A 252,163-nucleotide genomic window follows, 5' to 3' on the forward strand; every position below is an offset into this window, starting at 1 on the left:
AAAAACCCTTAGTCATACTTGAGTATCAGTCGGAGTATGAACAAAATGCTACTTATAGTCCAGAAAATACGGTAGTTTGATTAGGATAGAAATTCCAAGACTTGCAATAGACTGTAAAACGACTAAAAAGCTGGCGGTCTATGACGAGGACTTTTCTCATCATCTTTCACTTGTGGAGTTATGAAAAGAAATGCGGTGTTAGAAAAGAGAAAAAAAAATGCAACATGTGCTCTTTTACTAGCCTCCTTCGCCCCATAAAGGTAATTGATGGCATGTTTGGTGCCGGAGTGCGAACAGACGGACAACTGCTGGGACACCCCTGGCGTCTTGTCAATGGACGGACGGAGAAGCCACCGTGATATAGCGCCGCCGAAACCCCGCCCCCCCCTCGCCCGTCTCCCTCCGCGCTAAAGAAATATTTGTCCAATCTGTCCAAGCAAACTCCCCCCTTCCGACGGGACGGAGGACCCCGACTTTCCCATCGGCGTTCTGTGGAATTGAAAAAGAGGAGCAAGGCATGGATTATAAAACAGTCAAGGCCATAAAAAATGCAATATTAAAATAAATGTGCCTTTTCGAGTGAGAAGATTGGTCTCCTTAACTCTTTCTTCCCGCGGGGATGCCAATCGGAAATCGGGTCATTTTCAAGAGAATCGGAATTGGGTAAAAAAAACATTGTTTTTGTTCGATTGGATTGGACGCCTCTGAAAAATCAATGCATATTGATATTACCAGATACTCGAGTGAAAAATATGTCAAGCCAAGACTCGTTTTCGAGTCTCCACGGAGGTCCGCCTTAGACATTAAACTCTGAGCGGAGCGCAGGTCGTTTGCCGGAAAATATCGGGGACGCGCTGGGTTCCCACAAGAAAAAAAAATACGCGGAGGAGAAACAAAGCCAGATGATTCCTCAAGTCGGGGAGAGGGGGGGGGGGGGCTTGGGGGGCTTTGAAGTTTTACGGCGAAGAGGTCGAGGCCCGGACTCTGCTGGGTTTGTGTTGGACGCCGCGCTATGAACCTACCGCGTGGCCCATTAACGGGTGATCGGGTTCGCCCGTGGCGTTTGGACGGAGCTCGTCCGTATGGAGGTTTTTTTTTTGTTTTTTTTTTTTTTTTGGACTCTATTCAGTCGCCTTGAATCGGATGCCTGCTGAGGTTCGCGCGTCTCCCCGAACACGAAGCCGCACTTGAGGTCGTCGCCGTCGGGACTGAGCAAACACGCGCCTTTTGGACGCCCCGGCAACCGTTTGGACTGGAAAATGTCTCTTAGGCTTGGGGAGAGGGGACTTCCGACCTCGGGGGAGGAAAGCTGGCTGACAAAAGGGAAACAAACGCACGGAGGAACCTTTTAAGGGACGCTAACATCGCTTCCTGAATGATGCGTTTATGGGGGGGATAAAAAAGGTCAACTCTGAACTCCTAAAAAAATACATTCAAACGTTTGTGCTACACAAGAAAGTACTTTAAAATATATATTGTAAACTCATCTATGGATACAGTTGAAAGCACAATGGCGACAGTTTTAATGTGAACAAACCAGGCTCTCTGCCATTGCACTGAATTTCTTTGTATTTTTGTTGATTTGTGAAAAGCAGATTTCAGTTAAGTATTGTTAATCAATGTCTTAGAAGCGCACATGATACTCATCATTTGGAGATCTTGGGGATTTCACATTTGTATTTTTTATCCTCCAGAAACTTAGTGGGCTGCCGGTTTTCTGAAGGAAAAAACCCTTATAAATATCATATAGTAAAAATGCTTAAAGTCAAAAAAATGCACGAAATTATACAATTGAAAAGTTTTGTCCGTAAAAATGGTACAAATGATATCTAACAGTTTAAAAACCGACATTCCAACTCTTTTCTAAGCTCGCCATTCTTTGCAGAGGATAAAGAATACATGACTGAGCACTTTTCCTCCAGCCCCAATAAATCCCACCAAAACATTTTAAATTACAGCTACGTATCAATGAAAAAAATCATATTTGTTAAATGTCCATCATTTCTAGGCCTTTCCTACACAAGCTCCGCCCACCGGCGACATTTTCCCTCGGTGCCTAAGAGTCTAAACCCACTCGCAGTTGAGCTCTCGCGCCAGGTGACGGCGGTTCGTATATCACCAGCGTACGGGCCGCCGCGACAGTTGCCGACAGGTGCCGTGGCCCGAAAGGTCAAAGTTCGCCCAACGTCGCCGTGGCAACACGGGTCGGGGAAAACGTCGCCCGCGTACCCACGCGCCATCTGTTGCCGTGCATCATGGGACTTGTAGTGTTGTCACAGAAGACACGGGAACAGATGGACTGCGCGCCTCGATTGAGAAGCCTCGTGAGACCCGTACAAAAGCCATCAATTTCAATAGGGGAAAGTTAGACGGATGGACGGACTCCCCTGGTTTTTCCAACCCCAGCTGGCGAGCAGATGGGAGGACCGGTGGGCTAAAATGGGGAGAAAGGGAATCAGGTAACCCACGGGAATCCGCATATCTGCCAACGCGCGGAAAAATGCTGAAACGCGTGAAAGACACATCATGGAATCATGAATGTTTTATGCAAAGGAAATAAATTATACGCCATGTCAAAAGTACATTACCTTGGAAAAAAAAAAAAATCGCTCAAGTTACTCACAGCGTCTGAACATTATTTATTAGGACTCGGCGATATGCATAGTAACATTTTTGTGCCAATAGCGGAATCAATACGGCTACAATTTCTAAGACCAAATTTCATAGCCAACCTCACAATAGACATTTTTTTTTTTAAATCTTCTAACTTTCCCAGACGCAATTTCAAGCAACCCAGTAAAAAATGAAAATAATTCAAGACTAACTAGAGGAAATCCACTGACAACAAATTAATCAAGTGTGAATATAAGACTTTTTAAGACCCAATTAACTCACCGACTGACGTCCAATCGAATGATTGCTGGCGGCCCAAAAAGTCAAAATGCATTGGAATGAATGGCATTGAAACATAATGGCTTCCATTTTTAACCAATTTAGTTGAATTTTCCTTTCCTATCAAGCGCCCCCCTCCGGCGTCCATCTTTGACGACCTCCCGTTACGCATTTACGGCGGCGTAAAGGATTACGACTCGTCACCTAACTTCCTCACTTCCTGATTCTCTGTCTAAGTTTACAACCTAAATAAAACTATTTGAGTGTAGCTTCACTCGGTGGCGTCTTTGAGCAAAGCCTCGTTAGCCGTAAACAAGGCTAGCACTGTTGTCTAACTTTTTATTGTGGCTTCCTAGCAAGGAAATTTTCGCTGTTAGAAAATGACTTGTTTTTTTTTGATAGCCGTCAAAGGACTCCAATGTTTTATGTCTGTCTGAAAAGGAATAGTTTTTCGCTTGTGCGCTAATTAGCTAAAACTGCTAGCTAGCAATGAATGGATAAATTCCCCGTCCCCTTTTGTTGCTTTAAATAAAAAGCAAAATACGTTTCACCTTTAAAAATGTCAATAAAAATGAATAAAAAAAATAAACAGAATATTGGCTAGCAAAAATGGGAAAATCAAAGCATATTTACTGTTTTTCCCTTTTTAGAAGAAAAACTGAAGATATCTAAAATACCATACAATAAGAAAAAACTACTGTGTTTTTAATTTTTAAAACTGGAAAACGGAAAGTTAAAATAAATCATTTATAAATAGGTCGTTCGCAATGTCTTGGGACAATTCCACGATCAAAAATAGTTAGCTATTGGCTAATCCGTTGTTTTTTGATGCATCGTCGCAGTCGTAGTAGTTCTGTAAAGTTAGCATAACAGTAGCACGTATGGAAAGATCCATAATCAAAAAAATGGCTTTGTCAGGGATGTCTTAATGATACTTTAGCATCTGGAAACATTTTGTCGAGAGTACTCGTGTTTAAGTGCTAAAAACCTTGCATTCCATCGTCAACGTTTATTTTTGTAAGGTGAATTCGAGCAGTCGGGTCCATTCTTTTGCCAGTCCGTCGCTCCTAATTTTAGAAGACAAAGAGCTAGCTAACGTAGCCTGTCGCCGCATTTTGTTTTTTGTTTTTTTTCACAACTTTATGGAGGTTTTCCGGCATTCCTCTCTGGATTTCTTCCCTTTGGCCGCATGCTTTTTTGCCTTTGATGGTCGTTTCCAAAAAATCTGAGCGGGGAAACTCCGGGTTTCCGCTGGCAAATGGCGAGATGTTGCCAGGCTATTGCGTTGCGTGCCGTCGGCCAATCCTTCCACCGTGTTAACGACTCGCTGCTTTGACTGGATCGCATTTACGGGAAAGTGATTAGAAATACGGGCTGAGAAAAACGGGCCAGTCTGCGCTGGGTTCTCGGACTCCTCTTTACTTTTCCCGGACTCTTTGAAGGACCGAGACGGTCCCGAGTCCCCCCGTGTGGGTGCTTGTCTGGCTTTTCACAAGCGGTTCGGGGAGCGCTCTTCGTTTACGAGTCATTTCCTTAAGAAAACACGGCGTCCGGATGAGCCTTCATCTAAGGACGCCTATTTGGGGGAGTCCAATTACGGAGGAAGGCCGGCGACGACAAAGGCAACTTGTTAGGAGCGATCGATTGAGGTGGCTAATTGAAAAAGACGGCTTTTTATTGCTGTTGTCGGGTCGTAAATCAACAGCAAATTCATGCTTGTCAGATATGCTATTCAAGTGACTAGATGAGTGCCTTTGAGATACGGTTGACCTTTTTTGAGACTATTTTAAGCAAATATTCTTTCATTCATACATTCTCCGCTAATGCCAACAAGGTTGCGTGGGGTCCAATTTAGAGTGTTCAACCAGCTAGCCTAGCATGCATGTTTTGGTGATGTAGGAGGAAAATATATATATATTTTTTAAATTGAAAGGAAGACAAGTAAATATTCTCTAGTTATATATATATTGATATTTATTTAATTTAATTCTGTTTCGCCCCTAATCAATCAAAAGATTTTATTAAAATGAGAAAAGGCTCTGATAAGCCACACAAAACGGGCCTTGAAATAGCTAACCTCTTTTGACCTAGCTAACATTGAAATAGCTAGCCTAGCTAAAGAGTAAATATTCTCCAGTTATATATATTTATTTACTTTAATTTAGTTTTGCCCCTAATCTTTCATTGAGAAGTAAAAACATTTTATTTTATTTAGAAAAGGCTCTGATAAGCCACGCAAAACGGGCCTTGAAATAGCTAGCCTCTTTTGACCTAGCTAACATTGAAATAGCTAGACTAGCTAACATTTAGACGATTGTGTTATTCCGCCATTTTGTACTAGTTAGCGAATTCCATGGTTGCAACATCTCTTGGGGAAAGTTTGGCGAGCGCAAGACCTCCAATTTTGCCCGTCTGAGTCGCCAGGTGGGTTCGATTTCCATCGCGCCTGAGATTTATTGGTTCTGTGTCATACCACGGGGTCCAAATAAATACGGCAACGGTCTGCGCGAGAATATTCTCAACTGGGCCAAGTTTTATTGGACGGCAAAAGCTCAATGTTTGCAGTGATTCATCGTAACATAAAAAGCCCTCGCCAGGTGTTGTCGGATTCGGCCGACGTGGATTACAGGGTGGCGGCGAAGGGCTATCGCGGAAAAAAACACGTCCGTCTATTGTTTTGGTCCGGGTGAATCCAGATGTCACTTTTTTATAGACGGAGCCTCGTAAAAACTGAAGGGAAAATGTTCATTTGACATGACAACACAACAATTGTCATCTCCTAAACAGTCACGGCTATTTATTTGTTCTTTTGTCGGAACAGCTGTTATTAAGTTCTATTACGGGGGTGTCGTAGTCATGCATGTTATCGTTAGGGTCGCAATTACAGGGTCTTTATGGAAGGCAATTGGCTAATAACTTCAAATTTCAAAAAAATCTCGTCCGACTGTTTTATTTGATTTGCGTTATTTACATAGACAAAAATTCAAGGCGCAAGTTGTCAGATTTTTTAAAAAAGATAATCACTTATTGGACGAGGTTGAAGTCATCATTTTACGAGAATTAAGTAAGACATTCAGCATTAAAATTGTCATTTTAAGAGATTAAAATCAGATTTTTGACGACGTAGCCATACAAAACGACAAGTTTCAAGTTGTTATGTTACTTGACATTAGGTGAAGTGCTAGTAGTATTAAAATAAAAAGCGACAATGTGGCCCACGGCAACGATAAATAGAAAAGCCTGACTTGAAAAAGGTTTCTCTTCCCCCCCCCCAAAAAAATCACATGATGGCTTGAGTTATTAGGTTAGCTCGGGTTACCTGGCTCTTCTGGACCTCGAGATTAAGGAAGTGCAACCTGAACCAAGAACGCCAGAAGCGCCGCTTCTTGTTTTTTTTTTAAAAACGAAAACGAGCACGAGATTGAACCCCCAACCGGAATTCCAAAGCCAAGCGAGAAAAACAAATCAATTAGCTGGACGTGTGACCGAACGCTAACGACTTCCTCGTGCTTCCTTGAACGGACGCTCGGCCTTCCTTGACACGTCTCGGCTAAAACGACAGCTCAATGCTGCGGGAGATCGGTTGGAAGAACTACCATCTGCTCGCCTGCCGGATCTCCCTCGACTCGTTTTTCAAACTGTCTTTCGCCGAGGAAGACGGACGACCCCGTCGAGATACTTTTAATCGGACGTCCCTTGGGTAACAAGAAGCGTGCTTCGGCGTGAGGTTGGCGTCAGAAATGCATTCTCCGTGCGCCCTTTTAAAAAAACTTATGGAAATGAGGCCTGTCAAATTGGATTGGACATCAAGCGGCATCAATGACGTGTTCACTCGATGCCAGACTTCATAGTTAAAATGGGTTGATGTCTAAAATTGACACGATTTAAGGGCTACAAGGAACAAAATAATCCAAGTCTATAACAAAATTATCTAAGTCTATTGCTAATAATACTTTGTTAAATATTTTTAGATACATTTGTTTAGAAAGAGTAAGAAAACATAGAAATTTTACATAGATTTCCTGCATTGGTTTCAACACATGGGCAAAGTGTCTAGCTCATCTGAAGTAAAAGATGAGAAGTGCAACAGAATGTAGGCTAGATTCAAGTTTCTTGTTTGGGCCATATCTAATGCTATTTTTTCATTTGCTACGGGGCAATAAAAACTGGGCCGTAGTTCGGACACCCCTGTCTTAGAATAATAATATGACGGTTGTTCGTCTTTTTTTGCTACTTAGCAATAAGTAAACCTGTCACACAAGCAGAGAAATATGAATATTTGTGTTATACCATACCTGCCAACCTCTGCCGATAACTGCCCTTATAAATGATTATGATTCCCCTTACAAACCCCCCAAAAACCTTACAAACACCGTACGTCGTACGGTGTTTGTAAGGTTTTTGGGGGGTTTGTAAGGGGAATCATAATCATTTATAAGGGCAGTTATCGGCAGAGGTTGACAGGTATGACAAGCTAAAACCAAAAACATGACTGAGAAAGAGCTGCAATGCCAAAATTTAAATGAAGTCACAGATGTACACGGGTGCTAACTCGCCACACAATCAAGTTAAAAAGTGCAAAAAGAATGTAGGCTGAACTAAAGCTTCTTGTTCGGGGCATTAATGATACGTAAGACAGTCAGTATCTCACAATATCTTGAGACGTGAAGTATTTCGGGACAAGGTACAAGCAAAAAAAAATGTCTGTCAGGACCTGATCCCAGAGCAGGTCTCGACTCGTAAGGCCACGGCAAGACCGCGTGTGGGTTTGGAGCGCCACCAAGATCGCAGCCGCTTGGCATTCCCCAGACTGCTTTGACAACGGCGAGCCACCGGCGGTTGGCGCTCGGCGTTTGGCTCTGAAAAAACCAAGGTCGGTCTGTGGATTTACGGCGGCCAGATTGTGGGGACAACTAGCCACCTTGTTCTTAAAAAGAAAGGGTCAAAGGGCAACTACTACATCTATCGCACGGCAATATCCAAGTTCAGAAGTTAAAGACGGGCGCTCCCGAGAATGACGGTATTGTGAGCAAAAACAAAACGGGCCTCTTTCCTCTTTGCCACGGATTCCTCGGGGCGAATTAAAAATGTGGGCCTGTCGGACTTTAATGGAGCGCGACGGGAAATTTACGAGCCAATACGACGATTCCGCTGATTAACGTCCGCGTTCTGTCGCCGCAGAACAAGTGGGCCCTATTTTTTGAGCGCTTATATCTTATTTAGGCGCTAGCGCAACAGCTGGACCGCGTGTTGGCGGATAAAGATTCGTCTTTAAAACCGTAACCCCTGCGGGAGCAATAATTTTTTTTCTTGGACTCTTCTCTGCTTTGGAACTTTGAAAATAATATATTATTTTTGAACCGAAAGGCATTTTTTATTCGTCTGCTTCTTATTCTGCGGGGCCTCGCTCAAACCTGGGGCTAATGCTAGCAAGTGCTGCAATTCGTGCCAAGCTTTTTGTATGGTATTTTATTTCTAAATGCATTTAACATTTCAAAATGTAAAGTTAAATTCACTTTTTACTTGTAAAACTTACACTGTGGCCCGACTTATTTTTTTCCTGCGTATTTGTTGGCTGCTGCGACTTACAGTCCAAAAATATACGGTAAACCCTGGTGCTAATGCTAGCTAGTGCTAACGCAACGGTGTCAAACTCGGGTTGGTTCGCGGGCCACATTAACGTGAATGCCATTTCATGTGGGCCGGACCATTTAAGATCTAATTTCTAGATTTTTATTTTATTTTTCTAAATTGGATTAAAAGAACTGGATCAAAAGCCCTAAATAGTCCGTTTTTATAGATCTAAAGCAATGTTTATTTGAGCTTTTTTTTCTTAGTACTGTAAAATGTCTTTTAATAATGTTTTTTATTTCAAATGGAAACAAAATATTTAAGTGGAAAACGGAAAATATTTGTATATTTATTTTTACATTTTACTAAATGCTTTTTGAACTAAAAACACAAAAGAAAGAAAAATTGGATTAAAAAATTGCAGTGATTGATTTTAAAAGGGGGAAAATCAGGATATGTAATGTACATTTATTATCATTTGAATTTGATCCCAAAATAGAAACTCATGATTTACATTCTCGGGCCGCACAAAATGATGCAGCGGGCCAGATTTGCCCCCCGGGCCGCCACTTTGACACCTGTGTGCTAACATTTTGTATGCAATTTTTTTCCTAAATACAATTACCAATTCAAAATGTAAATTGAAATTTCCTTTTAGCCCGACTTATTTTTTTCCTGCGTATTCATTGGCTAGTTACAGTCCAAAATATAAATATACGCTAATCGCTACGAACATCCAGCATTTTTTTTCCCTAGCCTTGTTTTCACAGTCTCTATCATGTTGTTAAGTTGTTGACCGAGGCTATCCGGGCATGTCTGACCGATCCCCATTCCTCCGGCAGGAATGCGAGGCGCTGAAATTCTCATTTTGTCTGCGCGTCTTAAGCACCCTCCATTGCACCTGGGGACTTCTTTCTTCCCCGAGAGAGAACAGTAGGTATTGAGGGATGAGCCATGGCCAATTTAGCTGCCAGATGATGGAGACGGATTTGATTTTTTTTCAAAAGCAAGGGAAAATTCTTGTATTCCCAGTACGAGGCTAACAAAAGTGGGCCCTGGTTTCAAAGCGCTCGCATTTTCGACAACAGATATTGCGGGTTTGTACAAAAGCTGCTGGTCCGCTAGCCACGCCGCCAAGTCTGTTTCTGTTTCTGGTGGTCATGGTTTTTTAAGATGAGAGAAAGCAAATGTGACGTAAAAATAACACATTTGCTTTGGAAATGGACCCTTGTGTGGGCCACGTGTTCCCACTTAGATTCGGGCACTTGCGCGTTTTTATCTTCTCGAATCTGCAACCGGTTTAACGCGGAAGCGTAGATAGAATAACGCAATTTGCCCAACTATGTCCAATCATTTAGAAGAAATAGGAACACTAGATATTGTTCCAAAACAATCCTTTTGTTGTCTGTAGATTATCAACAGATGATTGTCGCAAATTTTTTTTATTGACTCGTCGGAACCAGATTCATGAAATGTGTTATTATTATCATAAATCTAGTACATGTGGAAATATTACAAGATGAAAACAAGCAAGAAAAGCTCTTGAAATTCAGTTTTCCGAACAACACGGCCAACTTTTTGTCTACTTTGAATGTTTGTAGTTAGTTTCGCTTTTGCTAAATTGGTAAATTATTTTTTGTTAGTGGGCCAGTACATTATAAAATCGGCAAAAAATATTTTTACAACAAAATGTCCATCTTTCAGCCCTTTCTCAGTCTTTTTCGATGATTTTAGTTAGTTTAACAATTAACAAATGGCTCTACCAAATTTCCTGTCAGTGCCACAATTTTAACCCCCTCATCTGCCACCCAATCAATTCCCATGCGTCGCCACCCTTTAAAATCCGTCCATTTTCCTCCCTGACCTTACCCCCTCCACCTAAATCATATTTTCTTCCATCTGTCAAAGTGTATATTCCTGCAACGATTTGACGGGGCCATAATTCTCCACCATTACAAGAGAATCTGCCCGCCGTTATCGGCGCGCCATCTCCACCTCGGGGGTGGGAGCGCCGGGCTGGCGGATCGGCGTATCTTTGCTACGACAAGTACTTTGCTGGCTTTGCCTTGGGGCTTTTCTTCGCACACAACCAGGAGCTGATATCCGATCACCTTCTCCCATCCAGCAGATGGCCAGAGCAAACTTGCCAGTAACGATCGGTATGCGTCAGGGAGGGTGAAGCCCAGATTTCCCGTCGGACAGAAAAAATACGGCTCTACCGTACTTCCAAAATGACTCCTTGATCGCCCTCCCACTGTTCATTGGCTGCCATCCCTCCCGGTTCATACAAATGGGGCTTCCACAGACGTCAACGATAGTCAAAGTAACGCACGACGAAGTATGTTCTGATGTTTTGATCGTCGCCACGGCAACCCGAGCACGCTTCCATTCCAAGACTCAATCATTTGAATATATCGCCTCCGCGGGGATGAGGAATGCCACGCGGGGGGAGGGGCCGGGGTCTTAAAACTGCCGTCCGGATGAAAAGAAGCCATAAACTTGACCGCCACTTAAGGAGATTGCGGCACAAGCCACTGCGGTTTTCCTCCACTGAAAGGGGCTTAAATCCGAGGCCGCATCCCATGCGTCATGGGCGTCTAATCCCCGACCTCGGTGACCCTTCCGAGACGGTTCAAAGGTCATCCGACCTTTGTGTCGACTCTCGACGACACACGATACAGTCAGAGTCGGGCTAGCGGAGAGGAACAGCGTGACGTTTTAGAATACAGCTGTTTCCTATGAAACGGGAATTATTACCGCGAGGCCACTTCACGGATGACGCTTTAGCGCCAACTGTGGTGGTCTCGAGTGCTATCAACAATTCTAGCTAAAATCAAAAGGTTCCAACGGTAGCTTTTACACAATGGCATCTTTCAATGTAGTATATTAGCATTAAGTTAGCGGGCGTTCGAATAAGCAAATGTATTTTCGTATTTACCTCACCTGTAAAAGTAATTAAGAAGTTAAGCTAGTCAGTTAGCATCGGCGCATATGGACTTGAAATGTTTTCAATCTGCACGACGTCATATTTGCTAGCAGAGCTTTTCTCATACAAATTGTGGTGAAACTTGTTGCCAGTTTCACACAAGAACGAATAATTTGATCTGGCAATAATTCCAAGTCAACATGTTGCGCCGTTAAGAAATCCCGCCCGAGTATCCCGCTAGCAGGATGAAGTCATTAAACCGTGCCGTCAGGCCAAGGCGCGATTCCGTAGAGAGCGCGCCGTCGTAAATTTCCTCCCGCCTCAAAATCAGACATTTTTGACATTTCTTCCCCTCGGCCACGTTCAACAAGGTCGGAAAGTCAAAGCGACTAAAGAGCCAGCGGATTGCGTATTAATAGAGATTAGCATATTGGCGAACGAACACAAAACGCGACAGTCCGACTCCTATCGATAAAGTCCACGGCGGTGATGTTTACGGAAAGGAAGTAGGGCAGCAAGCGAAAGGGGGCAAGCGGGGAGAAGATATTAAACAAAACATCAAACCCAGTTTGTGTTGGCCAGGTGAAACGGAGGCGCTCGGGTTTCATTTCGGAGCTTTCATATCCGAAAAAGAAGCTCCTGATGCTTCATATCCTGTTCTCGCCCGGGTCCAGATGGCCAAAGTCTGTTTCGGGTGGGTCCGTAAAGGAATAACTGAAAAGGCCGGCGCCATTTTTTCCCCGACAGAAATTTACTCCAATAGATCAAATCAGATAGCGCTCTCTTTAATCTAACGAGAAGCCGCAAACGCTTTTAAATGACCCGGTTGCTTATTACTTATTATTACGTTTTTATAAGTCATGCTAATCAAGATTCAGAGGAGACTCAAATTTTTCACTTCAATCTAGTTAGTCATATTGTGTACTAAAATACAAAATATGACTGCTTTTGCCAATGCCTGTTATCTTAATGCTAACATACAACACACCCCTTGACATATTCGCAATACATATTCACCTAAAAATGTCCCAGGAACAATCATAGACAAAAAATATACTATTTTTACACTGAGAAAAACAAGTTACATTAACAAACTATAGCTAATTGCAATTGTAGACTTCCCAGGCCTGCTAGCTTAATGCTAACATACAACACAACCCTTCACATGCTTGCAAGAGCAGATAAAAATACCTCAGAAACATTCATAGATAGAAAATATGCTATATTTTACACTGCGAAAAACAAGTTACATTAACAAACTATAGCTAATTGCAATTGTAGACTTCCCAGGCCTGCTAGCTTAATGCTAACATACAACACAACCCTTCACATGCTTGCAATAGCAGATAAAAATACCTCAGAAACATTCATAGATAGAAAATATGCTATATTTTACACTGCAAAAAACAAGTTACATTAACAAACTATAGCTAATTGTAATTGTAGACTTCCCAGGCCTGCTAGCTTAATGCTAATATACAACACAACCCTTCACATGCTTGCAATAGCAGATAAAAATACCTTAGATACATTCATAGATACAAAATGTTACTTTTTACGCTGAGAAAACCAATTATTGCTAGTATTGCTAATTATAACCGTTTTTGGGGGGCTAGATTTCCCAGTGCTAATCTGTAGTCTTTTCAACGGCTTTCTTTCAAGGCTGTACTATCCCACTAAAGCTCCTTGTGCGCTACTATTCTGGAAAGTAGTTTGCCCTCCGTCGCCCCCTCGGGATTTTTTTTCTTCTTCTTTTTTTTCGCCTTCGTCATTGCGGCTGAGACGTTGCCCCGCGAGGGATGATAAGCCCTTACTCACAGGATATTCGGAATTCCTTGACAGATTGTTTTTGCCAGAGTCCCCTCGGTCCTCGGCAGCTTATTTGTTCAAACAAGGCCGGCTTGAAGAGAGAGGAAAATATGATAGCTTCAGTTTTCTGCAGCTCTTTTTTTTTCTCGGTCTCAGGCTTTTACAGCCACTTAGAGAACCACAAAGCGTAGACAAAAAAAATAAAAAATTCACCGCCATGCATATTCACAGGTCCTTTTGTCTTTTGTCTTTCTTTGACTCGGCTGCCGTTGGGCGGCTAACTCCATTCTCACCAATGAAAAGAAATGATATGCTTAATTGGATTATGGGGGGGGGGTCCTCAAATGGGTGCTCACCCACCCACACAGTACATTTTATCCACTTGTGTCACCACCTAACAAAAAGAAAAATGGCCATAGGCGGTCTACTGTCCATGTTTAAATGTTTTTTTTTATCAGGGCTGAGCAATGATAGTACATTTTAATCGTGATTAATAGCATGAGATTCTTGCAATCGATCCGAATGTCCTACACAGAAACAAATAATAAATTATAAGTTATACTCATAACCCAAATCTCGTTATTATCAGCTACATAGACGGCGGGCCCTCAGTAAATACAATTATAATGAACTTGTATTGCTAATGATAGCGATATAATATAAAGATGTAGTACAATTGGCACATTGAGTGATGCTAGGTTTTGCTAGCTCTGATATTGTTATTGTTTAGAAAAAAGGTTAACAGTACTGAAACAAAGTTGAAAGGGGGTCAAATTTTGAGTCAACAAATTTAACTTACCATTTAAAAGGTGCTATGAAATGCTAACCATGTCAAAACAGGACTGATCATTCAATCTTTTCTCAATATGAACTTGATCAAACGAGTTAGAAATACTTTTCGTCAGACTATCAGTTAAGTCGCCTCAAAATCTTAGGTTAGCATGACTACTAGCTTCATTTTTTTACAGTTTCCAGGCGTAGATTTTATGTTACTGTACAACAACAAAGTAACGTAAGTAAGTATTTGTGGTCTGGATGCAACCCAAACTTGTAAACTTAAAGGTACAGAATATCTCACATACTTGTGGTCATGAAGTACAGGTTCCAAAACGATATGTTATAAGCGCAGGTGTGGCAACTTGGCTCAAGTTAATAGAGCGCAAAGGTATCCGAAAGTCAAGCTGGCATGGCAGGAATTTGCACCTGTTCCAGATACTTTTTTCAGACTTTAATCAAACAGTTTCTACATTTTGGTCCGGGCAAATGTCGTACGTCGATTTCCTCGAGCCGATCAAACAGACGCGGCGAGTAAAATCATCTTTAAAATGCGTCACCAGTCGAATAGTCTTCGGTATTTGCGGTGCGACTCTTTGGCCCGTCTACTTCGCAGTTCATCTATTTCTTCTGAGATCTTTTTAAAGTGGTCGAAAATTGCGAAGCGCCGCTACCGCAGATTCCACGTTAACGCTAGTCTGTCTTGGCCGCTTCTTCTCCTCTGCTGATTGCATTTAGTCGGAATATCACGCAAGTTGTGTGGCCTCCAAGACTCTTCATTAGGCCCCGACGGATCATCTAACTGCTAAATCAACACGGCGCAATCCGATATTTTCCTTCGCCGGCGGCCAAGAGAAAAAAACCCGCTTGGAAAGGAGATGAATGAGCGGCCTGGCTACCTGACGCAAATCCTCATTCCGCCGCTTTCACGGGATTATGGGGGGCCGTACTTCCCAGGAGCTTTTCGCCTTTTCGACCGGACGGGATTAAGCCGAGTCGCGCTTCCAGAAAACCTGGAGTTTGACGGATGGGAGACGGGAAGAAAGCGGAGGTTATGATAACAATTAGCGCTCTTTGAACGGAGCGCAGAAATGGAAAATGGAAAGCAAGACTCATTGAAAAGATTGCTTGGAGAACAACCAGACTGACCGGAGTCTTTGCTGCTCGATAAATTATTTGCCGGGCGCCCTTGTTGCTTGATTGAATGTCCCGATATTTCAGGGACTCGCTTATCTTTGCAATCTTTTCCACTCTCATTTACGTCTTGTCAGATCAAAGTCATTAGCTGGTACGTAAATTCAACTGGAGTGACGAGCGGAATTTGCTGGGATGCTATTTTTTTGTTGGTGTTCCTCGGTGGCCAATATCCGTCATTTGAGCAAACTCGCGGGCCAAAAAATAAACATTTGCTTAAAGGAAAATAAGCGGTTCTGCTCTTTTTTACGTAGACTAGTTTTTAAAGACTAAGTATGTTTTTTTCAAAGGTCATTATCACAAAATACTGATTTTAGCTAGAAAATGAGTCTTGAATTAATTTGGCTTTTTTTTAAGGTTAAGTCTTAACTCATTAGCTGTTTTCCCTGTTTAATTTTTGTTTATTTTTTTGCAGGTCCTGGTTGAAAATTAATAGGGGCGAATGGTTACGTATTTGAATGAAGCATTTTCGTCAAATTTCAGAGGAATTTTCCATTTTTGCCAAAAGAATTAGCTACTAAGTTCTTGATTGGTCGATTAATGACAGCAGAATAAATTGCTCTCGCCCATAACCAGATAAAAAATGAGTTGTTTTTTTATCCTTCGCTCTACGACTACTCAGTATACATCTGTCGTATTCAATCCAAAGAAATAAGCTTATCCGTCCTTCAATGTAACGGGTTCAGCAAAGGTTCAACAACAAGGAGAAAAAAAAACTGCAACATTCTTGGAGCTTTCCAAGAGAAAGACAAACAACAGGCAACATTACAAGACAATCCACTTGGCTTTTGGGAACGCTAAACAGGTGCAAACACTTGGACCGACCGCCAGACTACATTTCTCATTGGGCGAAACAATGACTGGATCGAAAAAAAGCGCCTCCACATTCTCGCAAATAACAACAAGCACCCGTCGAGACCATCCGCCAGAAATACTTAACGCTGACTCGCCGAAGACAGAGCTCGCATTCACTGGATTTTCTTCGCGTCTGCGCTAAGGAATGTAGCATTCCCGATAAATGGCGCTTGCTTGCCCGCGGCGTCGCAATTGCTACGCTTCTGCCTCGGTGACGGACCACCCGGAGGGCGCCATCTTTGAATTTCAGCCTTCAAACTGGTAGGAGAGAAGCTGAGAACTGATAACGTGAGAACCCCGTCCCGGGACTCGTTGAAAAGGATGTCAAGTGATACGGGAGCGCCCGAGGCTTGTCACGAAAATGGCTGAGAACTGATGCCGTAACTCTTTGCGACAGGGGTGTCGAACTCGGCATTGTCCAGGCCTAAATCGTACGTACCTATTATACATTTTGGGAGGGAAAGTTTACGTCTGGCAACCGAGGACTGCCACGATACACTAATTACATTTCTAGGGTTACAAATAAAGGATTAAACACTTCTATTTTGTTTTAAAGTATTAGAAAATCAGACACATTCTTCCATGACCTTGGGTCGAACAAAGAAAGTGCATAGTTCGCGAGAACTTGGGTTCCAGGTGACTTGCTCACGATGACCTTAGGGGTCAAACAAATCGTATTTAGTACCTAGTTAGCAAAAAACATGGAATCAATTTACCTGACAGGCCAGATCTGGCCCCCGGACCTCACGTTTGACACCCGCACCCTAACAATATGCTATTCTAATGCAGGATATTAAAGTTATGGGCTTATTATCATTGCAAAATGTGTTAAATGTACTTAGCGATGCCTTCGCTAGCTAATGTTTTGACACGTGTTGCACGAGCCAGCGGGATCTATTTTATTTCCTTGACCTTGGCGCCCCCGCCGTGCCTACTGTATTCCCGCGCCCCGTCTTTTCCCCCCGTCCCATTCACGATTAACTGTGCGTGTCCTCTGCCGGCCCCCCGCCGCCTCCCGCTTTACACCCCTAGCTCGGCCGCGCTCCGCCGGCAGGAAGCGGACATGACACCGATTGGCCTCCCGTCTTTGTGGGAGCTGCTGGCGATCAGCGGGACACCCCCCAAGTCAACTCGGCCTCTTTTATACGGGGACGTCGGAGGAACGGAGCGTCGGGATATGCTTTATGACGACTCCGGGGTCCGGCGTTTTGGGTTTGCGTTCCGGTGGGCGCCCCGAGCTTAGAAGAAGGAAGCCGTTCCGTCTCTTTGACACGGCCATTGAGGTCGTTGAGCGGCGGAGAATAGGCTTGGTGAAGCGAGTGCGACCCCCAATTGAGCGCAGACATTGGCCTTTCTTTGCAGCTGCGGACCGGCCAGAGGCGTCCACTTGACTACAGCCCGGTCACACTCGCGTCTTTCACCTACAATTTAGCGCTCGCTACCAATTTCAGTCCCTTTTAAAGACCTTACTTCTTTATCGGGACCTGGTCTTTGGTATACAGGGTCCGATCTGCCCCGCCCACCTCTCTCTAGATTTTTTTTTCTACCTAACTCAATTGATATTTTCCAAATTTAAATGACGAGAATATTTATAGTGTTACGAATCAAAAAAATAGATTTGACAAATACCTAATGAACTGAAGCATTGTTTATATTATTTTTTAATGAAAGCAATATGAAGTTTTTTTTTAACTTGATCTACCAAAGATTTGATTGATTATTATTATTAATTTAATTTATTTTTTTTAAATTATTATCCCAACTTCAATACAAAATGAAATTGTTTTTTATTCATTTTATATCCTCATTAATTCATGGAAATGCGCAATCCTGTAATCAATTTACTAAACTGTCAAAACTAATCTCAATTTAAATGTATTTAATTTAATCCGATTTCCTCAGAGTACGTGTCGAGGTTATTAGTAAAAAATGGTATAAAAAAACGGATATTAAGAACACCTATAAGGCATGTTGTTTTGTTATTTCCGTGTCTTTTTTTATTTTTTATCTGGCGCTTCCACTTACTACTGTGACTCCTACGAGGATATTGGATTAAAGCAAACAAATCCCATTTTGGCCCGCTAATGCGTGAAACTTGGTCCAGCTTGCCCTGACGTTTGAAACTGGGGGTGGGGCCATTTTGGGGGGGGCTGGCGACGGGCTAGGGAGAGACTCACTGTTGTGAGGGACTCAAATTAGATTAAGTAAATTCACAAATGGGGACGGAGGGGGGGGCCGCCCGCCCCGCCACATCCCCTGCCCACACCTCCGACCCCCCGCCGCTTCATTCTCACGGCCGAGAGGTTTCCAAAAGAGCCTCGGGGCGGGGGCCGGCAAATCCCTGCGCTTTTGGCCAGATTAAAAATGGCGGCCCCCGATGGAACTCAAGGGGGGCAGTGGGGGGGAAATTTGGACTGTTTTGCCAGGGGTCCAGCACATCTGTAAATGTCAACATCCGGCAGGAGAGACCAGCACCGGCACCCCCGCGATCCTTGTGAGGATGAGCGGTACAAAAAAAAATGAACGAATACAATTAAAATGAGGATAAACGTGGTCTAAAGTAGATTTTTTTTTGTAAAAGCATTTTTAAATCATTGTTTTCCTCCTTTACATTATATTATATTATTCTGGTTATTAAATCAAAGGACTTATTTCGTTGAATATACATGTAATTCAATTTATTTTTTGACGACACAATAAAACGTATTCAATGGGGATGATGAATTCCTAATGAAATCAATTCAAATTGACATTGTAGTGAATTTGAATATCGTCCATCCCGTTATCAGGGGCGCGTGCCTCCGTTTGACAAAAGCCTCGGGACGTGGGCCACAGGATGCAAATGGACTCCTCCCTAGCGGCCCCCCTTAGACGTTTCGCACCTCTGATTAACTCACCGTCGGATATCAAGCGGGTATTAACTCATTAGGACGGCGGCCTTTCAAGTCTCTCTCCAGCATCATCGGGGTCTCGTAATCCCTTTTTAATGATCAAATGATTCCTTTGACGGCTTTTCTCACCTTTACGTTTTTTTTTTAACACATCAAATCCATTTGACCTACGAGAGGTCTCTCCCAGTTCAACGGATTGGTCGCCTATTGCCATCATGGCATTCCTAATTTTGGATTATTTTTACGTGTATTTTTTTTCTATTTTCATGAATTGTTTTACTGACATTTACGAAGAAAAAAATATTTTCCTATTTATTTTTGCCCTATATTTTTTCTTGACATAAACTACGACATTTATGAAGCAAAACAAAATATTTTCTTATTTTTTATTGACGTAAACAGCCAATTATTCCCAGTTCATCCATTCATATTTTATATGTATACTTCAAATTGTAAACAATGTCAGATTCTCATTCAGTACAATAGAAATTTGATTTGAATTTGGTCATCGATTCACTTTGGCGGGCCGTACAAAACGACGTGACGGTTCGAATCCGGCCCCCCGGCCGCCACTTTGACGCCCCAGCGTTAACACTTTCTCTAATTGTCCCTTGGTCGAATCCGTTATCAATCCACTTCCTCTTCTTCCTCGGGCTTTGTAACATTTGCCCCCCTACCCACCACCGGCCATAAGCCCCTCCCCTTTCACTGGAGGCAATAAGGTGATGAAGGCCAGGAATGCGGCCGTGGAACTGTAAGGATTTATCACACGGAGGTGCGAGGGCCACCACTAGTATCTGCAAATGTAACAGTTTTGCCTTGTTTTACAGTTCGGTGCTTTAATTAGGCCCGACCGCAAACGAAGGGACCCTTTAAGCTAGCGCGAGACACTAATTTTGAATGATTTACTAAAACACAGCAAGTCATATGGCTAGATTTTAACTACAGAGCACAGGTGTCAAACTCAAGGCCCGGGGGGCCAGATTGGACTGGCCACGTCGCGTAACTAAACTTACCTTTTTGGCTAGAACACGTGTCAAAGTGGCGCCCCGGGGGCCAAATCTGGGCCGCCGCATCATTTTGTGTGGCCTGGGAAAGTAAATCATGAGTGCCGACTTTCTGTTTTAGGATCAAATTCAAATGAAGAGTATAGATGTATATTAAATTTCCTGATTTTTCCCCTTTAAAATCAATAATTGTAATTATTTAATCCATTTTTTTCAGTTTTTAGTTCAAAAATCATTTTGTAAAATCTAAAAATATATAGAAAAAGCTCAAATAAACATTGTTTTAGATCTTTAAAAAACTGAATATTCAGGGCTTTTAATCCAGTTCTTTTAATCCATTTATTAAAAAAAATCTAAATATTATATCTAAAATGGTCCAGCCCACGTTAAAGCGGCCCGCGAAGCAACCCGAGTCTGACACCCTTGGGCTAGAACAACAGCCAACCCAAAAGACAATATTTATCCCTTTTCGCTTTCAAATGAATAACTAAAAATGAAACCACACAAGAATACCAACAGAATATTTATTTATTTTCCTCCTTTTTTGGTTTAAATACAATATATATATAAAAAAAACATAAATACAACTGACATTTTTTCTTGCCTTTCTGTCAATTCATCTGCTTGTCTTTTAGCTGATGATAGATTGACGTGAATATTCCCAAAGTCCACGCCACCGTTGTTCATCTGGTTTTATGACCTGAAACTCATTTCAAGTCTTCCCCTCCCGTTTGTTCTCTTTCCACTCCTCTCACTCTCCCTCTCAGGTTACCAATACCAGGGCTTTTCTGGCTTCCCCAATACTTGTGTGTGTGTGTGTGTGTGTGCGTCCCACACGGCGTCCTGGTCCCTGCCTCCCGGTTCGCCGGAGCCACCCAGCAGCAGGCTCGTGATTGGGCCAGCCCGCCGTCGGGGCGGGAGAGCTCTCCGTCTCGGTGCGCCGACCGCTCCGGGACGTGTTTCAACAGATGGTCGAGGTCGGAGGGTGTCATCACATCGGAGAGGGGATTAGTTAGAGGAGAGACAGAGCTTGTCTTCCAGGAGCCGTGTGGTCCGTCCGTCCGGTCCTCCCCTTCCCTGGCTTTGGGTTCCTTCCACCATCGAGTCCTCTGCATGAGCACGGGGGGACGCTCGCGGGATTCCTCGGGCTACACGCCGCGCCGCCAGGTAGGTGACGATGCCGGGGAGCGGAGATCCGTCGCCGCGTTAGTGACGGGAATTCCCTCAGTGGCAAATTCCTGCGTCTCGTGGGATTAGTAGGCAGCGCATTCCGTTAATGGCACTTTTCGGCGTATTCTGACAGCGTTGCGCTCCGTTCTGATGCAGAATTTGACTTTCCCAACCTTTTTGAAAATTCCACACCACCACCGGGCGCACGGTCAGTGAGGCAAGAACTTTGAAGGACTTGCCAGGAGTCCATTTGGATCCTATCTCCTCGCCGATCTTAAAGCTTAACAGATGAGGCGCCGAAACGTGGGAGCTGTCAAGAAGTCTCCGGGTTGCCACCGTGCGTCATTTCCACTGGACTTTCAGAAAGAAAAGGGGAAGGAGGCGTATAGTGTTTCCATCCCGGGAGAGACGGCGCAGCTGTAAAACGGCGCCCGGGACGAGGGGCCAGTGAAAGCGGCCGTTGTGCGAGCCGCTGTTGACTCTGGTAAACCAGCCGTGGCTGCGCTTCCTGCCTGCTGCTTGAAGTACTTAACCCCCAGTCGGCTGTGATGCTTGCGGCTTTTTAAGACGGACACTTTTTCCCGGGGGTTGAAAAAAAAACGGGCTTTGACTTATCTGAAAGATGTCGTTGGCTGGGCCTTGGATCCAAACTGGGCGAGTCGAAAACCAGAGAAAAACCAAGGTTGCTTGAAATGTTGACAGTGTCTGCCTGACCAAATGGACAGTTTGTCTGGCAAGTGGTCTTGGTCCTCCTTCTTTGGTGGTCAACAGCTTTTAGTTGATAGCAAGGCAAAGTCCATTTCAAGCAAATGAATGAACACAGACTGGAATCGGTCTCAATCGGTTTGGGTGACGCTTGGGTGGTGATCAGCAGTTCCTCGGATTTAGCGCAGGGCTCAAGACCCTGAAAAATCTGAGACCAGGAATAGCTTGAGACCATTAACTACCAAGACCAAGACCTTCCTTGTCTGGTGTAAAGATTGTAACACAAAAAAATCAATGTATTGGCTCTTGTCCAAGTGTTCTGACTTCAACTCTCTTTAACGAACTTGAAGTCCTGGTCTTGACAGAAAATCCTTAGTCTGCCAGGTGGTCCGAGACCAGCCCAAGACCATGACGTTCAAAATTTGGTCTCAAGACCCACCCAGACAAGACCGAGACCCTCAAAGTCAGGTCTAAAGACAAAGACCGGTCTTGAGGGTCTCGACACGACCTGGAACAGAACCAGTCCTGTTTTCTAGGACGGTGGCATTAACCGAGGATTCCATTTGACAAAGTCTTGAAGACCGTAAGAATTCCACTTGGCTTGAGTCCGTTTAGTTGCAGCTCCGTGTTGTGTTTGGATTCCGAGGGTGCTCCTTTTAAACTGTTTAGCTTCAGCGTGCTACAAACAACAGCGGGAGTGAGCGGCAGCTGCTGCAAATAATTAGACTTTGGCTGGGGGGGGGGGGGGGGGTTCCACTCCAGGCCAGGATAAACATTATTCTAGTAGCGACTTTGCCATCTTTTCCTTTTAGGTCGGTCCGCGATTCCCGTCATCGAGCTTTATCTAATGACTAATTGCCGGGACAAATTCTTGCGCTAGCGGTAAGCTATGTGTCATATCTGTAGATCTCCATGGGTTCCATTTTCTTCACGGGTTTTGGTTGACAAAGGCATTGGCGTATCCATTGTTTTTTGTTTTTGAGAGCACCCCCTGCTGGAGGCTGAACGAGTTGACGTCCTCGCGCGTCAGCAGGTCAAACAATGACTATTGATTGATTGATAAAGGCGAGAGAATCTAATCAAGATGCCGAAAAGGAAGTTCCAAAGTCATCAGCTGCACTTTCGAGGCTTACATTGAGTTATTTTGGGATATTTTTAGAAGCTATTTCCAAGGCTAACGCGCTCTATAGCATGGATCTATTTCGGAGCCCACAATGCACCCCGTTAGTCCGCTAAACCCTCCCTCCCGAGTCCAAGTGTTTATGCAGCCCCCCATTTGAGCGACCAAGGTCAGGACACGCAAACATTCGAGTATTTGTCGTCACTGGACGGAATTCTGACGTGGCCTGGCGCTAATTCGGCTTTTTATTCAAACGTCGGCCTATTAAAACTGAAAACGGAAAGACAAAATTTTAAAAGTTTTGCATTTTGTGTGGTTTTACAGTGAGTTCGGACTGAAAGACAGCATTTAAATCTGCAGTTTTGCAGTTCTTAAAAAGACCAGGAAGTAAATCTTACATTGTCACGTCGATTACCGAGGAAAGAAATACCAATATGTTGAAAGTTAGCTATTAAATGAAGCTACAAAATAAAACGGTCCCTCAAAATCAGACCAATGTTGTGAGAAAAGATGCCAATGTGGTCAGTTAGCACCTTGTACATCTGTAACTACATTTTTCTTTGGCATCAAAATCCCTTTCTCAGTCATGATTCTGTTATTTCATAGTTTGCGGTGTGACAAAAGAAAAAAAAAACCAACAATGTTACCGTTAAATTCACAGTTCTGCTTGGCAATCTCCATTTTCTTAGCTTTTTTAACAGAAACCGCTAAGTTGCTTGAAACCAAACTATGCTATGCTAACTACTAAAAACCAAAAAAGGTCAACCAAAACATCTGCAAATGGATGACTCATCAAATCCAACCAAAGTCTTATCGAAACTACATCCGTTTATGAAAATACGTTGAATATGGCCCGTACAAGAAGCTTAAATTCAGCAAACATCCTCTTTGTTTGTTCTAGCACTGTAAATTTCATTATTATTTTTCTCTGGTTTGTTCATTTACCGCCATTGACATTTCTTAGCGCCAAAGTGCCTAGCCTAGCATTGAGCGACTAGCTTTCAAGAGGCTAACGAGCGCGACGGCACGGGCTTCTAACGTAATCTCTGGCGGCGAATAAAGAAAACATCGGAAAACGTGTCCGCTAGCTTTACCCCCCCCTCTTGGTCCGGGGCCCCCTAGAGGGTGGCACTGTCCCCGCTTTGTGGTCCCTTGTCAAATAATCCCCTCCCCGGGGAGAAGCAATCTGTTTTGGCCGGGAAAAAGAAAGGCCCCCGTGTGTATCGCGTACAATTAAGCGGGCCTGTCGGAATTCTTACTTTTTTTTTTTTTTACCCCCCTTTTTTTCTCGGAGGGAGAAGTGCCGAGCTTTCATCTAAGAAAGGAGATAATGGGGCGGGAGGGTCCGAGCTGGGGGAGAAAGGGGCGAGCGAGGGAGGGCTGCCAATGAATGAAGCCCCCCCCTAAAAGTGCGCTAATAGAAGCTAGCATTTGTTTCGGCTTTCTCGCTTTTTTCCTTTGCTACGTCGCTACGTTAAACCGACACGTCACGCGTCTTACCTTAGTTCTTCCGAGGCGGGTTCAGTCGGGTTTGTCGAGAAGATCCGTGGCGTTGCTTCTGCCAGGTTTCCTGTAAAAGAGGTTGACACACGTGAATGGGTTTGTTTTATTTAATGATAGTAAATTGTACAGATATCTGTTTTGAAGGGGTGTGGCGACAGCATAAAAATCATTCGAAATCTGATTGATGGTGTATTTTTGGGAGGGAATCCAGAATATTTCGGATCAGTAGACTCTTCAAAAATCATAGTTGATGAAATGTTTGTGGTGCTTTGTTAAAAGAGAGTTGGCATTTCTTTTTATTTTAAGAAAAATGGGGAAAAATTGAAGAATTCACCATTGCATTGCTGTTAAAAACTGTCATATTTTTTTAATTAACTGTTTAAAAAAGGCAATCACAGTTGATGAAATGTTTGTTGTGCTTTATTAAAAGAGTTGCGCTAAAAAAGCATTTTTTTAATTTAAGAAAAATGGGGGAAAATTGAAACATTCACCATTGCATTGCTGTTAAAAACTGTAATATTCAGTTATATTTTTTTATTAACTGTTCAAGGGGAAAAATATTTCTGGTTTGATTTCTGGATTTTTCTGAAAATTAAATAATTATTCATGAAAATTGTAAAAAAAAAAATGTATTGGTTTATTTTTCAAATTTTGCGGATTTAATTAAAAACCAAAGAACAACTAAATAATAAAGGATTTAAAAAAGCATTATAAATGACCTTTTAAGAAATGGCAACAAGTGAAATATCCTCATATTTTTGAATCTGGGACGACATAAATCGGATAAATAAATTTTATTTTCCTTAAAAAAACAAGAAGTTTTTTTACTTTTGCGGGCCAGGTAAAATCATGTGGCGGACCTGACTCGGCCCCCGGACCGCCTGTTCGACACCCCCTCCAAAGTCTTTCCATTCTGCCAGCAGGCGCTAAAGTCCATGAAAATACAAATGAGCTTACGCCATACTTTGGAAAGCGGCACGTTTCGCTCCCAGCTATGGAAAAGCGTATACAAATTACAGGTTGCCGCGCCTGTCTCCGCTTAACTCCGACTAATTCTTACTGCGGCACACACGGGCAGGCGCACGCCATACGATCCCCGGGGGGGTCGCGTGAACCGGCGCAGGTGCCACGGGACCCACCGAGGTTTCGCTCGCCGCGTCACGTCGCGATTCGGCCGTTTACGGTGCGCGGGGTCACGCTTCGGAATAAAAACACGTGCGCCGGAAAATCTCCCGCGTAGTTTAAATCGCTAGCTGGGATTGGTTGGCTTTGTAGACTCATTTTAAGATTGTAGGAATGTTACCCCCGTGGTGGTTTTGGGACCCTAAATCACCCTTTGGTGCTTGACATTGACTTGAATACTGTGATTATGATAAGACTTTACTAGTGGCTTGAGGGGGATCGTTTAGCTATTAGCGAGATAAGGGATGAGATAGAGACGAAAAAAAGACTGTAATCCTTCATTTTGGAGGTATTTTGGCATAAATCATAGCATGTTGTCAGCCATCGACGGCGGTAGGGCTGAAATTGGCAGGGTTGGAGACTATTGTTCAATGGCGGCCAATGAGTTAAGGTCATAATTTGAGATTTAAAAAAATTATTTTGTTAAGGGATGAAGTACAAGAATATAAAGATATGATGAGAAAGTGGAAAATTGCTTTTAAAATGAAACTGTTACAGTTTTTGGCATATTTTAGAATGGAGAAAAATACCAAGAATATTGAAAACATGTCATCAAAGGCAGTCAGAACTCAGAGACCTTGAAATACAAAAATATTTTGAAATCAAAAGAATACTTTGACAAATCAAAATGATGAAAATGTCCTTACCAAATTTCAACACGAAGCCAATTACCTAAAATGCTTGACGTGATACATTCATCATAATCAAAGTCTTACAAGGAATTGCTCGACACAGCCTGAAACATAATCATTCCAAAATTCCCACTACGTCAAATCTGATTAAAAGCGATCCGCCGGGCACGCGCATTTGTTCCAATTTGACGTTTCGAGCGTGGTTCTTCACGGCAATTGAACGCAGCAAAGTCTAATACGGCCTCCAATAAAAAGGCTTGTCAAACGGGGCGCAAATGTCCTGGAAACGCTGTCAATGACCTCAGTGGAAAAGCCGTTTCAAGCCACGGACCGTCGCTCTCTCTTGCGGTCGGAGGCGGAATCGCTCGTACGGAGGGAACATTTGACAAGTCTGTAAAGAAAAAGAGATGAGGAAGCCACCCGTGAGAGAAAACTGGTCTACTTGTCTTTGACTCTCTCCAGAGCTCCCACCGCCCGACAAAGTGTTTCTGAGAAGGCCAAAGCGGCTGCGGAATGGCAAACGTTTCGTATTTTATCCGTCAGACGCTGGCTAATGCTTTCCATCGACGAGCGAGGCGGTCTCGATAAGACGACGGGCCACCGAAGGGCGAGTTGGCGTGGGGCCGTCCCGCTTGTCAGACCAATTGATTTTCAATTGGGCGTTTAGTCGGACGGCTTTTCCGCATGGGAGACGCTCTCTGCCTGGGAAGACATTCTTTTCCTCTTGTAAAAAAAATGGAAGTGCTCTCGCGAGACAGTTGAAATTGGCCAATGACAGCGAAGCTAGCTAGCGCTGTCACGATGGATCGACTCCTGGGCGATAACAACTATTGTTGACTTGGGTGATTTCTAATAAAAAGCCACTTGGGTCAAACGGGAAAATATACAAGATTTTTTTTTCAGTACGCCATTCATCTCTATTTCGGCTTGCTACGACCTTGGCTTGAAAATTATTTCTCTCTTAAAAGCGTCTTGGAAAACCCATTTCGCTTCTTGGATCAGGATTCATTTAATTACACATAAACGATGACGCCCGGGAAGGTACGGCTTGGCAACCTTGGCCGTACAAAGCGGCTCTTAGCTAGCTTGATAGCTCGGTCAAGGTTGACGCTTCGCTAACCGAGGCGACGGTGGTCCGAGGGCTGTCGGTGATGGAAAGATCCCTGGCTAACATTCGCCCCCCCCAAAAAAGTAACAATATACAAGCAGTTCACAGCACTGGATTTTCTTAAATACTCTGATTTAAGGGTGTGAAAACACACATTTAAGTCAGCGAAAAGCACAGAGACCCCCTTCAGGGTATTCAACTTAGCTAACCCGTCGTAGCCCGGGCCCGACGCTGGCACGGCACCCCCGACACAGACGCTCCTCAGTGTAAAAAAAAAAAGGCCCTGGTCGGCGGCCGAGCGGCCAAATTCCCAGGGATTACAGAAATATTTGGACAAGGCTCCATGTTAACATAAGGCCTTCCCATAATGGTTTAGCCCCCCTCCGAGAGCCGGAACGCACCGGCGTTTTTGTCCCGGAGACGGGCGGACCGGCGCAAGATATTTTGGAAGCGGGCAAATGAGTATTGTTCTCCGCCGAGTGATTTATTGGCGCGCCGCGTGGCATCTGGTTTGGGTTTCTACTCGCATCTTGTTGTGGGAAGGCGAACCTCGTCACCTCTCCCGCCCGCGTGGTGTCAACGCCAACCAGATCCAGCCTTTTGGCCAGACTCTGCGGATACTTAAAGGGAACGGAGGGGGAGGTCGGTTTTTTTTTTTTTATACCTGGATCAATTTTCCAAAGTGCGTCTGAGCGAAAGCATCGGGTTATTTGTTTCCTCTGTGCGTCTGCTGTTTTTCAGTGACGGATGATAAATGTTGAGGGCGAACAGACGCAGCTTTTTGGCCGTCGTTGAAATGAATCCGTCGGTCGTAACTTTTGTTACCTTCGTTACGTGCTCGCCTCCCTCGCGTAACCCGCAAAACGTAGCCTCGGGTTAAACGAGCCGCCGTCGGAGCCGTATGAGCGCCTGGGTGAGATTGGGGGAGTCGAAAAGTTGCACAAAAATGGGTTCGGAGGGGAAAGATAAGTAGGCTGTTGAGAGAATTGGAAGTTTTTCCGGTGCTGCTGCCTCTACACTTGGTGAACGCTGTGGAATGAAATAATACTCTACTGTAAATAAAGGAGGTATTTAAAATCCATCATTCGACCCGGAGTGCATCTCCTTTCAACGAGAACTGCAAAAACATTGAAAAGATTCACTATTTCAGAGCAATATGGAGGTAAACAGTTGTCGATTAATTTGTAAATCGGATATTGTCGATTTGTTTTGACCTTTTTAGTATTGTGTTGAAAAATAGTCACACCATTTCATAGTATTATGCTCAAATTAGCAATGTCACGTTTTTAAAAAACAGGAGATTACTATTAGAATACACGTTATTTCGCTATATAAGTAGCATTACAAAGTAGCCCCGGATTAATTTGGAAATCGGATATTGTCGATTAGCCTTGTGTTGAAAAATATTCACATCATTTCAGACTATTATGCTCAAGTTAGCAACGTCACATTTTTTTAAAATACTGAACAAACAGCAGATTACTATTCAAATACATGTTATTTCTCTATATAAGTAGCATTACAAAGTAGCCGCGTTTTCGTTGATTTTTGACAGACAGCTAAAAAAAAGTTGTCTACATCCCAAAATAGCGCCCCCTACCAAAATTGCAGAGCTAGCTTAGCGTTATTCCTTTGCGATGACGAGGGATTTATGAAAATGACATAAAACATCAGGGGGCTTTGCGGATTTGGCCACACGTGTTTTAAATCATATTTTTGGAGAGTTGCGATGATGCGTCAGAGATGATTTAAAAGCCGCCGCGTAATCGTTTCCTTCTTCGGAGACATTTTGCGTCCGCCTGAGAACGCCAACCCAATCGATGCGGTGACCCGGCGGAGCTATTAGCCGTTAGCAGTTAGCGCTGAGAAGCGAAGGCCGAAGGGAGCGAGGGGTAACGGGCAGTTCAAGGGGACGGCGGCAGCTGCGTGACATCGGCGACGGCGGCGCTAATGATAGCCTCGGAGCTAACGGCGGATTAGGGGCCAGTTCCACATTCCTGTCCTCGCTTTAATTAGCATAAAGTGCATTTCCCTCAACCTCGTGCCTGTCCGACACTTGGTTTCAGGTCCCTCACGGTCGGACAGAAATAGAGAGCCGACATTTGTTTTGTTTTTTTTGGTGACTAGTTATTGTTTCTGGGAAAGGATCGCAGCCGGGGCCTCGCCGCAGGAATATGTTTTATGGCCGACACTGTCTTAAGAGTCTCTGCGTCTCCGAGGTTTGTGTACGCGATTCAATGCGAGGTTCTGTGCGCCGCGGGGGGTGTTTGTCCGCCCGGCGCCAATGTTTGCGCAGGGCTGTCACGATGACTGGGGCCGGCCGGCTCATCTGGAACGCCGAGACCCGGAGTAAAGTGCTCTTAAGGCGCAGAATTTGGCGCTGCTTGTCATAGCGCCGGACGAGAAGCAGGCGCACGCCAACGTTTCGTCAGCGACCCGCACGCCGCAAGTGGGTTTGTTGACGTATTCCTAGGAAGTGACTACGGGCTGGGGGTTTGGGGGCGGCGGTGAGGCGCTCATATCCGCCGACAGGGCGATTGATGAGAAGATTTCGACGGTTCCGAAGAGCTCGGCGTCAGGAGCCAAGTGTCATAACAATCGTGATTTATTTCGGGATGGGATTTGGGCCGTGTACAATTAAGGTGGTCAGTCTATCGTTGGCGGGCTGGGAAATGGCCGACACGGATTCGACTTGGAGACAAATGGTCGGACTTGCTGTCTTTTTCTGATCCGAGTGGGGTCGTCAACGGGTTTTGACACGCGGAATTGATATTGTATATTACGCCTATCTTCAGGGACAATCCAATTTATCCAAGCGAGCGGCCACGTTTTAAGGTCAAGCTCCAGGGCCCCCCGACGTCACGAGGGACGGCGGATTGCCGCTGGTTATCTGTGATTGGCGACCGCGGCAGCGGGGTTAATGTAGCGGAACCCTCTGGGCGCCCCTAAACACCTCCTCCTCCTTTTCTGGTGTGGTCTCGTCCTCCCTACTGTGTCACGCTTGACTCATCGCGTGGGAGGATGTGGCGGGGGGTTTGAGTGACGGGCAATTGGCCGACGCGGGAGAGCGCTCAGCTCGGCCACTCAGACCGACGGTAGGGGATGGATTCGGCGCTGCCAAAGGACCAAAGTTAATGAGACTGGAAGAAGGTCTGCTTTTCGGATTTTTCGGGTCGGGCAATGTGAGTTCTGGCAAAAGTAGGATTGATTTTTCCTTTCCAGAGCTTGTAAATGTTCATTCTACTCTCTTTTGTCTTTCTGTTTTACGTCAGTTGACCGCAGTCGGGTGCTAGCTAGCGAGGGGCCCGGCCGGACCCGCGGGACCTGAATCCGACGAACCGCCCCCACGGACGGACGAAATGCTTTCTCGGCGGTTGTACTGCTTGGCCCTCCTGTCGTATCTGGCCTTGGGGGCAGGCGGCGTATCCGCTTACGCCACCACGCGGGCGCAGGGTCTGCGGGGTCGCATTCAGAGGGACCGGCGCAACATACGGCCCAACATCATCCTCATCATCACGGACGACCAGGACGTGGAACTAGGCGAGTAATCTTGGGTAGTAACCTATCATAAACCACAACGCATGGGAGGACATCACGGTGCTTTCGCATGAAATATTAAACACAAGTGACAAATGACCATCTGTCCCATTAGCTGTACACATTCTAATTATTCGACTACTCCGAGAAAATAATTTCCTCCACCATTCTTTAAAGTCCCCTGAATTCGATTGATTGGAATCCAATTTTAATCCTGAGAAATTCAATCTTTGTAATTGAATATGTGTCACGTATAAAATTATTCCAACACGAACACTACAACTCTGACTCTATCAATTTCAAATTCGCACCCGTCACATGATAACAACAACGAGTCTCCACTGCTTTGACAACAGACAACGCGTAACCACTTCCCGCTCATGTCCTTAAGCCCCTCCTCCTTCTGCAGGCTCCTTGCAGGTGATGAACAAAACCCGCAAAATCATGGAGGACGGCGGCACCACGTTCACCAACGCCTTCGTGACCACGCCCATGTGCTGCCCGTCGCGCTCCTCCATGCTGACGGGCAAGTACGTCCACAACCACAACACCTACACCAACAACGAGAACTGCTCTTCGCCTTCGTGGCAGGCTCAGCACGAACCGCGTTCCTTCGCCGTCTACCTCAACAACACCGGCTACAGGACGGGTGAGTCCCAACAAATGGGCGCCAAAACACACGCACGGAAACAACGACTTGGCCCCGGTCGTGACTCGGCGACCTCAGATCCATTAACGGCTCAGACGTATTGACCAAGCGCTAGCTAGGTTTACATTTTTTTTACCGTAAGCCGCCAACCGCGCCGCCTAGCCTAGCCGGCTGTCTGTCTGCCGTGAGAAATGCAAACACGGCAACGCCTGCCAGGTCGCTGGCAGGTCTCATCAGACTTTGTCTCACGTGAGTGATGTGGGGGCGGCTAGCTCGGTAGCGCACTGCAACACAAGCGGTGGGTCTACAAAAACAACCTTTAACTGTTAATCCTATGCACCAGTTTTTCGCAAGCCATGAACAAATCGACTCACCAATGACTAATCGAGAACTATTTTGATTGCCGACGACTCGTTTAGAAACGTTGCAGCCTATCGTGGTCAAAGAATTCCAAATCTGACGATTGGTCTCTTTCAACAGCCTTCTTTGGCAAGTACCTCAACGAGTACAACGGCAGCTACATCCCGCCCGGGTGGCGCGAGTGGGTCGGCCTGATCAAAAATTCCCGCTTCTACAATTACACCGTCTGTCGCAACGGCTACAAGGAGAAACACGGCGCGAGCTACGCCAAGGTATGTCTTCCCAATAAATCCCGCCATAAAAAGTGCAGACAGTTAATTCCTCTCACGCATTTGTTTTCGGGAAAATTACAGGTTAGCTTAAAAAACAGAGACTATCACTATCGCAAGGCTATGAGGGAATTTTGTTGGAATTAAAGACGATGAATTTATGCGGTTAAGGTAGATCAGACATGGCTATGATAATTGAAAAATTGCAAAGTAGGGTCATATATAAACATATATATGTACATATATATACATGTATATGTACATATATAGATACATATATCAATATATATACATAAAATACAGAAAACACCATATGCGTATAGTGTTAGTTTACATGATATATATTTGACATTACCGATAGTATTAGGTTCTGTATGTGATTAATATCAAACTACAAGGATATGCTTGGAATATGAAACGGAAAATGTATTTGATTTTGGGGGGAAAATGCTTAAATAGCTAATGTCACTTTTTTATTTTGGAAGAAAAAATCTTCCTTTTTGGGGGAAAAAAAATGACAATTGCTTTGTGGTGTTATATAATTATACGCTTTAAATATATTATTTTCAGATTTTTACTATTCATACTGTACTGGCCTACCTTGCAAAAATTAAGCAACTTCTTTCTCGCAGCTTCATGCAAAGCGGCACTGTTTAAAACGTAAGAAATTCAAGACCTATCAGAAGTGTAGCTTGAAAAAAACCACTAAAAACTGCGAGTCAATGGCGCCGTCCAGTAAAGAAGAAAACAGCTTTTGAACAAGTGCCCACCCGCCGCAATGACTCTGATTTGCCGCCCCCCCTGGCGCAAAAATTCCCACTTCCCGGGCACGTGCCGCTGCCGCCACCCCGTCCTTTTAAACAGCTGGACCGGCAAGCTAATTCACAAACCCCTACGCGTCACAATGGACCTGTCGGCGAGCGCTCCCTTGCACGTGGCTATCGGAAACTTGGCCTAGGACGGCGAAAAAGCAGAAGACACCGTCTGGAATAGCAGTTTGCTCCACGTTGGATCGGGCCGGGATACCCGGGCGAGGGAACAACCCTTACACTGTACACGCGCGCGGGATGGACGGTTGCCAGCTGTTGACTCAACACATCGCTGCTGTGTGTGTACTCGCTGAACCCGATTCGCACCCCCGTTTTAGCCCCTTCTGTCCGAGTACCTCGTTGAAAGTAACTAGGGGCGGATCTAGATTTAATTTTGGATTTACTTACAAGCAAAAAAACAAATGGGTATATCAAAAACAACATTTTGCATTCTGATCGGCCTCAATTCGTGTGGCGTTCAATTCAGTCGGAAATTGGAGTTTGCGCTCGAAAAGGTCAAGTTGAAATTGACCTGAGCTCGACCTCCCCGCCCCCTTTGGTCTTTTAGGGTCCGCCTATGAACGTAACGCATTGGCGCTCTTCTTTCCAGGACTATTTTACCGATCTGATCACCAATGACAGCGTCAACTTCTTCCGGATGTCTAAGAAAATTTATCCGCATCGGCCGGTGATGATGGTCATCAGCCACGCCGCGCCGCACGGCCCGGAAGACTCGGCGCCGCAGTACGCCGAGTTTTTCCCCAACGCTTCGCAACACATGTGAGTAGTTTGGAGATGTTCGCTCTATTTAGATTGGACGCCTATCGTTATCAATGGCAAATAAAGAGTAAAAAAAATATCGCAGCTGCAGCAACAAAAACACCATTAATAAGTGACAAAACTCAAAAAAAATTATTTGGGCTTTAAAAATCAATGACGCCCAAAACCGCAAGGGTTCTTAAATCCACAAATCAACAGTGTGATAAATCAACACACAGAGCTAAAAAAACGCCAAACGGATTCATTATTTACTCCAAATCACCAACACTTCCAAAACGAATGACGCCAAAATTCCACAAATCCTCCCAAAATCAGCTCACCCGGGGATCCTATAAATCACCACAAAACAAACATACGGTGCACAAATAAAACCAACAGTTCACGTCAATTAAAAACTATAAAAGGGGGGCACGCAGTCAACATTAGCACGCTGGGGGTCGGAATAGCCACGAACAAAGCCCAATTTATTGATAACGAACCACCGCAAGACCTACGTTGTCCATGTCTGTCGGCGTCCAGTCATTTTCCCAGCCCTCGGCCTCCATCCCCACTTAACATTCCCCCCCCCCTCCCGTTTGCTCTACCGTTCCATTCATCCCCACCCCAGTTCCCTCCCTCCCTCTGTTTTTCCAAGTTTCTTTCTTAGTTTTCTGCCGCCCCCCCCACGCGGGACTTCCTGACCCTGTCCATATCAATCAGTACTTTCTCTCTCCCGGCGCATCCCGGGGACCAGAGGAATGCATTGTGTGCTTTGGAGAACACCCTTTGTGGCATTATTAATTTATTTTTAGCTCCCCCCACCCTCCGGGCTGACCGAGAGGGGGGGGGGGGAGGATTGTGTTGTAGTGGACGTTGGCGCGTTAGGAAAGGATTTACTTTGCCTTCTTTGGTCAGATGCTGATTGGATCTTTATCGTCTGAACAGATTCGTGTGCTGGTGGAGTCGTCGCATTTTTACTGCTAAAAACTGAAGGCGCATGAAAAGTTAGGCAGCTTTACTTTGCCACTGGACTCTTTTTATGCTTAAATTTTAAAAAAAAGCATACCTGTCAAATTGTACGTTTTCCCCCTGTATTTTATACATTTTTTATCATTTTAAATAGTGTACGTCGTATAACAACTTTTGTACGGGATTTTTTTAAAGTTAATTTAGTGTAAAACCGATCTCGTTACCCATTTCGGATCGTCTCGGTGATTGGTAGAACACAAAAATGCCATCGTCAACTGCTAATGTTTTCATGTTTTAAACATGTGCATTCCCCTTTAACAGGTCCGCCTTTTCACTATATAAATATAGCGCGTCAGCAAGCAATGTACCCAGACAGTCAAGCTGTCAGCGTCATACAGCGACATCTACAGAATCTTGAATGTAGCATACTGATTGGGCAGCCCGTCTACTTTGGAGAAAATTTTGGACTTTTAAGTGCACAATATGTGGCTCGTTGCATTCGTACGTTTTTTTAATCGCTTAATAATTGGCCGAGATTGACAGCTATGAAAAAGGCCAGTCTGCAAGCTAATAAAAATGTGACCAAATGCTAATTGTAGCAACAAAAACAAGTCTCAAGTCAAGTCAAACATATTTCTATAGCTCTAAACCACTGAACAAGTCTCAAAAGGACTTCCTAGATCCACATCAAAACAACAATTATCTCCAAAACCTTGAAATCTACAAGTCCATTGCGAATGTAACCCGACAAAATCCCAAAACATTACATCTCTCTCTAAATAGGTGAATTCCCAACAAGCCGACAATTGCCTTTCCGTCTAAAAAAACCACACGCATCGAAGCCGCAAACGCTCGCCACCGAGAACATACATGTATTTAATCACGGGTTCTCGTGAGAAGAGGCTGGCCCTGCCATTAAGCCGCCGTAACTCCCGACGCATCGAGTGCTGAGGTGGCAGGAATGGGCGGAGTGGCCTTGTAAATCAAAAGCGCAGTCTGTACTTTTGACAGCAGCACTTAGCGGGGATGTGTTTTATTAATGCGATTAACATTCCTCTGGGTTTAACACTGTAAAATGTGGTTTTCCCAACACAGTGTAAGGATGTACATTATTAAGTGCTGTCGGTAGTCCCGCATTTCTTTTGTCTTTTTTTGTTGTTGATTGGGCGTCTTGCTAGTCAACAAGTTAACCAATAAACTCTTCATCTATCGCATCAATTGGAAAATATATTGCTACCTTTTTAATTCTGTCAATATTGGCGGTACGATTTAATTCAGTTCCTCAGTTTTCAAGTCTTTTGAACTACAAGTAATATATATAAAATTTAAAAAAATAATACGATTCCGGCCAGAGACAGGTGCCTTTTGTTGGGGTTTATTATGGCCACCGACCGGGCGGTTGAAAAGTTCACAAAAGCGACTCGGCTCTGGTAGCGGCTCTTCATTAAAGCTTTCGTGAGTGGAATGTGACCCGCTTGATTTAAGGGGGGGCAAATAGAAACCGCGTTCGTGCGGCGACTTTACTAGGAACATTTAGTGGCTGGTACGTTGGGTCCCGGAACAAAAGGTTTCTCTGACCTGATTGGTCTTTAAATCAATATATCCGGTGGCTGCACTCGTGTTTCTACGGCTTTGAAACCCGGGACGGCGGAACGAGTTTATAGACGGAGCGAGAGATTCTTTGGCTTGAATTTTTCTTAAATAAAAAAAGACGCCTAGCCAGTCAAAGTAGCTGTATCCCAAAACGAACATTTTGTATTTTGTGGAAGCTTCTCAAGCAAGATGACATTCACTTACCTTTTTCGAAGAATATTCATGCAGGAATAGCAAATATACGGAAATCCGGATTAAGATAAAGATGCGCTTTTGCTAATTTTCTAACTATTTTAATGATTTTACATTGTTATGGGCTAAAATTGGGGAGTATAGGGGTTAATATTTTCCCAATTGAAACGCGTTAGAATGTTGCTAAGTGGATATACGTGGCTTTCATTCTGTTAATCTTGCTGCACAGAGCATTAAGTGATACAGAGTTTTTAAAAACATACTTTTTAAGATGGAAAAGGTATAAAGGATCCTACCTGTTCGTTGGAATAGGAGTTGTTGGCTTGTAATTGGATATTACTTCGAATGCATAGCAATCAATGCTTTCAATTGGATATTGCTTCAAATCCATAGCAATGAATTGAAATGCTATCCACCCCTGTGACAAAAATAGTGAAAAGACAGTGAATTAGAGAATGACTTGGAATAGAAATGACAAAATAAATGAATAAATCAAAAAACACTTGATTGCTAATAATATTGTGTCTGAATGAATTGGAAAACTGGCATAACATATATTGAATGATGACTAAAATAAAGTGTTCATCAGTATGAACCGACAACTTTTCGCACTTTCACAGGCGTCTCGGTAAGAGACCCGGACAGGTGGGACGCATCCGTCAGCGGCCCTCGCCGTTTCTGTTTATCCGCTCATTTCTCAGACGACCGCAAAGTATTGCGAGCTCTCAACCCAGACATTGATGCGATTGACCATTTTTGGCCAGCGCGCGCCGGCTTTTAAAAAACCCATCTCTCCGTGCCAATGGTGGTGTGAGCGAGGAGAGCCGGCCTCTCTGGAGCCGAGGAGCTGGCACGCTGCTATCGAGACGTAAACACAGGGGCTATTGACGAGCGCGGCTAACCCGCGGGGCACCTGTTAGCGGGTCACCACGGACAGTCGCTTACAAACTCACATGCAAAATGATCCTTTGGAAATTTTACTTAGCGTTTAGCATCATAGCCATGTTAAATTTTACTCATTTGCTACTATTGCATGCCATTTTTTTAACTAGGTCTACAATGTCTTGTGTGTCTTTAATCTGTCTTGCTACTTGTAACCAAGAAATTTCCCAAATCCGGGATGAAATTAAATTTGAATCTAATCTAATGCCATTTTATAACGACACGTTAGCCAAGCGCCACTCCATTCTCATCATATCGTGACTTAAATATCGTATTTTTATAACTCACAGTCCTATTTATTTAGCGCTTCCATTTCTTTTCTCACTCCCCTGTCGGTCTCCCACCAGCACCCCCAGCTACAACTACGCCCCCAACATGGACAAGCACTGGATCATGCAGTACACGGGTCCCATGAGGCCCATCCACATGGAGTTCACCAATTTCCTCCACCGCAAGAGGCTGCAGACCCTCTTGTCCGTGGACGACTCCGTACAAAAGGTGGCGTCCTCGGAACGGTTACGAACCCGTCCGGAATCGGTTATCAATGAGGAAAATTATTTTTTCAGGTTTACGACATGTTGGAGGAAACGGGCGAACTGGACAACACCTACGTTATTTACACCGCCGACCACGGCTACCATATCGGTCAGTTCGGGTTGGTGAAAGGCAAATCCATGCCATACGACTTTGACATCCGAGTGCCGTTCTTCTTGAGGGGGCCGAACGTGGAAGCTGGGGCTGTGTAAGGCAAACCGCGGGGAAAAAAAATGATTTGGGGGTCAACTATGAGGGGGGAGATTCAATTGATTTCTGCTGTACTTTAGAAATCCTCACTTGGTGCTCAATATCGACCTGGCGCCGACCATCCTCCACATTGCCGGGTTGGACACGCCTCCGGACATGGACGGAAAGTCTATATTGAAGCTACTAGAGCAGGACAGGACCGGAAATAGGTTTGTATTTGACTCTAACGTAATCCAGATCACTTCTTTTATTACGTTTAAATGACCTCATTCTGCATCTGTATTCAGTTTTTTTTTTTGAACAGATTAGTTGGATTTATATTTCCTATGGGAAATATTGCTTCAGATGCACGATGGCGTTCGTTTTAATCCGTCCTTCTGCCATATTTAATTTGTTTTAAAAAGGCTATACATATTCCTTTATATTTTAATAGAATCATTAAAAACAAAAACAGTTACCAACATAAAATGCCCCTCACCGCTTGGACACCCGGCGAGAGACGTGCTTGAGGTTGCGCCGCTGCAATTTCCTGAGCAATTTATTGTTTCTTGACGGTGCAAAACCGCACCAATTGAGGGGCGAATGGAAAATCTCCGCCGATGGCACCATTTACTTTGTGGTTTTCTGGGGGGAAACAAACAGAGAAATAAGAGTAAGATGCCGCCGCGTCTTTAGAACCAGGCTCGGTAAACATTTTGGGCCCGCCGAGGACTCGTCATTACGCCGAGTGTTGTTATCCGGGAAGAAACGTGTCGGTACAATGCGAGCGAAGTGCCTTGCATTTTGTTTTTTGATCCGGCTCGAACGCTGAGGCTTACTGTACGCTTCTTTGTTTTCCCAGATTTAAATCCAACCGGAAACCCAAAGTCTGGAGGGACACATTCCTGGTGGAGCGAGGGTAAACTTCAACTTCTTCTCCCCCGCATCCATAGAATCCAATTAAAATTCCCTATATTTTCTGCGCATTTTTTTTTCTTTTAACTGACTGCTAGCTGAAAGACTAATTGCAAAACTAAAATCCCAGAGTTATTTAACACTGTTCTTAAGAAGCGGATCTTTCATGTGGTTTAATATTTACTTCAAATGTTGATGAAAAGTTTTCAGTCCACATTCCTAAAATCAGTTGGAACGCAAAAAAAAAAAAATCAGGCTAATCACCAAGATCAGATCAAAGACGTTCCTTTTTTTACACAAACTAACTCACACTCGATAAACAACTTGAGATTTGATGGAAAAAGGCGAAAAAAAAGAGCGAGCAAACATCTTCATTCTCCTAATAACGTCTCCATCCTTTTTCCAAATTGCCTAGCTTGGCGCGGACTTTGTTTTTTTCCACTCATTTAGCAGCAAAACATCTGCACATACTACACACGAACTTGTGTGACAGCGTCTCACGCTGTTTAAAAAGCAGGCCATTTTTTTAACTCGTTGCCTGCCGGCTATTGATTTATTTGTTATTTTTGCAAAAACAGATACTTGCAAAATGCCCAAATAATGGGTGTCAAACCCAAGGCCCGCAAAAATTAATTATGTGCATTAACTTCACGTTTAATGTTATTGTATTTCCCTTATTAGAATTATTAGCTGAATTCTTTTTCTTTGGAAGGGGGGGGGGTTAAAAATTAAAAATAATATTTACCTTCTGTCCATGAGTCAGGGTGTATCCCACCTCGGGGCCAGAGTTCATTGTGACAGGCTCCAGCACCCCCGAAAACCCTTGTGGGGAAAAGCAGAATGGAAAATGAATGAAAGGAATATTAAACTTTTTTCTTTTTAATAAAAAAAAAATTGAATTATTTAAAAATTCCAAAAAAGCTAAATATTTTTAAAAAGAATAATTTTTGTATGAATTACTAACTTCATTATTCATAGAAAAAATGAAATGAAATAAATTAATGAGTCAATTCTGGTTCCTCAAATAGTTGCCCAAAAATTGGCCAAAACTACGTTTGGGTTTTATCGACATCGCTCGGCGTCCAATCCATTTCAACTGGGAGAACATTATTCATTTCCTTGTCAATTCATGGGTTCATTCAACTTCCCAGTCTAAACGAATCGGATGCCTAGCGCCGTCCGTGGCGGGCGACGAGCCTATCTGGCGCGCTGACCTTTGGCATGACGCCGCCGCAAAAAAAGCGCAGCTTGTATAGCTGGTCGTTTGTCGCCGTCACTCCGTCTGTGGCTGAAGCGTGAAGCCCGAGTCGGAGGGGGGTTGTTTGCTTTGCACGGACCCGCGTTGAGCCTTCGCCAGGTCTTGCGGCGGCGGCGATGCTGCTTGCCAAGCTGAGGTCCAGCCTGAGTGGAGGAGCTGGGGGAAAAAAACAGAAGGTTTGAACGTTAAATGAGCTGACGCTTTGGCCGTTTGCAGGAAAATCCTGAGGAAGAAAGATGACTCGGCTAGCACCCAACACACCAATAGCCTGCCTAAGTACATGAAGGTGAAGGAAACGTGCCAGCAAGCCGAGTTCCAGACGCCGTGCGAGCAGCCCGGACAGGTATGTGTCACTTTTTGTTCCCGTCTGGGAAGATGACCGAGTTTGAGAGCAAATCATGTTGTTGTACTTTGCGCTTGGGGAAATTGTGTTGTTTTTTGTTGGCGGTTTTCCCCACAATGGGACTGCATGAGGTCAGGATGCGAAGGAGCGCCCAAATCAGAAAGCAAAACACATTGTTTTTCATCCCAGCCTGGTTTTTGGGAAAGACCCCCGAGCAAACGGGTCAACCGAGAGAAACCCGATAGGTCTTCGCGGTGACCAAAATACACCACAAAAATCGTTCCCACCTACGAGCGAAGTGTGGGAACGATTTTCGTGGTGGATTTGGGGGCACTTTTTGGGTAAGAAAAGTGACCTTTTGTGTGAACAAAAGTAATCATTTTTTTCTAGGAATGTTTTTAAAATTTGAATAGGGAAAGAAATGAACTTTGTAGTTGAACACCTAATTTAAAGGAAATTTTTGGTCAAAAACAACAACCGCTTAGAGATTTTTTTTGTGGTCCAAATAATGTTGACTATGGTGCAAAATGACTCCGAAGGTAAATCATTTTAAATGGAAATTTCCCTGCTTTTTGGTGCACTTTTTTGGGTCAAAAATAAGGACATAGTGGGTTAAGGGAAGATGTGGAAAGAGCATTTTTGTAGTTGTCGTCGGTAAAGATTAAATTGTTAACATTTGGTCAAAAACAGATATTTTGTAGGAATTTTGATTGAGTTTTTTAGGTAAAAAATTGACCTTTTAGTCAAAAAGATGCTGTACTATATTAAAACATGAATCCTGCAATCTGGCATAAAATACGACCCTTGAATTTGACTATGTCATTCACATAGTAATAGCATTTTTTTGTCAAAAACAGAGATTTCTTTGAGGACCCGATTGCGAGTTTTTTGTTGTTGTTGACCACGGTTTCAAAATGACACTAAAGGCCATGTTGCTTGAATTTTGGGTGGTGGAATTCCCCTAAATGTTTGTCAAGTGGAACAAGCAAAAAAATTATAAAATTAAATCAACTCCAAACAGACTAAAGATGTGCTACAGCGAGCGGGCGTGGCTTTGCAATCATCGGCTGACGCACTCTGGCTCTCCAAAACGGAATAGCGGGGGACGGCCGGATCCCATTCATTTTGTAGCGTGCCAGGAGATGAGCTCATTTCTCTTTGGACCAACCCATCCAGAAGTGGCACTGCGTGGAGGAGATGACGGGAAAGTGGAGGATACAGAAGTGCAAGGGCGGAGCCAAGGAGGGTCCCCGCAAGGGGGTTCGCAGCCTGAGGCCCCGCAGCAGCAGCAGCAGCACCTACGACAACCAGGAGAGGGCGTGCCATTGCGCCGACGCCCTTTACAAGGCCCCCAGGACGGAACGCCGGTCGCACAGGCAGACTTCTCCTGGCCAGCGTGAGTGCAAATGTTAGCTACCAAATTGGACAACTGTACAAATGACTGTTTTCATAGTGGACCAATCAGCAGTTGACTAATTCGCTCATGTATAAATCATGTTCCCAAGCAAAAGCAGATGTTTGCCAATGTCTTATTTTGATTTATTGTTAAGATCATCATCTGCTTTTGTTAAGATATTACACAGCTGTTGAAGATTTTTTGGGGGGGAAAACTAAATATATTTACTGCTGTTTGTTCTTTGCATACAAAAACTGGGATAAATAAATAGAATAATTAAGATGAACTACGGAGAGCCTAAAAAAAGGATTTAGACAATTTTAAGGTCTCTAAAAATCAAGGATCGGACAAAGTAATGTATTAATGTTAGCATATTTTTGCAGGATATCGCCCCCGTTTTGTCCACACGAGGGCGGCCAGATCCCTATCCGTAGAATTTGAGGGCCAGATCTACGACGTGGACCTCCAGTCCGATGACCAGGGTGCCGTACGCCGCCGCTCCATGTCCAAGCGCCACTACCAACCCCAGCGAGAGCCGGATTTCCAGAGCGACCCGAACGACGACGATGACGACGACTCCGAAGAGATGCTGGCGGACGACACCAACGCGGTGGGCTACCCCAAGTCCTTGAAGGTCACCCACAAATGTTACATCCTCATGAACGACTCGGTCCACTGCGAGAGGGAAATTTACCAGTCGTCCAGAGCGTGGAAAGACCACAAGAGTTACGTGGACCAAGAGGTGCGTTCAAATACGGTTTGGAAAAATCAGCGTTCCAACGGATTGAGTCATTCTCTGTTTTTTTACGCAGATCGAAGCGCTTCAAGACAAGATCAAGAATCTAAGGGAAGTCCGGGGACATTTGAAGAGGACGCGGCCGGACGAATGCGACTGCGGCAAGAAAAGGTGGGAAAATTGAGCCAATCAGGCGCTTGTATCTCGAGGCGATCCCTAAACGCGCGTTTGTTTTGACAGTTTTTACACAAAAGGCGACAGAAGTAAAGCAGACAGAATGAAGAACAGAAATGATCATTTACATCCGTTCAAGTGAGTTTTTTTCACATTTATTCATAACTTAAAGCGCTTAAATTTTTATTTTTATTTTTTTGTAGTAATAGTAGTAGTTGCCACTTACTGACGGCCCGCCAGGCTTATAAAGCACTGACGGGAAACTTTTACAATACTTTTTTATTTTTATTTTGAAATGTTTAGTACTCCTAGTCCTTTTTATTTGACAGGAGATTAAAATATGAAATATTGAGTCAACATTTTTCAGGGGGAGAGCTGTTAAATGTCATTAAAGTTGTTTTTAAATGTTTTACCTCATTGTAAAACTATTTTATACCCCATACAAAATCTTCATGCTAAACTTTTGGAATACTTTTGCACGGTTGATGGATTAAATTAGATTTTTATTTGAAAAAGAGCTCTAAACGCTTACCGAAAAGTCTCCTTCTCAATAAAAACAGATGACTTTTTATTGCTCCAACTTTGTGTCAACAAAGAACAAAAACATGACAAGAGACGTGAAAAGCAATAAAAGACGAAAAAAGACTAACAATAACGTGTCGTGTTGGCAAGTGTACGTTTACAGAGAAGCCTGCCATCCAGACGCTCTTGTTATTTTAGCATTACAAGAAGTCAAAATGACAAAGCCGATTAAGGGATTGCTTTATATTTTTAATTTTCGCATCTGGATATGATCACGTTGCATGCAAAGACAAAATGAATCACACCGAAGGAGGGCCGGCGTCGGAGAGATTACGGCGATGCGAAACGGCTGTTTTCAAGACGAGTATTTGTAGAGATCATTTTTTGACATTAAAATTGGTAGAAATCTTCACTTTAAGCTTCTTAATGGCAAATATTCCTCTGAAGTGGATTTTTTAAATTTCTTTACATTTTTTAATCAAAAAAGAGGGGAAACATTAAATCTATATGTTTTAGCCTTTTGTTTAATTTTTTTAATAAGGAGTAAATATTGCGTTTTTTAAAATCTGTTTATTTAAAGTGAAAAATAAAAGGGCAAAGTGGAAACATTTTAGATATGATATTGAGATATTTTACAAAAAAAAATCGGATTAAAAGAACTGGATCAAAAGCCCTAAATATTCAGTTTTTTTTATGGATCTAAAACCATGTTAATTTGATCTTTTCTTTTCTTAGTAAGGGAACACATCTTTTAATCATTTGTTTTTCATTTCAAAAGGGAACAAAATATTTTTAATTATGATCAATACTAAAGAAAATATTTTTATATATTTGTTTTTAGATATAAAAAAAAGCTTTTTGAACTAAAAACAACACAAACAGGAAAAAATACAATGTTGGATTAAAAAAAATGCAAATATTGATTTAAAGAATGTGATATCGCAATATATCGTCGAATGGATTTTTTAGGAAACACTTTTAGTAGAAAGGTATCGCTCCTGGTCATGTTTTTATTATTATTATTTTTTAACTTTGTAAAGGGAAGCGGAGCACGATGTGGACGACAAGACCCAGCTGTACAACGAAATCCGCCGCCGCAAAAAAGAGCGCAAGGAGAAGAAACGGCTGAGGAAGGGCGACGATTGCAGCCTGCCGGGCCTCACCTGCTTCGCGCACAATAACGACCACTGGCAGACTGCCCCTTTCTGGACGCGTATGGCAATAACGAATAACTCCTAATCTCCCGGCAGTTTTTTTCAAAAGTATTTTGCGTTCTAGTGGGCGGATTTTGCGCGTGCACGAGCTCCAACAACAACACTTACTGGTGCCTGAGGACCATCAACGAGACCCACAACACGCTCTTTTGCGAATTCTCCACTGGATTCCTGGAGTATTTCGACCTCAACAGCGACCCCTATCAGGTGGGAGGATGTTTTGGGTTGCTGTAAAAAAAAAAAAAATACAACCTTAATACAACCTAAGCACCATCTGCACCTGTAATATTTTTATGCAAAATCAAAATACAGTTATACCTCTATACTTACAAATGCTTCTAGGTAAGAAATTGTCCAGTTACGAAATTTACAAAAATATTATAACATGGCTAACTTCTTTCCTCAACAGCTGACCAACGGCGTTTACGAAGTGGACCGCGACGTGCTGAACTCCCTCCACGGCCAGCTGATGGAAATGCGGAGCTGCCAGGGTCACAGGCAGTGCAACCCCAGGCCCAAAGGCTCGGATGCGGGTACGCCAACATTCACAGTCCTCCCTTCCATCTCCGCGTCAAGCGAATGAGTTTGAAATAACGGCGCTGCGCATACGGGCATGCGGCATGAACGCATTGGGAATGATGGTATCTGCGTGAGGGTCACAGAGATGCTCGTGGATGATCCTTCTGATGTTTTGACTTGGCACACACTTGATCTTTTTTTCCCAGTCGAGCTCGAAGAATGGGGTTATTCACCGAGGCGCTCCGTGTGGATTGACGACAATAACAGAGTGAACATTCGCTAATTGTTGCGCTTTTTGAACAATAATTTCGCAAGTCCAGATTTTAAATGATTGAGATCCCTTAACATCTATTTTTTATGTTGGTTGCTTACTATATCTTACTTTTTTTTTATTTATAGTGCCAAATCTAATTAAAACCCCTTTTAATAGTTTTACAATATCAAATTTTAATCCATTTTAGTCCAAATCATAGCTTTTTCTGTAGAACTATCATTTAAAAACCCACAAAACAACAAGCTATTCAAGCACAAACAGTTCAAACAACAACAAAACCAACAAAATAACCTATATTTTTTATCCTCTCCAAAGAACGTAAAATATTGACCGTTAATTGTTTGATTGCCGATATTTGACTGCCCTCTGGTGGCTAAAGCCTGACTCCAAATGGAACAAGAGCGACTTTCTTCTGCATGAGCGTCTCTTTCTTCTTCTTCTTCTTTTGTTCTGATCGTACCTTTCTCCATTTCCCACCGGCGTCTCCTTTTGAATCCAATGATTAACAAATGGATTGCTTTTATGTTCCTGATCAGGAGGTAAAGATGGAGGCAGCTATGAGCCGCACAGGTATCCAAATATTTTTCTCTCTTCTGTGGCTTTTAATTTGGAACTCCCCCCGCTTCTTCTCTCGTTGCGTTAACACCTGCATGGGCCTCACGTTCGCACTAATCCATCCGTGACGTTTGCCAGTCTGCATGGGGGCGAGGGGGGGGGGGGGGGGGGGGGGGGGGGGGGGGGGACGCGCCGCTAACGTTTTGGTCAGCCCGGAAAAACTTTCCTCCCCGTTCACGCAGCTCTGTCGGATGGTTGCAGTTGTGGTTTTTTCCCCCAGTTGGCGAGAAAGCATGGTCACAGTTGACGTCAGCCATTTTAGTGCACGTCCATGACATGACATGACATGCATGACATCATCACCCCCCGACGCACCATTTAGGGATAGTTTGACGTACGGATAATTTAAAAAAATTGAGAAAATATTGATTTTCAGTCTACGTCGACTACACTGATTTTGTGCTGTGCGTTAGACGTCCAATCTGTGTGGACTGGGACAGGCTGGCAGCCAACGGTCATTGGCTGCCAGCCTTAAAATGTCATTTACCAAAACATAAATACTTTGACAGTTCCCTACCTTCAATTGTGGACTTGGCAGTTTCCGCAGTTTTCTGGTCTCCTCTCGGAAATCAAATCTTCTTTCGCAGCTTTAACTCTGAAAGGCAAAGGCAAAAATAGTCAAACTATTCCTTTCATGTCCAATATCGTACCCAGTCACGTCATTCATCCTCATCATCATCATCATGTCACGTCAATAATGATAAAAAAACCAACTCAATTTGACATGTGTTTGTGGTACCCGCTTACCAGGCGACAGCAGCACCGAAAGCGCTCAAAGAGGAGACCGATCCTTTCCTCCCAGTGAGTTGACCAATCCGGTCTCGCCACGACACAAACATAAAATCAGACGCGGCGATGAGTTCATTCATTTTTTTATTTCAGGGAAGCTTTCATTTTGACTTTGCTTTTCCATCTTGCCTTCTCCTGCTTTATTTGCTGATGTTGATTTCTCCATCTTTTTTTGGGAGGTTTTACTTGCAGGTTGCCGTCGGCGGCTATTTTCCCATTTTTACGTGGCACTTAAAGATTTCCTGCTCGGCGGCATGCGTTTGCGCTGCTTAACCGAATGCATGACGCTGGAGCTTAATAAAAAAAATGCCTCGAAAAAGCCCAATCCCTCGTGTGGATCCTTAAATATCTTTGGGTTTTCTTCTTCAGCGCACTCTGGGACGGACGACAGGGTTAAATTGCCCAACCTGACGGACGAGGACGTCAACTGGCAGGGACTGGAGGATCTGTACAGCGTCAACGAAAGCCTTTACGACTGGAGGCCCGACTACAGCCCGGGACCGGACGACTGGGCCAACTTCCGCAAGGACGTGGACCGCGTCTTCGCCCCGCCGCCTCTTTTCAACCAAACCCGGCAGAGCCCCGTGCTGGACGGCTCTGGGGGCGGAGCCTTTGAAGAGGGCAGTGGAGAAGACGTCTGGTTCGGGGGCCTCCTCCCTGTCACTTTCCCACTCAACCCCACGCCGCCAAAACCCGATCCCCTGGTCAACGACCTTCCTGACGCCCTCTTTGCGAGCTCCCGCTTAACGCCGACGCCTTCACCCCGACCTCTGGAGGCAAAGCTGGATCCCATCTCCCAACTGGACCGACGGCAGGACTCGAATGGCCGATCCCAGGGTCTCTTTCCAGAGGTCGTCTTAGCCAGACCCAGCCAAATGCCAACACCATCAGTGCCAACTCAACTGGTTTCTCTTGATGAGAATCACCGAGTTCCACACCAGGTGCCAGATTGGCCAGCCCAAGACATCTTGAGCATAAAACCAACACTTTTAACCAAACTCCCATCGAATAAGAACCTAACTACCGTGCTAAACGACCTTCCTGAGACGTCAACAAACCAACCGCAGGTGCAATCAGGGCGCCCCGAGGTTGCCCCCTTGCCCAATCCAGTCCCTGGACTTACTCCTCCGCCTTCGTCCGAACCATCTACGAGGAAGAAACCGGTTCCCGTCGGCGAGAGGCGGGCCGCCCTCTCGCCTCGGGTGCGTCAGATGGAGGAGCTGGACGGGGAGGCGTTCAGCGGCGAAGGCCCGACCGAACTGGAGACTCGACACGAAGCCCTCCTCCGCGCCCACAACAGCCTGCAGCACCAAGCGATGCACATAGAGGGCGACGCCCCCGGCCCTCTTTGTTACGACGAGGCAGACATTTTCCAGGACCAGGGCTTCCTCCCTCTGAACCCCGACGCGAGGCCCGGCGCCAACGGGAGTCCCACCCACCGACCGGCCCCGGCCATTCAAAGCCCCGTGGTCCCGTCCCTCGCGTCGGGCTTCGAGGGCAGCGGCTCTCCGCCTCAACCCGACGATCCGCGACTCTGACAAGACACATGACTGATACGTCAGTCATTCGGACTTGTATAGTGACTTTGAAAGTTATTTTTTTACATTATTAATATTATTATTAGCAGACAGTGTTATGATTTCTTTATAAAAATCTATCTATATATATATATTTAGAGAAAAGCCTTAATGCAGCTAAGTATTGGGATTGAAACGGAACAATTCCAGGCATTTTTTGAGGAGTGCAGAGGACATTGAACGCACCATTTAGTGGAAGAAAAAGTAACACACCCTAAATGCACTTTGGAGCTTCTTTTTTTGTTTTTAATGTCCCTATGAAATATGTTGAACGCGACGTTACAATAGATTGTTTTTTTTTCGTTCTTTTATTTTCAGTCTTTAAGGTAATAAAATGTTGAATTTACTTTTTAAACAATTTTTCGGAATGTTCACCGTCCCCATTAGTCGAAAATCAACAATACATTCGCCGCAAACTTGGATTAACAGACGCAACAAAACTTTACTGACAATTGTAAACCTGTCATCATCGTGATTTTTTATCCCGGTGATGAAATATAAGCTAAATTTAATCGTTTTTGCACATCGGTTTGTAGTGGATTGAGTGAGTGATTGAGTGAACGAGCGGACGGACGGACGCTGGAAAGCCATGACAATAAAAACCTCTAAACCATCCTATTTAATGTTGCATTTTTGGGGTAACGTTTCATTGTGAAAGTAAATAAATGGGGTTAACATTAGCTACTTCTTTTAGGGCAGTGGTGTCCCATTTTTTTCTCCACGAGGGGTACTTTCAAACGTGAATTTGAAATTATTCCACTATTATTTTCGAACAGGTTAAAGCCTAGTATATGTAGTTATTTTCGTCATAACGCATTTCGTCAAAACCATTTTAAATGCCTTGATACAACGAATCCGCAATTTTTAAATGCCTTACTATTCATGTAGTCGTTTTTTCCATGCCTTTTCGCTTTGACTTTAGATTGTTAGCTGTAAGGTCAAACAATTCGGTAGTAGTAGTAAACAACCCTTCATAAAAAGAAGCTTTGAACAGTTAAATGCCACTTTCATTTTCCATTAAACAACACGTGTACGAGCATTATGCGTTTTGTATTTAAAACAATTACACAACGTTTATCTTTCGGTGCGCTAGTACCTCGACGCTAATGCTAACAGCTAGCATCTACGACGCAGTACTATATAGCTCTAATTAAGCTTTACACAAACAATGCATATGATATAAATAGTACTTACAGATATGTATGACATTCTTCATTTGTAGCGTTCTCACATAACTTAATTTCTTGATATATTATTGTTTTATCGACAAGAACTTTGGAGACGAATAATTGCGGAAAGCCACCATCATCTTGCACCAGGTGCCTAATTGTGTGCATGTCAAAAACAGTTTTGACTGTCGGAATTTCGAGCACTCTGCGTCCATCGTCAACGAGACTTTTTAATACACCTTTTAATGACAAAAGTGAATGTCTTCAAGTCATTTGGAAAACAAATGTCAACAAAGAAAGAAAAGATGAACATAAACATGACACTTTTGCTCCTGAGGAACACCAAGGACTCAATTAAGAGCATTTCAGAATACTGTATGTACTGTTTCCAAACAACGAATTATTACAACAATAATAATTCGTCATCATCATTATGAGGTCCGCTCTCTCAAGACTCCAGTTGCTACAAATGTTTTTTACAAAACTGTAACAAAAACATCCCACCCCAAAACAATCACTGAAGGGGTGAGAGAGAGAGTGCATTGTGGGAAATGTAGTCCTGACCGCCGAACTTGACAATAATACTGTTCAGGCACTGAGAAAGACAACTCAATTTTGCATTTTTTTTTGTCTTGAAATATTAGTTCATAAATACTGTACGCTTCAACTACTCTCTAGACTATTTGCACTTATCAAAGATAAGCATAATCATCAATATTTACAAGATGATCCTTTGAATGCACCAGGGTGAAATTAAAACGACTTCATCGACAAATTTCAAATTTGCAGCAATACGATATAGTATGGAAAAAAAAAATTCAACGGTAGTAAAGCACTAATTTTCTTATTCCATCTCTACCACAGCCATTATGCTTATGTACAATAGATCAATAGGTGATGTATTTTTGCACGTTTTTTTGGGGGGGGCTGAAAGGTTTTGAGGTTTGTTCACATTCAATCAATAATGTCTATTTATCTACGCACGTGTCCAACTCCCAGTGTCATAGGCAGGCCGGAAGAGTCACAGAAAGGCATAAAAGCGGACGTCCGGTAGCGCCTTGAGGTGTTGTTGACAAGTTTCAAAGTTTCTCTGTTAAAATCACACCGGGGGGAGAAATGAGGGGAAAAACAAAACGTGTTGACGTGTTCTTCCTGTCCGCTCGTTGGATCACATCTTTGGGACAGACAGTAGTTTTGTCCAAGCTGAAGACGGACTCGGAATCTTGCATAGAAGACAGTTTGTGCTTTGAGTGTGGCGTGGAGTTAGCACCAAAATGGCGGCGTGTCAGTCAGCCCTTGAGGAGGAGAGTGGCGCTCTCGCAAGGTTCAAACGAGGGCGGAGCCTCTCGGCGTCAGCGCTTTGAGGCTACCGTGGCAGAGCAGCAGCGTGGCGGCGGCGGCGGCGGGCACCTCGGGTCTCGCCGACGGGATGAAGATGGGGCAGGAGCGGGTGCGCGCGTGGCTCTTACGGCCGCCGGCGCGGCCCACCAGCTCGCTGACGGTGCCCAGGAGCAACGGCGGCGCGGGCGCCGGCGGTCGGGGGCCGGCGCGCCAGCCTTCGGGCCGGTCCTCCTTGTGCTTGATGGAGTACCAGGTGAGGAAGATGAAGACGAAGCCCACGAATTTGAGGCTGGCGGCCAGGCCGAAGTAGACGAAGCGGAAGGCGGTCACGTCGTATTCCCAGCACGAGCCGTGCACGCCGCAGTCTTGCTGCCACAGCATGCAGGTGGTGTCGATGACGGCGCCGAAGTAGATGGGCGTCGGGATGTAAGCTGGACACGTGACAAAAGTCTTTTCGTTCAAAGTAGTCCAGTTCCATAAGAGGAATTTTTAGTAAGTGCGATGAAACTTACCTAGAGTTCTGAGAAGGACAAACTGCATGCCCAGGGCAAAAGGCCTCTCTTCTTCATCCACAGACCTTAAAAAACACAACCATTTCTTTATATGTATCAAAAGTGTCACATTTGAATTATTTTACCTTAATTCTGGATGAAATATGACATTTTCTTTTCTTAAAGTAAATGCAGTGTATGTCAAGTGATGTCAAAATGACAATTTTATCACTTCTTTGCGAGTTAACTTTTTCTTAGCGTCACTTTACTACTAATATCTGACTTTCATTTAAAATGTGTGCAAATATTTGTCATTCATTTCATTCCTACCATTTTCTCTATTCATATTAATAATGAATATCTTTAAACTAATTTTATAACTATTATTTTCCCCTATTTGAAAAAGAAAACTCCAGTTTCAATACGTTATACTTAAATCTCTAGAGTTGTAAAGTGAAATATTTAGAAGCAAAACTATAAAAAAAACTTTTTCCATGTAATATTATATACCTTTGTTTTTAATTAATTCAACTTTGCTTGCTTATGCCATCCCTATCAGCTGATAATAGGATAACAACTTTTTTCGCCGATGTTGCACTTTTGTCTTAAAGTACAGAACTTTTCCTTCAATAATTTTGATCTTTCACTTGGTCAAAAAATAATAATAATAATTTGTGACCTAAGCCATTCCCAGCTCACCTGAGCGTGACGATGATGGCGGAAGGCTGCGCACAGGCGGTGATGAGGGTGACGATGAAGAGGAAGACGAGGAAAGGGATGAGCGTGTTGCACGTGCGGTTGCATTTCCCCGAGGTGGCGAAGCCGTTCTCGTTCAGGTACGTCTTGACGATGACCAGCTGCAGCTGATTGACGGGGCCGCCGCCGGACTGTGGCGTGATCACCTGACGGCTTTGCACGCAGCTGCACTCCGTGTAGTTCCGCATCTGATGGATTAAAAAAAAAAGTCATTTACCATGCTTGTTGTAGTACACATTAAATGTGACCAAAACTTTTACCCAGTTTCCATTAAAATTATCATGGCATTAGCAAATAGTGAGTGCTGTTAATATCAGTGGTCAGCAGAGGGTGCTATTGCTAATATTTTGAAGCGAAGGCTTCTGCATTGACATGTTCATGCAAATCTGCATTAAAATGTGCATGGAAAATTCTGTTTTTTTCTCTTTTTTTGTGAAATGATGGTGTGTGCAGATTTGACGTGCTCAAAATTTGAATCCATGAGTGTTTGTATGATCCGGCGTTCATTGTTAGTTGCACGGCTCACCCCGCTGCTGTCGTTGGCCACGGCGCTGCATCCGGCCAGGCAGGGGTTGAAGTAAGTGATGCCGTCCGACCCGCACACGGGCGCGTACTCGTGGATGCGGCAGCCGCAGTTGACGTTGCAACTTCCCGTCAGATTTCGGTGCGTCAGCGTCAGCGTCGGCCTGAAAAAAAAAAGGTAGAAAGAACGCTCAGGGTTTATTGTCATACTATTGTCCATGTGTACATTTAGGTTGTTTATGCAAATTTTCTTTAACTTTTTAAAAATTTATTTAGACCATTTTCTACTATTGTTTTTACCAGTTTGTGTTCTGTATTTTTTCCTAGTATTTTTGCAAAGTACCTTTGTATTTTCAAATATTTGTGTATTCTTTCCATGATTTTACTGTATTATTGGTCAAAGGTTTTTCTATTGTTTTAGAGATCCTATACTTATTATCTTGTTACTAAAATTACATTTTGTGGATATTGCTATTTAAAAACATTAGCAATGTATTGAATCATTTCAATTGTATCCTTAAAAAAAACCTACATTTTTTTTTTAAATATTACACATTATGTACTCATTTTCTAATCTCCAATCTTTTTATTTTCCTCTGTCATTTATGAACATGAAATTTACTGGTATATATTTGTGAAAAAAAAATCCCAATTACATTCAATTGAATGACATTATCACAATATTTTGACGAGCCCATGACACATCCCACAATATTGTGATTATAACTGCGATATGACATTTTCATATTATGACATGCATTTATTTTCACGGTGACAACTTTATTAATGCCTTTGCATTTCTTTTTTCTTTGTTTGTTTGTGTTTATTTCCCATTGCTTGTGTCTAGACGGGCAAACCAGAGAGCAGAAAAGCCTCCCAGGAAAAAAAGGAGGAGGAGTTTGGCATTCCTCACGTGGGTGCGAGTAGCCATTCTGCCTTTCTCAGCCAGCTCGACAAGCAGCACCTTTATTACCATCATGCCATCAAATATTTTAGCCTTCATCATTCTCCCGGTGGCCGAGAACCCAAAAAATGGGCGTAGCCAGCCCTTCTATATGTGACTAATAACTCCTATGTATGTCGCTAGCCTCATTTAGAAAGGTGGTCGAGATGACAGAGTGATGATTCACATGTGTGAGCAAGTGTTGCTTGGCCTTCATTAACACTCGATATGATGTCAACATCCAAGACTATTTTTTCCAAGCGGTATTTACAGCAAGTGCTTGGGACTCCCGCAATTCTAGCTAGCAATAAACAATAGAGGGCGACTACAAATCTCTTCATAATGTGCTCTTTGTCACGCTCGGGAACTTTGGCCAAGCTCCAAAATGGTGGAGCGTACTTTGGAGTTTCCAAGAAGAGTCCGTCTACTTTTTTTTAGTACAATGGGTTCTCCAGACTTTTTGGCACTGCTAGAATTCTATACTGTTAAGTTTTTTTGCAGGGATGATTTTTTTTTTTAAAGATTTGTAGCGACGCTAGTACTACAAGGAAAAAAATGGAAACAGAAAAAGAGTACTGGTGCTAGTTTTTTTCCTAGAAATGGACAAAATGCTCTTAGAAGAGTGACTTTCAAACAAAAATCTGTAGGAATCTCCACTTTTGTATGTCTACTTATGCTAGACATTCATGTTGCTAAGAGGAAGTAAGCTAAAACGAGGCTGAATTTTTTAAGAATTGTAATGACGCTACTACTTCTACCGTAAGAAAAAGCTGAAATAAAAAACTAGTACTGGTACAGGTAGAGCGCTAAAAATAATATCCTCGGCACGGACCGATACCAAAGTCATAATCGGACCCCAAAAAATGTTATCGGCACATCGCTACTTCGATCCAAAATGGCGGATTCCCGTGAATCTTCTTATGATAGACACGTGCACCCATTTTGTTGTTTCTAAGTGATATTTGAAGTAAAATACCCGACTATAAGGCACACTTAAAAGTCTTAAATTTTCTCCAAAATAGACAGGGCGCCTTATAATCCAGTGTGCTTTATATATGGAAAAAAAATAAAATGTGTCATTCATTGAGGGTGCGCCATATAATGCGGTGCGCCTTATAGTCGTGAAAATACGGTAAGAGATTTCTGGGGCTCACCCGGTAGTGTAAGGAATGTTGATGCCTCCGAGGTTGATGCTGTCGCATCCCACGATGAAGAGCGTGGAAAAGCAGAGCAGCGACACGCCGCTGCAGATCATCGCTAGCTTGGCTGACTCGCGAGCGCCTAGCTTGAGCTTTTTGATGATGTAGCCACCTAGCACGATGCCTACGCCGGCGCTCGGAACGATGATGAGCCCTGGAAGAACAAAGAGAAGAAAATGGTTGGACAGTATTCAAATATCTTCCGTTGATTTCTTCTTGTTGTTGATTGCGTCCATCTCGACCAGGTTTGGGTGTCCATGGCAACAGCAGCAGCACCACCCCTTACCCTTTGTTTCCTGGCAACAAACAGCATGTGTGCGTCTAGAAACGAGCATATGTTGACCGGCAAGAGACTTGGACACAAAAACAGGGCTTCCTGCTGTTTGGCGGCCATGTCGTCAGGGCGCTAATCCCGCCAGCTGCGCATCAACAGCACCCGCGAAGGGATTAGATTAGCGCTGGACAAATTAAAAGGGAAAGAAATAGATGTGCCCACGTAATAAACGTACGTCTTCCACTCTGGAGAACATTTTTACGAGTCAATCAAAGTCAGAGGGACAGCGTGACTCGCGATCGGAAAAGTCAACGTGAACTTTTAAGTGTTCTTATAATGGCGACTTACGCCAATGTGATTTCTTGTGTGTCTTTCAAAAGATATTAAAAAAGATGCGAATGGACAAGCTAAAAGTCACTTCAGAATTGGAGGACACTCAACGTCTCATTGGAATTTTAAAAGATCCGAGAACAAAATATTAATATTCAGACTTGATTTACATCAAGATAGACCCTCCAAAAACATTTTTCATGAAATAGTTTAGCTGTTTACTCGAATTCATTCATTGTGGACTTATTGTTGCCTGTAGGTAATTTTTCAGTTGTGGTGCTAAAGATGTTTATGGTCTGATAATATTTTTAGGGTGAGAGGTTGGTGGCCGTACTTCATTTAAATATTTATTTTCCTTTACTAAAAAAGTAAGTTCTTTCAATTGATCAACAAATAACAGCTAGCTTTTTATCCAGACAAAAATCTAACATTAGCATCCATTTGCAACCTGCGATTATGCTAAATATTTTTTTATAAATTGACTACTTAAAAAAATAGACTTGTAATCTAACCGTTGATAGTTTAATATGTAGAAAAACAGAAGAGAAGGCTTATTTGGAAGGATTTTCAAGCCAAAATCTCTTCTGAAATGACCGCAAAAAAACCCAAATATAACAGAGACATAATTGAATATAGACGCAATATGGCTAACATTACAAAGCAATTGTAGCTTTCTTTACTCACCCGTGTATATGCTGGCGTTGGAAGCGGGAATGCCGAACTGGGACTCGATGAACTTGGGTATGAACGTGATGAAAGCGGTGACGATGGCGCACTCGGCCGTGTAGGACAGGCTGACGAACAGGAAGGTCATGTTGCTGAGGATTCTCAGCGCCGCCTTGGGCAGGTCTGCTCAACAAAAATAACAACAACAATAACAATGTAGCTCTCATTTACTCATTACTGGAAAGCAATGCGCAATTAAGAGACGACCATATGCGCTCATAACACAACATTCTCGTCTAATTACGCGGGGATAAGTAATCCGTAGGGACATGTGAAGGATTGACGCAGCTTCCCGGTTGACTTATTGGCCAGGGATGCGTTACGGCGTGTCCATTAGCGAGGGAGTCGTTCCCGCTCGGAGCCGCCAAGGGCGAACGCGGCCCGAGGTTGCCGTCTGGATGATTTGCCGCCCCCGCGTTGATCCTGTCACTTGCCAATTATGTGGTCAGCAGGAAATAAACTCCTGTTGCTAGGCAGACTAAGCTAGAAAAAGAGCATCACGAGTACCTTTTATTAAAGTGCTTTTTTGACAATAATGCTGTAGGTGGTCATCTGTTATCGCAAATGCGTTCAATGATGTCCTTCCCCGGGGGGGGCGTGGACAGATGGCGAGCCCCTGTGGATGCCCCCACCGCAGCTGTTCCCCCCCACCAAGACGCGCCACTGGGATTGGAACGGTTGTCACACTTGTTTCCATTGTGGCCATTCGTTTGCATCAAATCAGCTTGCTCGCTCAAGGGTTTGTCTTAAGAACGCTTCCAAATGGGAGGCCATATTGGGACAGATTTGCTGTCCGCTGAAAAGCATTTATAGGCCAAAATCCATCAAACAGTGGTTTATGGCAACCATTTATCCTGTGCAAGTGATTCAAAATGGTACACGGTCGATTCAAAATAGCCTAAAATGACCCACTTGCTTCCAAACTTGGGCTTGAAAATGTTTTCTTTGTCCAAGGTTACTTTTCAACCTCTGGCAAAAAATACACACTTTTTGGGCTAACAACATATTTTAGGTTCCATCCAAATGATAAACTTATCTGACCTCCAGGTCCAAAATAGTAGACGCATGACTAAGGTATTTGTTACTCGCGCCTACTGTTCATTCACAGGATTTTTCTAACGTCTGCAGTTATCTGAAGGACAACATCTAACATATTGGAAGCCATCACCACGATTTGAAGTGTTAGCATTTCATTCGCCGAATATGTTTGCACTACACAGCAAAAAAAAAAAAAAAAAGATGGCTTTGACTGCCTAGTTTTGCTCGGCGGGCGGGTTTGTCTAGTCAGACGAATCGTGACTGCGTTCTCCCGGGAGCTCATTTAAAAAAAGAAAAGACGACGCGAGGAAAGATGGAAAAGCCCACGGCAGAGGAGAGGGAAAACGGGGGTCCCTGGTTCATTTGAAGCAGGGATGAAACAGTCAAAAATAAAAAAATAATGGCCATAATCTACTGACTGTGCTTACGGTGAATTACCTGCTTCATTAGAGAACCTCCTTAAATCAATAACGCTCTCGCAGGAGATCTGAATGGATTCCCAGCGTTGGATTAGAAGACTAATCGTCGTCATTGATTCGATTACAGGCATTTTGTACATCGTTAGCTGGAGGCCAATCCCAGCCAGCACTTTTAAGTAAAGTAAATCTGCATTGTTTGGGGAATTTAGCTAGCTAGGCGATGCTATACGGTATCACGATATTTTAGAACAGGATTAATAAAAACTTTTTCTGTTAGGTCAAAACTTTCCAATGGAATAGAGCTATTAAAATGGGGTTTTCTGTAGTAAGTGTAACAGCGTAGTAGTTTCCCTTGTTCTTCGGTTTGTTAGTTAAACTGATTGTAAAATGGAAAAGCAACAGAAATTTGTATTTTTTTTGTATTGACTATAGCACAGGTGTCAAAGTGGCGGTCCGGGGGCCAAATCTGGACCGCCGCATCATTTTGTGCGGCCCGAGTAAGTAAATCATGAGTGCCAACTTTCTGTTTTAGGACTAAATTCAAAATGAAGATTATAGATGTATATTATATTTCCAGATTTTCCCTTTTTAAAATCAATAATTGCAATTTTTTATATATTTTTTTGCATTTGGTGTTTTTAGGTCAAAAAGCATTTTGTAAAATCTAAAAATAAATGTATACAAATATTTTCACTTGAATATTGAATATAATTTTTTTTTAAAAATGTTTCCATTTGAAATGAAAAACAAATGATTATTAGATGTTTTCCCTTACTAAGAAAAAAACTTCAAATAAACAGTTTTATATCTATAAAAAATGGAATATTTAGGGCTTTTGATCCAGTTCTTATAATTCAATAAAAAAACAAATCTAAATATTATATCTAAAATGGTCAGCCCCACATGAAATCGAGTTGATGTTAATGCGGCCCGCGAACGAACCCGAGTTTGACACCCTTGGACTATAGGAAGACCTTTGTTTTTGTTTTTTAAATAAAAGAAAATGACAAAAAAAAGATTGTTTCAGCTAACTCATTGGCTCCCATTGACGTTGCTAGGCATCCAATTTTTTTCTGTACTGGGCGGTGTTTAAATCAACCAATCTTTTATGAGCCTACTCACTCACACAAATGAACATTTTTCCATATTAACGCAAGCAGATCCTTACCCTTAAAGTCCTTCCCGAAACTCATGGACGAAGACACGTTCTGCCCCTTGCCGCCAGACTTCTCCTTCATCACGTCTTGGTCGTCGCCGGGCAGATTGTCGGGCGAGGAGCCCGCCTTTTTCTTCCGCTTCTTATGTCGCGGCGGCAACTTTTTGGGGAAGGCGAACATGGGAAAGATGACCAGAAGCATGGCGACGGCGCACAGCAAGAATCCGCTCCACCTGAAAAACGCAAACAACCAATCAGCGGCGATTCCCCAGACGGTCGAGGCCAGTGTATTTACCAGTTGCCGACGAAGCGGGGGTCATTTTGATCGATGTTGACCACGGTTTTGGGGTCCACGTAGAAGCCGATGAGGACGCCGCCCAGCAGGTAACCAGCCGCCGGGCCCAGGGCTCCCATCACGTACATAACGGCTGAAGGGGAAAAAATACGCTGGAATTAGGCTTGGATGCTTAAGCGCCACGGGCTATGAGAAAGAAAGTCTTAGCCAATCAAAAGGCGCCACGGGAAGGCAAACAAAAAAAATCATTAAAGTTTGAACACCTCAATAAAGCCCCCGAGGCAAAGAAACAAGTCAAAGGCACTTTGCAGTTCCAATTTGGGGGGTCAGACTTTCCATAATTACACCAGGAACATTGCTTCAAGTTATGAAGTGTTAAGATTAGCACTTAAGAGTGCTGTGTACTTTTTGAAACAATTAAATATCTCACACTCAGACTTTGTTTTAACATTATGTAATAGTTCCTATCTGCAAAAAAATGCCAACATTTGATTTTTTTTACCCATAATGAAGCGGTCAGGAACCTTTTTGACAGAAGGAGCCAGAAACAATCACAATTTTTAAATATTAATTCTTGAGAAAGCCAAACTCAAAAAGTCAAAATACATGAAAATGTGCTTTTTTTTGTTATATCAATACTTATAGCACAAGAATTATTTTAACGATAACCTTACGCTGTTGCTAATCAATGTTAATATGCACGCACGAGGGGAAAATGTGATTAAATGTTAGCGGAGAGCCATAAGCACCCATAAAAAAGCCACATATGCCTCATGAGCCATAGGTTTGCTAGCCCTAATGTTGACATGTTTACTCATTTTGTGATTTATACTGAATATAACATTTTTTTGTATTATTTACATTGACACGGGTTATACAAAGGTGTTCAGACATGCATTATCTCCATTTTTTTTGTTTTACTTGTCTTTGCAGGAACGTGAATGAATGCATACGAGACGATGGCCATATCAAAAGTGCACGTCCGCTTTACTGGCCATAAATCCAGCGTGCCAGCCAGACGTGACTCACTCCTCTAAGCACTTAAAGCCCGTCCGTCCTTCCCCTATTGGCTCATGTCACGTTCCGTCAAGAGTATATATCATCTCCGAAAAGCCGCCAACTGTCGTATTGTGGAGTCGAGGCACGGAGAAGCGTAACACAATGTGACGGGATATTAGCGGGGACAAACTATTAATTATGTCGGGCCAGCGTGGCAAAGGGGTCTTATCTTTTTATCTCCTCCTTGAGATGAATAATGGCTGGTGGGGTTGTAAACAGTCTGGATTTAAATAAATTCAATAGAGTTGCAAATAAAGGTTGTGTCGTGTAATGTCGGATTCAAATGTGCAGTTGTTGGCCAAAATGAAAATGCTAATTTGGGTATGTTTGGCTATAAATTGTGTCATTAGAATTACAGTATCATTTGGCGAAGTTCATCAAATTGTGAGGTTTGAATAAGCGTTCACATCAGAAACTTTCACAGCGCAAGTCAAAATGGATGGCTGCCAGTTTGTCACCTGTGATTTACTGGGAGTGTCGAGGGGGTCCGGAAAAGGTTAACTCAGATGAAAAACCGAATGATAGACCATCAATATATTTAGCTCCGCCTATTGGCAAATCAAAAAAAGCAAAAAAATACTTTGAAAGTTCTTTACGCTGGACAAACATTTTTTCTAAATGCTAACTTAACTGTCTTGGGATCTGAAAGATTCTTTGGATCCTTGGCGGTCCACACTTAAGAGCAATAAATCACCAAATCAAAACACTGTGGTCTTTTTCGGACCCGAATGTTTTGGGGGGGAATTCTGAAGACGGGGTCCAAAGGCCGCCAGATGTGCTAGCGCGGCAACAAGAGGGGGTGACGTTCCATCGCACACAAACAGGCTGCAGCGGTAGGGGGCGTCGCCACGGCGGACGGGGGCCGCATGCCAATGACGGAGGAGCGCCAGATCGCGTTACTCAATTACGCAACGGACCTTGAGCGGCTGCACGTGAAGGACGAAACGTCACCGGCTTCGGATGACTCCATCCGTCGGGCGCTATCGGCTTTATATCCACTCGCCATCTATCTCTCCGGCCACCGGGGTTTGACTTTTCTGTACCTTAGCAGTATTTCTCCACATTAAGAGTTCCTTTCAAGACAAAGATTAAGGACGCAGTAACAGAAAGTTCCCAAAATAAATGTCCTTTTTTTGTAATAGGACGGACACGTGTAGGGATTTAGCATAGCGCATCTGAACACGACTGAATGTTTGCCACGTTCCGAGATGAGATTTACCCGACGGTAATCCAGACTAGAGCGGCAAAAAGGACCAGTCCCAAAGGGGAAGGAGCGAAACAGATGGTTTGGGAAGCCACGAAAAAACATTGGAGGCGGGACTGAAGATAAAGCGAGCGGCGCCGTGTAGCCCGAAGATAACGCTTTCTCGGCAACATCCTCGCACCTCCAGGGAGCAAACGCTGCTCTGTTGTCTGGACTCTTGCCTGTCCGAAAAAAAACCACCAAAGACTTGATAGCAGACAGAATTGACTAAAGCTTGACAGCTGATATCTGAGCGCCTAACCGTCCCCAACTCCTTAATCTTAACACTATCCTCTAATCCCAAAGCAAAATGTAATTTTAAAGCCCATCTCCTGACTTTATCCTAATCCAAGCCCCAAGCCCTTTCCCTCTCTATTGTGCAATGTGATGTCACGAGGATGGTTTTACCATACCGTGACCGTTATAAGACGGTTGTTAAGAAAAGTTCAGCAGGTTTTTCTGGCAGTAGCGTCAAGCCTCAAGAATGCTAGCCTATAGCTATTACGTTGCTGAAAGGAGTTTGGAATATTTCTATCCCAGGCCACATCATAATTGTAATAAATCCACGATTAACCGACTCACCAACAACAAATCGCGGCACTTTATAAGCCTGGTGGGCCTCCAGGGCTTGTATTATTTTGCTATGAATTTGGAATAGATTATTCTATTGTAGTCCGGGACCTGAATCGGAGGACGTGGATGTTGTGGATTTTACATTTGTAAACAAGGCTAACACATTTATTGCCATTAACGGTGATAGATTAGCCGCTATCGCACATGTGTCAAAGTGGCATCATTTTGTGTGGCCCGGGAAAGTAAATCATGAGTGCCGACTTTCTGTTTTAGGATCAAATTAAAATGAAGAGTATAGATTATATTACATTTCCTGATTTTCCCCCTTTTAAATCAACAATTGTCATTTTTTAATCCATTTTTTCAGTGTTTTTAGTTCAAAAATCATTTTGTAAAATCTAAAAATATATTTAAAAAAAGCTAAAATAAACATTGTTTTAGATCTATAAAAAACGGAATATTCAGTTCTTTTAATCCATTTATAAAAATAAAAATCTAAATATTATATCTAAAATGGTCCGACCCACGTGAAATCAAGTTGACATTAAAGCGCCCCGTGAACCAACCCGAGTCTGACACTCTTGCGCTAGCGCTTCCATTTAAAAATGGATTGAACGCCTAGCGTTCACCTCCCTGCTCCCTTCCGAGCTCCCGTGACCTTGTCTTCATCCCCTCCCCCATTTATACCCTTGACAACAGAGTCTTGATGAGAAAGCACACGGACTAATGAAGGAACCCCTTGGTGGCCAAAGTCGTTAGCGCAGGCTAATGATGTAATTTAATTACAGCTTTTAAGGAACAAGTGAGCAAACTCATGAATCATCGGCCGGTCCTCCGTTTAGTAAATGTTTGTCCATGCCGAGCATCCAAACAGTCGAGAACCTGGTCAAATCTTGACCAAAAAAATGCAATCACTTCTACGCGTTAGCCGATCGTACATAAAGACTTTTTACACGCCGCGCATTCCTAAATGGACCGGAATAACACGAGAGCGACAATGAAATCCCATCGCCATGGAAACTTGCTGACACGGCAGTGTCTTCTTACCGGTTTCAACCTTTGCAGAGGACACGGGCGCAAATAAACAGTGAAATAATATACATCATTATTTATTGCGACGTAGGATATTTATGACGGGAATGCTCGCTAGTTTGAAATTTGGGGGTCGGGCTAAGGTTTGAGGGGCAAAAACGAAGCGGTTTTACTCAGCGGACGCAGCCGGCGAGCCGTGTGGAATGTTTTCCAGGATCAAGCGCGGTAAAGACGTTTGATCCAGGAGGCCCGTCGGTACTGACTGGTACAGACGGAGAGCTTAGACTTGAAAGAAGCAGAATCGATCAGACAACCCTAAAAACCCTTCTGACTCGTACCATCAACTCCAAGACCACCCAACAGCTGGCGGCGTCTAATCACCCGGTTTAGCACAGCCGTAAGCCGAAGACAAGACCCGTCACGAGGGGTCCGCGGAAAGGACCTGACCGGGATGAATGGCGCTTTGACGACTTCGACTCGTAATTTGGCATTCTGCCGTGATGGATACAGACAATGTGGCCGATACGGTCATTTATTTCAAAATAGAGAAAAGATAAACCGATAAAATGCTAAACAACATTTGTATTGACGTCTATGAATGAAATTCAAGAAAATTATTTTGCATAAATCGTGAAAAAAACTCACTTACTTGTGCCCGCCATTGCTCGCTCAGGGCGCCGCCATCTTACCTAGACCGCTACGGACACACTTCATGCTTGTACTGGTCATGTGACTTCCTTTTTGAATGTCTACTGTCGGAATGTGGAATCCAGCAGACGATCCTGTATCTCAGAAATACAACGTGCAATGATTTTTCCTAGGATTTTCACTTCAAAGTAACACATTTGTACTCCCTATTAAAACCATGAATATGGAGGTGAATACTGCCAATCAGGGGGCGGCTTATACGAGAAAAATTGTGAAATTGAACGATTTGAAGGCAATTTTAAGGGCGCGGCTTATATGCGAAGGCAGCTAATATGCAAAAAATAGGCTAGTTTGGGTGACACTGTTATATGCCGCTTTATTTTTGTTGTTATTTTCACAGAAACTCGAACCACAAGTGTTTTCATTTCACCCACCGAGACAAAAATCCTGTGTTAGCGGAAGCCCACTTGAGTTGCTTCATCCCCCCTCAGACAAAAGTTCCCCGGCTGTATCAGAAATTGAAGGAGATTAAAAAAAAACAGTCTGCTTGTCGTCTCTGCGAGAGCCCGGCAGTGAGATGTCACTTCTCGAACACTTTGTGCCATATCGCGTCATTCCAGATAAGAGCAGCGCACTTTATGAAAAGCATTTTTAATCCTATCGGGGCGGCAGCAATCCGCCTTGGGAATGACGTCCGCTCTGCTTTGTGCAGACACAACTAGCGACCTGTCTGAACTTACGGATGGCGAAAAGTGATCTGAATTAGCAATATTCTTCTTGGCTCCGTCAGATAACGATCAGCGTTCTATGCTTTGACAACCTCTATGGCCCCGACACCCAAGCCTAGCGAGCTAGCTCAAAAGGAGGCCTCTCCCAAGATCCTCACAGTGGGAACCTCCTTAGTTGGACAAGCCTCCTCCATCGCTATCCATACGTTAACCCTTTACAAGATCACCATTTGAAATTGTTTGGGGCATTGGCATCAATAACAAAATGCAGCCTTCGCCAGCCCGCCGTCATTCCCCCCGCCATAATCCGGTTGGCTGTACTCTAGAGCGATGCACCCTACCAGAGGTCAGATCTTGCCGTGTAACCATAACAACATATCTGATGAGATAAACCAGGATATCTGGGGTGGTTCGTAATCGTATTTCCTGCTCTTCGCTTCGCTGGCGGACATGTAATGGCAACCTCATGTACGACAGTGACGGAGCGAAAAGATGCTCGCCGAACAAAATCTACTGTTCGAGGCGCCAAAGTAATGCGGTGGGCACATTACGATACCACAGTACAAACTCAAGAGATAACGACAAGGCGGAGAGTAAGCTTAACATAGTTGTATCTTGTAGTACAATTTGCTTTAGAGTTGATCCAGATGACAATCGCTAGATTTGGAAGCTAGCCAGCAAAGTGATTGACAGCCAATCTATCCCGGTACAAACAACTCCTACACAAAGGGTTACACGACTCTGGAATCAATTTGTCTTCTTTCACACTTATTTGTCTTTTCACACTGTCGCAGATGTGCAAATACTACCGCTGTTCACAGGAAAACTATTATTGCGCAATTGTCCCAAAAACTTAACATTTTAATACAATCTTTAGGGCCTGATAAGGTTATCCAGATCTATGTAAAATTTCTCAGTGCTCGGTTAAGTGTTCGATAACTGTCTCCACTTAATTAACCCTGAACTAATTAACCTATGTCACCAGAAAGGCAAAACAGCTCAATGCTAAATTTAGCTACGCAACAGACTGAATCAGCGACATGAAATTCGGCCTGTCAGACCAGGTTTTTTTTTTTGGTTGCCACATTAGGAAGAGACGAATCCTCAAAAGGGAAAAGACAGCTCGAAGTCAGAAAGGGACAGAACGGCGGAAGAATGTCAGTAAATGTCAGAAAAATGAACAGTCGGAGACTTTCTTCGACTCGACATTCAAATTCTTTTGTTGAAGCGTCAGCTACGGTCTACAGATCAAATCTCCGCCTAACTTGCGTCATGTAGGCCGGCCTTACAACTAATGCGGTATTATATAGCACGTCGTTTCATCTGGAAATATCTCATCGGGCTCTTGTGGACAATTTAACATCATTCCTATGGGTTTTACAAATAAAATCATCGGACCAGAGGCGGGGACGGGGGAGGATTAGGTGAACCAACACGGACTAGAGAGCGAGCAAGAACAAAGGGGGAACAAAAAATATGACCAATTTTTTTCTCTCCCCCCCCCCGCTGGCGGCATAGCTGAAAACAAAAGATTTCTCAGTGTTCCTCCAATCACAAGCTGGCTAGTGGCATTTCCCCAGGAACCTTCCCACACTGTCAAAACAATCCAGCTAGCGCGCAGTTAACGGCCGGTGGGCATCCGGCAGCGATCTCTAGAAAGGACGACGGGAACGCCGAGTATTATCTCGGACCAACTAGCCTCCCACACGGGAAGAACACGGTTAAAAAACACAACGAGGCCTTGAGGTGAGGCTTCTACGTAAAGGTCACGTGGTACACAAAGGCTAGCCGCTAGCGCTAACATGCGAAAAGTTGTTGCAATGAGTTCAAATGAAGTGCTTCCAGGTAAACCCAAATTTTGGTCAAACTTGAACCCTATAGAGATCACGGGGGGGTAAAACTGAACCCCCGTGAGAAAAGCCGAGACGAGGAAACCGGAGTGGCCGAGCGCCGTAGCGTGATCCGTCGCCCCCGAGGGTGCGAGATGGAGATGGCCGACGGAGGGTCAACGAGGTCAATGCTCCGGATCGTTATGAAACAGAGTGAGCAAAGCAAATGCATAACAAGCCCACGTCTGTGTAAAAGTGTAGCGAGCGCCTAAACAAGACAAAAGATGAATAGCACCCCGCGCGCGCACTTCCTAATTTGTCAGAGAACATACTGTAACCCTTGTACTTAATATATCCTAATACTGACAGCACCGAATAGTAGTCGGATGGTGAGTAACGCACGTGGAAGGAAAGGTCGCGGCTGTACATAAAAGGTCACGAGGTCACGGCGTAAGCAATGGAATCAGTCCGTGACCTTTCCGGCCTGTGCTATCAAGCATAAATAGCAACTTTTCAGCATCGGTTCCTTGTAAATCACAGATGATGTGAAGGTAAAACACAGGGAATGAAGCACAAGGTTATTATTTTACTCCCAAAATGACATTTAAAGGGCTTATTTCATTTTGTCCAAAAATACGTACTGCTACATTTTAGATTTGAAGCCCAAAATTGGGGTACTCGGACGTTTCGTCGAAAGACCCCAGGGACCAAACGTCTTTCAACGAAACGTCCGTTAAAAGACTTTGGATTCAGTGTTTTTACGACATTCCAATTGATTGTGTAGATTGTGTAGCGGGTTAGGGTAGTAGAAGAAGAAAAAAGTTAACACTTTGACCTTTTGTTAAAGTGTGTGAAAGGGATAAGCCACGAAGGGAATACATGGCTGAAAAAGTTTCGGAATTTCTAATCCGCTGACCATTTTGACGACGTGAAAGGGATAAAGGGCGCCCCGACTCTTGTCTGAGTGCCGAATTATAAGCCGCTGTCCTAAAATGGACAATTTTGAGGGCGGCGGGGGGGTGTTTGGCTCGAGCGATTTGATGTCGCCGTGTTACCACGGCGACCTGGCTAACAGGTCAGAGTGGAAATCCACAAAAGACTTGATCTTAAATTGGGGGCTCACCTAGCCAACGTTGAAGAAGGGATCCGTTAGCCTATCTTTTTGCAAAATGCAAATGTGATAGCATAAATTATTACACGGCGGCCTGACAAAAGCGGCACGTTGCCATGGTTATTTCCCCGGCATATGGGATGCCATCAAGGACGTCGACGGCTTTGCCTGGCGGTGGTGTCGGAAGCGGAACAATTCTGCACTTTCTTACCATCCCTGCCGGGAAAAAGCAAAGGTCAAAGGCGAATACGCAAAAAAACGACTTTGCTCGCTAAGCAACGGCGCCCTGCTGTTGTTGTTGTTGTTGTTTTTTTCCCCCTGCGCTTGGATAGCGATGCTGCATTGGCTCGCCGTTACGCCGGGAGGCGATCAATACGGCGTCTTGGAGGGGCAACGTGAGGACACGCAAATTGTGAGATCCGCTGAATCTGAAAACGTCGGCTGGCGCCAATGAGCCGGAGCTTATAATATGACGCCGGTCTTCCCAGAAGAGGTCAGTAGAACAGCAAAGATCAGCCTTCAGCCGATGGAGGGGCGCCTCACCCAAGTGGTCACGTGGGGGGGGGAGGAGGATTACGTTCAGAGTTTTGCAGAACAATTACGAAACGGCATACCGGGGCCCGAATGGATCGGCTCGCCGGACGGCCGGTTGTTTCGCGGGGCGCGCTCTCGCGCACGCACGCATTTGGGAGCGCTTCATTAATCATAGGCAACCCAGTTCTGCCGCCGAGCGAGCCCACATTCCCTCTCGCTGAGGCGCTGGTCCACTTTGCAGTCTCTGAGGTTTTTGGCTGGTGAGGCCCTTGTCAGGCTTATCGCAAGGCAAATAACCACGCGCAAAGGCAATTTAATGCATCTTGCGCATTAGAAAGTGTGTATACGAGGAAGTCCTGAGGTAACAATAGTAGACGTACACGGTTTTGTTTTGTTTTTCTATACCGACAGCCATGAGGAATGATGTTTGTTTTGTGAGTTCTTAAAAAGTGGAAAACTCGAGAGGATTTGGAGCAAAATCAACAAGTTATGTTTTGTGCTTTATCTTACTGTATTTTCTCGCATATTAGCCGCCTCTGCGTATAAGCCATACTCCTAAAATGGTCTTAAAATGGTTGAATTTTACAATTTCTCTGGTATAACATGCCCCCCGATTCACAATTTTCACCTCCATATTCGTGTTACTTTGAAGGGAATTTCTTAAGAAAAAATCATCGCACGTGGTATTTCTGAGATACTTTATGAATCGATTGCTGGATTGCACATACCTAAAGGTTGTTGCCTGCATGTAGACAAATTCAAAAAGGAAGTCACGTGAGCAGTACAACCAGGAAGTGTGTCTGTAGCGGTCGAATTTGTCATCGCCAGGTAAGATGCGGCGCCCTGAGCGAGCAATGGAAGGCACAAGTAAGTGAGTTTTTTCACGTTTTTTTTCCCTTGAATTTCATTCATAGACAACTTTAGGATTTTATCTGTTTAACTTTTGTCTATTTCAACCGCTTGGGGCACAGATGGGTAACTGTTATGACTGATCATATTCGGCATACCTCAGTTGGACATCTATTTCCCTCAATGGCAGTCCACACGTTCATTTAGGAAACAAAATAAAACGGTTAGACGTTCCCCGATGCAGATTTTTCAACTTCCGATAGGATTTTTTTCAAACGTTTAAACCCGTGCCAATAGTGAGTACCGGATCGGAACGCCACTGGTTACAGCAATAAGAAAGTTGCAAAAATAATAATAAAAGGGCTATAAAAAAATCTGAGATATGGACTGCAGAGAGGCGAAAATTGAGAAGTTGCATTTGAGGTAGACTTACCCAGGTAGAGAGAGGCGTTCTCTTTCTTCACGTTGTCGTCCAGGTAAGTGGGCCCCAGCGTGTAGATGGGCGTGGAGCCCATGCCCACCATGATCTGCGCGCAGATGAACAAAGCCACGTAGAGGTTGTGCTCGTTGCCTTCGTGGTCGCGGGGGCACGAGGCCGCATCCACCGCCGCCGCCCGCCCGTTGGCGCCCAGGCAGAGTCCTTCGTTGCCCGTCGTCGAGTTCACCTCCTGGATCTGGTAGGGCGGCGAGATGAAGTGGGGCAGGGAGAACAACGCCGCGCCCACGGCGATGACCACCCCGCCGACGGCCAGCCATCGCGGCCTCTGACCCCGGCCGCCAAAGTACGAGATGAAGACCACCACCAGCAGGCTTCCGATGTCAAAGCAGCTGACCAGCAGGCCCGACTCGGAGCTGCGGAGGCTGTAGCGCTTCTCGATGGTGGTGATGACGCTACTCAGGTAGCCCGAGACCATCAGGGACTGGATGAAGGTCAGGTAGCACATGCAGAACAGGAAGCAGCGCGAGTCCCGGAGGATGACTTGCGCGCACTTCCGAGCCGGGACGCGGATCAGACGGCTGAGGGAGAAGCCCACTTTTTTACCGCCGTTGGGCCTACGGGCGTCCACGGGGAGGGAGCTGCTGAGGCCCACCATACTGGACGCCGAGGGGGAGAAATCGGTCCTGGACGAGGGCGTTCCCGGGGATTTGGGCTGGAGTTGGCGGCTCTCCTCGGCGTCCGCGTCGAGCGGGTCCACGTCCTTGCGGTCCGTCGGGCAGGGTCCGTTCAGGATGGGCAGGCTCTTGGACTTGAAGCCGCTTTCCGAGTCCACGTACTGGTCCTGGAGTCGGAGGATCTCCAGGGATTCCGAGAGCTCGCTGCCGCTTTCGTCACTGTCCGTCGACGCCATGCCGGGACCGGGGTGAGGGGCGTGGCTTGGCGGGCTGGGGGGGTCCCGGCCGTGCCTGTGAAGTCCTCTACTTGGACGCGAGGACTCCCTCGGGGGGCGCTGAGGACGAAATCAAAGAGCACCCTACCGGCATCGCCGCGGCGGGATGCCCGCAGCCACTTACGGGCATTTTCCCATCTGAAGTTGACTAAGTGATTCTTGGGAACTTGAAACTACAGTCGATTGTAAATTGTGTCTGATTTAGGCTCGCATTGCGGTGTTGCTTGCAATGGTTCTTTGTTGGAAGCTATTTTTCTTTGTTCCGCAGCATAGCAGCAGCCTGGAGACAAGAAAGCAAGTATTGACGCTTTCCTGAATAAAGACTGTGACAGAGAGATGCCAGAAGAAATTCTTCAGCCAGACAATTGAGATGATGCTCAAGGTTTAGTTATTTAAAAGGTATTTGGCACATTCTTCTCAAATGCAGTCATCTTTTAATCTTGCGAAAATTAAAGAAAAGTACAGTTTGATAAGGGAGAGAAATCACACTTTTTGAGGCAAAAAACAACAACTTTTTGTTTTTGTTGTTGTTGTCAGAACTATTTTTTTCTATTATAGTAACTATCTTTTATATTGTTTTTTTGTCATTCATATTCAGCATTTTTTGACAATTATGCTGTATCTAGATGAATTGCTGTTTGTAATAAAAATAGTTATTTATAATGAATTATATTGCTACATACAAAAAACAAAGAGAAGCATCAAATTCTTAACAAATAAAACATTATTATTCAGATATGTAAACTACAATGACTGTAGTAAGTGTTTTTACAGTCAATTTTTTAAAAGTGGCAGTCAGAACCACAATATTTTGAAATTTAAGTAAGAAATATCATTTAAAAATAATTAAGCCAAATTAAAAGACCCAGTATTTACTAAGCAAAAATATTTTGTTTACTGCCACAATTTCTGATAACATTTTTTTCAGTGTGCACTTTGCGTGCGTTCAGGCTGACTTTTTCTGACTAAATTCCTCAAATTTAAACCAAAAGCAGAGAGTAAACAACACAATCAGAGCATAGGATCGATTGACGGTGTTGTCAAAATGCACTAAAATACCAAAATAAGAATATAAACAGCAGCATCTGTCCTTTTGTCAAGGCACAAACACAGTGCGAGAACAAAAGAGCACGCTGTCACTGAATGCCTCACTCAGTCCCCTAACAGGAAATTGCGACTAGAGTATTGGAAATATTAAACGAATTGATCGGAAAGAATCAATTTTCGGAATAAGTTCGAAAAATATACTTTAATGAGGTGAACTACTCACAAGGGATAGGAAGGAGGTAGCCTGTTGTTGTCCTCAGAGCGGTCGCTCGCTGAATGAAATCGCTCAGATGCGCAGAGCTGCTGCTGCCTGATTGCTGCCTCCAGTGACAATAGGAAATTAGACAACTTCAGAAGCAGCCCCTAAAAAACGACAACCAAATCGGAATGTTTACTCATCAAACTCCATCAAAATATATTTTCTATTCATTCTTAACGTATAATGGACTATTTACGACAGTTTATAAGTGTGTCAAGGTTGCTAATACTCAAAACACAAGTTTTTTTGAACGCACCACACTCAGGCCGTGAATTGTTTACAACGTCAGCCATCTTGGGACATATAGTTGTCATTTTTTTTAACACTGTGCGAACTCACATTTAAAAGACCAATATTAACACAAAAAACGCCGATCAAACGTAAATAAATTAAAACATTGCATTTTACGGATTAAAAGGAAAAAAGCAAGAATGTAAATTGCAATCAAAATTGTGTACCGGCATGCATTTCGGCTTTGTTGTCGGTTTGTTGGGGAAGACTACACTACGTCATCTTAACAGCTGGGAACCATGCTTGACCCTTTTGTTGTTGTCATTGACTGGTCCCAGGGCCACACACACGATTAGATTTGGTTACGCGGAATTAAAATACTGTATTATATAAGTGACATATTAATGTTATTAAAAAATGGAAACCATAATTTTTGGTCTTTTCTTTTACCATTAAAAGTCCGGATATCTATTTTAATAATGTTACTCAGTGATAAAACGCTCACTTTTCTAATGATGAACGCACCTCTTCGAATAAAAATAACACAGGTGAGTTGAACCTATGACGTCAATATGAACATGAGTCACCCAATAGTAAATAAAGGAATGCAGGGTTAATGTGAAATTGTGTTGTTATACTAAAACGATCCATAAATGTTGTGTTTCTTTCATAAATTCTCAAAGTTCATGAGAAATATTAGAAAATATATTATAAGCAATTGTCCTCTGTACAGAACATTCTTATTCTTTTGTGGAATCTCAAAGGATGGAGGGGGCTGGTGGTGACCTTTTGTGAAGAGGGAGAGAGAACAAAAAAATTCAACAATACAAATTATTCCAGTGAAATACACAATTACAAATGAGTCTTACTAGGAATATTTTTCACACTATCTTTCCCCAATGTGTGACATATTACTAAAATAACTCGGGAACACCAATGAAATTAAAAAAAACAGTGAGACCTTGACTTACGAGTTTAAATTAGACCAACTGTAGTCATTGTTGGCGAATGTTATTTGTGTTTTAGTGAATTTTGGGGTGATATTTGGCTGCCATCTGCTGGTACATGGTTAGGTTACTGAAACACGCACTAAAAACAAATAAAAATACCGTTATATTCCCTTTTCTTTTGGTTTACAATTGTCTATTTTCTATTGGGTGTGGATAATGTAAAAATGCGAGATTAGATATTGACTTTGTATTTTATGTATATGTATATTTTTCACCCCTTTTCACCTAACTTGTGTATTTTTATATTTAAAAAATACATATTAGTGTTTCTACAGCCCTTAAACAGAATAATTGAATCCATTATATTATAAACTGCACTGCATTCTGAAGCATGTTAACTTATAATACATTTACACATTTTATTCCATATTTCTATTAAAAATACGGTGTCGAATATCAAGCGTCCTTCAGACCATAGGGACACAGAAAAATAAACAATAAAAGACTTCAAACCAATCGCGAGAGCTCTTATATCTCTGACATGTCCTTTGTCCAATTAGAAGAGGAGCAACTTAGGAAATCCTGACCAACCGCTATCGCTCATGTGTTGCTGATAAACTGCCCAGCCAATCACAACACAAGCAACGTCGACTACATTTATATAAGTGAAAAGGGGGCTTGTCTTCAACAAGGCAGTCGATTGTGATCGTAAACGGGATTACATTGCGCATTCTGTTGTTGTTTTCTTACAAATTTGGACGCATTTTAAGGCTTTCCTGTCGCTTGCTATTTTACCGTCCGCTTGATCGGTCGCTTGGACAACGGCGACTTGATCCCCGGCGACAATCGAGCTTTTATTTCGTTTTTTAGTGCAATTAGGTCGAAAGGGATGCTGCTGCAGACGGACCCCGACGTGCGTAAACAGTCACTCGATGTAATCTCTTCGCATTTAATCGGAAAGAGTAGTTTTTCTATAAACCAACATTGCCTCAGAGTGACGCATTCTCGACCGAGTGTTTGTCAAAAATGGTCAAACGCGCATTAAGTGTTCGATTGTAAACGCCGAGAGGGAAAAAAGGAAGGACGACTGAAAATCACAACAATAAGCGATAAGCTTAGTGCTAACATTAGCTCGGGGGTGAACGGATCGAGCACAAAAAAGACCGAGAAGACTCGACGGCGATCCGAGCGACTTTTGGGGGACGTTTAATCGTCTTTGGCATCGAGGAGTATCGATTTGGTAAGTCATTTTTAAGCAGGAAGACTATGAGGAAGAGGGTGGGGGAGGGGCTGCCAGAAAATGGCGGTTGTTGTCAAACATGTCCTGTCCTCAAGATGGCGGTGCACTCACTCTTCCTCTTCCAACATGTAAACAAGCTGTTATACGCCCACTTTTTGCGAGGAAAACACTCATTTCGTGTTTTTACTTGGTGCGTTTTTTGTCAAAATTTGATTTTCAGGTATTAAGATAAACTGACCGCTTTTATATGGTTGAATTTTTTTGTATAAGTCCAATGCGTTTGTGCTGTTCTACGGGTTTATACTAGATTTATATGCATAAATGTTATTTTTTCTTTGCAGAGCGATGAAGTTGCTGGAAAATTCGAGTTTCGAGGCCCTCAGCTCACGTTTGTGTGCTGCAACAGGAGAATCTCGCATCCTTGGAAGGTTAGTTATTTTCATGGAAGTTTAAAAAAGCACTATAAAGTCTCTGAAATATTAATTTGTCTTAAATGTTATTTAAAAGTCCTGAAAAAATATCATGCAATTCAGTACAATCGAGAGCTGGTATAGGTTTGTTTACATATTGGCCAAGATGTTACCATTGAACTTAAACGTATAACCACACAGAAAATGTCTATAATTAAGTAGTAGTATTTCTAGGGCAAGCAAAATACTGAAACTCAACGTAAATACTGGAAAATATCAATTGTACTAGAAAAATAATTTTAAACAGATCTCAAGAGATGACATATTACTTCATTTAGGGAAGAAAATGCTATTTGTTTCAGAAAACATGCACAAAAATGGCACTTAATTTGCATTTGAACATTGCAAAATAGCTATTTTGAGTCTATTTGTTGACATGACTGTTAAATAGGGCCACTAGAGCAAGCTGGTGCCTTCTGTTACCCACTGATAACTCATCTAAAATTAGGCGACCGATAGTTGTCATGCCAAGTGCGTGTTTATGTTGCTAGCTCCCCTCATTTGCGTGTTTGGCTTACATAACAAGTTTCTCAAGCGGCCCACGGTTACAATTACACAGCACATTTGCATTTGGACCCTCAAGGGCAACGGAAAAGGAACACAATCACACACACTGTTGCTATTTGAGAGCATCTACGTGCTTAAATGTGTTGCACGCCAAAGCTTGTTGACATTTAGGCGGCTTAAGACGATTAACGAGATCGCTACAAAACGATCACGTGGCCTTAATGCATTTATTTTGATTCCTGACCCCTAAGGAAATTGATTTTTGTTGTTACTTTTTACGAGGTTAGCAATGTCGCTCGGAAATAGTTGCGTTCAAGTCGGTATCGAGTTGCGCTAGTATCTCACTCTTGCATAATAGATAGGTGCGTCTTCTTGCGTGGGAGTTGAAGCAAAGTCATTTGAGGAAATGTATAAGCTGCCATAAATGTCATCTGACAGTGGTTCCAGCCAACATTTTGAATGCTTTTAGCGTTATTGACATTGACAGTGCTTTGAATGTCAATGAGTTTATCAATATTTGCTGACATGGTTTTGTTTTGCCAGGATCGAGAGCTACTCGTGCAAGATGGCGGGTGATGACAAGCATATGTTCAAGCAGTTTTGCCAGGAGGGCCAACCGCACGTGCTGGAGGCGCTTTCTCCCCCGCAGTCGGCCGCCGCCAGCCCCGACTGGTGGGTCTCCCGGAAGCTAAAGCCCCCCGCCCCCATCCTGCCAAAAACCTAACCATCCATTTCCCTTAGGCTAGCCAAGAGCGCCGAGGACGGCGAGAGCCCGCTGAGCGACAAGTGCTGCAGGAAGACCATCTTCTACCTGATCACCACGCTCAACGAGTCCTTCAGGCCCGACTACGATTTCAGCACCGCTCGGGCGCACGAGTTCAGCCGTGAGCCCAGTCTCAACTGGGTCAGTACTGGCGACTCTCATATGACTACCCACCCTCGTTTTTGGCCTTTTTTTGGAGTTCAATTTCAACCTGCTGACTGTCAAAAAGAGCTTAGTTGACTCATCCGCTTTTCCATTTGGACTCGCAGGTGGCCAATGCGGTCAACAGCAGCTTATTCTCCGCCGTGGGCGAAGGTTTCAACTTGCTCGGACCAGAGCTGTGGAACGCCATCGACCAGGAGATCAACCTGCAGGCTTGTGACATCTACAGGTGACAAAACCACACCCTCTATCCTCCCAAAACCTTTTTTTTAACCTTCTCAACCTTCCACCTTCAGCTACAACCCAGACCTAGACTCCGATCCTTTTGGAGAAGAAGGAAGCTTATGGTCCTTCAACTACTTCTTCTACAACAAGAAGCTGAAGAGGATCGTCTTCCTCACTTGCCGCTACGTCAGGTAGCGTAATTTCCTCCCGCCTTCCACTTAAGCTCCGCCCACTCGCTCACTTCTCCCCCCCCCACCGGGCAGCGTCCTGAACGGCTACGGCGGAGACGGCCTGAACAACGACGAGCTGGACATGGAGTTAGACGACGAGGACGACGAGCTGGACGGCTTCGCCGAGGACAGGTGAGCTAGCGCCAGGCGTTAACTCGGCGGAATTTTAACGTCGGGCGTTTTTTTGTCCGCAGGTGTCCCCGTGCTGTCTGCGTCTGAGACGTCCCCAGCAAGAATTTAAATTTTCTAGATCTAAACGCATGTTTTAGCCTTTTTTTGTAAGGTAAAAAAAAATCGAGAAGAGTTACTGGTTTTCTCTCAAAACAAAAAGCTCCTTCCATTTCTTTTGAATGTTGTCGAGTCACTTTTTCCTTTTCTGTGTTCCAAATATTCTTGTTTTTCTACATTGTGTCACTTCCAGGCAAGCTATATATAACTACATGCGTATTGATTTTTCTCGTGCTATAATATATGCTGATGTGAATAAATAACTTTGTGTGTGATTAGCCCCTTTTCATTTTTGACTGTTAAAGGATTGAATATTTTTTTAAATCATGAACATTTTTGTCCGAACTGCTGACATGACTAAGTTGAATAAAAAAATGGCTCAAAAATATTTAATCATATAAATGCAACAAGAGCTCCTTTGATAAGACGCCATATCGCTGCTGGACGCGACAAGACGGTGGCTTAAGGCTGAGTCAAGTATTGGTGGCTAACTAGGTAGGTTATGGCCCGAATACTGTAGCACCTTCTTATTCTCTACACAACTGCAATTTGCATTCACACATGAGCACCATTTAGCACAAAATTCATAAAAATAAAGAGTAACATCAGTCTCCGGGTAGTTCAGTGTCACCTTAGGACAGGATAAATTTCATGTTTTCATGCAATTTGACGAGTACTTTTCACTCTTATAAACAATGAAAAGGGATTTCTTCATTTTGTTCTCTCAAATATGCTATGACAGAGTATTAAGGCCACACACACCAAAAATAAATCATTATGAACTTATTCTTATAATAGTCAGAATAAAGTCATGTCTGTTTTGAGGGAAAAAAATGGCTACATGAAGAGAATTCAGTTATTTCTTGTAATGTGAGAAAAATAGTTGCATTACCAAAAAAAGTCAGGTTTTAATGCTATGAAAAATGTTACAAAAAAGAAAGTAAAATTACGAGGTTAGTCATACCAATACTTAATTTTATGAGGAAGAAGTTGTTAAATGTTATATGCCAACGTGTGCAATTGCACATGATAATAGTTGCATTATGTAATATGGCTGCAGTGTGGTTAATTTAATTTGCTATAGTAAGTTTTCCTCATAGTACTATAAAATGTTGACTTTGTAGGTGCATTATTTTACTATTATTTGTAATATGACTTTTCCATCATTTTTGTTCTCTTTTGGCCTTAACACGCTGTCATAAATTTTAAAAAAAGTGCAGGCAACATGAAATTTATGGCGTTCAAATACAATATGGAACTTTTTTTTTTAGTGTCTTCTAGTCTGAGAGCAATCTGCTTCCATACAATTTAAAATACTGTCATTAAAAAGTCGCTTGTCTTTGTTCAAGAGAGGAAACAAAAAAAAAGGAAAAAGAAATGAAAATAAAGCCCAAGCCCATTTTTTTTTTCTTGCGGTGCCAAACCCACCAACCACGTCATAGCTTATTGTGTAACCAACAAAAAAAAGTCTGGGTGTGCAACACAGTCATTAAAGAAAAAAAAATCCCTCATATTTTTGTCTCTGAACACGTCAGCGGAGATGGAAAACAAAAAACAAAAAAAGAAGGGTTTAAAAAGGACGTCCATGTCGTCTTTGAGAAGTCACCGTCCGCCATAATAATAATCCATAAGAATAAAAAAATGGAAACACCTCAAGGTCCTGCTATCTGAGTCCGGCTCGTGATGTCATCCACTCCAGTCCTTGACACAAGCTGCAACAAAAAGGGAATGTTGTGGTTACAAACATTAATTTAAAAAAAGTTTGTAAGGGTTAGAAAGTGAGCGAGGCATACCCTTCTCCGGTTAGGGCGCAGCAGGACTGAATGTGCCACGGGTGGTCTTTGATGGAGCTCAGCGTCATGTTTTTGGAGATCTCGGCAGCCGACATGCAGTCTTTCATGTCCTGCTTGTTGGCGAAAATCAGTACGGCTGCTTTGCGCAGGTCCTGAAATGGTGGAAGAGCACAGTGACCAAGTGTTTTTGTGCAAGAGTAGCATTTTGAAGGCCGTTTTTTTCTATGTACACTTCCCGATCTCTGTCGGTGCCAATGACAAAAGCTGTCCAATCATGCTTCTGCTGTGAATTCAAATGAGTTTAGCATTAGAGCACAAGTGTCAAAGTGACGGCCCGGGGGCCAAATCTGGCCCACCGCATCATTTTGTGTGGCCCGGGAAAGTAAATCATGAGTGCCGACTTTCTGTTTTAGGATCAAATTAAAATGAAGAGCATAGATGTATATTAAATTTCAAGATTTTCCCCCTTTTAAATCAATAATTGTCATTTTTAATCCATTTTTTCTGTGTTTTTAATTCAAAAATCATTTTGTAAAATCTAAAAAAATATATAAAATAAACATTGTTTTAGATCTATAAAAATTGAATATTCAGGGCTTTTAATCCATTTATAAAAAAAATCTAAATATTATATCTAAAATGGTCCGGCCCACATGAAATCAAGTAGACGTTAACACGGCCGGCGAACCAACCTGAGTCTGACACCCTTGCATGTTTATTCAGTGCTAAGGATTGGCAACCAATTTGGAAAATAAAAGCTGGAGGAATGGTATAATAGTAAAATAAATAGTTCTAGAAGAACAAGTAGTAGAATCAGAAGTAGAAGTATAGCTAACTGTATATATATATAAATGTGTAGAGGAGGAATTAATAGTGATGGATGAAGTTGGTAGAAGAATAAGAAAAACAGAAGAAAAACTAGACCTCATGCGCTAGCATCCTGTAGAGTTCCTCTTTGGAGATGACGAGGCGCTCTCGGTCAGTGCTGTCCACCACGAGGATGACAAACTGCACACAAAGTAATCGCAAAGTTACTTCAGGAAGAAAAAAAAGGGCAATATTGGATTGGATAACTTTGTTCATCCCGTATTCCGGAAATTTTGTTGTCACAGTAGCAAGAGGGTGAGGATGCAGAAATAGGAAAGGCATTTTAGACATAAATAGATAGGTAATAAGTAAGTTAATGAATAAATAGATTATATATATCAACTGACAATCAAAATAGTCATCCATTCATTTGACAATTAGTTACTGTAATTTATTGAATGAGTGGATAGGCTGCAGTCAACTGTTTGTCTGCAAAGCCCTTTTGGACTTTTGTCCCGACAAGCGGTCGACCATTGTGCTGTGTGAGAAGCCTTTCAAGGCCATCCTTCTGTCCCCTGATGCGGCCCCTTTGTGAACACTTGACCTTTGAACCCAGCGGCGGCAACCAGCTGCCGTTTTGCCCTTTCGACAATCACGCCATCTGCCACGACGCGTACCTCCGTGTTGGAGTAGTATGTGTTCCAGGAGGCCCGGAGCGACTCCTGGCCGCCGATGTCCCACATGAGGAAGTGCGTGTTCTTCACCACGATCTCCTCCACGTTGCTGCCGATGGTGGGCGACGTGTGGACCACCTCGTTCATCAGGCTGAACAAAGGATTTGCGTCATTTTCCCGCGTCATTTGGTTAGAGTGGGAAGTGTCTTACAATTGGTAGAGGATGGTGGTCTTGCCAGCATTGTCCAAGCCGACTATGATCACCTTGTGCTCTGTTTTTTGACGACAAAAGAGCGTACAGAGAATTGAAAAGTCATTTTAGCTCAAAATATGAAACTACAATTTGAAAAATATAGATCAATTGTTCTCAAACTCTAAGTAAGAATCATTTCATTTACTGTAAAGCAATTAAGCCATTAGTCACTCAGGTATGAAAAAAGGGTGACGTCACGGACTGAGCTAATAAATCAACTATTCAACCAACATGACAATAGATTTTAAAAATGAAAAATCTTGCATTTCGACCAATATTTTGACGGTTACCGATAATTTGGTGGTTACTTGTTATAAAAACACGCATTTGACGTAAAATACTAAAGCAAAACGCCGTCTTGACACAAAGCTAACGACAAACAATTTGTAAAAAAAGAAAGAAAAAAGACTTTTCTTACCTTGGTTACAGAAGAAGCTCCACAGTTTGGCAAAAATAAGGCCCATTGTTTGAGAGGTAAAAAAAGACGCCGATATCCGTCCCTTCTTTGTTTTTTATTTACATTCGTCTGTCGGTTCCGAGCTAAAAGTCCACACGGCGGCTAAGCTAAGCTACGAAACGCGACTTTCTCCCACGCGTCCCTGGAGGCATGGAAAAAATGTGTCCGGCCGCGGCGTAAACAAAACGGAGTTGTTACGGAGCGTCTCAGCGTCGAGAGAGTTGCTTTAAATGCGGAAATTTGGACACCTTTCGCCGTTCCAAAACAGACAGCCCCCACTTCTTCAACTGGGCCGACTGAAGGGAAAACAAGCCACATATTTAGCAATTTACTACTGACGTCATCACGCCACGACGCAGACGGGTTTCCTAAATGTATTTAAATAAATTTAAAAATGCGGTTTTACAAAGCATAATGTTTTTAAATCATTAAAACAAAAAATATTTCAGTTATTTTAGTTTTTAAATTGTGCGTGAACGTGAAAGTTGACGAACATTTTAGGTACGTCACGTGAGCGGAAATACCCCCACCAAAATATCGTGGCGCATTGTGTGTTCTTGCCATAAAAGGGGACCATTTAACCTATTGAAAAGGCATTTTGTAAGATTGTTCACCTTTGCATATAATGTGATTGTTTACAGTTGAAACATTCAATTTTCGTACGATGTCTTGACTCATGGTTCTCAAGCTAAAATTGCGACAAAAACAGACTAAATGTCAGTCTTTCCGAGGATTTCGCTAAGGCCGGAAGTCGCCCAGTACCTCAAGGGGGCATTTTTAAACAGCGAGGTATGTTTTTCTTTTTAAATTATTATTATTATTTTTATAACAATAGGAAAAAACATTATTATTTTTCTGTAGTATTGTTTGACGTGCCCTGTTTAATATGTGATGACTTAAAGTGCCCAAAAAAGTTTGCACGTGCGTTAACATTAATTGCATATTTTGCATTGTGATGATTTACATTTTTTTTCAATTTGTTGCCAGTTGTTGGCATCCATTGGCAAGGAGGAAGCTGAACACCATTTCCAGACACTTCTTACCTGCCTCTCGCATCCTCCATCTTCCACTTGTGTCCGGGCAAATGTCCACCTGTCGTCGTTGGGCGAGATCCGAGTAAAGCTGGGCGAGGAGCTGAAAAAGGTAAGATTAAAATAAACTTAAAAAGTGATTAAAATTGATTGGTTTGTTGATGTTTGACTAGCAAATAAGTGGCTGGGAAGACGAGGAATTGGAGATTGTGACTCATCCCGTACTTCCAGATGTGCTGCTCATCCCTGTCGTCGGGCCTCGGTAGGTCTTTATCGTGTATTTTTATCCTTTTTTTCTCTAAAGTGACTAAATTTTGTTTTGCAGATGTGTGCAGAAGCTCAGTTCCGAGGTCGTGGTTGGCGCGCAGTGTGGCAACGCAGTACTGAGGGGCGCCAATGTGTTTGCCCCCGGAATAGTTGCGTGCCCAAAGTGTAAGTTGGGTTAAAGTTCAAAGAAATCCAAAATGGGAATATGTAGTGATTTTAAAAGGTTTTTTTGGGCAGTCATGAAAGCTGGAGAGGTGGTCTCGGTGTTCTCCGATGTGGAAGGAAAGTGCACTCGCGGAGCGTTTAGCTTTCAAGGGATGACGACGTTCGTGGGTAACGGAGTGGCCGAAAAGGGCCGCGCGGAGCTTTTCGGCGCCGGAGAAACTGTCAGGTAGTTGAAATCGTGTTTTAAATTGCAAATTTTGGTGATGTGGAGTTCCCCGCTTTTGTGTTTTAGAGGCGTGGGTGTGCGCATGACGGAGCCACTTTACTGGAGTCCTTCCTTTGATGGCGTTTTACCACACTTGGCTTTTTTACAGGTAAGACTCGTTGAAAAATTAGTTCAAAATGTGGGTTGTCAATCAATTTGTCGTTTCTACTAGAACCTTCCCTCCGTGGTGGCGAGCCACGTTTTAGGCCCTCGTCCCGGAGAGCGCGTCCTGGACATGTGCGCCGCCCCGGGTGGGAAAACGTGCCACATCGCCACCCTCATGGAAGATCAGGTACACTGCAAGATGATGTCTTCTACGATTTCTGTCTGGTTATTTTTATTTTTTTCGTCATCAGGGGGAAGTGGTGGCTTTGGACAAGATCCGAAACAAGACCCAGCTCATTCGCGAGAACGCTAAAATATTAAAGTTGCTTAGCGTCAAGGTGTTTTGCTTTAACGGCGCTAAAGTGGTGAGCGACGACGTGGGCCATGACACGAGAGGTGATGTTATTGTCTTGCTTCCGCTACTGTCAATCAAACAAAAGGATAAAGTACTCACGAAATGTTTCTTTTTTGCTCTCCAGAGCCGCCTTTTCCTCCCGAGAGCTTCGACCGTGTGCTGCTGGATGCGCCGTGCAGCGGCCTGGGTCAGAGGCCCAACATGGCGAGTACTTGGACTCTGAAGGAGGTCTCCTCGTACCCTCCACTGCAAAGAAGCCTCTTCCACGCCGTACGTAGGAGCAATTCCACTTTTCATCACTAGAGGGCATCGTAGTCAATCCCTGTTTATTGTGATAGTCGATTAATCAGATTATTTTGGAAATTATCAGACTAATCAGATCAGATTTATGAGTCAAGGGGTTATTACTACTATATTTTTTCAATTAAAATGTTAGAAAACATAAAAAATAAGACAATATTTATATTTATATATTTTTTAGTTTTCCTTTTTTTGTTTAAACTACATTATATAAATTATAAAATAAACCAGTGGATTAGACAGTACCTTGTTTTATAATTAAAAGAAACACAATGTTTTTTTTAAAATTGTAAATAGAAACATACAAAATTTAATGTTCTAATGCAATTTTTTTTCATTAAAATGATATGATTAAAATTTGGCCCATGTTTAGGTAAAAAATGCCTCTTATAAGCATTACTTATCCAAATATTTATCCATTAATTATCAATTCAACATTGTTAGCTCTAGTAACAACACAAACGAAACAGTGACAGCATGTGAATGATTATTTTGTAATTTTTTTCCCGATTTATACCCGTAGGCGGTGCGCGCTTTGAAGCGCGGCGGCGTTTTGGTGTACAGCACATGCACGGTGACGCTGGCCGAGAACGAGGAACAGGTCGCCTGGGCCTTACGCACCTTCCCCGACCTCACTCTGCAACCTCAGGTAAGAAGAAGAAAAAAAAGAGCAGCATTTTAGATCATTCCATTCATTCATTCTTTGGCGTATTTCAGGAACCCCGCCTGGGCGGCGACGGCCTCCCGGGGGCGGGGCTGTCCCCGGAGCAGCTCCGACTCCTTCAGAGGTTCCGACCCGAGTTGAGCTGGGAGGCCGCCGCCCACATCCCGCTCGCCCGTCGGGCTGACGTCGACACCATCGGATTTTTCATCGCTAAGTTCCAGAAAAACTGACCGGGCGTGACTCTGATGTTTCGCCGCTAGAGGGAGATGTCAGCAGGGGACGGGGATAGACGTCCAAACCGTGACCGGTCTCTCGCAGGATTGAACGTCTATCGCCGGCAATGGCAGCGGAAAGGCGTGCATTCTTTATCGAGGGGGAAGTAAAAAGGCATCTGTGGGAAAAATTAGGGCTGTTTGCGCAGACACTCTATTTTGGACTTTGCAGGTGACGTTGCCTTGACGACGGCCTCGGGAGCCTACCTCAATTTTTCAGGAGAGCGACGAGGAGAAGAAACTATTTATAGATGTGGCAGCCAGGCTGTTCTCAAGACGCGAGGAAACTATTCTAAGAGCTGTTGAATAAACCGTCAAAAAGCTGCATTGCAATTTAGGAATTTGCTGTATTATTATACAAGGGTGGGCAAAGTATGGCGTGTTAGTATTTTCTATACATGAACCAACATATTCTAATTTTGTAAATTTGGCATAAATATTCTTATTTTCAAATCAAGCAGAAAATTTTGCCCACCCTTGATTTAACTCTTCGACCAACTTACTGTTTTTTCTCCCAAAGCTATAAAAAACACTCACTTCTGGAACATCTGAAAGAAAAATAAAACATCAACTGTTGACGGGACCCAAAAGAAGTCATGCTTTTTCCTTCCTTTCTTCTTTTTTTTATCAAATATGCATATTTGTGAACATTCATGCACATCCATGAGGATCTATGCATAGATACACACGTGGACGTAGCGTGGATATCAAAAGTCTACACACCCCTGTTGAGATGTCAATCACATTGAGCGTTATTTAACCCGGCTGCCGGACGTCCGAATCCGTTTGGAACTTGGACGTCTGTCGTCATCGGTGAGTTTAGAGGATCCCGGGTTGGAGGACCCCTGAATTTACAGTAGATTTGTGTGTGTGTATCCGTCGTGTCTATGTCGTAGAGACGCCGCCATTAAAAACTGGGAGGAAGTGGTCATAAATAGGAAGCTGTGGTTTGGAAGGTGAAGCAGCACGACTAAAAAAAAATCAAGTCTATTGGGGGATGTAAGAGTCTCGGGGCCAATCCCCCGCCTCGCTCCTTTTTTGGGGGTCTCGGTCGTAATGGCGGTGGTCCCGTGTCGCCCTCTGTTGTTGTTGTTGTTGGTGGTGGTGAGAGCGCTGCTTATTGCGTTCATTGTGGTCCTGCTCGCGTTCTTTGGAGCGGTGGTGATGGTGGTGATGGTGGCGGTTGTGATCTCGGTGGGCCTGGTGGTCCTCCAAGTCGGGTCGCTCCTCCTCCTCTTCCTCTTCTTCCTCCTCTTCGTCCTCCTCCTCGTCTCGCGGCCGCCGCTGGTGGTGGAGCAGCTGGGTGTGAGGCTCGGCGTCCTTGCCCTCGGAGTCCAGCGTCTCCTGCCGGGGGAGCCCTCGGGTCCGGTTGTGGTGGTGATGGTGGTGGTGCCGGTGCCTGTGGTGGTGGTTGTGCTGTTCCGCCCTGGCGGAGGAGGAGGAGGAGCGCTGCGGAGGAGCTCCTCCTCGGCGGGAGGACTCGGTGGCGGCGGGGCACTCCTCGCCGTCCGCCTCCTGGCCGCCGTCCCCTTCCTCGCCGTCCGCCAGGTCCCGCTTGGGGTGGCGGTCCTCTCGGGAGATCTTCCTTTCCTCCGAAGATTTGTCTGGCCGAGGCTCTGCGCCGCCGCTCTGATGCGGAATAGTACAAAATACGAGGATTGTATTATTTAGTCTGATAATATCACAAAGTGCTTCCCATAAAATATAGATATGATAATAAATAAAGATAGTAATACAGTGAAAATGTCTTTCCCCCCCCCCCAATTCAATTGGCTAAGAGACTTTGCGCTCTTTTCCCCTCCTGTATATATTTATTGTGGGCTAACATTGCAATTAAATCGCTACATGAGAACATTAACGTTAAGACCTACCGTATGCATGCATGCACATCTTAGTGTATGTGTGTATATATATATATATATATATATATATATATATATATGCTTATATATATGTATGTGTATATATGTATATATACATGTATGTGTATGTACACGTATGTGTATATGTATGTGTATATGTATGTGTATATGTATATGTGTGTATGTGTGTATGTGTATATGTGTATATATATATATATATATATATATATATATATATATATATATATATATGTATATATATATGTATTTGTATGTACACGTATGTGTATATGTATATATATATACATGTATTTCAGCAACACGCTTATTTATTTATGTGTTTATTTATTAACTTACTTATTACCTATCTATTTCTGTCTAAAATGTCTTTTGCTGTGTCTGTATTCTCACCCTCTTGCTACTGTGACAACAAAATTTCCCGAATACGGGATGAATAAAGTTATCCAATCCAATTTGAATATTTTATTTAGTTTGTATGGAGCATTGTGTAAACAAATGTATCGGTGTTATCAAATGTTTTTTTTTCTGCTCGAACTAGGTGTCAAAATTTGGAGAAGCGGTTATGGTGAAAAATGAAACACACAAAAATATTTCCATTTAGTTCGTTACCTGCACGCCGGAGGACGAGGGCAGGACGGCGGCGGTGGCGGTGGCGATGGCGGCGGGCATCTTGGTCGCCAGCGGCTCCGGCGCCTCGCAACTGTTTGGATGCGTGCTTTTCCAATAGGCTTCCAGGTAGTCGGCCATGTGCTCGCAGGCGTCCTCCAGCTGGTTCTCATCCAAGATGATGTCAAACATCTCCTGAGGAACAAAAGGCCAATTTACCCCGAAAAAAAACATAAAACAAAAAATGTAACTACTCCTAAACGACTTACCGGCGGACACTGCGCCAGCTTGTCGGCCGCCACCATTTGGACGTTAAGGTGTTTGGATTGAGACTTGCCCCTGGACTTGATGAGTCTCTGCAGCACCTGAAGGCAGCACGAACGCCGTCCAATCTGCGTTCGAACAATTGCCGCACTCGTCTTTTTTATTTCCGACGCTCACCTTGGCGGAGGTGATTTTAACGTAGACGATGATGGGGGCTAGCGACGTCTTGCCCAGCTGCGACGGGTGGTTGATGGTGTCGGCGTCCAGGATGACCAGCTGCAGCGTCCGTGCCAGCTCGAAGATGCGTTCCCTCTCTCTTTGGACTTCGGCTAAAAAGGGGGCGTGCTTTCATATACCGTATTTTCCGCACTATAAGACAGTTTTGATCAACGCCAATTTGTTTCCTATATAAGGCGCACTGGAGTCATGATAAGACGCAATAGTAGTAGTAAGGGATTTTGTTATACATCCACTAGATCACAGGTGTCAAGTGGCGGCCCGGGGGCCAAATCTGGCCCCCTGCATCATTTTGTGCGGCCCGGGAAAGTAGATCATGAATGCCTACTTTCTGTTTTAGGATCAAATTCAAATGAAGAGTATAGATGTATATTAAATTTCCTGATTTTCCCTCTTTTAAATCAATAATTGTAATTTTTTAATCATTTTTTTCTGTGTTTTTAGTTCAAAAATCATTTTGTAAAATCTAAAAATATATTTAAAAAGCTAAAATAAACATTGTTTTAGATCTATAAAAAACTGAACATTCAGGCCTTTTAATCCAGTTCTTTTAATCAATTTATAAAAAAATATATCTAAATATTATATCTAAAATGGTCCGGCCCACATGAAATCAAGTTGACGTTAAAGCGGCCCGCAAACCAACACTTGCACTAGATGGAGCTATAGTAGTGGTTAGGTCCTTTAGTTGAGATTATAGTGCAGAAAATACGGAATTAGGCAGTGCACATGGCCTGGAATAATCGTCACTTGAGGGTCCTTGAGCATATTTTAACACTGAATTAAACAATATTATTGCTCTGCGCATAATCTTATGTTTTTTAAAGACCTTACCCAATCAAAGCCGTCAGCCGGGAACCCCCTAGAAAACCCCCAGCACTCCCTAAGCTCCGCCCATATATCAAAATGTGACTTGCGCTTGTGACAACAGCAATAAACAGTAAAAAATAATAATAATAACTTGACACTGCCACAATGACGATTGATAAAGTGTTCTTGGTCGTTTTTGGGCTAACACAAATAAAACGGCAATCATTGACACAAAATGGTGGCGTGCGCACTTACCCAAGTTGGAGCGCGTGTTGGAGCGCTCTATAATAGCGTGCTTGCTCGGGTGGTTCAAAACCGAGCGCTTGGCTAGCGAAATGTCCGCCGTCACCCGCGTGATGGAGATCCTGCAAGCCAAAACATGACAACAAATATTTGCTAACTGGCATAACATATGCTATCTATACGGTATGTGCGGTGTTGGTTAATAAATGATGTTTAACCGCGTCCATGGCGGGAAGTTTTTCATGTATATTTATGAAGGCTCACGCTCGAAGGCCGAGGAGTCCACGTTAAAAAAGCGGAATGGTGCTGGGCCTCAAAGAAGTGCACTATGGCCTATTAAGGGCATGCCTATTTAAAGCAGCCACACACTCGCGTCTCCCTGGGCTAACTTGTTACTCGGTCCCTAGGGTGAAAGGAGAGGGGGGGGGGTGGGATGGCGGTCTAGGAATGAGGAAGGAAGCGGGATGAGAACTTACCGTCCTTCGAATCGGTGCTTCAAAAAGTCAAACAGGGCTTTTTGCATCATGTCGGTCACCTGGAAGTCAAAATAATAAAAATGGAGATTTGAAGTGGAGCGCTTTGTGGGCCAGAGGAGTCCAAATCAGTTTTGTCACACTGTTATTTTTTCCCCCTGAGGCAACTCGGATGAATTGAAGATGAAATGATTGTATTTTATAGTCCCCAATCTTTAGATTTTCAGTTATAGTAACCCAAAAAATAGTTGGAAATTTGTCATCACTATTTCCCATTTCTTGAAGATTAAATGATTGTATTTTATAGTCCCCAATCTTTAGATTTTTTGTTTGATTTTTAGTTTTAGTAACCCAAAAAAGGTGAAAAATTGTCATCACTATTTCTCAAAGATTAAATTATTGTATTTTATAGTTCCCAAAGTTTCGATTTTTTGTTTTGGTAACCCCCAAAAAGGAGGAAAATTGTCATCACTAGTTCTCATTTCTTCAAGATTAAATAATTGTATTTTATAGTTCCCAATCTTTAGATTTTTAGTTTTAGTAACCCCAAAAAAGGCGGAAAATTGTCATCACTATTTCCCATTTCTTGAAGATTAAATAATTGTATTTTATAGTGCCCAATCTTTAGATATTTAGTTTTAGTAACTCAAAAAAAGGCGGAAAATTGACATCACTATTTCCCATTTCTTGAAGATTAAATAATTGTATTTTATAGTGCCCAATCTTTAGATATTTAGTTTTAGTAACTCAAAAAAAGGCGGAAAATTGTCATCACTATTTCCCATTTCTTGAAGATTAAATGATTGTATTTTATAATCCCCAATCTTTAGATTTTTAGTTTTAGTAACTCAAAAAAAGGCGGAAAATTGACATCACTATTTCTCATTTTTGAAGATTAAATGATTGTATTTTATAGTTCCCAATCTTTAGATTTTTAGTTTTAGTAACCCCCAAAAAGGTGGAAAATTGTCATCAGAAATCCTCATTTCTTTCCAATACACTTTTTTTCCAACTTTTTAAATACGACAAAGTGAAAACTAACATATTTTTGTATTGATTTATTTTACGTGAATAACTCAAATGAAAAAAAAGTTGAAAACAGCCAATCATCATCAAAATATCTGATATTTAAAGTCTATTTTAATGTTAAAATTTTCATCTTTCACTGAGGACTACGTCAACATACAACAAAATTATTTTTCCCTTTTCCGGCCGCGCTTGAACGCACCTCGTAGCCCTTGAGCGAGGGTCCCACCAGAACCACGGGCCGCATGGAAGGCACAACATCGTATGGGGGAACGTGTTCCGTCTTTAAAGAGGAAGAAGAAGAAGGATTAAACGTGTGAAAAGGTACGTCAGCGAACACCACATTCACACCCAAAGATGAGCCAAGCGGGAGGAAAAACCACGACGGTGCACCACTTACCGACTTTTGCTTCTGCTTGGCTGCAAAAAGGTAAGCAAAAAGAGAGGAAAGAGTTCAGAAAAAGGAAAAAAAAAAGAGAAAAGCAGAAGACGTGCGCGCATGCTAGCTAGCGATGCCGTGGGCCAAGGACGGAAAAGACGCGGCGGCGGCGTTCGCGGACCGAACGAAAAGCGCCGCGGGTCCGTTTTACCTTCTTAAAAAAGGGCATTCGTTTCTCTTTAGCTAAAGCGCACGCGGCATTGTTCGCGGCGCCGGATCGAGGGGAGCGCAGGATGACCGCTGGCTCATTGTCGTCTGTGTCTAAGCCTGCCGTGTCTAAGTCATTGGCTGAGTTATATGGGAGAGGAGAAGATGGGGAAAGTTAGTTTGGCTACTCACCGGAGGAAGGAGGCGTGGATTTTCGAGAGTTGGAAACTACTTCACCTAAACTCGAGCAGGAGTTGGCGCCTAGTTTGCTGGAAGAAGAAAACAAATGGAGAGGAAAGATCAGGGAAAGAGCCCAATCCAATGCCTATAATTTCCCTTGACGGTGTTTTTTGCTCTTAATATTTGCGTAGTTGATCTGATATTTTTCTTATCATTTTTGTCTGATTTTGGATCGATAGTGGTCGGGTTATTCCAGATTTTTTTTTTGTCCGTTAGTAATAGTGCTAGTTAGTTTTCATGTCATTATAATAGGAAGTGTCTAAAGTGTTTACCGACCATAACGGCAAAGCCGCCGTCGCGATTTCTCCAGAAAACAAATGTTCTAGTATTTTCTTCCATTTTTTGCTATTGGTGTATTTTCCAATAGATGTTCATGACATATTATAATGATATACTCGATCTGTAAATTCACACAACAATAAACTAGAAACCAAAACAACAAACCATCTTGCTACTGTGACAATGAAATTTCCCGAATACGGGATGAATAAATGTATCTAATTTAATCTAAGAAAACACATTCTGTGCATTTAATTATTGTAGATCTTCGGAATGTCACATAAAGTAACCTGAGATAACGTGGAAATTTGATTTCTATAACCCTGAGCCAGTGAGTTTGAAAAAAATTATAATAATAAAATGACTTACCTGGAATGAAACTTTCCCTGTTTGGCCCTCTGCTCTTGTAGAAGTCGAGTATTTTCCAGCTTGACCGGACTGGGAATGAAACCGATATCGCAGCCTTCCTTGACCAGTCGCCCTATCCACCAGTCGTTGTTAAATTTCTACCACAAATCAACAACACAATAGACTGTCAACTGTCCATTTCGGAAAACCTTGAAGTCTCTCACCTCTTTGACATGGAGAAAGTCTTTGGCCTCGAAGGCCAGCGCCATCCCGGGCACGGGGACATCGTCGTCGTGACTGGGGCTGTAGTTGACGTTAGTTCGGACGGCAAACGCCACGGGTTTCGTCTGCGGAGAGGACGGCGCAAATCAGAGAAAAAAATGGGAAATCACGCGGCGTCGATGCCACCGTCAATAAAAACTTTGGCGTCATTTCAAGGCCCATGAAAGGCCACCTAAAGCCAGAGCCAAAATGGCAGCCATGTATGAAAAGCAGCGCTCTTAAGCGGGAAGCCTCCACTCGTAAACAATCTCGAGCCGGAGCGTCTGCACTTCCTCTGACCTCGACCGACTTTCTAAAACAGCTTCATCGCATACGACGGCTTAATTCACGGCCATTGACGGCGTTAGACTTTTGATACAGCGTTCCGATACAATGGCGCGGTAAGCCACACACCCATGGCCACACTTTGCTTGATTCTAAGAGCGAAATTCTGGCATAGGCTAGTTGGGGTTAGTTAGCAAGACGTGCCAATTGGCGTCGATCCGCAGGCGGAGTGAATGGAAAGTAGAACTTTAGGATTTGTGACTTTCCGCGTATACTTTGAAAAGTAGTGGAAGTAAAGATGGGAGTTAAGCGAAGGTAAGAGTATGCACCTTGGCCTTGTCCAGTTGTGCCTGAGCCTGCCTTTCTGCCTCTCTGCGAACTGCCTCTTTGTCCTCCTCCAGAGACACATCCGAGTCGGATGGACGGCTGGTGTAGGAATCGGCCGAACCCTTAAAAATACAACAACAACAACAACACAAATAAGTTTTGGTGCTTTTTGTGTGATTTATTTAATAAGGGACAGCACATATTAATGAACATATATACGTAAATATGTAAGATTGTAGGGCTAATTTCCTTCTTTAGTCCCTTATCTAGGTTGAAGATAAACGATGACTCGTATTAGACACACACATATAGCATAGTTTTAAACAGCTTTGTAATCGCAATTTTGTTCGTCCAATAGCCAAGCTTTAAGATGATTGGCCAAGAGGTTCAGAGACGGGAGTTCACGTATGCTAACTGCTATTGAGTTCCAGGTATGAAGAAAGGTGCTTTGGCTAATTAACCACCAATGCAAATGAATTAATAATGCTCTGAAAAACATGAATTAAGGCACTGTCTTCACAAAATGATTCTAAAATATAAGAAGACCCAAAACAATCAGTCAAATTGAACTCTAAAGTAAACACATGAAATCATTCGTAAACAAAAAAAAGACATTGGCCTGTTTAAATACAAAAACAAAAACCTAGTTAATCCAACGCTTAAAATAGTAGTCGAGCAAAATGGAAGTTTCCGCATATCGCATCCCACATACATATTTAAAATGTAAAAAAAATGCGTGAAAGCCAAAAAACAAAGACGGAATTCAACGCCATCGCCACACGCGGGCGCCGTATTTGACTAATTGCCGTGCAAATGAGCTGACAGGTGTTTGAAGCGCGAAGGCTATTGCTCACCCACACCCGTGGTCGTGGTTGCCGTCGCCCCCGCCCCCTTCGCCACTTTGGCACCCGCGCGAGAGCTTTTCATTCATCTCACTGCAGCAGCGCGGCACGCTGCCGTCTGAGTTAAAAATAGCCCGCCTCATTAGAATTACCCAGCCGTCGCATGCACGCCGCGGCCCATCGCAGCCCCCCGTCTACGTTACCTGATTGAGGGGATGACGCCGTTGCGGTGATTGCGCAAGGATCGTCGGATTTGAGCACGAAAAAAAATAACCCAAACAAACAAAAGCAGGATCCCAAATGTCAACATGTCGCTAAGCTAATTTTCCATTGTTAGGAGAACCGGGCTTTCACTACAGCACTTGATATGATTGAAATATGATGAGCAATAAATCCATATTGTCATTTTAGGACAACATTCAAATGGCGATATTACAACAGGGGCGTGCGGTGGATGAGTGGTTAGCGGGGGCCTCGCAGTGGGAGACTTGGGTTCAAATCCAGGTCAGTCCACCTGTGTGGTGTTTGCGTGGGTTTTCTCCGGGTACTCCAGTTTCCTCCCACATTCCTAAGACATGCATGGTAGGCTGATTGGACACTCTAAATTGCCCCTAGCTATGACTGATTGGTTGTTTGTGTTATTGTGCCCTGCGATTGGCTGGCCACCAATTCAGGGTGTCCCCCAAAGTCAGCTAGGATTGGCTCCAGCATCACCCGCGACCCTAGTGAAGATGAAAATGGGAAATGAGATGTTAAAACAGTCCATTTGTTGCTTATTTTGCCATCAATCACAAAACCGTTTTTCATGTAATATTGAGAGGTTGGGTATGGAACTTTTTAGATCATTCGTAATGTCCGTCAATGCTTTCATTTTTTCGACTACAAGACGTTTTTGGTTGTGTGATGGACTGCACTTAATTTCCAACACATTGATCAAAACGGTGCCTTCAATGGCATTTCATAAGTAACCTAAAAATGTCACAAAACAACCCGGAATTGCCCCCCAAAAATCAGCAGGAACCGACAAACCGAGAAGAAGCATCCCTGAAAATAAACAGAAAATGATCCAAAATTTACAGTAAGTACCCAAAAATGACAACAAAGTGGCGCGAAATGAATTCCCTGCCTGCTATTGACAACAACAATAGATGTCCGATGGTCACCTAGTGGCGCCTTAAGATTATACACCCATGCCGTGATGTAAAAATGAAGAAAGTGCGGCCCCCCATCAAGTTTTCCAACCAACAAGTTTCCCTCCCGACGTCCGCTTACGTAGACATCGGAGCTCTTGACGCGACCCCCCTTGGCTCTTTTCAGCAGGCGGACCCAGGTGGCCTTCATCGACCACGCCGCTCCTTGGGCGATCTCCTACCTCCGCTCAACTTCCCGCCCGCGCCGCCACAGGTAGAGAGAACGGCGGCGACCGCTCCCTTCCGACGCAGACGCGGTGGACTTTTTGCCGCAGCTCCGACGAGCGGCGGCAACGACGGCGGCGGCGGCAGGGTCTGACGAGGGATCCGCAGGAGCCGGCCGCCTCGCGCATGGCGGCCGGCGCTTTCCCCCCCGAACGGCGGCGGCGGCGGGTGGCGACTCCGGGGATGAGTCAGTGGCGCATCCCGCCGTGGCCGATGGTCCCGCTTTCGTGAACGACGACTGGACGCAAACTCCTGCTGCCTCTCTGCGTTTGTCCCAATCTGGCTTGTGCTATTTCAGTGAATCTAACGCTCTGTCTCTGTCTCCCCCTCCTTCTTCATCTCCTCCCTCTCCTCCCCTTCTTCCTCCTCCTCCTCCTCCCCACATTTTTTCCCTCGGTTACCCCCCAACATCGCATCCATCTGCTGGCATGGCGGGACTCTCTCATCCGTCACGCTTTCCACCGCGAGTAATAGTTGGACATGACAGCGTGTGTGCATTGACGTTGCGTTGGCGTCTTCTACGGTGACGGCTTAATGGTATCGGCAAGGTCACAAACGCCATTATCTACAGGAATAAAGGTCTTGATTGGGGGGGCGGCAATCTATTATTTCAGTAGCGTATATTTCGGACCAGAGTATAAGACGAAATAGCTAAAAAAAAAGCACAAGGATAAGGAAAAAAAATCATGCAAGTCTGCACTTCAGTACAAGTTATATAGCATTGATATGTTAAAGTAACAGGAAAATAAAGAACAGTCAAAATAAGCATATGTTAATGGAACATTAGGTTTTTTGTTTTGGATAACTATTGCCGAATATTCATTTTAATTGGACATACTGACTAGTTTGGCAGAAAAGTCCAGAAACGCCATTATCTATAGGAATAAAGGTCTTGATTGGGGGTGCGCCAATCTATTATTTCAGTAGCGTATATTTCGGACCGGAGTATAAGACGTTATAGCTAAAAAAAAGCACAATAAGGAAAAAAATCATGCAAGTCTGCACTTCAGTACAAGTTATATAGCATTATATATGTTAAAGTAATAGGAAAATAAAAAACAGTCAAAATAACCATATGTTAATGTAACATTAGGTTTTTTGTTTTGGTTAACTATAGCCAAATATTCATTTTAATTGGACATATTGACTAAAAAGTCCAATTTTAATGGGTTTCAAGCAGTTTTCTATAAATAAGACATACTGGACTATAAGAAGTTTCTAGGTAGGTATAGTGTTTTATAATCATAATTATGGTAATTTGCATCATCCAAAGGATACGCCATGTTTTATCTAATTCACAGGCATCTGGGCATTAAAGATTATTGATGTGCGGCCATAATGCTGCGGCTTCGGGATCACAATTGGAGCTCGCGGTGATGAGAATAAGGATTCTGTAATCACTTTTAAAGTAAACCAAAATCATAAAAACATATGCCATCCCTAGTACATTCCAAACAATTTGAAGTCCAATCAAGATGAAGTCTCAGTTCTCCAAGGCAGTACCGACACACGTGAGGAAGCTTCAAAAAGACCGCAAACACACGGTTGAACAAGAAAGCCAACTTTGTTTAAAAGGGACATTCATTCATGGCAAGACAGCGCAAAGCCGCACAGGAGGAGGAAGCGTAATTAGCCTGTTAATTAAAACGTCGCCATCTACATTCAGGAGTAGACAAAGTTAGACTGACTGAGATAGGTTACTAAAAATGTACTCTGCCGATGACGCATGAAGGGTCGCGGGGTCAACCGGTGTGGGAGCCCTAGCTGGAAGTTTGTTTATGTGCCGAATTCTATCACTCAGGACACGGATGCTAATGCGACCAATGACAAAGACGTAAAGACGCATTATGCCAAGAGCGTTCTACGCTAACTCCAAGAGTGACAACGCCAACCAATAAGCTTCTAGAAATCCAATGAACTTGACGTAAAAAAAAAATAACTCCGAAGATAGATGGACATCCCATCTCGTTTATCTGGGAGGGGCTGGAATGGCAGTCACGGATAACCTAGCTTGCACTGCAGTTATTTGGAGAAGTCTTGGTTTGTTTGTATTGACGGACAGCTTCAATTTTTACACTCAATTCAGAATATCCATGTTGAGTTCAGCCCATCGTAAGCACTCCCTTCTATCATCTCATCTCCCAGCGGGATTTCCCAGCGTGGCTTTTATGCCTTCACTTAAGAGAAGGCTTTCCATTTTCGACAAAAAGAACTTTAGCGATGTTGTTTACTTCTAAATGTGGAGAACGTGGTACTTATTTCTCTCTCTGTTCTTACTTCTTGATGTGACCACTTATTCCTCTTGACTACTTATCTATGTTGACTACTAATTTATTATGTTGACTGCTTATTTATTGATTATTTATTATTATATATTGACTATTTCTGTTCGTTTGGTTGTTTGTTGTTATTTGTGCACTTTCCTACTTATTTGTTTTGGACTATTTATGTTGACTACTTATTTATTTATTACTTATTGAAGCTTTCTGTTTACTTGTTACTTATTTATGCTGTTGACTACTTATTATTTATTTGTCTATGTTTGTTGTTGTTATTGTGCACTTTGTGGTGAGGCATTAAATTTCATTATACTTGTATATTGACAATAAAACCATTCAATTCAATAACTAGAAGATGTATAGTGACCAAGTACGATAAGAAATAGTACAATTTTGGAGATCTGCAGTGGTGAATCTATCTATCATGGTAACTGAAGCGCTATATCGTTTTATGTGTATTTTTTAAGGTCAAATTCTGGAAACTACAGGTATCATATATCTTCCTTTTTTTAACAGTGTATTTAAGAATGAACGCTTTCAAGACTGCCAAAAGACTGCCAACGCAAAGCGCTAGCTAGCACCCATGCTAACGTTTTTCAGTCTCGCCGTCCCCAAAGTCACAGACTTGTTTGCTTTACTAATTATTTGTTATCAATTGAGCAAGAGGAGTGTCAACCCTTACGAGAAAACAAGACGTTTAAAGAAGACGCCAAAGCTAATGAGTCTTGGCCAGTGGCAGAAAAGATGGAGTGGCGAAAAAAGGCAAGGTGACACTGACGGGGGGGCTATGAAAAAGTGTTTACCCAGCATTCCGAGTGCCAGCGCATTAGGTAAGTGCAACGTCCCATCCCCTTGATGGACTCGCTGGGTGTCAATCATATGGCTCGGACAAAGAATGAGGCTGGAAATCTTTGGCGTAAGCTTATTATTTGATACAAAAACGATCTATTCAAAAAGACAGTTTGACACAGAGAAAGAATTATTATTCATAAACGAGAGTAGGTGGGAAGGGGATATCACTAGTAACCAATCCCCGAGCGTGTGGATCTTCTTTATCTCCGCTGGCGAACGGCGCTATAATAGGATGACGCCTCGTGGAGAGGATACGCTTAGGCGAGCGAGGGTGCCTGTAGGCAAGCGTTAGTCGGCGGGAGAGGTTCTACACGTCTATTTTACGCCGGCGTCATGGATATTCTGGCAGCTTCCTGGCGTGCAAGGTGGAAGACTATCAGATGATTGATGGGAGCGCGACGAGGAGCGAGCTAACCGTCGCCAGTCAGACGTATCGTGAATGCGTTTGGCCTCGTTGGTTTGAGTTTATGTGGACTGAATGGCGTCATGTGTTGGTTTAGCATTTTGCTATCTGGCTTTCAGACAATATTATTGTCCGCCTAGTTTGTTTACCTGCTCGGTCGCCCGTGACGATCGTATCCAATGGCCACCATCCCTTCCAATCAAAATGGTTAGCGTTATCATTGGCAAGTAATGGCTCAACTGTCGTGGAACTCATCCAACTCGGGTGTCAAAGTATCACGGGGTTTAATTAATGATAGGCTATCATTACAGTGTGTGAATAAGTAATTTCATGAGAATACAAGGTGGATGTGTACCTGCCACGGTTTAATTTGATTCAGGGGCAATCAATCATCGATGGAAAACGCGATTTTCAAGTCGGATATTCTCCTGAAACTCAGCATTTTTAAGAGTTAAGAACATTCTGATTCTGAGAAGATGCAGCATGACACAGCAGATCTTTACAAAGTTCACGCATACCTTAAAAAACTGCTTGGGAACGGTCGGAATTCAGGAGTCTTTTACTAAACAAACGTTGGACAGAATTTCCAAAGCAAGGAAGTCATAAACCTCAGCTCCAACAGCCCTAAAACCGTGCTCCAATAACCTCGATTTCCCCCCCGAGTCCAAGTCCATCCCCCGTAAGAAAACCTCGTAAAAGCGCGTAAAGAACTTTCTGAAAACTCACCGAATCGGACTCCTCACTAGCCGAGTGAAACATTTCTGCCGGGAGAAAAAACAAAACAAAAAAATCTCCTCAGCCGCTTCCCATCGTTGCTGCGTAGCGAGGAATTCCTGAGACTTTCTGCTTCTCTAACCCACTCCCCCAAAAAAGTTTTAGACTTAAGCGTCCCTTTTGGTCCTCAGTTGGCCTACTTTCGAGGCACGGCGAGAGCACGAGCGTCTTTCCCACGCTGGGAGTACGTCTACTCCTTCGGCTGGACCGCCAGAGTCCAGCAGCCCCTAAAAACAAGCCCCCCCCGCCCCCTTTCCTCCCCAAACGTCTGTCCCTCCCACATCACGTCGAGAGTAAGCGAGGAAGATCTCTGGGTAACGGGGCCGGCCTGAAAATTCCACAAAGCAGCTGCAGCCGTTTTGTGTGTGATTTGTGCAGTTAAAACCACTTCCACTTTGACTAGTTTTTTTGGGTGGGGGCGGACTAGGTCGCCAGACGATATCTGGAAGTCACTAAAATACCGCAGAGAGCCTTTCTTGGTTGCCATTGGTTGATAACGAGATCTAAACTGTCACAAATGGAGGTCGTCGATTCATTCCAGATCGAAACGCCCTGCAAAAATGTAGGATCAGCGTTCAAACGTCATCCAAAACTACAAACTACAAATCTAAAAGCCAGATTTGTATTATTCCCCCCCACCCAGAGAGTTGTTTCGTGGGCCGTCAGGGCTAAATCCTGGATTATATTGGGTTTGATCAGGGTTAACCCCGCCCCCCCTCACCCCCCGTGAGGATTAGAGGTCGCGGAGCGTGCGCTCGGCACGTGTCGAAGCAAAGTGTAGTCGGCGCCAGACAAAACAAAGGCGCGTCGGCTTGGACGCTTCATCGGGCAGACTTGACCATTCAGCACTTTTATTTTCTTGCAGAAACTACAGCAACGCTAAGCTCCTCCTCCACTGCAACATTTGCTACCAAAAAAAATCCAAGACATCAACAAGGGCTGGCGACTGTGTAATTCCTTTCAAAAAGAGGGCTAAATAAGCCAAAGCACCTTTGCACCTCACATTTCTGGAACTCAAAACCAATGAACAAACGTGAACTACCATCTCTGAACTTCTTGCCCAATCATCTTAAAGCCTGGCTATTAAACGAACAATATTGCCATCACAACACTGTCTAAAACTGTGTGTCTTATATATGTTTATTTTCAACCTACACAAGGGACTAAAGATGGAAATTAGCCCTCGGATATAATCTTACATATGTATATGTTCATTAACATGAATACAAATATGTTCATTAATATGTGCTGTTCCTTATTAAATAAATCAAACCCCAAAACTTGAGTCAAAACGAAGGTCAAACTAATTGCAATGGCGCCTCAAGGGACGAAAGGCCGCATGTCGAGTGAGTGACGGCTGATCGGGAATTACGAGTCGGTGTCAAAACCGACGCATTAAAAATAGATTTGTCGATAGAAAGAAATACGCCGGTAAATTCCAGTAACCACGTTCGGATTCTACAGGTTAAGTCTTGTGGACCGGGATCATGAATACATTTGGATACCAAGGAAACAACTGACAAAATGGCGCAAATCTAGACGCCATTGATTTATTCTGACCTGCGTCTCCGTCTAAAATAAAAACAAATCCCAGTTTAACAGGCTCTGGTTGGCATTCCAAGTTTTTTTTTTTTTTTAAAACACCTCAATCACCAAAAAGTCTTGCCTTGCCAAGACTGCTATTACACAAATGAAAAACTCTGCATTGTGCTCCAACTGATAAATCTCGAAATTTTCCCAAGAGCGATTCAATCCCCAACTTTACTAACAGTCTATTTTATGGCGTTTTTTTTATATTTAATTGATCCAAAACAGCAGAGGTTTCATTCTGTCAATGAAAAGCACAGATGGAAAGTCTTGACGCGGCCCGACGGGACTCTGATTCACAATTAATGAAACCCGCGAGGCCCCGGCTGCGGATGTTACCTGGATACAAGACAGACCACGTCATCCCAGTCGCGGATCCGTCTCTAATTACAAGGCGCAGAGACGAAGGTAGAAAAAAAAAAGACACGACATGTCGAAGGGGAGCGTTTTCGAAATTGCTACCATTTAAAACAAGCCAAGACTTCAACGTAAAGACACAAAAACTCCAACTTTACAAGCCACTGGACATAAATCAAAGCGCTTTGACAACATGAGGCCAAGCACGATTGCTGGCGACCACTTAAAAATGATTGCTTCTCTCTGTAAGGAGATTTGTCCGACTTTTCACAGAGACGGGATTTTAGCATAAAGGCCAAAAATGAAACGTGGTCAGAGCTTACCTTTCGATAGTAAAAAAGCGGACTACGCTTTATTAAAGCCGAAGACTGGCGGACGGACGGACGGACCAGCTCATCAATCCTCGAGTGTTTGGAGACGATTAAGGTCGGACAAAAGTTCTTTGCGGCTTACGATGCTGATTCCGTAAAAGTCCCAAAAAAGGAAGGGAAGCTAATGGGTTCTTTTCTACTCGTGTATTACATTTTTTTCCCTTATTATTTGGAATTATTAGTTGATGAAGAGATATTCCACTCGCATAACAAACGTTTTGTTGTCCGGCTTAATCACAAGACTACTTTTGAAGAGTTTTTGGTCAAATTTCGACAATTATAATCAAATTCAACAAGTACAACAGTTGGATGCTAATCCACAAATAACAGCTTTACTTCAAGTGATATTTACAGAACACCGCTTTTGACCGACTGCAAAATAAATCGAAATTTGACGAGGACGGCTTTCCGCGTGTTTTTTTTTTGCTTTTACCTTTGGCTTCTTGGACATGCTCGTCCTCCCTCAACGCAGGAAACGAGTCGCGTCGCCGCGCTGCTCCTGGGCTGCGACTGCAATGAATAATGCAAATCCCCGCGTTTCACTCAGAGTGGCGTGACCCGTGCTCGGCGCGTGCTACTCACCCGGCGACTTCCACGTCAACAAAACCGCTGTCATAAAAGAAGGCGCGCAATCGCGGGCTCTAATTTTGAAATTATGACGGACGACGTATTTTGCCTTTGTATTTAGCTACGGCCAAAAGCTTTAGCGATACTAAGAAGCGAACGGGTTGCGGCGCTCGGTTGTGCAGCTGCCCCCAGACAGAACCAGAGTAACATCTGGCGCGCTAATCTGCCCGACAATGACCGCCGCTGCCTTTCCGAGCGCGGCGCTCCAAGTCATTAGCCTTATTGGATGAACCAAGGTACACCTACCGCGTTTAATACCAGACTACAGATCCATGTCCATGAATAGGCGGCAAAAGCTCAAATGCGTATGATTTCCCCCATTCCCCAGACTCCTAAAAATCGAGTTCAGCACCGGGGCATCGGCCTGACATATGGAGGGGGCACCGAGGGTGGAAAAATAGAGCAAAGTTTGCCTCGGGTGGGAAAGACAGAAGCACGTTGCTAATGAGGATTTGGCAAATTGCTCCGGGACGGCAAACCTAAACAAGGTATGCACGCAAAAGCTAAAAATGTACATCTACTTTCAATGGTGTCCTCTTTGCACCAGCGCCCCCGCGCCCAAGTAGCTGATTTCATCCCTGCAAAGCCACTCTCAATTTAATCTCCCCTGATCCTGCTGCACTAGTAAAGAATTACATTTTGGGGAAAATAAATGAAGCTGGGCCAACATGAGAAAAAATAATAATAAAGTCATCGGTCTAAAAGTGACTACGCCTAATCAATGTGCATTAAAAAGTCAAGTCAGAATGCCAAAGTCTGCCATCAGAGTTGGCAAACTGCTCAGCAGATTTCATAAAGTGGACATGTCGTCGCTTGTAGTTATCTAATAGTTAAATCTCTAAAGCCTCTTTTCGGAAACAGGACAGGACCATCAAAAAAAAAAAACAGCGGCGACACACCAACATTATCGCTTGTGCTCACCCTTACATTTTTTTTTTTTTTTTTACAAACGCCGCACTTACCCACGAGACATTTTTGTTCTTGGAGTGTTTGAGCATGGCAACGGGAGCAGCCCCGTTGGGAGGAGCCTTTAGAAGACCCCGCGGCGAGCGGCGGGATCGGGATCAGGGGTGGCGACCGGAGGGCGGCCTTCCCCGTGAACCCGAACGCATTGGTCCGAAGACGCCGGCACTTTTCAAACAAAAAAAATATATTAAAAAAATCCAAAAAAATGAAATCCACAGAAGCCTTCTTTTCTCCCTGCTGACGGACTGCTTGTGAATTTACACCAAGTATGAATATGAAACATCCCAGCAGGTTTAACCCCGCCCAGCTGAGCCCCGGCACGCTACCAATGGCGCTGTGGTTTTTGCGTGGCCCGGCTCCCGCGGGTGAGCTTATCGACGGATGAGCGTACTCGGCGGAGAAGAGGGCTCTTAACGCACTGGCGTGTTTGGGTCACTTTCACGCAAAACTTCCATAAATTCCCTCCAGGAAGAGACTCGGACTTACGTTGGCAGCTTTTTACGGGTTGGATCGTTATCGCGACACGCCTCCCGTGTTCGAGACGTCGGCTTTGGCGTCCAATCTTTCGACGGTGGAGGTTCTGAATATTTTAGAGGTTTTGGTCATCAAAACGGAAGCACTTTGAGACATTTATGGCACTTTTCATGAACGCAACTCTTCGCAGATCATTTTTAGTCTAAATAAAACCTGTCTGCAATTAGCCTGGGTCAGGGGTAGGAAACCTATGGCCCGGGAGCCACATTTGGCTCTTTTGATGGGTGTACATGGCTCTGAGCTATAATATGGAAACGACTGGTGAGAAAGCCGAGTCCCGAACGTACCAATAGGAGCATCCGGAAGATTGCCACTGTGGCGTTGACATTACGTCTAGCACCACTTTAATTATTATTATTATTATCTTTAATTAGACCTTTGTGCATTTATACTGTCTTTGATTCTCATTTATTAGCAAGCGCGTAACACTTGTCAAAACAAATCAGAGCCATTTTGTACTTTAAAAGTGGCAAAATTACTAAAAAAGGCACAAAAAAAATGTATTTTGACTTCTAAATTCTAAAGAATAACATTTGAAAATAGGAATTGTTCATTGCTCTCTCTGTTAAAAAGGTTCCCCGACCACTAGCCTAAGCGAACGTTTGATTACGGCTAAATTGTCTTACATAAATACATACGCATAGAGGAAACCTGCTCTTTTAAAAGCAACTGAGATGTACATTTTTTTTAAATGCGAGAATTCACGCAGCGCCGTGAAGCCCTTTTAACTTTTAACGCCCGCCGCTCTTAATTAATGGTCCATGTCCACAGTGGCCGGCGGGCCTCCTCGTGCATCCCACTGCCCCTAATTAGCTAGGCGGAACATCTGCAGCGGTTTTAAATGCGGATCAGACCGCCCGGCTCCCTCTGGAGGCTGAGGTCGAGTCCAGAACGCCAGCCCAGAACCTCAAACAGACGCAGCGCGCTATTAGTGACGCATCCTGGCCCTTTCCCGGAAGAAAATAGTTTCATATTTAAAAAAATTGGTAAATGGTGCAGTCAGTCATTGCGAGCATCGAGCTACATATTACGTATTTAAAGCTACATACTCATTATATATATGGTCTACAAATATTCCCATTTATGTAGACCAGACATGGCCGCGATAAAAGAAAAATAAACGGTAATTAGGATCACCCCCATTATAACGACCACAATGCATGTTTTCGCGCCTATACAGAAATACAAACACACAAGTACAATGATCAAAAAGTGTCTATTTCGTAAATATTACAGCTATAAGCATGTCAAAAGACTGTCATGTATTAATATCTAAATATAATGTTAAACATGTAACTAGCTGCTAGCCATTTTATTCCTCAGTTAAGTGACTTTGACATATTTCTGTGTCTTCCACTTGCGAGTTTCAGCGTGGATTTACACATTTTTATGAACTTTATTTTCCCCAGAAAATAATTTACGATGCCGTGAATTCACGTAAGTCGAAGCTGGAATACTCAAGGGATTACTGTGCTACTACAAACTAAAACATGCTATTTTTGGATTAAGTGAGTGGTCGTCAATGTCAAACCCGGGTCATCGTCCACAAACTAACATCAACGCCAACGTCCTACTCCGCTATAGACACTATCACTATTTCCAGTCTTTTAACATTACGCAAAAATTGCAACAAGCCTTAATTCCGAGACATTCCTTCTGCCAATTCGTCACTATATTTCCGGACATTTCCCAAAATCCTCTGGAAAAGTGTTGGGGGAAGAAAAAAAAATGCTACCGGGCTGCCAAAAAGCCTCCTGGCTCAATTCTCAGTGCCCGGCAGTGGTCCAATCCCTCCAGAATTGTGGGAGATGAATCACCGCAGAAATGACGTGCGTTTTCGCTCGAGTGAAATCGACTGCGATCGGGAAACAAGTTGATAGAAATATACCTCACTTTGGTGAAGTTTCCTGCCAGTCTGCATGCTAAATACTGTAAAAAATATATTGAGCATCAAAAAAAGTAGCTCATCTTGCATGATTTTTATCTTTAAAATGACCCACACATGAGATCTGTTGGGTAATCGATGCATTCTGGTCTACAACCGGTGCCAAGTACGAGTCCCTAACAAAAGCAGATGGGCCAAAACAAAGTAAAAATAGGGTTGACGTCGCCATACGCGATTTTAGCAAATGTGTACTTGACGGACTGCCCTCCATTCACAAATCTGAGCGAAACAGAGACATGGCCCCCGCTGTTTCCATGACTAGCGTCTGGGATCGTCTACGCCAGCCTTTTAGGAAACTAGATGCTCCACATTCCATTGCAAGTGGAATCAAAAATTATTTTATTATGTAACGCTAGTACGTGGATCAGCGTGGAAATAATGACGGTCACGGCAAAAGGAGCTCCTTTCAGACTCGGTATGAATGAAAGTGCCCGTAGGCAGAGTACCCCTTGCAGGGCCGGATTAAACCCACCTGGCGGGCGGTTTCCGGCCCACGGGCCACATTTTTGACACCCTGGCGCTAAGGCTTACCGGTCAATTGTGGTTTTACAACAGCTGGTCCTACATTAATCCACTCATCAGTGAAATTAAAGCTTACTCGGTTGTACGGTGAATGTTGATCCAGTGCACCGTGCAGTGAAATTAATCTCAGCATGAATCGGAAATATTTTGGGGGGGGGGGTTCAGTTTTCTACAAAAAAAATGGAATTCACACAATTCACAACTTATATTGACCCAAAAAGTACTGAGAAGAATCCATTTTTTGTCAATCCCTTGCCCTATATTTTCAGAGCAGTCAAAATACTGCAAGCCGTAAATGACAAAGCATATTTCACCTCTTAAAATGAGCCTCTCAGTTTGATTCACAAACTTACGTAGGGAAGCGGTGCTTTCCGGCGATGGCCCAGCCCGCAGCACGGCATGAAGGGGAGGGGGGCGGAGGCTACCTGTCGGGGGGCATCGACTCCCTGTGGCGGACCCTCCACCACGGACTTAGAAAGTCACGACCCCCGTTGACGTTGCGGTCATCTCGAAGCCATCTTGTACTCTCATTCGTCCCAAAATCCAATTTAGCTGTCCGGAAGGTCGCATCCCACCGCAAAGCCCCCCCCCCAAAATGCCCACAGCGGTTCAATTTTTACAGTTTTCCGCCGCTCGCCGATTTCCTCTCAGTCATCTCGGCACACGAGTTGCTCTCCGGTACCAAGGACTGTGAAGGGAGGAAAGGCGGGGGTGTCCTTTATTGACCGCCGTCCTCATCTCCGTCCCCCCCAAGCGTGCGTCCCTTCCACTTCCCTCTTTCCTTTGAGTCTCCCCTCTTTTCCAAGTTGAATGCTCTGCTGGCAGCCCTCATTTGCATGTCCTTGGACATTCTGCTTTGTCTGAGCGCTGCAATTTGCAAAGTCTTTGACGCATTGGCCCGTGTTTTGCTAAGAAACAAAATGCTCCTAAATTAGCCAACTTCCAGGACACACAAAAGGTACGATTGAAACCGGAACAAAAAGCATGCTTGACTACCACCTTAAATTAGCTTAGTGGTTGGCATATACGCCTCACGGTTCAGATAATAAAAATATATAAATATTTTTTTTTATGAAAATACTTGCAATTATCGTGGTCCTCCACAGGAGGGCAGTCGACCACTACTGCTGTTTAGAGAAAAGTTAGCTGCTCAGTGTGAGGTTTCCAGAGAGGACCATAAATAAGTCAACAACAAAATGGTATAAATGTATAAATGGAACAAAATGGTAGGGCCTCGATCACCGGGGAATGCCAAATGGGCTATCCTGACCCGGCTCTGCCCTCAAGTGGACTGGTCGTCGGAGATAAGGAGGAAGTACGGCTCGAAATGAGAAATTGGGACTGCACCATATTTGACAGCGCTATTATGAAAAGAGCTATTTTTAGATCTGCACCTCAGCAATCCTGACTCTCGTTCTGTTTATTCTCTACTTCAGCGGAACTCTTTCTTGATTGCTTCCAGTCCAGTGCTAAATAAGGAAAGTTTATTAATATTCAGGAACCATTGTTCTCAGAAGACAAGTAAGAATTCAGTCGTCTTCGGGTTGCCATTCCTCATCACATGCTATTTTCTAGCAAGCACATTCACATCCAATCCCAGCAAACGACAACTCACGGGTGAGACGCACCATTCAAAATAAACAACCACACCATGTTGATACTCCTGGAACACTTTTGCCATCATCCATTCTCCGATCAACTCCCACGACCACCCAAACAAACGACTTGTAACGGGAAGGTGTACTATTTTTGTATCTATCCTACATAAAACCTGGCTGAACCCAAACACATCACCCCCATTTCTATACAATCAAACTGCTACGACTCCCTGAGCACATTTTGCGTCAAAGCAAAGCTCATTCACAAGTTCGGCGAGCAAGCAGGAGTGTTTTTGCTCCCGTGCCAAAAAAGTGAGGCCCTTCCTCCTAAAAAGGAGAAATATTTCAGACGTCCCGACCCACGCGGGTGTCGAAATTCTACAAAATCCAGACCCGTTAAAAGACATACCTGCCTAGTTCTGCTTTATGTCAGAAAATGCCAACGCAAAAAAAAAAAGAATCGGGCAAAACGCTGCTAATGTTTACATTAGTTTTTCAGGGCTGCGCACATTTCACGACTGATGGATGATGATGACGACGAGTTTGGTGCCAGACTGCTTTTACCGACGCATGTTTATGTACAAACGCAGATATTGCAACATGGGACAGGATAGTAAGATAATAATAAAGTGTGTGTGGGCTAGAAGGGAACATTTGGATAAATGGACAATGAAATGAGAACTTCTTACCTGACGTACGAAGCTGTTCGTGGTGGCGTCCGAGGATGTGCTTCCATCTGAACCTTTGAGGCGACTTTTCCTGAAGGCTCTTTTGCTAAGATACTTTCAAAATGAATACAATAAAAATGTTAAAATGATGGCACTACAGCAACATGAAGTCGGATGAATACATTCTTTAGATTTGTGTTAAGTAAGGATGATTCCAAGCGCAATGAGATTAATTCAAAATGAATGTGAATAAGTGATCACATTGATTTAAAATGACATCAACAACAGAATGTTATTGTATGTGATAACCTGCCAGCTACATGGCTAATTACAATTAATGATCAAATAATTTGTCAGTTTAAACAAGTAAATATGAACAATTGTGATCAACTCATCAATAAATAATGAACAAAAAAAGAATCGCATACAAACACATAATAACAAGAGGGGAAAATATCACTTTAGCTATCTTAAATTTGCAAACACACAGGAAAAACTAATAAAATAAACCAAACCAAGTTATTTGATTAACACCACCATAAAGACAAAAAAATTAACTTTGGTTGCAAACGAGACAAAATATCTGACTTTAAAACACACAACTTACCTGAAACACTGGCTGCTCTAAAGACTCTAACTCCATCTTTTCCTGTAATAACGCCGAAAATTTAAAAACGCACTAAAAAAACATTCCCTTCGTCTTGCGCCATCACTCCACGTGGAGAAACGACAAACTAACCGACTTGCTTGCAGTGCTTTAGTTTAAGTTGGAAGATGTGGGAGGAGTTTGTAGAAGAATCCGGTTTGCATGACGCTTCCTCCGGATAATAAAAGTCTTGATAGTCCGGTGCTGGCGTGGATTTTTACAGCCAAATCCGATGCAGATTGTCCGTTTCATATTCGTTAATATTGCGTCGCAGGCTCGCGCGTGCACATTGACGTGGGCACGCGCATGCACGATTTGACGCGAACGTGCCGTTGAAAACGAATTGCGCATGCGCCCGTCTATTGATTGCAGATTCATGTTAAGGCTAATGCTACAATGATCATTTTGCATTTAATTGACGTATGGGCGTATGTATGTTTCAGTTCACACAGTGGTATTAATTTTCGAATTTTGCCCAAAAGATCGAAGATAATAGAGGCCTTTTTGGTGGCAAGAATCGTTTGAATAATGCTTTCCGATGTCTAAAGCATTAGCATAAGTTTGACCAAAACAGACGTAAACATTCAGTTGACCCAGGCAATGAAACTGGATTTAAATAACTCACCGCGTAATTATGTGGACGTTTTGCTGATGTGGAAGTTGAACAATAAAAATACATAAATGTTAATATATTACTTCTTTGCCAGTTTTAACTCGTACTGTCACGGATCGTTGAATAAATCAGAACTTAATGACTTGAAGGTGCGTGTTTAAACCGGAAGTGACACTAGATGACGGAATATAGTTTGCGATGTTAAAAACAGCATTATCTATAAGGCAATATCTTTACAGAAATACATTTGTGCCGCCCTATTATTTTAATTATTTTATTTTAAAAATAATTAAGAATAAAAAAATGGCACATTTAAGTTAGGCGAAAAAAAAATCGATTTCTATCAAGTAAAGTCAATATCTAGCCCTTTTCTATCAAGTAAAGTCAATATCTAGCCTTATGCTTTTCACTCTTAATTAAAACCCTAAGACAGATAGTCTCTGCTCCAAGTGAAACTTACATTTTATTATTCCAATGAGTCAGCCGAATGCAATATAGCTAGTTACATCATCCACACCCGTGCTGTCATTATCCAGGTATTCCAGGATTACGTTACCCCCGTTGTGAAGGGGGTCTTCCGCCCCGGTCAGCAGCGAGTCCAAACTCTCATCCATGCGGAATGACTTGCCCGTTTCGGGATGGCACAGGCGCAACTTCTGGAGGGGGGAAAAATGAGAGATACACTTGTATACAAATGTATAATATGGAAAATACATGTCGTACCTTAGCTGCGAGCACGTTGTTGTTATTCTTGAGCGAAGCGAGCGTAGCTGCGTAATCCACCACCTTCCCCACAGTCCATTTAGAACAAAAGAACATGGGTTGACTGCTCACCTGACACCCTTTAGGCAGATAAACTTGAAAGTAGGTTCTTTCTGTCTTGAAAGGGAATATGATAAGTCAAGTATTCAACGGTGAGTGTAAAATAACGCTATGAAAACCTGCGGTAAGCTTTTGTCGCCCGCAGCGTGTAGCTTGAGTTTCATGAGAGCTACTTTGGCCGCCATGGCGCTGTTCTTCACTCCTTTGCGTCCTTTACTTTTAGATCCATCTTTTGACTCTGCATAAACAAAACGAGTAGAAAATTGGCTCTCAATAAAGGTTGTTTTAAGTAGTACAATACTTTTGTGCAATACTCCTCCCATGTGGGCAATAGTTGAACTTCTTCCAGAGTTGACTGACCTACAATCCTTTGCACCAGCTCCTTGGTAGCGGCCATGCGTGGCTTTTGGACCTCCAGCTTTTCACATTTGTGATCAGATGCATGTCGGTGGCTGCGAAATAAGAAATGGGGTATTATTAAAATACTAAATTGACCACGGGGAGTAGAACTTGGGTTAAAAAAAGTGTCAACGTACGCTAGACAGAAGTGTTTTTCACACTGTGGACAGATGACAGGCAATGGTTCTTTTCTCTTGCAGTCTTGGAAAGAGCAAGGATGGTTTGTGCTGCTGCCTACAGCTTGTGGATCTTTTCTCACAGGCTCCTGCAATGAAATACAATATTTTTTAGCACCAAAAAGCCTTTTTTTCCCACCTGTAAATCTATAAACTACTACTTACCCGTGTGCACGAGTGAGCGTCTCTGTTTCTGTGATCGAGGCTGGAAAAAAAAATGGTTGCAGCATAAGTATTAGAGTTAGTAAGACATAATGGCAATGCTTTTATTTATAAAGTACAAAAATCTATTACCAGTAGACTCCATTGCAGGATTCACAAACAAATGGAAGGAAATCTAAATGAAAGAAAGGAACATTTTTTAATCGCAAGTAGTAGCATAACCATTTAACATTTAAATATCCAGCTATTTTGTATTGTACTACTGACTGCAGATTCATATTAGGTTGCGAATGCTGCAATGCTAATTTTACATTTAATTTACGTATAGAGACGGAGAGCGTTTCAGTTCACAACGCGGTGTTAATGTTCTAATTTTGCTTAAAAGATCGGAGATGATAGAGACCTTGTTGGTGACAAGAATCGATTTGACAGTGCTTTCCGATGTCCAACTCAGCCATTAGCTCAGCATAAGCTACACCAAAACAAACGTCAAACCCGGAAGTGATACTGGACATAAACAACTCCCTGCGAAATTATTTTAAGGGTTCCTTAAGTGGAATTTGAACAATTAAATCACGTTAAATGTTAATGTATAACTTATGTTAAATGTTAATGTGTGACTTATTAGACAGTTTGAACGCCTACTGTTACGCATCCTTAAATAAATCATTCGTTCGGGTGCTATTTCATACCGGAAGTGGAACTAATTGCCGGGGCATAGTTTGAGAAATTAAAAACATAATTTAAAATGCGAACTCTTTACAGAAATACACAAATGTGTCACGCCATGATATACAAGTAAGATTCAATTTTAAATAAAAAAAAGTTTGAGAATTTAGTTTGTCGCCGCTGAGGGCAGTGTTGCGCTGCGGTGACGTCACGCAGGTGCCCGGGTAAAGGTGTGGCGAAAGGCGCATTGACTGCCACAAAACCTAGTCGAGCTGGAAAAACAGCTCGCCCTGGAAACACTTGACAATAATAACACGCACCCAGTGTCCGCATACCTCCAGCAAAGGCTGCTCTGGATTAATCGTCGGAGGTTCTCCAAGACAGGGCAAAAAATGAGCAAAATCTCCAAATTCTTCAAGGGGAGTTCGAGCTCCGGCTCGTCCTCGGGAGGCAAGTCCAAACACCGATCCAAAGGGGGACCTTCTCCCCAAGAGGCCATACACAAGCTGCGGGAAACCGAGGACATGTTGAGCAAGAAGCAGGACTACCTGGAGAAGAGGATAGAGCAGGAAGTCATGATAGCCAAGAAGCACGGGACGAAAAATAAGAGAGGTATGGAGGGGGGGAATTGAAAAAAAACCCAAAAGTGGTCCAAATTGTTGCTGCAAATGTTCACGGCGTGTTTAAGGCATTGTCAAAAAGCTTTTAACAAGAACTCTCAAAATGTCAGGTCGGAGAGACGCCATTTTAGGATGAGGCTCAGGTACAGGTGTATCTTCCTGTTATACAGGTGACCTTTCATTTTTGACAAAGTCCCACATTTTCGGCCATAAAACCAAATGCAAAGTACTATCAAATGAGTAATATGACCACTGAACCTGAACTAATTTAATTCAACCACGTAAACCCAAAATAAAATTGAACAAAACTTAAACTGGTTCATCAAGAGTATTTTTCCCAGCATGCAAATGTCCTTAAATGAACAAAGGCTTGCAATTAATGATTGGGAAAAACACAACACCAAAGCCATTCAAAATATGAATAAACATTAACTGTCATTAAATCAGCTCACATTCCTATTGACCATTTTTGGTATATTAATTATTATATCAATTGTATTATTATTTATTATATAAACAAAAAAATACTATTGGATTTTTCATCATTATAAATTAATATAAAGGAATTAATGTGCCGTTTACATCCTCAAGCATCAGCTTTGCATACCATTGACAGCACTAGACGTTGAATCCAGTTTCCGTTCATCCGCCCCTCCCAGTCTAAATGGATTGGGCGTCTAGCACAGCGCTGCCACCAAAATATTACCAAAAAACAGCACGCCAAAATAAGCCTTACCCCATCAAGCGTTTCCACATTCATTTCTAACGCGTGCCAACTTTTTAGCCGCCCTGCAAGCCCTTAAAAGAAAGAAGCGACTGGAGCAGCAGCTGACTCAGATCGACGGCACGCTTTCCACCATCGAGTTCCAGCGAGAAGCTCTGGAGAACTCCCACACCAACGGGGAGGTGGTGAGAAACATGGGCTACGCCGCTCAGGCCATGAAGAACGTCCACGAAAGCATGTGAGGAGCTCACGAGCCCGCACTTCCGACATTCCGCCGTCTAAAACCGTATTTTGGTCCTCTAGGGATCTGGACAAGATCGACGATCTGATGGAAGACATCAACGAGCAGCAAGACGTGGCCCGAGAGATCAACGAAGCCATCTCCAGACCGTACGGCGAATCTTACGACGAGGTATGTCTCGGGCTAGCGCTGAATTGGAAACTGTGGATGCTCAAAAAAAAGAAAAATCGTGTTTTTAGGATGAATTGCTGGCCGAACTGGAGGAGCTGGAGAATGAAGAAATGGACGAAAACCTGAGGAGCATGGGCGGACTGCCCTCGGTGCCTAGCGCGAGGGTGCCCTCGGTTCCGTCGGGGCGTGTTTCTCACCGCGGAAGTATGAAAAACATTCCTTTTGATCGAAGCTTATTTGTAACGTTACATTTTTATGATTTAAAATGACTTCCTTAACTCATTGGTCGCCATTGACTTATCTTTTTTTGTTTCCAGCGGCCAGAAGAAGGGTCGAGGACGAAGACGATATGCGCATGCTAGCATCCTGGGGGACATAAGCCATTTTTGCTATTTTTTGGACCGCTCGGAGACCATTGAAGGATTTGCAGTTTTTAATTTCTCAGGGCTTTTGGAGCATTCTTAATGTTTAGGGACATGAAGTTTATCTATCTGTTATTTTGGCTTTTTTTTTCTCCCCTGATTCGTTTTTTTTTTTTAGATGAATTGCATCAGAGCACCACAAAATGTCACACAGCTGTGGATAAACTCTTTCCTCTTGTAAATATTTAAGTTTTATGTTGAAGCAATAAATGAAAAAAAAAACACCTTCCTATTCTACTTGTGTTCATTTTTTCCCCTCATGTCTAAGTTTAGTCAAGTAGGACTTTGGAGCATTCAAACAAATAGAGTTGAAGGGAATAAACATTATAAAAGCTATACATACCTTTACTATGGGCTTATTTTTCATTCATGTTTGTCACTTTCTTAAAGAACCTGAGGGCTTTTAAAATACTCCTAAAGAAAAATGGAAGAATGATCAGTCATTAAAAAGGTACTTCAAAATATTTAGTATTCAATCATAAAATAAATGCATTCTAAAAGATAGACTGATATACTACTAATGGGAAATGAATGTGGGTCAATTTGTTTTTTAAATGTGTACTATCTATAGTGAAAATAGACGCAGTGGCGCCGCCAAGCGGTCAAAAAGTTTAAATTTTCCTGTCCATATTTACTTTTACAGCGGTCAAAAAGTTTAATTTTTCTTGTCCATATTTACTTTTAGAGTATACACCTAAAATATGTAGATTAATGTTATTGGTCTAAAAAGACTTAGTTACATTATAAAAAAGGGAAAACTATTCTTGACTTACGAGTAGGTAATGGACGCTGTAGTGGTGACGTCACCAAGCAGGAAGAAGTGGAACCCTTCCGCACTTTCGCCGACGTCAAGTTACATACAACTAACGCCAAATTTATCCCAAGGTTCGCGAGCCTGAAATTGAAGCATCGTGGAAGAAAACCACCACAAAACAACATCGAGTAAGTTAGCGACTTTTCTTCACGCTTGTTCCTCTTATTTTTTTAATTCAAGACTTCCGTTGAACATGTACAGAGACGGTGGTAGCAAACTAGGAACAATATTAGCCTTCCGGCTAAACGTCGTTAAAGTGGACAGTGTCACACATCGAAGATTTGAATTTTGAAATCAGTTTTAACTTTGATCATGTTATTTTTGTTCTTGATAGAAAGAAAATCTCGTGTCATTTCCGTATGTCATTCCTCGACCGCTAAAAATATATCAATGGCAGCTCAAACAGGGGGAAAAAGGTCAAATTTAAAAAGTGTTTATTTATGGAATAATATTAAAACCAATGGAACATTTGGAAGTTTGTTGATTTTTTTTCTTAGTTGAAGTTGTAATATGCTAAAAAGTTTCTGAGTTCAAAACTTGTTTAGAGCCATTTTTCCGTTTATAGTCGTCAATGGCAGCCAATGGGTTAATCGTTTCCATCAAGTTTATTTCAGAATCAAAATTAACAGATTAAAGCTGTTTAAAAAAAGCCATTACATTCGATTTTATTTTCTCCTTATTTATTACCAAGGTATGAATGTTAGCTGTATTCATTTTGCCTAATGCTCCTAAATAGGATGTAGTTATAGTCATGCATCATTATTACTATTGAACAGTAAGTAAACAATGTTAAAAAAAAAAAAAAAACATTTCTAAAATTTTAAGCACTCACCGTTTTTCTTTGTAATTCGTTTTTAGGGGGTTGGTTCTAATGGAAGTGAAAGAAAAAGCATTTTTTAATTTTTTTGAAAGCACATTCCAAAGATGTAAAAGTATGCGGTGCTACCTCGTTTCAGCGGCGTCTGGCGAGAGCGACGAGCCCACCCAGTCCCCGTCCCCGCTCCGCCTGGTGGTCCTGGGCTGGCGCTGGCCCGGCAAGAGCTTGACGGCCAACACCATCCTGGGCCGCGAAGAATTCCACCTGGAGCGGGCCGCCGAGTTCTGCGTGACGCGTAACGCCGAGATGCTGGGCCGTCCGGTGACGGTGGTGGACACGCCTGGCTGGTACTCCTCGCAGGATACGCCGCTCTCCTACAAGAAAGAGATTGCCCGCGGCGCCACCCTGTGCCCGCCGGGCCCCCACGCCTTCCTGCTCGTCATCCCGGTGGGGATGTTCACCGAGGTGGACCGCGCCCGCATCGAGGAGCACGTGGGGCTCTTCGGCGAGCGGGTTTGGAAGCACGTCTTGGTGGTTTTCACCTGGGCCGAAGTCCTGAGGAAGATCTCGCTGGAGCGCTACATCCGCCGCGAGGGCGCCGAGCTGCAGCACGTGCTGGATAAGTGCCGCCGCCGCTACGTGCTCATCGACAACGGCGTCTTGCGGGAGGACGCCCAGGTGGGACGCTTGATGGAGCGCGTGGATCGCATGGTGGCTGAGGAAGGGGGCCACTTTGTGATCGGGGAACTGGACGAGAACCGCAACCCGACTGGGGACGCCGCGCTTGAGACCAAAGTGGACGGCGCCACCAGGTTAGCGAGCGATGGCGTTTCCGCAGAGTGACGCCGACGCCTCGTTTTCAGGTACACCTGCGCAATCCCGATGTTTTCAGGTCATTAAAACAAATACATTTTAAATGTAGAAAAATAGATGGAAGATGTATTATCTTGTAATACATATTGACTTTCTATGCACTTTGAAATGATTTTTTTTTACAGTTTTAGAAATGTAATTTATCCTCCAAACACATTGTTTCTCTTAAAAAGGTGGAATTATATTTATACGGTGTGAAGTTAGCAAAAGTGAAATTTTGTTAGTCTTGTAGTACTTTAAAAAAAAAAAATACAATTACCCCCCAAAAATCTCCATTTTGTCCTTTAACTAAAAAACTTTACGATTGCAAGAAAGTGTTCCCATCTGTTGACATTTTTCACTTTTCAAAAAAGGCCCTAAAAACATAGTACGTTTTGTTTTGTAGGACTATTTTCTTCCCTAAGCGTAATAACCGCCTGCCCCCACAAGAGGGCGTACCCACCTTGCGTTGTCATGGAGACACGTGAAGTTTGGGAAGATTGCGCAGGTGTACACCCAATGACGTGTCCAAAATGGCGCCTGTGGACAAAAACATGTTACAAGTATGTGTTGCACTGTTTTTCTCAAGTATGAATTGGAGAATATTTTTATAGGCTGACAGTTTCCACATTCACTTGACTTGACTATTTATTTCCAAAATACACTGATTTACTCTGCGCCTTTAAAGCGAGGTTGTACATAAGCTACAAAGCACTACTGTTTTTGATGGGTCAATATTCAGATTTATTTTGTTGAACAACTACTAGTTGCAGATTTTAATTTTGGACAAATTTTTAAAATTGGCATTAAACAAATGCTACTTTTGTAGGGAGAAGATGACTCAAAATCTGAATTTCCCAGCAAAGCAGTTGTAGGGTTTTAGTAAAAATGTCCATTTTAGTGACCAAATTGTAATGTTTTTTGCACGTATAAAGCGCCTTGAGCCCTTACTGATGTCTACTTGTCTTTTTTAAAAATCTTTTATCAGCCGCTTGCATTTTTTCTTTTCAACCAGTTAAGTCATTGTGTGACCACTTTTAACAATTTAAGTCAACAGAAACCAAGCGCTTCAATAGAAACCAGAAAAAAGCAAATTCGCACAGCTGCCATCATATTACAGTGTGTTATCGTTTTTACAATGTTTGCGTACAAGATTTTTTTGTTTTTAAGCTCCTACCAGGTGACATTCCGCTTTTATTATTGATTTTAAGGCGTTTCTAGGTGAGATTACTGATTAATTTTGGTCAATTCTTACAAGATTGGTTGCCAACGAGTTAAAAAGTACCATTTAAAAAAAATCTAAGTGTATGTGTACCTTTTGTGGGCATTTAAGACGGGGATAAAAGGTAGTCAAAGTAAATATTACGGCATATCCGTGCGGTAATTGCACGGCGGCGACGGACGCCAAGTCAAACATCCCGAAAGAGTGACTCATCACGGTCGCCGGCGGCGGACAAAAGCGGCGGGCGATTCGTGATTCGCCGCCAGGGACTTCCTCATTAGGCGAAACAACGCTGGACTTGGCCCAGTAGCGCCAATTAGAGGCTCACCTGTTATTTTGCGGGGACGAACAAGCAGCAGGAATAGATTTGGGCGATATTGTATAGAAATATTTTTGGGATTCGGTTGGAGAATCCATATGAAAGCGATACTTTGTCCGTCGAAGTTAATTAGCTGTGTAATGATTAACGCTTTGGAGACCATTTCCCATCTAAATATATCAATGTTAGCTTTCTGAGAAATCCATGTTTAAAATGAATGTTTTTTTCTTGAAAAATTAAAACTTCTTGTTGTTAAAAATCAAGTAAAATGTCCGTCCTCACTCTTATTTACATTTGAACAGCTGTTTTGTGGATTGCGATTTTTTTTTTCTGGTGAGAGATAACAGCACTTTAATGGCCTTTAAGACATTAATTGGGTGTCAGTAGCATGGCGCTAACATCAAAACATCTTTTTGCATCTGGTGCGTATATTATACTTATAGTTGTAATTGCAAAAAAAGAACCTACTGTCCAAATAATCCCAATAACAAAAATCTAAACGATGACCCTTTGCAGCCCAGCTAAATTTGAGCTCACTCCCAACGCGTTTGTCAACAACAACGCATAAAAATAAAACCGTTCGTCTCCGCGCTTGACATTCCCCATACATATGTCACCTTGGCAGCCGGTCGAGAGGGGGGGAAAAACATCATTTTGGTCCGGGTTCCACATACGTCTCTTCGCCCTCGGCGGAGATGAAGGTTATTACTGTCGCTCCAACTCCCGGGAGCATCACGCAGAAGTCATTACCCACGTCTGGCTCCGCCGCCGAAACTCCCTGAAAGAGGCCTCGATTGTTCTCAGGGTTCAAGGCATGGTCAAGCATCTAAAAAAATGGTTTACAACGTACCTGTTTTGGTAGATGTAGTGTGCGAAGGTTTTTTAATGCAGACTCTCCCTAACAGGCTCTCAAAACTTTCCCCTTGCGTTCAGGTCCTGAAGGTCGAATCAAGCAAGGCGGAGCTAATCTCAGGAGCTGTAAACAGTTAAAATTGTTGGAATGGAAGTGGGCATAATAATAAAATGGATTCCAATTTTAAAAAAGCAAGCAGTATCTATGATAGGGATGCGAATCGCAATTAATTTGAGGAAAAGCTACATTTTTGCTGTGATAGTTTCAGTACAAAATTGTGAACGTTTCATACAGTGATATTGCTTTTCAATGTTGTAGAAGAGGGGGACTGTCTTACAGTGCTGAGAAACAAACAACATTATACATTTAGTTAATAGAAAGATATAAAGAAAGCAATGATACATGAGGAAACAAAGCAAAAATGGAAGGAAATAGCAAGAGAGAAGTGCTGAAAAAATGGGGGGTTTAACATGGATTTTTGAACAAAAATAAAGCTGCCACAAAACAAACCAAAGTTAAAGGGGTCGGAGTGAAACCACTTGGAACTTTGGCCCCGGTGGAGAACATCCAAGAGCTGGCATTCCTCCCTTTCTTTTGTAGCGGCCCAAAAAGGGCCACCGGTGTAACAACGGCGGTGATGCAAGAAAAGCCGGGGAGGCGGAGTTTGCAGGGTGGGGGGGAAGAGGAAAAACAAAGCGCCTGACTCCACGCTTCCCGAGGTCGCTCAGTCTCCGGGAGAAGCGCGACACATGGCGTGGCGGCTGTTGACGCTGGAGCCAAATTGACCACGCCGTCCTTCCCGATGGAGACGTTGCGGCTTTTGCTACTTTTGGGGACGGTGGCCGAGCGCCACCTCGTCTGGGCGGGTTGTTTGGGTAAATGCTGCGAGGCCCGTGACCTGAGTTGCACCTCCGCGGATTGGAGGATGGACCGAGTCCACGGGACGTGCTACTGCGACCGCGGTTGCGCCGCCACGCGGGATTGCTGCTTCGACTACTTCTCGCACTGCCCAGGTGAGCCAGATGCCGCTGTGGAAATATCTCGCGGCGGCGCCACTGTTTGCCCAGCGACAACTATTCCAAGAATGCCATTAAGTCGATCGGTTTAGGAAATGCCCGCGGCCGAAGAGAATGAACCCTTTGAAAGGAGAAATGTCATGTGGCCGAAAATGTTGGTTTTAATTTTTGCCTGCAATTTTAGGGGTAGCTTGACGGACAAGGAAGTTTAAGTTTAAGTTGGAGTTTGATTTTATTTTTGGGCAGGTGCTTAACCTGGGGGGGAAAGTCTGCATACCCTAGTTTGTGATTATGAGGAAATGAGAGCAAGATGGATTATTTAAAAAAAGTTTCACAATGAGCTAACACATAGCATTACATGAAAGATAAAAGAACATGTTGCAAAATTTAAGCTTTTTTTTATTCTTTAGCATTTTAAAAAATGGATTGATGACTGAAGAAACAATACATTAACTCTAGAAAAGGCCATTTGTTTGCAGTACTACTGGTCAGTAAGACTTGATTTTGGGCCAATTCCTATTGTTTTGAAGGCATTTGAGGTTGGTTTCCTGTTGATTATGAGGAATATTTCTGTTTCGCTTCCTTTGGTTTTGGGGGGCATTTCTGGGTCGCTTCCTGTTGATGTTGGGCCGTTTAATAAATAGATTTATGTGCCATTTCCAATTTTGCTAATAATAAATTAGAAAAATAAACAAAGGATATTATCGACAAATCCAATCTATTCTCGTGTCCCCAATTGTAGCTCGGGCGTGTTCCGTGAACGCTTGGAGTTTCTGGAGCGGCTGCGCGGAATCGTGCCGGCCCTCCTGGAGGGCGCGGGTTCGACGCGTGAGCGAGCGACCCGCTAACGGCGGCGACCCCTGCCCGCCCCTGGAAGAGCGGGCCGGCTGCATGGACTACAGAGACCGCCGAGGAAGCCCGTGCGGACTGGACGCGGGTGAGCGAAAGCTTCGTCCCCGTCGTTGGGAAGGCGCGCTAACCGTCGACGTATGTCATCAGGGCCCGCGTTTGTTACTAGCCTGGAGTTTGGCAAGAACAGACCAAAGACGGACGTGCGCGGGAACCCTTTAAATGACGGGTGAGCGACACGCGGCGGAATTTGGGGATGCGTTTGACACATTGCCGCCCTCAGGTTTTGCGTGGAATTCACCCTGGAGTCCCGCTCGCCTGATTGCGCGGCAGAGAGGCGGCCGCACGCGCGCTGGATGCGCTACTTCGCCGAAGGCTTCACGGTGTGCGTGGCCTGCCAGCCGCCCGCCATGCGCAACCACAGCGGCGGTTGTCAAGGAGACGGACGAGAAGCGGATAGGTTGTATTAAGGGCAACTGCCTCATTTTGATGCGTTGGGTAGGGGCAAGGGTGTCAGACTCGGGTTGGTTCGCGGGCTGCGTTAACATCAACTCGATTTCATGTGGGCCGGACCCTTTTAGATATATTTAGATTTTTTTTTAAATAAATGGATTTAAAGAACTGGATTAAAAGCCCTGAATATTCTTTTTTTAATAAATCTAAAACAATGTTTATTTTAGCTTTTTTTATATATATTTTTAGATTTTACAAAATGATTTTTGAACTAAAAACACAGAAAAAATGGATTAAAAATGACAATTATTGATTTAAAAGGGGGAAAATCAGGAAATTTAACATACATCTATACTCTTCATTATAATTTGATCCTAAAACACAAAGTCGGCACTCATGATTTACTTTCCCGGTCCACACAAAAAGATGCGGCGGGCCAGATTTGGCCCCCAGGTCGCCACTTTGACACATGTCGGTGGGGGTATTAAACTATCATAAATTACGCCATCGAGGGTGGTGTTTTGCAATATTGGGATTTTGATTGAGCTAAAAATAAATAAATAGCTACATTGTATCTAATCAAAACATTTTTCCTCTATGACTAAAAGACTACTACCGTCCATGGAAAAACTAAAAAAACGCGATTTAAATGGGAATATATTTATGAAAGAGTAAGTTATCGTTGATATATAAGATTTGTACTTACAGGGACGTGGTGCTGCAATGGCAGGCGGTCGGCAACCCTCGATGCAGCGGCACGTGGAAGCGGATCCGCAAGACGCCAGAGTGCAACTGCCCGCCCCAGCACAGCTTTGTATTCATCTGATGGAGGACCACTTGAACTCTTTCAACGGCACAATTGGGGACTCTACAAAATGGCTGCCGAAAAAAAAAATCCTACACGTTTTAAATCCAATGAAGCACTTTCAAGACACATATCCCAGAGTAGTGATATCATTTCATTTTTTTTAACTCACCCGTTATCCAACACTCAAATGTTTTGAGACAGGTCCAATCAGAAAGAGTCTCGAAACCTTTGACCGAGAATTAAAAATAAACTGACTATTACACAGGGAGTATTGAAATAAAAATGAATCTTACTCATTAAAAACAATTCTGTCTAATTAAGCAACCAATTCCAAGACAGAAAGTGTCCTTAGTTAACAAAAATAATAGGATTTATTTTCAGGAAAAAATATATTGATGTAGCAACAAATAGAAAGATTTTTTTTTACATGAATGCAAACAAGATGGCAAGCCAGTTCACGTGCTATGAAATGGGGAAAAAATAGTGTTGGAAATATTTTAATCTGTTAGCTTTCAACTTTAATCTAAGATGGGGAAAGTATGCTTAAGAAGAATTATTGGGAGGTTCTTAACTCAGAGAAACTAAGAGAAACACCGACTCTCCTTTGTTTGTTATCATTTGCATAAAAAGGAGCAAATTAGAATGAACCAAAATGGCTACCCAAGGGCCAACAAGTTTGAACTCAAACATTGAGACCTATATATAAACATTGAACGCAATAGAAATTGCAAAATAGAAATTCAATTTCCATTATTAACACATTCATTTGTAAGTGAACAATTTCTTGTTGTGTGAAGCTACGTTATATGTTGTCATTTATGCAGGGTGCATGTGTGCGTAATTCAGGGTTAAATCCAGGTTTTACTGACCAAACGAAGCCCTCTAGTGGCAAACTTGTAGAAAACGGTATTCCAATGAGAAGAAAAATGGGAGTTAGTCAACTTTACAGTTTTTTTCCAGAATCCTCCAGCGGTCCTTGAGCATGACGCCGGTGCGGCCCTCAAAGTCGTAATCCTGCAGGATTCTGAACCACCTGCCTTTACCGTGACACTTGACGCCTTGCACCAGTTTTTTGTCCAGCTCGGGCGTCCATTTCTAAGAAAAAAAAGGGGGGAAACAAGTCAACACGGAGACATACGAGCGTTATGAGGGAGGTTCGTTGGTGGGTCCGACTCACCAAGCGAAGAGGTCTCTCTGGACTGACAATGGAATTGTTTAGCACTGAAAAGCGGGAAATAAAATTTGAATTGGAAGTGGAGTCATAAGGACACGAGAGAACAAAATGCCTACCCTTCTTTCTCAGTGGTCTAATCCACACTTGAGCCTTCACCTGAGATTCGGGCTCCCACAAGCTGGTTTTAGTGGAAAAAAGTCTGCGTTTGTTCCTGTTGGTGCGTGAAAAAATGGGGTAAAGTTATAGTCCTTTTTTTTATTAACTACTACTAACCATCGAAAATAGGGTAATAGTTTGTCAAATGCTAAACATTTTTAGCGCTATAGGAAAAAAAGGATGATAGAGCGTCAAGGCTTTACCTTGCAGTGGTCTCCCCTGAATGGTTGGCCTTGTCATCACCTGACAAGCAGGTTTCCTATCAGGAAAAATGAAGGATTTAAAGTTCCACATTTGACATTTTTGCATTAGTATTATCAGGCTTTACCCCGTTCTGGGCGCTGGCCGAGTCAGGTGATGCGACCAACAGTGGCGAGCCTATTAAGCAGAGGGGAATTGAAAGGTATATTTTCAGAAAAAAAGAACAAACAAAAAAAAAAACTCACTATTAGAGCGCAGGATTCGGCCGTTTCTTAATATGCGCTTATGTTCAAGCCTGAGGCAGAGGGAAAAAAAAGCAGTCTTAGTCAATTCCCCAAAACAAGGAATGCAAACCCTAGTCATTTTGTGGCAAGAAATTTACAATTTTGTAAATATTTGACTAAAATGTGCCCATTCATTTCCAATGGCAGATTCTCCCAAAATGGCTCCCATCACTCATGTTGATTTTCAACCCAATATCTTCATTGGCAAAAAAACTCTTCAAATTGCGCCAAAATTAATAGGGAGCGACAATTGAATCCCTTTAATTCATTAGAATGTGATATATTTACATCAATTTACTCAATAGCGGTTCAGAATGTAGAATTCTGAATTTAACATGACTCCCAGTTTCAAAATGTAAATGACAGCTAGCTCCGTCAATTGGAAAGTTAAAAGGTCTGTCTTCCTGATTGACATCATTATCTAAATTGTATTTACTTCAACATTTTCCCTACTTGATGCCGCCATTTTGCGGAGAGAGAACGCCATCTCCCGAAGTGTTCGCACTTTGCTCGTCTACGCCATCAGTCGACACGTCCGACGCCAAAAATCCTGTGGGCAGAAATGAAAGCAATAGAGTACATAAAATAGCCCCCAGAAAAAAAATATTATTTCCCTCAGAAACTTACCCGTTAAAGCGAACTTAAATGACACACGTTTCTTCTCTGGGACAACTTCACTTTTTGGTTCTCGTCTATAAATGTGCACAAGTATTATTATTTCCTCCAAATATACCAAATACTACTCAGAAAATCCTCCTGAAAAGGTTATTGTTTTCATAGGATACAAATCTTAATCAGCCAAGTTAAAACAAGGTACCGCTTGAGATAAGTCAAATGACGTCATACGCAGTGTTGCCGCTAGAGGGTAGTGTTTACCCCAGATGAAAAAAACTAACTTTCAAAACAAACCATTACTGCGCCACTCAAACAATTCATAGAATGCTGGCGACAGTAATTTGTTGTTTTCATCTGCCAAGATGCAACTCTTTCTTGATATTGTAATTTTGCGGTGCTGTAAATCCAAGTCCAGGATTATAAATTAATATTTCCTACCTAGTCTTCAAATTTGCACGCTGGATCGTGTCCAGGATTGACTTTTCCGTTTGGGTTACCGCGTCCGTAGCTCCCTTATTTTGAGCCAACTGTACTGCCGTGATGGCTTCCTGGAAGATAGGACAAAATGGTCATTAAAACAATTAACTTTTACATTAAACAGGTTGGAGTGGTGCCAAATGAGGCCAGCCACTTAAACACAACCTTTGAGGCTCGATTTTGCCTCTTTGGAATTATGGGAAAGATCTTTTTGACCGGCAATTATGTAGCAGCAGTGACCCAAGTACAAACTTTTAATGGGGATGGACACACGTACCTTAAGAAGGAAGTCGGACGGATGCTTGGCTGTATAGGCGTCCAAAAAAATCTGCACTTTCTCCAGCAGTCGATCATAACCGAAGAAGCTGAGAAAGGGGTCGTAGGGTTTCATCTCCGCCACGACGGTGGAGAGCTTTACTCCTACTTTGTGCGGATATTGGACGTGCTCTTCGAACCACTTGAGAGCGCCGCGTGCTTGCGATTTTTGACCGTAGTCCAAGCACACGGATACACACTGATAAAAGGCGTTTTTGAAAGAAAGCTGAAAATAGATGGGATGGAATTCGAATCTCGGAGCAGAGGTCAACTCACCTGCACAATCAGGTGAAGCGTGACGTCGTCGAACAAGCTTTCATCCTGCACGACGTCTTTGAGGTGAAGCCAAACTTTGGCCGCGGACATTAAAGGCATCACGTCTTTGCCGTCCTCTGTAAAATGGGCGCCTGGAGGAAACGGAGACAAAAACTCATGAAGGGCGAATATAGGTTGACCTGAGTGAGGTGAAATGAGGTCTTACCCAATTCCTTTCCTTTTATGACCCTGGCAAGAAAGTCGCAGATGTATCCTTTCTCGGGTGAGCTTCCTCCTTCAAGTAAGGGCGTTTGAGAAATGGCTGTATAAAAAAAAAATCATTATTATGAATGATTCCAATGGTATCTTGAAGTTGTCACATTTCACAGTTAAGAAGTGAGTCATGAACACAATATTGTGATAACTGAAACACTCGCAACGACAAGAGAAAGTACAATTTGGCCCCAAATGTGACGCAAGTTGTGCATTGTAGGACTTCATCAAAGGTTATTCCAGATAACAAACAGGAAGTAACGACCTTTTTTTTGAAGTCGTAATCAACGGCTAGATATTAGCATTTTGTGTGGGTCGAAAATTCCGTTCGACTTTGAAAATTCCGTACTACTTAACTAAGAAAGTTAGTGCACTTATGTGACCCCTAAGAATAAGTAAACCCCTCGCGGAGTATTTTTATTGGTAAAGTCAAACTGAAACCCTATAAAAGAATGAGGGACTTACACTTGTACGTTGAGAAAGCGTCGTTGAACGCATCTTGATTTTGCTCGCTAAAACGACGACAAACGCCGATAAAAATGAAGTCAAGAATCCATTTGGAGGCCACAGCGGTGAGCTGGTCGGTGTTATAATCGTCTTTGAGCAACGTGGTTGTTGTAAACTCTTCGCCAACTTGTTTCTCCATGTTTCAGTTTACCCATTCAACTTCCGTTTTCAGTCTGGTTTGGATTCTAGCGGGAAACGTAGAGCGCGGTGGTTTATGACAGGCAAAATTTTTGTAGCGCCCCTACAGTCGGGGAAGAGTAGTTACACATCGTTGTTCCGTCTTTTCACCGATAAAATGTGAATTGACTTTTTTAAATTAAAAGACAAATTAAAAATGTTAAAACTTACTACTTGCCACTGATGACGCATGGACCCCAATCTGTTTTGACTCGGAGGGATGGCTGGAGATCATGCTTTACCATAACATGACTTTTTCTTGCAATGTGAAGACATACCAGATGGTGGCGGTAATGGACCGTTAAACAACTTTTCCTGGCAAAAAACGAATAGAAGAATGAGTTGAACAGTTGATGTACAATACTATATTTAAATTTATATAGAAAAACAATGTATAAATAGGAACATTATAAATATCTAAAAAGTTAAAAAATACACTAAAAGGAATTTTTAATATATCTCCCTTTTGTGACTAAAAAGAAAAAATCTTGCATTGTTATTTTTAGCTGTGAATTCATTTCATTTTATTTTATCATGTTTTTTATACTTTTTTAAAATCGATTATTTTTCTTAAATTTGAGGATTTCATTTTAGCTGTATTTTTAAATTTAATGTTTTACGTTTTAAGGGCCACCTAGTCAATCAGCAGGACTTGAAAATGAATATTATTCTTTTTTTTCTTTCATACTTCTGTATTCCTCCTCGTTTTCTGCCTAATTGTTAAATACAATAGGGATTAAAAGTTCAACTATTTTCCTAGTACTTTTAGCCCCCCCCTCCATTAAAAAAAAAACCCAAACAGCAGTTGTTATATGTACATTTATTTGTTATTCTGCATATACTAATAGACTTTGTGGTGGTGGGGGGGTTCTGAGGGGGGCCATGGAGACACGACAACAAAGTGTTCTGCGGCTCATCATCCTACGGACTACAACATGCATACAAAGATTGTACAGAAACTACGTTTGTGACTTTAGGAGCCATTCTCTCAGAGAAAATTAAGCTATGTACAATGAAATGAAACAAAAACACCCGCGGTAATGCCAACGTGAAGCCGACCTGAAGGGAACATGGACGACTGGGGGAGAGAAACAAACATGGCTGACTCCTTTTTGTTCAAGGGGGGCCCCAGACATACAGCAAAAGACGTAGGAGAATCCGTTTAATCGCCCCAAAAATCGATGGTCGGAAGCCCTGGGCGGGGTTCGGTTAGACATCAATGCGGATTTCTTTCAGGTTCATCAAAGGGAGGAAAAAAAGTTATAGAAAACCTGAGAACTCAATAGCATTAATTGTGTCCGTTACATGACATAAAGACCTGATTTTTTGCTAGAAAATTAGAATTTATCTGTACAGCGTCGGTGTATATAGTCCGTATTATATACCATAACGCGAAAAATGAGACGTCGCCTTCTCATAAGTGATTATGAAAAGGCACGGCTCGTCAAAATCGTGGTTGTGATCCATTTTGAGGTTTTTTTTGTACGTTTTTTTAAATTTATTTTTAGAAAAAATAGAATCACTCTCCACAAAAACAAGAGTAAGGTGGCCATTTTTTTTTGTTAAATAATTTGGATGTTTGACGACAAATCCATGACCTTCCCACTCAAAGTAGATTGGACATGCCTTACCGTCAATGGGAGATAATTAAATAAATTAGACTATAATTCAGTTCAATTCAAAAAATGAAAGTTTCACATTTACGTATTTTCGTGTTGCACCTGTTCACGTAAATCATATTTTAAAAAGCAAAAAACAAAAATGCTCATTTGCATTGCAAATTCACCTTTTTTGGTGTTTGTGTAATACTGTTTTTGCCTCATATTAAAGATAGAAGATTGGAAAAATACGTCATTTGTCTGTCTGTACACTACAAATCTCCTGTAGACAGAAGAAAATAAAGTGCCACAATTCTTGGCCTGCATAGTTTTTTTTGCAGTAGTCGACATGGTATATTGTTTATATCATATGATAAACAATATACAATAAATATCGCACATTGTCTTTCTCCCTTTTCTATATCATGACGAAAAAAAAAGACAATTTTGAAAGAAACTTAAATACAAACACGCATTTTGTGCACACCCCAAAAAAATTCCAGCCAGAAATTGGAAATAAAAGGGAACAAGAGATGCTCTTTGTCAATGTGAAAACGCTCAATAAATTAAAAATGTACACATAAATATTTCTTAGGGAGCTAAAATATAACCCTCCTGTTATGTTGAGCAAAAATCTGAATTTTAATCATCCAGGATTCTCAAAAAAGGGGAAAAAATCCCAGTAAATACGGAGATTACAATATTAAGTCAAGCAGAGGATGTTTTTAAATACAGAAAAACTATTCTAAAATAGGACCATTTCACCCACAACATGAACAGGAGGGTTAATTTAACTATCGCTACATTTCTATAATTAAATATCATATATTAGTGTAAGCTTATCCTTGTGCTCAGTTTGGTCCGTTGATATTTGTAGGAATATTTATAATTCATTTCCAAACTAGTTAAATTTATACGGTAGAATATAGACATGGTGTATCATAAATAGTCTTATTATTAATACTTTTTTATGGCTTCTAATCTACTGTTGCTTTGTTAGAATTCCTCCAAAAATCATCTAAAACTACTTGATTTAACAAGGAACCTCTTTTAAAAGTTAATACAGCGGAGAGTACATGAGTTTATTTTTGCTAGTAAAATAATGCGTATGGTTTAAAGAGGTTTTTTCTGTTTGTTACCGTGCTTAATCCAGTTTATAGATTATGTTTGTTATTGGCTAAAATGAAGAAATACTATTTTTCACTACCAATATTTGGATTCCTAAAAACCAAATATTTGTAAACTGTAAAAACCTCATATTAATAAACAGGTTGTTAAAAAAAAGTAATACTTTAGAACCAGGGGGCCCTATAACCAATCTCCGTATCTTCTTGCTAACTCATAAATACAGTGAATTTTGATTTGGAAAAACTACACAAACAAATAAACAAACAAAAAAAACACAGGAACTTTTATCCCCACACAAATGGTAACGGATGATATGTTATTTTTCAATAAATAGATCGCTACAATGGTCGTCCTGTCTCGTTTTTCACGTCGCTAACAACGTCTTCTTGTCTTTTTTTTTTTTTTTTAGTCAGGTGCAGCGTGGTGGTCTTTCCCGTCCAAGTCGTACGTACACGGCAAAACAAAGCACCGTAGATGAGTCTTTTCCTTGCATGCGTATTTTACAGATCGTCGTGGTCGTCTTCTATGTACAAGGGACGGACGGATTGGTCCTCGCCGGGACGGTACAACACAAGGACACGGGTAAAAAAGGACGAGCCATGCCATGCAAAAAAAAAAGTCTCTCCATAGGCTTTCCCGCAGTTACATGCTGGTCTCGCAGGTGGGCGATAGGCCGCCGTCCCCCGGTATCAGGCGGATGTCCGGCGCGAAAATGTGGTTCTCGGCTTTGCATCCGCTTTCGTCCACCTCCCCGTCGGTATGCTTGGGCGAACGGGGCACACCGGTAGCGCCGGCCACCTCCGCCAGGTGGTTCTCCGGAGACGGGGCCTCGTCCCCGGGCGGGGTGTCCACCAAAGGTCCGGTCTCCCCCGCCGGGACCTGGATGAGCGCCTCCGAGCTGGCGGCCAGAGGCGACGCCTCTCCCTCCGGCGTCGGCGACTCCTCCTCCTCCTCCGCCACGCTGGAGCTGATGTCTCCGGGAGACGTGGTGCTCGGCGGCGTGGGCGGACCCCCGGCGGGCGTTTTTCCCACCTGGATGGCGAGAGGGTCGGGGAGGGATTTCCCCGGGATCGCGGCGGCGGCGGCGCAGAAACCCTGGCCTTCCTCCGAGCGCGGCGATTGGTAAAAATCGCCCGAGGACAGGTGAAGCGCGGTCTGGTGGAGAGGCGAAGGCACCTGGAGGTGCCGGATCTTGGCTCCGGCTCCGTCCACCTCTCGCATCTCCAGCTCCACCTTCGGCGCCACCTCGGGGCTGCGGGATCTCCTGGGCGAGCCCGGACCGGTGACGGCGGTGCTCAGGGTGCTGACGGAGCTGGCCGTGTGCAGGTTGGTGAAGGACTGCGACCGGGTCATCTGGTTGTACAGTTCCTCCAACCTGTGGACGTCCAGGTGCTCCGGGGTTCCGCCGGTCCAGCGCGGACTCCCGGTGGTGCTGATCCGGCGGGGGGTGCCGGGCGCCGCCGCGTTATTTTGCCGGGCCCTCCTGTCCGGCGACTTCAGGTCGGTTTCCGAGGTGGCCGACCTGGTGGACCCTCCCCAGCGTCCCGGCGACAGGTGGTTGTCCACGGCGCCTCCGTTCTCTCCTTTCTCCACCACCACGTCCAGCGTCTCCATATTCCGCGCAAAGGCGTCCTTGAGGTTCATGGACACGATGCTGCCGTTGCGCTTGGCCCGTTCCAAGGCCTCCCGCCTCTTGATGGCCTTCTCCTGCCTCTTCTGCTCCTTGTAGAACTCGGAGAAGTTGTTGACGATGATGGGGATGGGCAGGGCGATGACCAGCACCCCGGCGATGCAGCAGAGCCCGCCCACGATCTTTCCGGGCACCGTCTCCGGGTAAATGTCCCCGTAGCCCACCGTGGTCATGGTGATGGTGGCCCACCAGAAGGAGGCGGGGATGCTGGTGAACTTGGTGGCGTCCACGTCCTTCTCGGCGAAGAAGACCAGGCTGGAGAAGATCATGATGCCCATGGCCAGGAACAAAATGAGCAAACCCAGCTCGTTGTAGCTCCGCCTCAAGGTGAAGCCCAGAGACTGGAGTCCCGTGGAGTGGCGGGCCAGCTTGAGGATCCTCAGGATCCTCATGATGCGGAAGATCTGCACCACCCGCCGAACGTTGTGGAACTTCATCACGCTCTTGTTGGACTCGGTCAGGAAAATGGTGATGTAGTAGGGCAGGATGGCCAGCAGGTCGATGACGTTGAGCGGACCCTTGAAGAACTTCCACTTGTTGGGCGAGGAGAGGAAGCGGAGGAGGTACTCCATGGTGAACCAGGCGATGCAAACCGCCTCCACGTGCGCCAGCTCACGGTTGTCGTTGGCCTGGCCGAACTCGTCGATCTCCTGGAGCCTCGGTAAGGTGTTGAGGGAGAGCGCGATGGTGGAGAGGACGATGAACAGGATGGATATGATGGCCAGAATCTGCACAAAAAAACAAAACAAAAAAATACCATTTTAGGGCTTCCACTTTAAACGACAAATGTCAACTGTGAGATGATTAAGGAATCGCTTATGATGTCGTAGCTTCATCTTGCGTTTGTTTAGACTCTGATTGTCGGAGGGATTCCGGCCATCTTAGTGACGTTGACCAATAGGAGAGCAGCATTTGAGTGACACTGACCGCCATGTTTACATTTTGGAACTTTTAGGCTGTGCTGTAAAAAAGGGGACAAAAACTTCATATTCTACTTCGTAGCATAAAAAAATGTAACCCGGCGATCCATTGTATACCGACTTGGAAAACCGCAAATATTGAGTTATTCTTGTTGAAGAAGAAATAATCCCTGATCAGAATCTCAAAACAACTCCCGTTTCTCTTGAAACTTACTGTAATGTCAATAGCAAGATGCTAAAACAAATGTCAGAAGCGGAATAAAGTTGAGAGTTGACATAGGCTGGCTTCAACATTCCAGCGGGCGGAGTCTACCCGCATAAACAAAAGAAAAGAAGCAGGAGTTAAGCAACGTGAATCAAAAGAACAAAAATGGCGCCTCAGGCGTGCTGCTGAATGACAATGCGCCTGCTCCCGTGCTAAATGAATATAGAAAAACATTCCATGTATTGCATATAAATCTGTATTAATGCTCCCGTTAAGGTGAGACCGCCATAACGTGCTAAATAAGACATTAAGACGCTAAATAAATGTAGCGTCGAGTCATTATAATCACTTTTAAATTATAGCCAAACGTGGGCGCGCGTCTATTTTTGGACTTAATGGCGGCGGCGATAAATTACGACGCCACCTGTTGGCCGTAAAAAAAGTATTCAAGTGCGACTAAAAGTCACATTGAGACTGGCCTTGCGCTGCTGTGAAAGCATAAAAGTAAATACAAAAAGATGATTCGCTGTTAAAGCGTTAAGATCATTTCAACCTAACAATCACTATCAAAACAGTTGATTATGTTTTATTCCTTAATTAATTCTCAGTACCAGCCTGAGTCGTCGCCTTCGACCTGAATGCCTGCCTTTCCATACACTATCGGTTTCAACCATGCAGAGGCGAACGGTTGCATACATTATTATATTTTGTACAATTTCAACAGGTTTTGATCATTTATTTTTAATACTTTTTGACACGATTCTATTGTTTAAAGTGTGTACAAGGCCGTGATAGTTGCATTTAAAAGAAGTTACACCCGATTATGAGTCAAAGGCCCAGCCAAACTACGAAAAGAGGGAAAATATTCCTAAAAATGAACCGCTACGCAGTATGAAAATGGCTTTTTAACAGCCGTTAGCGTCTTTTTGGCAGCCCCCCAATCCTTGGACTGGATCCATGTTGTAACTGAAGACAGACTGAAGGGTGTCATGGCTCAGGTGAGAAGATGTTGTCACTCACTGAATGGCAATCCGGTCAAACCAATTATCAGCCGAGTACTACGAACAACTTCAACATCGCGTAAAAACACCGGCTGCAATCTTTACAGTTAAATCATGACAAAACTATTTTTATAGAATCTCATGAACATTTTTTTTCAGTCGTGGAATCAATCTGGACGATTATGGTTTATGCTAACGCGCATCGATCGGCGATTGTGTTTGTGCGTGCGCTATTTCATCATCCCACCAAGTGGCGACCTCATTAACAAAGTACTTTTAAAGCGATGAATTACCAGCGTAAATTGACGGACCACCTTCATTAATCCCGCCTAATGCTGGGCCACGTATTTGGAAGTACATTTGGAATAGAGACTCAAGATGGCGAGAGTCCAGAAAGACACAATAGTTAATCAGTGCTGCTTGTCTAGACCGCATAATTGGCTTCATAAAGTAGCCCAATTCGAAAGCGCAAAATTGATCCGAGCGAGACTATTCCCAAAAACTGGGGCGATTTGCGATGGAATAAATGACTTAGGAGTCTGTTGGGGGAAATAAAAGTGCCATCAAATTGAGAAAAAAACCATATCTTATAGTATATTTAATTAATGGGTTGTACTTCATTTTAAACTCGTAAATTATATTCAATAAGAGTCTCCCTTTAATATAGGTCAAATATAAAGGGCACTCTAATGTGCTATTATTTTTAGCTTTAATATTATTTTTTTATGAGATCTTATTTTTTGTTTCCTTGTCATTATTGCATGCTTAATCCATAAACGAAATTATAAGAAATAAAAAAATTAATAAAATATTTTTAAGTATTAAAATGAGTGCCCTATAAAAGCTTAATAGACAAAAATGGATTGTTTTAATGTAAAGAAAGTTAAATAAGACTTTTTTTGAAAATAAAAAAAAGATACATTAAATTTTATTATTACAAATATATTATTTATATCTTAGCAATATCATAAATCTAAAAAAAAAAAAATTGCATTGAAGAAAAGCAAAGAACCTACATTATACAGCCCCCTAGTGGACAAGGCCCATACACCATAGGGAGCAGCACAATTTCCATTGACCTGAAGTAAAAACTGTCAATTTTAGCCAGGCATGATTAGCATAGCGTGCTCTAAAAATACATTTTAAAAAGTTAAATAGCTTTTAGGTAAGCTAGAACAGAGTAATGCCAATTCTATTTATCTTTCAGAGCAAAAAAAAAAAAAAACACCCTCGCTCCGAGGCTATGTATATCTATTTTCTGATTATTCAAATGCAAAGAAATAGTTTGTTTTTGGGCACAAGCAGAATGCCGAGCAGGCTCCTATGAAATATTTATGAATGCGTTTTCCCGGGCGCAAACATGCCAGGCAATGCGACCGTGTAAACAACACCGCACAGTTGCACGTACTGCGGAAAATAGTCCTAAAATGACAACAAAAAATTCAATTGTACTTATATACACATAAAAAATTGTTACGTCGAGCCTATGTGAATTTTTCTGTTGTGATGGTCGAGCAATGGCAGCACAATCAAAGCACTCAGCCCACCTTAAAGATTCATGAGCGCCATGCTAAGCTAACCGATAAATGCTCAAGTTGTACGTTCCCGCTGCCGCCCTCCCGAGAGAAATTTAGCCCCGCGGTTGCGATGTCGATGGATATTTAAGGCCGCTCGATAGCCTCGCCGCTGTATATCCTGTCATGTAGCCTTCTCAAATGACTCCTACATGGATTCCACTCTATCTGGGGATCAACAACTACACTGGAAAAAAGTTTCCTGGGCTGACGCAGCACTTTTGCGACTCAGCTTAGCATAAATGTTCCAAAAAAGGGCTAAAAAGTTGGACATAATTAAGGTCAAACTCAGACAGAATAGCATTAGCAATAGAAAATAGGACATTGAACGCAACACGATGAGAACAATTACAACTTGAGCATCATTTTCTTGTTTCAACAATAAAACAATAAGTAAAAATATATGAGTCCGGAAAACCAGACTGTTTTGGATTGGTCCTGAAAAAACAACGTTTTGGATTTAGAGCCAAATATTCTAAGAAAATTGGAACAAATTGGACAAAAATTGCTCTGGAAACCCATATATATTACAATTTCCCTATTTTTGTTGAAAGTTTGTCCTCCAAAAAGTGTTGCTAAAGGAAAATATGAAGCAAACTGAGTTTACCGGCGGCGACAAGCTGCTTTCTTTGCTAATGAGACCCTTGCCTCCTATCTGTTATTTGCCGCTATGAATAAATGCATGAAGCGCGTTGGCAACCAAGGCGCGGCAACAGATTGCCACCAAAAAAAGGAAAAACAAAAAGCAGTCATTCTAGTTGCCGTTGACGGCAGTGGACGTCCAATCCGTTTTTTTCTTTAGCACTGACACTTGATGTCAAATTGAATTGAATCCAATTATTCTCACTATACAAATATGAGATTTAAAGCTTAACCCTGAGGTACACAAACAACAAATAAATAATAACAGTGAATAATAAATAAATAAGTGCAGTCGTACCTCTACTTACGAAGTTAATTTGTCCAAGACTTTTTTCGTAACTTGAAAATTTTGTAAGTAGAAGTGTATTTTATATGTAAATTCTCTAATTCGTTCCACGGTGCTCACACAACTACCAACTAAACCCTTTAAAATTTGTCAAAATGTCCCAATTTTGTATGAAAGATGTGAGCAAACACACAAAAATGAGAGAAATGTCCAATTCTGTCCCGGTGTAGCGCCCCAACTTCACCACTAGGTAGCGTCACCCCATGCTAAATGCGCTTTTTTGCCCAACAAGACGTGTCCGGCGTCCATTTGAAGTGTAACGAAACCGCCGGGAAAGACATTAGTCGCGGCTGCGGTGTCTTTCCACTGAAAAGGCATTAGTCTAATGCCCCCGCTAAGTGGAAAACACAAGTTAGCGTGGACGTCTTTGCGGGCATCGCAGAGAACTTTTTGCGCCGGTGGGGTGTGGCCAATTTCTCGCTTTGAGGACGGCAAAGAATCAATGTCAAATTATACTTAATCTGTTTTATTAAGTCCGGTCGCAGCTAGCGAAAATCCCTTTAGCACACGGACGTGAGATGGGGCGGGTGGGAGGTCTTGGCGGGCCGGCTTTGCATATGTTATGGCCTATCAGGAGATGATGATGATGTCATTGCCACTGCGGATAAATTGAGGGAGAATTAGAATTTAAAAAAAAAACACTTGGTGTAAGTAATGTCAAATATTCACTCTGAATATTAGCTTTAATGATTTTTTTTGTCAATCAGACAATTATTTTAAAAAGGACAATATTTTAAATTGGCTGGAATACCCCCCTTTTTAATTTGATTTATTTATTTCTATTATCTTATTTAAATTATTTGTTTATTATTATTTTAGTCTTTTTTAAAAATGTTATTTTCCCTATTTTATTCTTCATGAACCCCCATGACCCTGAAAAATAAATAAATATTTTTTACTCCATTTTCCATACCGCTCATTCTCACTCATAAGGCTCGCGGGGGGTGCTGGAGCCTATCCCAGCCAACAACAGACACCAAGCGGGGGCATCCTGAATTGGTGGCCAGCCAATCTCAGAGCACAACCATATTGTCTTTTTCATTTCAAAACCAAACCAATTCAAATAAAGCTAAACAAAACAAAACAAACAAATTCAAATAAAGCTAAACAAAACAAACCACACCCACACAGTTAGCCAATAATTTACACGCACCTTTTTTCCAGACACATACGGTAGTCACACAAGAACAAATACATAAATAAAAGCCCATTTCTGACCCTAGAGTGTCAGAAGAACTCAACCTTTCACTGACAAAATAGTGCAAATACTTCCGCGAGGCTTTTTCTATGTCAGCGGCACCAAACATGGTATCGGCATTCCCGGTGTCCCGTCCTCCCACGTCCTCCCAACGTACAGGGGAGGAGGCCAAACATGAAACGAAACAATGTTTCCCGTTCCTGCCCAAAAGCTTAAAACCTTGAAAATATCCTAATACGAATGATTCATTTTAAGGTCAAATCACCCTTTCCATCGGCCTGAACGTTTTGTGGTTTGCTCGCCATGGACGAACGTCTTATCTGATGTCCCCGGCCGGCAGTGGCGGTGAAGTCTGCCTGTTTATCGGCTTGCTAAACAATGTGCCAACACTGATTAAACAATGTCACCTGGACACAAAGTGTAGATTAGATAGGAAGGAAAAAGGACTTGTCCTGCAATTTAATGCATTTTTTTTCAGGCGAGTTTAAACAAGAATAATCAAGATTGACAAGGATGTTGTCAATAGAAATCCAAAGATGCCAAACATTAAATTGCCAAGGTCTTAGTAGATGGGTACCAAATTTTTGCAAGTAAAAATGTATATATAAGTTGTATTTTTGAGCGCAATTTTTTTAAGTTGATCATAAAACAAGAAAAAAATACGTTATAGGGAAATAGTCAAATGGAGAACAAGTAGGAATCTGTTGAAATACATTTTTCAGATAAGTATAGCCTAAAAAAAGAACATATGCTTTTTTGGTGGTCAGAGAGAAATAAAATTTAAAAAAAGTCCCATTTGACTATTAGTGCCCTATGAAACTATGAAAAAGTGTGACTTATAGTCCGGAAAATATGAGACTCTTTATAGGCAGATCCTAAAAATCAGGTGACCAAATTTGAATAGACAAAATTAGAAGATAGATAAAAAAAAAATGGGAATGGAAAATAGTTCAGTTTATTTTATTTCGTTTTTTTTAATGACGCTTGCGTTTGTCTTCATGGCTTAGTTTCCGTCTGTAGTGTCGATTTCGGCTTAATATCAACGTTTTGCCAACAAACGTCTCGCTCCGGGCCAGATGGCCGACGTGGATTGAAGACGAGCGACGGACGGGATGATCGCGACAAGGTGGCGGCAAGGGCGGAAAAGATTACGTCAACCACGCAAATGAGGTTCCACTTGCGTCTTATCCCCCCCCCCCCCCCCCCGCGGGGGGGGGTGGTCGCCGTCTCGCTTTGTTTTGTTGACCCGATGCCTTCCGACATCTGCCCTCGGCCGAGCTGGAGTAGATTAACCGCCAGATTTAGATTTTCTCCTCGTTTTTTAGGACGCCAATCGCAAGGAGATTTTCTGTGTAGTAAACCGCAATAAAATATGAATGGGATACTTTAAGAGTAACAGTGTATAATACATGTATCACATTTAAATAATAGTAGTAGATAATCATGCATCAGCAATGATGGGATAATCAATAAAATACGAACCATTATCACCAAGTTATGTCTGAAAAACAACATAAATGATGACAATGTTTTTTTTTTAAACATAATTGAGAAAGGACTATTTACATTGTATCGCACTAAATAGATGGACAATATGAAAGGTATTATAATTTTAAGTATAGCACACAGCTCTGGGGTCCTGGTTCGAATCCAGCTCGGTCCAACTGTGTGGAGTTTGCATGTTCTGCGTGGGTTTTCTCCAGGTACTCCGGTTTCCTCCCACATTCCACAGACATGCATGGTAGTCTGGTTGGACACTCTAAATCACAGGTGTCAAAGTGGCGGCCCGGGGGCCAAATTTGGCCCACCGCATCATTTTGTGTGGCCCGGGAAAGTAAATCATGAGTGCCGACTTTCTGTTTTAGGATCAAATTAAAATTAAGAGGATATATGTATATTAATTTCCTCATTTCCCCCCTTTTAAATCAATAATTGTAATTTTTTAATCCATTTTTTTCTGTTTTTAGTTAAAAAATCATTTTGTAAAATCTAAAAATATTTAAAAAATCTAAAATAAACATTTTTTTAGATCTATAAAATAATATTAGAATATTCAGGGCTTTTAATCCAGTTCATTTAATCCATTTATTTAAAAAAAACCTAAATATTATATCTAAAATGCTCCGGCCCATAAATTGTCCCTAGCTATAGTGATTGGTTGTTTGTATCATCGTGCCCTGCGATTGGCTGTCCCCCGCCTCTGGCTCCGGCAACCCCATGACCCTAATGAGAATAAAGCGGTTCAGAAAATAAATGAATAATTTTAGCTAGACGTTCAACTCCCTTCGCTGTCAGTCAAAATGGATTGGACGCCTCTCGCCGTCGAAGCTAGCTCATGAATTAATACCTAAAAATTTAAAAACCAATTAATGAAAAAAACTGCTTTTAAATTTTTAGATTATTTTTTTTTAGCCGATTTTAGATAGATTCCGATCCGATTATCGAGTGGGAGATCGGCACCTCGGCGCCGAGCGAATAACGGCGGCGCGATTGGACATAAAATATGCAGGCAAAGGGCTGGTGGGCACGCCTCATAAAACAGCCGCACGCGGGCAAACAAAGTCCAAAGACGCGGCTGGGAGTGCTATAATGAGACGTGGTGATTTAGTGTATCGATCGGGCCTTCCGAGGCATCCCATAAAAAGATGACATTATGGCTTATCAGCCGGGGCCAAACGCAAGGTCACCTTGGCTTAACGGCCCCATTCCCACCCGCCGTCACAATTAGACGCCAGGGAGGAAAGCGGCGGCGTGCGTTTCAATGTCAAGCGCGCTAGCGATGGGACCGCCAAATGGCGAGGGGTGTCAAAGGCGCAGCCCGGGGGGGCCGGAGCATCATTTTACGTGGCACAAAATGGAGAGAAAAATGTAAAAAAAGCAATAAAATGCATTTGTATTCATTCATTCATGCATTGTACAAACTGTTCATTCTCACAAGGGTCGCCAGGGGTGCTGGAGACTATCCTACGGAGGCCAGACAGACGGTCGCAGATAATATTTTTAAATAATGACTATACTTATATAATAATGACATTATTTTGGGGTATTTAAAAAAAGTTTTTCATTTAAAATACATGTATTTTTGTTTTTACATCCATTTTTAAAGTATTAGTTTTACAATGAAAATAAGATTTACTCTCGCAAAATAGAAATTAATTCAGATCATTAAAAAAAAATCTAAATTTTTCAAACAATATGAAAAAATTAAGTTTAGCATTTTTTAAATTAAATACATTGATAGGCATTTTTTGCTGTTTTCCCTTTTTTGATTTGTATTAAAAATGTAAAGAAATATAAAAATAGGGCAAAGAACATACAATGAACACATTGATTCTAAATTCCCTCGAGAAGAATATTACCTGATGGATCATTTTATCAAATTTAGTATTAAGAAGTTTAAAAAGCTGATTTGGAAAACCTTTAGCTTGAAAAAATGATTACAAATCATTGGGTTTTTGAATACTCTGCGCTTGCCTTAACAGCTTACCGACTTCGACACCCTCGGCGGACTTAGCTTAGCCTCCGGACTCGTCGGCGTTCATCATTTTTGGGGACGATTCCTGCTGGCGAGGCCACGATGCAGTCTATTAGTCTGAAAGGTTCTTCACTTCCAAGTGCCCTGGCCTTTTCCCTCTCTCATATTTTTATGGAATTGCAGTTTGATCCCCAAACACTTTATCTCGGGATGACTGGCCAAAAAGGGTGACCTCATCGTCGGAGACGGCCAAACAAAAAGTGCCAAGGTTTGGAGTTCAAGCTCAAAAGAGCTTGGGGAATCACTTGGAACAGAAAAGAGGGGAAAAAATGCTAACGATATTAAAGTCTAAGGGGCGACTATCGCTGTCAATGGCGTCCAATGATGTAAAACATGATAAAATCGTACAAATTTAGTTTCCATGCCGATGGCACTCAATTTGAGACGATGCATTGTTAGCCGGAAACGATCCCGTGCAATTTAAATGCGAGAACAATATAATAACTCTTAAGAAGCTTAAGGTATTCTCCCAATGTTTACGTCAGGGCTTACTTGCGTACTACACCAAACATCTGGACACATCGTGATCCGCGTCACACGCGGCTGGACGCCAACACACGTGGACTTTCTCTATCATTTGGAATGTCGATTTAAGTCTCTAGACCAGGGGTCCTTCAGTTTTTGGCCCAGATACATGCCAACTAGACCTGGTGTGGGACAAATCGGTTTATCTTGGGCCCAAAAAGTTGACTTACTTACGTCAATGGTGCTGAAAGATCAGCGCCCACAGCCATTTTAAGTGAATTGAACATTTATCACTGTCAATGAGTTAATTTTGCGTAAATTCATTGTCATTTTAGCCTACTTACAAGTAAATGTTGGGTCATTTCCAGTTGCTTTTGAGAATTTCCAGGATGCTTCCTGCTCATGTCTGATCATTTCTGGCCATTTCATGTTGCTTCGTGCCATTTTAAGGTTACTCGTTAACTCATCGGCCAAAGAACCACTCTGACTGTCTATAGGGAAATTGAACAAAGTGCATTAGATCACACAACTACCAAAATTCTGCTTTCTCGGCACCTGCGTCAAAAAATATAAGCATTGGATTGGGTATGTACAGTAGAAATGAGCTACACAGTCAGTCAGAATAACTTCCTAGCGGGGGGTTCGAGTAATTCACAAGGAACCTTTGTGGAAGCCGCTAATGAGTTTGTATTGTGGCCCCCGACGGTTCATTTGAATTAAAAAGCCGTTCTGTCAATTTGCATAATGATGGTGTTGGAAAGCAAAGCGCGGGGAATCCATCACGGCTAATTATGATATCACAAAGAGTCCTTTGGATTTTATGCAAATATGACGGGAGGCGGCAGTCAAATGAGGATTTTTGTCCCTCCTCCTAAAGGAAATTGATTTTTCAAAATAAATTAAGAAGAGAACAGGCATCGAAGGTCTACTGTCCGGTAGGAAACAAAAAATCATTTGCCAGCAGGTCAAATCCAAGCGACAGCGGACGAACAGCTCGACAAACGCTCCAGCTTCTGGACGGCGATAAAAGAAAACGATTAAAAATCAATCCCGGGGTCACGCCAAGGCCAAACAAGCCCTTTTGTGTACTCGCGGCAACAACCTTGTAAACAGCCGAGTCAGGAATAGCACCAAAGGACTGATGTTATCGCCACCCTTTTCCCTTTTGCCTGGATACCGTTTTGACCAACAAATGCTTTCGCATCCGTCAACAAGAAACATGCTAATTCCAGATGTAGATTTTCCATACATTCGCTATAAAAAAATAAACATGCTAAAGGCCTCTAGTGGTCAAATTGAATTCAACAGGTGTTCCAACGGTTCCGGATGTCGTTGTTGTGAAACTAGACACTTTTTGCTTCCTGGGGGACTTTTTGTTAGCGATTCTTTATCCTCGGTCTGGGGGTCACGGACGGGCTAGCTAATTATTGCTCCTGGCAGCCAAAGGAGTAAAGGACAGAGATGCAGAGAAGGGGAAAGAGGAGGGAAAACGGGAGGGTTTGTTTTCCGCCACAGGCGGAGGTCTAACGATGGGGAAGCAAGGACGCGCAAGGAAAGATAGGGGAGGCTTCCTAAATATGACAAAACTTCAAATACTAAGGCTGCTCCGGTCACTGTTCAACTTTGAGCACACTGGCTAAAGTCCGCTAGCCAAACAAGTTGGTCATCGGCCTGCAAAACAACACAAAAAACAATTGAAACTATTTATAAGCAAGCTCTGAAAGTATTGGAAAGAAAGCCAAAAACACAAACGCCTGAAATGGGACAATACTGTTAAATATGCAGATGCCACCTTAGTTTACACAATCTTCCAACACTCAGGTCCTCCTCCACTGCAAGATTTTGTACAAAAAAAAATAAGATAATAACAATGAGGTCACTAGAGGTGACTGTGTAGTACCCTTCAAAAACCATGGTCTCTCTTCATACCTGGAACTCCCACCTCTGAACTTCTAGGCCAATCATCTTAACGCCTGGCTGTTAGACCAACAAAATTGCCATCACAATGCTGTCTAAAAATGCTACATGTGTGTCGTCGTTTATTTTCAACCTACACAAGGGACTAAAGAAGGAAATTAGCCCTTGGCTATAATCTTACAAATTTACATATATATGTTCATTAACATGAATATAGATATATATGTTCATTAACATGAATATAGATAGATATGTTCATTAATATGCATTTTTCACACTCAAACTCAAGTAGTATGAACACCAAGAACGGTAAATATCAACAAAATGTTCCATTTCTTTTGTTTCCAATCCATTGATCAGATCAAGGACGTCCCTAAGTCAAAGATGAAAACATTCCAGTAAAATCCACCATTATCCAACTCTACCCAGACTAAAGTCAGCCAGTCAGCCTTCCAAAAATCTCACATTCTATCCGACTTCTGACACCAAAAAGCTATCCTGCTTGTGTTTTGGGTCCAAATTCCTTCTCTATCCCTTCCTGGAATGATGCATGGTCACAGACGGCTCCTCTAAACGAAGGAATATCTCTCTCTCCGAGACTTCCAGTTGACTACGCTGCAGTTTGCCGGCCGTAAAAATCTGACAGGCAACGGGAAAAAATACGGCCGGGCAACAAATGAAACCAAAAAAAAAAAGGGATAGTGTAGCTGTAGTGGAGAGCAGATTGACGAGTAGAAGAGTGGGTACAGTAAAAGCTCTCCTCGGCGCTTTGGCTCGATGCCAACGGCCCGGACGGCGATGCGGCTCGCTGCTCACCCGCCCACCGGCCGCCTCCTCATCCAGAATGCGCGTTCTGGATTAAGAGCCCCAATCAAATATTCAAAAAAAAATAAAAAACATAAAAAAAATTACAGCACTTATATAACCTATACCACGACGATGTGGAAATACGGCGAGCGGAGAAGATGATCCGTTGCCTCCCGAACGCGGCGCCGCAGCTAATTAACGGATAAATCACTCGCGCTGGAGGAGAAAGAAAACGGCTAAATGTACAGTCGGGGAGTTGGGGTGCTATAACTTTGATTCGTTCGCAGCGCAACAACATGCAAACGATGCTAACGGAATGTTCATTTCAGTGGTCCCTTGCGATGAGATGCTACTGGATTTACAACACTCACAAAACTTTATTTATCTTATTTTTGGCACAAAAAAATTCACGAGATAAGCATGCACAGCCACTTTAAATAAATTGGACGTCTACCATTGTCAAGGCAGGCAAATAGTTCAATTTATGGTACTTGCAGGTCACAAATTTGGACCATTTCCTACTGTTTTGGGGATCGCTCTTGGCCCACGGGCCATGTGTTTAATACCACTGCTCTAGAAGTTACACAAGTCAATTGTACTGTAATTCCCACTCTATTTGTCAAAATTCTACTCAGTGGCGTAATACCATATAACCGGATTTAGCCGAGGATCACGCAACTTCTGGGACAATTAGTCTGGAAAATAATCTGAAGTATAATATTTTTGATTTAAATGGAAACCTCGGATTTAATCTTCACAACAATTTGCGGTAACACCATTTACATGTAACAAGATTGGACCAAAGACGATCAGTTTTGTTTTTCTCCATTCCTAGCTCAAAAATGACCTTACAAAGTCCGATAAATAAACAAATTCTGGTCTTGTGATGTCACAACCAGAAAGGGGCGTTACCCTATGCCTGTTTTGTGGACATAACAACAGAACGGTAAAAGAAAAAAATTGGAGTGCCGCATTGGTTTTCTTTCTAGACCTTAAAAGACATCGTAGTGTCTTTTTAGTGGACCTGGCAGGGGTCCTTTTCAAGGATTTGACAAGTCCAGCGTTTTTTGACGCCTTCTCGGGCAAAAATCCAACTGCCAAGGCACAAAAAAGCTCTTCCGCTAAAGCCAAAGCGAGCTAAATGTCACCCCACCCTTCAAACATCGCAAAACGCGAATACGGCTCGGAAAATTAAGCCGGCCGGTGGACTTCACCCGTCAATCAATTTGCGAGTCAAAATTTCACCTCTAAAAGACTTTAGAGGAATTTTCTTTCCGTGGGAAGCTGCTATTTTTCCTTTTGAAATGATATTTACATATCCTCCCTGGAGCCGAGAGTTTTCAGGAAAGATAACGATAATTAGCAGAGGGAATTTGGGCTTAAGTTGAAATAAACGGTCACGTCCGATGGTGTGGCTTTAAGTCATTGGTCGGTTGGGAATTGAAATGAGTTGATAAGAAGAGGACCTCCGGGAGGGAGTCCGTCCGGGTGGCACTGAATCAAAGTTGGTTATGAATTATGGATGTCATGTTATTGTCTGTTGTCAAAGAGACGATTGACCGCAAACTGATTATTATTGATATCTGCCTGCAGCGCCTTGCAATTAGTTTTTTACCCTTACAAAGAACTTGTTTAACTTATGACGGTCATTGACTGGATTGGCTGGCTAGCGCTGTCAATGGCATGAAAACATGAGCATTCCTTGTTTACATTTTAATTGGCCATTTATGTTCGTGATGGATTGTAATGACTTTAATTATGACTTATTTATGACCTATTTATTTATGTCTAAAATGTCTTTTTCTGTGTCTGTATTCTCACCCTCTTGCTACAGCGACAATGAAATTTCCCAAATAATGGATGAATAAAGTTATCTAATCTAATCTATTTTTGTTTTCATTCATTTTAATTTCAATACTTTACATATTTAATGTAGGAATGTACAAAAAATCCCTATAAAGAAGTGTTTTTTAAATAAATCTTGCCTATTCTTTTAAATGGCTGACCTCTGAATTGACGACTGCCCCTTAAAGTGTTTAAGATATATGGATTTAAAAAATACAAAAACATTTTTAATAAAGGCAAACAGTGTGTCAAAATAAATGAATTTTAAAAAAAATCGTTGGGCTTGGCTTGGTAAAAAAAACAAAAAACCCCAAAACAATGCTAGACGGGGTAAATATTTCCAAGTAGGAATATAAATGTCATGTCATAACTTTTCTTCACAGTCACTTTGCGCTCATAAGATATGCACGCCGCAGAGTCATTACGCCCTTTGGCGGCGTCCGTCTCGCAACAAGTGTATTTGAAGGAAGGAAGCGTCCGTTTCGCCGTAATGGGAACAAAAGTGCTGCTCTAAGAGCTTTCGGCCTCGCCATTTCCCAGAACAGACGTTAGGCACGTTCACATATCCGACAATTAGCCGTCGCCTCGCAGGAATAACAAAGTGGAAGTACCGCAAAAAAATCAAATGAAATCATAAAAAAAAGACATTTGGAGGCAGATGACTTTGCGTTTTTTTTTAAGCATTGGGAGAAAGTCCTAAAGAACTGGAACCATTCATATTTTTTATCCTAATTCAAAAATCTGCGCTACAGTAATCCCTCGAATATCGCGGTTAGGGAAAAATCGGTAAGTAGGGTCACCCATATTATAACTTTTTTTTCTTCAGTGGCTTCCGCTTACGAGTTTAAACGTGGATTTTCATATTTAAAAAAAAAAGTATTTTAGTTGCACCTTATAGTGGAGAGAATACGGTAATATTAGGAGGAAAATGGCGGTGTTTACATTCTGTGAAGTTGTTTAGGGTGGGCAGACTTCAACTTTTGTCAAGTAATTTGCCACAAAAACTTCTGCCTTAGCATAGTTTTGATTAAAAAATAAATAAATAAATCCCTCCCCTTCGAATTCAGAGCCAATCAGGGACAAGCGGTGACGCAGAGGCGTTGTCGCCCAAGCAACGATGCAAGAATTGATAGTCCGAAAATATGCTGCTTTTTTTGATTGACAATAGCTAGGAAAAAAAAACTACATTAAAAAAAACCCAGACATTTCTCAAATCTTTCCATCCACGCCAAACAGTTCCAGCCGGTCCCCCTTGGACGGCGCGTGAATGACAATCCTGTCGCCAGCTTTTTTTAAAGAATCCTCCCCCGTGACCTGGAATCAACGGCCGGGTGACAGGCGACGACGGTTGGTTATTAGCATGAGGGTGAAACGAGTCGCGCTCTAATTTAACGCCGGCTGATATTATGACAGCCTTTACGCGTCGGATGGATTTTATTGTCCCCGTTAGATGGTTCCGACGTGATCCTAAGGAGAAAGTTTGCTGGCGGAAAGGACGGCGCCTTAACGCGGGAACTCGTTGTTATTCTTGTCAGCGACTAAAGTTGATTTAAATGTAGCCTGGGCCGGCCGGCATCCATCCTTGAACATGACAGCTAGGTTCTAACATATTTCCCCTATGCATTTCATCTACATAAACAGTATATCTATCTGGTGGGTGGAATTATTTGCAAAAAGTTTGGTTTAAAAAAAGCTGTCGCGGGTTTTCCCTATTGATGAAAAATGTGGCTTAAAATATGGTGCGAGATGTCAGCATATTGTGTAAAAAAAAAGTGGATGTCGTATAAGGATTAGTTTCCATTGGAATCGGAATTAAATTCGGAAATGTCGGGGTGATTTGAGTAGAGCGCAAAGGTCAAAACCATGATAAAGGGGTCACATTTTTTTCAGCCAAAACATTCGTTAATATTGTCCAATGTGTTTTTTTAGTGTTTCTTTTTTTTAATTTAAAATGGGGGCAAAAACTGTAGATATTATGAATTTTAAATTTATTAAGTATATTATTTTACCCTTTTTGTTAAAAATATATTTATTGTTATTTAATTTGTAAATTTGAAGAAAAAAAACTGAAAATATTTGGTTTTAACTCATTGATTGACGTCCAACTCAATTTGACTGTAGCAAGTGACCTATAGACTGAAAAATGGTTTTAGATATATTTTAGGTGAAAATTGTCTCTAAACTATCGCTTCGAATAAACAATAAAGTGATAAATTTAACATCTACACATTTTTAAACACGAGTATCTCTGAAAAAAAAAATGGATTCTGTTTTTGGTGTCCCAATGAAGAAAGTCTATGTGCGATGACTATCCAGAGCAATTTTAACTTTAGCGTTTAAAAACATTTTTTAAGCGATTCATTAGCTCCCACCCACACATTCTTAGAGGCGCGCTTCCAAGCGTACCACCCACACCCTTCAAGGAAATCTGTTTCTGGTCGTTGCCATTGGAAATGGCCTTTAAATAAGAAGTCAGGCGGGTATATAAATTGGCTTTTTCCTCCCATTTTGACACTCATATTCATAAGCTAGCCCAAAATATATCATTAACGCTTTCGGCGGCGCATGTCGTGGGAGCGTTCTTGCGATTCTTAGAGCCGTGGGTGTACGCCGCTTCCCTGGCTTTGTATAGACCAGCGCACGTGTGTGTTTTCCCCGGCGGAGGTCGGGTCATTTAATATAGTTATTGTTCAGGGGAAGTAAATACAAGGAGGGAAAAAAAAACGGGGAAAAAAACAGCCTAAGAGGGATTGCTGCTGTAAGCGGGCGCACTAAAAGCCGATTAATGTTCCCTGTCAGAAGCATTGTTCCTCTTTTGGGAACCTCCCTCATCTGGACTTGCTTGCCAGAGAGACAGATATCAGACACAAACGCAAACTATGAGGATGTAAAACTGCGAACAAGCCATTTTTTGTTTTGTTACGCACGGGAATAACGGTATCCAAATGACTCAGCTGTCTCCGTTGTATCGTTTTGTATTCGTCTTACAGTGTGATGCATTTGTTTACATGGGTAAGAACGGAGTATTACGCTGTAAAAAGTGGACTGTCAAGCATTAAATAATTGTGCTGACACATATATTTGAATGAACGACACCTACCAAACTCCACTGAGGCACATTAAAGAAGTTTCATCCTTTAAATACACTTGAATCTACCATTGCTCATGTCCTATCTGGTTTATTATTTTTTTACTGTTAAGACACTTTCCAAAGTGGTCCCGTGTGGTTCTACAATCTACGTGCAAGGTCCAAAACAAAATGCGTGCCTATATTTAGAGCGATAAAGTGTCCGTCCGTCAAATCCAAAGCCGGGATAAAGCTCCATTTCACATGAGGCCTGGCGTATTTGATTACAGCGCAGATAAATGCGCTATTTTAATGAACGAGTCTGTCAGTGATTGGTATTTTTCCATCAAGTCGCATTGATTTGCTGTTGGGATCCGACCATAAAATGTCAAATGGCATTTCCTGTGACCGTGCTAATGACACCCTTCCCAATACTGTACATCATAAACTGGGATTATTTCATCAATCCATATATGCTTTCCGAATAAACTCCCACCTCAGACACTATTGCATTTCAACTATCGACCCAACTGCCTCATCACCACCAATGGCTGCCAATGGGTTAAAGAAAGTCCCAAGCGAAGGAAAATCCTTCCATTTAGCAAAACAACAAATCCCGCTACCTTTCGCAATAACAAACGATTCCCATTAACTCCGATTCCAACGAGTCCTCCGGGGCAGTTGTAAACGGCACATAAAGACGGACAAAGACAGGAAAACTGGACTTTGCTTAGGGAAATGAACTAGCAGGAGGTGATCTGCACAGTTACCCAATCAGGGGCTTCCTGGGGAAAAGAAGAAAAAAGAGAATAACTCCAATATTCAGCTGACTCAGCCTGCTTTGAAAGCTCTCTTTCAATCGTCACTCTCAAGCGTGATGCGGTGAAACTTCAACGCAAGGACGGAGGGTCCTGCGTGTCTTTTGATGTTCCCGTAAAGCACCCCCCCCCCCACACACCGCGGGCCCTCGTCTTTCATTTCGCCTCGTGACCCCGGCCGTAAAATCCTTAATTGCGGTGATGGAGCGGTGCCCCGCGATGACGGCGTGCGAGGGACGCGGAAGGCCGGCGATTACTCTTGCGGCAGGGTCACCGTGGGATGCTAAGAATTGCCTCAATGTTAAAACCAACTGTATGTATACATTACATCTATGTGTATGTGTATATGTATATGTATATTTATATATATGTATGTATATGTATATTTCAGCAACATGCTCATTTATTTATGTATTTATTAATTTATTGATTTATATATATTTATTAATTTATTTATTTATACATTTTTATTTATGAATTTATTTTTGTATTTATTATTATTTTTATTTATTTATACATATTTATTTATAATTTTATTTATGAATTTATTTTTGTATTTATTATTATTTTTATTTATTTCCTTATTTATTACCTATTGATTTATGTCTAAAATGTATTTTTCTCTGTCTGTATTCTCACCCTCTTGCTACTGTGACAATGAAATTTCCCAAATACAGGATGAATAAAGTTATCTAATCTAATGTTTTGTATATTAACTATTGAAAATGTTAGATAAGCGCATTACTACTATTATTATTATGAATATAGTGGACAACCACAGAGCCAAAAACTGAAGCTAAAACTTATATATTCATTTCTTATGTATACATTATTTATTTCTCCGTTTGTTGTTGTTATTTGTGCACTGAAAGTGAAAGCTTTAAATCTTACGATACTTGTAGAATGACAATAAAAGCATTCAATTCAATTCAATAGAAAATATCTAGTTAGCCGAGAAATGGGAAGGAAAAAAAGCTAAGCGTTAAGAGTTGGGACACGAACAATAAGAGGACATCCCGTTATTGTCTTCAACACTTGGAAATGAATCCGTGGTGTGAAGTGACAGCAGGTGCTCGGCCTTCCTAGAAATGGGGGTGCTAAAATGGACAACTGGGCTAGCGTCCAGACAGGAGGGAGGCAGCTGTTACCCCAACTTGACCCTGCGGTCACTGTGCTATCTATCAAAGTCTCGATTATCTGGCTAGCTGAAAATGGATTGTTCAAAAACCTTTGTTTTTAAACATTTAGAGTATAAATGAAAATTCCTACCAGGAACCAATCGACAGGAAATGATCTCAAATGTAAAGAAAGTGACCGCAGAAAGCCCCAAAATGTGGCCCTAAAATCCGCTAAAATTCCACAATTGACACCAATTCAAATCCTTGCCTAAGATTGACAACAATGTCCCAGTTGGAATAAAGTTAATGAACCCTAACAACGAGTTAACCAATAAACAAAACAATAAATTCAGTTAAAAATTGAAAACTATGAAACGACTTATTTAAACAGTGAAGTAAATACCTAGATTTATTTTTTTAAATCGACTTTAGCATGTTATTATTACCAAACTGTATTCCTGCTCTCATTCAATGACTTTGAATGTACATTTAATTCATTTATAATTGTTTTCCTAGAAAAGAAATAATTATAATGGAACCCTGCCGCGCACATGCACTTATTTGTGGTAAGAATGTTTGTTTATTTGCCATTTTTGAGCTCATCTGTTGTTTTAATGACCCAAAAATATTGACTGACCTCATAAAATGATCTCACGTGTAAGCATCTCAGGTGCCATTTTGAGTTAAATTCCCTCGTTGTTAACCTTTTCCCGACAAGGCCAATCACCCCAATAACTCCCGCCATCTTTGCGCCGCCTTCCTTTTAATTAAGTCGTCAACGCTCCCGCATAATTAGCCCTCTCACCTCGCTCGTCAGTCACTCCCCGCCGCGCCGCGCCACGTAATCTTATGCCCTTCACCGTCACGTGACCAAAGTGGACTTTTTTAAGTCGGCGTACCGATGTTGTTCTGAAGGGAGAAAAAAAACAAGATTATTACACGAACAATCTGTTCCCATGTAATCGCCGCTCTCTATAATCAGGCAGCTGTGTCATACATAGCCCGACAGGAAGAAACGTAATTACATGCTTTTTTTTGTTTTTTTTTTGGACTGCCAAAGTATCACCCTGCTCGTCGTCTTGGTTACGGCGTGGCTTTTTTTTCTCGGCCGCTATAAATAACGACGGGGAGAAGCTGAACTTCGAAGGGAGCCCCCCGATGGAGTGAGTCAACAGTTGGAAATCAAAACCGGAGGCGCTACAGTAACGAGCTTTGGTTTGTTAGCGTCGTTAGCGCTTTGCCATGGAGCCAATGGGAAGGATTGAGCTGATCTGGTGGGCGTGTCTTCAATTGGGTTAAGCCAAGGGTGTCAGACTCGGGTTGGTTCGCGGGCCGCTTTAACGTCAACTTGATTTCACGTGGGCCGGATTATTTTAGATATAATTTTTAGATTTAATTTTTTTATAAATGGATTAAAAGAACTGGATTAAAAGCCCTGAATATTCAGTTTTTATAGATCTAAAACAATGTTTATTTTAGCTTTTTTAAATATATTTTTAGATTTTACAAAATGATTTTTGAACTAAAAACACTGAAAAAATGGATTAAAAAATGACAATTATTGATTTAAAAAGGGGGAAAATCAGGAAATGTAATATACATCTATACTCTTCATTTTAATTTGATCCTAAAACAGAAAGTCATGATTTACTTTCCCGGGCCACACAAAATGATGCGGTGGGCCAGATTTGGCCCCCGGGCTGCCACTTTCACACATGTGGGTTAAGCGATGGAAAAAAATGACATTGATTTAAATTGCTTTGCATTTAAACCGTTTAACGTTGTCATCTATTCGATCTGGCGTTTTGTTAGATTTCCAATTAAGTCTGGAATTTTTCTAGAAGAAAATGGTCTTATTTTCGAGTAGTATTTTTTTACAAGCACTGAAATCATCCCCTTTCTACATATGTTGCAAAGATGAAGCCATCAGGATGATAAAGTGACGTTTGGCGCACCTCTGCGGCTGCTAAATTTGACACGAGGTTTTAAATAGGCGCCCGCCGCGTGGCGGATTAGCAGCAAGCAAAATGGTTTTAGCGCCAGGTAGTAAATCGGCGCTTTTAGGAGTCGGAGCGGGGCGTCGTGTCGGAAGATGAACTGGCACACAAACAAGGGTCAGATGGAGGACACAAGTTAACTTCGGCAAAGTGTGGGATGATTCGGTGTCCTTCATAGATGCAACTTATCTTTCTAGCTAGTTTGCGCTGGGAGATCAGCCATGACATAAGCGAGAGAAGGTAGAAGAGGGACTTTGGGAGGTTTCGGAGGTGATCGTGGCTTTCAAATCGGTTTTGTGGGATACATTTTAGTTAAAAAAATAATTTTAGGTGCTCATAATGTCTGCCAACTCAGATAATAATCAACAAAGTGATTCAAAATGAATCTAGTAGCATCGCCTATGTCGATTCTTGAACTCTTTACAGACAGGGTTTGACCCCCGTGAAATAACCACTGAGAGTGTATCTACAAAAAAAATGACTATGATCTACATTGGGTCTTTTTTTTTCTAAAGTACTAAGTGTCAAAACTAATTGGATGCCTCAATCGATCTCCCTGAATTTTAATTTCTCATCTATAAAAGCATCAGTAGAGTATAAAACTTATAATTGGACGTTTTCTTTGAACGACGACATAAAGTAAACGAGTTGACGCAGTGCATGCCAAGATTGAAGGTGGTCTTTACTTGTGCTTCAGTTGAAAACTGCAGCAAACATGCTGATTAAACATTTAGCACCATCTGATAAGTGTGTTTACGTGTGTTTACTACCGTTGCTTCCTTCAATCCTCTTTGATCGGTAGGGACAAAGTTAGCTCAAATCGTCCCCCCGGGCCAACACGGATCGAACGTCGAAAGTTCGAAATAGTAGCGTAAAGTAGCTAGCGCAGGATTTTATATTTCATGCCAGTGGCAGGGATGGTTCTACATGGTTGGTCACAGTGTGCTGCATTGGCACTCCTACACGCTCGTGCTCACATGCGCTAATGTCATGTGCAGCAGGCTAGCAAGCGTGTGTGTTTGTGAGTGTGTGTGAAGGCCACGGGAATGAATGTTCAAGTGCGCGTTGTCGCATTAGCGCCGTGTCCCGGGAGGTGTCCACCCCGGCGACGTGACGATTGGGGTGCACCAAGACTGACAAACGGGACACGTATTTCTGTTCTTAGCCAAGGACAGATCATATCTTCAATAAATAGATATATAGCATTTATGTATTGTAGATGAGGTGTCAAAATGAAAGCTTTCGTCAATTGGTTGAAGAGTGTCGAGGTGGATTAAACGTGACGCTGTAAATCCGCCCTAGCTTTCTGTCAATCTCGTTGATGCGCACCTTTAAAGTCGTGGGCTGCCGAATCTGTCTGTTGATAAGTCTCGTGGCGTACGATGAAGGACATGACGGGAATAAGTGTCTGGTTTCTTTCTAGTTGAATCAATTAGCAGCGTCAGATGCTAAACTAGTCGCTAGCTAGAGGCGTTAAAACTGTTTTGGGGAAACAAAGGCTGGTTTGGGAAAGAGTAGTGGTTTCATTTTTACACGGCTACATTGTCGAGACTTTCCCCATTGATTTATGAGCCTAGCGGGCTGCTAGGCTTCTCTTAAAATTTGTTTAGATACGGTTGAAAACGCAACGGGGACATCTTAATGTCTGTGATTGCCTCCAGTTGTTTTGCTTATTTCAAGCTAGACTACCTTTTAACAACTTTACATTGATTTAGAATTTAGGTATATAACTACATATATAAAAAAAAAATCAATGGTGCGATTTGAGAACAAATGCGGAGAAAAACCCGAAAAACAAACAGACGGATGAATATAGCATCCGACGGTAGATGAATTACTGTGGGCTGGACTGATTTAATACTCGAAATGCTAATCCGCATTAGCCTTTGCCCATTCACAATGCGGCGGAACATTTAAATACAACATCCTAATCTCTTGTCGGTATTCCCAGAAAGAGCGGGGGGGAAAGAATCCATATTTCCCAGACTTTATAGACTGGATAATTGCACGTAGTTGCGTCGTGTTGTTAACGTGCCAACGCGTTATTAAGAGGCGTGCTTTATATCTGCGCCTTGGTCCGGCCGGCTTTATGGCGGCTATCTGTGACTTACTTCGCAACGTAAATGGAGCCGTAAAGTGGACTGTCAAGAGTAGGAACAGAGGGTTTTAACTTCCCAAAGCGCCGTTCTGAACTTCTAGCGAGGGCTTTTACAACGAGAAAATGGCAAATTGAAATTTAGGTGAAAATACCGACATTCGTGGTTGCAAAACTCTTACCGTGAAAACTGCAAAACACTTGCTGTTAGTTCAAAACTCCTGTAAAAGAGTCACATTTTCACAAAAATATCCATACTGCAACATTGTATGATGTAGTAACTCCTTTCAAATAACACTAGGATTGTTAAAAAAAAAAATATAATACCATGTATGAGCGTTTATAAAATGTTAGAATGCGTCTCAGATGGAAAATAAGTTGCACGTTTTGCCCTTAAATCGACTGATTTGAAATGCGCGGTAGCAGAATGGCACACTTTAGCTAAGCAGTAACTGCAACCCCTTTTAACCTGACTAATTCCGTTCCCCTTGAGGTTTTATTTTTAAATAATGACTTCCATGCAAGTCATCCTTTGGCTGCTCAAGCGCTGTAAAAACGTCGGACAGGCCTGCAAGAAACATTCTTTTCTCTCCTTGCCTATAAACACAAAAGCCTCGCCGCGGAACGTCTTGGACCGGGAACATTTGTTTTTTTACACAATGGGAAATCGCATCAACTTTGTATGGGGCTGCCTAAAAAAACCTTTAAAAAAAGGATACGCAACGGAAAGGAAGGGCAGAAGCCGAGCGAAAAAAAAAAGATCGTCACGGCGACGTACCAGCTGCTCTGCCTTCTCACGTAGGCCGGCCCAACATCGAGCGCTCCTTTGGTGTCGATAAGTCATGGCGTTGCGGGCGGCGGTCGCCGTGGCAACCGGGCAAACGCAGAGCGAAGCCAAATGACGCGCCGAAAAACCGTTTTTGACTGTGATACTCGTATCGGAGACAAAAGGTGGATTTATTTGCGGTGTTGGCGCCATTGACGTCAAAGTCTGTTTTAAAATATATATGTACATGCCATTTAATACTGTATATACAAAGTGTTTTTGAGTAAAAGTCAAGTCAAGTACAAGCCGAAAAATGGAGAATGAAGATGGAAAAGTTGTACTGGAGAGTAGTCTAATTTCTTAAAGATCTGAAAAAAACATAGTACAACTATAACACTAACAATGAAGTACAGCTTTTTATATTCAAATTTAAAAAAGGCCAGCGTGTCCGCACGAGGCCAACGGCTTTGCGAGCGCGTTTGCCGGCGCGTGTAATGGACACCTAGAGTGTTGGCGGGTGGGCGGCTTTTGATGATTTTTCCCCCACCACCGCCGTCCGCCATTTGCGACGCCTCCCGGGGCCACGGTAAAAGGAACGACGGGGGGGGGGCGGCGAGGAAACGGGGAATTTTTGATTGCCTTCTATTCTTGTTTATGGAATACCTTTGCACTTTTTATGCACATTAATGTACGAGATGCAATTGAAATTTCTCCGACGCCCGTTCTTCCTAATTGGTAAAAAAAAAAGCCTTGCGTCTCCTTGAAATTCTTTTCCACGCGTGGTATAATCCAGCAAATTAAAGCAAGTGAGGCAAAAGGATTTGGCAAAGCCAAGCACAAAAAAATTGATGCACACAAGCTGGGTTCTGTGGAACAAACGTCAACTACGGCAAAGCTACCTATGGCATGGCTTCCTCTCGATCCTGACCATAGATCCCATGTCCTGGCGATTGTTTTCCTAGCGTAGCGGCTAATTGGCATCGACAAACGGTGCACCCTGCATCATTGGCTCTCTCTAAATAACCTCCCATGCACTCTCACAAGTTCCCTTTCAACTCAAGCCGAGGAAGACGCTCCTTTATTTACTAGAAGCGCAGCTTTAGCGCGATCGATAGCGTCCTCTACGACCTTGGGATGGATGTGTCGGGATCAACGCTAACGGAACTATCAACAAAAAGCATTTTAGTTTGTTTTTCTGGAAGAAATAGGATTGAAGAAATGTTAAGGATGACGTTTGAGGCCATGCGTCACAATTTGAAGTTCTATTTCCGCCTCCGTTTTTCAAACGCGGCATCGCAGACAATTACAGTGACGCATTGGCGCGTAGAGAGCACGTGGATGATAAATGTCGCCGCCGGCCGAGCGGGAGCCACGCCACCGACAATCTAGGAGGTCCCCCTCAGATCTGATTATGATGGCGGGATAAGAGGATTTAGGTGCCGGTGCCCAAACGCGGCGAAGGATCTGGTGATTACAGAAAACCTGCAGAAAGTCAGGGGGGTCCAAGGGGGGAAATATACCTCTAGCTAACAAAGCATCCCGAGATGTGAGTTACAACTTCAAGCTTTACAAGGCCAGGGCAATTTATTCCGCCAAGCCGAGACAAAGAAATTACTGGAAGCTGGATTTCAGCAACCTGTGGGCAAGATTGCTTATCACAACATGAAGTAAATAGTGGCCGAAAAACAAAGTATATTTTCCCACCCAAAAACGTCAGCATCTATCGATTTCACGTAGGACAACCACAATTTGTGGGAGTGGTAAAATTTCAGCGCCATTTCCTCCACTTTCAAAGCACGTGGCGCCAAATACGCCGTCAAAAGCCTGTCAAAAGAACTCTTCCAAAAAGGTACTACATGAATTTTCTGCATGCATTTATGTATTGCAGGAAGAAATGATTAAAAAGAACAATCTGAAATGTCAAGACGAAGCAATCAGCCCTGTGAAATGCTCCTGGTTATTGATTGGAAAAGCACTTGTTGGCTGGTGAATGGAATGCAAAACACTTCTTATTACATCCATGATTGCATTATGAAAATCAGCTCGAAGGTACGCATTGACAAAGGGACGCTAATCTAAAAGTGTACATTAACACCGACTAATCCCAAACTGGAGTATATTTGTGGAAACAAATGACACCCTCAACGACATCAAAATCTTAATCCCCATCTTTATATCTTTATTCTGATCACTACACCCTATTTCCTAAGACCCATGGAGTATCTTAATCCAGATGTCTAAGCATAAACACAAATCCATAACCCTTTTATAACAACAGCCTAACCTGATCCATAACCCTTGCCCCTTATGTTAGTAGCAATTTTTTTAACGTTACGACCAGGCCACAATTGAATCTGATCTATGACCAAATATCAGATGGCTCCTGGTTTTGCATCTCCATCTAGATGACTGATACTAGCAATAACGCCAAGTCCTCATCCTGATTTCTAACCAAAATCTGACCTTGCCCTTGGGTTCAACACTTACGTTTATCTGGATCCCTGACACAAATATTTATCTGAAATCTTACAGCAAGCTCCTTATCCTGATTCCCCTCCCCAACATCCTAACAAAAAGCCCTCAGGGCAAAATGTCATCTCATATCTGATCCTGAAACTATATCCGGATCCCCGATTCAAGGATTAACCCAGAACCCTGCAGTCACATGTTTCTCCTGCTCTCCAAGGCCTTGGGCGGTGTCATCAAAACTTCCAAACTGGAACTGAAAGTGATCCTCCAAGCCACATCTTTTCTGTCACCGTCCTATCTCCAAACTCTACCGGCCAATCCGAACCTCTGGATCTGCGTCCGAGTCCATCGCTCAATGCCAAAGTCCCAGAGTCGCCACTGCATGAAACCATTTCTCTTTTGGTGACCAATTCATTCATTATTCATGCAAAATGATTTTCAAACATCCAGCTCAGCATCCTTGGGCCAAACAGCATCGCTGACATATCGCCACTTATTACTTTCCTTCAATTACATTTCTGGACATCTCAGTGGACAAACCTCAGCGTACACGCTTTGAACCCCGGCCCGGCCTCCTTCTCCTACTTGACCACACTTGTTGACATTGAATCTTCCCTGAGTGGGGCCGTTAGCTTCTGGGTCCTCACATTTCTGACCTTTCCACGCGCAGCGCTTACATCTCCAACATTGCTCTCGTGGCTTTGCGAGTGCGAGATGAACACATGGTGGGCTTTCAGAGCTTTGGCCTTTGGCCTCTAAAAGGCTTCCCTGACCTCACGCCACAGCCATCCACAGTCTATTTTCAAAGGAACACTTGACAGCGTGTCCCCACGACTCAGCCAATTAAATCACCTCCAGCATTACAGGAAAGGATTGATGCAATCTGGGGTGAAAGGGCGGGATTTCCCTCCCAAAGAAAGGCGGAGCGCTCTTTGTAAATATATCCAAAGGAAAGGGGTTGGCTTTTACGGCCTCGATGCAATTATTAACCTCAGACGGACGGCATCCATGGCAATTGCAAATCACTTAGCGCTTTGCACAGGAATAATGCATGAAGGATAAGTGTACTGAAAGCAATGCTGTAAATATGATCTGTCTTCTTTTGTCAGGCCAGATTATACTTTAAGGCCTGAAAGGGATGCAAATGGAAGTTGGACTTTTTCACATGGAACAGAAACCGAATGAGGTCATGGTCCAGAAGACAGTTTGTAGTAGGACTACACCGGCCGGGTAGGCAGGAAGACCTCTACGCAGACTGCAGTTTCCTGAACAATCCCAATCATTCAAGCCCCCCAAAATGACCTAAATGACCGAGGTCGACCGACGGATGCAATGAGGGAGCGGAGCAGTCGAAGGGCATGTCACAGATTTTATTGTCACGCAGCCAAGAACAAGCCAACGTATTGGCTCGTATGAAAGGCTAAATCAGGGCAGGTCAGAATGGAAGCGAAAATCCCGGCCCAGAGCAGACCGAGATTCTTTACCTTGGCGGCCACCGACGAACCGGGCTTCTCCAGGAGATCCCACAGCTTCTTCCTCTTCTCCGGGCAGCAGGTGTTGTCGAACTCGATGTCCCCCTCGCGTTCCCTCATGGTCTCGGCCTCCCGGCGCAGCTCCTCGTTCATCTGCTCCTTCTTCTGGTGGTAGCGAGCCTGGCAGCAGGACTCCAGGTAGATCTCGTCCACGCCCCAGAAGTCCAACTCCTGGCCGAAGGACAGGGCGCACATCTCCTCCATCATGTGCAGCTTGCCCGTGCGGTAGAAATTCAAGATGGAGGTGAAGGCGCCCGGGTGGCGGTCGAAGAAGTACTCGTTCTCCTTCAGGCTGTAGTCGTCGCAAACCTCCATCAGCGACTCGTGGGTGTTGCAGTCCCGCAGCTTTCCCAGTCGGGTCCTGGGGAGCCGGTCCAGGGTCCGCCAGAGGACTTCGTGGTTCAGGCCGCCCACGTTCAGACGGACCCGCCGCGAGCGGGCTTTGGTGCGGATGATTTCGACGGGTTCCGGCGGCACGGGGGGAAGGGGCGGGACGTCGGCGGGCTGGAACCCGGCGGGTCCCGACTTCTCGGCCATGGCGGTTTTGAAAAAGTCCAGTAAAAAGAGGCTAGAAGCAGGCGGTGGCGGTTGTGGTGGCGGCGGCTCCATTCAAGGCAAGTCTCTCCATGGCTGAGGAAGGAAATAGAGCAAAGAGTTTGAGTGATGAAACATCCAGATCTATTCCAAATTAACTCCGCAACACTGGTAATGACCCCGCTAGCCCGAGTGCGCGTGTAGGTAGCGGCTGAAATCAATCATTTTCTCCAAACCTCGATATTTCCCGCAAAAGAACATTGTGGAGAGTTATCATCGTCTTCGTTTGTCGTTGGTTTTACATTTAGAAAACGCGCCCTCGTTTGTTACCTTAGCTGTCATTTTTCTTGGAATGAATTCCACATTTTACATATTATCTTGAAAATAAGAAGCCCCTAGGAGCAGCGATAATGTTTCTCATGTCTATTTGACAGCCCATTGTTCAGAAATGCCAATTAAGTTTACATGTTATTAACTGCTTTCTACCTTGGCTATTTCAATCTTTACACTTAATCAGTTGACGACATTGAGAAAAATGAACTGCATGCCGTTGTTTAAGTGGACAGACTTGTCAATCTTCTAATTACTAATCATTCAGTCAATATTTAGCAGCAAAACGATGATCTATTGATCCTATGAAATGGCTTCATTTGGGCTGTAAACTATCACCATAAGAGCTCCACTAAACTGTTTACATGCATTAAAAGAAATGTCATGTTAAATATGTTCGAGATGGGAAAGTATAACAACATTAACAGGTAATATTGAAATATGTCCTTTTATTTTTATGTGTTTGGTATTCTACTTGTTTGAGATAACTGAAAAATGAAAAAAGGGATATTATCGAGCAGGTTTTACCTTTCACAGATAGGGTGTAGGACTAAAAAGAGATTAGAAATACTTTTTACATGAATTTGTAGCCCTACTGTTTTTTCCTAAGCACACATAAACTCACTAAATCCAAAAAATGACAACAAATGTCTATCCCTAGCTAGTCGTTTGCGTGCAAATACGCAATAGTTGAACAAAAACTAGAGCGTAGCACTCCAGAAACGAGTCTATTTCCCCAAAACGATCGTGCCTATGGAAATATCCCAAAGTGTTAAAAAGCTCTTACCTTGCCAAGACAATTCCCCTTCATCCACGCAAACTTCTTCCATCCAGGCGGGTTTCCCCCGTCCTACTCCGCTCCTCCGATCGATCCGCTGGCACGACGGCGCGAGGACCGCGCGCCCCTCATCCCGTCCGTCCAAATCGGCGCTATCAAAATCGCCTTCTCAAAGCTCCATCGTTGTCCAAAGAGAGGAAAAATAAAGAGCGTCCCGCCTCCGTGCGCGCCGCCTCGTCGCGTGAAAAACGGCCAGGGGGGGAATGCGCGGGACCGAGCGTCCGGTCGAGAGTGAGCGCCGAGCGGAGAGGGGCTGCGGCACCTCCCCGGCGAGAGGTGAACTAACTGACTGCTGGCCGGCGGGCGGGCGGAAGGATCGCGCTCACAGGCGGGGCGGGGGTTGCGGCGGCGGCGGGGGGGCGGGTGCTCGGTGTTTCACGCCGTTGCGTAAACGCTGATTTGTGTGGGAAGTGAGTGCCGCGGGAAGCGACCGGCGCGGTGGATACGGCGCCGTACGACAGACTTTCATCGTGCAAAAGTTGATGAATCGGCAGCTTTTTACACGCCGCCACAGATGGATAAGCACTATTTCAGAGCCTTTAACGGGGACAGGCGTCCAATCCGTTAAACCTGGAAGTTGATGATTAAATACACTACAGAAAAAAAAGGAAAGAAAATAGAGGGCCGAAAAAGATTGGACCTCCATTGGGACTTTGCAATAAATTGGAAAGCCCTTATTTATGTAGATGACAAAGAGTATATGACATATGTTGAATACAAGCGTATATTTTTTGCATTTCTTGACCTGACTAGAAACCCAACCATAACATCTATTCAAGTTCAAAAACACAAAGTCAACAAACTGCTTTTCCGACAATCTTTGTCAATTTTGACGCCAACGCTCTTCAAAGATTGAAAAAAAACCTAAAAGCAACCCGCACTAAAAACCCAAGACGTGAAAACCGATCTGGAAAACCGACCATCCTGACCCGGCTCCTCCAACTAGAATCGTCTCAACCAAACACACGTAACCAAAAGCCGTCTTATCTTGGAACTTATCAATGGCTAATGAACTTCTTTTAAATGAATAAATAAGACTTATTAAATAATGCATCCCTTATTATCTCCCGTATCATTAGCCGCCTTCCGAATATTGTTCAATAGAGCCATGATATTTCCCCGTAGAGCTCCCTTGTTTCCCCTTAGCCAAGCGCTTTTCCGAAATTTGATTACGCCGAGCATACGTGTCATCGATTTGGCCACCGCGTCCCTTCCGCGCAGGGACCGGCGATCGATAGCGGCGTATTGATTCAAGGAAGGATTTGCCGCACAAATGCCGGCCGGCCGCAGGTTAAAGGCTGGCCGCGGGCGTCACCCGGGGGCGACGCTCTTTAATGGCAGATCGCATATGGAAGCCATGAATTATTCGCGCTGGGACCGGAAAGCGCGTTCTTCCAACGAGGACGCCATTTTCCAAAGGTCTGACACGTTTGTTTTAATTCAAAACAAGAAGAATTTCTGTTTGACGTCAGTCATTATTCTATTTCGAGTCCAAAATTCCCAGAAAGTCTCAAAGGACTGTACACTAAAAATAACTATGCAATAAATGCTAAGTGTTACGTATGAAGTCATTATTGTCATTTTAAAGTTGACTTACTTTTGTCCAGTCCCAATACGCTTGTTTTCACTCAACATTGTCTTGTGTGGGATTTTCAAAAAATCATTTTGATCTGATTGAGAGAGAAAGAACAAAAAGCAAAAGTTAGTCCTCTCACTTTTGAAATAATGATAAAAAAAATACAATAAAACTAAAGATTTTCACCTGTGGAAGGAAGTGTGGCGTTTTTTGTGGGGCAGGTGCTCCTTTTTTGCCTCTTTTTCATGCGTTCCAACAGGGACAATTGATTGGTTCTTTTTTTTTTGTGGAGACTTTCCCAAGATCTTTCAGAATGTCAAAATTCACGACTAACCTGGAAAAACAAGAAATTCAGAAGATGTAAATTTTAAAATGTCTAAAAATGTCTCAGACGGAATTGAATGCAAAGTGAGTATTTTTGATTTTTTTTGACAGGTGCCAAACTCCAACTGGATTGACTTCACATTTCAAACTCAGATAAATACTAAAAAGGATTCCAACAGGTTCAAAATGGTCAAATGTAAAACCCTCAAAACTATTTGCAAACGTCAAAAGAATTCATTGAAAACAGCAAAATTGACCAACTTTCTCACCAAGATAACAAACTTTCCAGAACATATTTGCCATTATTTAGGCTACCGTAATAGCTTGTGGGTGTGCACCTTGCAGGAAAAATCGACTGTCAAGTTTGTCATTGTGACCTCAAATAACTCGGCTAAGCAAATACCAGCGCATTTCAAATCAGCGAGCGTACTCGACGGTTTACCTGGGGGGAATAAAGAGCCCCCCGAATGAATATTTCAATCACACGCGTCACAGAACTGTCCTCTCGAGGTCCCCTCGCGAAGGTGGCGCGTTATGAGGCGTCGCCGCGATGTGCTGACGCCATCACAAGCGCCGAGGGAGAGAGGAAGGGAGGGGAATACGTTCGCCGCCGCCGCTGTTTGCTGACAAATCGGAAAGGGAAAATACAGCGGCGCGCCGACAGCTCGGCGATGAGGCGGCTGCTCCAGTCAATCAGGGAACTCGTGATTCATCAATAAATGCATCATGGGTGTTTTCACCTCTTCACGTTGAGTCCATTTCAAATCCCTATCTGTTGTATTTTTTGTATAAATAGAAAACCACACAAAAGCTCAGTTTTGTGTGAATCTAGCACAACAAAAGTGTCATCTATTGAAATTTGGGGAAGGTCCAGTCCTCCCTTCCTCCCCCACAGTGAGACCACCAACCGCGAGCTAACGAGGCCGCAAAAGACACAATAATAACCAAGCGCGCCATTTCTCTTTTTCCTCCCCGGTGTCTATTTATATAGACGGCGGGCGGCCGTGTCAAGGTCCGCGCATAGCGCCCCCGCGCCCACGCCGGGCGGCAGAGGCCTTGGCGTTAATGACCCGCCGTCGTAAATCGGCGTCACCTCTTCGCTCATCCCGCGACAAACACCTGTTCACCTCTGACACGGCGAGCGGCGAGTCAAAAATACACGCCACGACACAACAAACACGCCATGAAATCCCCGGTGAAATCCTACCGAGGGTCTTTTTTTACGCCATCGACACGTTAATCACTCGCCAGCGCTATCAATCAAAGCGAGCTAGCTATGTGCTCGGCACGCAAGCTGTGGCGCAAAAAAAACGATTGATCGTAGCTTAGCGCTGTCGTTTGCATAATACGGCCAGCACTGTGTGTTCTCGGGTGTGTGTGTGGGTTTTATTTGGACTCCCATTGCGACCGCCTACTGTGACGCAGCTCAGAACGGCCAAACAATAACAAAGGAAAAGAAAAGAACGCTGTAAAAAAAGGAGAAATATTGTCAACAAGAAGATTAAAAGTGTCAGCACATATTTATTTTGTTGTACGTAAATTCATAAAAATGGAAATTGGGGAACAAAACGATCAGGAATATATAACAACAATGCACAATGTGTATTTATTAGCGAACTAAAGCCAAGTTTTACATATTCTTGACTTAAGAGATCAAGATTAGCATTGGTTTAATCAAATACAAATATGTCAACACTACGTTTTTCTATTTAATCAATGTATTGGAGCATTAAAATACATATTTTTGCATTGATCTGGGGCTATTGGACTTTCTCTGACCTCGGGATATTTTCTCAGGAAATTGGGAATGGGCCAAGTACGCAATGGTGCAATGATGACTTCATAAACTCGTCTAATAATATTGTACTGAAATGTTGAATCTTGATCAGGCGGGGATGTCCCATCACTTTCTTTCAAGGTTATTGGCCGAATGGCTCTTTAAACGCTACGTTGGCTTCTCCGACGTCAATTAATTGGCCGATGGTTCTGACGTCTGCCCTTGAGAAAGAAAAAAAAAGTGGCTGAAGAAAGGATTAACGTGCCGAGGCTTGAAGTTGTGATCGATCATCCCTCGACGTCAAATTAGCGACGGCGATCCAAGACGGAGGGGCGGCTATCGACTGGCTTTGGAGTCTTCCGACAATCGTTTGAGGTGACGTTTTTAACACGTTGAGGCTTTGGCTGAGCTTTCGTCAAATCTTCAGCGGATTGCTAATGTTGGGATATAAAAAAAACGGGGCTTGTTTGATGTCGACTCTGTTTGGCGGAAGGGAAAAAGTCACATCTCAGGTTCAAAGCTCAGTGGTCACTTATCACTTTGCCTTTAACATTGTCTTGCGTGGGAATTCATTGGCTACCATTGAAGGGGACATCGGTCCGATTCCTTTGAACTGGGAGACGTCCAATGGAGTTTTTCTTTCTTCTTGCTAGCATGTGACTAATGCTAAACAGTATCCAAAAATGATGTTAAAACAAAAAAATTGAAAAATGAAAAGGGGAAAATGTCTGCTTTTGTTGATTTTAAATAAAAACTGCTTTGGTTGATTTTAAATAAAAATCTGAAAAAAATTCTGAGAATATTTTCTATTAACTCCTAACATTAAAAACCTTGCAACAACCTACCAGAATTTTCCCCATCACATTTTTGCACTGACTTATCAACTGACAGTCAACCTAAACATAAACTTAGTAATTGTACACTAAGTGTTTAGTCTAAACGCAATTCCAAGGAACCAACGTACATAATATAGAACATTACTGGCGATCTCACATCCAGTTTGCACTGTATACGAATTCAAGTACAAGTCAGCAACAGCTGAGGAGGGTCAATTGCCTGTAGTTGCTCAACAACAATGCTAGCTAGCTAGCTCCTCAGCTTCCTACACTTGTGGGCAGTTGTCTCATTCAAAATGCCCGTCCTATGAAGTCATCCATATTACCCAATGCTCCCTCCTTAAAAATAGACACGGTAGTACTCACAATGTCTCGCCGCGTATTTGTTTGGGTGCCGCCGGCCGGGAGGACGTTTTGCTCTCTACCCGATCGGCGTTCCTTGCGATATATGGGCTCGGTGCGACGAGATTTCGCCCCGGCCCGAAGCGGGAGATGAGCTTTTTAACGACGTCTGTAAATTTACAGACAAGGCGAGCTTGAGGGTTCGCGCTCTCGCAGTATTTGGGCCTTCTGGCACCCCCAATTGGAGTGCTGCAAAAACGTTTATGCCCCATAAAAGTTGTCGTTTTCAAGTTTGGGAGGTCAATTTTGAAAATAGACTTTCACGGCTGGACACACAGTTGGTTGGACATGTTGACCAACAGTTAGTGGATAAGTACATCACAACAGAACATATCCAAAAAAGAGGAAGGCCGCCATTTTGGTTCAAGCGGACAGCCTAGAACAAGGGTGTCAGACTTAGGTTGGTTCGCGGGCCGCTTTAACGCCAACTTGATTTCACGTGGGCCGGACCATTTTAGATCTAATATTTAGATTTTTTTTTTTTATAAATGGACTAAAAGAACTGGATTAAAAGCCCTGAATATTCAGTTTTTTATAGATCTAAAACAATGTTTATTTAAGTTTTTTTTTTAATATATTTTTAGATTTTACAAAATGATTTTTGAACTAAAAACACAGAAAAAAATGGATTCAAAAAAGACAATTATTGATTTAAAAAGGGGGAAAATCAGGAATAGGTAGTTAGTCATCCAGATGACTTGGAAATGGACATTGTGATGATAAAAGTCATTAAAAATGTCAATCAAATGACTTCAACTTTAACTTTGTTTGTCTCCCAAGCGACCGATTGCAGACGCGGAGACGCATAAAAGGTATTTTGAGAGCCGTGACCCGACAGGCCCGCCAGCTCGTGATCCCTTCCCCTGGAAGGTTAACGTGACGGCGCTGATCCAAGGACCGCCATCTGTCCTCGCCGCTTGACAGGCATAAATCAATTTAATACGTCTCAACATCATTTTCCTTTTGGGCCCGGCCGGGTTGGCTAGACCGTTTCGGCAAAGAGGGCTACCAACAACAACTTTTGATGGATGGCGGGGTTCGACCGCTTGGCCTTGTGTGCTCTTCCTCTTCTAATGAATTAATTGTCTCTCTTGTAAGTCGACTTGGTGGACCTTAGATAATTGAATATTAATCTGTTCGTATTTGTTCAAGTGGGCCCAAAAGACTAATAATAAACAAACTAACGGTAACGTTATTCCCCGACGGCCACGTAGCGTAACGGACACCTTAGGGAAAGGTTAGCTGGCCCCGAGCCCGAACCCGATCCGTTTGATTACCCTGTCGGGCGGAGAGGTAATTAAGTCAATACAGTTTAATTACGGTGAGTAGGACTTCACTGAATCTTTCATCGGCGAGCGCTGACGCTGCGGCGCAGGCGACGCTCGCTGCGGTGGCTTCTGTTTTGTCGTGCAGTAACTAGTAAAATGAGGAATTGATTTTAAGTATTTTTAGATTGTTTTGATACGCCTTGTTTTTTTTTTGTTAGTTTCATTGTCAAAAACTGCTTGGATTTTTTTTAAAGGGATCTATTTACCCCCAGTGGGCGACAGTAGAAGTAAAATGAGTGTAAATCTAAGCCAAAAAGAAGAATGAAAATGCAAAGTAAGCGTTAAATTCCCATGTTAAGCACTAGCAAGCGAAATGACAAAGTGTTTAAATCTAACACCAATATGAAAATACTAGTTTTAATTAAAATAAAATCGACCACTCGGTGGCGACAATCGAATAAAACCAATCTGACTCAAAAAGAAGAGTGAAAACACAATGTATTTCCATCTAACACAATTTTAGGAACGCCACACTTACCTTCAATCATGGTTAAGTTCTATCTCAATGTCATTACCAGAAAATAAAACTGAATTTAAGTTGTACATCTCAAAAAACAAGACACACTGCTAGTGCAACCCCCCCCAAAAAAAGAGCCTTACTCGACAAAAACGCTCATTTGCAGATGCCACAAGAAATAAAAGGCATACATAAAAGAATCAATATATGACAAGTGCAAAATAAGAGCTTCTGGATGCAGATAAGCGCTTCTTCACACTGCCCGCCAACAAATTGCTATTTTGTTGTTGTTATCTTTGTCTCTTGGGGAAACCTCTCGCCGACACAAACGCATATTTACATGCGGATGCATACCACTACGATTCGGGAGCGACCTATCCGCATCTAATGAGCAGCGGGGTGTGCGCCGAGGACGGCTTTACGGGGGAGCCTCTTGACCCCTGCGCACGTGGGAAGCGAGGGGGAGGACGAAAAAAAACGTTTTCCATCTTTCTATCGCTAGATATCGTCATTTTTATCATTTCCTGCCGTTGGATCGTAAATCATGCAAATAGTGTACTTTTGATTCAAGTACTCGAGTGTAAGCTGTCAATAAATCCAAAACACTGTAAAGGATTGCACTTTTTGAGCCACGTTGTTTATCGTTTGGACACACCCACCATCGCGCCAGCGCGGGTAATTTATTAGCGGGGCATCAAAAACATTTACGAGTGCGTTTCAAAGAAGAAGCGGCCGTAAATCCCGCGCGGCGTTTCTCGCTAGCAGCTCTTCATCTCCTCGTTGCGTGCCGAGATTTACCGCAAGTTTTTTTTACTTCCTTTTTTTCTGTGTTGCAAAAAATATTTATGAAAAGATTTGCCGGTAAAGTACTAATCTAGGGTGCCCACAAGGTGGAGTCATCCTCATTTGCCAAGCTAGAGCCAGTCCCAATGCGGCAGCAGTTTATGATGGCACTACCTCAACCGTGCTAACGGTTGGGATAAAACGGCCATTAAAAAAATAAACTAAAAAATGGGGGAAAAATATCCTCACGCGTGTCGATAAATGCCGGTGAAAATGAGCTATTATCTCAAAAGCGTCCGCCGACCTTCAAAATAATGGCGGCGCTGAAGCGGGGACACTTCATTACCCCGTTTGCAATCTCGCGGCTTAAATGGGGGCCATGGGAAAAAGGTCAGGTGGTCATTTTCCAGCGCCTTCACTTAAAGAGACTTAAAAAAAGAATGACTTCCTGCTCTGCCCAAGTGTCATAATTGCATTCTTTTACTTGTTACTTTTGTTTCGGATGATGTCACAAGTCGTTTTTGTCAAGTGGCATTTAATGTAGAAAAAAATAAAAGTGTAAGTCCCGTCCCCCGAGTTTTCCGCCTAAGAGCAAAACTCATTCATAAGTAATGGAACGCCAACGCACACACATGCACGCCTGACTTGTGTTTTGATTGACAGCTGTGTGCACCTTGCATATTACTGCACTCAAGCACTTTTGCACTTTTATGAAGGCTAAGGAGTAAATTTGTTTGAAAAAGTTGCATCACTGCTGGGAAACTTTGTCAGGGGACTTCCTAAGCCAGGAAAGCTAAGCTAATGATAATACGTCTTGGTTTGGGGACAAAGACAGTGTCAACATTTTTATTTTAGTTTGTCCGCTAAATGTTGTCTATGTCCTGATTTGAGAGAACACAAATGCATCTTTGCGTGGGAGATTTAAAAAAAAAAGCGACTTTAATATTTCCAAATTGAAAATGATGAGTAATACTTCCTATATTAATAATGACTAATCGACTAATAGACAACGATAATAACGTTCACCGGTAAAATGAGAGCAGCCTCCGATTTAATAGTCTACACTAATATTTGTCCGGTTATTGTTCTTCATTCTGCCAATGACAAAGCAAATATTATCCATAAAAGTGCGCGTGTGTGTGTGTTGGCCACATTTGTTCTAAAGATTTGTCCTGTTTGTATAAGTTATGGCTCTGTAAACAAGTCTAGCATTTGTGCACCTGCTCACCTGTGCACTATTACAAGAAGTTAAAAGCATTAACGTGTATCAAAACAATAATAACGCAAATAATCCATTTTTCAAAAAGACAGTGGTGCTTTGAAACTTTTGGATCTGGAAGAACCTTGTCAACAATTATCTGTTTTAAAAGAAGGCTCATTTGTCAAAAGGGCAAAATCGATCAATCTATCATATTACATGTACTAATAATGAAAGTCATATTCTTTATCCTCGATTTTAATGATTGCCGCTAGCCTTCGCATTAGGTTATCACTCGTAGATCTAGATTGAACTGGGAGGCTAGCAGCGAATGAACATTGGTTCTACCAGCCTCCCTTTTCAAACGGATTGGACACCTACAGGCAGTCCGCGTGACGCCATCCCCGCCCGGCTAATCCCCCCCGTTAATGATACCCCTTATCAGTTCAATCTGGCTTGATGAACATCCCCCCCCGGAGAAAGCGAGAGGGTCTCGCGGGTTACTTTATCTCCCATTTCCAACAGGAAACAGGGAATTGCTTTCTGACGGATGTCGCACACGTTTTAAATGTCACCGGAAAGCTCGTTTTTCAAACTAAACAACACCAACAACAGGGCAGGAAACGATGGGCAATTTAACGGCACGCCGGCCCATCCACGCCCACGGCAAAAAGTCAACCCTCCTCCAGGCCTAGCGCACATCCTCCCCTTCGACCAGAATGGTGTTTTTTTTTTACGGCAGCCGCTCTGATTTCCTGTCATTAGGCGTGCGGGCACGGCCACGTTCAGCTCGAGGCGACGTCATGAAAGCGAGGGAGTCGCGGAGGACGACGACATCTTGGCAGTGGCGGAAGCGCGCAGAGGAGGCCGGCGTCTAGAAGATTTTGCTACGACAAGTAAGTTGAAAGGAGGAATTTTAAGACAAATACAACAACAAAAATGGTGCTAAAGTGTGCTTAAGTAGACTCAAAAAGGTTAACAAACGGGATGTTAAATACTTTATCTTGTAAATTGCTTATTTACGACTTTCATACTGTTGATCATGTTCACAACTTTAATACTAATTAGAATAAATGGTTTCCAGGAAAAAAAAGGACAATTAAAGTTTGCATTAAATTTGCTCACTAACTAATTGCCTGCCATTGACAACGATATATTTTGACTTTTTAAAATTACATTTAAAAAATAAAAACGCGATAAATAAATGCCATCTAAAAATAAAATGTAGAGTTTTCCGTCATTAAAAAAATATATTTCAAACCCATTAACAACGATAGACATCCAATCATATGGCTTTTTTTCTTTTTTAATCATTCTACTGTCAATTTAAATGTGTAAATTGTAGCCGTCCAATTTAAGTTAACTTAAAGGGCTGGCAGCGAATAACCAATGTGTTCATTTGTTAAAAATTATACATAAATGACAAGGTTTTCTGTTGTTTTTTTAATGAAGAAAACGGATTAGACGTCCATCACTGTCCATAGCAGTTTATAAACTAGAAAAATCATGAATTAAAGGACACACTTGGCAAGTAATGAGCCTCCATTTGAAAAGCTTCATAAATTCCTAATACCTAATTAATAAAGTTGGAAATATAAGTAAGCTGATAGTGCCAAAAAGTGATCCCACAATGACAATTAAGGTCAATAGGCATAAAATGAGTCAGATGGTCAGGCCAATTAACACTAAATATTTCTCTCAATGAGCCCCAAACACATCATGCGTTTACTCATTTATCGACGACTGCATTTTAATCACGATAGCCGTACTGAACACTTCCTCATCATAATAATGAGCAGACGAGTGCAAACTGAAAAAGTGAGACTGAGTGGATGAGCAGGAAAATGAAAAAAAAAATAAAGTAACGAGCAAATGGGAGTCATCTGAAGCCATTTTTCTCTCCGGCTAAGATGATAAAACGATTCCAAATTATTCGGCGCTACGTCAGGAAACATTTGAACAAATTTTTCTCTTGTTACTCACGAGCGAGCAGGCTAGCGCCCGTTTTCAATGTCGGGATGACGTTGACGTGCAAGTCGAGTTTGTTGACAAACAAAAATGCTTAAGATGGCTTATTCATCAATCCGTTGATTTCGAGAACCAATTAGTTATTTCTTTTTTTTTTGCGCCGCCTGAGTGCCAATAAAATTCATCACCATGGCGACGGCATGCAAGAGTTATTGATTTTTCATTTGACCAGAGAAACGTCAAATACACGCCTTAAATGAACTCCAGAGAGCGCCAGTAAAGTCATGAATAGAAGAAAATAGATGAGGAGTTTTTACGATGAGATATTTGGATTATAAGATACAATTTTAAGAGTTTTTTTAAGAGAATTGTCTCATTTGTATGAACAGGTTATATGAAAATAAATGTATGCTGAGACGGATAAAAAACTTATGAAAAACGGACGCAATTTTACAAGAAAAAAATGTCAGGTTAAAGTGGGAAAAAGCTTGAAATTGTATCGATTCTAAAAAGTACTAAAATGTTTTTTTACAAGCAAAAGTTAACGTCATTGGAATAAAATATTTCTCACGAAAACATTAAGTTGAAAACATTTAAAAAAAAATCTTTAAAAAATGGTTACAAGTGAACAAAAGTCGTATTACAAAAAATTTAAATTGCAAAACACTCGTATATTTTTAAAAGGATATATTGGAGCAAAGTTTCCATTTTGGAATAACGTCACTCCTTCTCAGTCTCACTTGTCCACGTTGACCTCATCATACTTTATATCGTAATTGCCACTAAGCTGCATTTGCAATGTCTTCCCATGATATATTATGGAAATAAAGTTTCAATTGGGAGTCCAATCGGCTTGGAGCTTTCCCTCCAAGGATCACCCGAGGACCCGCGCAAAAGTAATTGCTTTTCCGCCCACCGACCTCGCCGGCGACGAACGCGGCCGAGAGGGTAAGGATGCGCCGGGGTCGCCGTGGGACAATTTGCCCCCAAGGCCTTATTTGGCGGAATTGAGACGCCTCCCGATTGGCCAGGGCCGAGTGATGAACTTCGGCAGGGAGGTGGCCCGCCAGACCAGTTGCTATACGTACGTGGTGGAGGACCAAGAAGCGGCCCTGGCGTCTTTAAATATATTTGAGGTGAGACGTTCTGTCTTTTTTAAAGTGACACTAGAGGACGGGGTTATCTGGGTTAATCCTCTTTCCTCAATAAAAAGAAGGGGAATTGAACAAATCCCATTTCAAAGCACCACTGTTGCAAAAAAAATAGACCCAAATGGGTTCTCATGGCCATTTTGTGAGAAAATATGGAGACATTTGGACATCAACGGTGAAGAAAAACGATGGGAAATGTTTTAGCTACAAATGTGTGCAGCTGAAAATTGGGGAAATGTACTATGTATTATTATTTTATGCTATTTTGTTCCTTGAATAGTTGGGCAAAATATTTTGATTATGAAAACAACAGGGTACTACAAAAATTCGATTTCGAGAGAAAAATGTAGCATGAGAATCAAAAAGTAGGTGGTACAGTCAACTTATATATATTTTGGAAATAAATCATGGCCAAAACTATTGGAATAGTTGTAATTCCTTAATGCTTGAAAATATGATTTTACAAAGTTTTTTAATTTTAAGAAGGCATGAAAAAAAGTTCACATTTAGCAAACAAACTGATAATTTGATTATCTGTTAGAGTATATATACAGATTTGACACCAACTATAATTTAAAATTTGTATACTTTTTTTTCTTCAAATTTTCTCATGTGAAGTAAATTGATTTTGTGGCATGGATTAAAATGGTACATGTTCTTACCTGTGGTCTAGTTGGCCGAGGAGGGCGACCATGCCCTGCTGAAGAATCTGGTGGAGAAAAACCCTGAAGTCCTCAGCGAGAAAGACGAAAACGGAGCGGGCCCGGCTCATCACGCCGCCGCGGGGGGCCACGTGGCCCTGCTACGATTTATCGGCGGCGTCTTGGGCCCTCAGGGTACGCCTTCGCCCTTCGTCTCAGACAAAAACCTTGAATGCCAACTGGGTGGTTCATCTTTCTCCTTCTCAAGCTTTGAATGACTGCGATGAGTACGGCGACCTACCTCTCCACTGGGCCGTGGACAAGAACCAGGCGGAGAGCTGCAAGGTTCTCCTAGACCTGCGAGCTGACCCCAATGTCCTCAATGCGGCGCTACTCTCGCCACTGCACCTGGCTATTAGTCGGGGACACAACAAGTTGGTGGAGGTCAGTCATTACGGAAATATTCTGCATTACCATATTTGAAGTCGCACCAACCATATAATGCATCAAAATAATATCTATACGTAAGTCGCACTTTTGGGAAGGATTTTTTTTTATTATCAGAAAGCAAAACCAAGCATACTTTAAGTAAGCATAGTGAAATGGAAAAAAAATAATTGACAAAATGGGCATCTGTTAAAATAAAATCAGAATCGGATTTAAAAAAAACACATAAATCGCACTTGAGTATTCGTCATAGGCAACTATGAAAAAAGGGCGATTTATAGTCTGGAAAATACAATATAGATTTTTTTTTTCAGATTTTGGGGGATTTTTTTAAATGTTTTTGCAGGATTTTTGTCTGTTAGCGCACTTATTGCTAGTTTCTTCCATTTTCAATGTTCATTCACCACACCGAGTTTAGCAAATTAAACAGTTTGACTTTCGCGGACGGGCCACACAAAATCATGCCTGCTTTTTACATGGAGTTTAAAATGAACACATTCCCTGCCATTGACGATGATGGGCGGTCATTACTTTTAAATGGGAAGGGCGTAAAAAGTGCTGGAAAGTTTGGCCTCAGCTTCGAGGTCGGGAAGGGTCGGCGCTCAATCACGCGTCAATCGCGCTGTCGACCGGTGAAATGAAGTCAAGTGTCCGTCCTTGGCAGCTGCTGCTTTCGTACAATACCGTGGACTACAGCTTGCCCGGAGACCTTGGCAACACCCCCGTCATGATGGCCTGCACGCTTAATAATTGCCAGGCACTCAGCTTGTTGGTGAGTTCAAAGTTTATGACAATTGAACTATTTTAAAAATATCGTTTTGCTTCATTTCGGGGTTACAAATGTAAGTGCGTCAAAGTTATCATTGAAATGGATACGTTTTAGCGCTGCAATATTTTCCCCAGTTACAGATTTTCTAGCAAAATGCAATTTTTTAGCTAAAAGTTACAAGCATATTTGAACATTTGAATGAGTATTTTGAAGGTTGCTATTAAAAATGTATTGGTGTGGATAAAGTTTAACATTTTGGGAAGCAAATTCAAGAAATCTTTGATTACGGATTTGGTTGTTTGGGTGCCAAAACATCAGCGGGAGTGAAAAAATATTCGTTTTTGTGCCTTGTTGAAATAAATGCTATGATCTGTGCACTTTTGCTAGCTAAAGCATGGAGCGCGCCTGTGTCAGCAAAACAAACTTGGACACTTTGCGGTGCATGCGGCTGCCTTTACGGGTGCTAAAAAGGCTTTGGAATTCATCCTGAAGGCCGGTAAGGCAACGCGCCAATTACATTCTGGCTCATTTCAATTTTGCTCTTCAGTCAGCACAGAGTAGAAACAAGTTATTTTCCGACAAAAAGCCATCTACTGCGCTTCCTAGCGAGGGTTGTCTTGTCAGAGCGGCGGCCTAATTGCGTTACGCGTGACTGAACGATCCGCCAACAGGAGAAGAGCTGGGCTACTTGGTTGAGAACCAAATCAACTATCTGGACAAATCCAACAGCAGTCCTCTGCATCTGGCCGTGAGGGGCGGCAACATCGAGACCATTGGTTTCTGCATCGACAAGGGGGCCAAGATTGACCAGAAACAGGTAGGACCAGATTGGAAATCGAAATAGTGAGCATTCCCCAAAACAACTGGCGACGCGAGTCTGGCCAATGTAGCAAACGTCATTACGTTTCTGCCATGAAAACCGGCCTGGCGCGATAATGACGACCATCTGCCGGCAGTGTTTTCCGCAAGTGGGCTCGCGGCCAGCCGCTGCACTCGGTTGCTACAAATGACCCCCATTTACACTGTGGTCCAATCAGTAGCCTCCGACTGCCAGTCTTTGTTATCTCATTAAAGTCTTGTGTTACACATCTGAGTGTTCAGCAAGTCTGTCAAACTCGATAAAAAGACGGCCATGGACGACGCTAGACGTCTCATGCCTTTTAGCTGGGAGAGGCTAGCAGACTTGGTTTTTAGTGGGTATATTGTCATTAATTCCTAAAAAAATAAAAATACATCTGAACTAAAATCCAATTATAATAAGCAAAATCCTAACCGTTTATTTCAGGGGCGCAGGTTGCAAAAATGGGGTAATTGATGGATTGTTGTTTGCTCAGCACGACAGGTCGACGCCGCTGCACTTGGCGTGTACGCAGGGTGCCGTGGAGGTGGTCAAAATGATGCTGAGCTCTCATGGCCAAGTGGAGGAAATCATTAACCTCAAGGACGGAGCTTGTCAGACGCTGTTGCACAAGTGGGCTACCGTCACCCCCTTCACCGGGCAGACTCTAGAGCACAGGTGTCAAGGTGGTGGCCTGGGGGCCAAATCTGGCCCGCCGCATCATTTTGTGTGGCCCGGGAAAGTAATTCATGAGTGCCGACTTTCTGTTTTACGATCAAATTCAAATGAAGATTATAGATATATATTATATTTAATGATTTTCCCCCTTTTAAATCAAAATTAGAAATTATTTTAATCAATTTTTTCTGTGTTTTAGTTCAAAAGTCATTTTGTAAAATCTAAAAATATATAAAAAATATTTTCTGTTTCCACTTTAATATGAAAGATAATGATTAAAAGAGATTTTCCCTTACTAAGAAAAAAAGCTCAAATAAACATTGTTTTAGATCTATAAAAACGGAATATTCAGGACTTTTGATCCAGTTCTTTTAATCCATTTATTAAAAAATCTAAATATTATATCTAAAATGGTCCAGCCCACGTGAAATCAAGTTGACGCCTTTGCTCTAGAGTCAGAATTCGGATATTCGAGCCACCATTCTGGCTTCAAAATCGGAGAATTAAAAATTCTGATTCAGAATGACCTTTTTGCTATGACAATTCTGTCTTCATTGTCAGAATTCTGACATTACTTTCTGAATACGACAAATTAAGTCAGAATTTGGACTTTAAAGTCAGGCTCTGAGCACCTATTTTTTTTCTTCTTCTTACATGAATAGTTGTTGTAGAATCATGATATGATAATCATACAAGCACCAATAGTGCAAAAAAAAGAAAGAAAATCCACCTGCTTAAAGAATGACCCTACCTACATATAATAATGTTAACCTTTTCTCATCAGGGCCACAATATTCGACCACGCGGACTTGGCCGAATACCTCATATCTTTGGTAAACATATCACAATTCTACCAAATATTACAGTTATATTGACCTTTGAGCAAATCTCAACGCCGATTTATTAGCTCATAAAGGTAAATTGCAATGACTTGTTGACCATCTGCCGTTGATAGAAAAACGGCTTCAAGTTGACCTCCAGTGATTATTTATTTAAGAATACACGGACTCAAAGTCTATCTTAATTAAAAACCGCGCTGAAACACTAGGGAAGGTTTATGGCTATTTAGTTAATCGGGTAAAAATGATAGAACGTACTTGCATGGTCCCCCAGGGTGCGGATGTGGACTCTGTGGACTGTAAGGGCAACCCGCCCTTGCTTGTGGCGACCAGTTGTGGCGCGTGGAGAACCTTGGCGCTGCTCTTGTCAAAAGGTTGAAACAAGCACAATATCTGTGCGCCGTAATTGGTCGTTCAAGTCTTGTGTGTTCATTTTTTTTTAGGGGCTGACGTCAGCCTGACAGACAAGTTTGGCTGCAACTTTCTTCACCTGGCAATTTTGCAGCCCAAGGGACTGAAGAATGTGCCGGAAGATGTTCTGCAGGTAGATGTTGGGCCACGGGAAGCCAATTGAATCTGCCAAAAGACAAAAAAATGTTCAATATCATGTTACGACTAAACTTGGGTCAAAACAGTAAATCGCACATTAAAACAGAAAAACATTTGAACACGAAACATTTCCGTTAAAGTGTAAAATTCATTTTCTAAGAGCAGAAAATATATATTCCTTGTCACACCCTATTGATAAAACTCCATTCCTATAACCCCCATTTAAATGAAGATGCAAACTATGCCAGGCAATTTGCCGTGTCACCGCTTTAGCCTATTTTGACGATTCCCGCGCGTTTTTATTTCAGCGAAGCAGCGTCAAGGCCTTGCTGAGCTGCGAGGACAACGAAGGCTGCACGCCGCTGCACTACGCGTGCCGGCTGGGCATCCACGACTCGGTGCGGAACATGCTGGGTCTTTCTGGTCAGCTGGGTCTAGCCTGCAAGTCCAAGGATAAAAAGTCGGCGCTCCATTTTGCTGCTCAGTGAGTTGTTTTGTTCGTACCCTCGAAGGTGCTATCAAATGGTTGCCAAGTCCAAAAATGTCAATCGCTGCACTCATTTTACATCGAGAACGAATTTGCACCTCAAAACGGGTTATTGGTTATCTAAAAAAAAATACACCAGGGAACGCTCCCTTTTTTTTAGCAATGGAAAATTATTTTTAACTTGGCAAGCCAGCTCAGAAAGGAAGACTAATTAAAATGTATTTTTAAACCCTTTTCTAACACCTGTTTTGGATGGATTTTTGTCTGAAAAATGGACTGCTATTTTATAAGTCGCTTCCTGTAGTATTTCATAACAGCTTTAAGGTAGAAGACAACAATGGCACAATCTCTTCAGTATTCTGTTTTTATGCTGCCCTTATCCAAGCCCCCCAAAAAGAGCCAAATGTTTCATCTCTGTAATTGGGCAACAGTGATCCGAGGACGAAAAGACAATAAAAGTAAGTTAAGATGTGACATCAATAGCCCATCGGCTTTGCTTTACCTTTTTTTTTTGGCGCAAAAAGCTTTTTTCACGATGAATTGGCCGTGACATCTCCATTACGCGTTGACCCAAAGGCCAGGAATAGAATTCAATTAGCGAGTGGACATGCGCTCATTCCTGTAGCGCTAAGGGGCAAGTGAAGGGCTATGATGTCATACTTAAAAACTGGATTTAAATTGGAATGTACTGCCTCGTTAAGGCGGCGGTCTCCAATTGGGCATCCGTGACCCGCATCAAAATCGCTCACAAAAAATCCTCACGTGGGATTGAACTCCTTTACCGACAGTGACAAGCATAGTGGACGTTATACGTTGCCAGATTTGCAATATTGATTACGGGGGAGTGTTTTCAGCGACGATAGCGCCCTCTAGGTGCCGTGTCCTCCTAGGTACGGCCGAATCAATACGTGTCACCGACTCCTGGAGACCATCACGGACTCCCGCCTACTCAACGAAGGCGACGAGCGGGGTCTGACGCCCCTCCACTTGGCATCCAGAGGGGGGCACACGCAAGTGGTGCGACTACTACTACGGAAAGGGGCTCTTTTTCACAGGTAATAGTTCAAACCGGCGACATAGTACTTCACGTAACTGACTCTTGATTCAACCCGTTGGTAGTGATTACAGAGGCTGGACTTGTCTGCACCACGCGGCCTCCGAGGGATACACCCAAACGATGGATATTATTTTATCGGGCAATATGAAACTGCTGGATAAAATGGACGAAGACGGGGTAAGCAAAAGATGGTTATTCCGTGTCATGATTTGAAAAGAGTTACGAAAATAAGGCGCGTCTCGACAGAACACGGCCCTGCACGTGGCGGCGAGGATGGGCCACGTGGCGGCCGCCATGCTCATGGTCACCTGGGGGGCGGAGTTTTTATTGAACAAGACGGAAACGTCGTTTCTTCACGAAGCGTTGCAGAATGGGAAGCACGAAGTGGTCAATGCGGTCATTGACAGTGAGCGGTGAGTATACGTTTACGTGTATTAGTTATGGAACGGTTTTGAATATGTTTGGGGATTTGACGCTTTCAAATTGATTGACGTCGATGGCTGGTGTTTTAATTATTTGCAATTTCATGGAAAGAGTCCTTCAATTCTACATTGACAACAGCTCATTATCACATATATTAGCAAAAAACGATGATGATATTAATGCGCCTAAATTATTTGAGAAAAAATGTATCGTATCTCAGATATTTTTTTTAACTATGCGCATTATTAAATAACCCAAAAAATATTTTTGCTGGCAGGTGCGCCGAGGCGTTGACTACCTTCAAACCCGGAGGATCCCAACGATGCCCCATTATGGATATGATTGAATACGTGCCCGAAACCTACAAGGTTTGTTATCAGTTGATTAAAATCTGAACGCTACAAATTTGAAATTTCATTTCCACATGGTAGCACCTGTTGGATAATTGCGTGAAGGAGTCAGAAGAAGATCCCAACTGCCACAACTACTACGTAACGCAACCTCCCTTATCATACTTTCTAAACGTAGCCGCAGATATGATCAATTCAAAGTTTCACAGATTGAGTACGACTTCAAGTGGCTGCAAGCGCCTTTAGAATATCAGAAGAAAGCGGACAAGTTGAACCGGGTTCAACCGCTAGCCTCCCTGAACGTAAGTCGTAAAGACGGCTACGTAAATATCGGAGGGGAAAAAATGACAATCGTCTCAATTGTCGCAGGCCATGGTGAAGTACAACCGACTGGGCCTTCTGAACCACCCCGTGTGCAAAAACTATCTCTCCATGAAGTGGTGAGTGTTTGTTTCGTGGTCAGTTAGTGGGTGTGCCTAGCGACCGATCTTTGCGTCCGTCCCGTAGGGTGGCGTACGGGAGCAAGGCGCATCTTCTCAACATGTTCACGTATCTACTGGGCCTACTGCCGTTGACTCACCTCATCGTGACCTTGAGGCCCAGCATGAACATCACGGAAACGGGCGAGCACAATATCACCATGGTGCCCGTCTCGTTTGCGGAGGTAGACGTTGAATCGAGCGGCCGGCTGCTTAAAAGTCATCTTCACCAACATTTTTTCTCCGGGTTGAGCAGCAAAGTGTCTTCCTGTCCTTCTGTATGGTGATGGTCCTGGTCATGAACGTCTACTCCATATTGAAGGAAGTCCTGCAAATAATACAACAGGTAAAAAAATAAATAAAGTTACACTTTCAGTTTGGACACTGTACATGACCAGACAAAATAGGTTAAAAAAAAAATGCAAATTTTGTCTAGAAATTGCCCTTCACCATTCGCTGACAATCAGGCGGCCCTTCTCATTCCCTTTAAAAAAAGATCAGCACATTTTTTTCTAATCCAGTGCCTACAAACATTGAACTAAGGTCAAATACAAAGCAGCAAATTATTGTCCCGTGTTCCACATTGGCACAAAGTTTATTTTGAGAACCAAAGCAGGCAAAATGTCTACTAATTGCTTTTCCTATTAGCGATGGGAGTACTTAAAAGACACTTCCAACCAATTGGACTGGTACTCGGCTCTCAGCTGTCTTCTCTTCATCATCCCGCTTATGTTCAACGCGCCAGGCTCGTGGTACTGGCAAGCGGGAGCCATGGCGGTCCTAAACTCCTGGGTGGGATTCCTCCTTTATCTCCAAAGGTAAGTGGGTGGCTTTGTCTCGAGGTTTCTGGCAACATCTGCTGAATTGCTTCAACTGGGACGCCCGCAGGTTTGAGGGCGTGGGCATCTACGTGGTGATGTTCGGCGAGATTTGCCGGACGGTCTGGAGCATCGTGATGCTCTTCTTCTTTCTCCTGCTGGCGTTCGCGTTAACGTTCTACGCGCTGCTGCTTGACCGGGTAAAACAAATGTGTTGACCGCGTGACGCGCATGGTTTTGATTTGCTCTTCCTGTCCTTAAAAGAGAGAGTTTGAAAACGTGCCGCTGTCCATGATGCAAACGTTCGTCATGATGGTGGGAGAACTAAATTACCAGAACAACTTCCTGGAAGCCTATCTAAACGGGGAGCTTCCATTCAGCTGGGTGACGTACATGATTTTTTTCACCTTTGTTCTCACCATGCCCATCGTCCTCATAAATCTGTTGGTAAGCGCCCCCTCCTCCTCCCCCGGATGCTTTAATGCAATCAGGAAAGATGGGGATAATGTGCGGCTTTCCATTTTACGCAGATTGGTTTAGCGGTTGGAGACATCGCAGAAGTACAGAGAAATGCTGCCATGAAAAGAATAGCCATGCAGGTATGGTTTTTTTAAGGGATGCTTCCCTTTTTAGACACATGCCTAAATATAGGTAGTGACAAAAAAAGGTGAATATAGAAAGATGGATGAGAGAAAGAAAAAAATTGAACAAACATGAAATAATTTTTGTCAACGATAATATTAAAAACGTTCAATAAAAATTCAATAATTTCAAAGTAAGGTAGCATAGTTACTTTCATATTGGAATAAAGAGAAAAGTAATTTATTTACCCACCTCTATCTGAGCTCTTAGCAAGTCTATAGAAGACGTTTCAAACTATGAAAATGGTTTTATGCTCCACCAGATTGATCTCCACACCGCCCTGGAAGACAAACTTCCCTACTGGTTCATCAAACGAGCGGACAAACCCTCCGTCGTCATCTACCCGAACCGCAAGTGCTCCAGGGTAGACACCCGCATGTCTGAATAGAATGCATTTGGAGGTTTTGATATTACGCCGTCTACCTTTCTCAACCGCAGAAAGCTCTCATCTACTTCCTCGGAGGCAACGAGCCGTCTAATGACGAGTGGAAGCGGACCAAGGCAGTGTCGCAAAGCTGCTCCTTGCTGGAGACGGAGCTCAGAAAGCAAAAGAGCAGGTCATAAAAATAAAACAATAAAAAAAATCAACGATTTAACAGTAAAACCACACGAACTAAATTTTACCGAATGCCTGTAAAAGCCAAACGGCATGCATTAGTGGAAAGTGTGGTCATGACACCACTCCAGTCGGTTTCTATTACATTTGGCTGCAATGCATTACTAACAATCTGCTGGTATACCTGTGTAATGGATTTTCAAATGTTGCTCTCCAGGCTGAAGGAAATGTCTGGCGCTCTGGAGAAGCAACATAACCTACTCAAACTCATTATTCAGAAGATGGAAATCTCCTCCGAGGCGGACGAGCACGATGGGCCCGTCACGGTTCGGGGCGCCAACTGGAAGCGGGCCACCCGGCGCACCACCAGTGTTGCCGGGGTGTCCCGATGGGTGCCGCTCATGAAGGCTCTGGGGTCCAAGCAGACATAAAATATAGAGAACTACAAGTAGGAACCAAACAAAAAACCTATGTTGACGCTAGACATTTAACCAAAGTAGCAAACAAGCTTTACAATAGCAAAAAAGTACCAGTAAAAATTGCACAATTCAAGTAGCTTCTGCACCACCAAAAATCAAAAAATTCCACTCTGTAATATCGTACTTTAAAAAAAAACTAAATAGTTACATTATTAAATAGAATGCAAAGAATTAAACGGTTTGTGCTTCAATGTGCTTCTTTGGCTGTTCTCAAACTAATATAACGTTAACATGTAATGATAATAAGTAATGACATTTAAAAACAAAGAACAGTAATTATGTGGCGTTGCGTGGAAAGAAGTTGTAATATTATTTCATTTTTGTCAAATAATACGTGGCTGTGGGTACTGTTTAATGAATTGCCTTTGTGTATTAATTAAATGTTTGTGTTTAAAAATCCCATTCTTCTCAAAGTGTAGCTATCAGTAGCATTAGAATTTCAAGGGAATTTTTTCGTTATTTACTAGCATTAAGCTAAGAGCTCATTTTCATTTGCCATTAAACTTCAATTTTGACTGACATTTAAGACTTACGAGCCTCTTTTTTGTTGATTTGTTATTATTAGTTCACTGCCAACGGGTGAGCTGTAGCTTGTAATGATGAAAATAGCATTATATCATCATCTTAATTGCCTTTTTGTTTCCCCTGAACGTCTTTGCTGATGGACAAATGTTCACGCCGGCTTAATTAGGGTGCCAAATGTTATAAAGCATTAAATAGCAAGCTTTGTTTCATTGAATCAATCTTGCCAAAAACAAGTCTCTCAACTACGTGTAAGTCGTGTGTCACTGTAAACGTCCACTCTTCCGCAATAATTGTCGTTGTGCTTTACGAGGCGTCAAAACGACACAAGAATTACAGTAAAGAATGCAGGGTAAAAAAAAATGGAAAAAAGATGTTATTCCGGTCATGCCAACGCGCCAGATGTCATGGGAACGGCAAACAGCTGCTCCGTGTGCGGAAACACGATCCCTCTGTGAAAGCTCCCCCAGGATTAGACGCTTTTGATAAAAGGTCCTTAAGACATTTCTATCACTGATTTAACAACATAATAAATAAAATAACAAATAAACCAAGCAAAGTATTGATTTAAAAAAGGGCAGATCAATTGTGGCAATCTGTCTAAACCGCCTTAAGAAAAACAATCTCACGTTGAAAGTGAATGAGAGGAGACTTTGTGGTTGGCTGCGAATGGCTACATTGGTTTAACACCGCATCAAAATTTTGCCTTTGCCTTTCTTGGTAGGGAAAATGAAGCCACAATGTAAGTCTTGTAGCCCATCCAGTTGTTTAACTTAGGAAGAAGTGTCCAAGTCTCCTCAAGAAGTGGGAGGGGAAAGCACTGCGCAGATGTCGGCTTTCTTAAATGACAGCCATCGCCTGGCCAGGGGATCGTTTTAGCGCCGTGGGTTCGCCTTGTTAACGTCCCAACGTCGCCAAAGCTGGCGAACGGGCGGCCATGTCCGCCGGCTGGGACGAAGAGGAAGCGGAACGTGGATTAAAAGAGACCCAAAGGGATGCGGCCAATGCTCGCGAGAGGGCCAGGATGGGGGTCTTGAGCAAAGCATTCTCTCGGCTCAAGACCACCCTGCCTTGGGTGCCTCCGGATACAAAGCTGTCCAAGCTGGACACGCTACGGCTGGCGTCGAGCTACATCTCGCACCTCAGGCGACTGCTACAGGAGCGCCCGCTGGATGAAGCCTTTGTGACCAGCACAAGTCTGGTAGGCCAGAAAATTCCATATTATTAATTACACTAGCCAAACAGAAATTCCAACAAATTCAAATACTAATTTGCACAGAATAGCTAAAAATTTTCTGTTCAGAGAACATAAAAACAAACATTGATTATCACAGTCTTGCTTGAACTCATTCTTTTCCAATCCAGGTAACATAAGAGAGTATGTGTTGCGCTAGGTATTGAAAGAAGAAAATGTATATGTTAAAAAACACTGCCAAACCCCCCAGTCAAAATGGATTGATCTACCATTGCCGTTAACGACAGCCATTTGGAACATTTGTCCCAGCAGACTTGGCCGTTTGAGACATCAAGACATTATGAAGATGACGACTCTTGTTCCAAGACCAGGACAAGACTTTGCGGCGCAACGGCCTGAACTCAAAAGGCGCATCAGGAATCGACCTGCGTCACACACCGCTATCGTTGCACGTGGTATTACGGGACATGCTGGGATTTTACGTGCCTTTTTTTACCTGAAATAAAACAAGGTCTGCTCTGTTGGGTTGGCTCTGGTTTTGTGGCTGTCAAACTAAGGGACGACTTTTCATCGAGTGGGTGTTCAACTCGCAGCTGTTGGTGAGATTCCCACAACTGGGAGCAAGGCGAGGTGACCCTCGGGGGACTTTTAAAGAGCTTTGGTCTCACACTGGCAAAAAGAGAAAAAAGCTCCAATGTAGACTTAAGTGGTGCCATCCATCAGCTTAACAAGGCGATGATTGGGAAGGGATGGATGGATGGATGGATTGAGTGCACTCATTCTCAGGATTTGCCATGTAATAAGGACAATGAAACATAGTGTTACGTTACTGACACCTTGTGGGGAAATAAAAAAAGTGCAAGATCGAGAACCGTAATCGAACTATGGGTATTTTTAATTCCTGCATTTATTTATTTTTCTTCAGATAATGTAAAATACAAAATTTATTACAAGAAAAAATCTTTATTATATTAAAAAGGATTTTAGATATTGTCATATATATAAAAATCATTTTTTAATATAATTAAGATCTTTTTCTTGTAATAAATGTTGTATTTTACATTATCTGAAGAAAAAATAAACATAGGAATTAAAAATACTCATGGAAAAATCATAACAATTAAATAAATAAAAATCACAAATACTGTTAGTATTACCAGTAACACTTTCCCTTTTAATTTCAAAATTAATAAGTGGGAACTGTAACACAAATTTTTTGAAAATAAATTAAATGCAAAATCAAAACGAAATTGGTTTTCTAGTCCATTTTTAAATTTAATGCTGTTATTGTCCAATTCAATTTTATTCAAAAATAATAATTGGAGGAGAATAATAAATTGTAGTTATTTTGTTTGTTTCCCGCAGAGGGCACTGTTTCTCCACGACTTAACATCAAGTGAGCCTGTTGACATTTTAGGTAACTATCAACAAAGAGCTTTCCATAGTCACTTTTGGGAATATCTGTTATCCAATAAGCACTCTCTCAACAGCGCTAATGAGAAAATCCCAAAATATTTCAATCAAGTTGGAGTAAGGCGGGACCGGATTACTTGGCCCCGCCAAGATAATCCTTTTTCCTTTTGGCCGCAATCTGACAGCAGCGACGGTTGCCATGAACGGCGCGCCGTGCTGCGTCTTCATTGGGCCGCAAAGACCTCCTGACAAAAGAAAGGGGTCTTCGCTCGGGGGCGAATAGTGCGGGTTTCCCCGTCCCTGTCATCCGCCCACCAATGAGGTTTGCCGGAAGGGCCGAGCTGTCAACGCGGCAGAGGGATTAGCCGCCGCCATTGTTCTCTGGGCCACAATGGCCTTTGTCAGAGGGCCTGTTGGGAACTTGGACCAGGGTTGGAACACACACCTGTGGATTAGACCAGTTGCCCGTGGCGGTGCGCCTCTCAAACCAGCAAAAATTTCGGCTCGGGAGCCCAGAGCAATGATGCGACGTGGAAGTCGTACCCTTGAAGTTTTTGCCTCCAAACTGGTGGTGTTTAACCACCGTTTGTTAAATGTTAAAAAAAATAGATATACAAGAGTTATCATCTACTAACATGGCTACAACCTAAAATAAAACAAATGGTACTCACCAGTAAATCCATAATAAAAAGCCATTGGCCTAGCAATCTACACATTATGTTTTCAAAAGTTTATATCGACAAATTGGTTTTTTTAAATCACTACTTTAGCCTGTAATTATTCTTTAAAAGGAGGGGGAAAAAACAACAACTACCTGGTCAGTCCCTACGTGTCGGCCATTTCCGACTTCATGGAAAATAAGTAATGCCTTGCCAATTTTACAACTGGGGTTTAGTTTTTGTTATTATAACCCATGTGCTATGAATACATAATACTAGAAAGAGACAAAAAAACACATTTTCTACTCTAAATGCTTATTCCAGACAGTGTTGTCCTGCTACATTAGCTGTTATGCTATCAAGATTGATAGTAATCCTAGCTTTAGTTGCTATTGACCTTTTTTGTTGTTGTTTTGCGCATTATGTGAATTTATCAGAATGGACTCCAAGTGATAAATAATTTCAAAGAGCCCAAATTTAAAATCCTATTTAGTCACACTGCCCCTTCGCCGCCACGGGCGCCGCGAGAAAGTCACGTTTTACATGAGCGGCGTGAAATCGCTTTGCTTTCTATCGCGGTCACGGAAAGTTCAAGCCTCTTCAAGTTTGGAAAGCGTTGCTTTAGTTTGACAAGACGCGTTAGTTCTCCAGACTGGCTGGAGTGATCGATTCCATTAGGACATTTCATACTTTTTTTCCCCCTCATTTGACTGACAGCAGCATGAAAATAAAATGTCTCACTTACGTCAATTTTTATTTGGACTAATTACTTCCACAGTCCAAACTGTCATGAAAATATTAATAGCTGTAAGTCAATATTTGGTCTTTTCACTTGTCTTTAAACAACATGTGTTCATATCATGCTACCCCCTAGTGGCCCAAAAACGCGCAACAAAAATGTAACGGTAAAAAAGGTACCTTTCAAAAGTCTTTCGTGAGGATGATGTTGATGAAGATCTCTTTGGGGGTCTCCGCCAATTACGCCGAGATGTCACTGACAGCTCCATCGGCCCCCCTTAACTTCACTTGATGGATCACCTGCATGTCCATAGAGAGATGATGTGGAGAAATGGCGGATCAGGTGGCGAGTTAATTACTCCGCCTTTAAAAAGCCAGCGGGGGCGGAGTGGTGGTCCGAGCAGGAAGTGCCCATCGGAGACGATGGACATACGCCAGCCATGCATAATTTGCACTGATTTACTTATTAAATTCTGCCTAACAACAAGTGATGTTGCAAAAAAAGGGTCCCAATGCATACAATTTAACTATTCACAAAGCAAGTGGCTGTTTTTGTTCGGATAAAAATGTAACTTTGATCTGAATCATTATTTAATCCTTTTATATTAGTTTTAAGAATACATGGATATGTAAATACACCAGTACAAATACTACGAGAAAATGCGAGTGCATGAGGATGCTTTGCGCTGAACTTCATGTCGATTTTGGGGTATTAATTGATCACTTTCTATTGATTTTGGGGGAGTCACGGTGAGTTCCTGTTGATTTAGGTTGAATTCAAGGCGACTTTTTCTTAATTTACGGGTATTTCAGTGGGCTTTGCGGTTAATTTCGGGTCATTTCATTTTCTATTGATTTAGGATAATAGTGGGTTGATTTTGGGACATTTAAATAAGTGCCGTATTCATCGTTGTTTTTTGTGTGTGTTTGTTCAAGTGTTTGCAAGCGGGGACCTTTGAACCCTGCCGAGCCCTCACCATCCCCCCGCCACCGCACCACAAAGAAACAGGCACTCACATAAGTGGTGGAGGGGTCTTCAAGTTGCCATGTCCTTCTTTTTGTCTCCGTCACTTCAAAGGAGAGCCGAGCCCCCTGGGAGGGGTGCACCAGGAGGACCCCGCTGTTTGGAAAGAGACGATCCGGGACGGCCCCGGGTGGGGTCCCCGAGTAGGGGGGGCACGGGGGGGAGGAGATCTTCTGACGGAGGTTCCTCAAGGCCATGCGTGACAACGGCAGCTTGTTTGTGTACTCACACGTACAGGCAGACACTTTTCATCCATCATCTCACTCCCACTGTCTGTTTGGACACGGACACTGATGGATTTCAGCTCCTTAATGGACATAGAAGGGAGAAAAAGAAATGTCATCCATACATAAATAGGCCTTGACATATAGGTGTTGTCAAAAGATATTTTTTTGGGATTAAAAAAAAAATCAAATGAAGACTTTTTGACTTAGAAAAAAAAAACAAGGGAAAACAACTCCTATTTTTCTTATGTTAAAAATATATTACTAAAATAACTTTTTAAATGAGAAAAATACGTCAATATTATTCTTAATTTTTTTTATTAATATAAGGCCGGTCAGGAACGAAAAAATGTTTGAATGTTATTTGCACGAGAAAATAAGCAAAAGCCAGCAATTTATTTTTGCGGGCCACACGCAGTGCTCTGGCGGGCCAGAACTAGCCCCCGGGCTTCCGCTTTGCCATCCGTGCTTTACAAGGTGACAAAATCTGACCGGGGCGGCGGAGGCCAGCTGGCATAGCCATAAACGCTATCTCCGAGGGCGTTCGGTGTTTAAAGCTCTATGCGTTTTTCCCACGTGGGCCGCTTTAATGGGCATGTGGGAAGCAGGAAGTGAAGGACACGTGCGTTTAATGTGTGCGGTTGACACGGCGTCAATCGCATAATGAAAGTGATTGATTTGAAATCATCTGCGCGCAGTCCCGTGAGGATGTCGACGTCACTGCGCGTCTTTAAAACATTTGGATTGAAGTGGGCGCATTCTGCTCGCTGTGTTTATGGTCTGCCATTGGCCTAATGGGGTGAAGCCTGCTTTGATGGTGCTCCAACAATGCTCTTCTCAGGGTAGAAGTGGGCTCCCCTCTGCATTAAAGTCAAAACTCCACCTCACTCGGCCTCGTTTAAGCTAGCATCAAAGGATTAGCGCTGTGCGACGCTTTTTCTGTTTTAGGAGAAAAGTGCTTGGAAATGGTTGTCAGTTCCTGTGCAAAAAAGTGGGAAGTGTCGCTTTTATTTTGACAGCTTCCTTTTTTCTGGGCTGATTTTGATGTCAGCGTGAAAAAGAGTTGACTAAAGTGCTCTGTAGGAAATAAATAGAGGTGGATTAGTAATGCGTTGCATTTACTCTTACTTATTTAAACATTTTAACAAAATGTGGCTATAAGGGTTACCCAAGCTATTCCAAAAAAGTGCCGCAGTAGGTGCAGGTTTTCATTCCAACCCATAAAGAGGACCCTTGCACCAATTTAGTGTCCTCCAAGTGCAATCAGTGGATTCCAATCAGGTGCTGCTCGTTTCAGCACCTCCCCCGCTGCTCAAAGTGTCTTTCCTCGGTCGGTTGGAACAAAAACTTGCACTCACAGCAACCCCCGACGACCGCTTTGCCCTGCCCTGTAAAAGACCAATTAGACATAACAATACAGTCACATCACCACACGCGAGCTTACAATAATGCGCCATCTTTAAAGCATACCTGTCAACCTCTGCCGATAACTGGCCTTATAAATGATTATGATTCTACAGTGTTTGTAAGGTTTTTTGGGGGGTTTGTAAGGGGAATCATAATCATTTATAAGGGCAGTTATCGGCAGAGGTTGACATGTATGTAATAAAGTGGCATAAAAAATAAACTATTCCACATAGAGCGAAACATTGCCGTTTTCTAACAATGACGGTCGTGAGATAAATTGAACCAATAGCAGCGGTAAATAAAATAAAATTAAAAAAAAACAACGGAGTCTACACCAAAACGAGCATACTCCAGCAATATCAATCCCGGATGAGTTTTACTTCATCCAGAAAGGAAGGCGAGCGTTGATAAATGACGCGGGAGCACCCCTGGGGGCCTCTCCTGTTTAAGGAGCGGCGAGGCGATTTATGAGCGGGCTCTCGCAGGCTTCACGGTGATTAATGGCCGCCGTCCTCCGTGGCTGTTTGGATAGGCAGATAACATCAAAGCGGCCTGCTGCTCGTGTTAAGAAAATACTGCATTGTGGGTCAGCGCAAATGAAGCCGAGAGGGGATCGGCGCTGTTTTGAATGGCGGCGCCCCCCCACCTCCCCTCGCTCTGGATATGGGCCGGGGTCACGGATGACGCGTACAAATGAGTGATGAGCTGTTAACGTTGGGCCGCGTTTATGAATGGAGCCTCCCATACGAGGAGGGCCCGTCACGCAAATTTGTACCTAATGAGCAGTTTAGAGACGTGCACGCCCACCTGACGCCATTGATCACTCGCTTTCGTGCATTGATGTTTTTGGCTCCAAATGACCTGCTTATCAACAAGTTTTATTTGGGGAATTTTGAAATCGGGAATACTACAAGTCACAACCACTGTGTCTGAAACAACAATAGAGAATGAGGTTATGAACAACACACACTACGTTCTACTTATAAGTTACATGTTTTTGTTATATTTGGGAAAAGGCCAGCTATTGACTGAATGTCAAGAGATAACCCTGGCGAGCCATTTAAGCCTAACCGCAGCTGGTTCGACATTTAAACGAAATCAGATATTAATTAACACTATCATATCGAAGCTGCCATGTTAGCATGCTGCTAGCCTAATTTGGGGACAGTCCGATGAATGTTGTTTTTACAGAAGAACACGGTAAGGCTAACTATAAGCACTACAATACACTATGATTGAGTTGCTACACTAGGGCTGGCACTACTTGCCGTTACCTCAGAGTTACTTAAACGCCACAAGGATTTTAAAATGACTACGTCCACCAGTCGATTTAATTTTTTTTTTTAAACACTACGGGCAAAGTGCGTCCTAACTTGAACTATCTTTTCACACACTGCTCTCTGGTGGAGCTGGTTCTCAACGAATACACAAGCCTTCTCTTCTTATCGCATTTGCACATGAAAATCCCTGCAAGCGGTGAGAACGGCAAACCTCCTTGAAAGCCTCACTGTTACCTGCCCGCTGGGGTAGAACCCGCGCCGGCCCGCGCCTGCCCTTTCCCATGCTTCTGCCGGTCGGAACCCCCCGCGATCGGCAGGCAGGACAGAGGGGACACCTGTTCGGCCGCCGTGTGAATTCCACGTCTATTGAGAGACGGGAACGGGGAGAGGGCGATGGAGCACCTTGGCGGGAAATCGGAGACGGCGGTGCGGGGAAAACGAACGAATGAATGAAACCCGTGATAGTGGGACTTAAAAAATATTAGCGCTACAACATAGCGTTAAAATAAGGTTCAACGTGAACTGGAGTTTTGATGTGAATCTCACTGGTCTTTTTAATCTCGCAAATTGCCTCATCTTGAAATCTCTGTACTTGACATCGCATTTGCTCGCCTCTATTTGTCGGGACACGTGTGAAAAAGCGCTCGCGTGCTGGCGATGACAACTTAATGGCGCGTCCTAATTTATCGCCCCGTCCGCTTTCATCCATCCTTTAAGTTAGCCCCAAAAAGAACAACAAGGGGAGGATGTTACCGGGCCGGGGCCTTTAAAGCTGTCCTCACCTTTCCGCCTGACCTCGGCAGGCTCGCTGGAGACGCTTCCTCTCCTCGAGCCCGGCTGATTTACGACACGTTGAGAGAGGGATGAAGATTATTGATCCTGGGAATCGGCCGGCCAGGAAGAAAGGATGAACGCGGCGAGGGGAGGAGAGGGAGGCCATTAGGGGCTGCGAGGGGAGTGCGGGGCGAGGGGCTCCGGGGCCTCTAATAGGATCAACTCTTCCATTAGCCCAGGGGAGCTAGCTGATGCTATCCATCCCTCCTCCTCCTCCTCCAGCCAGTCCAGCAGAAAGCCAGGTTTCAGACACTCGGATTGGAATCCAGCTACGGGAAAAAGAAACCAAAAATACCAGTAAAAATCACATTAGGTAGCACTTAAACAGTATTTTAAAATATCAGGGAAAGGAGCAAAACTAGCTATAATTGAACTACTTTTATGACAAAAAGAATGCATACGAGAGATGCATATAAAATTACCCCAAAAATTCTCCCCAAGAAATAAACTATTTTGTTCGAGTAGGAAACAAGATGTACAAAACAAGTCATGTAGATTTCACCTCCGTAGATACAACATGAACAAGAATACTTTTTTTTCGCCCTCCCATTTGCCGCATTTACTCTTTGCCTCCGATTTCTCGGATGACTCGTGCGCCGAAAGCAAAAACGGCGCTGAAATATTCCGCTTTTTTCGGAGTCAACCTTGTCGGAAGCCCATTGTCTGCCTGGACACCTTGAGTGTTTAACCATCTGGCGTCATGGCGGAGCAGACATGTCTCGTGGAACCCTCTTGACCTGGGAATCGTGTGGGAGGCGAGCGCAAGGAGTCGAGGGGGTACAAATCAAGGGCCTCAACGACGCCAGCAGACGGTAAATAAGCCTTTTGGCTGGTAGAAGGGAGCTACCTTTACTTAGCAACGACGTTTTGCATTGACCAGAAGTCCGTTCAGACTGGGAAACTTCTTCCCCCTCTTTTTTCACCTAAAAATAAACAACCAAAACGACTTTAATCACATCATATTACCACTTAGAACTTCTAATATTACTCCAAAAGTAGTTTTGTGTTGCTACGTCAGCAAAGGTCTCTGTCTATAAAAACAAACTTACGGTTCATGTGGCGTAAACAAAAACAACAAAATGACTTTAATTCTATAATATTAGAATGTACTATTTAGTTCTCATACGATTACAACTTACATCTCGTAATAATTCGTAATTTAAGTTAGACAGTCATACAGGTAGTTAGAATTAATTGCCACCAATCTGAGTTAGTTAGGAGATTTAAGCAAAGGGAAAAATCGACATATTCTTAAAATCTCCCTACCGGCATTCATGCATTTTTCCTGATTTGTACGTAAATACTGGACGATTGCATTTTTCGAGAAACAGTTAGCAACCCCATCCACTGGCGTTCCAAGTCAGATGTTGATTATCCTCCGACTCCAACCACATCAGCTGTCGCCTGTTTCGTTTCTTCTCTCCAATTACGCCTTGAACGGGGGACGAACCGAAAAACAGCCATTGAAATTCCTACGACTTTGAGCCCGAAAGCCAAAGCGGCATCTGGTTTTATAACCGAGGGAAATCCCCTTGTTTCTTGCCAGCTAGCACGCTAGTTTGATGAGCAGCGTAAGGAGTGAGAGGGGTTGGAGGGGTGGCGATTATGGTTTTTGGTGAAACAAAGCCACCAGCTTGTCAAACAACAGCTGCCTTCGGGAATATTGCTGTTGTTTGGACGGTCCAGATCGTACTTGCGGTCACGGAGAAATGTTGGTGAATTAGCTTAGTGCAAGAGGGCGGAAGCAAACAAGCATTCTTGAGTGGGTCGAGTAGCGGTCAGGCATTTCCATATCGCCGTGTGCGTCGGTAAAAAAGAAAAACTGCAAAAAAGAACCTCAACTGCATTCTAAACGCTGACTTAAAAGAATAATGTGAACATTTTGAATAGTCATTCTCTCTGCCCTAATAGCATTTTAGCAAAAAGTCCTATCTAGACAATTTTTGGCACCTTTGTAAAATCATTATTATTATTTTTTAATGCTCAAAAATCTTTTGGGGGGGACAGAGAAAGCTGGGAAACGTTGAAGGCATCCAAACTCATGGCAAAACCTAAGTATCAATTTGATTGGATTTAATCAGATTGACAATCTATAATAGGGAGTATAAACGCACTTAAAGAAAAACCAAAAAGTCAAGAACACCCACGCAGGGTTAATCTTCTGGATGCTGGCTCAACTGATGTCCAACGAGGTGCGCTTGCCGTCTGGCGTGACGATGTTTCGGGGGCATATTTGCCGGTGACTCGGTTCTCGCTAATGGCGGCCAATCAGTTCCAGCAGGATTTCTCTAATGGGCAAAGCGGGCCTTCCACTGATTACAGCCAATTGTGGCTATTTCCTGCCTGCGAGCATCGCATATGGATCTAGTGAGGAGACGACGGCCAATAAGGGACTACCGTTTCTTTACACCAGATCCCCAAACCAATCTGAAATCTCAGTTTTTCCAAAAAGCAACATGATTCACTCTCACGAACCCCTAGTCAACAAAATGTCTCTACAAAAAGCTGAAAACTCAGAGTTAAACTACAAAAAAAACCTCAACAAATGTTACAACTTGACTGCAACGCCAAAATCTGCTAAAGTGCGGTTTGTCCTCGTGTCAAAAACAAAGTAGGTCCATATCCTGTGTGTTTTTGTCCACTGCTGGTGATTCGAGCCGACAGGAAGGAAGAAAGCAATGAGAAACACATCGTGCGGGCTCCGACTGTTATTAATAAATACTGCTTCACAACTCAGCCGTGACATTCTTGCACAATAAAAGACACTTAACAGCCATTTAACCAAACGAAAACCACTGGCAGTGGGTGTTTGGTGTCTAGACCGGCAACTAGATCCTTTTGACATCCTAGAGAACATGCAAAACACACCTAGATTTTATTGATTCTTCTTCTTCTTAAAGATCCGGACATCTTATCTGACATTTGCTCCTTCAATTCCATTCCTGCATTTCTCTTCACAACCTCCAGGAAAATGGTTAAAATCCCAGAGGTGAGGATGTTAGGTTTTAGGGGGGTTGATATCCCTTCCACTTCAAGTCGCCTGCTTTGAGTCAGGCAAAACATTCCAGACTTCAGACGGCCAGTGTTTGCCGTATCGCCCGCCCTGGCCGCCCGCATATGTGCGTACATCCGTGCATTTGGATAATTTGCTTATTTGGATTCATTCGTCGCTGGAGTTGGGCCCCCCTCCCGAACCACCTACGAGTCATCAAGAAAAGTTGGCTAAAGTGCAGTGGCAATATGGTAAGATCAGACTACAACAGGAAAAAATAATTCGCTTTTTCATCGACTTCAATGAAATGCACAGACATCGTATGACAATGAAATTGGTGGTTTATACCAAGGGTTTCAGGGACTAGCTTTATATATGAAAATCTGGTTTCAAACTCATTTTTGTTAGTTTAATTACGCTTTCATGTCAGATTTTCGGATAAACAACAGATTAAATTTGTCTTTTTAATTTAGGTACTTCTAAAAAAAAACAGAAAACTACATTTAAAAACAAAATAAACTCTAATGTAAAATGACAAAATGTACTATGATTTTTTTTGCTTGCGGACAGTAACAAATGATCTATTTATTATTATTATTATAATACCAGAAAACTTTAATACTCTGACTTTGTGTTGTAATTGCAATGTAGCAATTCTTTTTTTAATTCAACAGAATAAGTAGCCCGACCATTTTGCTACGCTACACTAACTTCCATTTCCTGCTCTATGGTTAGCATCACACTAGCCTCCTGCGGTTGGCGTCCGCAGTCATTTTTCTGTCTAATTATTTCCTTTTTTTGCAGCGCGCCGCAACTGACAGTGATGGATCGCAGGTTATATACGAGCGTTCTTGTCCCGCGTATATGTTGGACGGGATCGCCGTCCACCCGCGCTGACCAAACACAACCTTGGAAAGATTGGGTTCCCACCATCTTTCTCTGCTTTTCCCATTCCGCTTTGTCTTCATTTTCTCGCCCCCTTCGCTGATGTATCGTTAGAGCGCGTCACCCAGACAGAAGTGTAACCTGCGCCGTGGCGATTACCGCGTACACGTGAAGTTTCTCACGTGGATCTGCCGTACTATCAAAAATCCGTGATTGGATGTTTTCTTTGTCCCAGCTGTCAAATAGAAGTCCATCATGGTTGACTTAATGTTAATTCAAGATGCTTTTACAGTAAGGACTAAATCTTGATTATTTTTGCTTACGTCTGTGGAGAAATCACTCATGGTTTGTGTAATTATTCTAGAACTAGGCTTATAATTTGTTGAGGGTATAAAATCGTCCATTGTTTAATACTTTTAAAGCTTTAACGTTTTCCTAAAGAAAATACTACTTTTGCTAAAGTGGGAAAACTTTCAAGAAAATGTTTTTCTGGTTTATGCACCAAATCTGTTGGGATAGCAAATAAATACAGATAAAATAATCTCTGCTGCATTTCCAATTTACAAGACGTGATGTAGTAAACATGGATTCGCATCATAAAAATATGATGTAAAACTTCTTAATGGCAGGTGGTAATATATTTGGGCGCTAAATTACAACAGCTGCATGGAGAACCTAGCAGTAAAATTTAAAATTTGTGATATATTGATATTAAAAAAACGTCAATGCTAACATTTTAATTCACCACAAAGATTCCAGACAGCAAGCAGATGAAGACAATCGGCAGTTAATGGCGCGCAAAGTTTTCAGGCACTCCAAGGACACCACTGCAAAAATCCCACACAGCTGCACGCAAGATTTACTTGAATTTTCTAACAATCAGGACTAAAACGTTAAAAGCTCCATTGTTTTTTCAAAAAGCGCCTCAATTCTCACATCAAAACATTCACAAAATCAAGTCACAGAAAGCCACTTTTTCGCACAATTCAAGAATTTTCCAAAACCAAACCACCAAATTAACTCACGTCTTGCCGTTGACAACGATAGACCTCCGATTCATTTAAACTTGGAAAACCGGGCTGCGAATGCTCATTTTTCAATGTCTAGGGCCACGGATGGCGGTCAGGGAGCGCCCCGCTATCACTGTTTTTGCACCTCGAAAATTATTTCATTCCATATTGAGTTACCCCTGCTTCTTTTTCCCCATGAATTTGCCTCCACGTGTAAATAAATCACACAGGCCTTGATGAAGTACCTGACAATAGAGTTAGCGCGACGCCCACCGTTTTTATGGCAACGTGGTGGACCAGGGCAATTAGAGGCAGGGGTGCGTAATTTACAGTACGGCGCGCAGGTGGGCGCTTGAGACCACCTGAGTGACAAACCAGGGCCAAATAAAGCAACACAATCAAGTTCTGTTTGTGTATCGGGGTTTTCTTATGTGACTTATAGTGTTGGCTTAGTCCCGCTCGCTCGCTCGCTCGATGAATGATCACGTTTTAGACTTTGTTGATCTTTTGACTCCCCCTCGCTCTATTATTTATGAAATAGCTCTTTTCATTTTACTGCCGGCTTCCCGTCTCTCTGGTATTATGTCATCAGAGTCAAAAAGGCACGGGTGGAAAGGGGGGAGAGAGGGCAGCTTGACGGAAGACACCCACAGAGCCAATGGGAGCCGGAAATTGCTAAAAAAAAAATGTACAGTGGCGACTCGAGATACAAGTTTGGAGAGCGATTTGTTAGCCGCGCAGTAACCGCAGCGAACAGAGACGGCGTAATAGTCCGCAAACGCGTCTGGAGGCTGGGCTATTTATTCCTTCGCATCCAAAGGGAATGCAAAAAATATATTTAGGAGTTGGCGACAGACGGCGAAGGGCACCGGCGGGTCCAGTCAAGTCCGTTTATTTATGTCGCGAGATGGATGAGAAACGACTGTAATGCGAAGCCAGATATCTTCAAGGTGCACAATGGAGACGTGATCTGCGGATATCGTTAGCATATTAGCAAATGTCAGAGTTGAACATTTTTGGGTAGACGGCAAACAAGTTTAATATTGCAATAACTCTGGGATTTTTATTCTTCTCGTCTATAATATAGAATTTTATAAAAAATGAACAGACCTTATTCCTCTGAATATTTCATCTATCAATCACTTATTGATTCCTATTACGTCTTTAGACATCTAACATGTTTTCTGTTTTTCCTGGTACAGCAAACCGGACTAGATAAGACGTCATGGTCTCGCTCCAAACGCGGCTCAAGGACCCCGTTTCTCCCCCCCTGCTCCTTAGATCCAAGGCATAGTGGCTTTCCCAGCCCATTAATAGGAAGGTGCTTATGGACAGTGGAAATACCCGCACAGCTGCAGCTCAGCTATATGTGATCCTGCTGTCAAACGCCCAGAAAATACTTAGTGGGCTCTCTCTCCAATGCGGTCTTGCGCTACAGTAGCGTCAGCTGTCCGGCCAACTTGACAGCCGTTTTTTTTTTTGCGAGCAAATTCTCTCTACTTTTGCTTTAAAAATGGACAACTGTGGGATAAACTTTCTCCTGTCCAAAAGCGCTTTGATTCTTTCCAGTCACGGCTATGAACCCAAGGGATTCCCCAGGGGTCGATCACGGAACCCCGTTTTTTGATTTTTATTAACGTCCCTTGCCTATTCGCGGGAGTTTCACACTAAAGCTAGTGGCAAATCCGCGTAATTTCGGGGGGGAACAATGAGTTGGATAAGTGGACGACCTACCTGCTGGAAAGCAGGCAACTAGACGGGCCCTTTGTTTGCGTTGGTAAACCGACTGATCCCGTTTAATCGCTGTGTAATTCCCGCAGTTGTCATACAGGTCTGTTTTTACAGCAGAAGGGGGGGGTCGAGAGTGTGAGAGGTCGCCGAGTGGTTAAGTGGAGGATCCTCTAGTGGGGGGTAAATAATTGGTTGCAGGATTTGCGTGTCTGCGCCCTGCGTGACAAAGTGGCATTGTTCGTTGAGTAAACGTTTGGATTGGCCATTTTAAGTGGGGACAATTGCATTAGAGTGGTGTTATAGTGGTGATTTTTAAGAAGTTGGCAGGTAAAAACACGTTAAAGGTTTAACTCTGAGGGGGTTCATTTATCTAGAACGGGTTAGAAAGGGATTTTTGGTCATCATCTAGGACGTAAATCAATTTCATAGGAATACGATTTCTTAAAGGTTTTCATTTTGCATTAAAACATAATTACCGTGCAATTTTTAGGAGAAAAACGTGTCTGATGACTGTCGATAATTAGTTTAGGTCAGCTGTCTATTGATTGGTTCATCGTAGAAGCCCTAGCTGAAATGTCATATACAAACACAGCAATGTTGATCAATTTTATCGAATCATTTCTTATGCAAGCACCGCTGAATCGCTACAAAACTCTGTACCAAAGGCGCCACTGTATAAACCTCCCTTGAATTAGCACTATAGATTAAAGTTATGAAGCATCTGTGCAATAAATACATTCCTCATTTTGTGTGCTCTAAAACAGTTTTAGCGATCCTGGAGGAGTTCTAGTTCAAGTCCCCGTTCTAATGAAGGCTTTACCTCGCGGGTGAGCAGATTTCTCCAAATGACACTAATTTACATATGATGCATTTAGCCAGAAGAAGCTTGAGGAGGCCCGGCTAATTCCATTTGGACATTTTCCCTTTTTTTGGTTTTAGGCGTCATTAGCATCTGGCTCAAATCTAATTCTTGCAATTTCATCAGGCCCATCTTGGAAAAGCCTCGGCGAGCTCATCAGAGAGGCGCGTTTATTGCTAAGTGTTCTCTATTGCATTAGCGCGCAATAAAGCGGCCCGGGGACGGCCAGCGACGTTTACGCGCAATCTAGTTAACACTGAGCCCATTCTCTCTTTATTGGGACGCAATCAATTTTTATTCATTTTAAAAGCCGGCGTGCCTTTCTTTCTTTCTGCTTCCCGTCCCCCGCCCGCCGCCGGCTTATTACGCGATAAACATGTTACGCGCTTGTTTGGCAAAATCGTAATGTTTGGACTGAAGCTATCCTACTTGACTGGCATCACAAACGCCTCATTTGCTTTTTAAACGTCTGCCATTAGCATGGGTGTCACGTTCGTGGGTCTTTTTTGGGCTCAAAATTGGTATGATTTTTTTTAAAGGAAATTTGGTGTCTTTCTGATGTTATGCCATTTTTTTAAAGTTGAAAATAAATTATTGTTCCAACTGTAGGAGACAAAATTAACTAGTTACTGCTGTATATTCTGGACTATAAGTTACACTATTTTCAACGTTTGGCTAGGGCTGGAACTAATGCTCTCTTACCACCTGTTTTTAGGATAGTTATCTGAAAAACTGAGGTTGCCTAGTTGTTCTCCATTTTACTATTATTACTTTATATTTTTCTCCCAATAATGTGACTTATACTCCAGCGACACTTACATATTTTTATCCTCTTCATGTAGTCGTGTATTCTGTGGCTGTTGGGAATTATAGTCTTTAAAAAATGCGTTACATAAATGTCTTTTGTGTTTGACTATGTGCCTTTTAGGGCTTCATTTAAACACCGAAACTCAGTGGCCCCTCAGAGGCCTTCTTTTTGCATTTAATTGAATTACCTCATAATGAAACCTGCCCCTAATGAGATCAATTTGAATTATTTACCAGTGGCCAATTGGAAGGAGAGAGGCAGCGTCGTGAATTATGCATGCCGAGCCTTTTTCAATTCATCACCTCTTCCTTTTGTTCAAGGTGCAATTTATTAAGTGCATTCGCATCTGCCGACGTCGATGGCGGTGGAGATATGGCGAGGCGAGGGGGTGAGTCAAAAGCGCACCCAAAGTGCTAGGGGAGTCATCAGACACCTTAAGTCTTATCGATTGATGTCTTACCGTTCTAGAAAAGCCTACCAAACTCATTTCAGGAACCATTGAATGGACGTCTATTGCCGTCAATCGCAGCCAATGAGTTAGTAGAAGAGGACAAAATTCTCTACTGCCATTTTAGAATTAACGACCAGTTTTCTTAAGGGTTGTAGCGACGCAGTCAAAGAAGAGTAAGTCGGGTGAAAAGAATGTCATCGCAACGTTGATTAATCATTTAGAGCGAGTGCGGGATTGCATCAGGTTAGGTTACGGTGGGTTTATCGTTTTGGAAGTTGCGCAGTCATCACAGCCACACGGCTATTCCTAGAGATCCCTATGACCAGCTAGGAGTATTCTTGCTTCGATAAGATTTTAAAGGGGACTGTTCGGTATCGGCCAATGCTGACATACTACCGATACCACGCCGTTTGTGATCAATACTTGGATGTAAAATATTTGCAATCATTGCTCGGGCACTGCTTACAGGTTATAGGAAGTGACTTTGAAATGAATGTACACCATATTTTAGACAAACAATTCATCCACAAAACTTACCTTAAAAGGCCAAGTACTGAAATTATCATAATTAGTCTTCTTTTTCTGCTGCCTTGGTACGCTAGTTAAGAAACTAAGCATGCTATCATGGGCTTTCTACTCTCTGGTTGCCGTGTGATTGTTTTAGGATTCTGTCAACATATACTAGCTAGTTAACTTCTACTTATTTTCCCCCAGAATAAAACCATGAATGCATTGTTTTCAACTTCAAGGGACTTTCTAGCTCAGGTGCAGCTGCAGTCATTGAACATAGCCATTAATTACAACCCTCTCTTCCCTATAAGTCCCATTCAATGATCTCCCTTAAATGCGGCAGACCAGCATTACCTGTTTTTGTGCTCTATTCTTCCACAGTTTCCCTGGCAACGGCATTTTTTTCTGACCTACAAAAAGTTGTAACCGAATCCCACTTACCGGCGAGGCACTTGTTTCCATGGCAGGCTGGCTGTGCTATTTATATCTCTGTCGGCGTCTCTTCAACTGGCACCGAATGTTGATTAATGGAGAAGAAAGTCTCACTTGCTTTCTGATAAAGAAAAAAAAAATCAAGTGAGTGAGAATTCAACTGCAGTCACAAAAATGTCATGTTTATGTTGGCATATGAATGCATCAATGGAATTTCTTTGTTGGTGTTTTGCTAAGCAGAGACGTGCTGGGCTTTTGGCACTTGGTCAATCGTATGCGCAAGTCCTGCTCACAGTGGGAGCCCCAATCAAAATGTCCATCAGAGGATCTGCTGTATTATGATTTGTCTGAAGTTCAGAAAGAACTTTGTGTTAAAACGGGGTGAAATATACTAAGTACAAGTATCTTAAATGATTTTGAAGTTTCTGGGATGCGTAGTGAAGGCACATGTCCAACATTTATAGTCAGCCATTACCTAAACCTTTAAATAAAAGGCTTGTAAAGTCAAATAAGTCATAATTTAATATTCCTGTCTGTTGAAAAGGAGAAGGGAATTAGTCGTTTCATAAATACATGGACAATAATTAATTTCTGTCAAAAAAAGATGAATATAAAAGTTCAGCACACCAACAACAGTAACTCAAGTCTGTTCTTATAGGTCTATTAGTAAATACGACATGCATGACAAAGACATTTAAAAAATGGCTACATTTTAAAGACCCATTCTCCCACTTAACATGCGATGGTCATCTTTCTGCACTGTTTTTTTTTTACACTTGGTGAGACATATCTCCAAGGTGGAAGTGAACTCTGACCCCTTCGCGTCGTTATCCCTCCGACTGCTGATTGGCTGTGGCCCAACGAGAGTGGCTTCCATCAGGCCAATTCGAGCAGACGTTTGACCCCAGGCATTTGCCTAATGTGTTTTTGTTGTGGGGACTACCCGGCTTCGCAAACGTCTCCACGGCCTCACTACTGGGGGTTCGCCGGTGAGTCGCCGCAAGAGGGGGTTCGCTTTGGACGTCCCCGAGGAGCCTCCGCGGCCAGACTGGAATACGTACGACGGCAGCCGGGGGCCCCAGAGTTGGGCTGACCCCGACTGCCCGAGGCGAGGCAGCTGCGTGGACGAGACGGCGGGGAGTGGCGCATTGCTGGACGTCCCGGTTGCACAAATCAGAACTCCCGACCGACAGTTGGGCCGACAAATGCCGCTATTAGACGGGTGTTGACAATTTATTACCAAAACCTATTGGTATTTAGGGTGCAGCTGATTCTGTTTTTAGGGTCATGCCTGTTGTCACTTGAGCTAGTAAACCTGCCTAAATTTACAGTTTTTAGAATTCAGACTGTTCTTGGTACACATTGCGATAGGGACACAAATGGGTCTACAACACACACCCCCTACCCCTGTACACACCCTTAAAATGACCAAGACCACAGCAAAAACTCAGGTCACAAAGCCAGCCTATATAACATCTAAAGAGCCTTGAGTCAGTTGAGATCAGTCTTTTTCCAGAATAAAAACATCGCCCCTCGAATTAAACCATTGCAGTATTCTGGGGCTGCTTTGTCACTTCAGGACCTGGACGATCTGCAAGCTTTGGATACTTTTTATATTTTTATTCAAAATTAAAATCATTTTAAAACAGTTTTTTATTTACTTGGGTTATCTGCCTGATCATTTTTTTAAAAACATCGGTTGACAAATTATTATACAAATGTCAGTGGTATGCATGCCCCCTCTAGTGGTACTGACAGAACTAAATGCTCAACCGCTTGTAAATATGAATTTGGGTAAATATTGCCAGAAAAAAAATGTCTAACAGTCTTCTTCAATGAGTTGACAACCTTTTGCCTCCTTTGTTTTGTCTATTGTGTACATAACGCATGTCATAGTAATGGCTCATTGGAAGTAATAGCTCTCCACAGTCTACTTGTTTAGCCTTCATAGAGCCGTCAGAGAGTAATAAACTATCTGGGGAAGACCTTCCGTGAGTACGTCTCACAGGTCATAAAGTAAAATCGGTAGTCATCAGGGATAAATGTGTCATCTTTGGCTAAACAAGGCTCCAGAAAGTAGTCATCAAAACATAATTTCATTGTTGTGTTTGGAAGCAAAATTGTCTGATTCACTTTAGTGATGTATATTCTTTTTTCCATTTCAATGCAAGTTTACTTTTATCGCTGCGAGTTAAGAAGGTAGTCCGACTTAATGGTTGATGTTTTCAGGTTTCTGGCGGAACTTTCATTCGCCACTTGAAAGTACTTGACTTGCTTCTAATTTTCTTTGAGTGATCTGTCTGCACGTTCTGATTATTCAGACAAGTTGTTATTAAATGGTCTTTGGACTTTTATGACAACTTAGAAAACTACGGATTGAGGTTATGGTGGTTTTTGTTTTACTGTTTGCCTTAACATATCCAATTGAAACGGCTCGTTCAAATGTTTTTATTAAAAAAAATATTTTATTCTATGTGTAGGGATTTAAACCTTTCTACAGGCTCAGGTATTAATGTGACAAAAACAAAGATCTTTATCAGCGATTTAATCGATAATGTAGGCTCAGAAAGATGAAAATCTTTTCCGCACAATAAAAAACATGTACACGGTCATGTTTGAGGTGACTCACCTTGACAGTGTTTACACAAATTGTGCAAATGAGGCAAAAAAATGGCATGACAAGCACATCAAAAATGGTGTGAATGAGGCCGAACACAAACACTCCACTCCCGGTGACACTGTTGCAATGTTTTCTTATGCATATGCCGCAAATTTGTTTGCCTAGAACTACTTCAGTGTTTATTCAGTGTCACATACATCAAGCTTTTTTTTTAGTTCCCATCCCAGAAATCTGAACTGAGGACTAGTCCGGATTGAAATAACAACGGTGATATATTTACACAGACATTACCTGCTTTAAGGCGAAAGCGCGAGTGCCTCAACGCAGCCCCGCGACACAAATTCGCCGGACGGGCAATTTGTCTGCGCCTTCTCTAAGTGCCAAACACTGGATACACTTGGGCCGCTTCCTAATGAAAATAAAAGCTCAACGGGGAATGACACATCGCCAGTAAAGCAGCACTGATGACAAAGGGAAATTCAAGACCAATGTCATAACCCCTCTGACAGCTATTGCTGTCTGTTTGGGTCCGACCAAAAATAGATCCCAGGTCAAATTGAGAGTTTTAACATAGATATAATGTATGAAATTCTTCACTCCCCTTATTCAAGGTCATTCACTCCACGCTAAAAATCTAGCATCGTACAGTATTGGACAGAAAGCCAAAAACGAACCACCACTGTCAGATATTAAAAAATGCAAACGCCTGAACTGGGACAATACTGTTAAATATGCAGATGCCACCTTGGGTTAGAAAATCTTGCAACACAAAGCTCCTCCTCCACTAAAAGATTATGTACAAAAAAATTCCAACACATCAACAAGAGCTGGCTCTGGAGGTTTCAAAAGGAGTGCTAAATTACCCAAAGCACCTTCATACCTGGAACTCTATACCAATTAACACACGTGAATTTCCATCTCTGAACCTTTTGGCCAATCATTTAAAAGCTTGGCTGTTAGACGAACAAAATTGCAATCACAACGCTGTCTAAAACTGTGATACGTGTGTGTCTGGTAGGTATCATTGTTTATCTTCAATCTACAAAAGGGATTAAAGACGGAAATTAGCCCTCGGCTACAATCTTACAAATTTACATACATATGTTCATTAACATGTGCTGTACCTTATTAAATAAATTGAAATCAAACTCAAACTCAATGGCACCCAAATGAGTCCTCACGTTCTCTTTGAACCGAATTACGACGTGGGCCGCGACAAAGAAATAATATAACGTGCGAAACTAGCATAGGGCAATTGCGCAAAAGTACATTGCTCAAATAATACTTCTGCAAAGCTGCTTGAAGACGAAGAGTGTAAAAGCGGCACCTCATTTGGCCACCGCGCCGCTTGGTTATTTGAGAGCTCCCATCAGTCAATTGATTTAGCCAGAGCCAGTTGGGCATGCAATAAACGCCACACTCGCGCACAGAAACCGGAGCTTATGGATTCACCTGCGGGCCCGCCGCGTCCTTTGGCACCTTCGATTCGTTTATTTCTAGTCTGTTTCCGTCTAGTTCCTCGCTGAATGGATGTAGGATACAAGTAGGGTCTATCTGGTCTCAACTGGAATTTTTTTGTTTCACGCCGAGCAAGCGCTTAGAGACAATATTGGCAGAGGTTTCAAGGAAGATAGAGTTTCGTTTCATGCGGCTGCACTCGTTTCTTACCGCTAGTTCTGGGGTAGCGTTGTGCCTAGCAGGGATGGGCCAAGACTTGCCTGAAAATAGAAATTATTGAGACCAAGTCAAGATCAAGACTGAGATTATTAGACAAGTTTATAATCTGTTTACAAAATGATCCAACATCCAGTTGTTTACGCAAATGTAATAATTACTCGATAGTTATTTTGTAGCCTCTTGACATGCTAATACAAGGCTAGCAGCACATTTCGGGTCAATGCTGGATAAACAAAACACATCACAATTTGTTTTTTCATATCATCTGATCTGAATTCTTATCACATTTTTTAAAATCTTGTTTTGTTGAAATGTGTAAATCATTTAGAACGTTACCTACCATTTTATTTTAGCATTAGGCTAGCAGGTGTTGGAAAATGGAATGTGTTTTGCATTTTATCGCTCAATGTCTCTATTGTTGTTATGTCTGTTTAACTCACCTTGAGTGGAATAAACTGCTTAAAAACCAATATTGGACTCTTTGGCTCAAACTAGTCAGTTTCGTTGATTAAATATGAAACGCCTGAAGATCGAGGTTGATTAAAAAAATAAATACAATTATCGATCTTAAATGGCCTTAAAATTAGTTTCATTTCTGCGTCAGGTTCAATCATGTGACACGCTATCATCACCAGTAACCAGAAGGCCCAATTTGCTAACATAGAATTCCATTATTTTAGCCGTCGGTGTTCTTCTTCCGTCAACGCCTCTTTAGCGTGGTGGATGTTTGATTTCAACCTTCTTAGGGAAGCTCTCTGGGTGCTTTATTCACAGATTTCTCAGTACAAATGGCATATTTTTTATGGAATTCATAATGGGATACTAAAAAGCATGTTCTGGAAAAGACAGCTTGTGCAAATCACCATACTGAGGCTGATCAGTAGCAGCTTAGCGCAGTTGAAACAATAACCCAGAGTGGACAGAAGGCGAACAGGCGCGCCGTGGACGTGTTGACGGAAGACTTCCACTAGGCCCGAGACAGACCGGGCCAGGTCGCTGTTGAATCTCCATGAAGCTAATAACCTAAACCCTGGTTTGCCCCACTGGGTGGTTTTGGAGAGTAGAAAAAGTAAGACGTGACCTACGACTTACGGGGGAAAGAGAGCATTGAAAATGGGAGTTTGTGTGTGTTGGGGGTGGAAAACAAAAGCTAGAGGTGAAGAGGGGGCGGCGTGAGGGCCCTCGGGGTTTTAACCTAGGCTGATATCATCTGGAGAAGACCCGCATGCTTAACGATGAGTGTAAAGGATTCCCGGTGCGTACCGGGAGTGGGAATCGCAAGTACTGTGTAGTAGTGTTGAGAAATTTATGTAGAACTTTGCACAGGGAATGATAAAATACAATTTTGTTTTTATCTAGAAATAACTTAGAAAGAAGGTGGACTAACTGAGGCTTGTGGTGGAAGTTTTGCTGTTTTTTGGTCATTTTCAAATAACTTAACCCCATAAAATCTGGCTTCCACATACGTAGACGTCACATTTTGGGTCAGATACGCCACACGTGGACATCAAAAGCTAATAATGTGACCTTTCTGACCCAAATTGTGACATCCGAGTATGTGGTTGGCAGTCTTTTGTGGAGTTAAACAGAAATACATCCTGGTGATGGCTTAAAAGGGGGTACAAAGATTTTTGAAACTAAAAACTCTGCCCTTTTGTTTTGACTTCATTTTATGTGCAAATTCAAGAGGGTGCGCCGACAATAACTTTGAGAATGACTGGCTACATTTTTTTTGGGCCTACCAACTATGTGGAATAGGTGTGGAATAATGTTTTCTAAAAAATTGAATATTAGTGAGAGCTGATGTGCCTAAAAGTCAGTTTATGCAAGGTTTCTTTTTTGCCCCAAACTCTCCCTCCCTTCCCAGTCGAGTCCATTCCCTCCCTCTCTCGCTCCTTCGCTCCCTCTCTCTATTTTTCCTCCTCTACTTCCCTCTGTGATAGACACACACACACACACACATATACATACCCGACTAGTCAGTGCCTGCAGCAGTAATCGGACAACTCTCTCCGTTCTCCCCGGACCAGACCGGAGCGGCTCGGCTGAGGTTCCGCGCTGCGCTCCATGGCTTCCCAGGCTTTCAATGAAAAAGAAAAAAGACGGCTTGTAAACTTTCATCTCCGTCCGACAATCACGCTGGAGATTCTGGGAGAACTATTTTAGAACTTTGCTGCGGATTTTTCCTTCCTAAAGATTTTTTGTATTTTTATAGAAGGGATCCGAGGACAATTGGAGGATCATTTTGGTGAGTATGGAATTTTGTTTGCTCTTGCGTGGGATTGCTGCAGGTCCTTCTTTTTAGTGTTTTTGAAAGAAAAACTAATTATAGTTATGTGCATCTTCAGGTGGGAATGCAAAAAAAATATTCAAATTGGATGAGTGGTTAATTCTATTTTGTAATGATTTAAAGGGTACCAATGAGCTGGATGGACACGCAAAGCCAGAAATGTTATTAGTTTTTAAAAATGTTATTACAGTAAGCAATGTGTGTGTTATTTTTTTTTTTTTTAATTGTCATGAAAAATGTTTCATGATTTTGGACTTAGTTAATAATGCAAATACAACCAAAAGTGTTATTTTATTTGCTCCCAAAATGAAAAGCTTCTAAACTTCAAATATATTCAAAGTTAAATTCTGATAATTTAATAAAACCTGTTGTTTTTGTAAGGAAAAAATCCAAATGAATCAATTTTAACGTTGCAATAAGCTGTAATTGAATTTAAACCACATCGCCGCATTTAAAACATTTCCCATTAGAGTTAATCATACAATTACACATTTGTAATATTTTTTGTGCGCCTGACATTTTGGAAGAAATCAACCCATCGCTGTTAAAACAAACCCCACAACGTTATTTGGGGTTCAAGAGCAAAATTGCCCAAAAGTGCCGTCAGAGTGGAAACTCTTGACGTTTTATGCCATCTGCTTCCACGGTGGAATGCGGCGAGCAAACCCCGAGTCTGAGGGCCGCGGTTCGGCGTCCTCGCTCAGTAAAGACGACACACACACTCCTGTCATTGAAGCTCATTTACGTTAAAAGGGAAACTCCTGTCTTTTTTTTAAATAGTTTTTAAGGGGTGACATAAAGGAACAGCGGGCATCTGACGCTTGGGAGACTTTTAAATGCAAAAATATATGACTAAATTGTAAATGGAGTGGGGGCTAATGAGGATAAGGACTCCACCCTCGGTGTTAGACAAACACGACAAGCTGCTACCATTCACCGGCACAATAACCTTATTTATCCAATTAGCGTGTATTTGCTCGCGTGTCTGTATGTGCACAAGCGGGAGCGGTTGGCATTGTGGATGGAGAGAATGGTGGTGGGTAGGAGGGCCTGGGGGGAGGACATGTAGTAAGTGGGATGATTTAGCAAGGCAGGGGTTGTTTACTAAACACCAGCAGGCATTGTTTTGCTCACACGTTGCTGTTTGGGTCAGGAAATGAGATTTCGAGTGGGGAAGAAGCGATATGTGCACGTAGAACTAAGATTATAAAGTTGTCAGGATGAGGAAAAATATATATATTTTTTTTTTTACAACAATATGACAACACAATTGGGCTTCAAATTTAGTTAACTGATGTCTGCTATAAAAACTTGAAAACACATTTTTGTCATGAAACAGTGAAATCAAAAAGAATTCTACAATTCAAATTCTGTATCTCATATGTTAACCCTAATTTTACGGAAGAGCAAAAAATATTAGAGTCAATTTGATTAACGGGAAAATGTAAAAAAATATATAAAAGAAAAATATCTTTAACTTTGTATGCAAAATAGACTGCTTCAAAACTGCACTTGTTTGAATGACAAAACACTTTTCCTTAATATTAAACAGGCTCCTTTACCTCCAATTCAAATTGCGATTTTTTTGCGCCTTAATTATCCTTCTAAAATTGATTTGCAAGGAGATTTTGTTTGGGATGTCATTAGCAAAACACATATTGACTTTTCAAAATAATAGCTATTTAACCAGCTGTTGATGAAAGGCTCCCGAGAAGTCATTTCCATTTAAATGTGCACGTTTGGTGATCAAACGACAACAAGCTGAACCCCGTTTTGAAAAATTTGCATTTGTGGCCCGTCATCCTTCCCGAGAAAAAAAAGGCACCCACTCGCAACATCTGTGTCCAATTGTCGTGAGCGTCCACATTCTTTTGCTCGCCCGGTGGATTTATTTTCCCTGGGCCACCATGTGGACTCAGCTGACCAGCTTAAGTGAGGATTAGTCGCTTTGGGGTTCCAATTTTTTTTTGATTAAAGAAATGCAAATCAAAACATGATTAAACAAAAAAAAACAGGCTAATGATATTCATTCTTTCAGTCACATTGAGTGTGGCAGAAGACCGATCATGTGCCTCTTTTCAACATGTTCCCGTGAATTTGAATCGGTTTGTCGAGTAGACGTCCAAGGCGCCTGGACTAGGAGGGATGGCAGCGAATGAACCAGTTCAAATGCCTTGGCAATTGCACATAAAGTGCTTTTGAATAAAATTGGTCACCCAAATGAATTGTTGCATTGATGCTAACCTCTTGTTAAGTAATTTTGTGGTTCTGAATCCAAACCGACATTTTTTTTCCTCTTGCAAGCTGCAAGTAATTTTTCTTTTGAAATCAAGTTCTAAATTTTGTGTGCAATGCAAAACGAAAAGCGATATTTTTAACAAAGTGTACATATGGTTGGCCCTTAAAATAGAAACAAAAAATATATAACTATATATTACAAAGTAATACTACTAATGCGACAAATCCAGGGACAGGAGCCCAACAAAAGATAAAATGTAAGCTATATTATCATTTGTTATACAAATATGACTCCAGATCACATCCGAGTGTTTTTAATATTAATATTTTTTTTAATATTTATTAATCAAACCGTAAATGATCACAACCTAGGTTATAACCAAATTAATAAATTAAAATGAATAAAAACCAAAATACATTCTGGTTATGGGCCTAAATATCAGGGGGTCAACTTTCATAGTATTTATGCTATGTTACCTATAAATGATTAAATCTTTTAAAGATTAGTATATTTAACATTTGTGTAAATTTGTGGCCACTGTGTGACATTAACTCTTTTTTTAAACATTTTTTTACTTGTTAACTGCCATTGAGGGGGCTAGACATTTAATTCACTTAAACTTTGAGGACTGGCCACTGTTTCAGTGCCATTGACGGCAAGGGACGTCCGATCCATTTTGACTGGGAGGGGCAAAGGAACGAGCATGGGATGGTTGGAAAGAGAGCACACGTGTTCTAATACCCTGTAAAGCGTCGGGAGATTTTTCCCCGAGCGCCAACCGACATCCCTCAACACACTAAGTGTCAGCTGATGTTTACCTGGAAAACAAGCGGCGAGCAAGCGTGACGGGAGCCTGTCGCGGCAGCGCTTCTTCTGCTCCCGTCGTCACGGTGACGCATCTCCGCCCGCTTTGTTCCCCGGCGCTTCAAAGGCGGCGTGCCGGCTTGGGTGCAGGTACATGAAAGATGCTTTTTCTCTGGCTTCCACAACAACTATGTGGAAGGAGGACTTTGAAGTCTTCACGCCTCCCGCTTGGCTTTCTCCTCACCTGGATGCTTTCACCTGCGCGCAATGGTGGACAAAAAATTGAAACAACTCCAATAATGTTCTTTTTTTTACCATGTGCTAAAGTAACAAAATGATCTGTAAGTATAAAGCTAACATTTTTCATTTGAAACAGACCTTGAAGTAAAAAGTAAATGGCCAAAAAATGACAACTAAATTAGCTCAACGATTTGTGTTTGGTTTTCTTTTTCTGCTTTGTTGAAATCTCCGTTTTATGATTATTATTTTTGTGATCGCTCGATTCAAATTGGGTGGACAAAAGACATTATTTTGTGCTTTTTTCCCCCCCTTCTTAATACATTTCCTGGGTATGGGATCGGGACTCGGTATCAGCAGAATCTCCAAATCAGGAGACTCGTACTCAGTCACATGTAAAAATATGTGATGGAGATATCTCTAATATACAGGCCTATACATACGAGGTATAATTACACGTGTGTGCTGCGCAAAAAAGATTTCTTGAAACTATTAACAGTAACCCAAATTCCTCCATGATCACGCAACAAAGGTGTAAAAGTGTGCATTATCGGAAAAATGCCTGAAGAAAATTGGGCCCCCCCAAAAAATTGTTTGAAAAAATACTTCAATTACATTTCCAGTACCTACTCAAAGATGGGAAAAAATTGGGGTTGGCGCGAGGTTACACGATGCTTTACTACCATTCCTATTTAGTTTTTTAAGCTAAGAACTAGTTAATCCGTTTAAAAAAAAAAATCATTTCCAGTCTTCTACTCTTGACCCTGTTTTGGACCTTACATCCCACCGGTGGGCCCTAAGTCAGCTCTAATCTAGTGTTGCGGCCGAGGCGGTGTATGGCCCTCGTGCGCTCTTGATGTCGGACTGAGCTTCCAAATGTAACTGTCAGCTAAAGGAGAGTAATAGAGGCATCGGCGGTGTCATACTAGGAAACATATGTGGCTCCATATGCTCGCATTTGCGTGTTGTCTCCAAATGGCCGAGAATGTGTGTGTGTGCGCGCGTGTGTGTGTGTGTATGCCTCAATGAACTGGGGGCCTCTTAAAAGATGATCGTGTTTCAGTACCACTGACGACTATAGACGTCCAATGCATTTGGACAGGGTGGGCTGACAGTGATAATTTGTCACTAGCAGGGAGTGAGTTGCATTATGAAATGGTTGATGCATTTCCCAAGTTCAAGTTTTCAAAGTGGTAATATGGAAAAAAGGTATAGAGTGGTTAGTATAAAAATGGAGCATTACTGCAATTACGTTAGCCTAGCGCTATCAGTTAGTTTACTCCAATTAGCAAAATTAAGAGGGACCAAGTTAACTTAAACTACTGATAAATGACGTAACATAATAGGGTCATTAAACTGAAATTTCAAACTTAATTATACCTTACCATTGTGGTTTGCCGAAATTCTCCCAGGCTGTAGGGGGCAGTAAAAAACATTGACAATATGAACAACACAAAACTTGAACAGAACATATCTAAAGACTATTCCTAGACATCTGTGGACGTCAGCATGGTTTAAAAATGTCAGGAAATAAGCCATGCGTCAATACTTCTTAAAAAGAACATTTTAAATGAGATAATGGGATTTATGTATGGAAAGACTGAAATGCTAGCACATTATAGGAATCTATTCCTATCACTCTGCAGTATTTTGTTCCCTTTATGCCACTTTGCTCACCCTGAATGGAGCTTTGAAGTTGCGTTTGTGTGCATTGCCCGAGGGGGAGGCAATGGGAAACAACCCGCTCATTAGGAGCTGTCAGTAAAGGGGGTGCTCGGTGCAGTATTGGGAGTCGCTGATGAATTTCAGATAGTGTCAATGGCACATGAAAGATGTGCTGAGGATGCCCCGGCTGTCACGCTCGACTGGTCGCCCGCTCAACACGGCCCAAAAAGCTTCGATCTCTTGCTTTTTCAACTCCCCTTTCTTCCTGCTTACCTTGGCTAAAGTCGCTTTGCATGTTGATTGGGAAGGGGGGCGCGGGAGGGGAGGCTAATCCAGTTTGCAGCTGTCGTGGGCCCAATGATGAATCGCCTCTGCGGGAGGAAACAGAGTGGAGAGGAGGCTGCGGTCTTTCGGCCCGCTTTGGCAATAATGTTTTCTCAGAGAGGCAGGCTTTTTGTCTCACGGTAACAAGGAGTGACTTTGTTTCTTCCAGGTGGAGTGGGCCGGAAGACCAGTTGCGGGCCGCCGGGAGGGAGGACTTAAAGGCATCTCGGTGGCAGGTAAGACTGGAAATGACTTCTTCCAGGCTTGAGTGCTTTGGGGCAGAGAGAGACAATAGGGAATATTAGGTATTTTTCATTGATGTAATAGCTTATTAGCCTACAGTCAACAGCCGAATGATGAACACTCATTTCTTCCAAAAGACTCCATTTGTCGGTAAGGGCGTATCAAACCAACCCATTAAAGAGGGTTATCATTTTAATAAGTGCCACTAAGAATAACGTACGTAGAGTTAAATGTTCTGCGCAGTGTTTGGCCTGCTTCTGCGTAAACACGGCAACAATTAAGGCGCTTGCCAGAGCAAACACATCAGGCTCCTCGCCTGCCAGTCATCATCAGCGAGGCGCACGGCCTCTTGTAATCAAGTCGGAGAGCATCAAACCAGACAACATCTGGTGCGGGGAGATACGCGGCTCACTGACAGCGAACATTTTGAGCGCAGCTTGACGTGACCGAAGGAATGACAAAGTGATTTGTTTGTTGCTGAGCCTCTCAGAAATGACATTTGCCTACAGTGCATCCTTTTATCTGAGAGGCACTCTTAAATGCCTTTGCGTGTGGAAATGTTCTGTATCATTATCTGCAGCATTTTTCACACATTGAGTAGACCAGTATATTTTGTTTATGGTGTTCTTTTTTTGGCTGCTTCTTCAGTAGAGTTGGCTGAGTTCACTGCATCCATGGGGCGCTTGCTTGTATCCCTAAGTTCACAATCAAACAAAAAATGGGCCAAATGATAACTAGTAGTCCGAAAAGCAAATTATTTTGGCTGCTCGTGCCTAAAACAGCATTACAGTTGGTTGAATGAGGCAAAATAACACAATTCAGCTTGAGAAGTGTAGAATAGTAAAGATAAAAGATGATTTTTTTATCGTAATAACATTGTGGCGGAGGAAGGCCTACTCGTAATAGTGCGTCATTTTTTTTCAATAGTTAGAAATAAACACGTAATAAGCAGGACCACACATTATTGATTATATTCCACAACTGAATGTCAACAAATGAAAGCTTACTCACCAATTAACTCTTCGTCATGAATTTGACATGAAAAGTTAAACTTAATCGGGTTTTGTTACGAAGCAATTAGCGTTTTCATTTCCGAACATCCGGGACACTCGCCAGTTCGACGCCAAAAGTTGCTGACGTCACAGTGAGTTAAATTAGGCAAAATAACACAATTCAGCTTGATAAATACATTGTAGTAAAGCTAAAAGATGATTTTTATGGTAACAACATTGTGGAGCAGGAAGCTTTACTCGTAATTTACGTCTTTTTTTTCAATAGTTCTAGTAAACATGCAATAATCAGAACGACCTCAATTATTGATTATATCCCACAAGTGAGTCTCAACAAATGAAAGCTTACTCACCAATGAACTCTTAGTCATCAATCTGACATAAAAAGTAAAACTTAATTCCGTTTTTTACGAAACAATTAACATTTTCATTTCCGAACATCCAGGAGACTCGCCAGTTCGACGCCAAAAGTTGCTGACGTCACATAAATGCGTCAATTAGTTTCATCGAAAATAGGTGAAACTTAAATCTTAATCCATCTTAAATCAAAATACCTTTAAATGAGGACAGCCAATGAATTGAAATATTACTCACCAATTAACCCTCTAGTCATTAATTTGACGTAAAAAGTAAAATTTTATTCAGTTCTGTTAGGAAACAATTAACATCCGGGACACTCGCCAGTTTGCCGCTATTAGGTGCTGACGTCACATAAGTGCGTCAATTACTTTAATGAAAACGTTGACACTTATATATCAAAATGTACCTTTAAATGAAACACAGACAATGTCATAAATTGAAAGCTTACTCGCCAATTAAGTGTTAGTCGTCAATTTGACATAAGAAGGAAAACTTAATTCAGTTTTGTTACGAAACAATGAACATCCGGACTCTCCTGTGCGCCGCCAAAAGGTGCAGACGTCACTTAAATGCGTCAATTAGTTTCATCGAAAAAGGGTGGAACATGAATCTTAATCCATCTTAAATCAAAATACCTTTAAATGAAGACCGAAAGTGTCATGAGTTGAAAGCTTACTCACCAATTAACTCTTGATCATCAATTTGACGAAAAAAGTAAAATTTGATTCAGTTTTGTTACGAAACAATGAACATCCGGGACACTCGCCAGTTCGCCGTCAAACGGTGTTGACGTCACATAAATGCGTCAATTCAGAACCAATGAACATCCGGGACACTCGCCAGTTCGCCGCCAAACTGTGATGACGTCACACAAATGCGTCAATTAGTTTCATCGAAAAGAATGAGACACTTAAATCTTAATCAATCTTAAATCAAAAATAATTTTTTATGAAATACAGACAATGTCATGAGTTAGAGAAAGTATATAGTCATCTTTAAATACAGAATTATAGAAATAGCTACTAAGTACCGCTAGTTTTACTTAATCTCAGTGATTCGCGAGCACATGTTCCAGCCAAAAATAATACGGTAAGCATTGCGAAAACACGGAAAAGTTGTGGTTATAACAATAATTATTTCGAGTTTTTAGCAGTCTAATCATTTTTTTAAATGCTTTAATTGTTTTATGTATTTGAGTTCAGTTTAAACAAACGTGGTATACGCTATCATATTTTTAAATGAAAAATATAATTTATATTGCCATTATTCGGGAAAAGATATATTTTTATATAAGCATATATAATATAATTATAAATAATAACGATTGCATTTTAAAGTGTTTTACCTAATTTTACCAAACTGTTACGGAATGAGGCCTTGTTGTTTGGCGCATACGATAATATATACGACAAATAAAGAAAAATACCATTTTACGCCACAAGACGGCACTCCCGGACGAAATTGATGAATTAACACGAGTATGAGCCAACTAAGTAGGCATGTACTAGTATACCAATTTTAAATGAATTGTTATGAATTCACAGTATTTATTTATTTTTTCCAGGTCTATGGAAATGCAGGATCTCGCCAGTCCTCACAGTAGACTTAGTGGAAGTAGCGAATCTCCTACCGGTGTCAGCCTTGATAACTCCCACATCCATAACAACAATTCCATGACACCTAATGGCACTGAAGGTAAGCTAGCAATTTGTCAGTGTACTCTTCCTACCACAGAATAAAACATTGTGTACTGCAACCACCAAACGTCGTGGCGTTCAACATCTTTAGCATGGAAAGTCACGACTGGAGTTTTGCATGAGGTTTTCCACAACACGCAGTTGTGTATTCAGGTGTTAAATGGACACGACTCATGTCACGTGTCCTTTTTTTGCCGCTGTTTTTCCCCTCATAGGTGACAGCATCACAATGCTCACCACTGCAGACTGGTTGTTAGGTTCTAACTCGCAATCTGCCCCAGGTTTGTCTACTTTTTATGCAATGAAAGGACAATACTTGCAAGAAGACGTCCAAAATTGCCCAAATTCAACTATTGTGCCTTTCATTCAAGCCCTCTGTGGTGTTTAAATGTGTCATGCTAGCATGTTTTGCTGTGAACACATCGGTCCCTTTGAATACACGGCATTTGGTTCTCATTTGTTCGTGCTTATCCACCCTCCAAACATTTTTAGTGTGTGTGTGACTGTTTTAGTTTATGCATGCACACCAGCATCCCCTCCCTTCATTTTTGTGCGCTACCCGCGTGTTCTCGCAAAGTATCGCCACTTGTCAGCGTGTTTCCGAGCTGAACAAGCACGGCGGAAAAACATGTCGGACATGACAGCTGATGGTTTCTTCACTTCCGCGGAGCATGACCGTCTTGCCCACATTGTCAATTTGTTTTGCCCCCCGAAGGAAAAAAAAAAGTGGAATGAATTCAAAGATTCCTGAGCTGTCAGGTAGCTGTGAAATTGTTCTCGACGCATCTCTCGTTGAGCTTAGTAATGGAGCCAAGGTCAAAAAACGGTCGCCGTGCGTTAAGATGAATTTATACACGCGCGTCTTTTTCTGACAGTTCACTTATATTTGGTTGTCATCGCCAAGATGAATCCTGCCGCACATGGCATGAATCATTCACCAATGTTTTTGAAGCGTTGATTTAGAGTCTTATTAGTTTGCTGCTAGGAGTTTTTAACACGCATGCTAAATTCCAAGGCAGGTTGAAGTGTCATTTGTAAAATCAGTCAGATTAAACAGAAGTGTTCTGTCAACAGCGCCAAAAGGAACACGCGTTGGAACGGGAATAAATTCAAATTAAGGTGAAATATTGTTGAGGAGGGGGAAAAAAAAGAAAAGAATGAAAAATGTGTTTGATTAATCATTGAATTGGTGTGCAGTTTAAAATAAGATGGAAACAAAATATTTTTTTAAATATTTCTTAACAGTATAAAATATTCAGAAGTTAAGGAAACCATGATTTAAAATGGGTTAAAATAGTTGAAATTGTTAAAAATGAAAATAAAGCGTAATCACCCTAATTTATGCACATTAGAACAAAAAAATAATTGTATAATAATTCTTTGCTAGTCATCATGGATATTTGACTTCCATCTTCCAATAAGATTGAAGCAGTTTGAAAATATGACTACCTAAAAAAAATGCATATCAAAGTTCTAAAAGTTACATTGCTCCAAATACAACTCTTGTAAAAACATGATTCAATTGTCTCGGTCAAATAATGCTACCACAACCTCAGAAAGTTTCACAGTTAAGCGAATAAAACTCCAATGACTTCCCCTTGACTGCCATTTTTTTTTACTTTAACAACATAGCTTAGTGTTTTTTTCTCTCTTTGACAGTTAAATGTGAGCCAATGAGCAGCAGCGACATTGCCACCTCAGTAGCGGACACCTCATTGGACAGTTTTTCCGGCTCAGGTGAGTGCAAAGTTTGCTTGTGAGAAGAGTCTATTGACAGCGATGGACATCCAAAATGGCAGCCAACGAGTTACGCTCCACTTGGGCGTGCTTGTGTTCATTGGACTGGTTCCCATGTCAGTGAAAGATGGAATTAATAACATCCAGCGGCATGAGTCCTGAGCATCAGGCAGTATGAAGGTCCTCTTGGAACCAATGTTTATTTTTATTCTTTCGACAAGTCAATCTCATTTTGGAAGCCTCGGTGTGCCAGAAAGTTATTAAAAAAAATATAAAATACATTTTTTGCATGTGTATGAGATCCAGTCTGTCACAATTTAGGAATGTCATCCTAAAATATAATGTGATATTCCTTTAACACACTAAATTAAGAGTCCTGCTGGACTACTGCGGCTTCTGCGGTTTATTTCAGTGGTTTGTTTATACCCCGGGTTGCCATGACAACAAATGGGTCAGCAGAAATATCAGCTCCATCCTCTTTACCTGATTATTTTCCCTCCATTATTATGATCCGTCTCCTCCACCTTGAAGAAGGTCATCGAAATAAACAGAGCTGAGCGGGCGTAATTACCGGTCGCCCCCCGAATTCGGGGGGTTCTGTAGTTAAAAACAAATATTGACATTGCTCCCGAGTGTTTCAAGGTGCTCTTGTGTCTCTCTTAAAATTTCTCTACAGCTATTGGAAGCAGTGGCTTCAGCCCAAGACAAACGCAGCAGTTCTCCCCACAGATTTACCCTTCCAAGTAAGGCTCCTCTTTACTTGTTCCTTCAAAAAACCAAACTTTCGCGAAGCCCTTCTTCGCAATATGTTCGTCTGGCCTGTTTTTTCGGAGGGCGGAACCCATTTTTTTCTTTCCCTTTTCTGTTGCTGCAACAGCAGGACGTATCCGCATATTCTTCCGACCCCCTCGTCCCAAAATATGGCGGCGTACGGGCAGACGCAGTACACCACAGGAATGCAGCAGGCCGCCGCTTATGCCAGCTACCCTCAGCCCGGCCAGCCGTACGGCATCCCGGCTTACGGTAAGACGCGGGTCCTTAGACGGGTCTGTTTTTTGGGGGCTGAAATTGCTGCCCGAGCTCCGATTTCTGAAGGTCGAAACGGCGCTTGGGAGCTAACGTGTTCTCGTGGTTTTCGCTCGCAACAGCAGTACTTTTGCTGACGGGTTGACTTTTGTTGTCTGTCGGTGACTTTGCTGATCGGAAAGATCAGAAAAATGACAACAAACTGTGTGTGCAGATACATAATAGTAAGTATTAGATTTTTTGTTAGATTAGATATGGAATTGAATAGAAGGTTCATTAGATTTTGTGTAACCATGCCTAAAAATGTTTTTTTAACAAATAGTTTTTACTCATCTAGACAAATGTGTCTTAAAATGGCACTGAATAAATGTCAAATTCTGCTGTATTGCATAAAGTTATGTTTGAGAAATTTGCTGACATTGAAGAGTTCTTGAATTTTTGTGCGGTTAGCTAAAAAAGTGCTGCAAAATTGACTAGACTTACAAAAATAAATAAAAGATACTGTTAGTCATGCTAACTTGCAGGCCAAATAGACATAAGATAGATTTTAAGTTAATATTGTTTTCTTGATTACAGGAATTGAGTTAACGCCATTCTTACATTTGTGTCCAGTTTAACAAAATGGTGTTTACTACAAGTTGCATTGATTTTTTTGGGTTACCTTTCATTTTTTTGCCGTGTAACATTAAGTAAACAAAGTTTGTTCGGGCATGGTTAAAAGAAATCAGTCCACAAATCAGCGCGGCGGCCTTTGTCTTGGATGTAATCTCAAACCGGCGAACTCTTGTAAAGAGCATCAAACCGATCTGGTGTCGCTAACCGATTTCGGTCCATTGTGGGCAGGCATCAAGACGGAAAGCGGCCTGAGCCAGTCGCAGTCGCCGGGCCAGACGGGTTTCCTCGGCTACAGCTCGGGCTTCAGCACGCCGCAGACGGGCCAGGCGCCGTACAGCTACCAAATGCAGGGTGAGTGGCCTTTTTTTTTACTGGATCTAAAAGCATGTGAACGTTTTAAACGGCAACTTTTAGACGGGGCGCCTCCATCTTAAAAGAATCAAGGCAAGACAGGGAGAGAGAAGAAAAAGACCCGGCCGGCACTTAGGAGGCACCCCGACTCCCCGGTCTTTGTTTTTCCTCTCCCTGTGATCATATTTGTGTTTGTTTAAGCGTTTGGGACGGAGGAGATTTATAGCCTTGGAGCTAATAAAGATGAGCTGTGAGGATTTCTATGGCTTTCCCCTCAGAGCTGCAAAAGTTCCACCTGCGTCGACCATTTAGCCGGCCGCATTCCGCCGGCCTCGCTCTCGTTCCCTCGTGACAGAATGCCTCCGAATATCGAGCGGTAAATAAGAGCGGCAGCTCGGCCGCAGATGTGGCACCGTGTAGCCTTTTTTTGTGGCTCGCGACCAAAAACCAGAGAGCTGCAAAAAGACGGAGAGAGTCCCGAGAGTTTGGAGACTTTTGTAATCGAAATTTGCCCTAATGTTTTGAATATCCCTTTTAATCTGGGAAAAAATTAATAAATAATTGAGGAAGTTCAGCTACTTTTAGTCGTAACAGATTGTGCCGCAAAAATAGGTCGTGAAGATTTGCCACGAATATAAGACAATGTTTTTTTGCATTTAAAGAAGACTGGCAAACATTTGGGTTTACTTGTTGTTTATATTGTTGCCATCCAGGTTCCCCCAAAAAATAAACCCACGCTCCCGTGTGGTCCCCCCTGCACACCCAATTTTCCACCAGCTTGTGAGCAGCTGTCAAGGCGGCGGACCATTAGATGAATGTTCCCGTGCCGTGCTTTCATGTACGATGCCACGGAGCTTTTCGTGGCCGCATTGAATCGTAAAAGACGCAAAGGGCCTTCTTGTATGCGAGTTGGCGTGCCAAAAATGGCGTTGCACCGCCTGGATTTTCGCTGAAACTCTTAGAAATGAGCATAAAAAGATGGGAGTAGCAGTATTGCTAAGGGAATTGTCAAAAAGTCACTAAGTGAATAGTAAGCACAAGAAAACACAATAATTTACAATGCTGAGTTTATTTTATATATTTATTCCATGACAGGAAAGGTAGGAGTAAAATGTAATTTTATACTTAAAAAAGAATAAATGCACATCTATTGTTTAAGTGAAATAAAGCTAAATGAATGCACAATAAATATTTTAAAAGTTTGTATTTTTAAAAGTTTAAAAGTCGCCAAAACTGGTATTTAAAAACATAAAAGGACCGAAATGACTCGTGGATTTAAAAAATATTTTTAGACATTATTCAAATGAATACAAAACATGTATACATAGACACGTTCCTATTTATCCCCCCAATTTTTAAAGTTAAATCAAATACAAATAATTATCTTTTTCGAAAAGAAATTTAAAATAGCTTGAACTAAACTAGAATTCCTCTTTATTTTTTTACATCACTAAATGCCCCCAAAAATACAGAAACCATAAAACCACATCCACAGATTACAAAAAAATAAATAAACTCATAAGTGTCCATATTCTAAAAACCTAAACGCAGCGATTTGGAAGTGACACTGTCTGAAGAGTGATTGAGCAGATGCTAATTATATGAATAATTGGATTCAAGCATTCCGGCAAGAGAAGAAAAAAAAAAAAAAAAAAAATGAAGCCAGCCCATCTGGACTTGATCGCTTATTCCCAAGTGAGGCATCCGAACTTCTGCTCCAAATATTGCGCGCTGATGATAGACATAGCCCGTGGCGAGGAGACCGATCAAGCAAAGCAAATGGACTTCCAATTGGCCAGCCAGAAGGTGGCCATGACGGCGTGGGGGGAGGAATGGAGGGAGCCAAAACATGTTCCCCGGGGAACCGCAAGAGCCCAATCATAACCAGCAGCACCACCACTCCATTCTCCGGGGGTCCCCTGGGCTTTTATGTGGTGGTCCTCCCCAAAACCCGGCGCTTTTATGACCCTTTCAACTGCGCCCCGAGCTAATTTGTTGTCCTGCTCTGATTGTCCTGTCAGACTTTCACTCTGTTTTGAACCCTAGAGAAGGAAAGGTCTGGAAAAAAATGGCTTTGGAGAAACCAAACAGGGCAGACAGATGTAAAATAACCGCTTGAAAAAGAAGAAGAAGCGGTTTGGAGGCGTTTGTTTCTTTTCTAGGCCAAACAGGGAATTGCTTTGTGTCCCACGTTTGTACTTGCTGGTCTTTTGAGGTGGAAAGAAATCTGCTTTACGTTTGTCACGGTGTGGGAGGGATGGCCTCGACGCCAGGAGCATGAAAGGAACTCCCTCTTGTTTGTCCCCCTCGGACAAAAGTGGAATTATGGCAACATTTGGGAACACCCAATGAGCTCCTCTTTGCTTATTCGCTGAGAGACATTTATTGGCACTTCAACTTCTAATGCATTGGATGTCTACTATAGTTATAAAGTCCTTTTTTTTTATTTACTTCATAGTAGTTATAGGGTAAACAAGTCTAATCTGGATTCATATTATTTTTCAAATTTTTTTGCAAACCGACTGTCAAATATTTGCATTTTTAAGTTGTTTTATTTGAAAAATAAATAAATTAACGATAGTGTCTGGTTTAAAAAAAAAAATCAAAATTCACAAAATATTTCAGGCTAACTTTTTAAGTAATAACAGGTTTAAAAAAAATTCTGGACAGCAATTAAATTCCTTTTCATTTTAACCATACATAGACATGAAATTTATCTTTACCTGAAAACCTACAAAAAAACACACACACTTTATGACATTTCATCCACTAGTTTGCCTCTTTGCATTATATAAATATAGATACGCCTTTACATAATATCAATCCTATTAAATACCATACATTGTCAATTTGCCATTCAAATAACAGCATTGTTACAATTTTTTTTTAGCACGCCGACGGCCATTTTCTGTGACGTCTCACTTGCGGCAGATGGAGCGTAGCAGAAAGCCGCCGCCCTCTCTTCCTCTAATAAGTCATGGCGTGTATATTATTAAGCCATTAGATGCTATCAGCTCCTCTTTGAATGACTTAATTACCCAGGAGGGATCATCCTTTGAGTGAGTGAGTGAAAAGAGAAACATACATATTCATTCCGACCCCTGCGATTCACCCCGGATGTTCCCCTCCAGTAGCTCACACACAAGCAGCCTCTTGTGCTGGTGGCGGGATCCTTAATGCCCCCCACTGTCATTCATCATGACCGATTCAAACGGTGATAAAGGCAGGAAGGGAGAGGGGAGAGATAAGATCACTTTTCAAGGGACCATGAGCTTTCACGGCCATTGACGGTGACAGACGTCCAATCCATTTGAACTGGGGGAGTCAAAATACCGTATTTTCCTAACTATAAGCCACCTCTAAAATACTTTTTTCTCAAAACCCAGCAGTGTGCCTTATTTCTGGATCAATATTGGTTAATGATATTAGCACAGCTAGTTGATGTATAACATGACTCCAAACCACTACTACTAAAGCCACCAATGATTTATGTCGATGTAACTCAAAGTGATGACCATTCCTCTTCCCAGGTGGTTCTTTCACAACAACGTCGGGATTATACAACAACAACTCCCTGACAAACTCGACGGGCTTCAACAGCACGCAACAGGTATGTTTGAGCGATAGCAACAGCGGTCTTTTAGCATGTTACATTTACATCCGTGACAAATTAGAGCATAGGGTAAATCACTCTGGTTGTCCCACGCCTTGTCTGCTGGATTACCTGTTCTACGACCGCCCCCCCCCCCAAACACACACGGGACATGTGTTTGCATTTATGTTTTAGGGAATCTGTGATGTAAAGTAGCAATAACGGACGGCCAAGGGCACATCTCACATGACTTCACCAAAATAAAATTTCAAAATAAGCCCAAATACTTTGATGTTTTTCACAGGAGTACCCAGGCTATCCTGCTTTCGGCCAGGGTCAGTACGCTCAGTATTACAACAGTTCCCCCTACACGTCGCCCTACATGACAAGCAACAACACCAGCCCCAACACCCCCTCAACCACCACCACCTATACGCTGCAGGAGCCCCCAGCTGCTATCACCAGCCAGCCCTTGACGGACAATCCCGCAGGTAGTCCACGCAGTAGAAAAAATAAAACTTCCTATTAGTCATGCTAATATGCTTACTGCATTTTCCAGACTGTAATCCACACCATATTTTCTTGACTGGGCCTGCAACTTATATATAGCTTTTATTTTAATTTTATTTTTTCATTCTGACCCCCTACAGCAGGGGTGTCAGGGCTGCGTTAACGTCAACTCGGTTTCATGTGGGGTGGACCATTTTAGATATAATATTGATATTTTTTTTTTTATAAATGGATTCAAAGCCCTAAATATTCAGTTTTTTTATAGATCTAAAACAATGTTTATATTATTTTTTTAAAATATATTTTTAGATTTTACAAAATGATTTTTGAACTAAAACAGAAAAAATGGATTAAAAAATTACAATTATTGATTTAAAAGGGGGAAAATCGGGAAATTTAATATACATCTATACTCTATATGCGCCGGGCCAGATTTGGCCCCCGGGCCGCCACTTTGACACATATGCCCTATAGCGTATGTTGTTTTTTTAGATAGTTATCAATAGTTATTTAAAAAAAACAGTTACATTTAACATGTGCTTATATTGTCTGATGTTCCCTGTTTTGCTATTACTTTGAAAACTGCCCCCAAAAATTGAACTTCTACTCCAGTGCGACTTATATACTTTTTTCTTTCATTTTGTATTCTACGCTTACTGCAACTTCTATATATATTCCCTTTCATTGTGTATACTTTGGCTAGTACTCAGTTGCGACGTAAACTACGGTAGGTATATTTCGATTAGTGCTAACTTGGAAAGTTAGATTATACAATACAATCATTTAAAACGATGAGCAATCCCTGCAAAAAGCAAAGCGTCATTTGGGTTTTTCTTTCCAGTGGAGTACAGCACCATCCACAGTCCATCAACCCCCATTAAAGATTCAGATTCGGATCGATTGCGCCGAGCCTCGGATGGAAAGTCACGTGGCCGGGGCAGGAGGAACAACAACCCGTCGCCGCCGCCCGACTCCGACCTTGAGGTAAGGGCGAGCCGGCGAGTTGGCGAGCTGGCTACCTTGGCGACAGACGGCCTGGCGGGACCTTAATCCACTTACTAGCGTATGGGCTGACACTTTGCCTTAAACGCACCATAGGCATTAATTCATTATAAGAAGCGCTTCCTGAATAATTGACACCTTGTAGCTTCTCCTCTCATTCATAAGCAAACAGGGATGGGTCATTCATTCCTTAAAGTCAGATAAATTACACACCTACAAAATATATTCTAGTAGGAGAACGGAGCAAACCACTAAGGAGTGTAAAAGTTTGAATCTTCTGGACTATAATTAGCACTATTTTTACCCCCATTTTTAGGCTCTTATGTTAAATTACTAGACACCTCTTTAGCCAATATTTGGCTATTAGTATAATGGGTAATAATACATAGATGTAATGTTATATCAATGTATAATGTTGGTCTCTTATAAGAAAATAATCGCCCCCCATAAATGCAATTTATAGTACTGCAATGCGACTTATGTATGTTATTTTGTTGGTCCTTGCTAGATCTCCTTTTCAAAGTTTCCCTCGTTTAACATGATTAAATTGTTGTTGCTTACTGACACAAAAGTAAATCCAAATCCTTCAATTAAAGGAAATTGAAAGCTGACAAAGTCCTATAAGATTTAGTATGAGTACTTTGAATTATCATGATGACTCCACAACATTCATCGTCATCAACGCGACGGGTTAGCGTGAAATTAGCGGCCACGAAGGAGCCAAATCATTGCATGTTAACATATCTAGTTAATTAGTTTGTCCCTATCGATCGTGCTGATGTAGGGGGGCAAAAAAGCAGAGTTGACCACACCAGCAAATGGTGCTCCGTAGGGAGGGTACATGTCCCTGGCCTATTGACCGGCGGGATCACCTTGCAGCATCCATTTTGACTCTATTTTTTTTGTTCCTCCTTTTCTAGCGAGTATTCATCTGGGATCTGGATGAAACAATCATCGTTTTCCATTCCCTGCTCACGGGTTCCTACGCCAACAGATATGGACGGGTGAGTGACATTTTGGATAAAAGACATTTAAAGCCGGGACTATGTGCTTTTAGTTTTTCCGGATATAAACTTGTGGAGCTGTTTATGTTTGTTTGTTTTGACCCTTGCATAGGTGGTTTGAATTTTTAGGCAGTTGGACCGAGTCTCTTGGATAAATATGTCCTTGAAAAGCCTTGAAAATGGCAGAAATGACACTAAAGTGGACGCAAAAGTGGGTGTCTTCCCGTGTGTTTTCAGTGATGGCTTCTAAAGACTTTTAGTAATGGTTTTGGTGCATAGGTGCTTAAGATTTTTTGAATGTTGAGAGGTTTTCAATCCATTTGGCGACCTGTCTCTTAGCTATTTTCAAAAATTTCAGATGCTTGTTGGAATTAAATTGACAAAAATACACTTCATTTTGAATAAAGGACCATTTAAAATAGCCACTTCAAATCAAAATTCCTTTGTGATAGATTCATGGATTCTTCAGACTTTTTTTGTAGATCTAATTCCGATAGACACACCCACCAAACGTCATCATGATAAGACCAACTTTTTTTGGGACCACCGGCCGTCAATCAGGCCAATTCACGGGAACTGAAAGCAGTTCAACGTGCGGTAAGGAGATCGGACTGTGCAGATAATTGCTTCTTTTTTAATAGCTCCAAGCAGGCTTGCAGCTGTCCAAGTGGTGCGTGGCTGCCCGGGGGGCTCGGCTCACGGGGGATTCGTGCGACAGTTGCACGCGGGATGTCTCTAGTCTTCCTTTCTCTGCCCAAATTGCCACACGGTCGCTTTAATTTAGCAGAGGGGTCAACCGAAGTGAACCAAAACTTTGCGTTCTCATTGGCGGAAGCGTTTACTTTTCCACGCAGGGATATTTGTTATTCCATTTAAATGACTTCTCTAAATTTAAACTTTCCAAACAAACTGTTTGCGATGGGGGAAATAAGATGGAATTGTATTCTCATGGTTTGCTTTTGCAGCTCGTCCTTTTCTAATTCATTCGAACTGGCAACGAAAAGTCGTCGTTTCAGAGCCGTAGACGGCTGCCAGCCTTCCCGGTTAAAATGGATTCTGCAATTTGATCATTAGATGACTTTAACGATAGCATGTTTACTTACATTCGGTTTAATCAGAGAAAAAATCAGTAGAAAATGTCGTCAAAAATTCCAATAAATAATGATAAAATCATTTAAGTCATTGTGGAGTGAAAATAATTTAATTAGGATGTTTTGTAAATGAAGTAGTGTAGTTATAGTTTTTCGTTGTTTCCGTACAAGAGAAAATTAATGCACTTTGTTTTAATAAAAAAAATGGATGAAGCTAAGAAAAACATCTTTTTTTTTTTTTTTACAAAACCTAAATGTAAATATATATATTTCTCTATTTCTGGAATAAAAAAAACTTGCACAGCTCACCCTTTTAGAATCCAACTTAATTTAAAGTTATACAGACTTATCATTAGACAGGAATGTCATGTATGGGGAGGAAGGAAAAAAAAAACATAAAAACGATCATTTTCCATAAATCCTATAAGGGCCTCTGAGGACTTTTGAAGCACTAAAACGTCCCCCGACGAAGAAAAAAAAAAGCACCACGGTGGGAAAATCCGACCAATCCTTGGCCATTCAATGTAAACAATCAGCCGGCGAGGGAGTTAAGAATACAAGCACGCCACAAGGCAGCACCTGCCCGGAGATGTCAGTGCCGTCCGTCCCCCCATGACACCCCCCGCTCCCCATCTTTTTTACATCTCCGCCTCCTTTAAGCTCTCTCTCCGACCAGGCTAATGGCGCTCCAGCTGGCTTGAGCCGTCAAAGCTTTCGTAGGGCGCGTTTTGCCTTGATGCCAATTAAAAAGAGCCGATAAGAACAGTGCAGTGTTTATGAGAAGGAATTGGAGTTTGGGGCTTGGATCGGGACGGGGGGGTGTTTGTCACCGGCCCCCAGGGAAAGTGTGGATACGCGACTATTTATAGTGATTACGGGGGGAAAGTGTTTTGTAAAGGGAGGCCGGCGAAGATGGCGGGAGATGTGCGTATGCCAGCTCACTTTCTTTTCCAGAGTAGTTTATAGATGGGGCTGGCAGATAGGAGAGCAGTGAGCGCACGCTGCGGTTGCCGTTTTTAGGGGCCCGCGTCCAGGCCCGCGTGGAATTGCTGTTTATTATTATCCTGCCCACAAATAAATGGCCTTTTCTGGGCCTCGGAATGCCTGAAAGCATGTGTCCAAAATGTACGTATTTGCGGTAAAGCGTTTGGGGATGAAGAGAAGTGTATTTTGAAAAGCCAAATATGGGGAAAATGGAGGAGGGGCCTCTACTAGTTTGACCTATCGACAGAAAATTTGGTGGGTGTGTATTAATGCAAGCTGTGCAGAAAAGACTGAAGAATCCATCATTTTGGTCTGAAGAGACAACTTTAGGGATTTTTTTTAGTCATTCAGGCCTCCACACAAAATTTGGTGGGTGTGTCCATCGGAACAAGATACACAAAAGTCTCAAGGACCCCTCCTCACAAATGAAGCATCACCGCCATTTTTTTGTAAGTACAAACATTTTTAAGGCGAATTCCGTCCAAAAAAATGGACTGTAAAAGTTCAACAAAAAAGACTGACCCCAACACCAGTTTGACCTGTCAACACAAAATTTGGTGGGTGTCCATCAGAACAAGATAAACAAAAAAACTCAAAGACCCCTCCCCCCAAATAAAGCGTCACGGCCATTTCTTTTGTAAGTAGAAACAGTTTTAGGGCAAATTCCGTCCAAAAAAATGGGCTGTAAAAGTTCAAAAAAAAAGTCTGACCCCCCAATTCCAGTTTGACCTGTCAACACAAAATTTTGTGGGTGTGTCCATCAGAACAAGATAAACAAAAAAAAGTCTCCAGGACCCATCCCTCCCAAAAAATAAAGTGCCACAGCCATTTTTTTGTAAGTAGAAACACTTTTAGGGTGAATTCCATCAAATAAATTGGGCTGTAAAAGTTAAACAAAAAAGACAGCCCCCCAACACCAGTTTGACCTGTCAACACAAATTTTGGCGGATGTGTCAATCAGAACCAGATGCACAAAAAAAAAAGACCCATGCCTTAAAATAGACTTTGAGTCAGCCATTTTGCTCTGAAGAAACAATTTTCAAGGGACATTCCATTGAGCAAATGAGCTGGAAAGGACACTAAAAAACAAGCCCCTTGACTCCATCAACACAAACAGTGAAGCAGTCCATCATAACTAGACACACCCAACAAAAAAAAGTGTCTAAGCCCAAAAAGTGAACAGGAAGTTGGCCATTTTTTGTCTCGAAGCGCTCCACCATATTTCAGGTATTACATTTCCCTGACTTTGTACTCTTGAAGAAATCACAAAACCGAGTCGTGGAGGAGGAAAAAAAAATAGTAACGCCGGCGAGGATCAATTCATCAGCGCTTGGAAGCGTTGGTACTTTTTCTTTTATTATTGTTTGAATAGCCGGAGTGGGGAGCCGCGAGCGGGACTCTAGCTGCTGTCACATCCTATCCAAAATCAGATGAAACGGGGGCCCTGATGGAGGCGAGAGTGTTTCCTGCTTGGGCGGCGTTCGCTGGAGACCCTGTGCGAGTGTGTGTGTGTTTGTGTGAGTCCGTGTGTGAGTCTCAGACTACTGCTGCTTCTTGGCATAAGCCTCAATTCGCTCTACCCAGCATGCTAGACTGGGAATAAAGTAAATAAACAGTAGAGGGTCGCGGGGCAGCCCTCTTTCACCTCCAAAACAAAACAGCGCCCCCATCAAATAGGCAAGCGCCCGACCCCTCATTCCAGAACAAAGGCACGGAGACGCTAAGATCTCCTGACACTCGAGGAGCGATATGTCATTTTGGGCCGTCCGAAAACAGACGCTGGTGCAGTCAAAACAAGCGCCCAGACAAAATAAAAGGACACGTAGGTGAATTGGCTTTGGTCGGATGGGTGACGTTTCTTCGGTTACTGTTGCGGTGATCGTTTTGTGGGTTGGAAAATCTGGTTGACTTTTTGTTCCCTTTGTCGCCTTACTTTATTTAGAATGGGATGTGATGTTGGCCAGAATTGGGGTGTCAGGAATTTAGTATTTTTAGGAGATATTAGGTAAAAGTAGTTTAGTTTTTTTATTTATTTACTGGCTAATTTGCTCTTGTTATTCACAAAATTAAACTGAACGAAAGAATAGCCTTTTTTTGTCATGGCTAATGATTCCCAATGTTGTTTTGGTACCATTTTAAAAGCATCAACTTCCAAATGATTTGCATTCCCCAGAACGTTTTTAAGCTCTCTCCAAATTCTTCATGATATTACGGACGAGCCTGAATTTCTTGGACGGACATGGACAATTCCCATGGGATGACTTTAATTAAAATTGAGAATTAAAATGGTGAGGTTCAAGCACAAAGCCTGCAAAAGTGGAAAGGCTTTGAGAGCTTGTATTTGCGCGTTTATTCGTGATCAGTGAAAACATAAGCGCTATGTGCTACGACAGCTAATCAGTGGAGAGCTCAGGTGAGTTTTCAGGTGGTTTAACCGGGTAATCCCCGCTAGGCCTGTTTTCTCTCCCAAAGCAGCTGCGGACAGAAAAACAAAAATCCTCATCTTTGCTGGTTATCCTCTGAATGTCACGGAAGAAATTGGCTATTTTCAAGGTTTTTGTGAATGCAAGCTAACCTATTCTGTATGTTTGTAGTATTTTAGCTAGTAGCTGACCCCTGATTATAGGTCGAGATATTTGATTCCATGCAACAAAAGTAGTTGTTGAGCCATATGACAACATTCAGAGGCCACACGAAATAATCCCCTCGTTTTAATAGTTTCTGCGATTATCTTTAGAAAGGAGGAATGGCTGTCATAAACTATTTACCGCAGAGTCTGCTTCCAGAAAACACGTCACGTCACGGATGGCGATTTACAAGGGAATCGACATGCCGCTATGCAAGGTTTTTTAACGACGGCGAACCCGAGACTTCTAAATCGACCACCCCAAGCCATTTATTCCACTGTTTTATTGACTATTGTGGTCCTTTCTCCAGCATCGTAAACACGCCAGGCCAAAAACTTTCAAGTGGGCCTAATCTCTTCTTTTATGATAATGGCCTGCTGGGAAATAATTCCAGTGGACCAGATGACTTCCAAACACATGCAAAAACTAAAAAAAACTTGTGTATTCTGTTCTTTCAGGACCCGCCGTCGTCGGTATCATTAGGACTACGCATGGAAGAAATGATCTTCAACTTGGCCGACACGCATTTGTTCTTCAACGACTTGGAGGTGCGTCCATTTTTTTCTTTTGCGTCCTTCGCCTTTGGTGGGATGATTTAGTGTTTATGTGTGACCGGAGCGTCCATAAGAAGCAACTGTTTCATACCGCGGAAGCCTCCTTCTCAGTTATCAGTCTCATACCGGGGGGAGACAGACGCATTACTTTCCGAGCCCTCGAAGGAGGCCGTGAATTTTATACGCCGCAATTTGTCAGGCTTTCCTCGGGCGCCGACTCGCGTCTGAGTGTCACGCTGTGCGTTTGGTGTCGCGTGTTGCAAAAGTGAGGTGGTCTGGGGATTTTTTTTTTCAATGCACGTGTGTCCAAACTTTTTCAAACCACATTAAATCGAGTATCTTGTCGAGTTCCGCAGTCTTTCGAATTCTTTCTCTCGCCTCTCCAAACACGGTTTGAACTAAATCCGTCACCGTGGTCATCACACGTGCTGACTACCGCGCTAATAGTCCAAATTATCATTAGCCCGCAAAAGCTCTTTTCAGTTTTCAACCGCTTCCAGCCTCTACCGACGAATTTGAGGCCAAGCAGGTATGGTTTTTGCTCGAGCCGCCCTAAAGTGGGGCCACGCCGAGGGTTCTTTTGCACTTTCACTCCAGCTCGGATAGCTGCGGCTTAAATGGAAGCGCGCCTATAAATACTCGCCTGGGCACCAGCCGCAGTTATGTATTTAAGCGTGTGCACAAATGCATATGGTCCATCTAATTTAGTCGGGAGCCATAAAGGGAGACCCCAGAAGGCTGTGGGGGGGCACAGGTGCAGAGTTGAGCGTAGTATTAACGTGGCCGAAATTCAGCGGGAACGTTGAATTTTGTGCTCGTTTATTCTACTTTATTGTATTATCTACAATACCAAGTAATGTAAATTTGAATCAGCAAGTCAATTAATACTTAAATAAATACAAAATGTCATTTTTAATACATAATGAAATCATTTTAATCAAATCTACAAGTCTAAATATCTTCTTTTTTTGGGATAGTATACATAAATCAATGTTGGGGTTACTGTACCTCCAGAACGCCAATGCAGCGTGTGGGAACTCAATCTCCAGCCTCCCCCCCCTTGGCGCTCCCCTCTCCGTGGGGTACACGCTTGGGCAGACCCCCCTCCTCCCCCCCTCCCCGGGTGAGAAAACAACTCTGAAGGAGAAAAGGGCAAAGGGGCAAAGCACTCACAAAGGGGGCTGGGTGGGGAGGCCTAGAAAGGTGGGAACATTGTCAATTAGTGGCCCGACGTCCCCCCTTCCCAGCCGGGACCCCCACCCCACCACAACCGGGCCGCTTCCACAAGCGCCTTCTGCTTTTTACGGCTCCCCCGGATTGAAACGTGCACTCGGGCCCGTTAATGAGAGATGCTGTGAATTGCATGCTTAGCTAGCGCTACAAGCCTCCAGAGGCTCTTTTCTCCCAGCCCCGTTTGTTGCTTTTTCGTCTGGCCGTAGTCGAGTTCGATCCCGCGATTCCGCTCCAGTGGTCGCTCGACGCTGTTTTTGCTTTCCCGACACTTGCCTGCGTGTTTTCTTTTGTGATTTTTTTATTTTTCTGTCCTGAGTGGGAAGTCGTTTCCAGAAAAGCCAGCTGCACTGAAAGTAAGTTTTGAAAACGCCTAGCTGCTTTTCCCATTTTATTATATCGCAATCTTTGATGGCTTAAAAACAACCTAAGACCGCCCACTTCCTAAACGTACAACCTAAGACCACACACTTCCTAAACATACAACATTATCTTACTTTTTTTTCTAGATATAAACCTTTTTTTGTTCTACTTTTAAATACAGATTTAAGCTACTAGTACTAATAATGCTCCTCTACTCAATGTTAGGTTCTTTATCCTCTGCAAAGATCTACTATTATTAGTGTCGTGCGCATAAACTAGTGCTGAACAATCCAGCCCCCAAAAAATGGATATTGTTTAGTCTGTTTGTAAAACGATCCAAGTTCATGTCGTTTCTGCAAATTTGTGGATTGTCCTCTAAAGTGTTTGGGACTTTCCACACATGCTAATAGCTAACCCAGCTGTTTTTTAGTTCTATTATTTTTTTATATATTGTCCAATCTGGATCTGGACTAAGGTTGTTGTTTTGAATGGTGGTCTTGATACAATTCTTTATTAGCCTTAAGCTTGTGGGCATTCCAAAAAATTAAATGTGAGCCTTCAAACCATCAACATTGGACTCCTTTTGAGGGACTTTTCCAAATCTTTCAAATTGTTTGAATCCACGTATGCGTATAGTCCAGTAAATAGGACAACCCTAATCACCTTCTCGTAATATCTGTCAAAGTAGCAGAGATGGCCACAAAAACATCATTATTTCAGTTTTTGCTTGCCAATCTTGTTTGACTCTTCAATTCAACCAGCATCCCTCCAGAAAAACATTTTCCAAACCGCTTCACTCCTGTGACTATTGGTCAAACCGGCATATCCGTGCGCTTTTGTTTGGCACCCTTGTTTGAATTCCGCAACTGTTCAAGCGCGGATCGGAATGAAGTAGCTTGGAAGAACTCTCCCTTTGTTAGCCACATCCTGTGTTTGACCCCCAGGTATAATCACGGCCCTTCCACCCTACCTGCGGTGGGAACCGGGGGGCGGGGGGATGGACGCCGGGGGAGGGTCTGTGAATGACGGCCTCTATCGCCGGAGTGTCGGCGTTGAGAAGCTGCCAATGGCGGGCCAGAGACGTTAAGGTCCCGGCCCAAAAATGCCGATATTTAATGGATGGTGGCAGGCAGGAAACCGGGAAGGGGGTCGGGGGGGTCGGCGGATCCGTGTTTTTGGCGCATTGGTGATTAACCTTCACTTTGGTCTGGGCCAAGTCGCCACTCCCAGGCTATACAGGAAGAGTCGGGCCGTCATCACTTGATTGCTTGATGACAGGCGCCGGGAGAACAAAGAGGGCTCTGATAGCTTCCTCCGCCGCTGAAAAGTTCTCAGCGGAGGGGAAAGACAACGTGCCGCGGACGGGAAGAGAGATTGGATGATGATGGAGGGAGAAATGGCATCCTGGCCTCCATTACTGTCCATTTTGGGGGCCATTTGTCATTACAGATGCGTTCTTTGGGGTCGGAAATAACCTAACGGGACTGATTCGGTTCTCTTTGCTAGTCTTGAGATTTTATGATAGTCTGCTAGAACAATGTAACGGTCTCTTTTAAACTTTATGGAATTAGTTGATCCATAAAAACAATGTATTTTATTTTTAGCAGTTTAAAAAATGAAAAAATTCTATCGACTTTGTCTTTTCCGAATCCCATATCACATCTCCATTTAAAAAAGTTCTAGAATTACAAACTTGGTTCGCGGGCCACATTAACGTCAACACCATTTCATGTGGGCCGGACCATTTTAGATCTAATATCTAGATTTTTTTTATTTTTTTAAATTGGATTAAAAGATCTGGATCAAAAACCCTAAATGGTTCGTTTTTATAGAACTAAAGCAATGTTTATTTGAGCTTTTTTTTCTTAGTATTGGAAAATGTCTTTTAATCATGTTTTTTTATTTCAAATGGAAACTAAATATATTTTTAAAGTGGAAAACGGAAAATATTTGTATATTTAAACTAAAAACACAAGAGAAAAAAATAAATTAAAATATTGCAACGATTGATTTTAAAAAGGGGAAAATCAGCAAATGTATTGTACATCTCTAATCATTTTAATTTGATCCTAAAACAGAAAGTCGGCACTCGCACACGATTTACTTTCTCGGGCCGCACAAAATGATGTGGCGAGTCAGATTTGGCCCCCGGGCCGGCACTTTGACACCTGTGCTCTAAAACAACCTCTAAATATACCCGATTTCCTTTCAGAACATTCAATATACTCTGCTAAAACATAACACGGTACTCGTTGGACCGGAATTCGTCCAACAGCATTGGACCTATTTTCAGGCCTTACAAAATGAACCATGCGTATCGATTTTGAAAAATAGAAGCTCCCCCAAAAAATCTCCAAAGGCCCAGGCGGAAACCACACAGCGGGGCCGCCATTTTGATTTAAAGTTATTCTTCAGGTGCGCGTCTAAAACAAGCTCGCCCTTGACATCCGCCATTTTTCTTGGACAGATGCTACACGAGGGCACATCCATCGCGGCTTTAATATTCACTGGGGTGCCCGTGAAGCCGACGCAAAATAGTCCCCCCTGAGTACAGAAGGAACATCTGGTCTAGGTTAACGGTGATTGTAGCTTTTAGAGCGAGCGCTGTTTTCTCGGCGAGGGGAGGGGCTAAAAGAGACGTTCAAAAACTTCTGAGAAAGTCCCTCGCCATCGTCCCGGCTTGTCAGTCTCTCACACCCAAAGACTTATGCGCCACTTTCATTCGCATTCGGGGAGGCATCATTCTCATGCGCCGTTCCGACGTTTTCCGACGACGCGCCGTAAATTCCCCCCCGCGGCGCCATTTTGGCCGCGTTCCATCTCCGCCATACGGCCGCACTTAACGGTCCGAACTGCGCCGTCCACCCGTCCGTGGCTCGGCGGTGTTTACGAGCTCCTCAGAAGTGCTTCCTAATGAGTGTGTGTAAGGGTTACTGTACGCCATTACTCTAAGACCACCTCCTCCGGGGAGTCCGGTGCAGAGGTTTACGCTAGCCCCAGCGGGGAACCGTAACAGTTTTTTACGTGCCCCCCTTTGTCTTTGTTCGGTAGAAGGAGGTTTGACAAACGTCTTCGGTCGGCAGGCCTACCAATCATTCCCTGAGTAAAACTTTCACGACGTTTCTTCGAATCAAGACCTTCGCGTAGGCGCTAACCGTAAAGAACCGCAACGGGCTTCGCCAGATGAGCGGTCTCGCGATCGGGCCAGGTTCGTTACAAGGTAGTTAGTGGACAATTGAAGCATTCCAGTGAAAAGGGGGTGGTTCTCCAAAGGGAGGTGGGGTCTAGGAGGTACTTAACCCGAGGAGTCATTGTGGTTTTTTGCTAAACAAGCAAACATGCCTTTGCTGCTAAAGCAATTAAAAGAAGTACTTGAGGATTTGTTAGCGTCGAAGGCAGGCCGGGCTACATAAGCATCCGTCGGGTTGATGGATAATGATACAGTGGAGGTGGTATTTAAAGGGCAATTTTGCGAGACTTTTCAGGATTTTGCATTGAAAGTAGTATTTAATAGATAGCAACATAAAATGACATTTTTCAGGGTTATGCAAACTTTGAAAAACTAGATTTCATTTTGCAGTTTTTCAAAGGTTCAGTTTTCCGTGTTTTTACCCAAACTTGGAACTTGTTTGATCTCCCTTTGAGATTTTGCATTGAAAGTAGTATTTGATAGATGACATTGTGATGTAAACAACAGCATTTTTATCAGATCAGCCCGTTTTTCTACAGTAAAAGAAGACCTTTGTTTTTTTAATGATCGTAGATTGCTGTTTTATACACCTGCCTTTTTCCCCGTTAGCTTGCCTACAAAGCCTGTTGATTTTCTGAAACCGTGTTAACCCAGTAGCTAAAAGTCTCCTCTGGTAGACCACTAGGCCTCCATGTGAGGTCACTTTGGGCTTTTTTACCCGTGCGGGAGCCCCAGAGCGGGAGGGTAAAAGGGCCACCGGGTCAAAGTCTTTTCCTCTTTGGATCCCGGCCGGGGAGGAGGCTTTGGCGAGAGAATGGCTGCATTAGAGCCTAGCTCGGAGACGGGAGGGAGGGGTGCTGGGGGGTCAAGATTTTAATTCTGTTAAAAGAACAGCTGGTTTGAGTTTCTCCTCACCTCGCGCTCGCCTGGCCTTTTCTCGGCGCAAATCCCGGGAGATGAAAAATTTGTTCAGAGGGGAACCAGTAAAAGAGAAGAGGTTTACGGTCCAAAGCCCCTTACCCTTACCCTGCTTCGGCTTTAGCCAGGAATGCGATAACGTCAGCGTTTGGCCCGTCGTGGGTTGACTTTCAAACCAGGAAGTTCCGCCGACTGACTGTTTGGGTGTCCTGACGGCCGGATGGGATTTAATTAAAAGAGCTTTTTGGAAATATCTGGACGGATTTTTTCGGACTTGAGAAATTCCTGGAGAAATTATTATTTTTAATCGTTCTAACGCCGAGCAGGTGGCTCACGGAGACCTCTAGATAGATCACGAGACTGTGACCGTGACGTCAATCAGGATTTTTTTATTAAAACCATTGCTCAGAAGTAATAAAGTCAGACGAAGTATGATATGATAGTCAAATATGTTGTAACTTGACTTGAGATTGGGTTATTTTTTAAAAACTTTGCATATTTGATGACAATCCAGGCCTGAAAAAATCTAGAAAAGGATCGGTAGTCGTAGCAAAAGCAAAACCTGTTTAATTCTGTTCTAAAAAGAGAATACTGTTAAGACGTAAAAATACTTAACAAAAAAAATAACTTTGTACATATTTTAAAGCTTTTGCAGATAAATCATGCTGTTAACTTCCCCCCAAAAATGGCAGATTTGTTGTGTTGACTGGTTTACATACCAACGCATATATAATATGACGACAAAAGATGCTGTAACTTGATATATCTCTTTATAATCTCTCGTATTTGGTGACCGTCCTGCCCTGAAGAGGGAAAAAAATCATTAATAGTCAAGTGCGACCGACTCTTTTCAAAGAATAGAACAATGTTAAGACAAAAAACTAAAAGAAATTTGGGCAGATTTTTTGAAATAGATACATTTTGAAGAAACTCAATTTTAGCCCTTTTCTAGATTGACCCTGTTTTTCCAACATTGTGACTATTTTTTTCCCTTCACACCACCTCTTTCCGACATCTCAATAGAAGTGTATGGCGAGCGCTCTCCTTTAAATGGAAAACCAAGAACAGATTTTTCTTTTTTCTCTTTTTTTGTACCTCTCGCGCTATAATGCGAGCCTTTCGCCGGCTGGCCCCAGGGCTGGTGATGGTGTGTGGCGCGGCAGCAATCAGAGGTCATAATTTCATTGGCGGTTAGCATCAGGTTCAATTTTTCTCGTGGGTTACATCTAGCAAAAAAAAAGTCTGGATCGCGTTACCGCTAGCCCGGACGGAGCTGGAGAATGGCGGGATCCTTCCAACAAGAGCCAAAGGGAAGAAGGACGACGTATTAGCCTCCACATGTGCTCACAAATGCACAATTAGACCCAAGGCCGCCTTTTTATATAGCTTAGCTTACTCTATTTATATACATCAATGCACCTAAACATGGCGGCTCAAACGCTAAATCGGCTTTTTTTTCGGGGGTCGCTTCGGTGCCGACGACGGGGTCCGGCCGGGTTTGTTTAGACGGCGCCGGTGTGGGCACATGGGAAGAATTACGCCGTGTGCTGATTCAGGAGATTTCGGGACCAGGCCTTTCAACAGCCAATGCCAGGCCATGTTTTTGTACGAAGGGTGAAAAATGACAGCCAGCTAACGACTGCCAGTTTTCTTCAATAATGGAATCTTTACTACTTTAAATAGATTGACAGTTGTGTTTTGTCTCTTGCAGGAATGCGACCAGGTACATATCGACGACGTCTCTTCGGATGACAACGGTCAGGATTTGAGGTAAATGGCGGAAAAATGTGGACTATTTCATATGCGTCTGTCTGGAGGGTTTTACCGTACATTTTTTTGGCTGCCGATAACGTACGATATTGAGTTTTGGTGGAAAAAATGTAATGATCCTTTTCTCGAAATTCAACAACTCGACTCCAATCTCGTAATGATGAGTGGCGACTTTCTGTTTTAGGATCAAATTCAAATGAGTATAGATGAATATTAAATTTCCTGATTTTCCTCCTTTTAAATCAATAATTGTCATTTTTTTAATCCATTTTTTGTGTTTTTAGTTCAAAAATCTTTTTGTAAAATCTAAAATATTTTTTTTTAAAGCTAAAATAAACATTGTTTTAGATCTATTAAAAAACGGAATATTCAGGGCTTTTAATCCAGTTCTTTTAATCAATTTATAATAAAAAAAAAAATCAAAATATTATATCTAAAATGGTCCGGCCCACGTGAAATCAAGTTGACGTTAAAGCGGCCCGCGAACCAACCATAGTCTGTCACCCTTGATTTAAGGTAAATTGCTTACTCGTTTAACCATTTACCAACACATCACTTTTTTTATCACTGCACAAGGTTATGTATCATATTATTTTTAAATCCATTTACAAAGAAAACATTTATTTGCCAAATGAATGAAAACCAATGGATTTATAACTCCAACCTGGGCAATATTGAACCAACCAACGTTCCCATTGTAAATGGATAGAACGCCATTAATAGATTGACAAATCCCGCCCCACAGCACGTACAACTTTGGCGCCGACGGCTTCCACGCGGCGGCCACCAGCGCCAACCTGTGCCTGGCCACAGGTGTGCGAGGAGGCGTGGACTGGATGAGAAAGTTGGCCTTCCGCTACAGACGAGTCAAAGAAATCTACACCACTTACAAAAATAACGTCGGAGGTAAGTAACCCGACTCCCACACATTTTTTTTTTGGTTTTCAGGGTACTTTTCCAAAGCATCCAAGGCAAACATTGTCCCGGTTCCGTCCGCAGGTCTCCTGGGCCCGGCCAAGAGGGAAGCCTGGTTGCAATTGCGAGCAGAAATCGAAGCCTTGACGGACTCCTGGTTAACACTGGCACTGAAAGCACTCACGTTAATCCACTCGAGGTAAGAGGAGTGGGAAAACCGTTTTAAGACAGCACGCCATTGACCGCCGTCTCTCTTTTTTTTGCAGGTCAAACTGCGTGAACATCCTCGTGACCACCACGCAACTGATCCCTGCTCTGGCTAAAGTTCTGCTTTACGGCCTGGGCATCGTCTTTCCTATTGAAAATATTTATAGCGCCACCAAAATAGGTAAAGTTTACTTCATTTTGGGGTGGTGTGGCGAGACTCGGTCAATAGATAAGATTGATGAAGATCTGGAGATGCTTAGATGATAGTCGGGAAGGTTAAAATGTTGTCAATTTCCTATCTGCAATCATTCGAAATGCCCCAAAATCAACAGGAACTGAACAACAAACAAGAAGCATCTGAGAAAGTCCCTCAAAATCAATAGGAAATGATCCATAATGTACTGGAAGTCACTTCAAATGACAAAAAACTGACGCAAAATGAACTCACAGCCAATGATAAATGTCTAATTCGCTTCAACTGGCTGTGAATGCTCATCTTTTAATGGTATTGACATCGCTAGGCGTCCATTTTGACCCGAACGAACGTTCCGATTGGATGGCTCGTGCCATCAAGGGTGGCAAGTCATTCAACTTTTTGAGCCAAAAATGAACTGAACCTCTCTCACCTTCAATGGCAATCGATGGGTTTGGAGGTTTGTTACATTAAAAATAAAAATAAAAAGCTGCATACCTTTTTCAAATTTATTCTAGCATGTCAGCCATTTGTATCCAAAACTACGAGGTGACAGAATCACCATATGCAATAATTGTGGGATTCTTTTTCCTCCAAACGGGGCCTCTCCCTCCCTGCATATGAAACCACTTGAAGACATTGATGTCCTTCCACGGGCAAGCCCCGCCCCCCCCGAACAGCCTTCATCTCAATGCAAAATAAACCTGCCGCATTTTCAAGGCTTCTTTCCTTCATGCTTGATTTTCTTTTCTCCCCATCACCACAAAGGCAAGGAGAGCTGCTTCGAGAGAGTCGTCCAGAGGTTCGGCAGGAAAGTTGTTTACATTGTGGTCGGAGACGGCGTGGAGGAGGAGCAAGGCTCCAAAAAGGTGAGACGGACAAACTTTTCCACCAAGGCTTTTTTTACGAGTCGACGGCAGAACACGGTGGGGGTGTTTAATCACAGGTTTTTGCTCCGCCCCCTCGGCTTTAAAGCGGCGAGGTGATGACTCATAATTATATATTCCCGCCCGGTGCCCTCCGCTATGCGAACGACGTGCGTGTAATGTTAGAGCCGCCTTTTCGGTCGGCCATGTTGAAGGCCGGCATAAAATAGCTGCCAATCTCGGGAGGATATTCGCGGGGAAAAAAGTGAGTGGGTTTTTTGGGGGGGTAATTATAAATATGAGTACAAACACCAACCAAAAAATAATATTTTGATATTACTTCTGCATGTGTGATTTGCATACATGTAAATAATAGTTGTTGTATTTTTTTTAATGTATTATTTATTTGTAGTATCTCATGATGAAGGGAAATATTATTCAGTTTAGTTTATTCATTTTTTTACTTTTAAGATAAACTGCATTTTTAAAGGTTATATGGAATTTATTTTATTGATATTCTTGATAAAATGGAAAAATATTAAATCATTTTGGGGTTGAATTATTAAGAAATACTGGAAAACTCATACTTAAGGCATTTTTTAAATTAAATAGTGACTTTTAAAAGGTTGAAAAATATTGATTTAAAAAAATATTGCTGTAATAATAAACTGAAAAAGGAAAAAAAGAAAAAAATACCAAGACAATCGGTGATTTGAAAACAACAAATATATCTACTACTGTTGAATGCGGAAAAAAATAATCTGTGACAATGATGATAAAATAACCATATACTTTTTAATACATTGTAATACTGACAAAGCAAAAAAAAAAAATGCCTCTCTGCAAGCATTTTGAGGTAAAAAAAAAAAAAAAAAATCTTCAGACACTTAAGAGCTCCTTTTGGGCCTCCTTGACAAAAACCCACAGTGTTTGCAAAAAGAAAAAAAGCCTTGACTTGTATTGGCGCGGGAGAAAGGGGCCCAGATAACATCTGCAGCTTTTGGACTTTAAAAGCAAAGACAATTTACAAAACAAAAAGCCATAGAGCTTTTAAGGGTCAGCGCAGGCCCTTCTAAGCGGAACCTTGGCCAGGGCCAACTTCTGATAAAGTCCAACAGGGAGGGATAATGGAGGAGCCGGCCATTCCACCTGTGACCGCTTCCTTTCATTCCCCCCGCGACTCGGGTTTCCTCGGCCGCACACCCGCCTTGGGAACGACCCGCGCACCTTTGTTCAATATCCCAAACGGGGCCGTCCGATTCACTTTGCATGGCGGGCGACATTCGCGACCAGTTGATTTGTGGCCCAAAAAAGTTCACTTACTTGACGGTGTCGGTGTCAATTTAATGTCGATTAGCATAATTGTTGTCGGCGGCTAACTAAGTTCTAACTCTAATATTGTGAAATTCACCCCATCATAGAACTAAAATGGCTGACTTTGCGTTCTGTTTTAAGCCTTTTTTGTGCGTTCCGTTTGAATAAATATGTCAACACAAAAGTCACATCAGGGGATAATTAAAAAAAAAAACTTTTTGTACCTTTTTCAATATAATGCTTTCAAATCTTTGAACCAAAATGGCTGACTTTCTGTTCTGTTTTAAGCACGAGACTTTTTGTGTGCCCTGTTAGAATAAACATGTCAACACTAAAGTCACATCAGGGGTTAATTTAAAAAAAAAAACTTTTCTGACCTTTTTCAATATAATTCTTTCAAATCTTTGAACCAAAATGGCTGACTTTCTATTCTGTTTTAAGCACGAGACTTTTGGGAAAAAAACTTTGCACCTTTTTCAATATAATGCTTTCAAATCTTTGAACCAAAATGGCTGACTTTCTATTCTGTTTCAAGCACGAGACTTTAGAAAAAAAAAACTTTTTGTTCCTTTTTCAATAAAATTCCTTCAAATCTTGAAACCAAAATGTCTAAAAAGCCTCTTTAGATTTTTTTTTGTGCTTCAGTAAAACTTTTAACTTTTTTAATCCTATTTTTCTGAAGTTGTGACCCATGTCTTGTGGTTCTTCTGCAGCACAACATGCCCTTCTGGAGGATCTCCAGCCACTCGGATCTCATGGCTCTTCACCACGCTCTGGACCTGGAGTACCTGTAGCAAAGCTCCGGCACCCTCCCCCGGCTTCCGCCTTTTTCCGGATGGCGCTCGGCCTCGGTCCCGGCCGCGGGAAAGAAAAAAAACCCACACAAAAAGGCCCGTTGTGCTACCTGTGGCGTCTCATCTTCCAGAAGAGGAGGAGAACGATCAATGTGCTGACGTTTGGTCACACTTTGTCTTAACATTTTTTCTTGTTGTTGTTGTCGTCCGTCGTCGTCGTCGTGAGAGGTGAATTTTACAGCTGCGGTTACTGTGAAAATGGACTTCGGGTTCACGAGGATGCCCGCTTCCTCCTTCCCCAACAACTTCCCCACCAGCGCTTCTTATTTATGGACTACGTAAGAAGGCGGGAAAAAAAGACACTTCTTCCCGAGGAATTTTTGGGCTTTTCTAATTTAAGAAAAATGACAAAAAACTTTATTTACTAAGACAATCCTGTACAGAGGTGGCTTGTTCTTTTTTGTTCTTTTTTGTTTTTTTGAGTGTGTGTAAAAGTTTGTAATCACTGGACTATTCCTTCCTTATATCCATGTGCTCCTGAAGAAAAAAATGTGGCTTTTTTATTGAACAAAGAAGCTCGCAAAACTGTTGATGATGTGTTCCAAGTTTGTTAAGTAAAGGAAATATGTAGATAAATACATTCTGGGTGTGTTTTGTTTAGAGAAAATCATGGTCACTGTATTATTTTTAAGTCATTGGCTGCCATTGATACTATTTAAATATTTTGAAAAAAATGAAAAGTTTCCAACTAGGAAGTGGAAGGCTCAAAGAACCAGCTGATAATACAATAGCAATTTAATTGATTGTGAACACCTGGGGGAAAAAGCCATTTGTCACCAGGAAGTCGCATCATTCAGAGGCCGACAGTAAGTGTTTATTAATTATTTCTATATATTTGAGGATACATCAGATATGATTAGGCTGATAAAAAAAAATAAGATCCGTTGCAGGAATCGTTTTAATGCTTCTTAGATCTATTGTTTTTGTATAAACGAGTGTGATTCGTGTCAACGTGCAAGCTAGCATAGATGCTATGTCGTTTCACTTCACTCGTGTTATGCTTGAATTTGAACAAACTATTGTTTGATCCCCTAACAGCATGCTAGCATTTGTGCATGTTATATTAGGGTTTTTATCATGTAAAAAGCTCCAACTAATATGCGTAATGTCAAGATCGTTCGCGTTTTTGTGGTCAAATGAGCGGACGCTCAAATCTGCCCGCTTAGTCCAAGCGTTACGGTAATTCTATTCAAAACAAAAGAGTGGTGACTTCCGTGTTCGTAGGGCTTTTAAACTATCAAAAATACTCCCAACAGCCAAAAAACAACACCGTATAGCTCATAATTAAAAATAGAGTGGCTCCATTAAAAACACACTCCATAAATACAATATTATGTGAATCCCCTGAATGTTTTTTGGTGAGACTATAAATGTAAATAAAGTTTTTTCATAATTTCAGGACAACGCCCCTCTGTCATGTTACTTAAATGAGTTTCACTACAATGACACGAATAAAGGCGTATTTAGTATATCAAAAGTTACATTTAAATGGCTTTAGGCTCTCTCTCTCCATAAAATGTATACAGTGCACAAATACGTGACTTTTTTAATACAAACTGTAAAGTTCTTGTGTCAAAATGCCAATTAGCAATATAAAGTGTGATCATATACACATTAACTTCATACTAATGATAAATATACTAAAATATGCTTAGTAATTCCATTTTTATACTGACTCCCATTATAGAGATTTATTACAATAAAATAGGAATGGAAAATGCACAAATGTCTGGATCGTAAACTGTAATGTACTGTTATTTTATGGCCATATTTTACATTGTATGGTTGAAAAAAATCAGGACCCTCTTGCAGGCAAATTTTGTTTAGGATGGATAAAATAAAAGAATGAATTTGTTATTAGAATTGATCAGCACGCACATGACGGAGCGACTCGGACACATGTCACGAATCGGTTAATCCCTCCAGGAAGCCAATCGAAACTGGATCTGGTCAACGTCTAGACCAAACAACAGGCCCGCATACTAATCCCGTCTATTTAAATCAAACGCTGAGTGGTTTTCAAGTGTCTCGTCGTTATTTATAATCCTGGATATAAAGACACACAAAAAAAGTAGGATTTGTCCATCAGGTAAGTAAAAAGCAATCTACAACATGGAACACAATCCCAAGTAGGTACGCCAAAACCACAAAGGAAAATGATTTTTTTACAGCCGCACGGTCTTTAATAGGACCATCCATTGTATATGTATTTATTTATATATTTCTTTGTTGGCAGGCTGAAGCGAGAGCGCCCGCCAGGTCCGGACAAAGTATTCAGGCTGGACAAACCGCCGGAATGCAACAGCACAATGAAGACTAATGTGCCCACCCCGCCGCCGAGACCCCCGCTTCCGAACAGCTGAAAGATTGTCCCAAATGACTATATGACTGCGGGCAAAAACCAGAGGTGGGTTGTCCGCGATTGGTCATTTTCTTGCCGGCGTGACACACTAATTTGAACAACAAACATAGTCGTAATGATGGATTTAGCATCATTTTATTAACAATAATTGACAGCAAATTCATATTCTATAAACTCTGACCTTTTAATGGTCCCTACATTTCATATATAACTTTGTTGTGGATTTCTGTCACTTTTTAGAAGTGGAAAAAAATCACTTTGCTCAAAATGAATGTATCAAATAGGATACATTTGGACATGTAGTTATTTAGGTTTTATTTTGAGATATTTTGAGATATTTTGTGGGTTCTGAAAAACAAAAAAATACTCTTTATGGGAGAATCCAAATATTTAAAAAATGTTTTTGTATATATATGAAGCTTTATGGGATAAATATCAATAGGAATATGCAGTGTTACAAGACAGCACATATTGGGCTTTTGGTATTTTAATGGACAAATTTTCAATTTAATTTGCAATGATTTAATCTGTTATCATAAAAATCACAAAACCCTCCGAACCAGCGTTTTTTTTTATATCCTCGCCGAATTCTCGAACCAGGTCCACCGTTGGGCATTCCCGACGCCGGGACATCTCAGCCGCCGTAAAAAAAAAAAAAAGCGCCCAAGTTCAATAAACAAGCCAATGGTGATTTATTATCTGGGCCAGACACTGATTTCATGCAGATTTCCTCAGCGGGGGCCGCTGGCTGTGCATCACAATTGAACTTAGATTGTGTTACATGCGTATCGAACCTCCCTCGGACAACACGATCTGCCACATCTCTCTTTATGACCTATTAATAGGCCTCCTTTTTTTGCTGGCTAATGTGTCGCCACTTTGTTGGGGGGGTGCCGTGAGGGCAGATGTGGGCGAATCGAGACCAAAAGAAAACGGCAAATCGTTTCTTTGCGTTGGCAGATGACGAAAATCTCTTAAAATCGGTGTTGTACCCAAACGTGTCTAAAAAAGTGGACCCCATTCCTCATTAAAATCTATCTGTATTCCTACGAGAGCAGTACATAATTATGTGGGCATTGCACGATAAAGAAGGCGCAAAATGTCATGTGGATGTTGGAAATATTGTTTTATTTGTATTGGGAATATATTGAAGAAACGTTCCTGTCTCCTAAAATTTCCTGAGAAACATAAGCAACATTTCAAGGCAGTTGTTCTTGCTAAAAACCACTATCGTGTTCATTTTGAATGGTGGTAAAAATCCCGAGTTGGGTTCTGACCTATTGAGGTTTTACCAAATTCCATGAATGACTTTCTTCGTTTCGAGGCGACTCGCTTCATTCTCAAGTCACGATCGGAAGCGGAATTTCATTTTTTGGTTCTCCTAAGTGCGAAAATCCTTCTCCACGTTCTGACTCTTGATATGCGCCTTCATGGCTTCGGTCTGCGCCGTCACCCACCTGGGCAGAATGTCGTACGTCTTGAACGTACGGTACTGCGAATCCATCAGGTTGACGCTATCCTCGGCGGTCTTGTGGCCGACGTAGAGGCGGTACTCTTCGGGGATCCCGCAGGAGTAGAAATCTTGCAAGCGCTCCTCCTTCAGCTGGGCCAACCACTTCTCCTTCTGCACCCAGGTGGCTTTGGTGCGAATGAAGTCGGTCAGCGTCTTGTGACGCTTGGCTTGGGCCGCGTCCTCGCGTTCCTTCACCTGCTTCTTGATGGCCTGCAGGTGGTTGCGTCCGTCCTCCTGCCGTTGCTTGTTCTTCTCGGCCTCCAGGGCCAGGGCCGCCTGGGTACACTTGAGGACATTCTCGAACTCCCGTTTCTCCCTGGAGTGCTCCACCTTCTCGCAGCTCTTCTTCCACTTGAGTTGCTTGTCGCGCTCGGCTTGGATCTTGCTGTTGAGGATCCTGCGGTCCAGCTTGATGATCTGCATGCTGCCGTGAAGCTGGCTCTTCTCCCGGTGGCACTGGTACTCCAAGTAGACCTCCTTCTCGGCGTTCCTGCGGTTCTCGTTCTCCTGCTCCATGGACATCTTGTCCCACTCTATGATCTGGTTCCTCTGAATCCTGCCGGCGTCCACCACGGCTTGCTTCTTCTCCGCTATTTCGTTCAGGGCCTGCTGCTCTTTCTCGATGGCGTTGGGACCCATGGCGTTGGTGAGGATCCGTTGGTGCTCGGGAATGCTGAGCACCACGGGGTTGATCCCGGAACCGTCGCGAGGCATCCTGATGTTGTACAGGAAGCCCTGGTGGCAGATCACCGTTTTCTTTTCCTGTTGGCTCATGTTAGGATCCATTTTGACGGAATTTCCCCAAAAACTCGACCGATTTGGATCTTTTCTGAAGCTACGACTCGACGGCGTTACCTGGCGGTGGCGGTAGAAAAACCCGACCCTTTGTCACCTTTTGACATAGTGTCAGAAAAGAGTCATGGGATCTTTAATCGACAGGCGACATCACGGTCCGAGGCTGCAATACTCATCGGATTACATCGCAACATGGCTTGATTACAAAGCCACGGATGATATCATAGCTGACGTCATCAAGTCGACGTATAGTAGGTGCAGGGTTTACCTCATATCGAGGTCATCCTAACAGTTTTTTTGGTCGATGCTGACTGGCTTTCATGTATGGACAGCAGAGAGGCTAAAGGCTAGTAGCAGTATGATGTCAAAGAGCCATCAACAGGTCACATATGTATTCGCATCTTGACATTTTTTTGTTCAGTGGTATGCCAGTTGTTTTTAACGGATTGCGCTAGGCGTCCACGCCATTTTCATTGTGGGAGTGAGTGACTAGTCTTCCTAGTTTAAATGCATTGAAATTCATCTATTGTTGTTAATGGGAGGCTAATAAAGCAACAAGGGAACTGGGAATGAATGAAATGTTCTTGCGACTGTACTGTTTAACTTATAACTATGCCTTTTCTTGCTACTGTCACAATGAAATTTCACGAATACGGGATGAATAAAGTTATCCAATCCAATCCAAATATCATCTGAATAAAAACAGCAATAAATTCTGGTCATGACTCCAAATAACACCATGTTGATTTTTTTTCTTATTTCGTCCATTTTGATTGGGAGCCCTCGCCGCAAATGATCGCCCCCTACCAGTCAAAAAGGATAGAACGTTTACCGGCGTCCAGGGCAACCAATGTGTTTGATGAATGCGCCATGAAGGATTAAGTCAACTCAAGTTGGTCATAAACCAAATTTATTCGCCACGCTAACCTTCTACCAAAGAGTTTGGATTCCACATGGTACAACTTTCTCATTTTCTTGATCGACTCGCTTGAATTCATCTGGATTTCTCTGCATCCCTACACGGCAGTCGTAGGAACGCCACCGAGTCATTCTCAACCGAGCCAATGTCCACTTAAACGCCGACATTTTTCTAGACTGAAAAGTCTCTAGACTGACTGAAAACTCTAGACTTTTCCGCTCTCGGACACTGACTCTCATTGGGCAGTCTCGTATCAATGGTGACCGCACCACGCGCAAAATCACGATGTCAGTCCCAAAGGATCCACCCCTTAACCATCGCCGTTTCCGGGACGCCTGATACCAAAAGAAAACGCTTCCAAGATAAGTCGAGACTCTTGCAAGAAATCCAAACAAATCTCTCCTTTTCCTAACATTTCTCCAGCCTTATCAAATCCCCGGAAGACATTTTTTTTGAGATTGCGAGGCTACCGAGGGGTGAGTGGCGCTTTGTATGACATCATACACGTCTTTTGAAGCCTTTGTGCCTTTGGCAGTATCATGTTTAGCAAACATACTTTAGCTTTATGTAATCGGGATTAACGCCAAGTAGCACGTTAGGAAAAATGGCCAAATCCAGCGCGGAGTCCGACTCCTTTATCAAGTGGAAGAACAGGAAGCTGGTGGACAAAACCAGGGAATTTAACAACTTGTGGACCGGCGACATCCAGGCGCGGAATGAAAGGCTGCAGGCGTCGAGCGCCAAGTACCGCGTCCTGGAAGAGAAACTGGACGCGGTCAACAAGGAGAAAGCCGAATTGCTGTCGCAGCACAAAATCTACGAGGCCAAAATCTTCCTGCTGACCAAAAAGAAGGCCATCTTGGAGAACCAGGTCAATAACGTGAAGGGACTAGAGGCCAAGATGAAAGAGAGGGTCTTGGTTTTGGAAGAGTCGGAGGTCAAGTTCGAGGCCAGGCTGTCGGCCCAAGCCGAGGAGTTCGAGGAAAACCTCAAGAAGGCCAAGGAGGAGATGTACCGCCAGTTCCGCAACAAGGAGTTGGCGCTCCAAGGCAAGACGGAGGCGCAGAGCGTTCAGCTGCAGAACATGGAGAAGCGCGTCCAGGAAATGAAGAACGCCAACAAAAAGCTGAAGGTGGAACTGGGCCGCCTCAATCAACAGAACGAGCAGGACCGCGAAAAGCACCAGAAGAAGACGGCCAAAATGGAGTTCGACTTCCAGCTGGACATACGGACGGCCAAGATGAAGAACAAGGTCATGACGGACAGAGTGGAGACCCTGCTGACCACCTCGGAGAACAAGGTCAAGGAGAACGAGAGGCTGCGGGAGAAGCTGGAGAGGAGGTTCGTCGAGGTGGAGAAACGGCGGACGGAACAGTGCGACACTTTGCTTCAGGTGGAGACCCTGACGGAGAAGCTGCAAAGGGAGCAGAAGCGAACGGCGTCCTTGACGGAACGCGTGACGCGGATGGAGAAGGAAGTGGAGGCCATGTGGAACAAGTACGAAATCGAGCAGAAGGCTCACGGCTTCACCAAAAAGCACTCGGGCATGATTCTGCGCAAACACAGAGACCTGACCGAGAAGATCAAGTTCCTGGACCACCGCGTCAAGAGTCAGCAGGTCAACATCCAGAAACTGGAGTCGGGGGTCTCGGCCAAGTCCGCCTTCATCCGGAACCTCAGCCAGGACATCGAGGCGTCCCTGTCGCTGCTCCACGACCCCAAGAAGTTGATCAAGGAGATCACCCGCATCAAAGGCATACTGTTCGCCGAAGTCAAGGAATCGCAATCGGTGGAGCCCGCCGAAATCCTGGTCCGGAACGTCAGCGCGCAGAAGGCCAAGTTCGACCGCTACGAGGCCACCATCAACAACCTACGCCGGCAGCTGGAGCAGAGGGAGCTGGCCCTGCTGCATCACATCGAGAAGATCGAGAAGCCCCGCAGTCAACTCATACAGATCGTCAACGAACAGCGGCGGGATCTCTCCAAAGTCAAGTCCAAGTTGAACCAGGCCAGGCACACCTTGCGGGAAGTCAACAGCTACCTGCCGGAGAAGGTCCAGTCCTGGGTGGACGGGAGGCTCCTTGGGGTGCTGGCCACCGCCACTCCTAAAAAATAGAACCCGGCGTTTATCCATCCTATCGAGTCTCGCCCTCGTCTTCGCCCAGTCTCGTTGGATTGTCTTTGAAAGTCGCCGGTCAATGGCTACTATTCATTTGATCGACAAACGCTCAATGTAAAACAATTAGAAAAATTCAGTTTTTCTTGAATCGCTTCAGGCGATCCGGGGAGGATCAGGATCTGATCGTGTGGAGGTACCGGAATTGGGAGCGCCACGTTTTGGGGGGGAACCCAACCCGAGTCCTGGAATGGAAACAGCAGTCAAAATCTCAGGAGTTGTAAAATGTTAGCTTTACAGGCAAAGTCCAAACATGTCTCATTTATAACTCGCTACATTAATTTCACCTGGTCGAACCAACCCACTTTAAGGACAAACTCCATCAAATCAATTCCATTTTAGTACTTTGTTTCCCTTTCAAAATCAGGCGAGACCACATGACCGCCTAAAGTCATCTTCACTTGTTATTTGTAATTGTATCCAAGTCTTGACAAGCATCTACACCAGGTTGCGTTTCACTTTCCAGCGTTGTACAGCAAAATACATGAGCTGGAACAATGGCGATTCAGTTTCCGGGTTCTGTTTGGCAACCAAACAGTCGAGTTAACATGAGCTTCGTGCTAGGGATTCTGTCCTGCTACAACCGTTGATGCAATTCCCCGTCCAAGTGGACATTGATGGGGTTTTTTCCTCATTTTCAGGAGAACTGAGAATCTTCCCATTGCTCTACTGACGAGAATGTGGAGGTTTTGGGCCGAGGTTTGCAGGGACCATTTGTGAGACAAAATGAGGTCTGGCAGAAAAATGTTTTTGTTAATGATATCGCAATCAATATTTTGGCCGTGCCGAGACCTGATCGATGATGTATGAAACTGTGTTGCATAGTACAAAATATAGTACATGTTTGTTTGTTTAGGCAAAATCACATCTGAAATATTTTGTTCAGTTGTAACGCTTAATTTTTTTAAAATTAAAAACACTATTCTAAGCCCTTTTGATCTGATGTGATGTACGTTTAAAAAAAGAAAATGATGCGACTGTTATGATGTCATTGCTTGTTTGAGTAAAATGGATTGGTTTTGCCTGTTGACGTTTTGTTGATATTAATTGAGTTTGAAGATTGTTAAAGAAATCGAGATGAACAGCATTTAATGCTAATATATAGTATAATGTATGAAAAAAATAGCAGTTAAAAATGACTACGTTTAAGTCACATAGTTCACTAATATACAAAAAAAACGTTTAATTTTCCCCAAAAAGGCCAGTTTTTGAACAATTTTAAGACCTGGACAAGATCATTTTTTATTTTTTTGATCAGGCCATCCTTCTTTGGACTCTTCTGGTCCACATTACCAGATGACGAGACCACCGTCGACCATTCTCCAAGCTTTCTGGCCTTATTTGTCACGGTCATCATTGGGTCCCGCCTCCGACGTACAGTCTTCGACAGATTTACGCTTCCGTCTATGACCCTCTACCGTACGGTCACGCCGGTCGGTCCACCCCACTTTATGACGGAAACCGATACAAACACGGCGATAGGGTTTCGGGATAAATTATTC

The 252,163-nt window shown here is 42.7% G+C and overlaps 16 protein-coding genes and 2 long non-coding RNA genes across 30 annotated transcripts; 9 read left to right on the forward strand and 9 right to left on the reverse strand.

Moving 5' to 3' along the window:
* The first annotated feature begins 20,725 nt into the window (after positions 1–20,725).
* sulf1 (sulfatase 1) lies at positions 20,726–49,089 on the forward strand. Its single transcript, XM_077624057.1, has 18 exons — positions 20,726–21,086; positions 30,612–30,879; positions 31,286–31,525; positions 32,006–32,157; positions 33,574–33,743; positions 37,766–37,916; positions 37,985–38,160; positions 38,243–38,371; positions 39,004–39,060; positions 40,531–40,657; positions 41,834–42,053; positions 42,437–42,795; positions 42,866–42,960; positions 43,030–43,101; positions 44,526–44,698; positions 44,764–44,906; positions 45,109–45,232; positions 47,266–49,089. The coding sequence occupies exons 2-18, from the start codon at positions 30,699–30,701 to the stop codon at positions 48,432–48,434; spliced, it is 3,738 nt and encodes a 1,245-aa protein (XP_077480183.1). The 5' UTR covers positions 20,726–21,086; positions 30,612–30,698; the 3' UTR covers positions 48,435–49,089.
* On the reverse strand, positions 26,449–49,799 carry LOC144091583 (uncharacterized). The gene is made up of 8 exons (XM_077624056.1): positions 49,668–49,799; positions 46,625–46,702; positions 44,808–44,927; positions 40,271–40,470; positions 39,802–39,878; positions 38,641–38,786; positions 36,773–36,894; positions 26,449–26,622 (listed from the first exon to the last, which is right to left on the reverse strand). Exons 3-6 carry the CDS (start codon positions 44,822–44,824, stop codon positions 38,772–38,774), a joined length of 309 nt encoding a protein of 102 aa, XP_077480182.1. The 5' UTR covers positions 44,825–44,927; positions 46,625–46,702; positions 49,668–49,799; the 3' UTR covers positions 26,449–26,622; positions 36,773–36,894; positions 38,641–38,771.
* Positions 49,800–49,855: 56 nt separating this feature from the next.
* On the reverse strand, positions 49,856–71,516 carry slco5a1 (solute carrier organic anion transporter family member 5A1). The gene is made up of 10 exons (XM_077624055.1): positions 71,397–71,516; positions 69,172–70,406; positions 59,133–59,265; positions 58,850–59,070; positions 56,183–56,347; positions 54,850–55,048; positions 52,757–52,916; positions 52,174–52,418; positions 51,496–51,560; positions 49,856–51,414 (listed from the first exon to the last, which is right to left on the reverse strand). Exons 2-10 carry the CDS (start codon positions 70,085–70,087, stop codon positions 50,969–50,971), a joined length of 2,550 nt encoding a protein of 849 aa, XP_077480181.1. The 5' UTR covers positions 70,088–70,406; positions 71,397–71,516; the 3' UTR covers positions 49,856–50,968.
* A 1,779-nt stretch (positions 71,517–73,295) lies between these two features.
* Positions 73,296–76,713, forward strand: maf1b (MAF1 homolog, negative regulator of RNA polymerase III b). Its single transcript, XM_077624710.1, has 8 exons — positions 73,296–73,853; positions 74,195–74,281; positions 75,374–75,502; positions 75,572–75,734; positions 75,863–75,984; positions 76,052–76,171; positions 76,244–76,342; positions 76,405–76,713. Exons 2-8 carry the CDS (start codon positions 74,199–74,201, stop codon positions 76,427–76,429), a joined length of 741 nt encoding a protein of 246 aa, XP_077480836.1. The 5' UTR covers positions 73,296–73,853; positions 74,195–74,198; the 3' UTR covers positions 76,430–76,713.
* A 99-nt stretch (positions 76,714–76,812) lies between these two features.
* LOC144091988 (ADP-ribosylation factor-like protein 5B) lies at positions 76,813–80,933 on the reverse strand. Its single transcript, XM_077624712.1, has 6 exons — positions 80,384–80,933; positions 79,924–79,984; positions 79,716–79,863; positions 79,156–79,239; positions 78,232–78,383; positions 76,813–78,150 (listed from the first exon to the last, which is right to left on the reverse strand). The coding sequence occupies exons 1-6, from the start codon at positions 80,427–80,429 to the stop codon at positions 78,102–78,104; spliced, it is 540 nt and encodes a 179-aa protein (XP_077480838.1). The 5' UTR covers positions 80,430–80,933; the 3' UTR covers positions 76,813–78,101.
* Positions 80,922–84,422, forward strand: nsun6 (NOP2/Sun RNA methyltransferase 6). The gene is made up of 11 exons (XM_077624708.1): positions 80,922–81,211; positions 81,410–81,565; positions 81,627–81,715; positions 81,779–81,885; positions 81,958–82,111; positions 82,178–82,259; positions 82,323–82,442; positions 82,507–82,651; positions 82,735–82,880; positions 83,434–83,559; positions 83,628–84,422. The coding sequence occupies exons 1-11, from the start codon at positions 81,137–81,139 to the stop codon at positions 83,802–83,804; spliced, it is 1,377 nt and encodes a 458-aa protein (XP_077480834.1). The 5' UTR covers positions 80,922–81,136; the 3' UTR covers positions 83,805–84,422.
* On the reverse strand, positions 84,414–109,012 carry cacnb2a (calcium channel, voltage-dependent, beta 2a). Of its 3 annotated transcripts, XM_077624704.1 has the most exons (14): positions 108,726–109,012; positions 107,476–107,568; positions 91,717–91,836; positions 91,066–91,188; positions 90,863–90,999; positions 90,167–90,243; positions 89,789–89,808; positions 89,591–89,671; positions 88,366–88,424; positions 87,902–88,011; positions 86,777–86,928; positions 86,605–86,700; positions 86,339–86,530; positions 84,414–85,475 (listed from the first exon to the last, which is right to left on the reverse strand). In XM_077624704.1, the coding sequence occupies exons 1-14, from the start codon at positions 108,777–108,779 to the stop codon at positions 84,834–84,836; spliced, it is 1,956 nt and encodes a 651-aa protein (XP_077480830.1). In that variant the 5' UTR covers positions 108,780–109,012; the 3' UTR covers positions 84,414–84,833. The 3 variants fall into 3 exon arrangements, with proteins under 3 accessions (XP_077480830.1, XP_077480833.1, XP_077480831.1); XM_077624707.1 differs by lacking the exons at positions 107,476–107,568; positions 108,726–109,012 and adding an exon at positions 98,232–98,389 and having other exon boundaries at positions 84,415–85,475; XM_077624705.1 differs by lacking the exons at positions 107,476–107,568; positions 108,726–109,012 and adding an exon at positions 93,829–94,301 and having other exon boundaries at positions 84,415–85,475.
* Positions 109,013–109,152: 140 nt separating this feature from the next.
* Positions 109,153–110,954, reverse strand: zfand1 (zinc finger, AN1-type domain 1). Its single transcript, XM_077624709.1, has 8 exons — positions 110,676–110,954; positions 110,405–110,447; positions 110,276–110,315; positions 110,072–110,199; positions 109,896–109,987; positions 109,655–109,773; positions 109,437–109,592; positions 109,153–109,369 (listed from the first exon to the last, which is right to left on the reverse strand). Exons 1-8 carry the CDS (start codon positions 110,785–110,787, stop codon positions 109,193–109,195), a joined length of 867 nt encoding a protein of 288 aa, XP_077480835.1. The 5' UTR covers positions 110,788–110,954; the 3' UTR covers positions 109,153–109,192.
* A 198-nt stretch (positions 110,955–111,152) lies between these two features.
* chmp4c (charged multivesicular body protein 4C) lies at positions 111,153–113,335 on the forward strand. Its single transcript, XM_077624711.1, has 5 exons — positions 111,153–111,553; positions 112,346–112,523; positions 112,589–112,697; positions 112,766–112,901; positions 113,015–113,335. Exons 1-5 carry the CDS (start codon positions 111,334–111,336, stop codon positions 113,074–113,076), a joined length of 705 nt encoding a protein of 234 aa, XP_077480837.1. The 5' UTR covers positions 111,153–111,333; the 3' UTR covers positions 113,077–113,335.
* Positions 113,336–113,459: 124 nt separating this feature from the next.
* Positions 113,460–114,800, reverse strand: LOC144091737 (uncharacterized). Its single transcript, XR_013305836.1, has 3 exons — positions 114,766–114,800; positions 113,893–114,014; positions 113,460–113,533 (listed from the first exon to the last, which is right to left on the reverse strand). It is a non-coding gene; the product is annotated as an uncharacterized LOC144091737 (long non-coding RNA).
* gimap4 (GTPase IMAP family member 4) lies at positions 113,912–116,552 on the forward strand. Its single transcript, XM_077624338.1, has 2 exons — positions 113,912–114,061; positions 114,890–116,552. Exon 2 carries the CDS (start codon positions 115,057–115,059, stop codon positions 115,591–115,593), a length of 537 nt encoding a protein of 178 aa, XP_077480464.1. The 5' UTR covers positions 113,912–114,061; positions 114,890–115,056; the 3' UTR covers positions 115,594–116,552.
* Positions 116,553–118,691: 2,139 nt separating this feature from the next.
* sbspon (somatomedin B and thrombospondin type 1 domain containing) lies at positions 118,692–121,250 on the forward strand. The gene is made up of 5 exons (XM_077624202.1): positions 118,692–119,009; positions 119,755–119,949; positions 120,012–120,090; positions 120,145–120,321; positions 121,023–121,250. The coding sequence occupies exons 1-5, from the start codon at positions 118,799–118,801 to the stop codon at positions 121,138–121,140; spliced, it is 780 nt and encodes a 259-aa protein (XP_077480328.1). The 5' UTR covers positions 118,692–118,798; the 3' UTR covers positions 121,141–121,250.
* Positions 121,251–121,470: 220 nt separating this feature from the next.
* On the reverse strand, positions 121,471–125,871 carry terf1 (telomeric repeat binding factor (NIMA-interacting) 1). 3 transcript variants are annotated; one of them, XM_077624200.1, is made up of 14 exons: positions 125,728–125,871; positions 125,338–125,564; positions 124,826–124,921; positions 124,621–124,751; positions 124,307–124,543; positions 123,991–124,100; positions 123,565–123,629; positions 123,391–123,487; positions 122,899–122,948; positions 122,781–122,830; positions 122,656–122,711; positions 122,413–122,507; positions 122,300–122,343; positions 121,471–122,217 (listed from the first exon to the last, which is right to left on the reverse strand). In XM_077624200.1, the coding sequence occupies exons 2-14, from the start codon at positions 125,516–125,518 to the stop codon at positions 122,056–122,058; spliced, it is 1,374 nt and encodes a 457-aa protein (XP_077480326.1). In that variant the 5' UTR covers positions 125,519–125,564; positions 125,728–125,871; the 3' UTR covers positions 121,471–122,055. The 3 variants fall into 3 exon arrangements, with proteins under 3 accessions (XP_077480326.1, XP_077480324.1, XP_077480325.1); XM_077624198.1 differs by having other exon boundaries at positions 124,307–124,570; XM_077624199.1 differs by lacking the exon at positions 125,728–125,871 and having other exon boundaries at positions 124,307–124,570; positions 125,338–125,569.
* Positions 125,872–126,361: 490 nt separating this feature from the next.
* Positions 126,362–160,667, reverse strand: kcnb2b (potassium voltage-gated channel subfamily B member 2b). The gene is made up of 3 exons (XM_077624197.1): positions 159,941–160,667; positions 158,242–158,919; positions 126,362–130,700 (listed from the first exon to the last, which is right to left on the reverse strand). The coding sequence occupies exons 2-3, from the start codon at positions 158,896–158,898 to the stop codon at positions 128,925–128,927; spliced, it is 2,433 nt and encodes an 810-aa protein (XP_077480323.1). The 5' UTR covers positions 158,899–158,919; positions 159,941–160,667; the 3' UTR covers positions 126,362–128,924.
* Positions 160,668–171,470: 10,803 nt separating this feature from the next.
* trpa1b (transient receptor potential cation channel, subfamily A, member 1b) lies at positions 171,471–182,190 on the forward strand. The gene is made up of 28 exons (XM_077624458.1): positions 171,471–171,588; positions 171,672–171,776; positions 172,465–172,627; positions 172,701–172,876; positions 173,544–173,651; positions 174,036–174,144; positions 174,320–174,465; positions 174,983–175,119; positions 175,949–175,997; positions 176,278–176,377; positions 176,447–176,547; positions 176,861–177,036; positions 177,930–178,094; positions 178,159–178,273; positions 178,343–178,509; positions 178,797–178,887; positions 178,951–179,010; positions 179,079–179,171; positions 179,239–179,309; positions 179,377–179,533; positions 179,605–179,694; positions 179,997–180,166; positions 180,237–180,366; positions 180,431–180,613; positions 180,697–180,765; positions 181,071–181,172; positions 181,247–181,365; positions 181,582–182,190. The coding sequence occupies exons 2-28, from the start codon at positions 171,681–171,683 to the stop codon at positions 181,793–181,795; spliced, it is 3,357 nt and encodes a 1,118-aa protein (XP_077480584.1). The 5' UTR covers positions 171,471–171,588; positions 171,672–171,680; the 3' UTR covers positions 181,796–182,190.
* On the reverse strand, positions 172,732–215,132 carry LOC144091807 (uncharacterized). Of its 4 annotated transcripts, XR_013305856.1 has the most exons (14): positions 214,280–214,397; positions 212,813–212,944; positions 212,623–212,720; positions 210,462–210,705; positions 207,086–207,194; positions 205,106–205,155; positions 200,827–200,938; positions 191,088–191,408; positions 188,787–189,006; positions 187,388–187,701; positions 186,551–186,670; positions 179,450–179,676; positions 176,262–176,579; positions 172,732–172,844 (listed from the first exon to the last, which is right to left on the reverse strand). It is a non-coding gene; the product is annotated as an uncharacterized LOC144091807 (long non-coding RNA). The 4 variants fall into 4 exon arrangements; XR_013305857.1 differs by lacking the exons at positions 188,787–189,006; positions 214,280–214,397 and adding an exon at positions 214,967–215,132; XR_013305855.1 differs by lacking the exon at positions 188,787–189,006.
* eya1 (EYA transcriptional coactivator and phosphatase 1) lies at positions 207,091–243,476 on the forward strand. Of its 6 annotated transcripts, XM_077624454.1 has the most exons (19): positions 207,091–207,362; positions 212,843–212,909; positions 215,851–215,981; positions 216,199–216,264; positions 217,643–217,720; positions 218,397–218,463; positions 218,598–218,743; positions 219,590–219,712; positions 223,243–223,322; positions 223,609–223,795; positions 224,656–224,798; positions 225,737–225,820; positions 230,981–231,070; positions 238,489–238,547; positions 239,293–239,453; positions 239,547–239,661; positions 239,729–239,850; positions 240,631–240,731; positions 242,756–243,476. In XM_077624454.1, exons 3-19 carry the CDS (start codon positions 215,855–215,857, stop codon positions 242,834–242,836), a joined length of 1,830 nt encoding a protein of 609 aa, XP_077480580.1. In that variant the 5' UTR covers positions 207,091–207,362; positions 212,843–212,909; positions 215,851–215,854; the 3' UTR covers positions 242,837–243,476. The 6 variants fall into 6 exon arrangements, with proteins under 6 accessions (XP_077480580.1, XP_077480583.1, XP_077480579.1 ...); XM_077624457.1 differs by lacking the exon at positions 216,199–216,264; XM_077624453.1 differs by lacking the exons at positions 207,091–207,362; positions 212,843–212,909 and adding an exon at positions 215,101–215,375 and having other exon boundaries at positions 218,601–218,743.
* A 5,324-nt stretch (positions 243,477–248,800) lies between these two features.
* Positions 248,801–251,609, forward strand: LOC144091936 (uncharacterized). Its single transcript, XM_077624637.1, has one exon. The coding sequence runs from the start codon at positions 249,090–249,092 to the stop codon at positions 250,599–250,601; it is 1,512 nt and encodes a 503-aa protein (XP_077480763.1). The 5' UTR covers positions 248,801–249,089; the 3' UTR covers positions 250,602–251,609.
* Positions 251,610–252,163: the final 554 nt, after the last annotated feature.

Source organism: Stigmatopora argus, chromosome 17, assembly GCF_051989625.1.
Source record: "Stigmatopora argus isolate UIUO_Sarg chromosome 17, RoL_Sarg_1.0, whole genome shotgun sequence".
NCBI classification, from domain to species: domain Eukaryota; kingdom Metazoa; phylum Chordata; class Actinopteri; order Syngnathiformes; family Syngnathidae; genus Stigmatopora; species Stigmatopora argus.

Excerpts from the sequence above, each read along its gene's own strand:
- kcnb2b (XM_077624197.1), bottom strand. The coding sequence starts at position 158,898 with ATGGAGCCGCCGCCACCACAACCGCCACCGCCTGCTTCTAGCCTCTTT. Across the intron at positions 130,701-158,241 it reads GTTCGTCGGTGGCCGCCAAG|ATTCTGGCCATCATATCCAT; the intron begins GTAAAGAATCTC and ends TTTTTTGTGCAG.
- terf1 (XM_077624198.1), bottom strand. The coding sequence starts at position 125,518 with ATGGAGAAACAAGTTGGCGAAGAGTTTACAACAACCACGTTGCTCAAA. Across the intron at positions 123,630-123,990 it reads CGTGCAAATTTGAAGACTAG|ACGAGAACCAAAAAGTGAAG; the intron begins GTAGGAAATATT and ends GCACATTTATAG. Across the intron at positions 122,949-123,390 it reads CCGCAAAATGGCGGCATCAA|GCTTGAACATAAGCGCATAT; the intron begins GTAGGGAAAATG and ends CCTCTGCCTCAG.
- eya1 (XM_077624452.1), top strand. The coding sequence starts at position 215,353 with ATGTTCCAGCCAAAAATAATACG. Across the intron at positions 224,799-225,736 it reads CGCCCGACTCCGACCTTGAG|CGAGTATTCATCTGGGATCT; the intron begins GTAAGGGCGAGC and ends CTCCTTTTCTAG. Across the intron at positions 239,454-239,546 it reads TTACAAAAATAACGTCGGAG|GTCTCCTGGGCCCGGCCAAG; the intron begins GTAAGTAACCCG and ends TTCCGTCCGCAG.
- slco5a1 (XM_077624055.1), bottom strand. The coding sequence starts at position 70,087 with ATGGCGTCGACGGACAGTGACGAAAGCGGCAGCGAGCTCTCGGAATCC. Across the intron at positions 56,348-58,849 it reads TTTCGGGAAGGACTTTAAGG|ACCTGCCCAAGGCGGCGCTG; the intron begins GTAAGGATCTGC and ends TTTGTTGAGCAG. Across the intron at positions 55,049-56,182 it reads CAACGCCAGCATATACACGG|GGCTCATCATCGTTCCGAGC; the intron begins GTGAGTAAAGAA and ends TTGTTCTTCCAG.
- gimap4 (XM_077624338.1), top strand. The coding sequence starts at position 115,057 with ATGCTGGGCCGTCCGGTGACGGTGGTGGACACGCCTGGCTGGTACTCC.
- sbspon (XM_077624202.1), top strand. The coding sequence starts at position 118,799 with ATGGAGACGTTGCGGCTTTTGCTACTTTTGGGGACGGTGGCCGAGCGC. Across the intron at positions 120,091-120,144 it reads GGGAACCCTTTAAATGACGG|GTTTTGCGTGGAATTCACCC; the intron begins GTGAGCGACACG and ends TGCCGCCCTCAG. Across the intron at positions 120,322-121,022 it reads GACGGACGAGAAGCGGATAG|GGACGTGGTGCTGCAATGGC; the intron begins GTTGTATTAAGG and ends TTGTACTTACAG.
- LOC144091583 (XM_077624056.1), bottom strand. Across the intron at positions 39,879-40,270 it reads GCGGCGGCGTCATGCCAAAG|GGTTTTCGGGGGTGCTGGAG; the intron begins GTCAGCGCGCCA and ends TTTCCCCACAAG.
- trpa1b (XM_077624458.1), top strand. The coding sequence starts at position 171,681 with ATGAACTTCGGCAGGGAGGTGGCCCGCCAGACCAGTTGCTATACGTAC. Across the intron at positions 177,037-177,929 it reads GCGCTCCATTTTGCTGCTCA|GTACGGCCGAATCAATACGT; the intron begins GTGAGTTGTTTT and ends GTGTCCTCCTAG. Across the intron at positions 179,011-179,078 it reads CCAACTGCCACAACTACTAC|ATTGAGTACGACTTCAAGTG; the intron begins GTAACGCAACCT and ends AAAGTTTCACAG.
- chmp4c (XM_077624711.1), top strand. The coding sequence starts at position 111,334 with ATGAGCAAAATCTCCAAATTCTTCAAGGGGAGTTCGAGCTCCGGCTCG. Across the intron at positions 112,524-112,588 it reads AAGAACGTCCACGAAAGCAT|GGATCTGGACAAGATCGACG; the intron begins GTGAGGAGCTCA and ends TTGGTCCTCTAG. Across the intron at positions 112,698-112,765 it reads ACGGCGAATCTTACGACGAG|GATGAATTGCTGGCCGAACT; the intron begins GTATGTCTCGGG and ends TCGTGTTTTTAG.
- maf1b (XM_077624710.1), top strand. The coding sequence starts at position 74,199 with ATGAAGTTGCTGGAAAATTCGAGTTTCGAGGCCCTCAGCTCACGTTTG. Across the intron at positions 75,735-75,862 it reads GTGAGCCCAGTCTCAACTGG|GTGGCCAATGCGGTCAACAG; the intron begins GTCAGTACTGGC and ends TTGGACTCGCAG. Across the intron at positions 76,172-76,243 it reads CTCACTTGCCGCTACGTCAG|CGTCCTGAACGGCTACGGCG; the intron begins GTAGCGTAATTT and ends CCCACCGGGCAG.
- LOC144091988 (XM_077624712.1), bottom strand. The coding sequence starts at position 80,429 with ATGGGCCTTATTTTTGCCAAACTGTGGAGCTTCTTCTGTAACCAAG. Across the intron at positions 79,864-79,923 it reads ACCACCATCCTCTACCAATT|CCTGATGAACGAGGTGGTCC; the intron begins GTAAGACACTTC and ends TCCTTTGTTCAG. Across the intron at positions 79,240-79,715 it reads CATACTACTCCAACACGGAG|TTTGTCATCCTCGTGGTGGA; the intron begins GTACGCGTCGTG and ends CTTTGTGTGCAG.
- nsun6 (XM_077624708.1), top strand. The coding sequence starts at position 81,137 with ATGTCAGTCTTTCCGAGGATTTCGCTAAGGCCGGAAGTCGCCCAGTAC. Across the intron at positions 82,443-82,506 it reads CCACCCTCATGGAAGATCAG|GGGGAAGTGGTGGCTTTGGA; the intron begins GTACACTGCAAG and ends TTTCGTCATCAG. Across the intron at positions 83,560-83,627 it reads ACCTCACTCTGCAACCTCAG|GAACCCCGCCTGGGCGGCGA; the intron begins GTAAGAAGAAGA and ends GGCGTATTTCAG.
- zfand1 (XM_077624709.1), bottom strand. The coding sequence starts at position 110,787 with ATGTCCAGTATCACTTCCGGGTTTGACGTTTGTTTTGGTGTAGCTTAT. Across the intron at positions 110,200-110,275 it reads ACGCTCACTCGTGCACACGG|GAGCCTGTGAGAAAAGATCC; the intron begins GTAAGTAGTAGT and ends ATTTCATTGCAG. Across the intron at positions 109,593-109,654 it reads GCGACAAAAGCTTACCGCAG|ACAGAAAGAACCTACTTTCA; the intron begins GTTTTCATAGCG and ends TTCCCTTTCAAG.
- sulf1 (XM_077624057.1), top strand. The coding sequence starts at position 30,699 with ATGCTTTCTCGGCGGTTGTACTGCTTGGCCCTCCTGTCGTATCTGGCC. Across the intron at positions 39,061-40,530 it reads ACATTCCTGGTGGAGCGAGG|GAAAATCCTGAGGAAGAAAG; the intron begins GTAAACTTCAAC and ends GGCCGTTTGCAG. Across the intron at positions 45,233-47,265 it reads GCCCAAAGGCTCGGATGCGG|CGCACTCTGGGACGGACGAC; the intron begins GTACGCCAACAT and ends TTTCTTCTTCAG.
- LOC144091936 (XM_077624637.1), top strand. The coding sequence starts at position 249,090 with ATGGCCAAATCCAGCGCGGAGTCCGACTCCTTTATCAAGTGGAAGAAC.
- cacnb2a (XM_077624704.1), bottom strand. The coding sequence starts at position 108,779 with ATGTATTTTTATTGTTCAACTTCCACATCAGCAAAACGTCCACATAAT. Across the intron at positions 91,189-91,716 it reads CACAACTGGACAAGGCCAAG|ACGAAACCCGTGGCGTTTGC; the intron begins GTGCATACTCTT and ends TCCTCTCCGCAG. Across the intron at positions 86,701-86,776 it reads TTAAAATCACCTCCGCCAAG|GTGCTGCAGAGACTCATCAA; the intron begins GTGAGCGTCGGA and ends TGCTGCCTTCAG.